We start from the raw sequence: 288,358 nt of genomic DNA, 5'->3' as shown, positions 1-288,358 counted from the left end.
GAGAGGGAGGGAGGGAGGTTCGAGCGGGGATCGAACCGGCGATCCCCCGGGGCGAGGAGGCGGCGCCCCTGCGCCCTGAGCCAAACGGGAGCCCCTCCCCCAGCAGCCCCACGCGGGGTTTGGAAAAGCGAGAGATAGAGATAGAGCGAGAGAGAGGGAGGGAGGGAGGTTCGAGCGGGGATCGAACCGGCGATCCCCCGGGGCGAGGAGGCGGCGCCCCTGCGCCCTGAGCCAAACGGGAGCCCCTCCCCCAGCAGCCCCACGCGGGGTTTGGAAAAGCGAGAGATAGAGATAGAGCGAGAGAGAGGGAGGGAGGGAGGTTCGAGCGGGGATCGAACCGGCGATCCCCCGGGGCGAGGAGGCGGCGCCCCTGCGCCCTGAGCCAAACGGGAGCCCCTCCCCCAGCAGCCCCACGCGGGGTTTGGAAAAGCGAGAGATAGAGATAGAGCGAGAGAGAGGGAGGGAGGGAGGTTCGAGCGGGGATCGAACCGGCGATCCCCCGGGGCGAGGAGGCGGCGCCCCTGCGCCCTGAGCCAAACGGGAGCCCCTCCCCCAGCAGCCCCACGCGGGGTTTGGAAAAGCGAGAGATAGAGATAGAGCGAGAGAGAGGGAGGGAGGGAGGTTCGAGCGGGGATCGAACCGGCGATCCCCCGGGGCGAGGAGGCGGCGCCCCTGCGCCCTGAGCCAAACGGGAGCCCCTCCCCCAGCAGCCCCACGCGGGGTTTGGAAAAGCGAGAGATAGAGATAGAGCGAGAGAGAGGAGGGAGGGAGGGAGGTTCGAGCGGGGATCGAACCGGCGATCCCCCGGGGCGAGGAGGCGGCGCCCCTGCGCCCTGAGCCAAACGGGAGCCCCTCCCCCAGCAGCCCCACGCGGGGTTTGGAAAAGCGAGAGATAGAGATAGAGCGAGAGAGAGGGAGGGAGGGAGGTTCGAGCGGGGATCGAACCGGCGATCCCCCGGGGCGAGGAGGCGGCGCCCCTGCGCCCTGAGCCAAACGGGAGCCCCTCCCCCAGCAGCCCCACGCGGGGTTTGGAAAAGCGAGAGATAGAGATAGAGCGAGAGAGAGGGAGGGAGGGAGGTTCGAGCGGGGATCGAACCGGCGATCCCCCGGGGCGAGGAGGCGGCGCCCCTGCGCCCTGAGCCAAACGGGAGCCCCTCCCCCAGCAGCCCCACGCGGGGTTTGGAAAAGCGAGAGATAGAGATAGAGCGAGAGAGAGGGAGGGAGGGAGGGAGGTTCGAGCGGGGATCGAACCGGCGATCCCCCGGGGCGAGGAGGCGGCGCCCCTGCGCCCTGAGCCAAACGGGAGCCCCTCCCCCAGCAGCCCCACGCGGGGTTTGGAAAAGCGAGAGATAGAGATAGAGCGAGAGAGAGGGAGGGAGGGAGGTTCGAGCGGGGATCGAACCGGCGATCCCCCGGGGCGAGGAGGCGGCGCCCCTGCGCCCTGAGCCAAACGGGAGCCCCTCCCCCAGCAGCCCCACGCGGGGTTTGGAAAAGCGAGAGATAGAGATAGAGCGAGAGAGAGGGAGGGAGGGAGGTTCGAGCGGGGATCGAACCGGCGATCCCCCGGGGCGAGGAGGCGGCGCCCCTGCGCCCTGAGCCAAACGGGAGCCCCTCCCCCAGCAGCCCCACGCGGGGTTTGGAAAAGCGAGAGATAGAGATAGAGCGAGAGAGGGAGGGAGGGAGGGAGGTTCGAGCGGGGATCGAACCGGCGATCCCCCGGGGCGAGGAGGCGGCGCCCCTGCGCCCTGAGCCAAACGGGAGCCCCTCCCCCAGCAGCCCCACGCGGGGTTTGGAAAAGCGAGAGATAGAGATAGAGCGAGAGAGGGAGGGAGGGAGGTTCGAGCGGGGATCGAACCGGCGATCCCCCGGGGCGAGGAGGCGGCGCCCCTGCGCCCTGAGCCAAACGGGAGCCCCTCCCCCAGCAGCCCCACGCGGGGTTTGGAAAAGCGAGAGATAGAGATAGAGCGAGAGAGAGGGAGGGAGGGAGGTTCGAGCGGGGATCGAACCGGCGATCCCCCGGGGCGAGGAGGCGGCGCCCCTGCGCCCTGAGCCAAACGGGAGCCCCTCCCCCAGCAGCCCCACGCGGGGTTTGGAAAAGCGAGAGATAGAGATAGAGCGAGAGAGAGGGAGGGAGGGAGGGAGGTTCGAGCGGGGATCGAACCGGCGATCCCCCGGGGCGAGGAGGCGGCGCCCCTGCGCCCTGAGCCAAACGGGAGCCCCTCCCCCAGCAGCCCCACGCGGGGTTTGGAAAAGCGAGAGATAGAGATAGAGCGAGAGAGAGGGAGGGAGGGAGGTTCGAGCGGGGATCGAACCGGCGATCCCCCGGGGCGAGGAGGCGGCGCCCCTGCGCCCTGAGCCAAACGGGAGCCCCTCCCCCAGCAGCCCCACGCGGGGTTTGGAAAAGCGAGAGATAGAGATAGAGCGAGAGAGAGGGAGGGAGGGAGGTTCGAGCGGGGATCGAACCGGCGATCCCCCGGGGCGAGGAGGCGGCGCCCCTGCGCCCTGAGCCAAACGGGAGCCCCTCCCCCAGCAGCCCCACGCGGGGTTTGGAAAAGCGAGAGATAGAGATAGAGCGAGAGAGAGGGAGGGAGGGAGGGAGGTTCGAGCGGGGATCGAACCGGCGATCCCCCGGGGCGAGGAGGCGGCGCCCCTGCGCCCTGAGCCAAACGGGAGCCCCTCCCCCAGCAGCCCCACGCGGGGTTTGGAAAAGCGAGAGATAGAGATAGAGCGAGAGAGAGGGAGGGAGGGAGGTTCGAGCGGGGATCGAACCGGCGATCCCCCGGGGCGAGGAGGCGGCGCCCCTGCGCCCTGAGCCAAACGGGAGCCCCTCCCCCAGCAGCCCCACGCGGGGTTTGGAAAAGCGAGAGATAGAGATAGAGCGAGAGAGAGGGAGGGAGGGAGGTTCGAGCGGGGATCGAACCGGCGATCCCCCGGGGCGAGGAGGCGGCGCCCCTGCGCCCTGAGCCAAACGGGAGCCCCTCCCCCAGCAGCCCCACGCGGGGTTTGGAAAAGCGAGAGATAGAGATAGAGCGAGAGAGAGGGAGGGAGGGAGGTTCGAGCGGGGATCGAACCGGCGATCCCCCGGGGCGAGGAGGCGGCGCCCCTGCGCCCTGAGCCAAACGGGAGCCCCTCCCCCAGCAGCCCCACGCGGGGTTTGGAAAAGCGAGAGATAGAGATAGAGCGAGAGAGAGGGAGGGAGGGAGGTTCGAGCGGGGATCGAACCGGCGATCCCCCGGGGCGAGGAGGCGGCGCCCCTGCGCCCTGAGCCAAACGGGAGCCCCTCCCCCAGCAGCCCCACGCGGGGTTTGGAAAAGCGAGAGATAGAGATAGAGCGAGAGAGGGAGGGAGGGAGGGAGGTTCGAGCGGGGATCGAACCGGCGATCCCCCGGGGCGAGGAGGCGGCGCCCCTGCGCCCTGAGCCAAACGGGAGCCCCTCCCCCAGCAGCCCCACGCGGGGTTTGGAAAAGCGAGAGATAGAGATAGAGCGAGAGAGAGGGAGGGAGGGAGGTTCGAGCGGGGATCGAACCGGCGATCCCCCGGGGCGAGGAGGCGGCGCCCCTGCGCCCTGAGCCAAACGGGAGCCCCTCCCCCAGCAGCCCCACGCGGGGTTTGGAAAAGCGAGAGATAGAGATAGAGCGAGAGAGAGGGAGGGAGGGAGGTTCGAGCGGGGATCGAACCGGCGATCCCCCGGGGCGAGGAGGCGGCGCCCCTGCGCCCTGAGCCAAACGGGAGCCCCTCCCCCAGCAGCCCCACGCGGGGTTTGGAAAAGCGAGAGATAGAGATAGAGCGAGAGAGAGGGAGGGAGGGAGGGAGGTTCGAGCGGGGATCGAACCGGCGATCCCCCGGGGCGAGGAGGCGGCGCCCCTGCGCCCTGAGCCAAACGGGAGCCCCTCCCCCAGCAGCCCCACGCGGGGTTTGGAAAAGCGAGAGATAGAGATAGAGCGAGAGAGAGGGAGGGAGGGAGGTTCGAGCGGGGATCGAACCGGCGATCCCCCGGGGCGAGGAGGCGGCGCCCCTGCGCCCTGAGCCAAACGGGAGCCCCTCCCCCAGCAGCCCCACGCGGGGTTTGGAAAAGCGAGAGATAGAGATAGAGCGAGAGAGAGGGAGGGAGGGAGGTTCGAGCGGGGATCGAACCGGCGATCCCCCGGGGCGAGGAGGCGGCGCCCCTGCGCCCTGAGCCAAACGGGAGCCCCTCCCCCAGCAGCCCCACGCGGGGTTTGGAAAAGCGAGAGATAGAGATAGAGCGAGAGAGAGGGAGGGAGGGAGGTTCGAGCGGGGATCGAACCGGCGATCCCCCGGGGCGAGGAGGCGGCGCCCCTGCGCCCTGAGCCAAACGGGAGCCCCTCCCCCAGCAGCCCCACGCGGGGTTTGGAAAAGCGAGAGATAGAGATAGAGCGAGAGAGAGGGAGGGAGGGAGGTTCGAGCGGGGATCGAACCGGCGATCCCCCGGGGCGAGGAGGCGGCGCCCCTGCGCCCTGAGCCAAACGGGAGCCCCTCCCCCAGCAGCCCCACGCGGGGTTTGGAAAAGCGAGAGATAGAGATAGAGCGAGAGAGAGGGAGGGAGGGAGGGAGGTTCGAGCGGGGATCGAACCGGCGATCCCCCGGGGCGAGGAGGCGGCGCCCCTGCGCCCTGAGCCAAACGGGAGCCCCTCCCCCAGCAGCCCCACGCGGGGTTTGGAAAAGCGAGAGATAGAGATAGAGCGAGAGAGGAGGGAGGGAGGGAGGTTCGAGCGGGGATCGAACCGGCGATCCCCCGGGGCGAGGAGGCGGCGCCCCTGCGCCCTGAGCCAAACGGGAGCCCCTCCCCCAGCAGCCCCACGCGGGGTTTGGAAAAGCGAGAGATAGAGATAGAGCGAGAGAGAGGGAGGGAGGGAGGTTCGAGCGGGGATCGAACCGGCGATCCCCCGGGGCGAGGAGGCGGCGCCCCTGCGCCCTGAGCCAAACGGGAGCCCCTCCCCCAGCAGCCCCACGCGGGGTTTGGAAAAGCGAGAGATAGAGATAGAGCGAGAGAGAGGGAGGGAGGGAGGTTCGAGCGGGGATCGAACCGGCGATCCCCCGGGGCGAGGAGGCGGCGCCCCTGCGCCCTGAGCCAAACGGGAGCCCCTCCCCCAGCAGCCCCACGCGGGGTTTGGAAAAGCGAGAGATAGAGATAGAGCGAGAGAGAGGGAGGGAGGGAGGTTCGAGCGGGGATCGAACCGGCGATCCCCCGGGGCGAGGAGGCGGCGCCCCTGCGCCCTGAGCCAAACGGGAGCCCCTCCCCCAGCAGCCCCACGCGGGGTTTGGAAAAGCGAGAGATAGAGATAGAGCGAGAGAGAGGGAGGGAGGGAGGTTCGAGCGGGGATCGAACCGGCGATCCCCCGGGGCGAGGAGGCGGCGCCCCTGCGCCCTGAGCCAAACGGGAGCCCCTCCCCCAGCAGCCCCACGCGGGGTTTGGAAAAGCGAGAGATAGAGATAGAGCGAGAGAGGGAGGGAGGGAGGGAGGTTCGAGCGGGGATCGAACCGGCGATCCCCCGGGGCGAGGAGGCGGCGCCCCTGCGCCCTGAGCCAAACGGGAGCCCCTCCCCCAGCAGCCCCACGCGGGGTTTGGAAAAGCGAGAGATAGAGATAGAGCGAGAGAGAGGGAGGGAGGGAGGTTCGAGCGGGGATCGAACCGGCGATCCCCCGGGGCGAGGAGGCGGCGCCCCTGCGCCCTGAGCCAAACGGGAGCCCCTCCCCCAGCAGCCCCACGCGGGGTTTGGAAAAGCGAGAGATAGAGATAGAGCGAGAGAGAGGGAGGGAGGGAGGTTCGAGCGGGGATCGAACCGGCGATCCCCCGGGGCGAGGAGGCGGCGCCCCTGCGCCCTGAGCCAAACGGGAGCCCCTCCCCCAGCAGCCCCACGCGGGGTTTGGAAAAGCGAGAGATAGAGATAGAGCGAGAGAGAGGGAGGGAGGGAGGTTCGAGCGGGGATCGAACCGGCGATCCCCCGGGGCGAGGAGGCGGCGCCCCTGCGCCCTGAGCCAAACGGGAGCCCCTCCCCCAGCAGCCCCACGCGGGGTTTGGAAAAGCGAGAGATAGAGATAGAGCGAGAGAGAGGGAGGGAGGGAGGTTCGAGCGGGGATCGAACCGGCGATCCCCCGGGGCGAGGAGGCGGCGCCCCTGCGCCCTGAGCCAAACGGGAGCCCCTCCCCCAGCAGCCCCACGCGGGGTTTGGAAAAGCGAGAGATAGAGATAGAGCGAGAGAGAGGGAGGGAGGGAGGGAGGTTCGAGCGGGGATCGAACCGGCGATCCCCCGGGGCGAGGAGGCGGCGCCCCTGCGCCCTGAGCCAAACGGGAGCCCCTCCCCCAGCAGCCCCACGCGGGGTTTGGAAAAGCGAGAGATAGAGATAGAGCGAGAGAGAGGGAGGGAGGGAGGTTCGAGCGGGGATCGAACCGGCGATCCCCCGGGGCGAGGAGGCGGCGCCCCTGCGCCCTGAGCCAAACGGGAGCCCCTCCCCCAGCAGCCCCACGCGGGGTTTGGAAAAGCGAGAGATAGAGATAGAGCGAGAGAGAGGGAGGGAGGTTCGAGCGGGGATCGAACCGGCGATCCCCCGGGGCGAGGAGGCGGCGCCCCTGCGCCCTGAGCCAAACGGGAGCCCCTCCCCCAGCAGCCCCACGCGGGGTTTGGAAAAGCGAGAGATAGAGATAGAGCGAGAGAGAGGGAGGGAGGGAGGTTCGAGCGGGGATCGAACCGGCGATCCCCCGGGGCGAGGAGGCGGCGCCCCTGCGCCCTGAGCCAAACGGGAGCCCCTCCCCCAGCAGCCCCACGCGGGGTTTGGAAAAGCGAGAGATAGAGATAGAGCGAGAGAGAGGGAGGGAGGTTCGAGCGGGGATCGAACCGGCGATCCCCCGGGGCGAGGAGGCGGCGCCCCTGCGCCCTGAGCCAAACGGGAGCCCCTCCCCCAGCAGCCCCACGCGGGGTTTGGAAAAGCGAGAGATAGAGATAGAGCGAGAGAGAGGAGGGAGGGAGGGAGGTTCGAGCGGGGATCGAACCGGCGATCCCCCGGGGCGAGGAGGCGGCGCCCCTGCGCCCTGAGCCAAACGGGAGCCCCTCCCCCAGCAGCCCCACGCGGGGTTTGGAAAAGCGAGAGATAGAGATAGAGCGAGAGAGAGGAGGGAGGGAGGGAGGTTCGAGCGGGGATCGAACCGGCGATCCCCCGGGGCGAGGAGGCGGCGCCCCTGCGCCCTGAGCCAAACGGGAGCCCCTCCCCCAGCAGCCCCACGCGGGGTTTGGAAAAGCGAGAGATAGAGATAGAGCGAGAGAGAGGGAGGGAGGGAGGTTCGAGCGGGGATCGAACCGGCGATCCCCCGGGGCGAGGAGGCGGCGCCCCTGCGCCCTGAGCCAAACGGGAGCCCCTCCCCCAGCAGCCCCACGCGGGGTTTGGAAAAGCGAGAGATAGAGATAGAGCGAGAGAGAGGGAGGGAGGGAGGTTCGAGCGGGGATCGAACCGGCGATCCCCCGGGGCGAGGAGGCGGCGCCCCTGCGCCCTGAGCCAAACGGGAGCCCCTCCCCCAGCAGCCCCACGCGGGGTTTGGAAAAGCGAGAGATAGAGATAGAGCGAGAGAGAGGGAGGGAGGGAGGTTCGAGCGGGGATCGAACCGGCGATCCCCCGGGGCGAGGAGGCGGCGCCCCTGCGCCCTGAGCCAAACGGGAGCCCCTCCCCCAGCAGCCCCACGCGGGGTTTGGAAAAGCGAGAGATAGAGATAGAGCGAGAGAGAGGGAGGGAGGGAGGTTCGAGCGGGGATCGAACCGGCGATCCCCCGGGGCGAGGAGGCGGCGCCCCTGCGCCCTGAGCCAAACGGGAGCCCCTCCCCCAGCAGCCCCACGCGGGGTTTGGAAAAGCGAGAGATAGAGATAGAGCGAGAGAGAGGGAGGGAGGGAGGTTCGAGCGGGGATCGAACCGGCGATCCCCCGGGGCGAGGAGGCGGCGCCCCTGCGCCCTGAGCCAAACGGGAGCCCCTCCCCCAGCAGCCCCACGCGGGGTTTGGAAAAGCGAGAGATAGAGATAGAGCGAGAGAGAGGGAGGGAGGGAGGTTCGAGCGGGGATCGAACCGGCGATCCCCCGGGGCGAGGAGGCGGCGCCCCTGCGCCCTGAGCCAAACGGGAGCCCCTCCCCCAGCAGCCCCACGCGGGGTTTGGAAAAGCGAGAGATAGAGATAGAGCGAGAGAGAGGGAGGGAGGGAGGGAGGTTCGAGCGGGGATCGAACCGGCGATCCCCCGGGGCGAGGAGGCGGCGCCCCTGCGCCCTGAGCCAAACGGGAGCCCCTCCCCCAGCAGCCCCACGCGGGGTTTGGAAAAGCGAGAGATAGAGATAGAGCGAGAGAGAGGGAGGGAGGGAGGTTCGAGCGGGGATCGAACCGGCGATCCCCCGGGGCGAGGAGGCGGCGCCCCTGCGCCCTGAGCCAAACGGGAGCCCCTCCCCCAGCAGCCCCACGCGGGGTTTGGAAAAGCGAGAGATAGAGATAGAGCGAGAGAGAGGGAGGGAGGGAGGTTCGAGCGGGGATCGAACCGGCGATCCCCCGGGGCGAGGAGGCGGCGCCCCTGCGCCCTGAGCCAAACGGGAGCCCCTCCCCCAGCAGCCCCACGCGGGGTTTGGAAAAGCGAGAGATAGAGATAGAGCGAGAGAGGGAGGGAGGGAGGTTCGAGCGGGGATCGAACCGGCGATCCCCCGGGGCGAGGAGGCGGCGCCCCTGCGCCCTGAGCCAAACGGGAGCCCCTCCCCCAGCAGCCCCACGCGGGGTTTGGAAAAGCGAGAGATAGAGATAGAGCGAGAGAGGGAGGGAGGGAGGGAGGTTCGAGCGGGGATCGAACCGGCGATCCCCCGGGGCGAGGAGGCGGCGCCCCTGCGCCCTGAGCCAAACGGGAGCCCCTCCCCCAGCAGCCCCACGCGGGGTTTGGAAAAGCGAGAGATAGAGATAGAGCGAGAGAGAGGGAGGGAGGGAGGTTCGAGCGGGGATCGAACCGGCGATCCCCCGGGGCGAGGAGGCGGCGCCCCTGCGCCCTGAGCCAAACGGGAGCCCCTCCCCCAGCAGCCCCACGCGGGGTTTGGAAAAGCGAGAGATAGAGATAGAGCGAGAGAGGGAGGGAGGGAGGGAGGTTCGAGCGGGGATCGAACCGGCGATCCCCCGGGGCGAGGAGGCGGCGCCCCTGCGCCCTGAGCCAAACGGGAGCCCCTCCCCCAGCAGCCCCACGCGGGGTTTGGAAAAGCGAGAGATAGAGATAGAGCGAGAGAGGAGGGAGGGAGGGAGGTTCGAGCGGGGATCGAACCGGCGATCCCCCGGGGCGAGGAGGCGGCGCCCCTGCGCCCTGAGCCAAACGGGAGCCCCTCCCCCAGCAGCCCCACGCGGGGTTTGGAAAAGCGAGAGATAGAGATAGAGCGGGAGGGAGGGAGGGAGGTTCGAGCGGGGATCGAACCGGCGATCCCCCGGGGCGAGGAGGCGGCGCCCCTGCGCCCTGAGCCAAACGGGAGCCCCTCCCCCAGCAGCCCCACGCGGGGTTTGGAAAAGCGAGAGATAGAGATAGAGCGAGAGAGAGGGAGGGAGGGAGGTTCGAGCGGGGATCGAACCGGCGATCCCCCGGGGCGAGGAGGCGGCGCCCCTGCGCCCTGAGCCAAACGGGAGCCCCTCCCCCAGCAGCCCCACGCGGGGTTTGGAAAAGCGAGAGATAGAGATAGAGCGGGAGGGAGGGAGGGAGGTTCGAGCGGGGATCGAACCGGCGATCCCCCGGGGCGAGGAGGCGGCGCCCCTGCGCCCTGAGCCAAACGGGAGCCCCTCCCCCAGCAGCCCCACGCGGGGTTTGGAAAAGCGAGAGATAGAGATAGAGCGAGAGAGAGGGAGGGAGGGAGGTTCGAGCGGGGATCGAACCGGCGATCCCCCGGGGCGAGGAGGCGGCGCCCCTGCGCCCTGAGCCAAACGGGAGCCCCTCCCCCAGCAGCCCCACGCGGGGTTTGGAAAAGCGAGAGATAGAGATAGAGCGAGAGAGAGGGAGGGAGGGAGGTTCGAGCGGGGATCGAACCGGCGATCCCCCGGGGCGAGGAGGCGGCGCCCCTGCGCCCTGAGCCAAACGGGAGCCCCTCCCCCAGCAGCCCCACGCGGGGTTTGGAAAAGCGAGAGATAGAGATAGAGCGAGAGAGAGGGAGGGAGGGAGGTTCGAGCGGGGATCGAACCGGCGATCCCCCGGGGCGAGGAGGCGGCGCCCCTGCGCCCTGAGCCAAACGGGAGCCCCTCCCCCAGCAGCCCCACGCGGGGTTTGGAAAAGCGAGAGATAGAGATAGAGCGAGAGAGGGAGGGAGGGAGGGAGGTTCGAGCGGGGATCGAACCGGCGATCCCCCGGGGCGAGGAGGCGGCGCCCCTGCGCCCTGAGCCAAACGGGAGCCCCTCCCCCAGCAGCCCCACGCGGGGTTTGGAAAAGCGAGAGATAGAGATAGAGCGAGAGAGAGGGAGGGAGGGAGGTTCGAGCGGGGATCGAACCGGCGATCCCCCGGGGCGAGGAGGCGGCGCCCCTGCGCCCTGAGCCAAACGGGAGCCCCTCCCCCAGCAGCCCCACGCGGGGTTTGGAAAAGCGAGAGATAGAGATAGAGCGAGAGAGAGGGAGGGAGGGAGGTTCGAGCGGGGATCGAACCGGCGATCCCCCGGGGCGAGGAGGCGGCGCCCCTGCGCCCTGAGCCAAACGGGAGCCCCTCCCCCAGCAGCCCCACGCGGGGTTTGGAAAAGCGAGAGATAGAGATAGAGCGGGAGGGAGGGAGGGAGGTTCGAGCGGGGATCGAACCGGCGATCCCCCGGGGCGAGGAGGCGGCGCCCCTGCGCCCTGAGCCAAACGGGAGCCCCTCCCCCAGCAGCCCCACGCGGGGTTTGGAAAAGCGAGAGATAGAGATAGAGCGAGAGAGAGGGAGGGAGGGAGGTTCGAGCGGGGATCGAACCGGCGATCCCCCGGGGCGAGGAGGCGGCGCCCCTGCGCCCTGAGCCAAACGGGAGCCCCTCCCCCAGCAGCCCCACGCGGGGTTTGGAAAAGCGAGAGATAGAGATAGAGCGAGAGAGAGGGAGGGAGGGAGGTTCGAGCGGGGATCGAACCGGCGATCCCCCGGGGCGAGGAGGCGGCGCCCCTGCGCCCTGAGCCAAACGGGAGCCCCTCCCCCAGCAGCCCCACGCGGGGTTTGGAAAAGCGAGAGATAGAGATAGAGCGAGAGAGAGGGAGGGAGGGAGGTTCGAGCGGGGATCGAACCGGCGATCCCCCGGGGCGAGGAGGCGGCGCCCCTGCGCCCTGAGCCAAACGGGAGCCCCTCCCCCAGCAGCCCCACGCGGGGTTTGGAAAAGCGAGAGATAGAGATAGAGCGAGAGAGAGGGAGGGAGGGAGGTTCGAGCGGGGATCGAACCGGCGATCCCCCGGGGCGAGGAGGCGGCGCCCCTGCGCCCTGAGCCAAACGGGAGCCCCTCCCCCAGCAGCCCCACGCGGGGTTTGGAAAAGCGAGAGATAGAGATAGAGCGAGAGAGAGGGAGGGAGGGAGGTTCGAGCGGGGATCGAACCGGCGATCCCCCGGGGCGAGGAGGCGGCGCCCCTGCGCCCTGAGCCAAACGGGAGCCCCTCCCCCAGCAGCCCCACGCGGGGTTTGGAAAAGCGAGAGATAGAGATAGAGCGAGAGAGAGGGAGGGAGGGAGGTTCGAGCGGGGATCGAACCGGCGATCCCCCGGGGCGAGGAGGCGGCGCCCCTGCGCCCTGAGCCAAACGGGAGCCCCTCCCCCAGCAGCCCCACGCGGGGTTTGGAAAAGCGAGAGATAGAGATAGAGAGAGAGAGAGGGAGGGAGGGAGGTTCGAGCGGGGATCGAACCGGCGATCCCCCGGGGCGAGGAGGCGGCGCCCCTGCGCCCTGAGCCAAACGGGAGCCCCTCCCCCAGCAGCCCCACGCGGGGTTTGGAAAAGCGAGAGATAGAGATAGAGAGAGAGAGGGAGGGAGGGAGGTTCGAGCGGGGATCGAACCGGCGATCCCCCGGGGCGAGGAGGCGGCGCCCCTGCGCCCTGAGCCAAACGGGAGCCCCTCCCCCAGCAGCCCCACGCGGGGTTTGGAAAAGCGAGAGATAGAGATAGAGAGAGAGAGGGAGGGAGGGAGGTTCGAGCGGGGATCGAACCGGCGATCCCCCGGGGCGAGGAGGCGGCGCCCCTGCGCCCTGAGCCAAACGGGAGCCCCTCCCCCAGCAGCCCCACGCGGGGTTTGGAAAAGCGAGAGATAGAGATAGAGAGAGAGAGGGAGGGAGGGAGGTTCGAGCGGGGATCGAACCGGCGATCCCCCGGGGCGAGGAGGCGGCGCCCCTGCGCCCTGAGCCAAACGGGAGCCCCTCCCCCAGCAGCCCCACGCGGGGTTTGGAAAAGCGAGAGATAGAGATAGAGCGAGAGAGAGGGAGGGAGGGAGGTTCGAGCGGGGATCGAACCGGCGATCCCCCGGGGCGAGGAGGCGGCGCCCCTGCGCCCTGAGCCAAACGGGAGCCCCTCCCCCAGCAGCCCCACGCGGGGTTTGGAAAAGCGAGAGATAGAGATAGAGCGAGAGAGAGGGAGGGAGGGAGGTTCGAGCGGGGATCGAACCGGCGATCCCCCGGGGCGAGGAGGCGGCGCCCCTGCGCCCTGAGCCAAACGGGAGCCCCTCCCCCAGCAGCCCCACGCGGGGTTTGGAAAAGCGAGAGATAGAGATAGAGCGAGAGAGAGGGAGGGAGGGAGGGAGGTTCGAGCGGGGATCGAACCGGCGATCCCCCGGGGCGAGGAGGCGGCGCCCCTGCGCCCTGAGCCAAACGGGAGCCCCTCCCCCAGCAGCCCCACGCGGGGTTTGGAAAAGCGAGAGATAGAGATAGAGCGAGAGAGAGGGAGGGAGGGAGGTTCGAGCGGGGATCGAACCGGCGATCCCCCGGGGCGAGGAGGCGGCGCCCCTGCGCCCTGAGCCAAACGGGAGCCCCTCCCCCAGCAGCCCCACGCGGGGTTTGGAAAAGCGAGAGATAGAGATAGAGAGAGAGGAGGGAGGGAGGGAGGTTCGAGCGGGGATCGAACCGGCGATCCCCCGGGGCGAGGAGGCGGCGCCCCTGCGCCCTGAGCCAAACGGGAGCCCCTCCCCCAGCAGCCCCACGCGGGGTTTGGAAAAGCGAGAGATAGAGATAGAGCGAGAGAGAGGGAGGGAGGGAGGTTCGAGCGGGGATCGAACCGGCGATCCCCCGGGGCGAGGAGGCGGCGCCCCTGCGCCCTGAGCCAAACGGGAGCCCCTCCCCCAGCAGCCCCACGCGGGGTTTGGAAAAGCGAGAGATAGAGATAGAGCGAGAGAGAGGGAGGGAGGGAGGTTCGAGCGGGGATCGAACCGGCGATCCCCCGGGGCGAGGAGGCGGCGCCCCTGCGCCCTGAGCCAAACGGGAGCCCCTCCCCCAGCAGCCCCACGCGGGGTTTGGAAAAGCGAGAGATAGAGATAGAGCGAGAGAGAGGGAGGGAGGGAGGTTCGAGCGGGGATCGAACCGGCGATCCCCCGGGGCGAGGAGGCGGCGCCCCTGCGCCCTGAGCCAAACGGGAGCCCCTCCCCCAGCAGCCCCACGCGGGGTTTGGAAAAGCGAGAGATAGAGATAGAGCGAGAGAGAGGGAGGGAGGGAGGTTCGAGCGGGGATCGAACCGGCGATCCCCCGGGGCGAGGAGGCGGCGCCCCTGCGCCCTGAGCCAAACGGGAGCCCCTCCCCCAGCAGCCCCACGCGGGGTTTGGAAAAGCGAGAGATAGAGATAGAGCGAGAGAGAGGGAGGGAGGGAGGGAGGTTCGAGCGGGGATCGAACCGGCGATCCCCCGGGGCGAGGAGGCGGCGCCCCTGCGCCCTGAGCCAAACGGGAGCCCCTCCCCCAGCAGCCCCACGCGGGGTTTGGAAAAGCGAGAGATAGAGATAGAGCGAGAGAGAGGGAGGGAGGGAGGTTCGAGCGGGGATCGAACCGGCGATCCCCCGGGGCGAGGAGGCGGCGCCCCTGCGCCCTGAGCCAAACGGGAGCCCCTCCCCCAGCAGCCCCACGCGGGGTTTGGAAAAGCGAGAGATAGAGATAGAGCGAGAGAGAGGGAGGGAGGGAGGTTCGAGCGGGGATCGAACCGGCGATCCCCCGGGGCGAGGAGGCGGCGCCCCTGCGCCCTGAGCCAAACGGGAGCCCCTCCCCCAGCAGCCCCACGCGGGGTTTGGAAAAGCGAGAGATAGAGATAGAGCGAGAGAGAGGGAGGGAGGGAGGTTCGAGCGGGGATCGAACCGGCGATCCCCCGGGGCGAGGAGGCGGCGCCCCTGCGCCCTGAGCCAAACGGGAGCCCCTCCCCCAGCAGCCCCACGCGGGGTTTGGAAAAGCGAGAGATAGAGATAGAGCGAGAGAGAGGGAGGGAGGGAGGTTCGAGCGGGGATCGAACCGGCGATCCCCCGGGGCGAGGAGGCGGCGCCCCTGCGCCCTGAGCCAAACGGGAGCCCCTCCCCCAGCAGCCCCACGCGGGGTTTGGAAAAGCGAGAGATAGAGATAGAGCGAGAGAGAGGGAGGGAGGGAGGTTCGAGCGGGGATCGAACCGGCGATCCCCCGGGGCGAGGAGGCGGCGCCCCTGCGCCCTGAGCCAAACGGGAGCCCCTCCCCCAGCAGCCCCACGCGGGGTTTGGAAAAGCGAGAGATAGAGATAGAGAGAGAGAGGGAGGGAGGGAGGTTCGAGCGGGGATCGAACCGGCGATCCCCCGGGGCGAGGAGGCGGCGCCCCTGCGCCCTGAGCCAAACGGGAGCCCCTCCCCCAGCAGCCCCACGCGGGGTTTGGAAAAGCGAGAGATAGAGATAGAGCGAGAGAGAGGGAGGGAGGGAGGTTCGAGCGGGGATCGAACCGGCGATCCCCCGGGGCGAGGAGGCGGCGCCCCTGCGCCCTGAGCCAAACGGGAGCCCCTCCCCCAGCAGCCCCACGCGGGGTTTGGAAAAGCGAGAGATAGAGATAGAGAGAGAGAGGGAGGGAGGGAGGTTCGAGCGGGGATCGAACCGGCGATCCCCCGGGGCGAGGAGGCGGCGCCCCTGCGCCCTGAGCCAAACGGGAGCCCCTCCCCCAGCAGCCCCACGCGGGGTTTGGAAAAGCGAGAGATAGAGATAGAGCGAGAGAGAGGGAGGGAGGGAGGTTCGAGCGGGGATCGAACCGGCGATCCCCCGGGGCGAGGAGGCGGCGCCCCTGCGCCCTGAGCCAAACGGGAGCCCCTCCCCCAGCAGCCCCACGCGGGGTTTGGAAAAGCGAGAGATAGAGATAGAGCGAGAGAGAGGGAGGGAGGGAGGTTCGAGCGGGGATCGAACCGGCGATCCCCCGGGGCGAGGAGGCGGCGCCCCTGCGCCCTGAGCCAAACGGGAGCCCCTCCCCCAGCAGCCCCACGCGGGGTTTGGAAAAGCGAGAGATAGAGATAGAGCGAGAGAGAGGGAGGGAGGGAGGTTCGAGCGGGGATCGAACCGGCGATCCCCCGGGGCGAGGAGGCGGCGCCCCTGCGCCCTGAGCCAAACGGGAGCCCCTCCCCCAGCAGCCCCACGCGGGGTTTGGAAAAGCGAGAGATAGAGATAGAGCGAGAGAGAGGGAGGGAGGGAGGTTCGAGCGGGGATCGAACCGGCGATCCCCCGGGGCGAGGAGGCGGCGCCCCTGCGCCCTGAGCCAAACGGGAGCCCCTCCCCCAGCAGCCCCACGCGGGGTTTGGAAAAGCGAGAGATAGAGATAGAGCGGGAGGGAGGGAGGGAGGTTCGAGCGGGGATCGAACCGGCGATCCCCCGGGGCGAGGAGGCGGCGCCCCTGCGCCCTGAGCCAAACGGGAGCCCCTCCCCCAGCAGCCCCACGCGGGGTTTGGAAAAGCGAGAGATAGAGATAGAGCGAGAGAGAGGGAGGGAGGGAGGTTCGAGCGGGGATCGAACCGGCGATCCCCCGGGGCGAGGAGGCGGCGCCCCTGCGCCCTGAGCCAAACGGGAGCCCCTCCCCCAGCAGCCCCACGCGGGGTTTGGAAAAGCGAGAGATAGAGATAGAGCGAGAGAGAGGGAGGGAGGGAGGGAGGTTCGAGCGGGGATCGAACCGGCGATCCCCCGGGGCGAGGAGGCGGCGCCCCTGCGCCCTGAGCCAAACGGGAGCCCCTCCCCCAGCAGCCCCACGCGGGGTTTGGAAAAGCGAGAGATAGAGATAGAGCGAGAGAGGAGGGAGGGAGGGAGGTTCGAGCGGGGATCGAACCGGCGATCCCCCGGGGCGAGGAGGCGGCGCCCCTGCGCCCTGAGCCAAACGGGAGCCCCTCCCCCAGCAGCCCCACGCGGGGTTTGGAAAAGCGAGAGATAGAGATAGAGCGAGAGAGAGGGAGGGAGGGAGGTTCGAGCGGGGATCGAACCGGCGATCCCCCGGGGCGAGGAGGCGGCGCCCCTGCGCCCTGAGCCAAACGGGAGCCCCTCCCCCAGCAGCCCCACGCGGGGTTTGGAAAAGCGAGAGATAGAGATAGAGCGAGAGAGAGGAGGGAGGGAGGGAGGTTCGAGCGGGGATCGAACCGGCGATCCCCCGGGGCGAGGAGGCGGCGCCCCTGCGCCCTGAGCCAAACGGGAGCCCCTCCCCCAGCAGCCCCACGCGGGGTTTGGAAAAGCGAGAGATAGAGATAGAGCGAGAGAGAGGGAGGGAGGGAGGTTCGAGCGGGGATCGAACCGGCGATCCCCCGGGGCGAGGAGGCGGCGCCCCTGCGCCCTGAGCCAAACGGGAGCCCCTCCCCCAGCAGCCCCACGCGGGGTTTGGAAAAGCGAGAGATAGAGATAGAGCGAGAGAGAGGGAGGGAGGGAGGTTCGAGCGGGGATCGAACCGGCGATCCCCCGGGGCGAGGAGGCGGCGCCCCTGCGCCCTGAGCCAAACGGGAGCCCCTCCCCCAGCAGCCCCACGCGGGGTTTGGAAAAGCGAGAGATAGAGATAGAGCGAGAGAGGAGGGAGGGAGGGAGGTTCGAGCGGGGATCGAACCGGCGATCCCCCGGGGCGAGGAGGCGGCGCCCCTGCGCCCTGAGCCAAACGGGAGCCCCTCCCCCAGCAGCCCCACGCGGGGTTTGGAAAAGCGAGAGATAGAGATAGAGCGAGAGAGAGGGAGGGAGGGAGGTTCGAGCGGGGATCGAACCGGCGATCCCCCGGGGCGAGGAGGCGGCGCCCCTGCGCCCTGAGCCAAACGGGAGCCCCTCCCCCAGCAGCCCCACGCGGGGTTTGGAAAAGCGAGAGATAGAGATAGAGCGAGAGAGAGGAGGGAGGGAGGGAGGTTCGAGCGGGGATCGAACCGGCGATCCCCCGGGGCGAGGAGGCGGCGCCCCTGCGCCCTGAGCCAAACGGGAGCCCCTCCCCCAGCAGCCCCACGCGGGGTTTGGAAAAGCGAGAGATAGAGATAGAGCGAGAGAGAGGGAGGGAGGGAGGTTCGAGCGGGGATCGAACCGGCGATCCCCCGGGGCGAGGAGGCGGCGCCCCTGCGCCCTGAGCCAAACGGGAGCCCCTCCCCCAGCAGCCCCACGCGGGGTTTGGAAAAGCGAGAGATAGAGATAGAGCGAGAGAGAGGGAGGGAGGGAGGTTCGAGCGGGGATCGAACCGGCGATCCCCCGGGGCGAGGAGGCGGCGCCCCTGCGCCCTGAGCCAAACGGGAGCCCCTCCCCCAGCAGCCCCACGCGGGGTTTGGAAAAGCGAGAGATAGAGATAGAGCGAGAGAGAGGGAGGGAGGGAGGTTCGAGCGGGGATCGAACCGGCGATCCCCCGGGGCGAGGAGGCGGCGCCCCTGCGCCCTGAGCCAAACGGGAGCCCCTCCCCCAGCAGCCCCACGCGGGGTTTGGAAAAGCGAGAGATAGAGATAGAGCGAGAGAGAGGGAGGGAGGGAGGTTCGAGCGGGGATCGAACCGGCGATCCCCCGGGGCGAGGAGGCGGCGCCCCTGCGCCCTGAGCCAAACGGGAGCCCCTCCCCCAGCAGCCCCACGCGGGGTTTGGAAAAGCGAGAGATAGAGATAGAGCGAGAGAGAGGGAGGGAGGGAGGTTCGAGCGGGGATCGAACCGGCGATCCCCCGGGGCGAGGAGGCGGCGCCCCTGCGCCCTGAGCCAAACGGGAGCCCCTCCCCCAGCAGCCCCACGCGGGGTTTGGAAAAGCGAGAGATAGAGATAGAGCGAGAGAGAGGGAGGGAGGGAGGTTCGAGCGGGGATCGAACCGGCGATCCCCCGGGGCGAGGAGGCGGCGCCCCTGCGCCCTGAGCCAAACGGGAGCCCCTCCCCCAGCAGCCCCACGCGGGGTTTGGAAAAGCGAGAGATAGAGATAGAGCGAGAGAGAGGGAGGGAGGGAGGTTCGAGCGGGGATCGAACCGGCGATCCCCCGGGGCGAGGAGGCGGCGCCCCTGCGCCCTGAGCCAAACGGGAGCCCCTCCCCCAGCAGCCCCACGCGGGGTTTGGAAAAGCGAGAGATAGAGATAGAGCGAGAGAGAGGAGGGAGGGAGGGAGGTTCGAGCGGGGATCGAACCGGCGATCCCCCGGGGCGAGGAGGCGGCGCCCCTGCGCCCTGAGCCAAACGGGAGCCCCTCCCCCAGCAGCCCCACGCGGGGTTTGGAAAAGCGAGAGATAGAGATAGAGCGAGAGAGAGGGAGGGAGGGAGGTTCGAGCGGGGATCGAACCGGCGATCCCCCGGGGCGAGGAGGCGGCGCCCCTGCGCCCTGAGCCAAACGGGAGCCCCTCCCCCAGCAGCCCCACGCGGGGTTTGGAAAAGCGAGAGATAGAGATAGAGCGAGAGAGAGGGAGGGAGGGAGGTTCGAGCGGGGATCGAACCGGCGATCCCCCGGGGCGAGGAGGCGGCGCCCCTGCGCCCTGAGCCAAACGGGAGCCCCTCCCCCAGCAGCCCCACGCGGGGTTTGGAAAAGCGAGAGATAGAGATAGAGCGAGAGAGAGGGAGGGAGGGAGGTTCGAGCGGGGATCGAACCGGCGATCCCCCGGGGCGAGGAGGCGGCGCCCCTGCGCCCTGAGCCAAACGGGAGCCCCTCCCCCAGCAGCCCCACGCGGGGTTTGGAAAAGCGAGAGATAGAGATAGAGCGAGAGAGAGGGAGGGAGGGAGGGAGGTTCGAGCGGGGATCGAACCGGCGATCCCCCGGGGCGAGGAGGCGGCGCCCCTGCGCCCTGAGCCAAACGGGAGCCCCTCCCCCAGCAGCCCCACGCGGGGTTTGGAAAAGCGAGAGATAGAGATAGAGCGAGAGAGAGGGAGGGAGGGAGGTTCGAGCGGGGATCGAACCGGCGATCCCCCGGGGCGAGGAGGCGGCGCCCCTGCGCCCTGAGCCAAACGGGAGCCCCTCCCCCAGCAGCCCCACGCGGGGTTTGGAAAAGCGAGAGATAGAGATAGAGCGGGAGGGAGGGAGGGAGGTTCGAGCGGGGATCGAACCGGCGATCCCCCGGGGCGAGGAGGCGGCGCCCCTGCGCCCTGAGCCAAACGGGAGCCCCTCCCCCAGCAGCCCCACGCGGGGTTTGGAAAAGCGAGAGATAGAGATAGAGCGAGAGAGAGGGAGGGAGGGAGGTTCGAGCGGGGATCGAACCGGCGATCCCCCGGGGCGAGGAGGCGGCGCCCCTGCGCCCTGAGCCAAACGGGAGCCCCTCCCCCAGCAGCCCCACGCGGGGTTTGGAAAAGCGAGAGATAGAGATAGAGAGAGAGAGGGAGGGAGGGAGGTTCGAGCGGGGATCGAACCGGCGATCCCCCGGGGCGAGGAGGCGGCGCCCCTGCGCCCTGAGCCAAACGGGAGCCCCTCCCCCAGCAGCCCCACGCGGGGTTTGGAAAAGCGAGAGATAGAGATAGAGAGAGAGGAGGGAGGGAGGGAGGTTCGAGCGGGGATCGAACCGGCGATCCCCCGGGGCGAGGAGGCGGCGCCCCTGCGCCCTGAGCCAAACGGGAGCCCCTCCCCCAGCAGCCCCACGCGGGGTTTGGAAAAGCGAGAGATAGAGATAGAGCGAGAGAGGGAGGGAGGGAGGTTCGAGCGGGGATCGAACCGGCGATCCCCCGGGGCGAGGAGGCGGCGCCCCTGCGCCCTGAGCCAAACGGGAGCCCCTCCCCCAGCAGCCCCACGCGGGGTTTGGAAAAGCGAGAGATAGAGATAGAGCGAGAGAGGAGGGAGGGAGGGAGGTTCGAGCGGGGATCGAACCGGCGATCCCCCGGGGCGAGGAGGCGGCGCCCCTGCGCCCTGAGCCAAACGGGAGCCCCTCCCCCAGCAGCCCCACGCGGGGTTTGGAAAAGCGAGAGATAGAGATAGAGCGAGAGAGAGGGAGGGAGGGAGGGAGGTTCGAGCGGGGATCGAACCGGCGATCCCCCGGGGCGAGGAGGCGGCGCCCCTGCGCCCTGAGCCAAACGGGAGCCCCTCCCCCAGCAGCCCCACGCGGGGTTTGGAAAAGCGAGAGATAGAGATAGAGCGAGAGAGAGGGAGGGAGGGAGGTTCGAGCGGGGATCGAACCGGCGATCCCCCGGGGCGAGGAGGCGGCGCCCCTGCGCCCTGAGCCAAACGGGAGCCCCTCCCCCAGCAGCCCCACGCGGGGTTTGGAAAAGCGAGAGATAGAGATAGAGCGAGAGAGAGGGAGGGAGGGAGGTTCGAGCGGGGATCGAACCGGCGATCCCCCGGGGCGAGGAGGCGGCGCCCCTGCGCCCTGAGCCAAACGGGAGCCCCTCCCCCAGCAGCCCCACGCGGGGTTTGGAAAAGCGAGAGATAGAGATAGAGCGAGAGAGAGGGAGGGAGGGAGGTTCGAGCGGGGATCGAACCGGCGATCCCCCGGGGCGAGGAGGCGGCGCCCCTGCGCCCTGAGCCAAACGGGAGCCCCTCCCCCAGCAGCCCCACGCGGGGTTTGGAAAAGCGAGAGATAGAGATAGAGAGAGAGAGGGAGGGAGGGAGGTTCGAGCGGGGATCGAACCGGCGATCCCCCGGGGCGAGGAGGCGGCGCCCCTGCGCCCTGAGCCAAACGGGAGCCCCTCCCCCAGCAGCCCCACGCGGGGTTTGGAAAAGCGAGAGATAGAGATAGAGCGAGAGAGGGAGGGAGGGAGGTTCGAGCGGGGATCGAACCGGCGATCCCCCGGGGCGAGGAGGCGGCGCCCCTGCGCCCTGAGCCAAACGGGAGCCCCTCCCCCAGCAGCCCCACGCGGGGTTTGGAAAAGCGAGAGATAGAGATAGAGAGAGAGGGAGGGAGGGAGGGAGGTTCGAGCGGGGATCGAACCGGCGATCCCCCGGGGCGAGGAGGCGGCGCCCCTGCGCCCTGAGCCAAACGGGAGCCCCTCCCCCAGCAGCCCCACGCGGGGTTTGGAAAAGCGAGAGATAGAGATAGAGAGAGAGGGAGGGAGGGAGGTTCGAGCGGGGATCGAACCGGCGATCCCCCGGGGCGAGGAGGCGGCGCCCCTGCGCCCTGAGCCAAACGGGAGCCCCTCCCCCAGCAGCCCCACGCGGGGTTTGGAAAAGCGAGAGATAGAGATAGAGCGAGAGAGAGGGAGGGAGGGAGGTTCGAGCGGGGATCGAACCGGCGATCCCCCGGGGCGAGGAGGCGGCGCCCCTGCGCCCTGAGCCAAACGGGAGCCCCTCCCCCAGCAGCCCCACGCGGGGTTTGGAAAAGCGAGAGATAGAGATAGAGCGAGAGAGGGAGGGAGGGAGGTTCGAGCGGGGATCGAACCGGCGATCCCCCGGGGCGAGGAGGCGGCGCCCCTGCGCCCTGAGCCAAACGGGAGCCCCTCCCCCAGCAGCCCCACGCGGGGTTTGGAAAAGCGAGAGATAGAGATAGAGAGAGAGAGGGAGGGAGGGAGGGAGGTTCGAGCGGGGATCGAACCGGCGATCCCCCGGGGCGAGGAGGCGGCGCCCCTGCGCCCTGAGCCAAACGGGAGCCCCTCCCCCAGCAGCCCCACGCGGGGTTTGGAAAAGCGAGAGATAGAGATAGAGCGAGAGAGAGGGAGGGAGGTTCGAGCGGGGATCGAACCGGCGATCCCCCGGGGCGAGGAGGCGGCGCCCCTGCGCCCTGAGCCAAACGGGAGCCCCTCCCCCAGCAGCCCCACGCGGGGTTTGGAAAAGCGAGAGATAGAGATAGAGCGAGAGAGGAGGGAGGGAGGGAGGTTCGAGCGGGGATCGAACCGGCGATCCCCCGGGGCGAGGAGGCGGCGCCCCTGCGCCCTGAGCCAAACGGGAGCCCCTCCCCCAGCAGCCCCACGCGGGGTTTGGAAAAGCGAGAGATAGAGATAGAGCGAGAGAGAGGGAGGGAGGGAGGTTCGAGCGGGGATCGAACCGGCGATCCCCCGGGGCGAGGAGGCGGCGCCCCTGCGCCCTGAGCCAAACGGGAGCCCCTCCCCCAGCAGCCCCACGCGGGGTTTGGAAAAGCGAGAGATAGAGATAGAGCGAGAGAGAGGAGGGAGGGAGGGAGGTTCGAGCGGGGATCGAACCGGCGATCCCCCGGGGCGAGGAGGCGGCGCCCCTGCGCCCTGAGCCAAACGGGAGCCCCTCCCCCAGCAGCCCCACGCGGGGTTTGGAAAAGCGAGAGATAGAGATAGAGCGAGAGAGAGGGAGGGAGGGAGGGAGGTTCGAGCGGGGATCGAACCGGCGATCCCCCGGGGCGAGGAGGCGGCGCCCCTGCGCCCTGAGCCAAACGGGAGCCCCTCCCCCAGCAGCCCCACGCGGGGTTTGGAAAAGCGAGAGATAGAGATAGAGCGAGAGAGAGGGAGGGAGGGAGGTTCGAGCGGGGATCGAACCGGCGATCCCCCGGGGCGAGGAGGCGGCGCCCCTGCGCCCTGAGCCAAACGGGAGCCCCTCCCCCAGCAGCCCCACGCGGGGTTTGGAAAAGCGAGAGATAGAGATAGAGCGAGAGAGAGGGAGGGAGGGAGGTTCGAGCGGGGATCGAACCGGCGATCCCCCGGGGCGAGGAGGCGGCGCCCCTGCGCCCTGAGCCAAACGGGAGCCCCTCCCCCAGCAGCCCCACGCGGGGTTTGGAAAAGCGAGAGATAGAGATAGAGCGAGAGAGAGGGAGGGAGGGAGGTTCGAGCGGGGATCGAACCGGCGATCCCCCGGGGCGAGGAGGCGGCGCCCCTGCGCCCTGAGCCAAACGGGAGCCCCTCCCCCAGCAGCCCCACGCGGGGTTTGGAAAAGCGAGAGATAGAGATAGAGCGAGAGAGAGGGAGGGAGGGAGGTTCGAGCGGGGATCGAACCGGCGATCCCCCGGGGCGAGGAGGCGGCGCCCCTGCGCCCTGAGCCAAACGGGAGCCCCTCCCCCAGCAGCCCCACGCGGGGTTTGGAAAAGCGAGAGATAGAGATAGAGCGAGAGAGAGGGAGGGAGGGAGGGAGGTTCGAGCGGGGATCGAACCGGCGATCCCCCGGGGCGAGGAGGCGGCGCCCCTGCGCCCTGAGCCAAACGGGAGCCCCTCCCCCAGCAGCCCCACGCGGGGTTTGGAAAAGCGAGAGATAGAGATAGAGCGAGAGAGAGGGAGGGAGGGAGGTTCGAGCGGGGATCGAACCGGCGATCCCCCGGGGCGAGGAGGCGGCGCCCCTGCGCCCTGAGCCAAACGGGAGCCCCTCCCCCAGCAGCCCCACGCGGGGTTTGGAAAAGCGAGAGATAGAGATAGAGCGAGAGAGAGGGAGGAGGGAGGGAGGTTCGAGCGGGGATCGAACCGGCGATCCCCCGGGGCGAGGAGGCGGCGCCCCTGCGCCCTGAGCCAAACGGGAGCCCCTCCCCCAGCAGCCCCACGCGGGGTTTGGAAAAGCGAGAGATAGAGATAGAGCGAGAGAGGGAGGGAGGGAGGTTCGAGCGGGGATCGAACCGGCGATCCCCCGGGGCGAGGAGGCGGCGCCCCTGCGCCCTGAGCCAAACGGGAGCCCCTCCCCCAGCAGCCCCACGCGGGGTTTGGAAAAGCGAGAGATAGAGATAGAGAGAGAGGAGGGAGGGAGGGAGGTTCGAGCGGGGATCGAACCGGCGATCCCCCGGGGCGAGGAGGCGGCGCCCCTGCGCCCTGAGCCAAACGGGAGCCCCTCCCCCAGCAGCCCCACGCGGGGTTTGGAAAAGCGAGAGATAGAGATAGAGCGAGAGAGAGGGAGGGAGGGAGGTTCGAGCGGGGATCGAACCGGCGATCCCCCGGGGCGAGGAGGCGGCGCCCCTGCGCCCTGAGCCAAACGGGAGCCCCTCCCCCAGCAGCCCCACGCGGGGTTTGGAAAAGCGAGAGATAGAGATAGAGAGAGAGGAGGGAGGGAGGGAGGTTCGAGCGGGGATCGAACCGGCGATCCCCCGGGGCGAGGAGGCGGCGCCCCTGCGCCCTGAGCCAAACGGGAGCCCCTCCCCCAGCAGCCCCACGCGGGGTTTGGAAAAGCGAGAGATAGAGATAGAGAGAGAGAGAGGGAGGGAGGGAGGTTCGAGCGGGGATCGAACCGGCGATCCCCCGGGGCGAGGAGGCGGCGCCCCTGCGCCCTGAGCCAAACGGGAGCCCCTCCCCCAGCAGCCCCACGCGGGGTTTGGAAAAGCGAGAGATAGAGATAGAGCGAGAGAGAGGGAGGGAGGGAGGTTCGAGCGGGGATCGAACCGGCGATCCCCCGGGGCGAGGAGGCGGCGCCCCTGCGCCCTGAGCCAAACGGGAGCCCCTCCCCCAGCAGCCCCACGCGGGGTTTGGAAAAGCGAGAGATAGAGATAGAGCGAGAGAGAGGAGGGAGGGAGGGAGGTTCGAGCGGGGATCGAACCGGCGATCCCCCGGGGCGAGGAGGCGGCGCCCCTGCGCCCTGAGCCAAACGGGAGCCCCTCCCCCAGCAGCCCCACGCGGGGTTTGGAAAAGCGAGAGATAGAGATAGAGAGAGAGGAGGGAGGGAGGGAGGTTCGAGCGGGGATCGAACCGGCGATCCCCCGGGGCGAGGAGGCGGCGCCCCTGCGCCCTGAGCCAAACGGGAGCCCCTCCCCCAGCAGCCCCACGCGGGGTTTGGAAAAGCGAGAGATAGAGATAGAGCGAGAGAGAGGGAGGGAGGGAGGGAGGTTCGAGCGGGGATCGAACCGGCGATCCCCCGGGGCGAGGAGGCGGCGCCCCTGCGCCCTGAGCCAAACGGGAGCCCCTCCCCCAGCAGCCCCACGCGGGGTTTGGAAAAGCGAGAGATAGAGATAGAGCGAGAGAGAGGGAGGGAGGGAGGGAGGTTCGAGCGGGGATCGAACCGGCGATCCCCCGGGGCGAGGAGGCGGCGCCCCTGCGCCCTGAGCCAAACGGGAGCCCCTCCCCCAGCAGCCCCACGCGGGGTTTGGAAAAGCGAGAGATAGAGATAGAGAGAGAGAGGGAGGGAGGGAGGTTCGAGCGGGGATCGAACCGGCGATCCCCCGGGGCGAGGAGGCGGCGCCCCTGCGCCCTGAGCCAAACGGGAGCCCCTCCCCCAGCAGCCCCACGCGGGGTTTGGAAAAGCGAGAGATAGAGATAGAGCGAGAGAGGGAGGGAGGGAGGTTCGAGCGGGGATCGAACCGGCGATCCCCCGGGGCGAGGAGGCGGCGCCCCTGCGCCCTGAGCCAAACGGGAGCCCCTCCCCCAGCAGCCCCACGCGGGGTTTGGAAAAGCGAGAGATAGAGATAGAGCGAGAGAGAGGGAGGGAGGGAGGTTCGAGCGGGGATCGAACCGGCGATCCCCCGGGGCGAGGAGGCGGCGCCCCTGCGCCCTGAGCCAAACGGGAGCCCCTCCCCCAGCAGCCCCACGCGGGGTTTGGAAAAGCGAGAGATAGAGATAGAGAGAGAGAGGGAGGGAGGGAGGTTCGAGCGGGGATCGAACCGGCGATCCCCCGGGGCGAGGAGGCGGCGCCCCTGCGCCCTGAGCCAAACGGGAGCCCCTCCCCCAGCAGCCCCACGCGGGGTTTGGAAAAGCGAGAGATAGAGATAGAGCGAGAGAGAGGGAGGGAGGGAGGTTCGAGCGGGGATCGAACCGGCGATCCCCCGGGGCGAGGAGGCGGCGCCCCTGCGCCCTGAGCCAAACGGGAGCCCCTCCCCCAGCAGCCCCACGCGGGGTTTGGAAAAGCGAGAGATAGAGATAGAGAGAGAGAGAGGGAGGGAGGGAGGTTCGAGCGGGGATCGAACCGGCGATCCCCCGGGGCGAGGAGGCGGCGCCCCTGCGCCCTGAGCCAAACGGGAGCCCCTCCCCCAGCAGCCCCACGCGGGGTTTGGAAAAGCGAGAGATAGAGATAGAGCGAGAGAGAGGGAGGGAGGGAGGTTCGAGCGGGGATCGAACCGGCGATCCCCCGGGGCGAGGAGGCGGCGCCCCTGCGCCCTGAGCCAAACGGGAGCCCCTCCCCCAGCAGCCCCACGCGGGGTTTGGAAAAGCGAGAGATAGAGATAGAGAGAGAGAGGGAGGGAGGGAGGTTCGAGCGGGGATCGAACCGGCGATCCCCCGGGGCGAGGAGGCGGCGCCCCTGCGCCCTGAGCCAAACGGGAGCCCCTCCCCCAGTAGCCCCACGCGGGGTTTGGAAAAGCGAGAGATAGAGATAGAGAGAGAGGAGGGAGGGAGGGAGGTTCGAGCGGGGATCGAACCGGCGATCCCCCGGGGCGAGGAGGCGGCGCCCCTGCGCCCTGAGCCAAACGGGAGCCCCTCCCCCAGTAGCCCCACGCGGGGTTTGGAAAAGCGAGAGATAGAGATAGAGAGAGAGAGGAGGGAGGGAGGGAGGTTCGAGCGGGGATCGAACCGGCGATCCCCCGGGGCGAGGAGGCGGCGCCCCTGCGCCCTGAGCCAAACGGGAGCCCCTCCCCCAGTAGCCCCACGCGGGGTTTGGAAAAGCGAGAGATAGAGATAGAGAGAGAGGAGGGAGGGAGGGAGGTTCGAGCGGGGATCGAACCGGCGATCCCCCGGGGCGAGGAGGCGGCGCCCCTGCGCCCTGAGCCAAACGGGAGCCCCTCCCCCAGTAGCCCCACGCGGGGTTTGGAAAAGCGAGAGATAGAGATAGAGAGAGAGAGGGAGGGAGGGAGGTTCGAGCGGGGATCGAACCGGCGATCCCCCGGGGCGAGGAGGCGGCGCCCCTGCGCCCTGAGCCAAACGGGAGCCCCTCCCCCAGTAGCCCCACGCGGGGTTTGGAAAAGCGAGAGATAGAGATAGAGAGAGAGGGAGGGAGGGAGGTTCGAGCGGGGATCGAACCGGCGATCCCCCGGGGCGAGGAGGCGGCGCCCCTGCGCCCTGAGCCAAACGGGAGCCCCTCCCCCAGTAGCCCCACGCGGGGTTTGGAAAAGCGAGAGATAGAGATAGAGAGAGGAGGGAGGGAGGGAGGTTCGAGCGGGGATCGAACCGGCGATCCCCCGGGGCGAGGAGGCGGCGCCCCTGCGCCCTGAGCCAAACGGGAGCCCCTCCCCCAGTAGCCCCACGCGGGGTTTGGAAAAGCGAGAGATAGAGATAGAGAGAGAGAGGGAGGGAGGGAGGTTCGAGCGGGGATCGAACCGGCGATCCCCCGGGGCGAGGAGGCGGCGCCCCTGCGCCCTGAGCCAAACGGGAGCCCCTCCCCCAGTAGCCCCACGCGGGGTTTGGAAAAGCGAGAGATAGAGATAGAGAGAGAGGGAGGGAGGGAGGTTCGAGCGGGGATCGAACCGGCGATCCCCCGGGGCGAGGAGGCGGCGCCCCTGCGCCCTGAGCCAAACGGGAGCCCCTCCCCCAGTAGCCCCACGCGGGGTTTGGAAAAGCGAGAGATAGAGATAGAGAGAGAGAGGGAGGGAGGGAGGTTCGAGCGGGGATCGAACCGGCGATCCCCCGGGGCGAGGAGGCGGCGCCCCTGCGCCCTGAGCCAAACGGGAGCCCCTCCCCCAGTAGCCCCACGCGGGGTTTGGAAAAGCGAGAGATAGAGATAGAGAGAGAGAGGGAGGGAGGGAGGTTCGAGCGGGGATCGAACCGGCGATCCCCCGGGGCGAGGAGGCGGCGCCCCTGCGCCCTGAGCCAAACGGGAGCCCCTCCCCCAGCTAGCCCCACGCGGGGTTTGGAAAAGCGAGAGATAGAGATAGAGAGAGAGAGGAGGGAGGGAGGGAGGTTCGAGCGGGGATCGAACCGGCGATCCCCCGGGGCGAGGAGGCGGCGCCCCTGCGCCCTGAGCCAAACGGGAGCCCCTCCCCCAGCAGCCCCACGCGGGGTTTGGAAAAGCGAGAGATAGAGATAGAGCGAGAGAGAGGGAGGGAGGGAGGTTCGAGCGGGGATCGAACCGGCGATCCCCCGGGGCGAGGAGGCGGCGCCCCTGCGCCCTGAGCCAAACGGGAGCCCCTCCCCCAGCAGCCCCACGCGGGGTTTGGAAAAGCGAGAGATAGAGATAGAGCGAGAGAGAGGGAGGGAGGGAGGTTCGAGCGGGGATCGAACCGGCGATCCCCCGGGGCGAGGAGGCGGCGCCCCTGCGCCCTGAGCCAAACGGGAGCCCCTCCCCCAGCAGCCCCACGCGGGGTTTGGAAAAGCGAGAGATAGAGATAGAGCGAGAGAGAGGGAGGGAGGGAGGTTCGAGCGGGGATCGAACCGGCGATCCCCCGGGGCGAGGAGGCGGCGCCCCTGCGCCCTGAGCCAAACGGGAGCCCCTCCCCCAGCAGCCCCACGCGGGGTTTGGAAAAGCGAGAGATAGAGATAGAGAGAGAGAGGAGGGAGGGAGGGAGGTTCGAGCGGGGATCGAACCGGCGATCCCCCGGGGCGAGGAGGCGGCGCCCCTGCGCCCTGAGCCAAACGGGAGCCCCTCCCCCAGCAGCCCCACGCGGGGTTTGGAAAAGCGAGAGATAGAGATAGAGCGAGAGAGAGGGAGGGAGGGAGGTTCGAGCGGGGATCGAACCGGCGATCCCCCGGGGCGAGGAGGCGGCGCCCCTGCGCCCTGAGCCAAACGGGAGCCCCTCCCCCAGCAGCCCCACGCGGGGTTTGGAAAAGCGAGAGATAGAGATAGAGAGAGAGAGGGAGGGAGGGAGGTTCGAGCGGGGATCGAACCGGCGATCCCCCGGGGCGAGGAGGCGGCGCCCCTGCGCCCTGAGCCAAACGGGAGCCCCTCCCCCAGCAGCCCCACGCGGGGTTTGGAAAAGCGAGAGATAGAGATAGAGCGAGAGAGGGAGGGAGGGAGGTTCGAGCGGGGATCGAACCGGCGATCCCCCGGGGCGAGGAGGCGGCGCCCCTGCGCCCTGAGCCAAACGGGAGCCCCTCCCCCAGCAGCCCCACGCGGGGTTTGGAAAAGCGAGAGATAGAGATAGAGCGAGAGAGAGGGAGGGAGGGAGGTTCGAGCGGGGATCGAACCGGCGATCCCCCGGGGCGAGGAGGCGGCGCCCCTGCGCCCTGAGCCAAACGGGAGCCCCTCCCCCAGCAGCCCCACGCGGGGTTTGGAAAAGCGAGAGATAGAGATAGAGCGAGAGAGAGGAGGGAGGGAGGGAGGTTCGAGCGGGGATCGAACCGGCGATCCCCCGGGGCGAGGAGGCGGCGCCCCTGCGCCCTGAGCCAAACGGGAGCCCCTCCCCCAGCAGCCCCACGCGGGGTTTGGAAAAGCGAGAGATAGAGATAGAGCGAGAGAGAGGGAGGGAGGGAGGGAGGTTCGAGCGGGGATCGAACCGGCGATCCCCCGGGGCGAGGAGGCGGCGCCCCTGCGCCCTGAGCCAAACGGGAGCCCCTCCCCCAGCAGCCCCACGCGGGGTTTGGAAAAGCGAGAGATAGAGATAGAGCGAGAGAGAGGGAGGGAGGGAGGTTCGAGCGGGGATCGAACCGGCGATCCCCCGGGGCGAGGAGGCGGCGCCCCTGCGCCCTGAGCCAAACGGGAGCCCCTCCCCCAGCAGCCCCACGCGGGGTTTGGAAAAGCGAGAGATAGAGATAGAGAGAGAGAGGAGGGAGGGAGGGAGGTTCGAGCGGGGATCGAACCGGCGATCCCCCGGGGCGAGGAGGCGGCGCCCCTGCGCCCTGAGCCAAACGGGAGCCCCTCCCCCAGCAGCCCCACGCGGGGTTTGGAAAAGCGAGAGATAGAGATAGAGCGAGAGAGAGGAGGAGGGAGGGAGGTTCGAGCGGGGATCGAACCGGCGATCCCCCGGGGCGAGGAGGCGGCGCCCCTGCGCCCTGAGCCAAACGGGAGCCCCTCCCCCAGCAGCCCCACGCGGGGTTTGGAAAAGCGAGAGATAGAGATAGAGCGAGAGAGGGAGGGAGGGAGGTTCGAGCGGGGATCGAACCGGCGATCCCCCGGGGCGAGGAGGCGGCGCCCCTGCGCCCTGAGCCAAACGGGAGCCCCTCCCCCAGCAGCCCCACGCGGGGTTTGGAAAAGCGAGAGATAGAGATAGAGCGAGAGAGAGGAGGGAGGGAGGGAGGTTCGAGCGGGGATCGAACCGGCGATCCCCCGGGGCGAGGAGGCGGCGCCCCTGCGCCCTGAGCCAAACGGGAGCCCCTCCCCCAGCAGCCCCACGCGGGGTTTGGAAAAGCGAGAGATAGAGATAGAGCGAGAGAGAGGGAGGGAGGGAGGTTCGAGCGGGGATCGAACCGGCGATCCCCCGGGGCGAGGAGGCGGCGCCCCTGCGCCCTGAGCCAAACGGGAGCCCCTCCCCCAGCAGCCCCACGCGGGGTTTGGAAAAGCGAGAGATAGAGATAGAGCGAGAGAGAGGGAGGGAGGGAGGTTCGAGCGGGGATCGAACCGGCGATCCCCCGGGGCGAGGAGGCGGCGCCCCTGCGCCCTGAGCCAAACGGGAGCCCCTCCCCCAGCAGCCCCACGCGGGGTTTGGAAAAGCGAGAGATAGAGATAGAGCGAGAGAGAGGGAGGGAGGGAGGTTCGAGCGGGGATCGAACCGGCGATCCCCCGGGGCGAGGAGGCGGCGCCCCTGCGCCCTGAGCCAAACGGGAGCCCCTCCCCCAGCAGCCCCACGCGGGGTTTGGAAAAGCGAGAGATAGAGATAGAGCGAGAGAGAGGGAGGGAGGGAGGTTCGAGCGGGGATCGAACCGGCGATCCCCCGGGGCGAGGAGGCGGCGCCCCTGCGCCCTGAGCCAAACGGGAGCCCCTCCCCCAGCAGCCCCACGCGGGGTTTGGAAAAGCGAGAGATAGAGATAGAGCGAGAGAGAGGGAGGGAGGGAGGTTCGAGCGGGGATCGAACCGGCGATCCCCCGGGGCGAGGAGGCGGCGCCCCTGCGCCCTGAGCCAAACGGGAGCCCCTCCCCCAGCAGCCCCACGCGGGGTTTGGAAAAGCGAGAGATAGAGATAGAGCGAGAGAGAGGGAGGGAGGGAGGGAGGTTCGAGCGGGGATCGAACCGGCGATCCCCCGGGGCGAGGAGGCGGCGCCCCTGCGCCCTGAGCCAAACGGGAGCCCCTCCCCCAGCAGCCCCACGCGGGGTTTGGAAAAGCGAGAGATAGAGATAGAGCGAGAGAGAGGAGGGAGGGAGGGAGGTTCGAGCGGGGATCGAACCGGCGATCCCCCGGGGCGAGGAGGCGGCGCCCCTGCGCCCTGAGCCAAACGGGAGCCCCTCCCCCAGCAGCCCCACGCGGGGTTTGGAAAAGCGAGAGATAGAGATAGAGCGAGAGAGAGGGAGGGAGGGAGGTTCGAGCGGGGATCGAACCGGCGATCCCCCGGGGCGAGGAGGCGGCGCCCCTGCGCCCTGAGCCAAACGGGAGCCCCTCCCCCAGCAGCCCCACGCGGGGTTTGGAAAAGCGAGAGATAGAGATAGAGCGAGAGAGAGGGAGGGAGGGAGGGAGGTTCGAGCGGGGATCGAACCGGCGATCCCCCGGGGCGAGGAGGCGGCGCCCCTGCGCCCTGAGCCAAACGGGAGCCCCTCCCCCAGCAGCCCCACGCGGGGTTTGGAAAAGCGAGAGATAGAGATAGAGCGAGAGAGAGGGAGGGAGGGAGGTTCGAGCGGGGATCGAACCGGCGATCCCCCGGGGCGAGGAGGCGGCGCCCCTGCGCCCTGAGCCAAACGGGAGCCCCTCCCCCAGCAGCCCCACGCGGGGTTTGGAAAAGCGAGAGATAGAGATAGAGCGAGAGAGAGGGAGGGAGGGAGGTTCGAGCGGGGATCGAACCGGCGATCCCCCGGGGCGAGGAGGCGGCGCCCCTGCGCCCTGAGCCAAACGGGAGCCCCTCCCCCAGCAGCCCCACGCGGGGTTTGGAAAAGCGAGAGATAGAGATAGAGCGAGAGAGAGGGAGGGAGGGAGGTTCGAGCGGGGATCGAACCGGCGATCCCCCGGGGCGAGGAGGCGGCGCCCCTGCGCCCTGAGCCAAACGGGAGCCCCTCCCCCAGCAGCCCCACGCGGGGTTTGGAAAAGCGAGAGATAGAGATAGAGAGAGAGAGGGAGGGAGGGAGGTTCGAGCGGGGATCGAACCGGCGATCCCCCGGGGCGAGGAGGCGGCGCCCCTGCGCCCTGAGCCAAACGGGAGCCCCTCCCCCAGCAGCCCCACGCGGGGTTTGGAAAAGCGAGAGATAGAGATAGAGCGAGAGAGAGGGAGGGAGGGAGGTTCGAGCGGGGATCGAACCGGCGATCCCCCGGGGCGAGGAGGCGGCGCCCCTGCGCCCTGAGCCAAACGGGAGCCCCTCCCCCAGCAGCCCCACGCGGGGTTTGGAAAAGCGAGAGATAGAGATAGAGCGAGAGAGAGGGAGGGAGGGAGGTTCGAGCGGGGATCGAACCGGCGATCCCCCGGGGCGAGGAGGCGGCGCCCCTGCGCCCTGAGCCAAACGGGAGCCCCTCCCCCAGCAGCCCCACGCGGGGTTTGGAAAAGCGAGAGATAGAGATAGAGAGAGAGAGGGAGGGAGGGAGGTTCGAGCGGGGATCGAACCGGCGATCCCCCGGGGCGAGGAGGCGGCGCCCCTGCGCCCTGAGCCAAACGGGAGCCCCTCCCCCAGCAGCCCCACGCGGGGTTTGGAAAAGCGAGAGATAGAGATAGAGCGAGAGAGAGGGAGGGAGGGAGGTTCGAGCGGGGATCGAACCGGCGATCCCCCGGGGCGAGGAGGCGGCGCCCCTGCGCCCTGAGCCAAACGGGAGCCCCTCCCCCAGCAGCCCCACGCGGGGTTTGGAAAAGCGAGAGATAGAGATAGAGCGAGAGAGAGGGAGGGAGGGAGGTTCGAGCGGGGATCGAACCGGCGATCCCCCGGGGCGAGGAGGCGGCGCCCCTGCGCCCTGAGCCAAACGGGAGCCCCTCCCCCAGCAGCCCCACGCGGGGTTTGGAAAAGCGAGAGATAGAGATAGAGCGAGAGAGAGGGAGGGAGGGAGGTTCGAGCGGGGATCGAACCGGCGATCCCCCGGGGCGAGGAGGCGGCGCCCCTGCGCCCTGAGCCAAACGGGAGCCCCTCCCCCAGCAGCCCCACGCGGGGTTTGGAAAAGCGAGAGATAGAGATAGAGCGAGAGAGAGGGAGGGAGGGAGGTTCGAGCGGGGATCGAACCGGCGATCCCCCGGGGCGAGGAGGCGGCGCCCCTGCGCCCTGAGCCAAACGGGAGCCCCTCCCCCAGCAGCCCCACGCGGGGTTTGGAAAAGCGAGAGATAGAGATAGAGAGAGAGAGGGAGGGAGGGAGGTTCGAGCGGGGATCGAACCGGCGATCCCCCGGGGCGAGGAGGCGGCGCCCCTGCGCCCTGAGCCAAACGGGAGCCCCTCCCCCAGCAGCCCCACGCGGGGTTTGGAAAAGCGAGAGATAGAGATAGAGAGAGAGAGGGAGGGAGGGAGGTTCGAGCGGGGATCGAACCGGCGATCCCCCGGGGCGAGGAGGCGGCGCCCCTGCGCCCTGAGCCAAACGGGAGCCCCTCCCCCAGCAGCCCCACGCGGGGTTTGGAAAAGCGAGAGATAGAGATAGAGAGAGAGAGGGAGGGAGGGAGGTTCGAGCGGGGATCGAACCGGCGATCCCCCGGGGCGAGGAGGCGGCGCCCCTGCGCCCTGAGCCAAACGGGAGCCCCTCCCCCAGTAGCCCCACGCGGGGTTTGGAAATGCGAGAGAGAGAGGAGGGCGCGAGCGGGGATCGAACCGGCGATCCCCCGAGGCGAGGAGGCGGCGCCCCTGCGCCCTGAGCCAAACGGGAGCCCCTCCCCCACCTTTGCTTCAGTGTGAGTGAGAGTCGTCGGTTGGCGGGTTCTTGTGGTTCCTCTGACTGGGTAGGAAGGGGGGCGGCGTTAGCTCAGGCGATCGGGGCGCTCGCTTGGCGTGTCGGGGGTCGCCGGATCGATGCCCGCCCGAACCCCCCTCCTTGTCCTTGTCCTTGTCCTTGTCCTTGTCCTTGTCCTTGTCCTTGTCCTTGTCTTTTCCCCCCTTGGTTGAGTGTGTGTGTGTGCGTGAGTGAGAGAGAGAGAGTGAGTCGTCGATTGGCGGGTTCTTGTGGTTCCTTTGGCTGGGTAGGAAGGGGGGCCCAGTGAGCTCAGGCGGCAGTGGCGCTCGCTTGACGTGTGGGAGGTCGCTGGATCGATGCCCGCCCGAACCCCCCTGCTCGTCCTTTCCCTCCCTTTGCTCGAGAGAGAGAGAGCGAGAGAGAGAGAGATCGAGAGTGAGAGTGAGAGTCGTCGATTGGCCAATGTTGGATTTATCTTGCCCAACATTATAAAAAAATAGACACAAAAGGAATGAAGATGCTGGTTTCTTTTTCTCATGAGGAGGGCGTATGGGAGATTGTTCAGATTACAGCCTCTCAACACGCTCTAAACAATCTCTCCCGTCGCTCCTGCATTTATTTGAAAATAGGAGGTTTCTAAGTTTACAAGACATAACGTACTAAGCTACAAGACACAACACACTAAGGGTAGGGTTTCAAGGTGAAAACATGGGACCAACACCTGCCACGTCCCGGCCACGTACTTCTCTCTGGTGATTCCTGCTGAGTCATCTTCTTGAAGGCGAGACATCTTCCTTTATCAAAATCGTCCATAATACTAATGCAAGCTAAGCAAATAAATGATAACTTCTACAATATATTTAACATTTCCCTCCTGTTTATCATGTATTTGCACAAATTCTCATATCATTTTACAGTCACTTCATTTCGATTTTTTAACTGTAGAATCATTTTAATGAAACAAATACATTTACACTCAGAGTAAATTTGTCATACATGAATGTTGTAGTTTAAACATCGTAATCATCTGGATCAGGAAACAAATCAGTTAAAGCAAATTCATCATCATCATCATCATCTTTATCATCAAACAGTAATGGATACATCAGCTCCATACGTTTCTCCATGGGGGTTATGGCTGTGGTGATTAATTTACTGATTAATGCCCGAATGCATGGGATACAACAACATCCACAAAATGTCAGAATGGCTGCAAAAACAGCAATTGATATCAATATTGGTGAAATTAAGGTTTTATATTTACCAAAAACGTCCATCCAGCTGTCCCACAAGGAGTGTTGATTGAGGGTCCGTAGACCATCGATGGCTCTGGTCAAGCTGCCATCTTAAGCAGTATTGTTTGTTCTCCAAACATACCGCAAACACTTTCCTCTCTTGCGAGGAGCATGTCGACAGCTATGCGGTTTTGGAACGTCCTTGAGTTGCTCATGAACAGCTTCCAACCCACTCTGAGTCAAATTTCCTAATCTCTGTTCATTGAAGTGGATATCGTTTATCCCATCAACATTTTTATTAATCGTACACCACCAGCATATGAAGTATTCAAATCCTCCTGCAATTTGGTAAGCTAATTTGTATTGATTTGGAACCCCACGAGGAACACCTATGGCGTCGATGTACGTCGGATTATTTTGCCCCTGCCAGGACAAATCTCTTTTTTGTCTATGTTCTAGATTAGACAAAAACATTGGTGCCCTTTCCATTAAATCTTGAACAGGCATAGGGTATACTGACACAGGCAATATCAAAGTGATAATAGCGCACAATCCAGATTTATCTTTAGGTAATCTATCAAACAGTCTATCATCTCCGCACCACCACCAGATGTCGCTCCGTGATACTGGCATAAACTTTGGTCCGACTTTTAAGGTTACTTTACACTGTGTGTCGTTCAGTGGTCCTAATTTTTTGCCTTTACTAATCATGTTTATACAAGTGAAATTATTTGGTGCTACTAAATTAGAAAACATTGGTTTGTGTTTATCTGCTTCTGTTACGGGATATATAGGATCCCATGATTTACACCTCTCACTTGGTACAGTAGTGTTCATTAATGGAATAATAGAATCTTGTGATAATTGTGCCGGAACTATGCGGAACAAAGGCCTGGGACCCATGCAAACCACACAATCTTTTCTCGCTACATTTGCTGCTTGTTCCACCAATAGTAACCAATTGTTATTTTGTCCTGAAACTCCTGTGACTACAAGGAACCAATCATCAGTAGTTATGTTGTTAACCATTAAAATGTATCCACCTTTCTTTGAAGTTTTCAATGCCATTTCTGGTTTAACACGGTTCCCATAACACAATGCTACTTAGAAGTGGGGATCTTTTGCGAGAGAATATGCCCACAAACTCACCATCAAACACATTGGGTGACTTGATTTGTATTTCAATATTAAACTATGGGCCGTTTTGCTTCTGTTAAACTTCTTTCTATGTTCTTTTGCTGTTTTTTTTTTTTTTTTTTTTTTTTTTTTGCTAATGTAAATTTCATTTTGTAGTTTTGCACTTTGTTTTTACCAATAATTGCGTTCTTGTTGTGGAACCCTCATACTGGCTATCAGTATAGATTGTACCATCTTTATTTATCATTAGTTTGCATGCCTCGGTTAATGCTACTAATTCAGCAGTTTGTTCAGCCAATTCCTGACAATCATGCTGCGTGCCTTCATCAGGTAAGGGTATTAGCGTGGCTGGATTTAAGGTTGTGCATCGCTCAATAGTCAAATGTGGTTGTGACAGCAAGATGGCCATGCAAAATAAATGTCTTGCAGGTGATAAAAACGCTATATTCGTTTGCAATAGGAGAGCAGACACTATATGTGGGACCTTAAGAGTTAATGGATGAAATAACACAATTGTGGAACTTTTCTTCTACTGCCATCAAGGCTGCCACAACTGCTCTGACACAATGCAGTAATGCACACGTCACGCTGTCCAATTTAGTCGAAAAATAAGGCCATGGTCTTAGCTTATCACCGTATTGTTGTGTAAGTACGGAGGTCATGTAGTAGCTTTTACAATCTACCATTTGAATGAATGTTTTATCATAATTTGGAAGAGCCAGCGCAGTACTGGACACCAAATGTTGTTTAATGTCACAGAAGGCCTTTTCTGCCTCTGTATTCCATGGAACAGGTGATGTCATTTTAAGGTTTGCTTCATTCATCAATTTTGACAGTGGTGCAACAATTTCTGCATAGTTTGGAATCCATGCTCTACAATAATTTGTCAGACCTAAAAATGATTATTCTGTTTCTTCGTCTGTGGTTTAGGATTTTTTTTTAAGACTATAGCTTTCCTGTCTTCTAATATAGTCTTTCCTCCTACACTTAAATTATGGCCTAGATTTTGACTTGCCTTTTACACAATTGTAATTTATTTTTGCAAATTTTATGTCCCTCTTCTGCTAGATGATGTAGTAAGGCTAATGAATCTTTGCATGTCGCTCCCTCCTGGGGGAGTGAATTTAGACATGCTTGTTATTATTACTTGTGAATAAATGGTTGGACTTTCACAGTAACCTTGTGGTAATCTTGTAAATGTATATATTTTCCCTCAAATTTAAATGCAAACCAAAATTGACTGTTCTTTTCTATTGGTATAGAAAAGAAAGCATTGCTTATGTCAATATTTCTTCATCAATTTCAGTGAGGATCATTTGGTCTAATCATACAGGATGCATGTGTCTCCCTTCATCAGCCTGCGTTGTCCAAAACATCGCGTTCCTGATTAGACCAGTTGACGCACTGTATTCTTGTATTTTTCTACAGTTCCTTTAATTTGTCCGGTAAAATAATTCCTGCCGCGACTTTTGCTTCATTGTGAGAGTACAGATAATCCACAGTAATGTTATCAGGTGTCACATGTCGTAACTTGTTTTCATATACTGGGTCTGGCATTGGCGTGTTTTTGTACCACAGACTTATATGCAGCTCATCATTTATTTTTATTTTTTTTATCTTCTATTTGTGTGATAAGCTGCAAGGCTGCAGACAACAGGGCCTCTCCCATGTTTAACGATGGTTTGTCAGGGATATCAATTGTGTAATAGAATGTATTCTCTCTGCAATGAATGTCTGAGTTATGGTAACCCTCAACCTTCTACCCCAAATGGGGCGGAGGAATCTTGCCTCTGCTTCCAAACTCAATTGTCACTTACAATCCAGTCTTATACATTCATACTTTTACACATTCACACGATATTAGTAACGTTTTTACAAACACACGAAAACATGGAAACACGGAAACAGAGACACACGGAATTTAAGTACGTACAGGACTCCGCCGTCCCCGCGGAATTTGTTGGACTCCGCCGTCCCTTATTTACTTGCCAGTGACTAGTATTACACAAGGTTTATTCTGCCGCAGACTTCTTTGTCGCGCAATACACTCACTCTTTAATCCTTTTTCCTAAAAAAAATTATTTTATTTTTTTTAAATTTAACTCACCAAAGTCGTCTTCAATCCTGTGGATTGTCGTCAACCTTCAGATCCCAGTTGAGGAGAACGAAGACCAGCCCCGGAAAGGGTCTCAATTGCCGTGGCCATGGTTTCTTAACTGGGTGTCGGCTCCACAACTGGAATCCTCGGGTGTATTGACATCCGGCTCGAAGGACCAATTTAATGTTGGATTTATCTTGCCCAACATGATAAAAAATCGACACAAAAGGAATGAAGATGCTGGTTTCTTTTTCTCATGAGGAGGGCGTATGGGAGATTGTTCAGATTACAGCCTCTCAACACACTCTAAACAATCTCTCCCGTCGCTCCTGCATTTATTTGAAATAGGGAGGTTTCTGAGTTACAAGACATAACATACTAAGCTACAAGACACAACACACTAAGGGTAGGGTTTCAAGGTGAAAACATGGGACCAACACCTGCCACGTCCCGGCCACGTCCTTCTCTCTGGTGATTCCTGCTGAGTCATCTTCTTGAAGGCGAGACATCTTCCTTTATCAAAATCGTCCATAATACTAATGTAAGCTAAGCAAATAAATGATAACTTCTACAGTATATTTAACAGCCGGTTCTTGTGGTTCCTTTGACTGGGTAGGGAGGGGGGCGGCGTTAGATCAGGCGGTCGGGGCGCTCGCTTGGCCTGTCGGGGGTCGCCTGATCGATGCCCGCCCGAACCCTCCTGCTCGTCCTTTCCCCCCCTTTGCTAGAGAGAGAGAGAGAGAGAGAGAGAGAGAGTGAGAGAGTGAGAGACAGAGAAAGAGCGAGAGCGAGAGAGAGCGAGTGAGAGTGAGAGTCTTCGATTGGCCCGTTCTTGTAGTTCCTTTGACTGGGGAGGGAGGGGGGCGTCGTTAGCTCAGGCGGTCGGGGCGCTCGCTTGGCGTGTCGGGGGTCGCCGGATCGATGCCCGCCCGGGGCACCCTGCTTGTCCTTTTCCTTTTCCTCCCTTGGTTGAGTGTGTGTGTGTGTGTGTGAGAGAGAGAGAGAGAGAGAGAGAGAGAGAGAGTCGTCGATTGGCGGGTTCTTGTGGTTACCTTGACTGGGTAGGGAGGGGGGCGGAGTTAGCTCAGGTGGGAGGGGCGCTCGCTTGGCGTGTGGGAGGTCGCCGGGTCGATGCCCGCTCGGGCCACCCTGCTTGTCCTTTTCCTTTCCCCACTTTGGTTGAGTGTGTGTGTGTGTGAGAGAGAGAGAGAGCGAGTGAGAGTGAGAGTCTTCGATTGGCCGGTTCTTGTGGTTCCTTTGACTGGGGAGGGAGGGGGGCAGCGTTAGCTCAGGCGGTCGGGGCGCTCGCTTTGCGTGTCGGGGGTCGCCGGATCGATGCCCGCCCGGGGCACCCTGCTTGTCCTTTTCCTTTTCCTCCCTTGGTTGAGTGTGTGTGTGTGTGTGTGTGAGACAGAAAGAGAGAGCGTGAGTCATCGATTGGCGGGTTCTTGTGGTTACCTTGACTGGGTAGGGAGGGGGGCGGAGTTAGCTCAGGCGGGAGGGGCGCTCGCTTGGCGTGTGGGAGGTCGTCGGGTCGATGCCCGCTCGGGCCACCCTGCTTGTCCTTTTCCTTTCCCCCCCTTGGTTGAGTGTGTCTGAGAGAGAGAGAGAGAGAGAGAGAGAGACACACAGAGAGAGAGAGAGACAGAGTGAGAGAGAGCGAGTGAGAGTGAGAGTGAGAGTCTTCGATTGGCCGGTTCTTGTGGTTCTTTTGACTGGGGAGGGAGGGGGGCGGCGTTAGCTCAGGCGGTCGGGGCGCTCGCTTGGCGTGTCAGGGGTCGCCGGATCGATGCCCGCCCGGGGCACCCTGCTTGTCCTTTTCCTTTTCCTCCCTTGGTTGAGTGTGTGTGTGTGTGTGCGTGCATGCGTGAGAGAGAGAGAGAGAGAGAGAGAGAGAGAGAGTGAGTCGTCGATTGGCAGGTTCTTGTGGTTCCCCTGACTGGGTAGGGAGGGGGGCGGAGTTAGCTCAGGCGGAAGGGGCGCTCGCTTGGCGTGTGGGAGGTCGTCGGGTCGATGCCCGCTCGGGCACCCTGCTTGTCCTTTTCCTTTTCCCCCCTTGGTTGTGTGTGTGTGTGTGTGTGTGTGTGTGTGTGTGTGTGTGAGAGAGAGAGAGAGAGTGAGTTGTTGTTGGATTTATCTCACCCAACACCAATAAAAATGCACAAAAGGAATGAAGACGCTGGTTTCTCTTTCTCATGAGGACGTATGGGAGATTGTTCAGTTTACAGTCTCTCAACACGCTCTAAACAATCTCCTCCGTCGCTCCTGCATTTATTTGAAAGTAGGAGGGTTTTACAAGACATAATGTTCTAAGCAACAAGACACAACACAAAACATGGGACCAACACCTGTCACGTCCCCGACCACCTCCGATCACGTCCTTGGTCAAGGCGCCCTTCCATCGGATGATGCTGAGTCATCTTCTTGAAGGCGAGACATCTTTCTTTCTAAAAATTGTCCATAATACTAATGCAAGCTAAGCAAATAAATGATAACTTCTAAAATATATTTAACATTTCCCTCCTGTTTATCATGTATTTGCACAAATTCTCATATCATCTTACAGTCATTTCATTTCGATTTTTAACTGTAGAATCATTTTTATGAAACAAATACATTTACACTCAGAGTAAATTTGTCATACATGAATGTTGTAGTTTAAACATCGTAATCATCTGGATCAGGAAACAAATCAGTTAAAGCAAAATCATCATCATCATCATTATCTTTATCATCAAACAGTAATGGATACATCAGCTCCAGACGGTTCTCCATGGGGGTTATGGCTGTGGTGATTAATTTACTGATTAATGCCCGAATGCATGGGATACAACAACATCCACAAAATGTCAGAATGGCTGCAAAAACAGCAATGCATGTCGACAGCTATGCGGTTCTGGAACGTCATTAAAGAGGTAGCTTTGAGCTGCTCATGTACAGCTTCCAACCCACTCTGAGTCCAATTTCCTAATCTCTGTACATTGAAGTGGATATAGTTTATCCTATCAACATTTTTATTAATTGTACACCACCAGCATATGAAAGACTCAAATCCTCCTGCAACTTGGTCAGCCAATTTGTATTGATTTGGAACCCCACGAGGAACACCTATGGCGTCGATGTACGTTGGATTATTTTGCCCCTGCCAGGACAAATCTCTTATTTGTCTATGTTCTAGATTGGACAAAAACATTGGTGCCCTTTCCATTAAATCTTGAACAGGCATAGGGTATACTGACACATGCAATATCAAAGTGATAATAGCGAACAATCCAGATATATCTTTAGGCAATCTATCAAACAGTCTATCATCTCCGCACCACCACCAGATGTCGCTCCGTGATACTGGCATAAACTTTGGTCCGACTTTTGAGGTTACTTTCCACTGTGTGTCATTCAGTGGTCCTAATTTTTTGCCTTTACTAATCATGTTTATACAAGTGAAATTATTTGGTGCTACTAAAGTAGAAAACATCGGTTTGTGTTTATCTGCTTCTGTTACGGGATATATAGGATCCCATGATTTACACCTCTCAGTTGGTACAGTCGTGTTCATTAATGGAATAATACAATCTTGTGATAATTGTGCCGGAACTATTCGCAACAAAGGCCTGGGACCCATGCAAACCACACAATCTTTTCTCGCTATATTTGCTGCTTGTTCCACCAATAGTAACCAATTATTATTTTGTCCTGAAACTCCTGTGACTACAAGGAACCAATCATCAGTAGTTCTGTTGTTAACCATAAAAATGTGTCCACCTTTCTTTGAAGTTTTTAATGGCATTTCTGGTTTAACACGGTTCCCATAACACAATGCTACTCGGAAGTGGGGATCTTTTCCGCCAGAATATGCCCACAACCTCATCATCAAACACACTGGGTGACTTGATTTGTATTTCAATATTAAACTATGGGCCGTTTTGCTTAGGTTAAACTTCTTTCTATGTTCTTTTGCTGTTTTTTTTTGACCAACTGGACCAATCATAACCTGTTTCACCAATGAGGTGTTCCCATCCAAAGCCTATAGATGCATACCAGTCATATCCACATCCCCAATTCCGCCCATTCTCTTGAGCATCATTGGTGAGAGCCGCATATGGAATTATGATTAAAGCATCTTGATTTTGGGGGGCACAAAATATTAAACTGTTTTGCCGCATTTGGAGGTCATGCCCACAGTTCTGATCATCAGTTGTACCCTTTTGATACGAGTTAATGATTCAAATTTTTTTATTATTGGGTTGGTCATATTGGTCCAGTTGGTAGGTGATTTCCTATCTAAAAAATGCGTTGTATCATTTAGGGTGGGACGTCCCAAGTACCACAAAAACAAAATCAACACTATAGTAACCAAAGTTGCTACGTAACAACTTATCGAATCTCGTAACCAACGTGGGTGTGCCATTCTGCTGAGTTCTCACTAAACGGGTCGGTGTCTTTTTTCTTCACTGACCAGCAAGCGTTTTCAGAATCTACACATCTGCTCCCGCTCCGTTATCAGACTTTTGCTCACCTTCCCTATTTGAGTACTCAGCTGAAATGACTCTTTTACAGTGTGTTAAATGAACCCACGTATTTCTTTCTGCTATGTTTAGGGCTGTTGGAGTTGTCAATAACACTTGATACGGTCCTTCCCACTTCGGTGAATGCCAGTGCTTCTTTTTGATGCTTCGAATTAGGACCCAGTCTCCCGGTCCAACCGACTTGGTTTCCTGCTGGGAAACATGTTTACTTTCAGCAGATTCTTTTAAATTATTTTGTTTCTCTAACAACTTTCTCATGAAATCAGCTAAATTTGTTTCATCATCAAGTTCCCATTTTTGTTTAAACAACGGAAGTCTATAAGGTCTTCCAAACAATGTTTCGTAAGGTGTTAAACCTGTGGTGCTTGTAATGTTGATGTACATTTTAACGAGGTCAAGACACTGTGTCCATGACCTTCCTGTCTCTTCCATACATTTTTTCAGTCTATTTTTTATTGTCCCATTCATTCTTTCCACTAGACCTGCACTCTGAAGGTGGTAAGCACAATGGTTTTTCAAATTGATGTGGAACATGGTTCCTATTTTATTGATTATTTGATTTACAAAATGAGTCCCATTATCGCTGTAAATGGTTTCAGGTATGCCATATCTTGGAATGATGTCTTTACATAGTGCTTTTGCCACCGTCAGAGCATCAGGTGATTTTGTTGGGAATAATTCGATCCATTTAGAAAATGCATCTATGACAACCAAACAGTACTTCTTTCCTTCACTTTGACTTCATTCTATGTAATCCATGTGAATGCGTTGGAAAGGGTATGTCGGCACTGGGAATTTACCTCTAGTAGGTCGCAATTGCCCTTGCGGATTAAGGTCGTGCACAGATCATGCATGCTCTACAAATAATTCTTTGAATATAAATTGAAACCATAGGTTGTAAAGTGTCGATGTATCTGTGCCACCATCCCTCCAGTTGAGACATGTGACACACCATGGCTCAATATAGCAGCCCATTTGAATAGGTTTCTTGGAAGTATTTGTTTCCCTTCTGTGCTAATGTAAATTTCATTTTGTAGTTTTGCACCTTGTTTTTCCCAATAATTGCGTTCTTGTTGTGGACTTTGTTGTTGCATGTCATCTAAGGTTTGTTGTTCAATTTTTTTATTTTTTATTTTTTTATTTTTATAACCTAAAAATGGTTTATAGGCTGCTTCTTTTGCGGCTTTGTCAGCAAATGCGTTTCCTTTAGAAACCTTGTCAGTGCCAGATGTATGAGCAACACATTTCCAAATTGCCACTTTTCGTGGATGTTGCACTGCGTGTAGTAATTGTTTAAGTAATTCAGCATGTGTTACTGGCTTCCCTGTTGACGTAATCATTCCTCTGTTATCCCAATATTGCGCAAACACATGAACTGTGGAATACGCATATTGGCTATCAGTATAGATTGTAACATCTTTATTTATCATTAGTTTGCATGCCTCGGTTAATGCTACTAATTCAGCAGCTTGGGCAGAGTAATGTGATGGTAGTGACTCAGCTTTTAGCACAATAGTATCAGTTACCACCGCGTATCCTGTTTTTAACTTCCCTAGTTCATCTTTTTTCGAAGAACCATCGACATATAGAACCTGTCCGTCACTTAACGGTTGATCTTTCAAATCACCTCTACATTTAGCAGTTTGTTCAGCCAGTTCCTGACAATCATGCTGCGTGCCTTCATCAGGTAAGGGTATTAGTGTGGCTGGATTTAAGGTTGTGCATCGCTCAACAGTCAAATGTGGTTGTGACAGCAAGATGGCCATGCAAGATAAATGTCCTGCAGGTGATAAAAACGCTATGTTCATTTGCAATAGGAGAGCAGACACTGTATGTGGGACCTTAAGAGTTAATGGATGAAATAACACAATTGTGGAACTGCTCTTCTACTGCCATCGAAGCTGCTCCGACACAATGCAGTAATGCACACGTCACGTTGTCCAATTTAGTCAAAAAATAAGCCCATGTTCTTAGCTTATCACCGTTTTGTTGTGTAAGTACGGAGGTCATGTAATAGTTTTTACAATCTACCATTTGAATGAATGGTTTATCATAATTTGGAAGGGCCAGCGCAGTACTGGACACCAAATGTTGTTTAATGTCACAGAAGGCCTTTTCTGCCTCTGTATTCCATTGAACAGGTGATGTCATTTTAAGGTTGGCTTCATACATTAATTTTGACAATGGTGCAACAATTTCTGCATAGTTTGGAATCCATGCTCTACAATAATTTGTCAGACCTAAAAATGACATCATATGTTTCTTCGTCTGTGGTTTAGGGGCTTTTAAGACGATAGCTTTTCTGTCTTCTAATATAGTCCTTCCTCCTACACTTAAATTATGGCCTAGATATTTGACTTGCCTTTTAAAACCATTACAATTTATTTTTGTTAACTTTATGTCCCTCTTCTGCTAGATGATGCAGTAAGGCCAATGAATCTTTGATGCATGTCCCTCCATTAGGAGATGCCAGGAGAACATCATCTACATATAGTAAAATTTGGCTCCCTCCTGGGGGAGTGAATTTAGACATGCTTGTTCTCATTATTTGTGAATAAATGGTTGGACTTTCACAGAAACCTTGTGGTAATCTAGTAAATGTATATTTTTTTCCCTCAAATGTGAATGCAAACCAAAATTGACTGTTCTTTTCTACTGGTACAGAAAAGAAAGCATTGCTTATGTCCACCACTGTAAACACGGTAGCGTCTGGTTTCAATGAATTTAACAATGTGTGTGGATCTGGTACGCATGCTGCTCTCTGTATTACTGCAGAATTTACTGCCTGTAAATCTTGCACCATTCGCCAACCGACTGAAGGTGGGGCCTTTTTTACAGGAAAAATTGGTGTGTTACATGGTGATTCTGTACATTCCACTATAACTCCTGCCTTAATTAGTGCTTCAATTACCGGTTTGATTCCTTCATGTGCATCTGGTTTTAATGGATATTGACGAATCCCTGGTCTACATTCTGTTTTGGGTCTAATTTGTACTGGTAAAGCCTCTTTAATAAGGCCTACATCAAATGGTCCTGTGGACCATAATTGTTTTGGAACTTTTTAAAATATTTTTCATCAATTTCAGTGAGGATCATTTGGTCTAATCAAACAGGATGCATGTGTTTCCTTTCATCACCCTGTATTGTCCAAAACATCGCCTTCCTAATTAGACCAGTTGACGCACTGTATTCCAGTTTGTTTTCTATTTGCTGCCAATCATCTGTCTCCTGTCCTTGTTTTACTAATGTTCCCATATGTTTCCACTGTGACTCATAATCTTTGCACAATGAAATATGTGGGACACTTGTATTTTTATACAGTTCCTTTAATTTGTCTGTTAAAATAATTCCTGCCGCGACTTTTGCTTCATTGTCTGAGTACAGATAATCTACAGTAATTTTATCAGGTGTCGCATGTCGTAACTTGTTTTCATATCCTGGGTCTGGCCCTGGTGTGTTTTTGTACCACAGAGTTATATGCAGCTCATCACCTTTTTTATTATCTTCTACTTCTGTGATAAGCTGCAAGGCTGCAGACAACAGGGCCTTTCCCATGTTTAACGGTGGTTTGTTTGGGATATCGATTGTGTAATAGAATGTACTTTCTCTGCTTTCCAGTGTCATATAGAGGTCCTCTCTTTTTAATTCATGTTTTCGTTTCACTACAATATTTCCATTTGATGATGGAATGAGTACAAGTCCTAATTGGAATAAGCCATCTCTTCCCAACAAATTCACAGGACACTCCGGGACTTCGAAAATGGGCATTCTACAAGTTCTCCCCTGTGGGTCTCTAATCCACACAGGCTCAAGTTCCATGGCAAAAGTAATTTGCCCATTTGCAGATCTAACTATTGCCTTATGTCCCGATAGTTTGGAACCTGGAATCTTTTCCCGACATGCAGTCCTACATGCTCCCGTATCGCAAAGAAATTTCATTTCTTTCCCATTTACTGACAAGGTTATTTCAGGTTTTTCAGTGTCCAAACTCAGAATGTCCTGTAAATTGAAATCCACTTCCTCATTCTCTGTAATGTTTACACAAGAGGATTTGTTGAGTTGGGAAGCAGGCTGGCTTAGTCATGCGGTTGTTTGTCCGTATTCTCTTTTATTTTTTTTTAGGGCAGTCACGTGCAATGTGGCCTTTGTCTCCACAGCACCAACAGACGGTATTATCATAATAATTTCGACCTCCACCATCTTACTCTCCCACGGCCTCTGCCGCGTCCTCTAAAATTATCTCTCTCTCTGCCTTGATAGTATATTTCTGCTCCTTCGTTGAGGAAGACATCTATCTTCTTTTTTTTTGTCCTAACATCATGCCCTTCTGCGTGGAGGGCATGATTAACATATTCCTCCAGAGGGCCAGTTGCTAGGTTTATCCAATGTTTATCTACCCATCTGTTAATGTGTTCTTTCGAATTCGCATGTAAAGCATTTTTTAACTGCTGTTGCTAAGGGCCCTGAGGATTGGCATTCTCATTCAAGCCGTTGTTTGCTTTAAAACAAGCGGTCATTCTAACCCTATATTCTTCAAAAAGTCTTTTTGTTTCACCCTACTAATTTCCGTGTAATTTGCCCATTTGCGGAACCTGGCTGTGGTTCTCTCTATCAAAGCCCTAACTCGATGTTGTAATTCTCTGTCATTATGTGGCATTACAACACCATGGTGTTTTGGGTCCCAATCTCCTCGGCAAAGATGCCAATCAGGCCCCATTGCAGTCATCCAAATTTGTTGAGTTTCTGCTCCATTTAAATGATAGGATTTTCCATTTCCTCAACAAACTGGACAATGTCTACTTTGTATGGTGTGAGGCCGGCTACGGCCTTTTTCACATCCTCATTAGTCCAGGTCCTATAGACCAAAATAGTTTCTTTGTGGTCCTCTTGTACATTTGGATTTGCCACCTCAATCATTAGATATAAATCCATGTCTCCCTTGTCTGAGGTTATATTTGTTATTTTGGGTATGGGAGACAATGTTCCTCCCATAGTTTTAGACCAATTCATTTGTACCCCTCCTGATCGTAAAACTCGTTGAGGTTCTGACTCATGAGTTGGAGGAAGTTCATGAGGTGGCAAAACCGGGTACAAGGGTCCTGATGCTTTTGTTCCCTCATTCTTTTCACACCTTTTTCAACCATCTTTTTCTCGCTAATTCTTACCATTGGTCCTGTCTCGTCATCTTCCTGTCTTTGAAACAACATATTTTTATCCCTACCTGCCTGCTCTTTTTGTTCATTTGTTAAGTCCTTCTTTTTCTCACTTCCTTTTTCTCTTTTAGACACCATGTTTAGCCAGAAGAGTAAGTCGTCATATCCCTCTTTTTCGATTTGTGATGTATTATTTTTGTGTTGACACTTTATTTCGTTTCGAAGTTGAACTAATTTTTGCGAATTTAGCTGGCCAGCGAAACCGTATTTGGTTATCCACGTGTTTAAATGTTTTATTTTGGAAGGGTTTTGGAGTTGAACATATTTCCAATCTTTACACGTTAGGCCTTCTTTTGGATCCGTTTTACTGTTATTTTTTCCCATTTTTGTGAATTTGGAAGTCAGTTTATTTGCACCTAGAGTGATCTAAATACTGACTTTATTCAAAAATTGACAGGGTGACAATGAATGTCTGAGTTTTGGTAATCCTCAAGCTTCTACCCCACACGGGGCGGAGGATTCTTGCCTCTGCTTCCAAACCCAGTTGTCACTTACAATCCAGTCTTATACATTCATACTTTTACACATTCACACGATATTAGTAAAGTTTTTACAAACACACGAAAACATGGAAACACAGAAACACAGGGGGCGGAGTTAGCTCAGGCGGTAGGGGCCCTCGCTTGGCGTGTGGGAGGTCGTCGGATCGATGCCCGCTCGGGGCACCCTGCTTGTCCTTTTCCCCCCTTGGTTGAGTGTGTATGTGTGTGTGTGTGTGAGTGAGTCGTCGATTGGCGGGTTCTTGTGGTTCCCTTGACTGGGTAGGAAGGGGGGCGGAGTTAGCTCAGGCGGTAGGGACGCTCGCTTGGCGTGTGGGAGGTCGCCGGATCGATGCCCGCTCGGGGCACCCTGCTTGTCCTTTTCCTTTTCCCCCCTTGGTTGAGTGTGTGTGTGTGTGAGAGAGAGAGTGAGTCGTCGATTGGCGGGTTCTTGTGGTTCCCTTTGAGATTATAATCACTCCCTGTAACAAGTGTAAAGGGGAGAGGTCTAGCCTAGAAAGGCCCATAATTGGCTTGGAAAGAAGCCTTGTGAAGTTATGGTTGAAAAGAAAAAAAAAGTATACTGCAGGTGCTGCGAAGCATTTTTAAGCGATAAAAACTTGCAAATGTGTGAAAAACCCCAACCATAGCTGTGGGATTTAAACCACTGCCCGTACCTGGTGTAAAAGGGAGAGTTTTTGCCAAGAAAGCCCCAGGATTGGCTTGGAAAAAAGCCTTTGTGAAGTTATCACTGAAAAGAAAAAAAGTGTACAGCAGGCGCTGGGAAACATTTGTTAGCAATAAAAACTGCAAATGTGTGTAAAGGCACAACCAAAGCTTTGGGATTCAAACCACTGCCTATAACTAGTGTGAAGGGGAGAGTTCTTTCCGAGAAAGCCCCAGGATTGGCTTGGAAACCAGCCTTTGTGAAGTTATCACTGAAAAGAAAAAAAGAGTATACTGCAGGCGCTGTGAAGCATTTTTAAGCGATAAAAACTTGCAAATGTGTGAAAAACCCCAACCATAGCTGTGGGATTCAAACCACTGCCTGTACCTGGTGTAAAGGGGAGAGTTCTTGCCTAGAAAGCCGCAGGATTGGCTTGGAAAAAAGCCTTTGTGAAGTTATCGCTGAAAAGAAAATAAGTGTACAGCAGGCGCTGGGAAGCATTTTTAAGGTATACAAACTGCAAATGTGTGCAAAAGCCCAACTTAAGTTTTGGTATTCAAACCAATGCCTGTAACTAGAGTTTAGGTGTGAGTTCTAGCCTAGAAACCCCCAGAATTCGCTTGGAAAGCAACTTGCGTGAAGTTATTACTGAAAAGAAAAATAAGAGTACAGCAGGCGCTGGGAAGCATTTTTAAGGGATTAAAACTTGCAAATGTGTGAAAAACGCCAACCATAGCTGTGGGATTCAAACCACTGCCTGTACCTGGTGTACAGGGGAGAGTTCTTGCCGAGAAAGCCTCAGGATTGGCTTGGAAACCACCCTTTGTGAAGTTATCACTGAAAAGAAAAAAGTGTACAACAGGCGCTGGGAAACATTCGTAAGCGATAAAAACTGCAAATGTGTGTAAAGGCCCAACCAAAGCTTTGGGATTCAAACCACTGCCTGTAACTCGTGTAAAGGGGAGAGTTCTTGCATAGAAAGCCCCAGAATTGGCTTGGAAAGCAGCATGTGTGAAGTTACGATTGAAAAGTAAAAAAAGTGTACAGCAAGCATTTTTCAGCAATAAAAACTGCAAATGTGTGTAAAACCAACCGAAGTTTTGGGATTATAATCACTCCCTGTAACAAGTGTAAAAAGTGTAACACACACTCTTTATTGTTATACTATTATTATGCGGCCTGATTGAGTAAGAAATGGTCTGATTTGTGGTGGATGGTCTGTTGTGGTTGGTTTCTATGATAGCCCCCACAGTGATCAAGCCTCTCTCTCAGCAGGAAATCACCCATATGGCGGATTTCACCTGGTAGTGTGACTGGTGTGGGGGGTGTTTTATTCATTTTCCCAGGAGTTTTGTCCTCAGGTTTGCTCTCAAGGCCTTTGAAGGGAAGGACCCCCACGGCCTGGATCTGCAGCTGCCGCTGAAAGAGGACGTGGAGACCATGAGCACCCTCGCTCGTTTGAACGAAGCCTTTGTATCCCCTTCTTAGGTTTTTTGCATTTGCTGTGTTTAGATTAGGTTTTATTGAGTATTATAGTGAAATAGGCTGCAGGTATAGGGGGTGTTCAGCTCCGATTATCAGGAGATCAAATAGGGGGATTGAAGGTGATATAGAGTTTTATGGTGTAACTGGGTGTTTATTACAGTATAGCATATAATGTAAATCAGATAAGGGTGTGGGAGTGTGATGCAGGAAAGCTCCCGGCAGGGTGGATACTGATCCAGCAGAGACCAGATGTCGAGGAAGACAATGGCTGCGGGGAGATGAGATGAGATGCAAGACTGTGGGCTGGCGTCTGGAGACGGCGTCTGGAGCCAGCGGCAAATGGCCATCATTCTGCACAGCAATGATGACGTCAGATGGGACCATGGACCAATCAAACGACAGCGATTCCATACTTCCGCTTTCAAACATTGTATAAGTCTGGGGCAAGAACAGATAGCTTTGTTCAGTCTGTGCTGTCTTTGCTGAGGCTAGGATAAGCGTAGCTGCTGACCCAGAGCTCTGTAAAATGTATAGACTCCTCTGTCAGGAATAAATTGGTTGACTTTTAACACGTTGCTATAATTGTAGTTCTTACACAAAAACGAACACGCATGGAACCTCGAGAGTAATAGGTGATTATAAAATAAAAGGTTCCTTTAAAAGCCTGAGAAGTTACTTGGAAAGCAGCCTGTGTGAAGTTTTGAGTGAAAAGAAAAAAGTGTACAGCAGGCGCTGGGAAGCATTTTTAAGTCATAAAAACTGCAAATGTGTGTAAAAGTCCTACCAAAGCTTTGGGATTCAAACCTCTGCCTGTAACTAATGTAATGGGGAGAGTTCTAGCCTAGAAAGCCACAGAATTGGCTTGGAAAGAGTCATGGCTTGTGTTTTGGTTTGGGTTTTGTTGAGTTTTGTTCCATGTTTTCCGCCGTGTTCTCATTTAGTTATTGTGTCCACCTGTTCTCGTCAACCTTCTACCTTGTGTCGACCAATCAGCTCTCTCCAGCCACTCGTGTCTTGTCCAGGTGTTCCTCGTTGTCTTGTCAATCTGTTTGTATTTAGTTCCCTGGTTTCTTTCAGTTCTTGTCAGTTCATTGTCATTCATTCATTGTAGTATCTGTGACACATCTTGGTTACCAGTCATGTTTTGTTTCCGTTTTTGGTTTATTTAAGAGTTTCTTTGTTACTTTGGTTTTCTGTTGTGGGACTTAGTTTAGTTTGCTTTATCCATGTTCCTTGTTTGCCCTTTTTTGGTGATTAAATATTATTTTTTGAGACTCCTGCCTTGCCTCACTGCTTCCTGCACTTGGGTCCTCCACGTTTTTGCCTCGCCTCGCCTTCAATTACCCTAATCGTGACAGAAAGCAGCCTGTGTGAAGTTATAACTGAAAAGAAAAAAACGCGTACACTGCAAAAACGTTGGTGCAACTTAAACAAGTAACCTCAGTGGAACAATTTGCAAATGGTAATGCATTTATTTTTTTGGACTAATGGCTTCTTCCTGGTGTTAAAGTTGGGGAAAAATATTAGCCAAAAGTATTCATACCAACCAATTGTGAGTTCTTTTGTGCGAGGAAAGACCAATTAAGTTCCGGTAGACCAAATGGACAGTTGTCTGTAATTTATTGGCAAGGAGTAAAAACGCCGAGACAGTTTCACAAGTTGCGTGACTCTGTCTGTCTAATCAAAGAACTGCTATCTTATACTCTGAGTAGTGGGTGGGGGGGAATGTGCCAGAAAGTTACACTCATAAAGCAAACAGATGTTAAAACCTTCAGAAAGAAGCCCAGACAAATTACTTATACTTGCAAATATACACAGTTAATCTTTTCTGTTCCCTTTCCCAGGCCACGCCTGTCTAGCTCTCACACAACCTTATGTATTTCAATATGTAGGCTATCTTTATAAAATATCACGAGCAGAGTGGTCTTTCAGCCCATGTCGGTACAGTAATCCTTTCACTGTGGATAATGAAACCCTTACCAGCTTCAGTCAACATATGCACATTTCACATCCAAGTTCATCTCTGTGAACAGAACCCATCTCCTTCCTGAATGGTATGATCACTGGATATTCCCATGGTGTTTCTACTTGCATATAATTGGGGTAGCACGGTGAAAAACTGGTTAGCACATCTGCCTCACAGTTCTGAGGACCTAGGTTCAAATCTGGCCTCCCTGTGTTGAAATTGCATGTTCTCCCTGTGCCTGCATGGGTTTTCTCCAGGAACTCTGGTTTATTTCCACATTCTAAAAACATGCATGGTAGGTGAATCGAAAACTCGAATTTGATTTGATTCCGTAGGTTTAGTTGTCTGTATGTGGCCTGCGATTGGCTGGAAGTCAGCTGAGATAGACGCCAGCACACCCGTGACCTTCGTGACAGAAAATGGATGGATGGATAATTGAACAGGTCTTTTTATATTGTCGAAAAAGTCTACCGTGCCCCGAGGGGAGGCGTTCAAGTATCTTGTTCACAAGTGAGGAAAGAATGGAGCGAGTCATAGACAGGCAGATCAGATTGAATTACTTTCAAAAACCGACAACAACAAAGATAGGACAACTACACATTTCAAGTCAAAAGTTCACGATGGCGCCTACCAGTGTGGTCACCTCGGTAACGCGCTCTCTAGTATTGTTTTTGTGTTTTTCGTCCGTCTTTGGAGACCTGACACGACTCACTTACACAAGGGGAGACCTGCTAACCATCAAGGACGCTACTCCGGACTTTCTGTCACCAACTTTGGCAAATCCGCTCAGTTTTTCCGCCGAGTTACTCACCGGAGCGGCGTCCGCGGTTTTCGGCGCATGGAGACGGAAACGGCGCCACAGAGGGAAGCGTGGCGGGATTCAGGTGAAACTCCGCAAGAGAGGACACAGATTGGCATTCCCGTTGATCCACCTCGCGAATGTACGCTCCCTACCCAACAATTTGGACGAGCTTCATCTTCTGTTAAAGACCAGTAAAGACTTCGGACGTTCTCCGGCCATGTGCTTCATGGAGAAATGGCTTTGAGACGCTGTACCCGATGGCGCTGTCATGCTTCCCGGCTTCCACATTCATCGAGCGGACCGCGACATGGAATCATCGGGGAAAACAAAGGGCGGTGGGATATGCCTCAATCTTCTTCTTCTTTTCCTTTCGGCTTGTCCCGTTAGGGGTCACCACAGCGCGTCATCCTTTTCCATGTCAGCCCATCTCCTGCATCCTCCTCTCGAACACCAACTGCCATCATGTCTTCCCTCACGACATCCATCAACCTTCTCTTTGGTCTTCCTCGAGCTCTCTTGCCTGGCAGCTCCATCCTCATCATCCTTCTTCCAATATACTCACTATTTCTCCTCTGGACGTGTCCAAACCATTGAAGTCTGCGCTCTCTAACTTTCTCTCCAAAACATCGAACCTTGGCTGTCCCTCTGATGAGCTCATTTCTAATTTTATTCAACCTGGTCACTCCAAGAGCGAACCTCAACATCTTCATTTCCGCCACCTCCAGCTCTGCTTCCTGTTGTCTCTCCAGTGCCACTGTCTCTAATCCATACATCATGGCTGGCCTCACTACTGTTTTATAAACTTTGCCCTTCATCCTAGCAGAGACTCTTCTGTCACATAACACACCTGACACCTTCCTCCACCCGTTCCAACCTGCTTTGACCCGTTTCTTCACTGCCTGACCACACTCACCATTGCTCTGGACGGTTGACCCCAAGTATTTAAAGTCCTCCACCCTTGCTATCGCTTCTCCCTGTAGCCTCATTCTTCCCCCACCAGCCCTCTCATTCATGCACATGTATTCTGTTTTACTTCGGCTAATCTTCATTCCTCTTCTTTCCAGTGCATGCCTCCATCTTTCTAACTGTTCCTCCAGCTGCTCCCTGCTTTCACTGCAGATCACAATGTCATCTGCAAACATCATGGTCCACGGGGATTCCAGTCTAACCTCATCTGTCAGCCTATCCATCACCACTGCAAAAAGGAAGGGGTTCAGGGCTGATCCCTGATGCAGTCCCACGTCCACCTTAAATTCGTCTGTCACACCTACAGCACACCTCACCGCTGTTCTGCTGCCCTCGTACATGTCCTGTATTATTCTAACATACTTCTCTGCCACTCCAGACTTCCGCATGCAGTGCCACAGTTCCTCTCTGGGTACTCTGTCATAGGCTTTCTCTAGATCTACAAAGACACAATGGAGATCCTTCTGACCTTCTCTGTACTTTTCCATCAACATCAAGCCAAATAATGCATCTGTGGAACTCTTTCTAGGCATGAAACCATACTGTTGCTCGCAAATACTCACTTCTGTCCTGAGTCTAGCCTCCACTACTCTTTCCCATAACTTCATTGTGTGGCTTATCAACTTTATTCCTCTATAGTTGCCACAGCTCTGCACATCACCTTTGTTCTTAAAAATGGGCACCAGTACACTTTTTCTCCATTCCTCAGGCATCTTCTCACGCACTAGAATTCTATTGAACAAGCTGGTCAAAAACTTCACAGCCACCTCTCCTAGATGCTTCCATACCTCCACAGGAATGTCATCAGGACCAACTGCCTTTCCATTTTTCATCCACTTTAATGCCTTTCTAACTTCCCCCTTACTAATCATTGCCACTTCCTGGTCCACCACACTTACCTCTTCTACTCTCCCTTCTCTATCATTTTCCTCATTCATCAACTCCTCGAAGTATTCTTTCCATCTAGCAAGCACACTGCTGGCACCAGTCAACATATTTCCATCTCTATCCCTCTGTCTGGCCAGCCTGTATAGATCCTTTTCTCCTTCTTTAGTGTCCAACCTGCCATACATGTCATCATATGCCTCTTGTTTGGCCTTTGCCACCTCTACCTTTGCCCTGTGTCGCATCTCAATGTATTCCTTTCGCCTCTCCTCGGTCCTCTCAGTGTCCCACTTCTTCTTAGCTAACCTTTTTCCTTGTATGATTTCCTGTACTGTGAGGTTCCACCACCAAGTCTCCTTCTCTCCTTTCCTGCCAGAAGATACATCAAGTACTCTCCTGCCTGCTTCTCTGATCACCTTGGCTGCAGTGGTCCAGTCTTCTGGAAGCTCCTGCCGTCCACCGAGAGCCTGTATCACCTCTTCCCGAAAAGCTGCACAACACTCGTCCTGTCTCAGCTTCCACAACATGGTTCTCTTCTCTGCCTTTGTCTTCCTAATTTTCCTCCCCACCACCAGAGTCATCTTACACACCACCATCCTATGCTGTCTAGCCACACTCTCCCCTACCACTACCTTACAGTTGGTAACCTCCTTCAGATTACATCGTCTGCACAAGATGTAATCCACCTGTGTGCTTCTACCTCCGCTCTTGTCGGTCACCCTATGTTCGTGCCTCTTCTGGAAAAAAGTGTTCACTACAGCCATTTGCATCCTTGTTGCAAAGTCTACCACCATCTGTCCCTCCATGTTCCTTTCCTGGATGCCGTACTTACCCATCACTTCTTCATCACCCCTATTACCTTCACCAACATGTCCATTACAATCTGCACCAATTACGACTCTCTCTCTGTCTGGGATGCTCAGAACTACATCATCTAGCTCCTTCCAGAATTTCTCTTTCACCTCTAGGTCACATCCTACCTGTGGGGCATAGCCACTAATCACATTACACATAACACCGTCAATTTCAAATTTCAGCCTCATCACTCGATCTGATACTCTTTTCACCTCCAAGACATTCTTAGCCAACTCTTCTTTTAAAATAACCCCGATTCCATTTCTCTTCCCATCTACACCATGGTAAAATAATTTAAACCCTGCCCCTAAACTTCTAGCCTTACTGCCTTTCCACCTGGTCTCCTGGACACACAATATATCAACCTTTCTCCTAATCATCATGTCAACCAACTCCCGAGATTTTCCTGTCATAGTCCCAACATTCAAAGTCCCCACATTCAGTTCTAGGCTCTGTGTTTTCCTCTTGTCTTTCTGCCGAAGAACCCGCTTTCCACCTCCTCTTCTTTTTTGACTTCGACCCACATTAGCTGAATTTCCAACGGCGCCCCGCAGGTTGACGGCGCCGGTGGCGGACGTTGTTAACCCGGGCCACGACCGATCCGGTATGGAATTCTTTGGATGAACGCTCATATTTGTTTGGCAAGGTTTTAAGCCGGATGCCCTTCCTGACGCAACCCTCTGCATCCTGGCTTGGGACCGGCCTACAGTTTGCACTGACTTGCGCACTCTATATCAACGAAAAATGGTGTACGGATGTCACGGAGCTCAGCACACACGCGACGCCTACAGTGAAAACTGTGAAAAAGTGGACCGATGAAGCAAAGATGGAACTTCAAAGCTGTTTAGACTGCACAGACTGGAGTGTCTTTGAAAATTCAGCTGACAGCCTGGATGAATATACCGACACTGTCACATCCTATATCAGTTTCTGTGAAGATCTGTGTGTACCAACAAAATCATTTTGCACATTCAACAACAACAAGCCGTGGTTCACTGCTAAACTTAAGCAGCTTCGCCAAGCTAAGGAGGATGCATATCAGAGCGGGGACAGGACCTTGTATAATCGAGCAAGAAACCAGCTGACTAAAGAAATGAACATTGCAAAGAGGAACTATGCAGCAAAGTTGGAAAAACAGTTTAGCGCAAACGACTCTAAATCAGTCTGGCGTGCATTCCAATTGCTGACTAATTAGAAGCAACGATCCCCCCAAGCTGAGAACAATAGCACACTAGCCAACAATTTGAATACCTTCTCCTGCAGATTTGAAAAGGACAGTTTCACACCCCACACCCACCCGGCCGAACCCCGACCACAATCACCCCTCTGACTTCTGCGTTAACCATCCATGAACAGGATGTGAGATGCATCTTCAAACAACAAAAGATTAACAAAGCGGCAGGCCCAGACCATGTGTTCCCATCCTGCCTCAAAGTCTGCGCGGACCAGCTCCTCCAGTCTTCACTCAGATCTTCAATAAATCTCTGGAACTGTGCGAAGTTCCATCCTGTTTCAAACAAGAAACCTGCAATCTCGGGTCTAAATGACTACCAGGCCTGTCGCTTTGACATCTGTGGTCATGAAGTCCTTTGAACGTCTCGTGCTGGACCACCTCAAGAGTGTCACAGGTACCCTGCTGGACCCCCTGCAGTTTTCCTACCAAGCGAACAGGTCTGCGGATGATGCAGTCAACATGGGACTGCACTTCATCCTAGAACACCTCGACAGTGCAGGGACCTACGCGAGGATCCTGTTTGTGGACTTCAGCTCAGCGTTCAACACCATCATCCCTGAACTCCTTTCATCCAAGCTTCTCCAGCTCAGCGTCTCACCTGCCATCTGCCAGTGGATTTACAGCTTTCTGACAGGCAGGACACGGCAGGTCAGGCTGGGGTAGGCCACCTCATCCACACGCAGCATCAGCACTGGGGCGCCCCAAGGTTGTGTCCTCTCTCCGCTGCTCTTCTCTCTCTACATGAACGACTGCACCTCAGCGCACCCGACTGTCAAACTCCTGAAGTTTGCAGATGACACCACTGTCATCGGCCTCATCAAGGACGGTGACGAGTCTGCATATCGACAGGAAGCGGAGCGGCCGACTCAACCTGGAGCTGAACATGGTCAAGACTGTAGAGCTGATCGTGGACTTCAGGAGGCATCTTTCACCACAGCTGCCCCTCACGTTGTCCAGCTGCCTTGTGTCAACCGTCGAGACCTTCAAGTTCCTGGGAATTACAGTCTCTCAGGACCTGAAGTGGGCGACCAACATCAACTCCGTCCTCAAAAAGGCCCAGCAGAGGATGTACTTCCTGCGGCTTCTGAGAAAGCACGGCCTGCCATCGGAGCTGCTGAGACAGTTCTACACAGCGGTCATCAAATCAGTCCTGTGTTCTTCCATCACAGTCTGGTTTGGTGCTGCTACAAAAAAGGACAAACTCCGCAATGGACAATCTAAACTGCTGAAAGGATTTTCGGTACCCCCCTACCCACCATTGAGGACTTGCACGCTGCCAGAACTAAGACAAGGGCGTGCAAAATCCTCTCGGACCCTCCGCACCCCGGTCACCACCTCTTCCAGCTCCTTCCCTCAGGTCGCTGCTACCGATCAATGCAAACTAGAACTAGTAGACATTCCAACAGCTTCTTCCCACTTGCGATCAACTTCTTAAACACCTAACCTACAATTCCATTACAACATGCTGGCAATTTTTTGACTTGAGTTCGTTGTCACATTTCTTTGGGGCCAATTCTGTATTACTCGTGCACTCACTGTAGTTGTCTCGCCATGCTGCACTATTTGCATATACTGGCCACTCATGCCAGAGTAGCATCTGCTCCATTTGCACACTGATTGAGGAGTATCTGTAACATTTGCACAACCAACATTATCCCAGATTGTCGCACTACTCGTCACTTTAAACCGCATACACACCTTGAAGTCTCAGCGCCCTTTGCACAATGGTCATTGCACCGGACTATTGCAATATTAGTAATTCGAACTGCTCTAAGTGCTAGAGGACTCTGCATCTTTTTGCACAATTGTCAAAAAAAATAAATAAATGAAAAATTAAATGTACCGGCATTACCAGATAACTAGCAACCCTTTACTGCTCAGTGACCTTTTTTTTGTCAACGTCTTTCTGTCTCTAAAGTGTTCTGTAAATTGACTGTCTGTTGTCGTACTGGTGCGGCTCCAACTACCGGGGACAAATTCCTTGTGTGTTTTTGGACATACTTGACAAATAAAGATGATTCTGACTCTGATTCAACTATATAAAATAGCTACATTTTCATAGGTGAACATTCTAAACATATAAATGCATCACATACAAAATAACAATTGATATGTTCATTAAATGTTGAAAAACTTGAACAAGCAAGCATTGTAATTTTGAAAAACATTCTGGAACGCCTTTATATTGCATGTTGAAATGATTTTGTGTAGATGTGTATTAGACAAGCCATGTATTCATTTAAAGGAATGCTTTATTTATAACTCATTCAAAACAAAAACAAAAGTCATTCACCATAATCTTTCCCATGTGATCCAATGTCACAACAATAATTGTCTTCATCCAAGTCCAGAATAAAGCTAAGATTGCACTATTGACAACACGCACAGCTAACGTGTGCCTTTTGCACTTCTTTCCCCTCAAGAGTGTGGAGATAAAGCATCGCTCTGACAAAACTCATGGACAAGAAATGCAGCGTCACAGATTGAATACATATGTCAATTTCAACCAAGGAAACAAAATGTGCGATACTGAAGATCTTACAAGTGCAATTTAATGTTGGTTTGACATTTTGTGGGATTTTAATGTTTATGGCCGCTTTGCACATTTGAAGTGTTTTATGTTGCCAATGAACTGAAGGCATGTGTAACAACTTAAGTCACAGTGTTGTTTGGAGAAAACTTTGAGCAGCTTCTTTCATTATTCACGTGCACATACATAGCAATTAGTGTGGAACAGAGTGTGTTTGTGTTTCTTTTTGAGACTTTCAATTAGCAATACATCAATGCAAAATGGCCACCCGACCACGACTTAGGCTAGCAGCTAACGCTCCGTGCATTTATCAAACATGGACAAACATTGAAGCAAAAGTGTGAAATGAGCCCAGAAGGAAGCGTCGATGTCGACAAGTCACGTTGACACGTGTTTGTTTTAATCTTCCTTTCCTGCATGCAGAGAGCTTGTAAAACATGATGCAAAGCAGTGAAAAAGTGTTTATCATATAAAAGTATTCTCCGAAGAGCTCTGTGGCTGGGATACATCTGAGAGGAGACACGCACCAACCAGCCTAAGCACAACCCGCAAGTGTCTTGCATTCCGATGCGAGCATGCGTTCACACTGACAGGAATTAACAGGAAGTGGAGAGAAGCAAGGAAAGGTCAAAGGCCGTTGGCTGGATGGCAATGGAGCAGACGAGAGGGGCGAAACAGTTGTAGTTTTGGCGGAGGCCTTCAGCAGCGTCGCTGCAAAGTGAGGCGGTGACAATGGAGTTGTTCAGAATGGTGGGTTCTCCTGAGTGGGGGTGATGGAATCGCCATGGCTCTCATCCCCTTGGGGGCCCACCACCTGCACATGAAAGGACGTAGCATGTCAAGATTAGCTGTGAACACCCCAGAAGGTTTTTGGAGAATGCAAACTTTTTTTGTTATTGTTATTTTTTGTTATTTGAATATTTTCAGCCTTGTGTCTACATAGACACCATTTTGTGAGCCCTAAAGAGGCATTTCTTCACCCCCAAACAGGTCTCAAAATGGATAGATGCCTTAACGGCGTTACAAGTGGAGAAGATCAATACGCTCATTTTGTCAAAAGAGGTCAAGTCCCACCTCAAAATTCTTTGTCAGGACACTGAATTGATCACAACTAGACTGTGGTGATTGTCCTAAAAGTTGTTGGGTGGGAACTCGACCACTTAACGACTGCCCTGCTAAGGACAAAAAATAAATAAAAAACGGCATGAATTTTTTTGCTGTTACTGGTAGACCACCATGGCTATGCTGGTGAACCAGCATGGGATGTTGGTGGACCCCACGACATTGCTCACCTTCAGGTTGCCCACTTTGTCCTCAAACGACTTGAAGGTGGTGGAGTTCCTATGAAACGAGAACTGCGTCAACATGAGCGCCAACTGCTGCTAGAATATTAAAATAAAATTTAAAAAAAGATTAGAGAATGTGTTTTTTTAATGCAATCTAACATTGTCAACTTCGAACATTGAAACTTGTTGCATTCTAACAAAGTGGGAAGACTGACATTTTGAGACAAAAGTGAGTATTTGTGTTGGCAACGTGTTTGCTGCATGCGCCACATGTACAGTTCTACACACCAATTTAAGTGCTGCCTCTAAGAATGAAAATGTATGTCTGTCTTTCTCTGCTCTTTGCCTGCTCGCCTCTGTCTTCAGATTCTGGGCTGCTTGAGAACAAAAAGCTGCCTACTAAGGCTGTCACTATTGCATCGTTTTAGAATCAACTATCTATCCTTCAACTGCATAAGTTTGTGTATGGAGTGTATGCGTTGTGCAGAATGTGTTGAAGTTGTAGCCTATATTGGTTTTGGAGGATAAAAGCGTAATTAATTTTGGAAAAGAATACGCCAGAAAGCGGACGCCTGTATTCACTTCCGGTTTAGTTCGACTTACATTTAACGTTACTATCTCAAAATATCATTGTCTTGTATAGGGCACCACGTCTATTTTTATATTTGTAAAATTTAGGTAACTTTCAGCATGAAGTTGAGGAGAAAGCCAAGAGACCAGAAGAGACCCAGGGGGCATGTCGAAGAGATGGGGTAAGTGGAGACCACATCCATCAACTTGGATTTAGTCTACAATTTGGCCCATAAGAATGGGTTTAAAAATCATATATTAATCTCAATTACTCCCACAGTGTACTCTCCCACGCTTAGGAAAGAAACATAATTGTTACAACTCTCGCATAAGCACTAAACTAATGTTCTTGGCACAATCAGTTTTTACAGGTTGATATCAAACACAATGGCAGATTCAGAAGAAAAACTAATTCGGAAGGCAACCTGTAAAAACACAATCACACAGGCATCACAGTATACATTCCTGAAGGTTGGTTTTATCAACGTGGGATTCCTTCCATGTAATTTTAATGTCCACAGGCAGTGTCTCTCCCCACCACTGGTTGGTCGTGGATGTGTATGTGGGTACAAGAATGTTTAAAATATGTAAACAGTATTTATACTTTACATATTTGAGACAAATAATTATTTGTAAGATGTATTTACTTAAATCTTTAATTATATAATTATGAAATTATAAAACCTTATAGAGTAATTAATTCCTCACTGTCTTTTCCCCGCAATCAGCAATCCACAATCCCAATGCAGCTTCCATTTTCACAATTCTCTTACTACACGGAGTTACCATACCTTTCGCTTCCTTATTGAAGGTTATTGAAGCAGTTTTGCGGATATTTGCTTCCTCTTTCTTTATGTACCGCACTGTAGATTAATTCACGCCATAATGGCATGCCACAGATGCATACCCTCTTCTTCTACCCTCTTTGATCAAATCTAAAAGTTTCACTTTTTCGCTGATGGTCATTATCTTCTTCTTCCTCTTCTTCCTCTTGGGCGTCCCGGAGGAAGCTTTCACAGGGGAACAGCGCTTCGGCGGCATTGTAAGGGCTTGCTTAACTAACCAAAAAAATTATCGCTTAAACAAAAAAAGTTATTGCAAACACAACAGCGTGGACGAGAGTGGCGAGACACAACAAGGGAAGATGCTGGGTGAGGCTGCGATGATGCGCAGCCAATCAGCTCACGGGATGAATCCACTCGTGCTCTCATTGGTCGATGTCGCGCCGGGAACAAATCACGCGCCTTGTATGAGTGCCCGTACAGTACAGACATGTCTAGGCATGTACAAAGCCTCAGTCAACTCATCTCTTTGTTTGGTATGCAGGGAAACCTTCTCTCGCCCGCATCAACATAAAACAAAGCGTCTTTCCGCAATATGGCTGCCGATATGGCTGTATTCTTTTAAATTTTATTTTTGTAATTTTTTTTAATGAATATTTTGGAAAAACCCGCAAAGCACTGAAGCGGTGAGGCAACACTGTACTGTCCATCCATCCATCCATCCATCCATTTTCTACTCCACCTATCCTCACTTGGGTCGCGGGTATGCTGGAGCCTATCCCAGCTAACTACGGGCGAGAGGCGGGGTAGTACTGGAAGTAGTGTCTTAATCCTTCGTATCTGTATACAGTGTTGCCACAGTTACTTTGAAAAAGTAACTTTGTTACTTTACTGATTACTTGATTTCAAAAGTCACTAAGTTAGATAAAAGTAACTTTTTAGTTACTTTCAGCAGCTGTCAAGTGGCAGGAATATCACTTATCCACAGTAAAAAAAAAAAAAAGAAAAAAAAAAAGCATTAGCTTAACCGTACCCATTACTTGGTTAAGTACGCCACACAAGTTACAGAATGATGTCATCAACATGAAGCAATAACCTATATATTATTGTAGTTGAAGCCGCATTAAACTTAGTGCAGACTTGACATGCCAACACAATACAGTACGTTTCTAAATGTAAACAAGCACACCATTCTCAGGATTAGACTTTACACCGATTTTATCGGCCAAATAAGTATCGGCCAATAATTAGCATTTTATGCTGATCGGCTTTAATGTCATAATTCGCCGATCCGCTCAATGACGTTCCGCAAAAGACATTGAGTCCGCGTCGCCATTGTTCTCACTATATTTGAATCCAAAAGCTAGTTTACTTTTAGCCTTGTCGAGTGTCTTTTGACGTAGTAATGTAAATATCTGACGGCCAATAAAGTGATTAAAAAAAACAAAAACGTCGGCGGGCATTACGTGTTGCCCGGATCGACTACAAGACAAATTTGCTCTTTCCCGATTGCACTATGTCAGACTACTTCAATAAAATCTTGTATTCAGATACCGCCACATCCTGTTTTTTACGATCATTGGGCTTTAGCTTGTCAACTCAAATGGGATACACTCGTTACCGTGACGACGACAACAGGAATGGATCGCGCCGACTGTATTATAAGGGTAAAATGGGGAAAAACGTGTGTTGGTGGTCACCGGTGCTCAGGACAGGAGAGGACGTTCGTTTAATGCTTGCTTGAGGTATGTTCACATACTTTTAATACGATACGGCTCGCAAGCAGGCAACAAAAACGTTATGTATCCTAGCAAGCTAGTGCTAGCGCTAACGGTTGTACAACTCCAATTCCAATGAAGTTGGGACATTGTGTTAAACATAAAAACAGAATACAATGATTTGCAAATCATGTTCAACCTATATTTAATTGAATACACTACAAAGACAAGATATTTAATGTTCAAACTGATTAACTTTATTGTTTTTAGCAAATAATCATTAAATTAGAATTTTATGGCTGCAAAACGTTCCAAAAAAGCTGGGACTGGGTCATGTTTACCACCTAAATTCAATAAACGTTTGGGAACTGATGACACTAATTGTTGAACCTTTGTAGGTGGAATTCTTTCCCATTATTCCTTGACATACAGCTTCAAGAGTCCGTGGTATCCGTTGTCGTATTTTACGCTTCATAATGCGCCACACATGTTCAATGGGAGACAGGTCTGGACTGCAGGCAGGCCAGTCTAGTACCCACACTCTTTTACTATGAAGCCACGCTGTTGTGGTGCAGAATGTGGTTTGGCATTGTCTTGCTAAGCAGGGGCGTCCATGAAAAATACGTTGCTTGGATGGCAGCATATGTTTCTCCAAAACCTGTATGTACCTTTCAGCATTAATGGTGCCTTGACAGATGTGTAAGTTACCCATGTCATTGGCACTAACACAGCCCCATACCATCACAGATCTTGGCTTTTGAACTTTGCATCCATAACAGTCCAGGTGGTTCTTTTCCTCTTTGGCCCGGAGGACTCTACGTCCACAATTTCCAAAAACAATGTGGACTCGTCGGACCACAGAACACTTTACCACTTTGCATCAGTCCATCTTAGATGAGCTCGGGGCCAGAGAAGCCGGCGGTGTTTCTGGGTGTTGTTGATAAATGGCTTTTGCTTTGCATAGTAGAGTTTCAAGTTGCACTCACGGATGTAGCGCCGAACTGTTTTTATTGACATTGGTTTTCTGAAGTGTTCCTCAGCCCATGTGGTGATATCCTTTACACATTGATGTCAGTATTTGAAGCAGTGAGATCGAAGGTCACGGGCATTCAATGTTTGTTTTCGGCCTTGCTTACATGCAGTGATTTCTCCAGATTCTCTGAACCTTTTGATGATATTATGGACCGTAGAAGATGATTTTCAGTCTTTTTTGCCACCCACAGACATAAAATTCCAAGTTAATGATTATTTGCTAAAAACAGAGTTTATCAGTTTGAACATTAAATATCTTTGTGTCTTTGTACTGTATTCAATTAAATATAAGTTGAACATGATTTGCAAATCATGTTCAATTTTGTTTTTATTTGTGTTTAACACAACGTCCCAACTTCATTGGAATTGGGGTTGTACGTAAACATGCCGCCGTTCTGTCGAATCATGCTGTAAAGTTTCGGTGTGGGTGAAGTCATTTAATTACAATAAAGTAATTTAATTACAGGAAGTTAGCACGGCGGACGACTGGTTAGAGCGTCAGCCTCACAGTTCTGAGGACCTGGGTTCAATCTCCGGCCCCGCCTGTGTGGAGTTTGCATGTTCTCCCCGTGCCGGCGTGGGTTCCAACCTTTATAGAGCCAAGGAACATTTTACAAGTGAAAAATCTCACGGCACACCAACAAACAAAAATGTCACAAAAAGTGGATACATTAATTACTGTATGTACTTCCTGCCATCTAATAGAAGACCATTCATTTGTTCTCTGTCACTATGCCTCACTGGCATAATTTTTTTTGGAGCAATTAAGTACACAAGTATATACAGTAAATGAACAGGTCATTTAAATAGACGCATTGCTCCATCTTGTGATCGGATCGGTGATCGTTTTTTTAAACTCTCTGATCGGCCCCAAAAATCCTGATCGTGTAAAGCCTATTCAGTACACTGCCGATAGTTGTCTATGACAGCAACTGTGTGCATGCCTTTGTGCGTGCGTGTAAACGTGAAAGTGAGTGACACACACACACACACAAAAAGCACGGTGAAAAGCACCGTGGTCTTGATTATTTGGAAATGGAGGAGGTTTCCGACCAAGCTGAGTAACCGGGGAATAAGGGCCTTGGTCAGAGGTGAACGAGAACCCTATGGTCACTGAGGCAGAGCTCCAGTGTTCCCTTGCGGAGATAGGAGAATCATCCATCAACCATTGCTAATGCACTCCACCAATCAGGCCTTTATGGAAGAGTGGCCAGACGGAAGCCACTTCTCACTAAAAGGCACATGGCAACCCACTTGGAGTTTGCCAAAAGGCACTTTAAGGATTATCAGACCTGCAGAAAAATAATTCATCAATGCTCATCAACTGGGCGACTAGTGCGCATCGAGGGTAAGATGGCAGCTGCCAAAATAGAGAAATTCTTCAAGAGAACTTGCTCCAGAGTGCTCTGGAGCTCAGACGAGGCCGTTGATTCAACTTCCAACACGACAATGACTGAAAGGACACAGCCAAGATAACAAAGGAGTGGCTTCAGGAGTAGCCCTTGAGTGGCCAAGCCAGACCCCAGACTTGAATCCAATCAAACATCTCTAGAATGACCTAAAAATGGCTGTCCACCGACGCTGCCCATCCAACCTGATTGACCTTGAGAGGATCTACATAGAAGAAAGGGAGAAAATGCCCCAAAATAGGTGTGCCAAGCTCATAGAGCAGGGGTGTCAAACTCATTTTTGTCACAGGCCACATCCCAGTTATGGTTCCACTTGGATGGCCGTTATGGCAAACCCATGTGATTGCCTCATATTATTACATATACACAAATTAATGGATAATTACTTTTGAAATCAGAAGCCAGTAAAAACTGTTTGTTCAACTACAGTATGAATCCATTTTATTTTAAAAGGGGGGTTAGTAACAAAAAATGCTTGCAATATCTCAATATTTTTAAACATGAAGCCAATTTGCAATTTTGGTATTTTAGCAAGAAACACAAAGTCGATGCACACTCTCACGGGCCACATAAAATGCCGTGGCGGGCCGGATCTGGCCCTCGGGCCACCAGTTTGACACCTGTGTCATAGAGGCATACCCAGGAAGACTTGAGGCTGTAATTTCTGCCAAAGGTGTTTCAACAAGGGTGTGAATACTTATGTACCTATTATGTTTAAATTTTCAATAGATTTGCACAATTGTCTGAAAATATGTTTTTACTTGGTCATTATGGGATATTTTATGTAGATTTTTAAAACGGTATACTCAAATCAGCATTAAAATAAGTCTGTAACACCACAATGTGGAAAAAGCGAAGGGGTGTGAATACTTTCTGGTGGCACTGTAATTATCTCTGATAAGCAAAGATATATGAAACTGTTATTTCAAATGTCGACCATAATCTAATAAAACAGCTTGCAGTTTTTATGTTGACAGTGTTACTAATTAAAATTGCTTAGTTTAATTAAGTAGTTTTCTGCTTCTTTCTCTAATATCTTCGGTATTATCATAATTTAGTATATACTCTGTGTATATCAATGTTCTTATTCCATATAGTGGCAGAAGTATCGGTTATTGGCCAATATATCAGACATCTTCTTTTTTTAGCCCCCAATATCAGTATTGGCCCCACAAATCTCATGTCGGTCAGGCTCTAGTGCAAGCATCACTATATAAAACAAAAAGCAGTTTGTCAGGGTCGTCAGCCACAGTTTTGTTTACTGAAATAGCTCCTGCTTCCCAAGTGTGTAGAACATAGCAATAGTGACACTGTAGCATAGCAAAATTATGTTCTAACATTATCAACATTATTATAATTATTAAGAAGGCATGTGTGAGTGTGTTACATTACCTCATAGCTGGCATACTTATGGAGTGGCGAATGGAATAGTGGCTACTTTGTAGGCGTTAAAGAGGAGACAAAGAGGAGTGCACGTGTTACGATACAAAGCAGCCAGACATACGCACACACCCAAATGGCAGGGAGGAAGTAGCACACAGTCCTACCTAAAAGAATTGGAGAAAGGAAGCACTTTGTAGAACACACAGCAGCGTTAAGATATGCACAAAAATGAGTGTGAGGCTAAAACATTAGTTCACCACAGCAACAACAAGAGCAGACAAGGAAGATAGAGTTATCAAGAGTCATGATGAGCTGTGATCCTCACTGTTTCCTACATACTTGTTTTATATATACACTAAACACTATTGTTTTTAGTAGCATTAGTGTTATTAGTAGTACTACTGTTATATTAAAATTGTTGGGTTTTTTGGAGGGGCAATCATTTTGCCTGTGTAACGGGTTGTAGCATTTCTTTTATCTAGAGTTTTACTCTGGCATTCTTTTTTTATCAATTTTGCATCCTCTGGACACCTTTGTGGTTTAAAATCTTCATGTAAAACAACTGTGAAGTCATCATACGTTAATATTTATTCTCCTTTTTTTCATGAATAACGTAACTTCAGACTTTCTAGAACTACAAAATAGGCATTGGTCTGTATCATATTCTGTGTCTTTTGACAGTGTGATAATCGTGAGCAAAAATATCCTGGTTTCACAGTTTTACAGTAATGCAATGTAGCGTTTATTGGGGGACATCAAATTTGAGCTTATTTTAGAGTAAAACGAGGAGTTGGAAGCGGCGCCTGCCTCACTTCCGGGTTATCGTAATTTTAAATTACAGGGTTATAAATCAAGATCTTTGATAGATATGAGAGGCACCACGTCATATTTTTACAAGTTTAACTTGAGGCGAAATGACGACAAACCTTTGTAATCAGTCTCTTAACGGAAGGTGGCTACATTTTAGGTATTTTGAGTTCTAGACTTTATAGAGGTTTCGTTCCAAACCCAATCACACATATAATCAATGCAAGTGGTGAATTTTATAGAAAAAATTATAATAAAAAGGGCTTTCTACAGGATAAAACACATACAAACACAAAACAAACAAGATATCTACACACATTGGCAAAGGAAGGGATTTGTGACGTGAGATGAGCAGAATGGGCGTGTAGTGAATGGATATAGTTGAGGACTCCTGGTCTCGTTAATATAAACCCAAATATGCACTAATCCGTACTTTTAGTAGACCGCAATGTTGGACTGACGTCTCTGGCACACGTTTGAAGAAGGCGAGTCAGGCTCCCGAGTGTTCAGCCGGCCCGGTCCTCACTGCTAACAGGTGGATTCGACGGGAGGGAGGAATGAAAAAACAGGAGCAGCAGGAGGCAGGACGTCTCGTGTGACGTTCGGAGCGGGCACGCTACGTCCGCTTCCGTTCTCTCAGACTGAGTTTGGGCCCCCAAGCATGGGTGGCTCGAAGAGCTTGCAGGAAGCGGCAGTCGGGGATCGTCCGATGTGTCCTTCCACCTCGGGTGAAGTGGGCGTCCTGCCTGGCGCGGTCGTCGGCGAGCTGGTTGGAGTGACCAAAAAGACCTCTGCACCAAGACACCAAAAAACCTCTCCAACTTCTCCCAGCTCCAGCCCCTTTTATGGCCAGAGCGGGTCAAACAGGAAGGTTTACCCCCACCCCCTCCTTTTCTACCACCTTTGCGAACACCGAGGGGCTGGACTGCCTTTTGGTGTTATTTTTCCATTCTAGGATTATTTTGTGGTTTAAAACCAGTGGAATAAAATATTAATTATTGGGTTTAAGATAACGATACCATTTTCCTCACCCTGCATTGGTCCACGCTCATCCTCTTTCATACCTGTAATAAATGTTTCAAATGTTTGTGGTGTGGAGAACATTACTATTTTCATGTGACATTTGTGGCGTGGGGTGAGACATTCCATCTGGTTCAGTTAACAACAGATTTGACGTTAGACATTCAAGTTCACAATACGATACAGTCACTAGTGGCGTTCATGTAAAGTTCTTAAAAGATTGACTCCCAGTCGAGTCACAGACTGTCTTATGAACTCCTGTTTGTAGTGTCGTTCCGTTGCCCGTGGGTGTCGCTGTTGCCTGTTCCCACTCCCAACTAGCAGCTCTCAGCAGGGTGGCTGCGGGTCCAATCCTGCGACTGCCGGGGAGTTAATTAACTTAGCGTTCGGGGGCGAACCCAGCATCCGTGGGTCTCCCCTTTGAAGTCACAGGCAGACGTGATTCACTTAGCGTCGGCATGGCAAAGCAAATGTCTGTGTCTTGTTGAAGATAGTCTATTGTGTTAATACGTTTAGAGTCTGCGTGTGACTCTGGAGTTACAGTCTACCTTGGCGGGGAGCGGCGGTAGTGCGCGGTTGGGTTTTTTATTGAAAATACATTTTCACAGGACACAGAGGAAAAAGTAAGGGATCCCTTAGATTTAATAACTGGAAGACCCTCTTTTGGCAGCAATAACCTCAACCAAACGTTTCCTGTAGTTCCAGATCAGACATGCACAATGATCAGGATGAATGTTGGACCATTCCTCTTTCCAAAACTGTTGCAGTTTAGCAAGATACCTGGGATGTCTGGTGTGAAAAGCTCTCGGGGTCATGCCACAGCATCTCAATCGGGTTGAGGTCAGTTTATACACAGAGGATACGGAAATTATTCAGACCCCCTCAAATTTTTCATTCTTTGTTATATTGTAGCCATTTGCTAAAATCATTTAAATATTTTTTTTTCCTGATTAATGTACACACAGCACCCCATATTGACAGAAAAAAAACGGAATTGTTGAAATTTTTGCAGATTTATGAAAAAAGAAAAACTGAAATATCACACAGCCATAAGTACTCAGACCCTTTGCTGTGACACTCATATATTTAACTCTGGTGCTGTCCATTTCTTCTATTCATCCTTGAGATGGTTCTAAACCTTCATTGGAGTCCAGTTGTGTTTGAGTATACTGATTGGACTTGATTAGGAAAGCCACACACCTGTCTATATAAGACCTTACAGCTCACAGCGCATGTCAGAGCAAATGAGAATCATGAGGTCAAAGGAACTGCCTGAAGAGCTCAGAGACAGAATTGTGGCAAGGCAGAGATCTGGCCAAGGTTACGAAAAACAATTCAGCTGCATTTCAGGTCCCTAAGAGCACAGTGGCCTCCATAATCCTTAAATGGAAGACGTTTGGGACGATCAGATCCGTTTCTAGAGCTGGCCGTCTGGCCAAACTGAGCAATTGGGGGAGAAGAGCCTTGTGAGAGAGGTAAAGAACAACCCAAAGATCACTGTGGCTGAGCTCCAGAGATGCAGACGGGAGATGGGAGAAAGTTCTAGAAAGTAAACCATCACTGCAGCCCTCCCCCAGTCGGGGCTTTATGGCAGAGTGGCCCAATGGAAGCCTCTCGTCAGTGCAAGGTACATGAAAGCCCGCATGGAGTTCGCTAAAAAAAACACCTGAAGGACTCCAAGATGCTGAGAAGTAGATTATCTGGTCTGATGAGACCAAGATAGAACTTTTTGGCCTAAATTCTAAGCGGTATGTGTGGAGAAAACCAGGCACCTCTCATCACCTGCCCAATACAGTCCCAACAGTGAAGCATGGTGGTGGCAGCATCATGCTGTAGGGGTGTTTTTCAGCTGCAGGGACAGGACAAATGGTTGCAATTGAAGGAAAGATGAATGCGGCCAAGTACAGGGATATCCTGGACGAAAACCTTCTCCAGAGTGCTCAGCACCTCAGACTGTGCCGACGGTTCACCTTCCAACAAGACAATGACCCTAAGCACACAGCGAAAATATCAAAGGAGTGGCTTCAGAACAACTCCGTGACTGTCCTTAAATGGCCCAGCCAGAGCCCTGACTTAAACCCAATTGAGCATCTCTGGAGCGACCTGAAAATGGCTGTCCACCAACGTTCACCATCCAACCTGACAGAACTAGAGAGGATCTGCAAGGAGGAATGGCAGATGATCCCCAAATCCAGGTGTGAAAAACATGTTGCATCATTTGCAAAAAGACTCATGGCTGTATTGGCTCAAAAGGGTTCTTCTACTAAATACTGAACAAAGGGTCTGAATACTTATGGCTGTTTGATATTTCAGTTTTTCTCTATTAAAAAATCTGAAAACCTCCTTCCATCAGCAAGGGCATTGAAGATGAAACGTGGCTGGGTCTTTCAGCATTACAATGATCCCAAACACACCGCCCGGGCAACGAAGGAGTGGCTTTGTAAGAAGCATTTCAAGGTCCTGGAGTGGCCTAGCCAGTCTGAAGATCTTAACCCCGTAGAAAATCTTTGGAGGGAGTTGAAAGCCTGTGTTTCCCAGCGACAGCCCCAAAACATCACTGCTCTAGAAGAGATCTGCATGGAGGAATGGGCCAAAATACCAGCAAAAGTGTGGGAAAACCTTGTAAGACTTACAGAAAACATTTGATCTCTGTCATTGCCAACAAACGGTATACAACAAATATTGAGTTGAACTTTGATTGACCAAATACTTATTGTCCACCATAATTAGTGAATAAATTCTTTAAAAATCAGACAATGTGATTTTCTGGATTTTTGTTCTCATTTGTCTCTCATAGGTGAGATATACCTATGATGAAAATTACAGCCCTCCCTCATCTTTTTAAGTGGATGAACTTGCACAATTGGTGGCTGACTAAATACTTTTTTGCCGCAATGTAGTTTAACCTATTTCAGTTGGCCCTGTGTGAAAAAAGTGAATGTCCCCTAAACCTAATAACTGGTTGGGGCACCCGTAGCAGCAACAACTGCAATCAAGCTGCAATCACAGCTCTTACAGAGCTGTGGAGGAAATTTGGCACACTCATTTTGCTGAATTGTTGTAATTCTGCCACATTAGAAGGTTTTCAAGCATTAACTGCCTTAAGGTGATGCCACAGCATCTCAATAGGATTCAGGTCAGGACTTTGATGAGGCCACTCCAAAGTCTTCATTTTGTTTGTCTCCAGCCATTCAGAGGTGGACTTGCTGGTGTGTTTTGGATCATTGTCGTTTTGCAGAACCGAAGTGTGTTTCAGCTTGAGGTCACGAACAGATGGCTGGACATTCTCCTTCAGGATTTTTTGGCAGACACCAGAATTCATGGTTCCATTTATCACAGCAAGTCTTCCAGTTCCTGAAGCAGCAAAACAGCCCCAGACCATCACACTACCCCGACCATATCTTACTGTTGGTATAATGTTATTTTTCTGAAATGTGGTGTTACGTTTTCACCAGATGACAGACACCGTCCAAAAAGTTAAAAAATTTTTCTCTTCGGACCACATAGTACTTTCCCAAAAGTCTTGGGGATCATCAATATGTCTCCTGGCAAATTAAGCGAGCCTTAATGTTCTTTTTGTTCAGCAGTGGTTTTCGTCTTGGAACTCTGCCATGCAGGCCATTTTTGCCTAGTCTCTTTTGGTGGAGTCAGCCGGCCACTCCTGGGAAGGTTCACCACTGTTGTATGTTTTTGCCATTTGTGGATAATGGCTCTCACTGTGGTTTGCTGGAGGCCCAAAGCTTTTGAAATGGCTTTATAACCTTTTCCACACTGACAGATCTCAATTACTCTCACATGTGTTCCTGAATTTCTTTAGATCTTGGCATGATGTCTAGCTTTTGAGGATCTTTTGGTCTACTTTGGGAAAAAGAATAGAGGAAAACAAACCACCACAGAACTTCTTCAGTTATTAGAGAAAATACCTTCCTCTTGACATGTTCAGATCTCAGGGCTGTGAAATGGAAAAAGTAAAATCCGAGGAACAATTCGCGGGGGTGCAACTCAGGTGCTGTCCATTTCATCTGATCATCCTTGAGATGGTTCTACACTTTCATTGGAGTCCAGCTGCATTTGATGATCCTGATTGGACTTTATTAGGAAAGCCACACACCTGTCTATATAAGACGTTACACCTCACAGTGCATGTCAGAGCAAATGAGAATCATGAGGTCAAAGGAACTCCCTTAAACCCAATTGAGGATCTCTGGAGAGACCTGAAAATGGCTGTCCACCAACGTTCACCTTCCAACCTGACAGAACTGGAGAGGATCTGCAAGGAGGAATGGCAAACCCAGGTGCGAAAAACTTGCATCATTCCCAAAAAAAATATGTTTGAAAGTACGTAGCAAATTCATAGAAATGTGATAGCAAAATACCTGGTAAGCTATAATTTGACTGCTTCGTTTTAACCAGCTGTGCATGCTTCTTTCCGTTAACGTGATCGATCATGTGCGTTCTTCCTCCATATCCATACTTCACATCCTGATGACACAAGATGCAGAATGCCTTCCCAGGTTCTTTAATTCTTTCTCATATTTTCATGAAGGCTTTTTCGTGAAGGCATGACTTTTAATTCCAGCCAGTCCTCGCGTCTCCCTCTGTAGAGTCCCCTCCGTGACAAAGACATACCGCAAAGAATGTAAAATCTTGATAGCTTACAGTGAATATATATGTGTAGAAGGATCATACCGATAAAATACAAATGGCGGAAGATTTGCACCTTGCCTGCGGTAATATAATTATCACATCACCTTCTCCCAATCATTCTAGTGTTCATTGGAAACCTTCGGACAGGCCAGTACATGTGCCTTCTTGAGCAGGGGGACTTTACAGGTACTGCAGGATTTAAATCCATTAAGGCATAGTGTGTTACCAATGTTTTTCTTGGTGACTGTGGTACCAGATGCCTTGAGATCATAAAAAAGCTCCTCCCATGTAGTTCGGGGCTGATGCCTAACCTCTCATTATCATTGATACCCTACAAGGTGAAATCTTGTGAGGAGCCCCAGACCGAGGGAGACTGACAGTCATTTTATGTTTATTCCACTTTTTAATTATTGCACCAACAGTTGTCGCCTTCTCACCCAGCCTCTTGCCTTGTAGTCCATTCCAGCCTTGTGCAAGTCTACAATCTTGTCCCTGATGTCCTTAGAAAGTTTTTTGGTCTTGCCCATGATGGAAAGGTTAGTGTCTGATGGATTAATTCTGCGGACAGCTGTCTTTATAGAGGAAAAAAGTTAAGATACTGTAGTATGTCTAGCTAATGGATTTAGATTAGAAGTACAATCCCAATTCCAATGAAGTTGGGACGTTGTGTTAAACATAAATAAAAACAGAATACAATGATTTGCAAATCATGTTCAACCTATATTTAATTGAATACACAACAAAGAACGAATATGTCCATAACGAACACCATGTTCAAGCATAAGGGTTCCACACGTGCACTTGGCACCAGGACACCTTAGGTTGCAGTTCGATGATCGACTTTGTGGTCGTGTCATCGGACATGCGGCCGCATGTCTTGGACACTCGGGTGAAGAGAGGGGCGGAGCTGTCAACTGATCATCACCTGGTGGTGAGTTGGCTCCGATGGTGGGGGAAGATACCGGTAAGACGTTGCAGGCCCAAACGTATTGTGAGGGTCTGTTGGGAACGTCTGGCGGAATCCCCTGTCAGAAGGACTTTCAACTCCCACCTCCAACAGAACTGCTCTTGTTCCAGGGGGGGCGGGGGACATCGAGTCCGAGTGGACCATGTTCCGTGCCTCCATTGCTGAGGCGGTCGACCGGAGTTGTGGTTGGTACCTGTCGTGGCGGCAATCCCCGAACCCGTTGGCGGACACCAATGGTGAGGGATGCCGTCAAGCTGAAGAAGGAGTCCTATCGGGCCTTTTAGGACTGTGGAACTCCTCAGGCAGCTGATGGGTACTGGCTGGCCAAGCGGAATGCAGCTTTGGTGGTCGCTGAAGCAAACACTCGGGCATGGGAGGAGTTCGGTGAGGCCATGGAGAAAGACTTCTGGACGGCTTCAAGGAAATTGTGGCCCATCATCCAGCGTCTTAGGAGGGTGAAGCAGTGCACCATCAACACTGTTAATAGTGGGGATGGGGCGCTGCTGACCTCGACTCGGGACATTGTGAGCCGGTGGGGAGAACACTTCGAAGACCTCCTCAATTCCACCGACACGCCTTCCCATGAGGGAGCAGAGTCTGGGTTCTTTGAGGCGGATTCTCCTATCTCTGGGGTTGAGGTCACCGAGGTGGTTAAAAGCTCCTGGCAAGGCCCCAGGGGTGGATGAGATTCGCCCGGAGTTCCTCAAGGCTCTGGATGTTGGAGGGCTGTCCTGGTTAACACGCCTCTGCAACATCGCGGACATCAGGGACAGTGCCTCTGGATTGGCAGACTGGGGTGGTGGTGGGTGTGTTCACCGGAGGGTGTGTTCCACTCCTCAACCTCCCTGGTAAGGTCTTTTCAAGGGTGCTGGAGAGGAGGGTCCGTCGGGAAGTCGAATCTCAGATTCAGGAGGAGCAGTGTGGTTTTCGTCCTGGCCGTGAAATAGTGGACCAGCTCTACACCCTTGGCAGGGTCCTCGAGGGTGCATGGGAGTTTGCCCAATCAGTCTACATGTGTTTTGTGGACTTGGAGAAGGCGTTTGACCGTGTCCCTCGGGGGGGTCCTGTGGGAGGTGCTTTGGGAGTATGGGGTACCAAACCCCCTGATACGGGCTGTTCGGTCCCTGTACGACCGGAGTCAGAGTTTGGTCCGCATATCTGGCAGTAAGCCGGACTCGTTTCCGGTGAGGGTTGGACTCCGCCAAGGCTGCCCTTTGTCACCGATTCTGTTCATAACTTTTGTGGACAGAATTTATAGGCGCAGCCGAAGCATAAAGAGGGTCCGGTTTGGTGGCCTCCGTATTGCATCTCAGAATCATCCTTATTTGCCAAGTATGTCCAAAAAAACACACAAGGAATTTTTCTCCGGTAGTTGGAGCCGCTCTAGTACGACAACAGACAGTCAATTGATAGAGAACACTTTTGAGACATAAAGACATTGACAACAAAAACACCCACTGAGCAATAAAGTGTTGCTAGTTGTCTGGTAATGCTGGTACATTATTATTATTATTATTTTTATTTTTTTTGACAATTGTGCAAAAGATGCAGAGTCCTCTAGCACTTAGAGCAGTTTGAATGACTAATATTGCAATAGTCCGGTGCAATGACCATTGTGCGATAATCTGAGACAATGTTGATTGTGCAAATGTTGCAGATACTCCTCAATGAGTGTGCAAATGGAGCAGATGCTACTCTGGCATGAGTGGCCAGTATTTGTCAACAACAGATATGCAAATAGTACAGCGTGGCGAGACTACTACAGTGAGTCCATGAGTAATATATAATTGGCCCCACAGAAATGTGACAACGAACTCAAGTCAGAAAATTGCCAGCATTTTGTAATGGAATTGTAGGTTGGGTGTTTAAGAAGTTGATTGCAAGAGGGAAGAAGCTGTTCGAATGTCTGCTAGTTCTAGTTTGCATTAATCGGTGGTGCCTACCTGAGGGAAGGAGCTGGAAGAGCTGGTGACCGGGATGTGGAGGGTCCGAGAGGATTTTGCACGCTCTTGTCTTAGTTCTGGCAGTGTGAAAGTGCTCAAGGGTGGGTCGGGGGATACCGACAATCCTTTCAGCAGTTTTGATTGTCCGTTGCAGTCGGAGTTTGTCCTTTTTTGTAGCAGCACTAAACCAGGCTGTGATGGAAGAACACAGATACTGATTCGATGACCACTGTGTAGAACTGCCTCAGCAGCTACTGTGGCAGGCCGTGCTTTCTCAGAAGCCGCAGGAAGTACATCCTTTGCTGGGCCTTTTTGAGGACGGAGTTGATGGTGGCCGCCCACTTCAGGTCCCGAGAGACTGTAATTCCCAGGAATTTGAAGGTCTCGACGGTTGACACAAGGCAGCTTGACAACGTGAGGGGCAGCTGTGGTGAAGGATGCCTCCTGAAGTCCACGATCATCTCTACAGTCTTGAGCGTGTTCAGCTCTCTTTTTGCTTTTTGCAGATGATGTGGTTCTGTTGGCTTCATCAAGCCGTGACCTCCAACTCTCATTGGAGCGGTTCACAGCTGAGTGTGAAGCGGCTGGGATGAGAATCAGCACCTCCAAATCTGATCTCCAGGTCGGGGATGAGATGCTGCCCCAAGTGGAGGAGTTCAAGTATCTTGGGGTCTTGTTCACGAGTGAGGGAAGAATGGAACGGGAGATCGACAGGCGGATCGGTGCAGCGTCTGCAGTGATGCAGACTTTGTATCGATCCGTTGTGGTAAAGAAGGAGCTGACCCGGAAGGCGAAGCTCTCGATTTACCGGTCGATCTACGTTCCTACCCTCACCTATGGTCACGAGCTGTGGGTCGTGACAGAAAGAACAAGATCCCGGATACAAGCGGCCGAAATGATTGAGATAGGTTGACCCTTAGAGATAGGGTGAGAAGCTTGGTCATCCGGGAGGATCTCAGACTAGAACCGCTGCTTCTCCACATCGAGAGGAACCCGATGAGGTGGCTGGGGCATCTGATTCGGATGCCTCCCGGACGCCTCCCTGGTGAGGTGTTCCGGGCACGTCCCACCGGGCGGAGTCCCCAGGGACGACCCAAGACACGCTGGAGAGACTACATCCTTCTGCTGGCCTGGGAACGCCTCGGGATCACCCTGGAAGAGCTGAATGAAGTGGCTGGGGAGAGGGAAGCCTGGGTATCCCTGCCAAAGCTACTGCCCCCGCGACGCGACCTCAGATAAGCGGTAGAAAATGGATGGATGGATGGTCAAAGTCAAGATATTTAATGTTCAAACTGATAAACTTTTTTCATCATTAACTTAGAATTTTATGGCTGCAACACGTTCCAAAAAAGCTGGGACAGGTGGAAGAAAGTCAAGGAATGCTCAAACAGCTGTTTGGAACATCCCACAGGTGAACAGGCTAATTCGGAACAGGTGGGTGCCATGATAGGGTATAAAAGGTGCTTCCCTGAATTGCTCAGTCATTCACAAGCAAAGATGGGGCGAGGTTCACCTCTTTGTGAACAAGTGCGTGAGAAAATAGTCGAACAGTTTCAGGACAATGTTCCTCAACGTACAATTGCAAGGAATTTAGGGATTCTATCTTCGACGGTCCATAATATCATCAAAAGGTTCAGAGAATCTGAAGAAATCAACGCATGTAAGCGGCAAGGCCAAAAACCAAGATTGAAAGCCCGTGACCTTCGATCCCTCAGGCGGCACTCCATCAAAAACCGACATCAATTAGTAAAGGATATCACCACATGGGCTCAGGAACACTTCAGAAAACCAATGTCAGTAAATACAGTTCGGCGCTACATCCGTAAGTCCAACTTGAAACTCTACTATGCAAAGCAAAAGCCATTCATCAACAACACCCAGAAACACCGCTGGCTTTTCTGGGCCTGAGCTCATCTAAGATGGACTGATGCAAAGTGGAAAAGTGTTTTCGAGTCCACATTTCAAATTGTTTCTGGAAATTGTGGACATCGTGTCCTCCAGGCCAAAGAGGATAACTTACACATCTGTGAAGGCACCATTAATGCTGAAAGGTACATACAGGTTATGGAGAAACATATGCTGCCATCCAAGCTACGTCTTTTTCATGGACGCCCCCTGCTTATTTCAGCAAGACAATGCCAAACCACATTCTGCACGTGTTACAACAGCGTGGCTTCGTAATAAAAGAGTGCGGGTGATGTACAGCTGAAGCTGTACATCAAGCAAGAATGGGAAGGAATTCCACCTACAAAGCTTCAACAATTAGTGTCCTCAGTTCCCAAACGTTTATTGAATGTTGTTAAAAAAAAGTGATGTAACACAGTGGTGAACATGACCCTGTCCCAGCTTTTTTGGAACGGGTTGCAGCCATAAGTTAATTATTAGTTGCTAAAAACAATAAAGTTTATCAGTTTGAACATTAAATATCTTGTCTTTGTAGTGTATATAATTAAATATAGGTTGAACATTATATGCAAATCATTGTATTCTGTATTTATTTAACATAACGTCCCAACTTCATTGGAATTGGGGTTGTACTTAAAGTGAGAGAACTAGTCTGTTGGTAGGGGATCAATACTTATTTCATTCAAATAAAAATGGATATACATTTTCATCTTTTATTTAATGTGATTTTCTTTTAATATTCTGTGTCTCACTGTGAACATAAACCTACCATTAAAAGTAAAGACCGCTCATGTCTTTGTCAGTGGGTAAATTTACAAAATCAGGGACGGATCACAAAAATTATTTCCTCCACTGTAAATAGATAAGTCAAGAGATGTCCTATCATTTATTCAGGAATAAATTACAAGATGTGGTCTTTTTCTCACTTGAGCCCTTGCCCCCCAAAATGTCTGTGCACGTCCCTGGTTGTCTACTTTGGCAGGTGCCATAAACCAGATGATGTCTTCAAGACTGCAGATGTCCTTCTCACTTAGAGTATTCACCGCTTCTCCTTTCCTGTTCCTTTGACATGAGTGTAGCAACCACTGTAGGCTGATGCTTTACAAATTGTTCGATCATGTCATGAGAGCTAGTCCACTGTGTTAGTACATTTTGAGCTAGCTATGTGGGAAGACTATGTCTGTTGCTGCTGTTTCTCTCATAGGACTTCAACTCCGCTTGTGTTGCAATGCAAGAACCTAAACATCTTCTTCACTTTTCCCAGTAACCTTTCAGCAGTGTCAACTTGAAAGGCTTTCTGAGGCCAGATTTAATGTGTGAACAAAGTGTCATATTTCCCTCCACTCCAGCTACTATCATATCCGGGCATGATCAGTAACTAGGGCTGGCTCTTTGTGTGCAATGTTCAATTTGACACGTTTCCTTTAACAAAGCACCTGTTTTGTTACTCATTGAATACCTTGGTTTGTAAAACATGACACCTCAGCTCCCAGCCGGGAGAGATCCTCGAGAGAGAGGATTGTCACATCGGAGTCAGTTGCACATGATGTCCAGGTATCGGTGGTAATTGCCACTCATTCTGTATTCAAAAGCTGTTTTTTCACTTCATCCTTAACTTTGTTGTACAACACTGGTAGGCACTTGTTCAGTGATATGCTGTTGAGTCGGTATGGTGCATCAGGGCTCTAATGATTTTAACATGTCCCGAAAGCCCTCATACTCCACGACAGAGCAAGGTCTCAAGTCTTTGACAATAATCTGGGTTATTGATGCCGTTATTACCTTTGCTCTCATCGGGTTGCCGGTGACTTTTGGCTCGAATAAGTCTTGTATGCCTGTGTCTTTGTCTGACCATATCTTCATGCAAGCCTCCTCCTCGTTTTTTCCCCCATGGCGTTTCACCATGTGAGTGTGGAAATTTGTTGTACTGCCGGTGTCCTTTAGCGCAGCTTCAGTCTTTGCATATTTCGACACTTTTATTCAGTTCTCAATTTTTCATATAAAATCTGAATTACTTCCACACTTTGGAGTTTATACTTACTTAATATACTTATTGTGACTCCTGTCCGTATCTGCCATTTCTCCATGCATAACTGTGACAAGTCTCACGAGAGTTTTAAGAGAGCAGGAGATGGCTGTGTGATATTTCAGTTTTTCTTTAATAAATCTCCAAAGATTTCAACAATTCTGTTTTTTTTTCTGTCATTATGGGGTGCTGTGTGTACATTAATGGGGGGTGAACTTAAATGATCTTAGCAAATGGCTCCAATAAAACAAAGTGTGAAAAATTTAAGGGGGTCTTAATACTTTCCGTACCTACTGTATATGTAATAATAAATGTACATTAGTTATCCCATATTTACTCTTATAGTATTGGAAAGCATTTATTCAGCAATATAACCTTGTTTGTATCATGTAAGTTGAAGTTGTCTGTGAAGATGGTTTACACGTTGCGGTTATGTGCTCCCCCAACTTTATAGCAGCAACAGCTGTGTAAATGGGAACCGCCCAAAGGAAATAAAAAGAGAGGGATCGGCAGAGTGTGCTCAGAGCGGTAGGAGATTGTTACTGCGAACAATTCTGTTCGTTCTCCTCGCGAGTAAAATAACCATCTCTTGTCTTCCTTCCTTGTTTATTGTTTATTAAATGTTCTAGGTTGTTTGAACCTGACATTAATTTGGTCCTTCGATCCGGATGCCAAAATACCTAAGGATTCCAGCGGGTGTGGTGGACTCCAGAAAGACCGTGGCCACGGCAGGCTCCCTAGGGTGAGCCTGAGATCCTTTTTCAGGACTGGACCTCGACCCACCAGCTGGGATCTGACGGTTGACAGCATTCCGACGGAGGGAAGACAACAGTGGTGAGTTAAACTTCCTTAAAGGGGGAAGTGAATGACTGGAGGTCATTGCTTGTTAGAAAACCCTGTGAATACTAGTAAATGGCAGGTAAATGAGGGACAGCGAAGTCCGATAAATTCCGTAGAAGAAGGACGGCGGAGTCCTGTGTACACTTAAATTCCGTGAAAATCGCAGTAATAAAGCGCCTGTGTGATTGAGAAGTGAATGAATGGAGATAAAATACCACTAGGTATTTATCTCATATAAAACAGTGGGATTGTAAACAGCAGACTGGTGTGGATGCAAAGGCAAGAATTCTCCACCTGAAAAGGTTGAAGTGAGAATTACCACAACAGAAAATTTGAGTTGCTGTCCCACTGATAAGAAACCAGTGTTTAGAATATCTTAGGTGTTGACAAACTGGACCAAATTCTCTAAAATGGGGAAAGGAAGTAGTAAAATAAAACCCAGGGATACACTGCAGTGTAAAGATTGGAAGTTCATTAAAAAACAGGATCCTGATACAATTCAATATTTAGACACATGGATAACTGAACACGGCTTTAATGGTTAGTTAAATACACAAAAAATAGCCGCGTTGCAGGAATCAATCATAAAAAAGAAAAAATGAAAAACCTTAAAAAGATGAAGAAAAATGGTTTTGAGGAAACAGAATACTGGATGAGAATTTGAGAAGGAGACAGAGAACAGAAAGAGAATGTAGACAAAATAAGAAAGGAAAAGAAATGTGAAAAGAAAGACAGAGAATGTGCAGAGAAGGAAAAAGAACAATTCATGTTCCATAGAAAGGAGGATGATGAAACGGGATCACTGTTGAGGAGAAGAGAGAGTTGTTGAAGCAAGTGAAAAAGGGGGGAGGTGCAACTGCCCCCCCTTTATCCTAAATGACCACCGCCTCCACATGAGAAGGACTGACACCACATAAAGCAGACATAAACCAGTTTGTTGAGGAACTGGAAAATTTTAGGCGATCATATAACTAAAATGGTGCAGAAGTCCAACAAGTGTGGATGGCAGCCATGGGTCCAGATTGGCATAATATTAGAAGACCATGGAATCCAAGAGATGCAAATTATATTTTGGACCATGATAGTCGCAAATTGGGACACCGGGTGCAAGGATTAATTAACAGAGCAACCCAGCGTTTCAGACAGAGAGCAAATTATACTGAAATAGGAAGAATAAAACAAAAGGATGATGAGCCTTTTGAGGAATACAGAGTAAGAATGACAACTGTATTCAAGACTCACAGCAGCCTGCAGGAGGATGGAGATGTAAATGAGCCATTTCAACAGCAGTTGAACAATGCTCTCCATGCATGTTTAAAAGACGCAATTCAAAGCTGGGTTAACAAACATTACATTGGCCTGCCTACAGGGACCTTGGAGGAGTATGTAAATTCCGCCCTCCATGCTGAAAAAATAAATAAATAATAATAATAAAAGATAAAAAGAAACAGAAGTCTACAAACACCTTTTACCAAGATGAAGGACAGCAAGTTTTCTACCAAGGTGGAAGAGGCAGAGGTGGTTTTTGAGGATGAGGATTTAAAGCCTAATCAGGAAACATGAATTTTTGGAAGAAGAGGTCCTCTTAAATTTACAGGATTTATTGGCACTAGACGGGATAAAACCTGAAATAACTTTATTGGTAAATGGGAAACCAATTACTTTCTTATGTGACACAGATGCATGTAGGACCACTTTTAATGAATCAATTCCAAATGCTAGACCAAGCGAGCATTGTGTTATAGTCAGATCTGCAAGTGGAAGATTGTCTAAAGTAATAGAATCAGAACCTGTGTGGCTGAGGGACCCTGAAGGACAATCGTGCCAATTGTCCATATAAATGTTTCCTGATTGTCCAGTAAATATTTTCGGTCGAGATGGTTTGCTTTTGCTAGGATTAGCATTAGTACCGACAGCAGAAGGACACATTGCAGTAAAACGAAAAGCTGACTTGCAAAAAGGAGACATTTATGTTAATGACTGAAGGGAGAAAGGTGATCCCCAAATTACAAGACAAAATGTCAGAGAATGATTTGCATATTACACTCTGGTACAAAGGTACACCTGGTCCAGATGTGGAATATGAGATAAAATTGGCAAAAATAACAACAGCCAGAGTCACTGTGACTATTATTATTATTATTTATACACTAATACAGAAAGCACAGCAGTTGCAGAAGTGACATTAAATGAAGAGACGAAAGCACTGTTTAAAATTTGGACTCCACCCCACATCATTTTGTATAAAAATAGACAAAAAACGGAAACACTTAGGGAGAATAGTTGAACAAGGTGAGAGAGCAACTGATTGGGTTACCTTGTCAACCAATACAGAAATAAGTGCCTCAACAGGAATAGAAAAAAAGGCACTATTTTGGACAATTCAGGCACAAGAAGCGATACACCTACATTCTCAGAAAAATATGAGACTTAATGCTCACTGAGGATGAGGAGGATTTGTTGAAGGAAGTGTCAGAGAAGTTATGGTCTAAAGGACCTACAGATGTTGGTTTAATAAAAGAACCTTACCAGTACAAATCAGGCCGAAAACTGAATACAGATCATGTGTGAGACAATAGCCATTGAAACAGGATGCGCACGAAGGCATCAAACCAGTAATTGAAGATTTGATTGCTGCTGGAGTAATTGTAAAATGTGATGACTCGCCATGCAACACTCCAATATTCCCACTAAAGAAAGCACCACAATCTGTAGGCTGGCGCATGGTACAAGACTTACAAGCGGTAAATAATGCAGTCATTCAAACAGCTCCATGTGTGCTCGACCCTTACACTTTGTTGAATACACTCAGGCCAGATGCTACAGTCTTTACTGTAGTAAACATCAGCAATGCATTCTTTTCTATACCCATAGATAAGGATAGTGAGTTTTGGTTTGCATTTACGTTTGGAGGACAAAGATACCCTTTTACCAGATTATCACAAGGCAATAAAGCCCCCACACCTCCAGGCATTGACCACATCCTTAAAAGGTTGGGGAATGTGATACCACCGACTCAAGGCTTAATGAAAAGAAGCAGCTGCAGGACAGACACGTGAGCAATAGAAGATAAAAAATTATTGCAGAATCTGGGTTCCAAGTTATGTGGAAATCACTGCACCCCTGAGTAAAATGATGTATGAGGAAGACCTCAAAATGACATCACCCTTAAAGTGGACTGATGAAGCAGAAAAAGCTTTTTGTGAAATAGTTTTAATGTCAAGTACGGCACTAGCCTTGCCAGAATATAGCATACCCTTTATCCAGATGTTATATTGCAAAGGTCATTTTATGACCTCAGTTTTAGTGCAGCAACATGGAGACATTAAATCAATAGCATATTTTTCTTCCAAACTGGACAGTGTAGCATGCGCATTACTGCACTGTGTAAGAGCAGTTATTGCAGCATCTATTGCTGTAGAAACAAGTGCAACCATAGTTTTGTTTCATCCTCTGATCTTAAGGGTACCACATGCAGTTTCTGCATTGCTTTTGCAGATAAAACATGACATTTTTATCACCAGCGAGACATTTATCGTGTATGGCTACATTGTTATCACAACTACATCTAACTATTGAGAGATGCACAACATTGAACCCAGTCACATTGTTACCACTACCTGAGGATGGTACAAAACATGATTGTCAAGAGTTAGCAGAAACAACAGCCAACAGCAGAAGTGACCTGAAACATCAGCCTTTAGAAAAAAGAGAGGTCCTATTTGTAGATGGCTCATCTAAGAAAAATTTACTAGGGAAAACACAAACAGGTTATGCAGTGGTGACTAAAGACACTAATAAAAGCTGAGCGGTTACCTTCAAATTACTCAGCTCAGGCAGCAGAATTAGCAGCGTTAACAGAAGCGTGTAAAATAATGAGAGGAAAGGATGTTACTATTTACACAGATAGTCAATATGCATTTGCCACAATACACACCTTTGCACAACATTGGAAGAATAGAGGCATGATATCATCAACAGGCAAATTGGTTACACATGCAAAACTCTTATCAATATTACAAGATGACATCTATATATGACCAAACAACAAAACTATCCTACCAAATAATTTATACAAATGGGCTGCTATATTGAGTCATGGTGTAACACATGTCTCAACAGGAGGGATGGTGGGGCAGATACATTAACATTATACAACATATGGTTTTAATTCTTATTAAAAAAAAATTTGTAGAGCATGTTTGACAGGTGTAAGACACAATCCACGAGGTAATTTGAGACCACGTAGAGGGCGTTTCCCTACACCACAATACCTGTTTCAAATTATCCATATGGACTTTATTGAATTAAACCAAAGTGAGGGAAAAAAAATATTGTTTGGTCATCATAGATGCCTTTTCAAAATGGATAGAAATCTTCCCAACCAAACATCCAGATGCATTGACAGTGGCAAAAGCACTTTGTAAGGATATCATTCCTATATATGGTATTCCTGAAAAAATATACAGTGATAACGGTGCCCATTTTGTTAACCAAATTGTGAAAAAGATAGGATTGATGTTTCACATTGATCTAAAGAATCATTGTGCTTACCACCCTCAAAGTGCTGGATTAGTGGAAAGGATGAATGGAATATTAAAAAACAGACTTAAAAAAGTGCATTGAAGAAACAGGAAGGCCGTGGACAGAGTGTTTGGAATTAGTAAAACTGTATATAAACATAAGTACTTCAGGGCTAACACCCTATGAAACATTGTTTGGAAGGCCTTATAAACTATTTAAGAACCAATGGGAATCCAATGATGAAGCTAATTTAGCTGGCTACATGCGGAAAATGTTGGAAAAAAACCAACAAGCACAAAAACAAGGTGGTGAGGATCCTTTTGTCTCCCAGCAGGACGCCAAACTAGTGGACTGGGTGCTTGTAAGAAGTGTGAAGAAGAAACATTGGTACACACCTAAGTGGGAAGGCCCATTTCAAGTATTGTTGACAACCCCCACAGCTGTAAAGATAGTAGAAAGGTCAACTTGCATTTATTTGACGGTCATTACGGTTGAAAATTCCGACAAGGGAGGTGAGCAAAAGTCTGATAATAGGGTGGTCTCAGATGTTTAGAATCTGGGAAGACCCGAAAGTCAGTGAAGATTTTATAAGACGCCAAACTAAAGTAGAGAGGATATTTCAACCAGAATGACCCCTAAGTGTTTAAAATCAGCTATGGGGTGTTAGATATCAACGCTATCTGTTTTGATTTTTCTGTTAGTATGGTATTTGTGGGAACCACCCAAGGTTAAACGAACGGACCATAAAGTAACCACTCAACCCTTACTCTTACAGAGGGTTAGACATAGTAGAAGACAGTCAGGAACACCAATTCCTGTCATTCTTTGGATAGTCTCATGGGCATATAATAATTCAATTAGGGTAACCATAGCACCAAACACAACGACTAAATTGAGGCTCCCAATTACTAATTTAGAGGGATTTGCAAACATCAAACAGATAACTGGAAAAGGTTATGAGACGTATTGGTGGTACCTTACAGGACATGTATTAGATTTGAGTTGGAATTACATGTATGAGTTGGGACAGCGTGACCAGAGTTGATAAGCACAAACCTATGTTTTCCACAAAGGTAACTCTCGGGAATTTTACTTGTATAAACATTACTGGCAGACCAGAGCAGTTAGGAAATCTCTCAGCACCACTGTGTCAGGTATTGAAGGTGATATAGAGTTTTATGGCATAATTGGTCTGCTGGTAAACAAGGGTGTTTATTGCAGTATAGTATAAAGTGGAACTCAGATAAGGGTGTGGGGACGTCAGTGGGCGTTGGACCAATCAGATGACAGCGATTCCATACTTCCTCTTTGAAACATTGTATAAGTCGGGGGCAAGAACAGATAGCTTTGTTCAGTCTGCGCTGTCTCTGCTGAGGCTAGGATAAGCGTAGCTACTGACCCAGAGCTCTGTAAAATGTATAGACTCCTCTGTCAGTTTGTTGGATTTATCTCACCAAACATTATAATGAATAAACACAAAAGGAATGAAGACGTTGGTCATTTTACTCATGAGGAGGGCGCATGGGAGATTGTTCAGGTTACAGCCTCTCAACACGCTCTAAACAATCTCTCCCGTCGCTCCTGCATTTATTTGAAAATAGGGAGGTTTCTAAGTTTACAAGACATAACGTACTAAGCTACAAGACACAACACACTAAGGGTAGGGTTTCAAGGTGAAAACATGGCACCTGCCACGTCCCGGCCACGTCCTTCTCTCAGATGATTCCTGCTGAGTCATCTTCTTGAAGGCGAGACATCTTTCTTTCTAAACATTGTCCATAATACTAATGCAAGCTAAGCAAATAAATGATAACTTCTACAATATATCTAACATTTCCCTCCTGTTTATCATGTATTTGCACAAATTCTCATATCATCTTACAGTCACTTCATTTCGATTTTTTAACTGTAGAATCATTTTTATGAAACAAATACATTTATACTCAGAGTAAATTTGTCATACATGAATTTTGTAGTTTAAACATCGTAATCATCTGAATCAGGAAACAAATCAGTTAAAGCAAAATCATCATCATCATCATCATCTTTATCATCAAACAGTAATGGATACGTCATCTCCATACGGTTCTCCATGGGGTTATGGCTGTGGTGATTAATTTACTGATTAAAGCCCGAATGCATGGGATACAACAACATCCACAAAATGTCAGAATGGCTGCAAAAACAGCAATTGATATCAATATTGGTGAAATTAGGGTTTTATATTTACCAAAAACGTCCATCCAGCTGTCCCACAAGGAGTGTTGATTGAGGGTGCGTAGACCATCGATGGCTCTGGTCAAGCTGCCATCTGAAGCAGTATTGTTTGTTCTCCAAACATACCGCAAACACCTCCCTCTCTTGCGAGGAGTGTGTCGACAGCTATGCGGTTTTGGAACGTCCTTGAAGAGGTAGCTTTGAGCTGCTCATGCACAGCTTCCAACCCACTCTGAGTCCAATTTCCTAATCTCTGTACATTGAAGTGGATATAGTTTATCCCATCAACATTTTTATTAATCGTACACCACCAGCATATGAAGTCCTCCTGCAACTTGGTCAGCTAATTTGTATTGATTAGGAACCCCATGAGGAACACCTATGGCGTTGATGTATATTTTATGTTGGATAATTTTGCCTCTGCCAGGATAAATCTATTTTTTGTCTATGTTCTAGATTGGACAAAAACATTGGTGCCCTTTCCATTAAATCTTGAACAGGCATAGGGTATACTGACACATGCAATATCAAAGTGATAATAGTTCACAATCCAGATCTTTAGGTAATCTATCAAACACTCTATCATCTCCGGACCACCACCAGCTGCTGCTCCGTGATACTGGCATAAATTTTGGTCCGACTTTTATGGTTACTTTACACCGTGTGTCGTTAAGTGGTCCTATTTTTTTTTTTTTTTCCTTTACTAATCATGTTTATACAAGTGAAATTATTCGGTGCTACTAAAATAGAATTTTGTCCCGAAACTCCTGTGACTACAAGGAACCAATCATAAGTAGTTATGTTATTAACCATTAAAATGTGTTCACTTTTCTTTGAAGTTTTTTAATGGCATTTCTGGTTCAACACGGTTGCCATAACACAATGCTACTCGGAAGTGGGGATCTTTTCCGCCAGAATATGCCCACAAATTCATCATCAAACACACTGGGTGACTTGATTTGTATTTCAATATTAAACTATGGGCCGTTTTGCTTATGTTAAACTTCTTTCTATATTCTTTTGCTATTTTTTGTGACCAACTGGACCAATCATAACCTGTTTCACCAATCCTCAATTCTGCCCATTCTCTTGAGCATCATTGGTGAGAGCCGCATATGGAATTATTATTAAAGTATCTTGATTTTGGGGGGCACAAAATATTAAACTGTTTTGCCGCATTTGGAGGTCATGCCCACAGTTCTGATCATCAACTGTACTCCTTTTGGTACGAGTTAATGCTTCCAAATTTTTTATTATTGGGTTGGTCATATTGGTCCAGTTGGTAGGTGATTTCCTATCTAAAAAATGCGTTGTATCATTTAGGGTGGTACGTCCCATGTACCACAAAACAAAATCAACACTATAGTAACCAAAGTTGCTATGTAACAACTCATCGAATCTCGTAACCAACGCGGGTGTGCCATTCTGCTGAGTTCTCACTAAACGGGTTGGTGTCTTTTTTCTTCACTGACCAGCAAGCGTTTTCAGAATCTACACATCTGCTCCCGCTCCGTTATCAGACTTTTGCTCACCTTCCCTATTTGAGTACTCAGCTGAAATGACTCTTTTACAGTGTGTTAAATGAACCCACGTGTTTCTTTCTGCTATTTTGTATTGTCCCATTCATTCTTTCCACTCGACCTACACTCTGAGGGTGGTGGTAAGCACAATGGTTTTTCAAATTGATGTGGAACATGGTTCCTATTTTATTGATTATTTGATTTACAAAATGAGTCCCATTATCACTGTAAATGGTTTCAGGTATGCCATATTTTGGAATGATGTCTTTACATAGTGCTTTTGCCACTGTCAGAGCATCAGGTGATTTTGTTGAGAATAATTCGATCCATTTAGAAAATGCATCTATGATAACCAAACAATACTTTTTTCCTTCCCTTTGGTTTAATTCAATACAGACAACAGACTCTCTCCCATGTTTAACGGTGGTTTGTCTGGGATATCGATTGTATAATAGAATGTACTCTCTCTGTTTTCTAGTGTCATATAGAGGTTGTCTCTTTTTAATTCATGTTTTCGTTTCACTACAATATTTTTATTTGAAGATGGAATGAGTATAAGTCCTAGTTGGAATAAGCCATCTCTTCCCAACAAATTCACAGGGCACTCCGGGACTTTGAAAATTGGCATTTTACAAGTTCTCCCCTGAGGGAGAACTCTCTCTAATCCACACAGGCTCAAGTTCAAGTTCCATGGCAAAAGTAATTTGCGTATTTGCAGATTTAACTATTGCCTTATGTCCCGATAGTTTGGAACCTGGGATCTTTTCCCTACATGCTTTTGTATCGCAAGGAAATTTCATTTCTTTCCCATTTATTGACAAGGTTATTTCAGGTTTTTTTTTTTTTGTGTCCAAACTCAGAATGTCCTGTAAATTGAAATCCACTTCCTCATTCTCTGTAATAATTAAACAAGAGGATTTGTTGAGTTGGGAATCAGGTTGGCTTAGTCATGCGGTTGTTTGTCCGTATTCTCTGTTATTTTTCTTAGGGCAGTTACGTGCGATGTGGCCTTTATCTCCACAGCACCAACAGATGTTATTATCATAATATTTTCGACCATATCTTACCATCCCACGGCCTCTGCCGCGTCCTCTAAAATTGTCTCTCTTTTTGCCTTGATAGTAAATTTCTGCTCCTCCGTTGAGGAAGACATCTACATTATTATTATTTTTTTTTCTTCTGTCTTAACACTCTTTCTGCATGGAGGGCATGATTAACATATTCCTCCAGAGAGCCAGTTGCTAGGTTTATCCAATGTTTATCGACCCATTTGTTAATGTGCTCTCTCGAGTTCGCATGTAAAGCATTTTTCAACTGTTGTTGATAAGGGCCCTGAGGATTTGCATCCTCAGTCAATCCGCTGTTTGCTTTAAAACAAGCGGTCATTCTAACCCTGTATTCTTCAAATAGTTCATCGTCTTTTTGTTTTATCCTTGCAATTTCCGTGTAATTCGCCCTTTTGCGGAACCTGGTTGTGGTTCTTTCTATCAAGGCTCTAACTCGATGGTGTAATTCTCTGTCATCATGTGGCATTATAACACCGTGATGTTTTGGATCCTAATCTCCCCGGCAAAGATGCCAATCAGGCCCCATTGCAGTCATCCAAATTTGTTGTGTTTCTGCACCGTTTAAATGGTAGGAATGTCTAAGATTTTCCATGTCCTCAACAAACTGGACAATGTCTACTTTGTAGGGTATGAGGCCGGCTACGGCCTTTTTCACATCCTCATTAGTCCAAGTTCTATAGACCAAAATAGTTTCTTTGCGATCCTCTTGTACATTTGGATTTGCCACCTCAATCATCGGATATAAATCCATGTCCCCCTCGTTTGAGGTTGTATTTGCCATTTTGGGAACGGGAGAAAATGTTTCCCCCATATTTTTAGACCAATGCATTTGTACTCCTCCTGATCGTAAAACTCGATGAGTTTCTGATTCACAAGTTGGAGGATGCTCATGAGGTGGCAAAACCGGGTACAAGGGCGCTGATGCTTGTGTCTCATCATTTTTCTCACTTCATTTTTCAACTATCTTTGTTTTAACATTTCTTATCATTAGTCCTGTCTCGTCATCTTCCTGTCTTTGGAACAATATATTTTTATCCTTGTCTGTTTGCTCTTTTAGTTCATCTGTTAAGTTTTTCTTTTTCTCCTCTCCTTTTTCTCTTTTAGACGCCATATTTAGCCAAAAAAGTAAGTCGTCAAATCCATCTTTTCCCATTTGTGATATATTATTATTGTGCCGTTCCTTTATTTTGTTTCGAAGTTGAACTAATTTTCTCGAATTCAGCTGGCCAGCGAAACTGTATTTGGTTATCCACGTGTTTAAATGTTTTATTTTGGAAGGGTTTTGAAGTTGTACATATTTCCAATCTTTACACGTCAGGCTTTCTGTTGGATTCGTTTTATTGTTATTGTTTCCCATTTTTGTGAATTTGGAAGTCAGTTTATTTGCACCTAGAGTGACCTAATACTGACTTTATTCAAAATATGACTGGGTGACAATGAATGTCTGAGTTATGGTAACCCTCAACCTTCTACCCCAAATGGGGCGGAGGATTCTTGCCTCTGCTTCCAAACTCAGTTGTCACTTACAATCCAGTCTCTTACATCCATACTTTTACACACACACACACACGATATTAGTAACGTTTTAACAAACACACGAAAACATGGAAACACGGAAACACAAAGGCACGGAATTTTAAGTACGTCTAGGACTCCGCCGTCCTTTATTTTTATTTTTTATTTTTTTTTATTTTAACACGGAATTTTAGCACGTATAGGACTCCGCCGTCCATGCGGAATTTGTAGGACTCCGCCGTCCATGCGGAATTTGTAGGACTCCGCCGTCCATGCGGAATTTGTAGGACTCCGCCGTCCATTTACTTGCCAGTGACTAGTATTACACAAGGTTTATTTCGCCGCAGACTTCTTTGTCGCGCGATACATTCACTCTTTAAAAAAATTTTAAAAAATTTAACTCACCAGTCGTCTTCAATCCTGTGGATTGTCGTCAACCTTCAGATCCCAGTTGAGGAGTACGAAGACCAGTCCCGGAAAGGGTCTCAATTGCCGTGGCCACGGTCTCTTAACTGGGTGTCGGCTCCACAACTGGAATCCTCGGGTGTGTTGACATCCGGCTCGAAGGACCAATTTAATGTTGGATTTATCTCACCAAACATTATAATGAATAAACACAAAAGGAATGAAGACGTTGGTCATTTTACTCATGAGGAGGGCGCATGGGAGATTGTTCAGGTTGCAGCCTCTCAACACGCTCTAAACAATCTCTCCCGTCGCTCCTGCATTTATTTGAAAATAGGGAGGTTTCTAAGTTTACAAGACATAACGTACTAAGCTACAAGACACAACACACTAAGGGTAGGGTTTCAAGGTGAAAACATGGCACCTGCCACGTCCCGGCCACGTCCTTCTCTCAGATGATTCCTGCTGAGTCATCTTCTTGAAGGCGAGACATCTTTCTTTCTAAACATTGTCCATAATACTAATGCAAGCTAAGCAAATAAATGATAACTTCTACAATATATCTAACACAGTTAAAAATTGGTTGACTTTTAACACGTCATTATAATTGTAGCTCTTTCACGAAAACGAACATGCATGGAACCTCAAGAGTAATAGGTGATTAGAAAATTCAGGTTCCTACAGTATCAATAGTGGTAGAAATTGACTTCAATCCGTAGCCAAGTGGGGACATCTGGTGGTGGTGTGGAGATGCTAGACTATTTGATAAATTGCAAAAAAAAATTTAACAGGTCTTTGTGTCCTCGTGACCTTGTTGTTAGCGGTATCGGCACATCCTATGTCTGTATAAGAGTTAACAGCTAGTTTATCCACAGTCATGCCAGAACATTGGCGACAACAGAAAAGAGCAGCAGACTGGCAGGGCCAAAATGATCCAACATACATTGACGCCGTTGGTGTTCCCCGTGGTGTTTCAAGTGAGTACAAATTAGTAGATCAAATAGCTGCAGGATTTGAGTCCTCGATCTGTTGGTGGTGTACAACCAACAAAAACGAAGACAGAATCAACTACATCCATTACAACATGCGATAATTGGGCAATTGGACGCAGAGTGGGTTTGAAGCTGTGCATGAACAGCTATCAGCCACATCACTTATGGCATTCCAAAACAGGATAGCTGTTTTGGAATGGAGTATGTGCTATGTTCGGAGAACAATGCTGCACATTCATTCCCAACAACACAGCTGCGTCTGGCAGTCTCACCAAGGCCATAGAGGGACTCCGAACCCTTAATGGTAAAATGAAGGAACACTCTGGTGTTGACACCTCAATGTGGATGAATGTTTTTGGAAAATACAAAGCCCTGGTGTCCTCAATTTTGGTATCAATCACTGTTTTTGCAGCAATTTTGACCTTGTGTGGATGTTGTTGTATTCGTTGTCTGCATTCTCTCATTAATAGATTGATAACAACAGCAATCACACCCATGGCTCAAATGTATCCTTTACTTGGTCTTGACCCTGAAGATAATGACAGTAATGATGATGATGACGTGCATTATGACCTGCCTGAATTGTTTCCAGATCCAGGTGACTATGAATAAAGATTAACATTGCCTCTGAGTTTAAATGTATGTGTTTTCATAAAAATGATCTTACAGTCGAAAATCTAACTGAAGTGACTGATGTATGGTGATATGAGAATTTAAGCAAATATGTGATAAACAAGAGGGAAATGTTAGAATAAATGTACGTTATCCCATATTTACTCTTATAGTATTGGAAAGCATTTATTCAGCAATATAACCTTGTTTGTATCATGTAAGTTGAAGTTGTCTGTGAACATGGTTTACACGTTGCTGCTTTGTGCTCCCCCAACTTTATAGCAGCAACAGCTGTGCAAATGGGAACCGCCCTAAGGAAATAAAAAGAGAGGGATCGGCAGTGTGTGCTCAGACCGGTAGGAGATTGTTACTGCGAACAATTCTGTCCTTTCTCCTCGCGAGTAAAAGAACCATCTCTTGTCTTCCTTCCTTGTTTATTGTTTATTAAATGTTCAAGGTTGTTTGAACCTGACAGTATACACCTGAACAGCGCTTCTGGTCACAATTTACACAGAAAGTCTCCTCAGTTTTGAACTGCAGGATTCCAATTTCTCCTAATCTTTGGCTATCGGGGATTTACCACTAGAAGTCCCACAGCCCTGCGATTGGGTGGCGACTAGTTCAGGGTGTAGCCCGCCTCTCGCCCAGAGTCCGATGAGATAGGCTCCAGCACGGCCTAGTGAGGATAAGCAGTACGGGAAATTAATGAATGAGTCCCACAGCCCAGCAATTTGGCTTTTCTAACTTTCATGGCCAAAGGACAGCTAAGTGGCTGGATTAGTTTAGAACTAATATCCTAACTCAGGTGTGAACAGCCCCATCTTGATACCATTGGTCTGTAAATGAGGCAATTACTCTCTACTCAATTACTGAAAGGGAACTCATGTTGCCTTGCCTTTACCTGAATAAATCAGTGTTGTAATATAACGAGAGAGAGCGGTAGAGGTTGAGAAATAGTGTACGATATTTAGTCACAGCAATGCAGCCCTATGGGGGGCAAAAGTGAATGCAAACTATCATAGATGCCTTTTCAAAATGAATAGATCCCTCTGCATTTATCTGGGCTTGGGACCCACCGGGAGGAGACCCCGGGGATGACCCAGGACATGCTGGAGAGACTACGTTTCTCAGCTTGGCCTGGGAATGCCTCTGGATCACCTGAAGAGCTGGAGGAAGTGGCTGGGGCTTCCCTGCTAAAGATACTGCCCCCGCGACCAGACCTCGGATAAGCGGAAGAAAATGGATGGATGGAAGACATACAAGACCACATATAATCTCCCTCGATCTGGGGCTCGACGCAAGATCTCACCACATGGGGTCAAAATGATCACAAGAGCGGTGGGCAAAAATCCCAGAACCACACGGAGGGACCTAGTGAATCACCTGCAGAGAGCTGGGACCAAATTAACAATGGCAACTATCAGTAACACACTACGCCGCCAGGAACTCAAATCCTGCAGTTACCCTGCTAAAGCCAGTACACGTCAAGGCCCGTCTGAAGTTTGCTAGAGAGCATTTGGATGATACAGAAGAGGATTGGGAGATGTCATATGGTCAGATGAAACCAAAATAAAACTTTTGGGTAAAAACTCAACTTGTTGTGTTTGGAATAGAAAGAATGCTGATTTAATCCAAAGAACACCATACCTACTGGCACGGGGGTGGAAACATCATGCTTTGGAGCTGTTTTTCTGCAAAGGGACCAGGACGACTGATCCATGTAAAGTAAAGAATGAACGGGGCCATATATTGTGATATTTTGAGTGAAAACCTCCTGCCATCAGCAAGGGCATTGAAGATGAAACGTGGCTGGGTCTTTTAGCATGACAATGATCCCAAACACACCGCCCGGTCAACAAAGGAGTGGCTTCGTGAGAAGCATTTTAAAGTCCTGGAGTGGCCTAGCCAGTATACAGATCTCAACCCCATAGAAAATATTTGGAGGGAGTTGAAAGTCTGTTTTTCCCAGCGACACCCACTGCTCTCAAGGAGATCCGCATGGAGGAATGGGCCAAAATACCAGCAACAGTGTGTGGAAACCTCGTGAAGACTTACAGAAAAAGTCTGACCTCTGTCATTGCCAACAAAGGGTAAATAAAGTATTGAGATGAAGTTTTGTTATTGACCAAATATTTATTTTCCACCATATTTTGCTAATAAATCCTTTAAAAATCAGACACTGTGATTTTCTGGATTTTTTTTCTCATTTGTTATCTTATAGGTGAGGTATACCTATGATGCAAATTACAATCCTCTCTCATCTTTTTAAGTGTGAGAACTTGCACAATTGGTGGCTGACTAAATACTTTTTTGTACTCTTGTGTACAGTTGATTGAATGCACCCTGATATTCAGCATAGTGGTGTCTTTTCCCTCTCTTTTTGGACAAAGAAAACGAACACGCAAGGACGATTGAAGGTTCCATGATCTATTGAACATTGACATTATATTGCGTCCATAACAGATGGTGACCCTGCGTCGTGATTTGTCCGATAGGAGAGGTTAATTTTGCTCATCAATTACTTGGCCTGAACTCACAAACAGAGCGCTCACAAACTAAGGTAAGCAGAGACCTTTTTAACAAAATTCTGCACATCAGAATCAGAATCAGAATCATCTTTATTTGCCAAGTATGTCCAAAACACACAAGGAATTTGTCTCCGGTAGTTGGAGCCGCTCTAGTACAACAGACAGTCAATTTACAGAACACTTTGGAGACATAAAGACATTGACAAAAAACAAAAAACAATTGTGCAAAAAGATGCAGAGTCCTCTAGCACGTGTATGCGGTTTAAAGTGACGAGTAGTGCGATCATCTGGGACAATGTTGGTTGTGCAAATGTTACAGATACTCCTCAATCAGTGTGCAAATGGAGCAGATGCTACTCTGGCATGAGTGGCCAGTATATGCAAATAGTGCAGCATGGCGAGACAACTACAGTGAGTGCCCGAGTAATACATAATTGGCCCCACAGAAATGTGACAACGAACTCAAGTCAAAGAATTTCCAGCTTGTTGTAATGGAATTATAGGTTAGGTGTTTAAGACGTTGATTGCAAGAGGGAAGAAGCTGTTGGAATGTCTACTAGTTCTAGTTTGCGTTGATCCGTAGCGCCTACCTGAGGGAAGGAGCTGGAAGAGCTGGTGACCGGGGTGCAGACGGTCCGAGAGGATTTTGCACGCCCTTGTCTTAGTTCTGGCAGCGTGCAAGTCCTCAATGGTGGGTAAGGGGGTACCGACAATCCTTTCAGCAGTTTTGATTGTCCGTTGCAGTCGGAGTTTGTCCTTTTTTGTAGCAGCACCAAACCAGACTGTGATGGAAGAACACAGGACTGATTCGATGACCGCTGTGTAGAACTGTCTCAGCAGCTCCGGTGGCAGGCCGTGCTTTCTCAGAAGCCGCAGGAAGTACATCCTCTGCTAGGCCTTTTTGAGGACGGAGTTGATTTTGGTCGCCCACTTCAGGTCCTGAGAGATTGTAATTCCCAGGAACTTGAAGGTCTCGACGGTTGACACAAGGCAGCTGGACAACGTGAAGGGCAGCTGTGGCGAAGGATGCCTCCTGAAGTCCACGATCATCTCTACAGTCTTGAGCGTGTTCAGCTCCAGGTTGTGTCGGCCGCACCACAGCTCCAGCCGCTCCGCTTCCTGTCGATATGCAGACTCGTCACCGTCCTTGATGAGGCCGATGACAGTGGTGTCATCTGCAAACTTCAGGAGCTTGACAGTCGGGTTCGCTGAGGTGCAGTCGTTCGTGTAGAGAGAGAAGAGCAGCGGCGAGAGGACACAACCTTGGGGCGCCCCAGTGCTGATGCTGCGTGTGGATGAGGTGGCCTCCCCCAGCCTGACCTGCTGTGTCCTGCCCGTCAGAAAGCTGTAAATCCACTGGCAGATGGCAGGTGAGACGCTGAGCTGGAGAAGCTTGGTTGAAAGGAGTTCAGGGATGATGGTGTTGAACGCTGAGCTGAAGTCCACGAACAGGATCCTCGCGTAGGTCCCTGCATTGTCGAGGTGTTCTAGGATGAAGTGCAGTCCCATGTTGACTGCATCATCCGCAGACCTGTTCGCTTGGTAGGCAAACTGCAGGGGGTCCAGCAGGGGACCTGTGACACTCTTGAGGTGGTCCAGCATGAGACGTTCAAAGGACTTCATGACCACAGATGTCAAAGGCCTGTAGTCATTCAGACCAGAGATTGCAGATTTCTTGGGGACTGGAATGATGGTGGAGCGTTTGAAACAGGATGGAACTTCGCACATTTCCAAAGATCTGTTGAAGATCTGAGTGAAGACTGGAGCGAGCTGGTCCGCGCAGACTTTGAGGCAGGATGGGGACACATGGTCCGGGCCTGCCGCTTTGTTAATCTTCTGTTGTTTGAAGATGCGTCTCACATCCTGTTCATGGATGGTTAACGCAGAAGTCAGAGGTGTGGTTGTGGTCGCGGGTGCGGCCGGGTGGGTGTGTGGTGTGAAACTGTCCTTTTCAAATCTGCAGTAGAAGGTATTCAAGTCGTTGGCTAGTGTGCTATTGTTCTCAGCTTGGGGGGATCGTCGCTTGTAATTAGTCAGCGATTGGAATGCATGCCAGACTGATTTAGAGACGTTCGCGCTAAACTGTTTTTCCAACTTTGCTGCATAGATCCTCTTTGCAATGTTAATTTCTTTAGTAAGCTGGTTTCTAGCTCGATTATACAGTGCCCTGTCCCCGCTCCGATAGGCATCTTCCTTAGCTTGGCGAAGCTGCTTAAGTTTAGCAGTGAACCACGGCTTGTTGTTTTTGAATGTCCGAAATGATTTTGTTGGTACACAAACCTCTTCACAGAAACTGATATAGGATGTGACAGTGTCTGTATATTCATCCAGGCTGCCAGCTGAATTTTCAAAGACACTCCAGTCTGTGCAGTCTAAACAGCTTTGAAGTTCCATCTTGGCTTCATTGGTCCACTTTTTGACTGTTTTCACTGTAGGCTTCGCACATTTAAGTTATTGCCTGTATGTCGGTATTAAGTGAATTAAGCAGTGATCAGTCGAGCCCAGGGCTGCACGAGGTATAGCACGGTATGCGTTTTTTACCGTAGTGTAGCAGTGGTCTAAAGTATTATTTTTCCTGGGAGGACAGTCGATGTGCTGCTTGTATTTAGGGAGTTCGTGGTTGAGTTTAGCTTTGTTAAAGTCCCCGAGAATAATGAGGGGTGAGTCCGGGTGTTTTTTTTCAATTTCGTTGACTTGTTCGGCGAGCTTTAGCAATGCGGCGTTCGTGTTAGCTTGAGGCGTAATGTAGACTCCAACCAGTATGAACGATGCAAACTCACGTGGCGAGTAGAATGGTTTACAGTTCAAAAACAGCGACTCCAAATGCAGGCTGCAGTTTGTGCTGAGACAGTTACCAAATTACAGTTACCAAATTATTTGTGAGTCCGAGACAAGTAATTTTTTCTAATCATAAGTTTTGTGTGACTCGTGAGATAGAGAAATCCTATAACAAAGGTTGTGGAAGGTTAGGCTCCAATCACGACAGATTGGAGAAGGTTATCCCCCAGTGACGACTGGGGAAGGTTATCCCCTGACAACGGTCAGGGAAGATTACCACTATTAAAAGGTAAATATTAGAAGTGAAGACTCCCTCTGGTTAGAGACCAGGGAAGGTCTTGCAGGACAAGAATAATAAAGTGTTATTTATGTGTAGGAAAGTCTTTCAGGCATTTTTAGTACACACCGAAAGAACTGTTAGGAGAATTCCGAAGTGAATTAAAAAGATGTATTAAGTGTGGGAAAACCCCAAGGAGAAAGGCGCCACTTGTGGTAGAAGCTTCCTTTCTCACACTTGAAATATCTCTCACAGTGACATTCACTTTTCCAGGAATTCTCCCCATATTTATATGATGGAAGGAAATTTTGCAGCACGGTGGGCGACTGGTTAGAGCGTCTGCCTCACAGTTCTGAGGACCAGGGTTGAATCCCCGGCCCCGCCTGTGTGGAGTTTGCATGTTCTCCCCGTGCCTGCGTGGGCATCCAGTCGGACGGCGATAAACCACCTGCATCTGTTTGGCTTTGAGTGATAAAGAGGAAGTGGTCTGAACCAAGGTGGACGGGACCGTTCACCGTGACTGCGAGGACTTCACACGGCTGCCAACTTGAAGGAAAAGGGACAAACTGGTTCCACAGGTCACAATGTCGTGTTGCCAAACCACTTTGATTGTTTCATTAGTGTTGCATATATTGCCTCAAGTTGCATTCGGCAAACGGGAAATTTAGTAGACCAACAATTCATGTAGCAGGAGAAAGGGTACCAAGCAAATGTGGAATACCATTCCAAATTACAATTAATCACAAAGAAAAAAAAACACAAAAAATGGTGGACAAAGGCATTAAGGGCCAGAAAAACCGTAATGCAATAATGGATAGAATAAAATTCCAAAGAAATTATGATTCAACACAAAACCCTATTATGCTAAGCATCAATGGTCAGGTAATTGGACAAACACAACATTCATATTTAGTGATAGGAGCGGATGTTTCTGGAAGAGATCCACATGGTCTTATCCACATCAATAAATTTGAGGAAGAACAAACCGCTAACAAACAACCAAGTTCCGAGGCTGTCGCAAACCCTCCTATAGTACAAATACTTAACAACCCACCTAGCATAGTGGAAATTTTCAACACAGACAAAATTACATCAAGTCAAATTTTAGCTTTAGCCACAGGATACACACAACAAAACCTGTGGATAGCCTACTTACAAGAAACGGCCCGATTTGGCAACTTTGGGGATTGTATAATGTGTGCAGCCGCACGACCCACTGTATATTCAGCTCCACGACCAATTATAGATATGGTGGGCTGGAACGTCACTGAGATCCACGGAAACGGTTTGGCACATAGAACGTTTTGGTGAATAATACAATGGAGTTTTGTAGCTTTACCTTTGTAGCTTTAACTGTTGCTTTTTCTCAGGACAAATGTTCGCCACCATTTTCATCACACAGTCTTTAATAAATTCACCCTCAGTAAAAGGTTTGCAGTGCTTGGCAATCAGCGTTGCCACCTCATAGCTTGCCTTTGTTGTATTTTCATTCGACTCACTGGTTCTTGTGAAAAAGTGTTGCTGTGCCGTTAAACCAGCTTCCAGTTGCTTCAATTTTTCACTGTGTTCGTTCCCAGTTAGCTTGTCGTAATTAGCATGTTCCGTCTGGTCGTGCCTCTTTATATTGAACTCCTTGAACACAACCACAGTCTCTTGGCAAATTAGGCAGACGCAGTTGTTTCTAAACTCAGTGAAAAAATATTCAGACTTCCATTTGTCCTGGAAACGTCGACCCTCGCTATCAACTTTCCTTTTCTTACTTCCAGTTGCCATTTTAGAAATGGGCAAAAAAACGGCCCCACGAGAGTTCAGCCACAAGTTTACTGCCATCCTGTGGTGAAATATAAAATTGCGCGTGTATTTTGTACTGCCGGGCCACATATTATTGGTTTTATGACAGAGGCTTCGGGCCAGTGGAAATATGAACACGGGCCGGATTTGGCCCGGGGGCCGGACTTTGGGCATGTCTGGCTTAGGGTCTGTTACATAGTACCACTATGTAAACAGGGGAATTGTTGGATTGTTCTATTTTGTACTCATGAAGCTATGTTCCATTATCTAACAATTATGTTCCGTTTTCAAAACACTAGGGTAATAAATGATTAAGTTTTGTTATCCATGAGAATATGTAGGAGTTTAGATTACTGAAGAATGATGGTTTTAGGATGACTCCCCTTTTCTGATAACACCCAAGGCCAGAGCTACCTTCTGCTAAGCATATATCAAAACCTTCTGCATAACAGTCATAACGAAACCTTCTGACGTGTATAAAAGGAGTTAGCTCAAATAAACAAGATTGAAGGTTCCATGATCTATTGAACATTGACATTATATTGTGTCCTTAACTGTACTCAAGCCCAAAAAGGGCACCCATAGCCAAAATTATTCAGTAGTGTGTGTATAATATACGTAATATACGTAATGCAGCCCTATGGGGGGCACAAGCCAGTGCAAACTGTAGACCGGTCCCAAGCCCGGATAAATGCAGAAGATTGTGTCAGGAAGGGCATCCGGCGTAAAAATTTGCGAAACAAATATGAGCGTTCATCCAAAGAATTCCATACCGGATCGGTCGTGGCCCGGGTTTACAACGTCCGCCACCGGCGCCGTCAACCTGCAGGGCGCCGGTGGAAATTCAGCTACTGTGGGTCGAAGAAGAAGAAAAGGTGGAAGGTGGGTTCTTCGGCAGAAAGAGAAGTGGATAGCACAGAGCCTAGAACTGAATGTGGGGACTTTGAATGTTGGGACTATGACAGGAAAATCTTAGGAGTTGGTTGACATGATAATTATGAGAAAGGTTGATATATTGTGTGTCCAGGAGACCAGGTGGAAAGGCAGTAAGGCTAGAAGTTTAGGGGCAGGGTTTAAATTATTTTACCATGGTGTAGATGGGAAGAGAAATGGTGGCGGGATTATTTTAAAAGAAGAGTTGGCTAAGAATGTCTTGGAGGTGAAAAGAGTATCAGATTGAGTGATGAGGCTGTAACTTGAAATTGAAGGTGTCATGTATAATGTGATCAGTGGCTGCAAGGTAGTGGTAGGAGAGAGTGTGGCTAGACGACATAGGATGATGGTGTGTAAGATGACTCTGGTGGTGGGGAGGAAGATTAGGAAGACAAAAGCAGAGGAGAAAACCATGTGGAAGCTGAGACAGGACGAGTGTTGTGCAGCTTTTCGGGAAGCGGTGAGACAGGTTCTCGGTAGACAGAGGAGCTTCCAGAAGACTGGACCACTGCAGCTAGAGAGATCAGATCAGAGAGGCAGGCAGGAGAGTACTTGGTGTATCTTCTGGCAGGAAAGGAGATAAGGAGATTTAGTGGTGGAACCTCACAGTTACAGGAAATCATACAAGGAAAAAGGTTAGCTCAGAAGAAGTGGGACACTGAGAAGACCGAGGAGAGGCAAAAGGACTACATTGAGACGCGACATAGGGCAAAGGTATAGGTGGGGCCAAACGAGGCATATGATGACATGTATGCCAAGTTGGACACTGAAGAGGGAGAAACGGATCTATACAAGTTGGCCAGACAGAGGGATAGAGATGGGAGGCATGTGCAGCAAGTTACGGTGATTAAGGATAGAGATGTATATGTTGACTGGTGCCAGTAGTGTGCTAGCTAGATGGAAAGAATACTTCGAGGAGTTGATGAAGGAGGAAATGAGAGAGAAGGAAGAGTAGAAGAGGCAAGTGTGGTGGACCAGGAAGTGGCAATGATTAGTAAGGGGGAAGTTAGAAAGGCATTAAAGAGGATGACAAATGGAACGGCAGTTGGTCCTGATGACATTCCTGTGGAGGTATGGAAGCATCTCGGAGAGGTGGCTGTGGAGTTTTTGAGCAGCTTGTTCAATATAATTCTAGCGCGTGAGAAGATGCCTGAGGAATGGAGGAAAAGTGTGCTGGTGTCCATTTTTAAGAACAAAGGTGATGTGCAGAGCTGTGGGAACTATAGAGGAATAAAGTTGATGAGCCACACAATGAAGTTATGGGAAAGAGTAGTGAAGGCTAGACTCAGGACAGAAGTGAGTATTTGCTAGCAACATTATGGTTTCATGCCTAGAAAGAGTACCACAGATGCATTATTTGCCTTGAGGATGTTGATGGAAAAGTACAGAGAAGGTCAGAAGGATCTCCATTGTGTCTTTGTAGATCTAGAGAAAGCCTATGACAGAGTACCCAGAGAGGAACTGTGGTACTGCATGCGGAAGTCTGGAGTGGCAGAGAAGTATGTCAGAATAATACAGGACATGTATGAGGGCAGCAGAACAGTCGTGAGGTGTGCTGTAGGTGTGACGGACGAATTTAAGGTGGAGGTGGGACTGCATCAGGGATCAGCCCTGAGCCCCTTCCTGTTTGCAGTGGTGATGGATAGGCTGAGGTTAGACAGATGAGGTTAGACTGGAATCCCCGTGGACCATGATGTTGGCAGATGACATTGTGATCTGCAGTGAAAGCAGGGAGCAGGTGGAGGAACAGTTAGAAAGATGGAGGCATGCACTGGAAAGCAGAGGAATGAAGATTAGCCGAAGTAAGACAGAATATATGTGCATGAATGAGAGGGGTGGTGGGGGAAGAGTGAGGCTACAGGGAGAAGAGATAGCAAGGTGGAGGACTTTAAATACTTGGGGTCAACTGTCCAGAGCAATGGTGAGTGTGGTCAGGAAGTGAAGAAACGTGTCCAAGCAGGTTGGAACGGGTGAAGGAAGGTGTCAGGTGTGTTATGTGACAGAAGAGTCTCTGCTAGGATGATGGGGCAAAGTTTATAAAACAGTGGTGATGCCAGACATGATGTATGGATTAGAGACAGTGGCACTGAAGAGACAACAGGAAGCAGAGCTGGAGGTGGCGGAAATGAAGATGTTGAGGTTCAATCTCGGAGTGACCAGGTTGGATAAAATTAGAAATGAACTCATCAGAGGGACAGCCAAGGTTCGATGTTTTGGAGACAAAGTTAGAGAGAGAAGACTTCGATGGTTTGGACACGTCCATCCATCCATTCATTTTCTTTACCGCAATTTTAAAAAATTAGATAGCGTGGTAGCGCAAGTGCACATGCCCTCTTACAAATCGGTATTTGGCTGTGTTCAGAATTAAAGGTCAATTAAAGGTCAGAGGACAAAAGATGTTATGGGGTCAGATAAAATTCATATTTGCATTGTTTATATGTTATGTAATACATGCATGTCACTTCCAGCAAGTTGTCAGCTATAAGTTTAGAAAAGTGAAGTGAAAGTGAAGTTTTTATTACGCGTCTTGAGCACTCCTCGAACATACTCGAAGCTCAAGACAGCTTCCCCTGTCGATTGACTTTCCCCATCGATGTGGTCTCCTTTTTCACTTGGAAAGCCAAAGAAAGTCTTGCCACTGCCTGAACCCCTTGTACAACCAAATGCCACACAATAAACCATCGTGAAATCGTTAAGTCATACAACAACAAATATACAAGGACGGGAAAAACAGCACACAATGCCGAACGAACAGGCTGTTTGGCGAGTGTTACGTCACAGCGCCGGATAGAGCTGAAGACCGGAAGACGCGAGATGCAAAAAGCAGAAGGCACATTCTAAATCATACTTATCGATTTAAGTTCTGTATATCTGGTACATAATCACTTATAAATGGCAGATGTGGTTTGTATAGGGGTTCTAGAGTTAAAGAAACATTTTAACATCTTTGTCCTCTGACCATTAAGCAATTAAATTGAAATTCATGTTAAACTGAAGTCGTATCCAAGAAAACTAAAACCAATAAAAAAGTATCAATGTCATATCAAAACACAGTTTGAATAGGTCTCGTTCCCACAGCTTGCGACTATAGGTAAGGGTAGGAACGTAGATCGACTGGTAAATTGAGGACTTCGCCTTTCGGCTTAGCTCCTTCTTCACCACGATACAAAGACCACATCACTGCAGACGCTACACCAAGCTGCCTGTCGAGCTCCCATTCCGTGCCGTTCTTTTCCAAAAGAACAAGATCCCGGATACAAGTGGCCAAAATGAGTTTCCTCCGCAGGGTGTCCGGGCTCTCCCTTAGAGATAGGGTGAGAAGCTCGGTCATCCGGGAGGATCTCAGAGTAAAGCCGCTGCTCCTTTACATCGAGAGGAGCCAGATAAGGTGGCTGGGGCATCTGATTCGGATGCCTCCCGGACGCCTTCCTAGTGAGGTGTTCCGGGCACGTCCCACCGGGAGGAGACCCCGGGGACAACCCAGGAAATGCTGGAGAGACTCTCTCCTGGCTGGCCTGGGAATGCCTCGGAATCCCCCGGAAGAGCTGGATAAAGTGGCTGGGGAGGAAGTCTGCGCTTCCCTGCTAATGCTACTGACCCCGCAACCCGACCTCGGATAAGCGGAAGAAGATGGGTGGATGGATGGATGTTTTGTTCATAGCAACTTTGTAAAATGTACAATGATGGTGCAGTTTATTTTTCATTTCTCATTACCTAACTTGTACATGTCAATCTTTTTAGTGTCTTTCATTTGATTGGCAGATTGACCTTTAATGTCCAATTAGGTAGTGGTGGGCGTAGTCTAACATGAACGTTCTCAAAAGACCAGTTCAATGATTGTCCATTTTGGACTGTGGCTAAAAGCAGGGAAGCAAGCCAAAGAGGAAGAAGTAATTCTCATAAACATACAGTATCAGTCGCCACAGAGTCTCCTCGTTCGTTTTGGATTATTTGTCATCCAATTGAAAGTAAGTATTGATGTATTTTTTTAGTGTGCTCAGAGGAATGTTTTGTGCTGGAAAGAAAAATACTAATTGTGATTAGCGATGTAGCATGCTAATGTTAATGCTAGCATTTTGTTTGTCTCTTGTATGCAAAGTGTAGAGCTTTAAATATAATTCAAAACTAAAGAGAGACTTTAATTTACAGCAGGCTATGGATACTCTCTTTGGGCTCTGCTGTGGATAGTAAGTCGCCTCACTCGTCTGGTTTGACCTTTGGCTAAGCTGCTTTGGTTAGAGGCCCGCATGGAGTGGGTGCTTCTCTTGCCGCCAGCATTATCTATCGACTGAACTGGGGATTTGTGAGTACCATTTTAACATAGTTGTACGTTCATTTTATTTTGGGCTTGCATTGCAAATGAAACAGCCCCCTTTTTTTTTGAGGTCACAACTCACAGACGAAATAACACTGAACAAAATAGGAGATACCTAAAATGCAACTCCAAGCCTACCTTGAAAGGAAAAATGGCCATCCAAACCAGCCGTCAGTAATACTGTTGCGCCTCATCCTTCCTTCTAAAGACAAAGAGAGATAATTCAAGACCCCCACTGGGTACAAGGAGAAGAAGGTTTGGACTAACTTAATTAGGAATAGCTTGACAAGTCAGGGTTGACAGTCTCTGGGGTTGAGGTCACCGAGGTGGTTAAAAAGCTCCTCGTTGGCAAGGCCCCCGGGGGTGGATGAGATTCGCCCGGAGTTCCTCAAGGCTCTGGATGTTGTAGGGCTGTCCTGGTTGACACGCCTCTGCAACATCGCATGGACATCGGGGACAGTGCCTCTGGATTGGCAGACTGGGGTGGTGGTCCCCCCTGGGGTGGTGGACCACCCTCCGGGGACCGGAGGGTGTGTTCCAACTACAGGGGGATCACACTCCTCAGCCTCCCTGGTAAGGTCTATTCAGGGGTGCTGGAGAGGAGGGTCCGTCGTGAAGTCGAATCTCAGATTCAGGAGGAACAGTGTGGTTTTCGTCCTGGTCGTGGAACAGTGGACCAGCTCTACATATATTGTATACTAGGTAATGCCAACATTTAGTTTCACTTTATCAGACAAGTGGTTACGGGAGGAATTGCTGGCAGTCCCTTCCGTGATCTTACAACAAATTAAGTCAATTCATTGAACAACCGATGCATGCTACAACAGTATAAGAAAAGCAACATGATGTACGAAGATGGCAGCAGATTCCACAGAATCTGATATGAAGAGGAGGATAGCAGAATGGCTAATCAATTATGGACAATTGTGATAATGCTGTGGTGATCACGTCGAACCGGCGTGTTTTGAGAAAGACTTAGCAGAAAGCATTGGATACACAGGTGTAGTTAAGCAGAGGCTGAAACCAGCTGTGGTGCCAACTATTTTTCCTACGGCCATCGTGACCTCAACTACCAGCAAGAGAACTAAATCTCGCAGCCACCACGGTGCAGCAGCGAAGCGGCGCTGACAAGATGTGAGGATTTTCTTGGATATACTTACAACTATTATGGTTATTATGCACTGGGCAGTAGGAAAAAAAGACCCACGCAGTACTTTTCAGTACTGTCGTCTGTACTCTTGCCTATACGACAAGTCAACAGACACGGTAAAGACTTACTTTGCGGCGTGTTATAAAGCTGCTCGAGCAAGGGGCACACAATATATAGAAATACGCTGTCACTGAAACATATAAGAATATATAATATGTATAATCGTGCTAAAAAATATTGGCACTGGGGTGCCATTATTTCTAGCCATGACTGTATAAAAAGACATGCTTTTGACATACCGTCACATCGACCCAGTGGCCGCTCTCTTTTTCTGTTGTACAGCTGCTAGTTGGCTGCTCGTCGTCGTCACTCTCAGGTTCCGACCTCCTGATCAGCTCAAACATGTACGGTTTGACGATGCCAAGTTCAGTTGGGTGCTCAGTGGCCGCTCTCTTTTTCTGTTGTACAGCTGCTACTTGGCTGCTCGTCGTCGTCACTGTCAGGTTCCGAACTCCTGATCAGCTCAAACATGTACGGCTTGACGATGCCAAGTTCAGTTGGGTGCTCCTGTACGTCAAAACCCTCCTCCTCCTCATATTCCAACACAGGCACGTCATTGCGTATAGAGTGTAGCGCGCTGTGTTTGGCAATTGTAATGTCACACCCCGGTGTCTTGAGCTTTGAGTATGTTCGGGGAGTGCTCAATGCGCGTAATAAAAATTAATTTTTAGCTAAACTATAGTTGACAACTTGCTGGAAGTGACGTGCATGTATTTCATAACAAACAATGCAAATACCCCCTCCTTGAGCAGTCACCTTATCGTGGTGGAGGGGTTTGTGTGTCCCAATGATCCTAGGAGCTAAATTGTCTGGGGCTTTATGCCCCTGTCAGGGTCACCCGAGAAGTTCCGACCAGATATAGTCGGACTCGCCTCCACGCACAGCTTGGGTTCTGGTACCAGTCCTCTCGAGAGGGGTTGGACTCTCTTCCACTCTGGAGTTGCCCACGGTGAGAGGCGCCGAGCAGGTGTGGGTATACTTATTGGTCCCCGGCTCGGCGCCTGTACGTTGGGGTTCACCCCGGTGGACGAGAGGGTAGCCTACCTCCGCCTTCGGGTGGGGGGACGGGTCCTGACTGTAATTTGTGCCTATGCACCAAACACCAGTTCAGAGTACCCACCCTTTTTGGAGTCCTTGGAGGGGGTGCTGGAGAGTGCTCCCGCTGGGGACTCCATCGTTCTGCTGGGGGACTTCAATGCTCACGTGGGCAATGACAGTGAGACCTGGAAGGGCGTGATTGGGAGGAACGGCCACCCCGATCAGAACCCGAGTGGTGTTCTGTTATTGGACCTCTGTGCTCGTCACAGATTGTCCATAACGAACACCATGTTCAAGCATAAGGGTGTCCACACGTGCACTTGGCACCAGGACACCCTAGGTCGCAGTTCGATGATCAACTTTGTGGTCGTGTCATTGGACTTGCGGCCGCATGTCTTGGACACTCTGGTAAAGAGAGGGGCGGAGCTGTCAACTGATCACCACCTGGTGGTGAGTTGGCTCCGATGGTGGGGGAAGATGCCGGTCCGACGTGGCAGGCCCAAACGTATTGTGAGGGTCTGCTGGGAACGTCTGGCGGAATCCCCTGTCAGAAGGAGTTTCAACTCCCACCTCCGACAGAACTTTGCTCATGTTCCAGGGGAGGCGGGGGACATCGAGTCCGAGTGGACCATGTTCCATGCCCCAGGGGTGGATGAGATTCGCCCGGAGTTCCTCAAGGCTTTGGATGTTGTAGGGCTGTCCTGGTTGACACGCCTCTGCAACATCGCGTGGACATCGGGGACAGTGCCTCTGGATTGGCAGACTGGGGTGGTGGTCCCCCTTTTCAAGAAGGGGGACCGAAGGCTGTGTTCCAACTACAGGGGGATCACACTCCTCAGCCTCCCTGTTAAGGTCTATTCAGGGGTGTTGGAGAGGAGGGTCTGTCGGGAAGTTGAATCCCAGATTCAGGAGGAGCAGTGTGGTTTTCGTCCTGGCCGTGGAACAGTGGACCAGCTCTACACCCTCGGCAGGGTGCTCGAGGGTGCATGGGAGTGCGCCCAACCAGTCTACATGTGTTTTGTGGACTTGGAGAAGGCGTTCGACCGTGTCCCTCGGGTGGTCCTGTGGGGGGTGCTTCGGGAGTATGGGGTACCGAACCCCCTGATACGGGCTGTCCGAACCCCCTGATACGGGCTGACTCGGTCCCTCTACGACCGAGTCAGAGTTTGGTCCGCATATCTGGCAGTAAGTCGGACCCGTTTCCGGTGAGGGTTGGACTCCGCCAAGGCTGCCCTTTGTCACCGATTCTGTTCATAACTTTGATGGACAGAATTTCTAGGCGCAGCCGAGGCGTAGAGGGGGTCCGGTTTGGTGGCCTCAGTATTGCATTTCTGCTTTTTGCAGATGATGTGGTTCTGTTGGCTTCATCAAGCCGTGAGCTCCAACTCTCATTGGAACAGTTCCAGCCGAGTGTGAAGCGGCCGGGATGAGAATCAGCACCTCCAAATCTGAGACCATGGTCCTCAGTCGGAAAAGGGTGGCGTGCCCTCTCCAGGTCGGGGATGAGATCCTGCCCCAAGTGGAGGAGTTCAAGTATCTTGGAGTCTTGTTCACGAGTGAGGGAAGAATGGAACGGGAGATCGACAGGCGGATCGGTGCAGCGTCTGCAGTGATGCGGACTTTGTATCGATCCATTGTGGTAAAGAAGGAGCTAAGCCGAAAGGCGAAGCTCTCGATTTACCGGTCGATCTACGTAAACCTATGGTCACGAGCTGTGGGTCGTGACCGAAAGAACGAGATCCCGGATACAAGCGGCCGAAATGAGTTTCCTCCGCAGGGTGTCCGGGCTCTCCCTTAGAGATAGGGTGAGAAGCTTGGTCATCCGGGAGGATCTCAGAGTAGAGCCATTACTCCTTGACATCGAGAGGAGCCAGATGAGGTGGTTGGGGCATCAGATGCCTCCCGGACGCCTCCCTGGTGAGGTGTTCCGGGCACGTCCCACCGGGAGGAGACCCCGGGGACGACCCAGGACACGCTGGAGAGACTACATCCTTCGGCTGTCCTGGGAACGCCTCGGGATCCCCCCAGAAGAGATGGATGAAGTGGCTGGGGAAAGGGAAGTCTGGGCGTCCCTGCTGAAGCTACTGCCCCTGCGACCCGACCTCGGATAAGCGGCAGAAGATGGATGGATGGATGGACAAGGGAAATACAAATTTTAACTGACCACATAACATCTTTGTCCTATAGACCTTTAAGATAGTGTATATTATTCCCCCCCCACACACACACACTCAATTAGCCCTCGGAATGGCTTCTAAGTGCATGGAAACTGCTAGCGATAGTGTTAGGAAGCTATCAAATGAAGGAAGTCACTGCGAAACACGAGGATGGCACTCACATGCACGCGCACGTACGCACACACACATGCGTTTTGAAATGGTATCTTAGTCCCAGATTTTTGAAATATCAAAAACCTGGCATTTTAAAAGGGGTCTGCAGACTTTTAATATTCACTGTATATATATTTTTTTAAAATACAGTTTGTTTGTGCGTGTACATTTTCTTCACAAAGGTGTCCAAAGGGTAATAAATTTGAAAAGGGCACAGGGCACTGCTGCAAACTGCATTAAATGATTAAGTTTTGCATTTTTAAGGAGAATTACGGCCTTAATTTTGGAAAATCTTTAATCTTTGTTGTAAAAGAGTGAACTATATCAAAAACCAAAAAGTATAGCCAAACAGAGCAGCGGACAGACCTAAACCCAAGAGGTTCTAAAAAAGGTTAAGCAAACGTGCTCAAAAGAGTTCATGACTACATAAATGTCTAAAAGTAAACTGCAGCCGAGCAGTGCCATACCTCATGTCACCCAGCTTCCTGCTAATGGCCGAGCTCATGGTGGTGAAAGCCGCACTGGTCTTCTGTCCCGCCTGGGAGAGGGTCTCCTGAGTCTTCTTGTATCTGTGGAAGCGTCAGAGACGTTAAATCTCCTCCTCATGCAATTTTGTGTCTTCATTGTTATTCTCGGTGCCAAGCCGTCTGTGTGGGCATGTCCTAAATACCACACCAAACATTGATTCATGCAGTTTGTGAAAAACCTACTTATTCTACCCATCGCCACCAATCATCTTTTAAGCCCGATACACACAAAGACAATCGGTGTGTTTATGTCCCTATTTTGCCTCTTCTCGACCAAAAATGTCAAACACCAGACCATTTTATGTCTTATAAGATTATCCTATAAGATTATCCTTAGGTCTGGTGTCTGTTAAGAGTGGATTTGTCCCGATAATAGGTTCCAAAACGGGTTGAGCAGATAATCTTAAATATTGAATGTGTTCAATATTTACGACCGAAACTCTTCATGCGTGAAACTAACGTCTCCTGAGTCACGACACCGTGAATTGTGACGTGAAACAGAATGTAGTGAGTTAAAAAGTGCCCTGACTCAGGAACAAGGAAAGAACCATAAATAAAAACAAGCGTCTTACCCAATATAATTTTTTTTCCCCCCGCAGAAAAGTGAGTTCCCCAGATGGCAAGAAGTCCTTTTATAATTTTGACATTTTACATCGCTCACAGCCCCGGCAACCTTTGGAAACACTCTGGTTACATCGGTGCTTATCTGGAAGTGTTTCGTTGTCTTCAGTTTCGTGAGAACATGTGATCAATCGAGATATCTGCCTCTGAGGACTTTTTCCACGATTGGCGGTGGAACAGAATCCTGATGTAAAGTAGTGTGAAAAAGTGTTTCCCACCTTCCTGATTAATTTTTTGGCATATTTGTTTTTCCCATCATCAAACAAATTTAAATATGAGTCAAAGACAAGTAAACACAGAATGCAGTTTTTAAACAAAGGTTTTTATTGTTAAGGGAGGGAACAAATTTCAAACCGACATGGCCCTGTGTGAAAAAAGTGATTGCCCCCTAAACCTAATAACTGGTTGGGCCATCCTTAGCAGCAACAACTGCAAACAAGCGTTTCGAATAACAACAAGTCTCTTACAGCGTTGTGCATGAAATTTGGCCCACTCATCTTTGCAGACTTATTGTAATTCAGCCACATTGGAGGGTTTTCAAGCATGAACCGCCTTTTTAAAGTCATGCCAAAAAATCACAATAAGATTGAGGTCAGGACTTTGACTTGGCCACTCCAAAGTCTTTATCTTGTTTTTTTCTTCAGCCATTCAGAGGTGGACTTGCTGGTGTGTTTTGGATCATTGTCTTGCTGCAGAATCCGAGTTCATTTCAGTTTGAGGTCACAAACAGATGGCCGGACATTCTCCTTCAGGATTTTTTTGGTAGACAGCAGAATTCATGGTTACATTTATCACAGCAAGTCTTCCAGGTCCTGAAGCAGAAAAGCAGCCCCAGACCATCACACTACCACCACCATATTTTACTGTTGGTATGATGTTCGTTTTCTCAAATGTGGTGTTACTTTCACGCCAGATGTAATCGGATACACACCTTCCAAAAAGTATTTTCACAAAAGTCTCTGGGATCATCAAGATGTCTTCTGGCAAAATTGAGACAAGCCTTAATGTTCTTTTTGCTTAGCAGTATTTTTTGTCTTGGAACTCTGCCATGAAGGCCATTTTTGCCCAGTCTCTTTCTGATGGTAGAGTCATGAACAGTGACCTTAACTGAGCCAAGTAAGGCCTGCAGTTCTTTGGTTGTTTTTGTGAGGTCTTTTGTGACCTCTTGGTTGAGTCACCGCTGCGCTCTTGGGATAATTTTGGTCGGCCGGCCACTCCTGGGAAGATTCACCACTGTTCTATGTTTTCACCATTTGTGGATAATGGCTCTCACAACTTACTGTGCAATGTTGCCTGATGTACGCGGTGGTATAGTTTCAAGTGGTGGAAAATGTCTGTTGCTGCCTTGTTTCATTGCAATTTTGCGAAGCATGAGGTGCGCAACACCTCGCTCTGGTTTAGATCCTATTTTCTGATGACAAAATGCCTCCATATAATAGAGGATTATTTTTGCCACTAGAATCCGTCGAATGTGCAGATTCTACCTTGTCTGCGGCTGTGGCTCAGTAGGTAGAGTGGGTTGTCCAGTGTCCGAAGAGTTGCCGGTTCGAATCCCGGCTCCGTCTGTCCGCATGTCGAAGTATCCTAGGGCAAGACACTGAACCCGAATTTGCTCCCAGTGGGCCTGGCAGCGCCTTGCATGGCAGCAGTCGCCCATTGGTGTATGAATGTGTGTGTGAATGGGTGAATGTGAGGCTTTGTAATGTGCTTTGGGCACTGTGATAGTGTAGCTAAAGCGCTATATACAGTGGGTGCGGAAAGTATTCACACCCCCTTAAATGTTTCACTGTTATATTGCAGCCATGTGCTAAAATCATTTTTCATTTTCCCCCCTCATTAATTTACACAGAGCACCCCATATTGACAGAAAAAAAACTGAATTGTTGAAATTTTTGCAGATTTATTAAAAAATAAAAACTGAAATATTACACAGCCATACGTATTCAGACCCTTTGCTGTGACACATATTTAACTCAGGTGCTGTCCATTTCTTCTGATCATTCATTGGAGTCCAGCTGTGTTTGATTATACTGATTGGACTTGATTAGCCACACACCTGTCTATATAAGACCTTACAGCTTACAGTGCATGTCAGAGCAAATGAGAATTATGAGGTCAAAGGAACTGCCTGAAGAGCTCAGAGACAGAATTGTGGGAAGTCACAGATCTGGCCAAGGTAATAAAAAAAGCTCAGCTACACTTAAGGTTCCTAAGAGCACAGTGGCCTCCATAATCCTTAAATAGAAGACGTTTGGGACAACCAGAACCCTTCCTAGAGCTGGCCATTCGGCCTAACTTAGCGACCTTACAGCTTACAGTGCATGTCAGAGCAAATGAGAATTATGAGGTCAAAGGAACTGCCTGAAGAGCTCAGAGACAGAATTGTGGCAAGGCACAGATCTGGCCAAGGTAATAAAAAAAGCTCAGCTACACTTAAGGTTCCTAAGACCACAGTGGCCTCCATAATCCTTAAATAGAAGACGTTTGGGACAACCAGAACCCTTCCTAGAGCTGGCCGTTCGGCCAAACTGAGCAATCGGAGGAGAAGAGCCTTGGTGAAAGAGGTAAAGAAGAACCCAAAGATCACTGTGGCTGAGCTCCAGAGATGCAGTCGCAAGATGGGAGAAAGTTCTGGAAAGTCAACCATCACTCCAGCCCTCCACCAGTCGGGGCTTTATGGCAGAGTGGCCCGATGGAAGCCTCTGCTCAGTGCAAGAAACATGAAAGCCTGCATGGACTTCGCTGAAAAACACCTGAAGGACTCCAAGATGGTAAGAAATAAGATTCTATGGTCTGATGAGACCAAGATAGAACTTTTTGGCCTTAATTTTAAGTGGTATGTTTGGAGAAAAGCAGGCACTGCTCATCACTTGTCCAATACAGTCCCAACAGCGAAGCATGGTTGCGGCAGCATCATGCTGTGGGGGTGTTTTTCAGCTGCAGGGACAGGACCACTGGTTGCAATCGAAGGAAAGATGAATGCGGCCAAGTACAGGGATATCCTGGACGAAAACCTTCTCCAGAGTGCTCAGGACCTCAGACTGGGCCAAAAGTTAACCTTCCAACAAGACAATGACCCTAAGCACACAGCTAAAATAACAAAGGAGTGGCTTCAGAACAACTCTGTGACGGTTCTTGAACGGCCCAGCCAGAGCCCTGACTTAAACCCAATTGAGCATCTCTGGAGAGACCTGAAAATGGCTGTCCACCAACGTTCACCATACCAACTTGACAGAACTGGAGAGGATCTGCAAGGAGAAATGGCAGAGGATCCCCAAATCCAGGTCTGAAAAACTTGTTGCATGATTCCCAAAAAGACTCATGGCTGTATTAGCTCAAAAGGGTGCTTCTCCTAAATACTGAGCAAAGGGTCTGAATACTTATGGCTGTGTGATATTTCAGTTTTTCTCTAATAAATCTGCAAACATTTCAGCAACTCAGTTTTTTTTCTGTCAATATGGGGTGCTGTGTATACATTAATGAGGAAAAAAATTAACTTAAATTATTTCAGTAAATGGCTGCAATATAACAAAGTGAAAAATTTAAGGGGGTTTGAATAGTTTCTGTACCCACTCTAAGTGCAGTCCATTTACCATATCTTACATTACGGAACTTTTTCTTTTTACAATGTCCACGTGTATGTAGTCTGTCTGTGTCTGAGTCTCCCTTGGTCCCTCCCTCACATATTGGCATGTTTGACATACAGTGCGTACGGAAAGTTTTCAGACCCCCTTAAAATTTTCACTTCGTCATATTGCATCCATTTGCGAAAATCTAATTAATTCTTTTCTTCATGAATGGACACACCGCACCCCATATTAACTCATTCAGTGCTTGCTGTTTTCAGAAAAGACTGGGTTTTCTCGATAAAGTTTTTGAACGTCTGAAATATGTCCTCTCCTCGTGTCTGTTCTTTCATGGGCAGTACTGTTAATAGCTCCTCTTTTGCAGTGATATCACTAAACATCATACGAATGCTAGCTGTTTTCAGAAAAGACTACCCCGAGTACCACCTGTTTTTGAGGATTTTGACCGATCTTTCAAGGCCTACAGAATATTGTGTTCAATGACTATGTACATGGCGGCCGACTGGTTAGAGCGTCAGCCTCAAAGTTCTGAGGACCCGGGTTTAACCCCCAGCCCCGCCTTGTGTGGAGTTTGCATGTTCTCCCCGTGCCTGCGTGAGTGTTCTCTGGGCACTCCGGTTTCCTCCCACATCCCAAAAACATGCATTCATTGGAGACTCTAAATTGCCCGTAGGTGTGACTGTGAGTGCGAATAGTTGTTTGTTTGTATGTGCCCTGCGATTGGCTGGCAACCAGTTCAGGGTGTACACCGCCTCCTGCACGATGACAGCTGGGATAGGCTCCAGCACGCCCGCGACCCTAGTGAGGAGAAGCCAATCACCCACCGTTCCGCCATGTACATACCAAATTTACTAAATTATTTAAAGGATGGACTCTCTTCTTTCATCAAGAAAAAAAAGTTAGATCCTATCCTTTTCTATTTTTTAGTTATGTGCAGTCAAGTAAGTTTTACGTTTTTTTTTTTCTCACAGAATATGGAGATAATTATTTTTTTTGTGAAAAGCAGCATTTATGCAACTGTAACTTCCTTTTTATTTTTATCTTTTTTTATTTTTTTTATCCTGTTCGGCTGTTAGGTCACGCAGAATGGAAAATCTGTATCCCTTTTATGCCGGAACAGTTTTACTGTGTCACAGTGGAATTTTTAAGCTTCCGCTGTAGTTTCTTAGTATTATAATTGAGGTATATTGAGAATCAGACTTGATCGGTCGAACAGAACAAAGTTTCTAGAAGGGAGAGAGAATCAAAGACAAAAGACAAAGCACTAATTGTAAACAGGATGAGAGAAATAAATCATTACATTATCTACAACAATAAAACATTAAATATGAGTGTTGCATGGGGCTGTAGTGCTACACCCTGTGAGGGAAGGACAGGACAAGATAGAACAGGACAGGGAGAGGATTAATTATTAAGTCTACAGGACGAGAGTATAAATGAGGGGATACACAAGCGATTTGCATATTCATTAGTTATTTGTCGCAGTAAGTGCTTGACCCCACACCCAGTGAAAGAGTCTGCGGATACATGCAAGTGAATTGACATCGTTTTACATGCGCAAAGACTGACAGAAGTGTCCTATAATTGCTGTGGCCGCACCACGGAGGCTGAGGACCCCACCCAATAAATCGAGGGGCGGGATCAGGCCCAGAGGTCCACCAGAGAGCAGCCCGGTGGACGGGACACGTCCCACACCGCGGGACCCAGGTCGGTCCACCGGCCCTACCGAGGCGCCCCGACAACTGGACACCCAATAGTGGCCGCAGGGACCCAATGCCACCCCCCCAAACACGCCCCTTCACCCCCAGGAGAGCCAGATGCCCCTACCAACCTGCAGGGCCCGCGATGCAGCCAGTCCCTGCCCAGCCCGAGGGCAGGAGAGTGTCCCTTGTTTGTTGGACAGGAGGGCGGATAGCGGCACCCAACAAGGGAACGATAAGGGGGGGACCCAAGGAGCAGCCGCGGGCCATGAGAGGTCAGCCCCAACACCTAGCAGTCATCCAGCCGGGGGGGGCCCGGCCTCAGGACCACCGCCATGCAACTAAGTGAGACCCACCTCCCCCCTGTTACTATGACTGGCAGTCCTTGGCCCTACCCCGATCTCCGGCAGTTCGAGGGTGCCCTGGAGTGTTGGCATTTTTTTTTTTATTGCTGCTTTTAATGTATTGTATTGAAGAAAGTTTCCGGCTGTTATTTGGAATTCTTGGAACAGTTCATCACGTGTCCTAAAAACATTGTTAAATAGTTGTTGTAGGTGGTTAATTCCATATTGTTCTCATGTACTAAAATGAAGGAGTATATTATTAATTTCAAAATCTGGATTATGACAGATTGGGGAGAGCATACTGGGAGTTAATTGAGATCCTTTGCCACCAAGCCATGAAGGTGGATGCGATTATTGGATTCTTGAAACATGTATGGCGTTTAAGACTTGTAGAAATAAATGGGGGTTTTGGTAGTTAAATGTTGTTGCAGTCTGTTTGTTCCAATTCTAGCCAAGAATCACACTCCTCATTGTGGTGTAACCATTTGATGAGGTATTGTAATTGGTTAGCTAAATAATAGGGTTTAAAGTTGGGAGCATTTAGGCCTTCCCTCCTGTTTATGTTTCTGAAGTGTGGATAGACTGATTCTATTTTTCTTATTTTTTGAATAAAAATTTATTACAGGAGAATCTAAGATTTGAAACCATTTAAATGTGGTCTTAAATGTAATAATTGAAAATAAATAATATATTTGAGGGAAGGTTTTCATTTTTATTGTAGCTATTCTTCCCAGTAATGACATAGGCAAGTTATTCCAGCATCAAGTGAGATTTTTTCCAAAAGTGGTGAGTAATTTAGATTGGTTAGCTCTGTGAGTTTTGACAATATATTGATACCTAAATCTTAATGTTTCCTATAGGAATAGGGTAATCTGAGACGTGATATGCAGGAGTCCATGAGTTAGCTGTTATTGGGAGTATTGTTGATTTTGTCCAGTTAATAGAGTACTGTTAGATATATTGTAGAAGTTATCATTTATTTGCTTAGCTTGCATTAGTATTATGGACAATGTTTAGAAAGAAAGATGTCTCGCCTTCAAGAAGATGACTCAGCAGGAATCATCTGAGAGAAGGACGTGGCCGGGACGTGGCAGGTGCCATGTTTTCACCTTGAAACCCTACCCTTAGTGTGTTGTGTCTTGTAGCTTAGTACGTTATGTCTTGTAAACTTAGAAACCTCCCTATTTTCAAATAAATGCAGGAGCGACGGGAGAGATTGTTTAGAGCGTGTTGAGAGGCTGTAACCTGAACAATCTCCCATGCGCCCTCCTCATGAGTAAAATGACCAACGTCTTCATTCCTTTTGTGTTTATTCATTATAATGTTTGGTGAGATAAATCCAACAAGTACTCTGATATTTGTGAAAACGTTTTAATGAGATTGAAGACTGCCTGAAGAGAATACTTGGGTTCCTGTAAGTAAAGAAAAATATCATCAGCATATAAATTGATTTTGTGTTCTGTCACTAGTGAGCAAATACCTTTAATATTAGCATTCTGACGTATAGCAGCAGCAAGAGGTTCGATAAATACTGCAAACAGTAACTTTCATTGTATAATCCAGAAAAAACAACATTAAGGAATGGCTTTTGATTGCAAAATAATAATATATTCAGCTATATAATCCGCTGTGAATGACCAAACTCACCGGAATTCACATTAGTCATGACGCTTCGTATTGTTTCCTGGGTTTTAACATAGACCTCATTATAGAGGAGCTCAATTATACACACTTTTTTATATTTACAGTATTTACTTATTTATTTTGCACGGCCATGCAGAATCGTGGATCTCTATGCCTTTTGTGCTGGAACAGTTTTGCTGTGAAACAGGGGAGTTTGAAATACTCCCTCTGCTTATTTTTAATTTTCTAATTCTGATGTTTATTAAAAATGCAGCTGGACAGAAAAGGGTTTTAGGGGACATACAGAGGGACAAAAAGGAGAAGGGGAATAGGGGTGTGAACCATTGGAGGACAATAGTTAGTCTAGATATTTGACCACAAGTAACGTTACAATAGTCAAATCGTGTTCTTATTTGTGATGAGGAGGGGACACCTGGTGAGGACATGTCACCGACTGGAAACTATTATCTCAGTACCGTGATTGTGTGGTGGGGTGTTGTGCATTAAAAATTGAGTAGACTGGTAGGGGTAAGGCGAGATGGTCACGGGGCTATGATGTCCCACAACCGTCACCCCCACCCAGGCCAACCAACTCCCCAAAGGATGTGTGAATGTATGGAGTGCATTAAAAATCTGTGGAGGAAAGGCATGGCGGGCCAGAGAGCAGGAGTGCCAGAACACATGGAGGAGTGTCCTCCCCACCCCGACACCGCCCTCCCCCCTACTCATGGGTGTATGATGCATTAAAACTGGAGGACGGTTAGGGCAGAGAAAGGGGGCAACCAGACTGGAGACCAGCACAGATGTGACAGGACCCGGCCTGGCGTCTGCCTCATCATGTCTCATGCCAGCCCCCCAGGGGACACTGAATGAGATGTGAATCTGCCCAATGTGCAAAATATGTACAGTGTGAGTAATAAAAATGTTACTGAGTGTGTGACGTAAGAGGCAACCCTCCAGCGGGCCCGACCCGACTGGCTGGAAGACCACAAAGAAAAGGGGGGCAGCCCCTCCCGACCCTATAGCTAAGCCCAAGCCATGACATTACCTCCACCATGCTTCACAGATGACCTTGTGTGTTTTGGATCATAAGCAGATCCTTTCTTTCTCCATACTTTGGCCTTTCCATCAATTTGGTAGAGGTTAATCATCAGTCTTATCAGTTCATAAAACGTGGTTCCAGAACTTATGTGGCTCATCTCTGTATATCTTTGCAAAATCCAATCTGGCCTTCCGATTCTTTTTGCTGATAAGTGGTTTGCATCTTGGCGGCACGGTGGCCGACTGGTTAGAGCATCAGCCTCACAGTTCTGAGGACCGGGGTTCAATCCCCGGCCCCGCCTGTGTGGAGTTTGCATGTTCTCCCCGTGCCTGCGTGGGTTTTCTCCAGGCACTCCGGTTTCCTCCAACATCCCAAAAACATGTTTGTTAATTGGAGACTCTAAAATTGCCCGTAGGCATGACTGTGAGTGCGAATGGTTGTTTGTTTCTATGTGCCCTGCGATTGGCTGGCAACCAGTTCAGGGTGTACCCCACCTCCTGCCCGATGACAGCTGGGATGGGCTCCAGCACGCCCGCGACCCTAGTGAGGAGAAGCGGCTCAGAAAATGGATGGATGGATGGTTTGCATCTTGAGGTCTGGCCTCTACATTTCTTCTCTCGAAGTCTTCTTTGAACAGTGGATTGTGATACCGTCACCCCTGCCCTAGGGAGGTTGGCAAACCTTTTTGTCTGGCAATAAAAAATAAAAAATAAAAAAGCATCCAAAGTAATTGGGACAAGCTTCATCATGTAACAAGACAATTACCCAAAATACACTGCCAACACAAATAAAGGCCTTCATAAGGGGGGGGGAAAGTGGAAGGTCTTAGACTGGCCAAGCCAATCACCGGACCTTAACCCAATAGAGCAGGGATGCCCAAAACCTTTTGCCCCAAGATCTACTTTTCAAGCAGCCAACCTCCCGCGATCTACCTTTTTTTGCGGGGGTGGGGGCCGCGACCATGTCTCCGGTTTCAGAGCGCAGTCAGTGAGCTAAGATTCTGGGCTGCAGACACAGCTGAGCACCAATGTATGTTGATGTACCTTGCATCACCGCATGAGCCAATCTCGCACAACACAACATAATTAACAATGTAAATGTTTTGTCATTACCCGAGTTTACTCCGATGACTTGCACTGAAGTGAATCAGCCAGGGATGCATAGTCCGGAGAGTAGCTGCTGACAGCCAGCCTCAAGCACACTTCCAAATGTTCATCAGTTAGGGTGGAACGGTACTTGGACTTAATGATCTTCATGTGGGAAAAGGCTGACTCACATAAATAAGTGGAGCCGAATAATGCAGTCAAAAAGGGAGCACATTTCCACATGTTGGGGTACTTTAGCTCTGTGAGTAAGTTCCAAAACTGTCTATGAGCTCTGGACTACAGCTCAATGTCGGCTTGTAGCGTCAAAATCTCATCCTTAAAATCCCGGAACAATGCGTCAGCTGCTTCAACGATGGCCATTTCTCCTTTTTGGAAGGACTTCTTGTTCTTAACGATGACGTGACTCACCCGGAACGATGCTTCGGGGGCGGCTTTCGCTTTTGAAGTATGTTGTGTGAAAAATAACTGCTGTCCGGACAACTTTGATTTTAGTTCTTTCACCCCTCTCTTTCTCAGCTCGCTTTTTGGCGCGAAGTCAGTGCAGTATTTTCCATGCACAGTCCTAAAATGCCGCTCCACAATTCCCTTCTTTGATAATGTGATGGCAGACTGGCAGATGAGGCATAGGCATTTTGAAAATGTCATCGTGAAAAAAATACTCCTCCACCCATTCTGTATGAAAGTGGTAAGTTTTTGTCTTCTTACTTGGTCCAGCTCCCCCACTAATTTTTATTCCCTTTCTTAAGTTTAAGAGAAAACACCGAGAGATACAAATTGGAGGTAACTCACTGACAAGCTTGTTAGTTTTGACACACTTAGCGCCGTTGTTTGCACAACTGCAGTTACCTTTTAGCGCCGTTGTTTGCGCATGTGCTTGACCTAAGTGTCAGAAAAATTCAGATGTCATCGATTATATCAATCAAGCGACGGGACGGATGATAGGCTGATGTATTTTTTTTAATGTCACGCGATGTCATGCTATCTACCAATAATACAGCTGTCCAGCAAACGCTGCAGAATTAGAGCAACAACAAGCTAAACTTGGACAAAAGAAGGAGTCACTTCTGCAAGACATTTCAACCGGATGGAATTCAACTCTGGGAATGATAAAAAGCATCATCGGAAACAAACAGTCCTTGATGGATGTCCTCACTGCAAACACCAAGACTGCAATCCAATCTACATCTGAAATTGATTGATTGTTGGAAACGCTAATGGAGCCTTGAAGGTACTGTATGTTTTAAATTATATTTATTATATTTCTCACTATCCTGTCTGAGTGCACGGAAGAGAGAAAAAGTGTACAGTATTTATGTGAGTGCCGCATGAACATGTAGACAAATTTTGTGCACAGGGTTCCGCCCTACACATTTTTAAGGTAAAATTCAAGCACTTATTGTATCAGGATACATTTAAAATGTTTCTCGCACCTTATCACTGGGGTAAAATTCATATTGACAGGAATACTTATCATGATTATTCACTTTTTCTTAATCATCAATAAGCTCTTAGTTTTGTATATGCTTTGACTACATATTTTAAATTGAGATAGACTGAATATTTAACTGCTACTGTATTTAAAAACGATGTTAAAAGTGTGTACCATTTATTTGTGTTAAAAAACGTAATTAATGTCGTAAGGGGTCACAGGATAACGTATGCATTCTCCTTCGTTCCCTGGGGTCCTTTTCAATTAAAACGGGAGGATGTGGTAACTAAGGATGTTTAGTGAGCATCAAAATGGGGAACCACATCGTTGATTAGCTAACAGCAGGGCAAAACGATGAAAAACCTCGGTGGCTTAATCTCGTCTGAACGGGTTGCCACAGTTCTGTAAAATTAGTCCTCAATTACAGAGGTCAATATCCTTGACTCAAACACACAGGACACAATATAATGCTTGATAGGTGGAACATTTACTGTCTAAACTACAGGGAAAATGGGGAAAAAATGCAAATGGAATTAACTACACAATAAAAGACAAGAACAACAAAACAGCGAGATACAGAGTAAATGGCTTAACTCGTGAGATAAGCATGAATGAACTGATGAGTGTTGAGAGAGAATAAAGTTGGGACCCGGATGATCATTAAACCCGTCCCAAGCTACAATGCACCAATTTGTACTTATTCTGATAGTTGCTATAATGTTTACACACTATTAGTGGATCACTTGGTAACCAAGGTGTTCTTTCTCGGTCATCTCAGATGAGGACCAGGAAGTTGAATAGTCGGGGAAAAGATGAGGAAGAGGAAGTAAAATGGGAAAGGACCCAAAAAATTAAAATTGGTGGTCACACGGATGCGGGGAGTTGCCGTTGGGCTTGCTGGCAGGTCACGCTTTTACGCATGATTGAGAGCGTAACTTGCAGGAATCCATCCTCCATACTGCTTATCCTCACTAGGGCCTATCCCAGCTGACTCTGGGCTGGAGCGGTCGGTGTACACCCGCAGGCTTATTGCCGGGGAACTATGAGGAGACAAAAATGAATAAAAAAACTAAAATAAAAATTAAAAAAGGGAGGCGGGAAAGACCGTCGGAGTCGAGAGTGGTCAACCAGGACATGACCGCAGAAACAGAGCAGGAACTAGAGCATGAATCTGCCTTCATAACTCTGAATCTCCGGGCGGAAGAGATCAGGCCTTTGTCTTGGATTTCTTTTAAGTTTCTTAATTATGCGAGCACACGGAGCAATCAGGACCCATCCCCCACCCAAAGGCAAAGGGAGGCTACCCTATCGTCCACTGGGGTGAACCCCAATGTAGAGGCGCTGAGCTGGGGGGCAATAAGTATATTCACATCTGCTCGGCGCCTCTCACCGTGGGCAACTCCAGAGTGGAAGAGAGTCCAACCCTTCTCGTGAGGATTGGTACCAGAGCCCAAGCTGTGTGTGGAGGCGATATCTAGTCGGAACTTCTCGACCTCGCACACCAGCTTGGGCTCCTTCCCTACCAGAGAAGTGACGTTCCACGTCCCTAGAGCAAGCTTCTGTAGCTGGGGATAGGATCGCCAAGGCCACCGCCCCAGCTCACATTGCATCCGACCCCGATGGCCCCTCTCACAGGTGGTGAGCCCATGGGAAGGGGGACCTACGTTACCTTTTTGGGCTCTGCCGGCCGAGCCCCATGGGTGGCTCCAGAGGGGGGACCCGGTGACCCGTATCTGGGCGAGGGAAATTATTGTCGACATCATAAGGGGTCTTTTGAGCGTATTTTGTCTGGTGCCTCACCTCGGACCTGTTTGTCATGGGTGACCCTGCCAGGGGCATAAAGCCCAGGACAACTTAGCTCATAGGATAATTGGGACACCTAAACCCCTCCACCACGATAAGGTGACGGCTCAAGGAGGGGATCAGACATTAAAATTCGAAGAAATACAATCACGAGTAACATTGGTGTGGTGGTAGACACTGGGAGCATTCATGCAAAGTTCTTAAAACGTCACAACATTCACATTCAGTGAAGCTATATTTGCAGTAACTCTCAATCGCTGGGTGCAGTAACTCTCCACTGCCTGCGTGTGTTGCTTGTGATCCACCAGTTGTCCCAGACCAGAAAGGGCCAAATGGCCTGTTGGTGAGCAGAGACAAGTCTCTGCTGGGGAGCTGGGGGTGAAAGTTAATTAACTTAGTGTCCGGGTGAGAAACCAGCTGTCCTGTCCTTCCCCTTTGATGAGGAAATTCTTCAAACTGGCTGATAATTAATTTAGCGTCCGTATGATATAACTTAGGCATCCTTGTGTCTGTCTTCCACAGCATGGCGGCTTGGAAGAATGCAGAATAGTCAGAGATTGGGGGTTGCTGGGTGCCATGTGCTCCGGCAGGGCATACTCGCAACACCAGCCTCGCCTGTATAGAATTTGCATGTTCTCCTCGTGCCTGCATGGGTTTTCTTTGGGTACTCAAGTTTCCTCCCACATCCCAAAAACATGCATGGTAGGTTAATTGAAGACTAAATTGCCCATAGGTGATAATGTGAGTCGGAATGGTCCTGCGATTGGCTAGAAACCCGTTCAGGGTGTACCCGCCTCTCACTCAGAGTCAGCTGGGATAGGCTGCAGCACCCCCGCGACTCCAGTGAGGATAAGCAGGATGAATTCCAAGACAGCACCTAAAAGTCTGGTCACCTTGATTACATCGTCTCTAATACTGTCTATGTTTGTGTCGATGGCACATGGCTTTGTGAACGCATCCCCAATGCATGCTTCCAATTACACCGAACAGACCGTGTCACGGAGTTATTGGGGAAAACAAAAGGCAGCGGGATATGCTTCTAAATCAACGGAAAACGGTGTAACAAAGTGACGGAGCTCAACACACACTGCAGCCATGACTTGGAGTCTCTGGTTTTTAATTGTAAGTCATTCTACTCACCGCGCGAGTTCGCTTTATTCATACTCGCGGGTGTCTAAATTCCTCCCCAAGCTAACACGAATGCCGCACTGCTAACGCTTGCTGAACAAGTAAACAAACTTGAAAAAAAGCAGGCAGATTCACCCCTCATTATTCTTGGGGACTTTAACAAAGCTAAACTCAACCACAAACTCCCAAAATACAAGCAACAGATTGACTGTCCTACCAGGAAAAACAACAGTGCTATACCACGCTAAATGATCCATACCATGCTATCCCCCTCTTGGCTCATCTGATCACTGCTTAATTCACTTAATACCAACATACAGGAAAAAACTTAAATGTGAGAAGCCTATGATGAAAACAGTGAAGAGGTGGACAAATGAAGCAAAGTTAGAACTTCATGACTGTTTAGACTGCACAGATTGGCCTGTCTTTGAAACTTCAACTGGCAGCCTAGATGAATACACGGACTGTCACATCCTATATCAGTTTCTGTGAAGATCTGTGTGCACCAAGACATTTCGCACCTTCGATAACAAGCCGTGGTTCACTGACAAACTTCAGCAACTTCGCCAGTCTAAAGAGGACGCCTACTGAAGTGGGGAAAGAGCCCTAAATAATTGTGCTAGAAACCATCTGACTACAGAAATTAACATCGCAAAGAGAAATTATGCAGAAAAGATGGAAAAACAGTTTACCGCTAACAACTAAGTTAGTCTGGCGTGAATTACAATTGCTAACCAACTACAAGCGACCATCCCCCAACCAGAGAACAATAACATGTTGCATATGATGCAGTCAACATGGGACTACACTTCAGCACTGGGTCGGCCCAAGGTTGTGTCCTTTCTCCACTGCTCTTCTCTCTCTACACGAACGACTGCACTTCAACGCACCCAGCTGTCACACTCCTGAAGTTTGCAGACGACACCACAGTCATCGGCCTCATGATAAGAGTCTGCGTATCGACAGGAAGTGGAGCGGCTGGAAGTGTGGTGCAGCCGACACAACATGGAGTGGAACACGATCAAGACTGTAGAGATGATTGTGGACTTCAGGAGGCATTCTTCACCACAGCTGCCCTTCACGCTATCCAACTGCGCTGTGTCACCTGTCGAGACCTTCAAGTTCCTGGGAATTACAGTTTCTCAGGACCTGAAGTGGGAGATCAACAAGTCCATTCTCAAAAAGGCCCAGCAGAGGATGTCCTTCCTGGGGCCTCGGAGGAAGCACGGGGTACCACATGAGCTGTTCAGGTCGTTCTACACAGCAGTCATCAAATCAGTCCCGTGTTCTTCCATCACAATCTGGTTTGGTGCTGCCACAAAAAAGCACCAACTCCATAGCAACAGACAATCAAAACTGCTGAAAAAAACTGTCGGTACCCCCCATACTCTCCCTTCAGGACCTGCACGCTGCCAGAACAAAGAGCATGCAAAATCCTCTTCGACCCTCCACATCCTGGTCACCACCTCTTTCAGCTCCTTCCCTCAGGTAGGCGCTATTGAAAAATGCAAACTAAAACTAGCAGACATTTCAACAGCTGCTTCCCTCTTGCCATTAACTTCTTAAACAGGTAACTTACAATTCCATTGTAACATGCTGCGAAGTTTGTGTTGAGATTGTTGTCACATCTCTGTCGGGCCAATTGTACATTATTCATCCACACTACGAAATAGTCTGCACTCAGCACTATTTGCATGTCTGTTTTTGACCAATCCTGGCCACTCATGTGCTTCAGAAGTATTTGCACCAGTTGAACAATTGACACTGTTTCAGATTATCGCAATACTAGTCACTTTAAACTGCTTACATTTCTTGAAGTCTCTGTGCCATTTCCACAATGGTCACTGTACCAGATTATTGCTCTATTAGTCATTTCAAACTTCTCTAAATTGCTAGAGGACTGCATCATTTGCACAATTGTAAAAAAAAATAATAATAAATAAATAAAAATAATAAAAAAAACTTTTATTTATCGGCATTACCGGGAACCTTTCATTGCTCAGTGACTCTCAGTACTGTGTTTTTATGTCTCAAAATTATGTTCTGTCAAATGGCTGTGTGTTGTCGTACTGGAGCAGCTCCAACGACCAGAGAAAAATTTCTCGTGTGTTTTTGACATACTTGGCAAATAAAGATGATTCTGATTCTGGGAAATGGATGGATGGATGTTTACTGGCGCTGCGGCGCAATGTAGGCTGAGAATGGGACTGAAATACAATATGAATACATCCAGTTTTAAAAGACGCGCCTCCTGTGCTTATGTGGCGGCCATGTTGAATGTAGCGCATTGAAGTGGCGGCCATGGGATGATTGTTCTATCTACTGTCTATTGTGCATAGAGCTAGAGAGAGCGGCATGGGGTAGAGGAACACAAAACACGTCTTTGGAGTCTGGAACACGCTATTGTTGTACAATATTAGTTTTTTTTTGTCAAGCCGTTTGCCTTTGGCAACCGATTTGGAACTCGGGAGCGCAACAATTCCTCGTGGCTCAGGTAAGCGACTCGCCTATAATGATCTACTGTACGTCAACAAAGTCACCATGACCAAGCACACTGGCGTGGTAATTTTAGGTAAAAATGTGAAACTTTAATTTTTTTTAAAGCTTGTTATGTATTTATTTACATATCTTTGTACTGTACTGGCCGTTTTAGGCCACTGAAGAAAAAAAACAACTCCAACTTTGTGCTGTAAAGTAATATGGATGCATTTGGCCTAAAAAAAAAAGTGCTTCAATGTAACGGACAGTCCATTCTGTCGAAGTTCCACTGTATAGTTCAGCCCTAATGTTCACTATATAGCCTGAGACTTATGTGTTGTTATGCAGTGGGGGGGCTGTATTATTGCATTCCCTCCTTGAGGGATAGATTTTGAATGTCAAGTTGCCCCACACGTTCTCTTTGGACCGTTTTTGATTGGCGAAAAAAAATTTGTCAGCAGCCCTCCCCGATGGACGTACCGTATTTTCACGACCATAGGGCGCACCGTATTAAAAGACGCAGCCTCAGGTACTGGGTCTATTTCTGTATTTAACACATAAGGTGCACTGTATTATTGGGCGCAGGCATGGTAAAACATACGCTGGGCTTAAAACATATGATAGGATGCATGCACGCTAAAACAATGTTTTAAAAAAGGCAGCAGTTCGGTTGTAGCGGCACCTCGTCCATGTTGGTGATTCGGTTGGGCTGATGTATTTGTCGGCAATCTTTTTACTGCAGAAGGAGCGGAAGATGGCCATCTTTTCCTTGTAATCCACCGGAAGTTGCTGCGCCACGGTAGTCCTTGCCCGGATGAATAGATGGCGTCGTTTCATAAAACGAAAGCACCAAGACGGACCTCCTTGAAAATGTTCGATTTTCATTTCTTCTGGAAGCGTTATTGCCCTCAGTCGAATGCTGACTGTAGAGACGCTTCTCCCGGCTGTTCTTTGCTCATTAATCCATTGCCCGAGTTGGTCCAACTCGGGCCACCTCGCCTTGTTTCCGCGGAAACTCAGCTTTGTCTTCTTGACTTGGCGAAGCTCGTTTTCCTACTTCCTCCACTTGCGAACCATGGATTCGTTTATCTTGAATTATCTCGCGGCCGCTCGATTCCCATGTTCCTCCGCGTAACTGACAGCTTGCAGTTTAAACTGTACTTCGTAAGCGCGTCTCTTCGTAGGTGCCATTTTCGGGGATCCTTAGCCAAACTGATGTTGTCTTGCACAATGCACACCCCAGCGCTATATACCTACTGTGGACGTGCCTTTAGCGTCCTCCTTCACGCGCACCCTTCCCTCTTTACGTCCGCATGCTATACTCAGTCACGTCCGCCTTTCCTCTATATAAGCAGTGTGTCGGCAGGAAATGCTTCCAGTCTGTCAAGCAGAGTGCTCATCACACAACATTTATAGATTTTGGAACTTGGTTCACACATAAGGAACGCCGCATTATAAGGCGCACCATCCATTTTGGAGAAAAAATCTAAGACTTTTAAGTGCGCCTTCTGGTCGTGTAAGTGCGAGAGGACTCTGCATCTTTTTGCACAATTGTCAAAAAAATAAAGAAAGAAAGAAAAATTTTGATGGAAGTGGTGTTGATAAATAAAAACATGCTTTGGGAAATACTTCTTGCCGTCTAGGGAACCCATTGCTATACATAAAACGACATTGGCTAAGACATTATTGTTTTCATTTACAGTCGTTTCTGTGTTCGTCAATCTTGGATACTTCTTTGATAGGCTAATATTCTGTTCCACATCACAATTTAATATTGCCAGCGCCCACCTGTTTCGAACCCTAAAATCAGGACGATCCACTCAACTCTATCCCTGCCATTGACGAATAAATTCGTTAATTGAAAACCAAATATTCCCCACCAATGATGAGAAAACCTGTCAATGGAGAGGGGCTGAGAAGGGCCTGGCGCAGCTCCACTGTGACTTTGAAGCTTGGAAAAAATTTTTCTGTCATAAAAATCTTTAGTTGAGAGGTCAATTAATATAAAAAAAAGACGAAGTGAGGCAGAGACTGGCTGAAGCAGTGTAGAAGATGATAGAAACGTGGATAAATTGCACTGACAGCTGACAATGGCGCAGTGTCTCCAGGGGCAGATTAAGTCGCTTGCTAACTTTCTTAGCTTCGCTGAACACTCCCTCCCTCACATAGTGGGCACAGAAAGTATTCAGATCCCCTTAAAATGTTCACTCTTTTTTTATGTTGCAGCCATTTGCTAAAATCATTTATGTAAAAACGATTAAAATCATTTAATCATTAATGTACACACAGCACCCCATATTGACAGAAAAAAACTGAATTGTTAAAATTTTTGGAGATTTATTAAAAAAGAAAAAGAAATATCACACAGTATTCAGACCATTTGCTCAGTATTTAGTAGAAGCACCCTTTTGAGCTAATACAGCAATGAGTATTTCGGGAAATGATGCAACAGCTTTTTCACACCTGGATTTGGGGATCCTCTGCCATTGTCACGTACGTGGTTAAGGCGAGGGCGAGTAACGCAAGGTAAGAACATGGTGGACCCAATTGCAGGGAAGCAGGGAGGCAAGGCAGGAGTGCGGGAGTCTCAAAATAATATTTAATCTTAGAAAAGGGAAAACTGAACAAAGTCCCACAACAGATACCAATCAAATCAAAGTAACAAAGAAACACTCGAATATCTAAAACTGGAAACAAACTATGACCTGTGAGTAAAACGTGGAATAGAAACGGAAAATGACACCTGACAATGACATACCACAATGATAAAGACAACTGACGACTATGACATGGCAGAGACATGTGACAACGACAATGAACCGACAAGAACTGAAAGAAACCAGGGAACTAAATGCAAACAGATAGACGAGACAACGAGGAACACCTGGACAAGACATGAGTGGCTGGAGAGAGCTGATTGGTCGACACAAAGCAGACGAGAACAGGTGGACACAACACCTTAATGAGCACATGACAAACATGGAACACAGGAAAACATGGAACAAAACTAAACACAACCCAAACCAAAACACAGACCATGACAGTACCCCCCCCTCTAAAGGAACGGATCCCAGACGTTCCCCAAACAACAACCAAAAAGTCACCAACCCAGGGTGGGCGGAAGGGGGCCTGGAGGAGGGTACAGAGTCCACCCCTCAGGTCAGTCTGGTGGCCATCCAGGCCACCAAGGGTGAGGTGCTTGGCTGAGCGGTTCAGGCGGTCGTCCAGGACGCCAAGCACCAGGGTCTTTACAGGGCCATTCAGGCGGACGGCCACGGTGCCGAAGCCAATGGTAATGCAGGGGCCAGGCAATAGGGTTGGGTGGCGGCCGCTGGACGCGCGCCGCCGGAGCGAGGACGGGTGGCGGCCGCTGGACGAGCGCCGCCGGAGCGAGGACGAGTGGCGGCCGCTGGACGAGCGCCGCCGGAGCGAGGACGGGTGGCGGCCGCTGGACGAGGGCCGCCGGAGCAAGGACGGGTGGCGGCCGCTGGACGAGCGCCGCCGGAGCGGGAACCTGGCGCAGCTGCCGAGGCGCAGGAGCGGGAACCTGGCGCAGCTGCCGAGGAGCAGGAGCGGGAACCTGGCGCAGCTGGCGAGGAGCAGGAGCGGGAACCTGGCGCAGCTGCCGAGGAGCAGGAGCGGGAGCCTGGCGCAGCTGCCGAGGAGCAGGAGCGGGAGCCTGGCGCAGCTGCCGAGGAGCAGGAACGGGAGCCTGGCGCAGCTGCCGAGGAGCAGGAACGGGAGCCTGGCGCAGCTGCCGAGGAGCAGGAACGGGAGCCTGGCGCAGCTGCCGAGGAGCAGGAACGGGAGCCTGGCGCAGCTGCCGAGGAGCAGGAACGGGAGCCTGGCGCAGCTGCCGAGGAGCAGGAAAAGGGAGCCTGGCGCAGCTGCCGAGGAGCAGGAACGGGAGCCTGGCGCAGCTGCTGAGGAGCAGGAACGGGAGCCTGCCGCAGCTGCTGAGGAGCAGGAACGGGGCCTGCAGTCGCTTCCTCAGCCTGCCGCCATTGAGGTTTGGGAGTAGAGGGTACGGGAGTGGAAGAGTGCACAAGGTCTCGGGAAGGTGAACTAGGAAAAATGGCTGGTACTGAACATGGTGGCAGGTTTGACTGGACGTGACTTAATTGGAGCCGTGGAACAATGTGTGGGAACAGGTGAAAAATTAAGTGACTTTTGAACAGGGAAAAAACGAGGGGGCAAAATTTGACCTTTACTTGGACGCCTCCGTTGGCCACCACGCGGCGGTCCCGGGTAGATGGCCAAACGGGTGCCCAAGAAAAGGTCCGAGGGAAAGGTTTTGGACTCACTGGGGTTGGAAACGGGGAGACGTGACAAAAACTGACGAGGACGGGATAAAGTAGGGAAGGAACCAGAAAAATCTAAGTCTGTGTCAGAGTCAGAATCAGACAGAAGGTTAACTAAATCGGGGCCATCTTCACAATCAGAAAAATCAGAATCTAAAGAAACATGTGGATGTCAAATAGTAGAGCATGGTGAATAACTAGGACAAGTGGGGGGACCCGATGAAAAGGACAGAAAAGACTGAACGATAGGGCTTACTGGAGGAGGGTAGGTATGGATGACAGGCTGAGGACGGTGGGAGGCAGTTTAGTGGTGTCCAGGGTGACGCCATCTTCTTCCCGCTGGGTCCTGTTCTGGTCAATTCATTCTGTCACGTACGTGGTTAAGGCGAGGGCGAGTAACGCAAGGTAAGAACATGGTGGACCCAATTGCAGGGAAGCAGGGAGGCAAGGCAGGAGTGCGGGAGTCTCAAAATAATATTTAATCTTAGAAAAGGGAAAACTGAACAAAGTCCCACAACAGATACCAATCAAATCAAAGTAACAAAGAAACACTCGAATATCTAAAACTGGAAACAAACTATGACCTGTGAGTAAGACGTGGAATAGAAATGGAAAATGACACCTGACAATGACATACCACAATGATAAAGACAACTGACGACTATGACATGGCAGAGACATGTGACAACGACAATGAACCGACAAGAACTGAAAGAAACCAGGGAACTAAATGCAAACAGATAGACGAGACAACGAGGAACACCTGGACAAGACATGAGTGGCTGGAGAGAGCTGATTGGTCGACACAAAGCAGACGAGAACAGGTGGACACAACAACTTATTGAGCACACGACAAACATGGAACACAGGAAAACATGGAACAAAACTAAACACAACCCAAACCAAAACACAGACCATGACAGCCATTCCTCCCTGCAGATCATCTCCAGTTCTGTCAGGTTGGATGGTGAACGTTGGTGGGGAGCCCTTTTCAGGTCTTTCCAGTGATGCTCAATTGGGTTTAAGTCAGGGCTCTGTCTGGGCCATTTAAAAACAGTCACGGAGTTGATCTGAAGCCACTCCTTTGGTACTTTAGCTGTGTGCTTAGGGTCATTGTCTTTTTTGAAGGTGAACCTTCGACCCAGTCTGAGGTTCTGAGCACTCTGGAGAAGTTTTCGTCCAGGATATCCCTGTACTTGGCCGCATTCATCTTTTCTTTGATTGCAAACAGTCTCCCTGCAACCATTTGTCCTGTTCCTGCAGCTGAAAAAAAAAAAAAACACAGCAGGATGCTGCCACCACCATGATTCACTGTTGGGACTGCATTGGACAGGTGATGAGCAGTGTCTGGTTTTCTCCACACATTCCAAATAGAATTAAGGCCAACAATTTCTATCTTGGTCTCATCAGACAAGAGAATCTTATTTCACCATCTTGGAGTCCTTCCAGTGTTTTTTTTTTTTTTTTAGCAAACTCCATGGGGGCTTTCATCTGTCTTCCACTGAGGAGTAGCTTCCGTCGGGACACTCTGCCATAAAGCGCCGACTGGTGGAGGGAGGGCTGCAGTGATGGTTGACTTTCTAGAACTTTTGCCCATCTTCCGACTGCATCTCTGGAGCTCAGCCACAGTGATCTTTGGGTTCTTCTTTACCTCTCTCACCAAGGCTCTTCTCCCCCAGTTGCTCAGTGTGGTCGGACGGCCAGCTCTAGGAAGGGTTCTGATTGTCCCAAATGTCTTCCATTTCAGGATTATGGAGGCTACTGTGCTCTTAGAAACCTTAAGTGCAGCAGAATTTTTTTCAGCGAGATTAAAATAATCACCGACCCGATCACATGATAGAGGAATGTGTCGATTTAAATGACCTGTTTATTTACTGTATATACTTGTGTAATGGCTCAAAAAAATCTATTTACAATAAATAATGTATTTTTGTTGCTCTATTTATGCCAGTGAGGCATAGTGACAGACAGAACAAATTAATGGTCTTCTATTAGATGGCAGGAAGTAAATACGGTAATTAATTTATCAACTTTTTGTGAAATTTGTGTTTGTTGGTGTGCCGTGAGATTTTTCAATTGTAAAATATGTTCCTTGGCTCCATAAGGTTGGAAATCAATGCTCTAGTCAGATCGTGTATTCTAATCAGTCAAGTCAAACCAACATTACAACATGACAGAAATAATGGGTGCTACCTTACTGTAATTAAATTACTTTATTTTTAATTAAATTACTTCATCCACACCGAAGCCTAAGAGCATGATTACAGTCGTTCGTGATACCACTAGGTTGCTAGGCTACATAACGTTTTGTTGCCTGCTTGCGAGCCATCCATCCATTTTCTACCGCTTATCTGAGGTCGGGTCGCGGGGGCAGTAGCTTTAGCAGGGACGCCCAAACTTCCCTCTCCCCAGCCACTTCATCCATCTTTTCCGGGGGGATCCCGAGGCGTTCCCAGGTCTGATGTAGTCTCTCCAGCGTGTCCTGGGTCTCCTCCCGGTGGGACATGCCCAGAACACCTCACCAGGGAGGCGTCCGGGAGGGATCCGAATCAGATGCCCCAGCCACCTCATCTGGCTCCTCTCGATGTGGAGGAGCAGCGGCTCTACTCTGAGATCCTCCTGGATGACCGAGCTTCTCACCCTATCTCTAAGGGAGAGCCCGGACACCCTGCGGAGGAAAGTAATTTCTTGTATCTTGTTCTTTCGGTCACGACCCACAGCTGGTGACCTTAGGTAAGGGTAAGAACGTAGATCGACCGGTAAATTGAGAGCTTCGCCTTTCAGCTTAGCTCCTTATTTACCACAACGGATCGATACAAAGTCTGCATCACTGTAGACGCTGCACCGATCCGCCTGACGATCTCCCGTTCCATTCTTCCCACACTCATGAACAAGACTCCAAGATACTTGAACTCCTCCACTTGGGGCAGGATCTCATCCCCGATCTCATCCCTTTTCCTACTCAGGACCATGGTCTCAGAGTTGGAGGTGCTGATTCTCATCCCAGCCACTTCACACTCAGCTGAGAAATGCTCCAGAGAGACTTGGAGGTCACGGCTTGATAAAGCCAAAAGAACCACATCATCTGCAAAAAGCAGGGATGCAATACTGAGGCCACCAAACCGCAACCCCTCTACGCCTCGGCTGAACCTAGAAATTCTGTCCATAAAAGTTCTGAACAGAATTGGTGACAAAGGGCAGCCTTGGCGGAGTCCAACCCTCACCGGAAAACGAGTCCGACTTACTGCCGGATATGCGGACCAAACTCTGACTCCGGTCGTACACGGACCGAAAAGCCTGTATCAGGGGGTTCGGAACCCCATACTCCCGAAGCACCCCCCGCAGGACCCCCCCGAGAGACACGGTCGAACGGCTTCTCCAAGTCCACAAAACACATGTAGACTGGTTGGGCAAACTCCCATGCACCCTCGACGACCCTGTCAAGGGTGTACAGCTGGTTCACTGTTCCACGCCCAGGAAGAAAACCACACTGCTCCTCCTGAATCTGAGATTCAACTTCCCGAGGGACCCTCCTCTCCAGCACCCCTGAATAGACCTTACCAGGGTGGCTGAGGAGTGTGATCCCCCTGTAGTGTGCCCTTTCTTAAAAAGGGGGACCACCACCCCAGTCTGCCAATCCAGAGGCACTCTCCCCGATGTCCATGCGATGTTGCAGAGGCATGTCAACCAGGACAGCCCTACAACATCCAGAGCCTTTAGGAACTCTGGGCGAATCTCATCCACCCCCGGGGCCTTGGCACCGAGGAGCTTTTTAACCACCTCGGTGACCTCAACCCCATAGATAGGAGAGCCCGCCTCAGAGAACCCAGACTCTGCTCCCTCATGGGAAGGCGTGTCAGTGGAATTGAGGAGTTCTTCGAAGTATTCTCCCCACCGGCTCACAACGTCCCGAGTCAAGGTCAGCAGCGCCCCATCCCCACTATACACAGTGTTGATGGTGCACTGCTTCTCCTTCCTGAGATGCCGGATGGTGGGCCACAATTTCCTCGAAGCCGTGCGCAAGTCTTTCTCCATGGCCTCACCGAACCCCTCCCATGCCTGAGTTTTTGATGATTTTGATTTGATCATGATTTTGATAAGGTAAAGTTTATCCTCAGTGGTAGCGAATGGGAACAGTTTAAGATAAATTTAGTCTTTAAGGTATGCTACCGTATTATGGGACCCGTCAAGTTTAGGTTCGAATCTCGGAGGATTGCATGTCACCTGTAGAGGCACCAGAATAAGGGACAGATGCAGGAGAGTCATTGAGGCAGGCTGCACTTGGCGCAGCGAGCTCTGGAGTCGGCTGTGCCTGAGTCAGAGAGGGGCTTTGCAAAGTGGAAGGGGCCTTTGACAGTATCCGAGGGAGGGCGGGACCAAGCGCTGGGACAGGTTTTTCGAACCTAGGAGACAGACCGAAAGGTGTGCGCTCATTGATTTCATCGGATGGTGTTTGCTCCAGGGAGCCCTGTTGCCTTGTTGGCAATTAATTCACGGGCTGCGTGTAGTTCCCGTCGAACAAGTGTTATTTCGGCTTCCTGTTCTAGCTTTAGCTTTTCAATGGAGCGCATGTCGGATCCCACAATTGTCAATTGTGACACGAGTTCACACGAGTACTCAACGCTTTTAGAGCATTCATCTTTGAGCATCTCAAACTGAGTTTCAACATCAACTCAGTGGGCTTGTGCAAGGTTTAAATGAGAATTGGACTCAGCTAGCTCTGCTGTTAAATTGATTTGTGGTTGCTGTTCAGCTTCTAGTTTGAACCTCATTCGGTATCCTCCATATTGCTCTATTTTAATTGTGACACAAGTTCAAAACCATGCAACGGAGCATTTGAGCGAGATTTTTATCTTTCATTTTGTATTTGGCATCGCTCATGAGTTGCATTATGTTAGCATTGAGGGCCTCAAGACTAGCGTCTTTGACAGATTCTGTGTAACCCGGGACGAGGTCTTCAACTCATTCCCTGCCAGTGCCGTCCAAAGACGTCATTCAGAATCCATCTATTGCCTGCCAATGCCGTATAAAGACGTCATTCAGAACCCATTTATTCACTGCCAATGTCGTCTAAAGACGTCAATGCCGGGATGGTTGGGGGAGGGTGTTATGCAGTTTGTGTGTGATCGTCAAGCCTCTGGATAACTGCAATGAGGATTGGACCCTGCAGAGGGTAGCAATGCCTTCAGCTGAACGTCCTTCCTTCAGAGGAAGAAGAGGATGAAGAAGGAGGGGCGGCCCAGCGGGGCACAAGAGACAATGAGAGAAGGCAAACAATCGCAGAAAAGACAAAAGACAAAATGAAAACAAACCTAACAAAAAAGCTTTCGGTACTAGAAATTTATTGCAGAAGGCAAGAAAAATATTCCTGCGACCGACAGGAATGACGGGGGAATAAAGGATGCTGCGCCGAGTCAGAATGACGCTCCGAGCTATCGCGCAAAATGCCGGCTCATGCATATGGCGAGATCCTCTCAGCCGCTTGCCAGCTGATCGTCTCTCGACCAGGATTAGAGTAAACGGGATCCGGAATCGCGATGAGTGAACGCCGTCTGGATAGCCAGCTGAACTTCATCCTAAGCTTCTTCAGACGAAGACAACTCGTTTGCAGCTCGCCTTAGCTACATTTAGCACTCCTTCAATCCTAAATTCATAAAAATTAAATTAATAAAAACATAATTTAGTCCCACTAGTTCACATTACAATGTCACATCTGTTGCCAGTACTGATTTGAATTTTCCACTACGCCCATCTTGCAGGAATTCAACACCCGTCTTTTACGATTGCGACGAAGAAAAGTTACTTTTTTTTTTCCCCTGGCAAAACACGTCATCAATAAAAGGTATTCTCCAGTAATGGTATGTATTTTTTAAAACTTACAGGTTATAAATCCAGCAGACGTCCGACCCCATTCCAGGACGCAGTGCAGACAAAAAAGGTAATTGAAAGCTTTTTATTCTCCACGTCAGCAATTTTAACAATGTAATTTTTAGTAATTAGTTGTCTTTCTAAACTGCACAGGTTGTGCTTTAAGGAGAACGGACTGGTTTCAAGGACAATGACAACCACGCAAGATCCCATTCACTGCCACCGAAGAATAAAATCCAGAAGTGGATCAAACTTTGCTAGTTTTTATACGCAAGGTAATAAAAACCTGGACAAACTGTAGAGGAGGATAATTTGGAGGGAAAAAGTGCAAGTGTGGGAGCCCCATTTGTTCATGGATTTTTGTGTAGTATAAATTCTGTACAGTTACACTTGTAAATAAATTATTTTTCTGTCAAAAGTATTTTTTCAGTCTTTTATGTTCACCTTTTGATATTTTCACAAAAGAAAAAAAAATATTGGTGTCAAAGTCATTGTTCTGCTTGATGTGTCTGCTTTCACAAAAAGGCTGTTTTCTCAGTTTTCTTTCCTCCAGAAACAGATTTGGCTGAATGTTTACTTACTTTCTGATTACTAAAGAATGGTGTAAGCTAGAGACAAAGTTTTTTTCTGATGAAAAAAAGAGAGCCTGATTTTTATTTTGGTGGTTTTGGTGTTTACATAGTCATAGCACACAATATTCTGTGGGGCTTGAAAAATGAATGAAATTGCTCAAAAATGGGGTTCCCTGCTCAGGAAATGACTGGCAGTGAATGAGTTAATTAGGTTGCTTACAAGCTGTTTTAACGTGTCGAGATTGTCTTATTGGCTGGGACTACAAGTTCCGTCATAATTGCGTTGTGTGTGCAGTTGCTTTACGTTGTATGCAACTGGATTGTTACTATTGTAAGATCATTTAAGTGGTGCGTCTAATTTGGAATAGATGCACAAGTGGGGTAATTAATTGTTAAACAATTAAATCGCATTAGCAAATTATGCTGTGAGAGTTATCACGCAACCTTAAAGGTGTTCGAGAACGTGCATAGAAGCAGTAACCGAATGGAACAAAATTGTTGACATCAATTTTACGCACAAAGTTTATTTGATCCATTTAAAATTGATGCAAGAGATTTAGCAATTTACTTGATTTAAACAATTGCGAAGGGCACCTTGATGGAGTAAATCAAATCAGCTTATTAACAAAATTTTAAGCGAATTGCCTAATTCACCAAATTAATTTAGTTAGCTTTTAGTTAGTTCGCGCCGTCAACCTGCGGGGCGCCGTTGGAAATTCAGCTACTGTGGGTCGAAGTCAAAGAAGAAGAGGAGGTGGAAAGCGGATTCTTCGGCAGAAAGAGAAGAGGAAAACACAGAGCCTAGAACTGAATGTGGGGACTTTGAATATTGGGACTATGACAGGAAAATCTCGGGAGTTGGTTGACATGATGATGAGGAGAAAGGTTGATATATTGTGTGTCCAGGAGACCAGGTGGAAAGGCAGTAAGGCTAGAAGTTTAGGGGCAGGGTTTAAATTATTTTACCATGGTGTCGATGGGAAGAGAAATGGAGTCGGGGTTATTTTAAAAGAAGAGTTGGCTAAGAATGTCTTGGAGGTGAAAAGAGTATCAGATCGAGTGATGAGGCTGAAATTTGAAATTGAGGGTGTTATGTGTAATGTGATTAGTGGCTATGCCCCACAAGTAGGATGTGACCTAGAGGTGAAAGAGAGATTCTGGAAGGAGCTAGATGATGTAGTTCTTAGCATCCCAGACAGAGAGAGAGTCGTAATTGGTGCAGATTGTAATGGACATGTTGGTGAAGGTAATAGGGGTGATGAAGAAGTGATGGGTAAATACGGCATCCAGGAAAGGAACTTGGAGGGACAGATGGTGGTAGACTTTGCAACAAGGATGCAAATGGCTGTAGTGAACACTTTTTTCCAGAAGAGGCACAAACATAGGGTGACCTACAAGAGCGGAGGTAGAAGCACACAGGTGGATTACATCTTGTGCAGACGATGTAATCTGAAGGAGGTTACCAACTGTAAGGTAGTGGTAGGGGAGAGTGTGGCTAGACAGCATAGGATGGTGGTGTGTAAGATGACTCTGGTGGTGGGGAGGAAAATTAGGAAGACAAAGGCAGAGAAGAGAACCATATGGTGGAAGCTGAGACAGGACGAGTGTTGTGCAGCTTTTCGGGAAGAGGTGATACAGGCTCTCGGTGGACGGCAGGAGCTTCCAGAAGACTGGACCACTGCAGCCAAGGTGATCAGAGAAGCAGGCAGGAGAGTACTTGGTGTATCTTCTGGCAGGAAAGGAGAGAAGGAGACTTGGTGGTGGAACCTCACAGTACAGGAAATCATACAAGGAAAGAGGTTAGCTAAGAAGAAGTGGGACACTGAGAGGACCGAGGAGAGGCGAAAGGAATACATTGAGATGCGACACAGGGCAAAGGTAGAGGTGGCAAAGGCAAAACAAGAGGCATATGATGACATGTATGGCAGGTTGGACACTAAAGAAGGAGAAAAGGATCTATACAGGCTGGCCAGACAGAGGGATAGAGATGGAAATATGTTGACTGGTGCCAGCAGTGTGCTTGCTAGATGGAAAGAATACTTCGAGGAGTTGATGAATGAGGAAAATGATAGAGAAGGGAGAGTAGAAGAGGTAAGTGTGGTGGACCAGGAAGTGGCAATGATAAGTAAGGGGGAAGTTAGAAAGGCATTAAAGAGGATGAAAAATGGAAAGGCAGTTGGTCCTGATGACATTCCTGTGGACGTATGGAAGCATCTAGGAGAGGTGGCTGTGAAGTTTTTGACCAGCTTGTTCAATAGAATTCTAGTGCGTGAGAAGATGCCTGAGGAATGGAGGAAAAGTGTACTGGTGCCCATTTTTAAGAACAAAGGTGATGTGCAGAGCTGTGGCAACTATAGAGGAATAAAGTTGATGAGCCACACAATGAAGCTATGGGAAAGAGTAGTGGAGGATAGACTCAGGACAGAAGTGAGTATTTGCGAGCAACAGTATGGTTTCATGCCTAGAAAGAGTACCACAGATGCATTATTTGCCTTGAGGATGTTGATGGAAAAGTACAGAGAAAGTCAGAAGGAGCTACATTGTGTCTTTGTAGATCTAGAGAAAGCCTATGACAGAGTACCCAGAGAAGAACTGTGGTACTGCATGGGGAAGTCTGGAGTGCCAGAGAAGTATGTTAGAATAATACAGGACATGTACGAGGGCAGCAGAACAGCGGTGAGGTGTGCTCTAGGTGTGACAGAAGACTTTAAGGTGGACGTGGGACTGCATCAGGGATCATCCCTGAGCCCCTTCCTTTTTGCAGTGGTGATGGATAGGCTGACAGATGAGGTTAGACTGGAATCCCCGTGGACCATGATGTTTGCAGATGACATTGTGATCTGCAGTGAAAGCAGGGAGCAGCTGGAGGAACAGTTAGAAAGATGGAGGCATGCACTGGAAAGAAGAGGAATGAAGATTAGCCGAAGTAAAACAGAATATATGTGCATGAATGAGAGGGCTGGTGGGGGAAGAATGAGGCTACAGGGAGAAGCGATAGCAAGGGTGGAGGACTTTAAATACTTGGGGTCAACCGTCCAGAGCAATGGTGAGTGTGGTCAGGAAGTGAAGAAACGGGTCAAAGCAGGTTGGAACGGGTGGAGGAAGGTGTCAGGTGTGTTATGTGACAGAAGAGTCTCTGCTAGGATGAAGGGCAAAGTTTATAAAACAGTAGTGAGGCCAGCCATGATGTACGGATGAGAGACAGTGGCACTGAAGAGACAACAGGAAGCAGAGCTGGAGGTGGCGGAAATGAAGATGTTGAGGTTCGCTCTTGGAGTGACCAGGTTGGATAAAATTAGAAATGAGCTCCTCAGAGGGACAGCCAAGGTTCGATGTTTTGGAGACAAAGTTAGAGAGCGCAGACTTCAATGGTTTGGACACGTCCAGAGGAGAAATAGTGAGTATATTGGAAGAAGGATGATGAGGATGGAGCTGCCAGGCAAGAGAGCTCGAGGAAGACCAAAGAGAAGGTTGATGGATGTCGTGAGGGAAGACATGATGGCAGTTGGTGTTCGAGAGGAGGATGCAGGAGATAGGCTTACATGGAAAAGGATGACGCGCTGTGGCGACCCCTAACGGGACAAGCCGAAAGGAAAAGAAGAAGAAGAATTTAGTTAGCTTTGATAAATAAATTCAATTTGGTTATGATTAGGTAAACAAATCGATTTGACTGTGATGAGTCGCTGAGCAAGTCAATTCAATTTGTGAAAAAAATTTGAAGCTTTAGTTAATTCAAAGCAGTTTTATTTAGCTTTGGTAAAAGGTTAGGTATACTTTTAATTAGGTGTGTATTATTGTTAATGTATTATTAGTAATTGTAATTAATGTATTAATTAATTGCTTGTATGACTTACAAAGACGTTGGCTTTGACATCAGAGAAAAGGCAAGAAAAAAAACATTCAAAGAAGAAAAATTGGGGAGTCAAAGTTAAAAATCAAAAAGTCAAATCAAATTTAATAAGAAAAGCCCAAAGTGATAAAAATAAACAAGCAATTAATAAATAAAGGTTAATAAACTCCACACATGCGTGAATCGGTTAAGTAATTGTGTTTAACCTATTAAAGTGTTGCAGGGCTAAATCAAGTTACGTGATGTAGGGAACGTTTTCGAACGGGAGGTGGGGTTGTTGCTTTAGCAATGCAGCACCCTTCGTTGGTAAAGCTTGTAATTGTTACATTGTAAATCTCAAACGGATGGAAAATCAAAAAGGCACGAAGCTTCAAATGTACAATCGTAGCGGTGGTGTTTCGAAAAAACGAGTGAAAAGGGGGAGCTTTTAAATTAATAAAAGCAATCGATCGCGGGTACAAGTAGATGCAATAGCTTTGTGGCTTTGCTAGCTAACGAGAGGTGGTTAATGACCCTCAGACAGGTCTCCGGAGGTTACGTAATGACAAAAACCTTTGTGCTAAGTGCTCACAACTCTGCGTCGCTATGGTAACAAAATGCAGCGCACACGCAAACTACACATGAACATGCCCCCTTCAAGATGGCGGATACGCTGCCTAAATATATTTCAAAATATTGTCAATTTTGTGTGTTTGAGTTTAATGAAAAACTTGACAACGCCTCACATGGGGCACAACTATGTAGCGTATATTAGTTTTGGATAAAAGTGTGATTAATTTTGGAAAAGAATACGCCGGAAAGCGAACGCCTCCGTTTACTTCTGTCGTTCGATGTACGGTTAACTTTACAATCAAACTATCTTTGTCTCATAAAGGGGAACCCCGTCTCTTTTTAGCTGTTAGCTTTCAACTACAAATACGTTAGCTGTTAGGCAGGAGAAACAGAAAGCCAAGAACCAAGAGCAGGAGTCGAAGGGTTAAATACCCAGGGGCCGTGTCTAAGAGACAGGGGAAGTGGAGAAGACCACACCCATTGACTTGGATTTAGTCTGCAATTTGGCCCATCAGAATGGGTTTAAAAATCATATATTAAAGTACTGCCAACTTTGTACTCTCCCACACAAAACAAACATGAAAAACAACTCTCGCATAGGCGCTAATGTTCTTTGCAAAATCGGTTTCTACAGGGTGATAAACACAATGGCACATTCAGAAGAAACAAATTCAGAAGGCAACCTGTAAAAACAATCACAATCATCACGGTATACATTTAGAATATTTCTGAAGGTTGGTTTTTGGAACTGTGTGATTTCAATGTAATTTTAACGTCCACATGCCACAGGAGGGGGTGGGGGGGCTTGCATGTTCCAGTGTTCAACAGTCATCAATCATTTCCTCCCCACCTCAACCATGCTGTGCCAGACTTGCATCAGTTTTCATGGCATCAGATGATATAAACCAGGTTTCCTGTGTCTTGTAAGAACAATCTAGCTGGTTGAGGTTCAAGACGCAGGAATGCAACAGTTTATCAGTTCTTGGGGTTGCCATGGCAACCGGGCCATCGGCCTATACGCTACATTGTATGTATTTCTATAATTTACAGATGATTTCTCCAGCAGTAAGGCGACAAAGGTCACTCCTCCGGTTGGCAGAGCAAAGAAGAAAGGTGAAAAAAATATTTCTCCACACAGCAGCAACAAAATATATAGATTGTTTTTCTGGTAAATCCTTTATGTTTCTATAATATAGCCTGTGCATCCAGCAGAGAGCTCCCTCCCACTCTCATTGGCAGTGCAAAGAGACATATAAGCAAGCCAGCGGCGACGTGTCGTGTGCCGCTGATATTTTTGACGGTCATTTGTTAACTGTAACTGTTTCAGGAAATGTTTTTCAAGTTTAGTGGGTCTGTTTACTTGATTGACATGAAAACTTTGAGGCCTTGGATTAATGCAGTGGTTCGATGGCTTTTCTGGGTTCGCAATCAAATCTGAACTCACGCAATCTGCTCGTTGCGTGACTGCTGCCAACATACAGACAGCGGCGGAAACACTACTATATACTGGGGCTGGGAAGAACGTATTCGCTATTTGAATCAATTTGCAAATTCCAATGAAAAAAGAATATTAAATTAAAATGTACGCATTCAACTGGAAGAGAATGCACTTGCGTATCTTAGTCTGATAGGAGCTGGAATTAATAAAGGCATCCGCCCACGTCCTTGTTTACTTCTAGCGCCAGAGTTTGACTTACTGTGCATGTGCAGTTGTACAGTACCCTAGTATAGCCCTCATGTATAATGCGCAATGTATCAGGGAGCCGTCTCCGTTGAGACAAGACTCTCCGGAGAGTGAAGCGTCCCATGTGGAGAGGAGAAGCTACATGAATGTTCATGGCAGACTTGCGACCGTGGCAGATGAATTGGATAAAGTTATGCAAGATTCATTCAACACATCATGGTAGATGATTGACAAGAGCTACCGCTAACTAGCACCTAAGCTAACCAGCTGGTAGTAGACAAGATGTTGCCAGCCAGCGTGGAGTGTGCATTGTTCGGAACAGAGACCTGCTTAAACAGACCTTGGCCACGGCGAGGGATCATGATGATTAAAGTAAGTCATTTTAAATCACAAGAAGCGTTTTGGCAACTGCCTTTTTTCCAGATGGAAAATGCACCTGCTGCTTGCTTTCTTTACTTTGTGACTAAATCTGCTAACTCCAAAAACTGAACAGGACTTAAACAGAGGGCTGTAGAGAGTTTTCAAATGATCAAATTGGATTTTTCATTTGTTAGACTATTATTTTGGAATAGTACAAGGAGTAAGAGATCCATATGATTCAATCATCGGTCGCCAAACAATACGTATCTCGACTGGGATTTTAGGGGGCGAGTCCAAGCAATATTATAATACTGTACAGTACATCCATACAGCACATACAAGCACTGGAACAGAACGAGGGTAAAAATTATGAGAAGTGCTCTTTTCACGGTTAAGACAGTCAACCAATTAGCAAATTCCCTAGTTATCATTAAAGTAGTTATTATTGTTTTTATGAATGTTGTAGTATCAATGCAGTTTCGGTAAAATATGTGTGTTTGATGTTTTTTTTTAAAGATGAAGCTTCATTATTTGTGCGTAGGCATGGTCTGATGATGTTCTATATTTGTTTGCAGAGTACGAACAAAAACAAGAACGAACATTTTGATAAATCACCGATTTCTTCGTCAAATGTGTGTAGGCACGATTTAAGCTCGACTCTCGCGTGAGGAAAAGTGACATTAGAGGTCGCTCCAGATGCTGCTCCAGTCATGTGTTGCTGTGTGCGTCCGAGAGACAAACTATTAATGCTTTTCACTTGTCTTAAATGTTTCCATTTTACTATTTTTAAATTTTTGACAGCTGAGTAGACCCGTCTTCGAGGGTACTAGATTCAGTCACATCACTGACAAGGCTCTTCAGCTATCCCACAGACTTCACCTCCAAAACTCCGACCAAATAAATGTGAGTATGGACTCGTACAACACTTGCACCATTCCAACTTGGGAGGCTTTCCCTGCTAGAAGGATGTCTCAGCCAACTAAAGTAGAATAGTTTGATAACTGTAAATGTAGCGGACTAACCTGAGATTGTAGGTTGTAGCCAACCTCCTAGCCCTGTTAGCATTAGCCCCATGCGGCTAGCTAACCGCAGCAAGCCTATTCAGACGCAAAACAGATTCACTCCTTTAGATAGTTCCATTCCTACTCAGTCTACTGGCTCCCTCAAGTTAGTCATAGGTGACGGCATCACTCGTAACATTAAGCTTACAAACTCAGCCACTGTAATGTGTACTCCTGGGGCCAGAGCACCAGACATTGAAGCTAGCCCGAGGAAGCAAATTCGCAGTAGGCTTAAACTGCCAACTGTTTAGTGATGCCAACGTCACGCCCTGGCTCTTCCAGATAAGTACTTCTTTTGATCTGTTGCCGTTATGAATTGTCAAGAGTGTATTGTATTTTGTTTCATTCTTTCCATTTTTGCTTAGATAAACCAAAAACGGAATCACGCATGCCACCAGCATGAATCCTCACTCTTATCTCTTTGCTTTCCTGCTCTGCTTGTTTCGACAGAGACTAAACGCACAGGTCGCTCAAAACTCTTTTTGCGCACCACAAACCACCACCACACACCATATTATCCCCTTGTCACTGTTTTTTTCCTGTGTTCAGCGTTTACTCGTTACCCTTCTATATACCCTGGCTTTGCAGTACTCAAATATAGCATCTCTATCACCCTCTCTAAATAACATTCGTCAACACATTACCAAAAAAAAAAAAAAACTCCCGAAAACTGTCAAAAAAAAACAACAACGACAAAGAATGCATCGTACCAAATCTATTTAAAATTATGGTACACACACCCATTATATGTCCCACTTTACATTTGTGTCTTGGAATGTCAATGGCATTCGATTACAGCCAAAGAGAATTAAGATTATGGATTATAGCACTAAATTTAAAACAGATCTCCTCTTATTATAAGAAACCCACCTTACTAAGTCAGAAGAAAAATGCCTCATTGACTAATTTCACTGAGGTCATCTCGGCCTTTTATAACTGTAGACAAAGAGGAGTCTCAATACTAGTCCATAAAAGATGACATTTTATAATAAATATTACAGTAGCAGATCCAGAAGGCCAATATGTAATTATACAGGCTACAATATTTAACAAGCTTTACAAAATTGTCAATGTATACGCTCCAAATAAAGATGTTTCAGCCTTTTTTCACATGCTCTTTTCACACTTGTTAAACTTGTCAGCCACTTCTACAATTATTATGGGAGGTGATTTTAACCTATCGCTAAATCCCCTAATAGATCGCTCGAATCTCAAAAATAGTAATCAGCCACAATGCTCCAATATACTAGAGCAGTATATGGATGACTTTGGTGTCGTTTTTCTTAAAGCAATCTTATTTTTTTTAGCTATAATAAAAATGAAAACCTTACCTCAAATAAATTATTTATTTTCAATGATTCCATTTAAGACCACGTTTAAATGGTTTCAAACCTTAGATTCTGCTGTAATTTGTATTCAAGAAATAAGAATAGAATCAGTCTATCCACTCTTCAGAAAAGTAAACAGGAGGGAGGCCTAGATGCGCCCAACTTTAAACACTATTATTTAGCTAACCAATTACAATACCTCATCAAATGGTTGCACCATAGTGAGGAGTGTGATTCTTGGCTAGAATTGGACCAAACAGACTGCAACAACATCAAACTACCAAAACTCCCATTTATTTCTTCTAGTCTTAAACGCCATAAATGTTTCAAGAATCCAATAATCCACCTTAACGGCTTGGTGGCAAACTTTAGAATCGACAGGATCTCAATTAGCTCCCAGTATGCTCTCCCCAATCTGGCATAATCCAGATTCCGAAATTAATAACACACCCTTTCATTTTAGTACATGGGAACAACATGGAATTAACCACATACAACTATTATTTAACAACAATGTTTTTAGGACATGTAATGAACTGTTCCAAGAATTCCAAATAACAGCCGGAAACTTTCTTCAATACAATAAATTAAAAGCAGCAATAATGAAAAAAAAAAAAAAAAAAAAAAAAAAAGAATATCAACACTCCAGAGCACCTTCGAACTGCCGGAGTTTGTCAAGCAAATAATGAAGCTTCTCCCGCAAAGGAAAAGAAATCTCTCAAAAGTTTATAAATTAATTTTACGGACTAAATCAATGCACTTACGAATCACCAAATGGGAAGAAGACCTCTCCATGTCTGCTGACCGTAGCTACTGGAGACAGATTTGTAACAATACATTTAGAATGACAAAAAACACAAATCTACAGCTTATACAATATAAAGTGCTCCATAGAACACACTTTACTCAGTAAACTGTGCATACAATGGGCGTCTCTCCATCTAATATTTGCGCGCAATGCACCAAAAATACACCAGACACCTATTTTCATGCTATATGTGAATGTACACCAATTCAATGCTTTTGGTCTTCGGTTATACAAAAACTGTATATTTTAAACTGCAGGATTCCACTTTCCCCAAGATTGTGCATACTTGGCGATTTAGGAATACTTGACCTCCCGAATAAATATTCACAATCATTACTTGTCACGTTAGCTACGGCGAAGAAAACAATTCTATTAAACTGGAAAAACAAACAAGCTATTAACATCAATCCGTGGCTAAATCTCATCATAGAATATATTGCGTTAGAAAAAATATCATCAGAACGAAAAAATCAATTACACATATACGTAGATAGCTGGTCACCTTTCCTCAACATGCTAATGCTAGACTCTTGATTCCTTTGCCTGAGTAGGGTGCCATTTGACAATAGCAAGACTATTTTCATAAGTGTGAAAGTAAACAATGGAATTCTATATTCTTTGTTGTCGAGGTTGTTGTTTTATTATTATTTTATTCATTTTTTTCTTTTTTCTCTTTTATTTTCATACATTTTAGATCGGTTTGCATGGTAAAAAGACATGCATGCTGTGGGGATCTTCTCCTCTTGTCCCTGTGTTTGCTGTTCCGGAATCTGTGGGGGCGGGACTTTTTTTCACTCCTTCCTGATCTCGGGGGTGAGGGGGAAACCACTGGGGCGACCTCCTGGGGAGTAGTGGAGGTGTGATGGTGACTCGCCCATGTTCCATGGGTGCTGGGGCGGTGCCGGCTGGCACCCGCCTGGGTCCCCCGCTCTGGCTGCTGGTGGTGGGGGCCCCCCTGTCGCTCGGGCCTGCTTCCTCCTCTCCTCTTCTCTCCATTCCTTGTGTCCTGCTGCGGTCACCTCTTCCTCTTCCCGTGGGGGAGCCGGGCGTTCCACTGCGGGCTGTGGGGCCTGCTGTGGAGTTCTTTTCCCCGCCTGGTTTGGGGGGCGGGGGTCCGCCTCCCACGCTCAGGGGCGTGTAGTGGGTGCTGGCGGGTGTGTGTGTGGGGCAGGAGGCAGAGTTGATGCTGCAGGTCTGGGAGGGATGGCCTTCTTCGTCGGTGATTGTCCGGCCCAATGGGCCCGACCTGCAGTAGCCATGCCTCTTAATCACTCACTTAGCACACACTCACAGCATTCACTGAATATATTTTTCTCACTAAACACATCTGGGAACATACACCTATCAAAGGGTTCCTGGGGGACTGGTATGGGATCGGGAGGGTGTGGGTGTCAGATCGGGTTTCAGCATGTCTGTGCAGTTTCCCGGTCCGTGCGCCCTGCCCCTCTGCCCCCCTGGATTTTAAATGCATCACACACACTCCCCATGTTTTAATGCACCACATACACCTATCTCTGGGGGCGGTGGGTCATGGGTGGGTGGGGGTTTGGCTGTTAGACAGTAGTGCCTGACCTCTCCAGATTTTAATGCACCACACAACTCGGGGGGGCACTGATACACAGGGTAGGGCCAATGACTGCTAGTCGGGGACCTGGCAGTCATAGTAACTCACTTACTTGCATGGCGGTGCCCCCCGGGTTGGATGACTGCCCCTATCCGCCCTCCTTTCCAACAAACAAGGGACACTCTCCCGCCCTCGGGCTGGGCAGGGACTGGCTGCATTGTGAGCCCTGCGGGTTGGGGTGGTCATCTTACTCTCCTAGGTGTGTGGGGTGGTTGCAATTCACTTGTATGTATCCGCAGACACACACCTCTAGGACTCTTTCACTGGGTGTGGGGTCAAGCACTTACTGCGACAAATAACTAATGAATATGCAAATCGTTTGTGTATCCCCTCACTTACACTCTCGTCTTGTAGACTTTTATAATTCACATAATTAATGCCACCACACTTCAGTTGTAAAGTCAGGTTCACAACCCTTGTCCTGCATGCTTCTTCTCCTGTCCTTGTCCTCTTCTATATTGTCATGCGGTTCCCTCACTGGGTGTAACACTACATCCCCATGCAACACTCATATTTAATGTTTAATTGTTGTAGATAATGTAATGATTTACTTCTCTCATCCTGTCTATATTTAGTACTTTGTCGTTTGTCTTTTTTTCTCTCTCCCTTCTAGAAACTTTGTTCTGTTTGACTGATCAAGTCTGATTCTCAATAAACCTTAATTATAATACCACAGCGGAAGCTTTAAAACTCCACTGTGACACAATAAAACTGTTCCGGCATGACAGGGATACAGATTTTCCATTCTGCTTGACCTAACAGCCGAACAGGACAAAAAAAGAAAAAAAAAGACAAACAAAGTAGGCCTAAACACCAGTGTGGGGCGCTAATAACACTTGCTAGTCATATAGTGATACAGGTTGGCTCCACTGATACAAAGATGAGGCAATCGGAGATTACAAAAAGGAGTATAGCCAGGATTTGTAATCTCGCCAGAAAGATGTGTCGGCATCAAGTAATTGTCTCTAGCCCCTTGCTAGCGAGAGGCAATGATGAGAGGTTTAGCAGATTACCGGTGGCTGGTTAGCTTCTGTAGCGAAAAGGGACTGCACTTTGTCGATAATTGGGCTGTGTTCTGGAGGACTCCTGGCTTGATGAGGGTGGACGGCCTTCACCCCAACAGGATAGGCGCCATCGCTCTTTCAGGAAACAGATTACTGTTTGAGCTTTCCATGGCAGTTCACACTAGAGCAAGCCGGGGACACAGGTGATTAGCAAACCTGTTAGAAGGATGTGGCGTCTGTAAGGTTAAGGTTAACTTGCTGGACTCAAACAACACACACAGTCCTATATGTAGATTAGAGTGACATACTACACATTCTGATCCTCTACCCACTAATGCATTGCATCTTGTTATGCTTTCTACTGAGGTAGTACTGTGTGATGAGTTTAAGCACCGGTTCGTTCTACTGATAAGTCGAGAAATAACTACCAGATTCCTGCAGTATTAATGTCTCGTCATGCCCACAGTAACATGAAATATATTCTTTGTTCTAGATAATGCAATCTTATTAATATTACCACTCTGAATACCCTGGGGGAAAATAGCACCGATCAGCCCACTTTAATGAAGATGGGTCCGATGAATATAAAATCAGTTTCCTCAAAAGCTTTGGCAGTAAATTTTATCAGAGACCAAAATCTTATATGATTGGTCTTTGCGAAACTTGGTTAAAACCAAATGAGTTTTTACCACTTAATGTGGCGTCTCCCCCAGACTTTGTGAGTTCATGTTGCGTGTCCTATTAAGAAAGGAGGGGTTGGGGGACGCCCAAGAGCTTAACCATGTAGGACGTGTTTCGTGGTGGCTCTTCGGGGATGAACAAAATATATATTTTTTTTAACACTTCCTGATATTGCAATATTTTGGTGCTAGTTTCACTCTATGATACTACATCTGAAGCCACCCAGGAAAAACTCTCTTATATCAGAATTTGATAGTTGACCAAAAAACTGTAGACAAAACGGTTCAGCAGCTGAAACCGTCAACGAGCTGCCTTGACTCAATGCCATCTGACTTTTCAAAGCTATTGCAAAGTCTGTGCTAGCTGATTTGCAGCAAATAATCAATTGCTCACTTCAGTCAGGTGAGTTTCCTAAAGCTCTTGAATTAGCTGCCATTAAGCCTGTGCTAAAAATAGAATGCTGGAGGCTTCCATGTTAGCAAGCTACAGACCCATGAGGTGGGTATGCTCCCGCAATCGGCGGTGCCACAGGGACTTCGAACCACTTGATAACCCCATTCCTCCACGCAGCCCTGCTGTGAGACGGCCACTCGGAGAATGCCTGGTGTACGTCAAGTGGACCTTAACTTAATTAGCAGCTTCCCGTCAAATCTTGAAGACTCCTTCCCCGACCAAAAGGAAGACTATGTGGTTAATATTTAAACGTGCACGTGAGGCGCCACCCACTGGCGTTGAGAGGAACTGCAAGCTCCAACCCGTAGACTCACCTTTGATGTTCGTTAACGGAAAACAAAAATGTCCGTTTTGATATCGTACAAACTCTGTAGAAATATTCCAAATGTATGACTTGGTGTCTGTGTAACTATTGTCAGATCTACAGGTCCTCTGCAAGATTTTTGAGAACTGTTCCTCGTGATTATAAATGTTGTATTGAACAATAAGCAACCGATCTGCTACGACCAAAGTTTAAACAATGATTCTACGCGTGAGATTACAAAATTGGGAGTGTTTTAGATTCATATATGATTTTAAACCCATTTGATCAAATTTGGAGACAAGATTCAGGCTGATGGGTGTGGTCTCTCCAAGTCGGCAATCCCTCTTGCCCACGCCCCGCCTCTGGGGTATTTAACACTTAACTCACACCTTCTCCCGCCAGTCTTGGGTTTTTCCTCACCTCGTCTTGCTGGCAGCACGCCAGCCGAGTAGCCTCCGGCCAACCCCCTCCCCCTTTTGTTTTCGTTGTCCTCGGGCGCCTCCGGTGCCACCACGTGTGCAAACGCCCGCCACAACCAAGCCGGAGGCGTTTTCGATCGAAGAAGCCAAGGAGCTTCGATCACTTTTCCTAGCCACGATCGGTCGGCGGAGCCTCAGCGAGCAACTACCTGCATCCCGTACCGGTCCCGTATGTACTCTGAGGGCCAGAGCTCGGCCCGCCACCAGTTTAACTGGCAGGAAAGTTACGAGCGCATCCAAACAGGACAACAACTTTTCTATTTCTTTTTGTGCATCTTTTTTTTTTTTCTTCAGCCAAACCTGCTTCGTTTCCGCCTGAGGTCCGGAGGAAGACCACTCCCAAAAAGACCAGCTGATCTGCGTTCGTGAGTCGACACTGCAATCCTTACTATGATGTACAACATCAGTTGCTAATAATTTAGGGGAAATTACTAGCTTCACACGAAATCCCAACTTTGCTTTCTCTTGCTCTGACTCTACGCAGTAAACGGTCACGCTCATTTATTTTAGCCCAGCGCCCACAAACGTAAGGCCTAATTTTCTCTCTTTCTTTTAGCATTTGTGTTATTTTCTTTTGGTAGTTTGTAGATGTAGCTGTGTGTTTATTTTTAGATGTCATTAAATATACCATAAAATTCCACTCTTGGTTGTACTTTGTGTGTGTGTTCCGAGTTTAAGTAAACCTCTGTCATCTTGACCTCAAAATTTCATAAAGTGTAGCAACATACAGATTACGAGACTGATAAAAAGGTTTCTTGTCATTTTTCCTAAAGTTTATACTTATAAAAAGGTGACGTGGTGCCCTTTCCGAAATATTAGTTTGATTTTAAAAATTTAACTTAAAATTAATGTAAACAGGAAGTAACGCAAGCGTCGCTTCCGGCTTATTATTTTTTCCTCAATTAATTACATTTTTATTTGACCAATATATGCTACACCCATCTCAAATCTCCCTTTCATTGCCAAGAGTGCTATAAAAGTTATTTTTAATCAACTCAGCAATTTCTTAAACTTAAATGGACTTTTTGACACATTTCAAATCAGGTTTCCAAACTCTTCGCAGTACAGAAGCTTCTCTTATCTAAGTGCTAAATGATATAAGGTTGAATACTGACACTGGAAAGGTGTCAATTCTGGTTTTGTTGTTTTGATACGGTAGATCATAATATACTGCTGAACAAGTTGGAAACAGTCCTCAAAAATGGCTCAGGTCCTAGCTGGAGGAAAGGAGTTATTTTGCAACCATTGGAATTGTTCAATCTCATCTGATGGCAATGACCTATGGGGTCCCTCAAGGGTCAGTTCTTGGACCCCTCCTGTTCAGCCTGTATATGCTACCCTTGGGTCAAATTCTTCAGAACTTTAATTTTGACTATCATAGCTATTCAGATGACACACAGTTATATCTAGCAGTGTCTGCAGATGACTAAAGTTCAATTTTGAGGTGTTGTGTCACTGTCTAAAACAGATAACTGGATGAGCCAAAATTGTGTTCAATTAAACCACGACAAAACTGAGATAATTGTTTTTGGCAATAAAGAAAATAAGATTGCTGTCACTCTCTTTAAAAAACAAAGACCAAGTCCAAAACCTTGGTGTTCTGATAGATTCCAACCTGACTTTCAACAGTTATAACAAATCAGTAAGTAAAAAAACTGCTTTCTACCATCTGAAAAACATATCCAGAGTGAATGCTTGCATGTGTCAAGCAGACCTTAAGAAGCTCATCCATGCTTATATCTCAAGTAGACTTGACTATTGTAATGAAAGAGCATTAAACAGCTGCAGCTCATTCAGAATGACCAGAACAAAAAGGTCAGAGCATATTACTCCAATTCTGATGTCTTTACACTGGCTTCCAGTCAGCTTTAGAATAGATTTTAAAGTTCTGCTACTGGTCTATAAATCACTAAACGGTTTAGGTCCTGAATACATGAAAGAAATGCTCATGGACTATAAACCCAGTAGGGCTCTGAGATCGACAAACTCAGGTCAAATAGTGGAGCACTGAGTCCAAAGCAAATATGGTGAAGCAGCCTTTAGCTATTATGCCGCACACAAATGGAATAAGGTGCCAACAGAAGTGACGTCAGCCCCAAGTGTGAATGTTTTTAAGTCCATGTAAAAAAACTTGTCACATTCTTTTTAGAGCATTTCCACTTTTAAATGATATTTCTTGCACTGTACGCTGTTTTAATTATACTTTTAATTTTTTTCCTTTGTTTTAAATTTGATAAGCTGTTTTTTTCCCTTTTTAAAAAAATAGCTTTTAATCATGTAAAGCACTTTGTTACCTTGTGTATGAAATCTGCTGTATAAATAAATTTACTTTGCTTTGCTACGACTTTCGTCATGTCGATGTCTCGAGCCAAGGGGGATTCTGCCAAACCAACTCGTCAAAAGCCCCGTCAATCGCCGGAATCTCCAGAGAAACTAGATGCTAATGCTGCAATGTTATGTAGCATTAAAGCAATGATAGAAGAAATGCAGGGAGACATTGTCACAAAGTTTGAGACTATCATTTCGGAGACTGTTAAAAGTGAGATTAATTCTGCACTGGTCTTTTGAGGAGCAAATTAAGGCACAAAATAGTACCATTGGCGAACTCGAGGAGGCTGCTACGAGCAGGTCACCCAGCTAACCGAGCTAAAAGCTAATGTAGCTTTGCTAACAACGATAGCGGAATCTTTGACGAAGAAATGTGAGGACCTGGAGTCTCACTCGAGATGGAACAACATAAGGCTCGTTGGCTTACCCCGAGAGAAGGAGGGTCCTCACACAACTGAATTCGTCGCCGGGCTACTTCAGGACCTGCTTGGCTTGGAGCCCAGTCCGCTGCTCGACCGGGCCCACCGCACGTTGCGTGAGAAAACTAAACAAAATCAAACTCCTTGTCCGCTAAGTCATCAGGATGAACCAATTTCAAGAGAGGAACCTCATTCTACAACGTGCGAGTAAAGCTTCACCTCTGATGTACAACAGGAGGATGATTCATATATTCCCGAACTTTACGACTGTGGTGGCTAAACAACAGGCAGCCTTCTCCGCTGTGAAGAGGGAGCTCCGTGGTCATCCATATGTATGATTTGGCCGACGGTACCCAGCTATTCTACATTATCACCTGACCAAGCGGCCAAGTGAGGAAGTTTGACAACCCAGATTCTGCTATTACCTTTGTCAAGAATGATCTTGGTCAGGCTGTAACGCCGAGTCCAGGCTCTTCAGCTAAGTGTTAGCGATACCACGTATATTTTGACTCTCTTCGTTCTTACTATGAACCTTTTTCTACCTTTTTGTGTATAGTTGGACGTTGGTTGGCCCGTGGTGTGCAGAGTGTTATTTTTTTATCTCCCAAGTTTGCACAGTTTTTGGGCATATTGCACTTTCCATTTTCCTCTTTACAGTATTTTTTTGGGAATTCCTTCAAACAAGTTGATTTCATCCCAAGGATCTGTGTATAAGTAGGTTAGATCCACTTATGACGTTGCACATGTTTCGTAGGGATGTTTGTATGGGCACGCATCCTTTTGCAGGATGCTTCTGCCGGGGTGGAGGAATGGCGTTTTATTTGATCTTATCCTTTTTTTATTTTGGGGGGAGAGTTGGGGTTCTGCATTTTTGGGGGAGTTGGAAAATGGTGCACTTTACCTGGACACAATATTTGTTCATTTTATATTTTGGAACAACACAGCCATGATTGAGACTTACATGCCTTATTTGAGCATGTACCTATGAGTCTTCCCACAATTCAACCGGTGACCTTGGGAATGTGTTATTAAGCTTACAAGTCTAAATTGTAAGGGCTTGAACAACCCAATAAAACATAGCACGGTATTGCACTATTTACATTTGAATACTCAGACCATCTACTGACAAGAAACTCATCTGAAAAGCTCAGCTGTGCCCAAACTGAGAGGCTGGGTGGGGCAGGTTCATCTTTCAGCTTTTTCGAGCAGAGCTATGGGTGTAGTAATAATTTTACAGAAATCTACTCCTTTTATTCACACAAAAGATATTACAGATCCTTGCGGCAGGTATTTGATTATTGTAGGGCAGATTTATGATATGAAACTAATACTAGCAAATGTTTATGTTCCTAAATGAGGACGATGCTAATGTTTTTTAGACATTTCTTCTCATTATTTCCTGATAAATTCAATTTGTTATTGGGGGGGGGGGGGTTGTTGGATTAATCCCCATTTGGATAGATCATCTTCGGCTCCAAACATGTCGTCTAAATCAGCTAAGGTAATTAAACATTTTATGGAGGAATTTGGAATGGTCGATCCCTGGCGCACCTTCAATCCTTCAAAAAACACTTTTTTTTTTTTTTTTTTAATAATTCCATCATACATATACCCATATAGATTTATTTTTAGTACATAAGAGAGTTTTGAATTTAATTTCTGTGTAAATACGATTCCATTGTTCTGTTTGACCACGCATCTGTGTCTATGGACATATATTATTAAAAAAAAAATGAAAAAAAAGTCCAAAGGCGTATGTAGCCTGGCGTTTAAATTCAGAATCATCTTTATTTGCCAAGTATGTCCAAAAAACCCTGTCAATTAAATTACCTTTTTCTGAGCACAGAAAAAATGTCCCTTTTCCTTTAAGAATAATAAAGACCTAATAACATACAATCAATGCAGCCATTGATTATTCAAACTATTTTTAAAAAGTTATTTCAGCTATAATTTTAAACAATAACGGGTCCTGGGTGTCGTATCAAGACCGTATAATTCTACCTAGGTCAATTAAAAATGTGTGGACCCATACCTGAGAGAGCATCCTTAAAAAAGTGTAGTTAGAGTTGTATTTGACATCTATTAAGGTTACTCTGTTAAAGTAAAACCTAACTTGAGCGGGGCCGACGCTTCACAATTGGCTGTGAGAACCTAGATGAGTCTCTCTCAACACCGGCTGAAGGAAGCTCCTGTCTCCGGTTACGGTTCACTGTGTAATACACAGGAACTTTAGGGAGCTTTAACCATTTAAACAGCGACCCGGTGAGGACTCCCTTAGTTCTAAGTAGCAGGGGAGCCTGGGGTAAGCGAGGTCTGACTCAAACTGAACATGAACAACATCCGAAAACTTGATATAATTTTTGACTTTGTTTGGGATGGAAAAACACCTAAACCTAGGCTGGAATCACTTCAAAGAACTAAGGAATTGTGAGTGTGTGTGGGGGGGCATTAGCGAATGTTATTTTATTATTGGGCGGTGAATATAAGAAATTAAAATTTGGGGATTCACCATTGACACCTTAAGGCTCCACATATGTGGTTAACAATAGAGGCTAAATCTACACACCCCATAACACTTGTCTTTCCTACACTCGCAGCTTTTCTATATCCAAGTATGTAAGAAATACCGTGGTTGCTACATCATTGAAAATATGGGTGCAGTTCCGTCGGTATTTTGGTTTACAAACTCTTTCCACCAAATCCCCCTAAGCTAATAATAATCAATTTCCCCCATCCTTGATGGATAATGCCTTCTCAATGTGGGCTCGCGGATGTGAACATGTGTCAGGGATTTATTCATAAATGGGGTGTTTGCCTCCTTGCAACAATAAGCAAGTAAATTCTCTTTACCGAAGGGCCATTTCTTTAGATACCTTCAAGTGAGAGGCTTTGTTTCAAGGACATATGCATGTTTCCTGGCTTTACCTCCTGATTCTGATGTTGACAGCTTCATGAAAGTTCTGCCATCTTTTAAGGGTGCTGTGTCGTCTATACAGTGGGTACGGAAAGTATTCAGATCCCCTTAAATTTTTCACTCTCTTATATTGCAGCCATTTGCTAAAATCATTTAAGTTAATGTTTTCCTGATTAATATACACACAACCCCATATTGACAGAAAAAAAGCAATTGTTGAAATTTTTGCAGCTTTTATTAAAAAAGAAAAACTTAAATATCACAGACAAAAGTATTCAGACCCTTTGCTGTGACACTCATATTTAACTCGGGTGCTGTTCATTTCTTCTGATCATCCTTGAGATGGTTCTACACTTTCATCGGAGTCCAGCTGTGTTTGATTATACTGATTGGACTTGATTAGGAAAGCCACACACCTGTCTATATAAGACATTACAGCACACAGTGCATGTCAGAGCAAATGAGAATCATGAGGTCAAAGGAACTGCCTGAAGAGCTCAGAGACAGAATTGTGGCAAGGCGCAGATCTGGCCAAAGTTACAAAAAGATTTCTGCTGCACTTAAGGTCCCTAAGAGCACAGTGGCCTCCATAATCCTTAAATGGAAGACGTTTGGGACGACCAGAACCCTTCCTAGAGCTGGCCGTCCGGCCAAACTGAGCAATCGGGGGAGAAGAGCCTTGGTGAGAGAGGTAAAGAAGAACCCAAAGATAACTGTGGCTGAGCTCCAGAGATGCAGTCAGGAGATGGGAGAAAGTTCTAGAACATCATCACATGTCCAATACAGTCCCAACAGTGAAGCATGGTGGTGGCAGCATCATGGTGTGGGGGTGTTTTTCAGCTGCAGGGACAGGACAACTAGTGTCAATTGAAGGAAAGATGAATGCGGCCAAGTACAGGGATATCCTGGACAAAAACCTTCTCCAGAGTGCTCAGGAGGTCAGACTGGGCCGAATGTTTACCTTCCAACAAGACAATGACCCAAAGCACATAGCTAAAATAACAAAGGAGTGGCACAACTCTGTGACTTTTCTTGAATAGCCCAGCCCTGACTTAAACCCAATTGAGCCAATCTCTGGAGAGACCTGAAAATGGCTCTCCATTAACATTCACCATCCAACCTGACAGAAATGGAGAGGATCTGCAAGGAGAAATGGCAGAGGATGACCAAATCCAGGTGTGTAAAACTTGTTGCATCATTCCCAAAAAAACTCATGGCTGTATTAGCTCAAAAGGGTGCTTCTAGTAAATACTGAGCAAAGGGTCTGAATAATTATGGCTGTGTGATATTTCAGTTTTTATTTTTTAATAAATCTGCAAAAATGTCAAGAATTCAGTTTTTTTCTCTCAATATGGGTGCTGTGTTTACATCAATGGGGGGGGGGGGGGTGATTTTAGCAAATGGCTGCACTATAATAAAGAGTGAAAATTTTAAGGGGGTCTGAATACTTTCCGTACCCACTGTATATTCAAACATTCCTAAACTAAGATCAGACTCTTTGCAGGCCCATAGATGAATCTGGGACTCTCGCCTTGGAATGGAGATCTCGGGAAGTATTTGGAATGAGGTTCTTCATCGGGTGCAATAATTTTTGTGCCAAACACTGTTTTACTCAATTTAAAATAATTCACCGTGCTCACTATACTAAAGAATGTTAGGTTAGAATGTTTGGCAATGTGTCACTGGCTTGCAACCATTGTCATCAGACCCCTGCTAATTACGCCATATGTTTTGGCGGCGTCCACGGCTATCTAAATATTGGCTGGAAGTCTTCTTTTCTTTGTCTACAATCCTAGGTGTACGGGTTCCATCGAACCCATTAGCTATTTTTGGTGTTCCGTTGCCCCCACTCAGCCTCTCCTCCTCACAAAAATATGTCATGGGCCGTGTTACCCTTCTGGCCCGAAGGCAAATTTTGTTGATGTGGAAATCCATCCCACCTCCTACTCACTAACAATGGCAAATGGATGTCATATTTTTTTACGACTTGAAAAAATTAGACTGTCGATCTCTGGACAATCATGAAAATTCAGTACGATCTAGAACCAGTTTTATCCTTTTTTATGACACCCAACTTATTTTAGTATCGGACTGAGCTGCTGATAGAGTAATTTTAAGTGATATTGTGCAATGAGGTCATATCTGAAGGTATTTTGTCTAATCACTTTTTCTTTTCTATACTCGATGTATGCCTTATCTTTCTCATTATTATTACTTTCTTTTACCGGGGAAGTATACCAGCAATGGTTGGGATTTCTTTTGTTCATTCTTGTTGATTATTTGTTATTCGTTCAACTGTCACATTGTCTGACATTGTTCTGTATGCTGTGTATAGATTGATAAAAAATATGGTTTAAGAAAAAAAAAAAAAGAGGAGGGGTGTCGCCCTCATCTAAGAATCCCTTTTTAACCTTAGCACTAGCCCAAACATCAACTCTAAAACTTTAAAACAAAGCTCTCATTAAGCAATCCAAAACACCATTGCCGTATTATCTTGCAGTAATCTATCGCGGTCTCAGATTTTATTGCTGATTTGGTGACACGCAGACAATAGATTTATCATGGGTGACTAATATTCATATGAATTCCCTGTCGGAACCTCTGCAAACAGTGTCAAACAATAATTGACACTTTTGGTTTCATGCCATTAATACATTACTTTCCATACCAGCTATCCTCACTAGGGACGTGGGTGTGCTGGAGCCAATCTCAGCGGAATTCGAGGCAAGAGGCGGGGTACACCCTGAACTGGTTGCCAGCCAATCGCAGGGCACATATAAACAAACAACCATTCACACTCACATTCACACCTATGAGCAATTTAAAGTCTTCAATTAACCTATCATGCAAGTTTTGGGGATGTGGGAGGAAACCGGAGTACCCGGAGAAAACCCATGCAGGCACAGAGTGCGAACATGCAGACTGCACACAGACAAGGCCCGGATTTGAACCCAGGTCCACAGAACTTTGAGGCAGATGTGCTAACCAGTCGTCCCCCATTCCGCCTGAACAGACGCATAATAACAATATTACTTTAGATTTGGTTTTACCCCGGGGGACTGCGACCTCAAATGTAATGGTACTTCCCTATACCACTACTATGTCCGACCATTACTTCATAAATTTGAAGTCTTTGCCCATTGTCATTTTTCTGACACAACCAAAGCTATAGCAGCCATAATATTAGTTATTCAACTACTGCTACACTCGCTGAGCTATTACCCTCAGCAATTGCCTTATTTCCTTCTTACGTGTGTCCTATTGATAATCTCACAAACATTTTTTTGTGGCTCTGTGTAACGCTCGAAAACTGTAGCGCCATTTAGACTTAAAAAGCGTCCTAAGAAATTTACTCCTTGGTTCTGTTATACTAGCCATAGAATAGAATACACGTTATGAATTGTCGTATTAACCATACAATAGAATTCTTATGTTATCAATTCATATAGTATTCACAGATTTAGTATTCAGTATGAGATTTCTTACACTAGTGGCCCCACAGTAACCTGGAAACATTTTAGCTTGTGCAATATGCTTGCAGTGTGTGTGTTTGGACACGTTGCTGACAGGATCTTGCAAAAGAGGAAGGCTGCGGAATGTTCTAGTTGACAACTACAGGAAAACGAGTCATCCACCAGAGAAAGGCGGGAAGACGGCAGCTCAGGATGACCAGGAGCCAACTGAGATAAGCCAGCTGTGAGGAGGAACACCCCCCTCCCCGTACTTGTGTTGTAATCTAAAAATTGTGGGGCGACCAGGGAAAGATGCGCCATTGTCACTCCACCTGCAACGCAGACGCGAAGCTCGGTTCTAGGCAGGAGAGAAAACGCCCAGAATTCTGTCAACATATTTTTGATGAACTCTTGAGAACCATAAACGGCTCAAAATACGATCTGTGTGTTTCTTGATTGGTTTTACCTTTCCTGAGAGAAAATGAACACGCAAAAATTGGTGAGTGTGGTGGTAGTTTATTAATTTGCAATCTGGGGCCTTGGGCCCTGCATAGGATATAACCCCTTACACTCCAACAGCTCATAGATGAAACCAGAGAACTAAAACAAGCCTGTCAGAAGCTTGAGTGCAAATGCCGTGCGACTAAACTTGGTCTTCTGTCAGCCATGGGGGGATAGTTTACTGAAATACAAACAAGCTATCGTTTCAGCGAAAACTGTTTTTTTTTTCAAAATAATTTGTCTTAATAAAAATAACCCTAAATACCTATTCGATAAAGGAGCAATGCTAACCCAAAAGCAGCCTACTTCCAACAGCTCCTCCTTTTCAGATGATGATTTCATGCAATTTGTTTACTAAAAAAAAATTCCAGCTATCCTCTCTCATTTTGATGAAGTATCCCTTGACAGTCTCACAAAACCCGGCAAAGCATACAACATGCTTGCCCTTTACCCTCTTCCTGGGAAACTCGTTAGAGGTCAGATGACAAAGATGTTATGGGGTCAGTTAAAATTCATACTTGCATTGTTAATATGTTATGTAATAGGACCCCAATTCCAATGAAGTTGGGACGTTGTGTTAAACAAATAAAAACAGAATACAATGATTTGCCCGGAACACCTCACCAGAAGCTTAATGAAGTGGCTGGGGAGAGGGAAGTCTGGGCGTCCCTGCCAAAGCTACTGCCCCAGCGACCGGACCTCAGATAAGCGGTAGAAAATGGATGGATGGATGGACAATGATTTGCAAATAATGTTCAACCTTTATTTAATTGAATGCACTACAAAGACAAGATATTTAATGTTCAAACTGATAAACTTTATTGTTTTTAGCAAATAATCATTAACTTAGAATTTTATGGCTGCAACATGTTCCAAAAAAGCTGGGACAGGTGGCAAAAAAGACTGAGAAAGTTGAGGAATGCTCAAACACCTGTTTGGAACATCCCACAGGGGAACAGGCTAATTAAGAACAGGAGGGTGCCATGATTGGGTATAAAAGGGAGCATCCATGAATTGCTCAGTCATTCACAAGCAATGAACTGTGAACAAGTGCGTGAGAAAATAGTCGAACAGTTTAAGGACAATGTTCCTCAACGTACAATTGCAAGGAATTTAGGGATTTCATCATTTCATAATCTGGAGAAATCACTGCATGTAAGCGGCAAGGCCGAAAACCAACATTGAATGCCTGTGACCTTCGATCCCTCAGCCGGCACTGCATCAAAAACCGACATCAATCTGTAAAGGATATCACCACATGGGCTCAGGAACACTTCAGAAAACCAATGTCAGTCAATACAGTTTGGTGCTTCACCCGTAAGTGCAACTTGAAACTCTACTATGAAAAGCAAAAACCATTTATCAACAACACCAGGAAACCCGGCCGGCTTATCTGGGCCTGAGCTCATCTAAGATGGACCGATGCAAAGTGGAAAAGTCTTCTGTGATCCGACGAGTACACATTTCAAATTGTTTTTGGAAATTGCGGACGTCACGTCCTCCGGGCCAAAGAGGAAAAGAACCTTTTGGACTGTTCTGGATGCAAAGTTCAAAAGCCAGCATCTGGTATGAGGCTGAGTTTGTGCCAATGGCATGGGTAACTTACACATCTGTGAAGGCACCATTAATGCTGCAAGGTACATACAGGTTTTGGAGAAACATATATTGCCTTCCAAGCAATTTCTTTTTCATGGATGCCCCTGCTTATTTTAGCAAGACAATGGCAAACAACATTCTGCACGTGTTACAACAGCGTGGCTTCGTAGTAGAAGAGTGAGGGTACTAGACTGGCCTGCCTTCAGTCCAGAACTGTCTCCCATTGAAAATGTGTGGCGCATTATGAAGCGCAAAATACGACAACGGAGACCCCGAACTGTTGAACAGCTGAAGCTGTACATCAAGCAGGAATGGGAAAGAATTCCACCTACAAAGCTTCAACAATTAGTGTCGTCAGTTCCCATACGTTTATTGAATGTTGTTAAAAGAAAAGATTATGTAACACAGTGGTAAACATGACCCTGGCCCAGCTTTTTTGGAACGTGTTGCAGCCATAAAATTCTAAGTTAATGATTATTTGCTCAAAACAAAGTTTATCAGTTTGAACATTAAATGTCTAGTCTTTGTAGTGTATTCAATTAAATATAGGTTGAAAATGATTTGCAAATCATTGTATTCTGTTTTTATTTATGTTTAACACAACGTCCCAACTTCAATGGAATTGGGGTTGTACATGCACGTAACTTCCAGCAAGTTTTCAACCATAGTTTAGCTAAAAATTAGTTTTTTATGACGCATATTGAGTCCTCCCTGAACATACCCGAAGCTCAAGACACTGTGGTGTGGTTACTCTATCCAGCGCAAGGGCTACCAGAAGTGACGTTGCAATTGACAAACAACGTGCTACGCACTATACGCAATGGCGAGCAATGTCTTGGAATATGTGGAGGAGGAGGATTTCGACGTACAGGAGCCCCCAACTGAACTTGGCATCGTCAAAGTGTACATGTTTGAGCCGATCAGGTCGGAACCTGACAGTGACGACGACGAGAGCAGCCAAGTAGCAGCTGTACAACAGAAAAAGAGAGTGGCCACTGGCTCAATGTGACGGTATGTCAAAAGCATGTCTTTTTAGACACTCATGGCTTGAAATAATGCCCCCCCAGGGGTGCCAATATTTTTTAGCACGACTATACGCATTGTATATTCATATATGTTTCAGTGACACGGCACAAGCTTTTACATAGGATGCAGTATTCCTATATATTGTGTGCCCCTCGCTCGAGTAGCGTTATAACACGCCGCACACAAAGTCTTTGCCATGTGTCTTTTGGCTTGTCATATTGGCAAAAGTAAAGACGACAGTACTGAAAAGTACTGTGGGTCTTTTTTTTCCTATTCCCCAGTGCATAGTAACCATGATAAGAGTCTTAGGTATATACAACGAAATGCTCACCTCCTGTCTGTGCCGCTTCTCTGCTGCGAGATTTAGTTCTCTTGCTGGCGGTTGAAGTCCCGATGGCTGTAGGAAAAATAGTTGGCACCACAGCTGGTTTCAGCCTCTGCCTAACTACACCTGTGTATCCAATGCTTTCTCAAAGCACGCCGCTTCGAAGTGATCGGCACAGAGTTTGGAATGTTTGTGAGGAACCCATAGCTGAGCATGTTTCTTCCCCTGTCGAGTGACTTTTACTATGCACTGGTCACATATTCCTTCTTCACTTGGAAAGCCAAAAAAAATCTCCTGCCGTTGCCTGCACCATTTGGACAACCAAATGCCACACAATAAACCATTGTGACATCGTTAAAAAATAAATAAATAAATAAATCATACGACAACAAATATACTAGGATGAGAACAACAGCATGGAACAATAGCACACAATGCCAAATGAACAAGATGTTTGGCTTGTGTGACGTCACAGCGCCGGAAAGAGACGAAGACCGGAAGGCACGGGATGCAAAAAGCAGAAGGCGCATTCTGCATCATATTTATCGATTTAACTGCTGTATAACTGCCATATAATCACTTTGAAATGGCAGATGTGGTTTGTAAAGGGGTTCTAGAGTCATCAAGAAAAATTTTAAAATCTTTGTCCTCTGACCTTTAAGGAGCTGTTTTTAATCTTAGGACCTTCAATCTTAAATACAAATGTATCACTCTCCTCCAGCACTGTACCTGCAGCTTTCAAGACAGCCATTTTTCCACCCTTACTCAAAAGACCCAACCTCAACTCAGAGAGTCTTTGCAATTATCGGCCGGCCGCTCTCCCATTTATTTAAAAAAATTCTTGAAAAATTGGTGTGCAACAGCTTAATGATCAAATGACCTCTAGCAATCTATTTGAACTTCTTCAATCAGGATTCAGGGCAGACCAATCTACTGAAACGGCCTTTAGAAACGTGACGAATGATCTTTTAACTAGCTATGGATTACAACACCTCACCAATACTAACATTACGCGACCTCTTTGCTGCCTTTGGTAACGATCACAATACACAACTAGATCATCTCGAAACGCATATCGGTATTACAGGCCAAGCACTTTCTTGGTTTAGATTTTATCTCTCAGATAGGACACACTGTATAATTCATGGTAATATGACCTCTGAGTATTATGATGTCACCTGCGGAGTCCCGCAGGGATCGGAGCTCTGCCTTCTTTTGATCAATATTTACATGCTGCCACTTGGCGAAATCATATGCAGATTATAAGATTACCATTGACCGTTATGCCGATGATACTCAGCTATACATGCCTTTAAAAATAAACTAGCCTGCGCAATTGCTCTAATCTGGAGTCGTGTCTTGCTGAGATTAAAAAGTGGATGTCCTGTAACTTTTTGTTCCTTAACCGTTTGTTCGATTTCACCACTCCTTGGCGCCTCAGTGAATCACCAAGAGACTCCAGGAGACGCAACCAGCGGAGACTCGAGTCTCCATGAGGTCGTCAACTAGTCTCCAGGTCAGTGAGATAGTGGTCTAAATTTCAGGGGTTCAGCAGACGTCACACACACTGCGTTGAAATACTCATACTGTGTGTTACAAGGTATCTCTTTGCGAACAATCCTTTCGAGGACTCTAGACATAAAAACAAACGAACAGAGTTATTGTGAAAATTATATTACAGTGGCACTTGCCAAGGTGAAAACTTTTCTCTGCAAGGCAACAGCAAAAGTTACACTAATTGGCAGTAAATATTCAGTCATCATTTATGTTTTTGTTTTTCGTACAAAATTCTTATTTAGCTCCAGCAAAGAAAAAAAAATTCCACCAAAGAAGCCAACAAGTTAGGTCAAGTCAGGCCAGACAGAGAAACAGGACAAATGAGTCAACTCACGCGTCAGAGCGGGTAATGTCATCCAAAGTAGCAGAGGCAGACACATATCTGAAGAAACAACAGCAGGATCAATAAATAGCAATGCACCTTGTGATTCTCTCATATACCTCAACATGTATTCAACATTTGATATTTTACTGCCAAGGTTGTCATCTATAAATACTAGGGCCCAAACGATATGGATTTTTTATTTTTTTTTTGCCCAATGCAGACAGTTATTTGGCAGGGGGGAAATACATTTAAAAAAATAATAACAATAAAAAATTCAATAAAATCAGATAGATTAATCAGCCGATTAATTAAACAGTATATAATAAATAAAATGTCTTGCATTTCTTAAGATTATATAAAATTAACGGCAAGTTTCCATTATATTTTGTCCATTTGTTCATAAAATACCTCTTTTGTCCTTCCATCCATTTCCCGTAGTGCTTATTCTGACTAGGGTCGAGGGTATGGTGGAGCCTATCCCAGCTGACTCTGGGCGAGAGCCGGGGTACACCCTGAACTGGTTGGCAGCCAATCGCAGGGAACATATAAACAAACAACCATTCACACTCACATTCACACTTCCAGGCAATTTAGACTTTTCAATTCACCTACAATGGCATGTTTTTGGGATGTGGGAGAAAATCTGAGGACTGAGAGAAAACCCATAAATAATAAAATAAAACACAAACATCTAATGGTCCCCAAAAATGCCAATCAAAATATGTGGTTTTCAAGCAATACCGGAAAGAGCAAATCATTTAACCAGATTTTTTAGGAACACAGGTTTGTCATCTGGTTCTAGGCCCTGTTTTAGCCAACTGTGGTGTCTCAGTTTGAAGTCTGAACACTAGGGGAAACCCCGTAAACAGAGTACGTCTAACAGAGAAACAGACAAAGAAGAAAAAGCAGTGTATGTACATAAAATAAGTCATAACTTGCTAATTTCTAAACCAATTTTCACAAGGTTTACGTTTTTGTCAACACCAAAACGTATGCTATCAGTACAGAACTTGCATCCTTAATATTTTGTTTTTTGTGCTGTCCACAAACAGAATTCACAGACACTTTGCCCCTACAAGCTTTAACGTCGCCCTAGGCTCAATGCATATGCATGTGCATGAATGAGAAGGATGGAAGGGGAAAAGTGAGGCTGGAGGGAGAAGTGATAGCGAGAGTGGAGGACTTTAAATACTTTTGTGTCAACAGTCCAGCGCAATGGTGAGTGGGGTAAGGAAGTGAAGAAACTGGTCCAAGCAGGTTGGAACAGGTAGAGGAAAGTGTCAGGTGTGTTATAAGGCAAGAGTCTCTGCTAGGATGAAGGACAAAGTTTATAATGACAGTGGTGAGGCAAGCCATGACGTACGGATTAGAGACAGGGGCGCTGAAGAGACAACAGGAAGCAGAGCTGGAAGTGGCTGAAATGACAACGTTCATGCTCTCTGAGGAGTGCCCAGGTTGGAAAGGATTAGAAATAAACTCAGAGGGACTGAAGATAGACTCAGAGGGTCTATCTTCACGACATAAAACCATCCATCCATCAATTCATTTTCTGAATCGCTTATCAGAATCAGAATCAGAATAATCTTTATTTGCCAAGTATGTCCAAAACACACAAGGAATTTGTCTCCGGTAGTTGGAGCCGCTCTAGTACAACAGACAGTCAATTTACAAAACACTTTGGAGACATAGACATTGACAAAAAACAATTGTGCAAAAAGATGCAGAGTCCTCTAGCACTTAGAGCAGTTCGAATGACTAATATTGCAATAGTCCGGTGCAATGACCATTGTGCAAAGGGCGCTGAGACTTCAAGGAGTGTATGCGGTTTAAAGTGACGAGTAGTGCGATCATCTGGGACAATGTTGGTTGTGCAAATGTTACAGATACTCCTCAATCAGTGTGCAAATGGAGCAGATGCTACTCTGGCATGAGTGGCCAGTATATGCAAATAGTGCAGCAGGGCGAGACAACTACAGTGAGTGCACGAGTAATACAGAATTGGCCCCACAGAAATGTGACAACGAACGCAAGTCAAAAAAATTCCAGCTTGTTGTGATGGAATTATAGGTTCGGTGTTTAAGAAGTTGATCGCAAGAGGGAAGAAGCTGTTGGAATGTCTACTAGTTCTAGTTTGCGTTGATCGGTAGCGCCTACCTGAGGGAAGGAGCTGGAAGAGCTGGTGACCGGGGTGCAGACGGTCCGAGAGGATTTTGCACGCCCTTGTCTTAGTTCTGGCAGCGTGCAAGTCCTCAGCGGTGGGTAGGGGGGTACCGACAATCCTTTCAGCAGTTTTGATTGTCCGTTGCAGTCGGAGTTTGTCCTTTTTTGTAGCAGCACCAAACCAGACTGTGATGGAAGAACACAGGACTGATTCGATGACCGCTGTGTAGAACTGTCTCAGCAGCTCCGGTGGCAGGCCGTGCTTTCTCAGAAGCCGCAGGAAGTTCATCCTCTGCTGGGCCTTTTTGAGGACGGAGTTGATGTTGGTCGTCCACTTCAGGTCCTGAGAGATTGTAATTCCCAGGAACTTGAAGGTCTCGACGTTTGACACAAGGCAGCTGGACAACGTGAGGGGCAGCTGTGGCGAAGGATGCCTCCTGAAGTCCACGATCATCTCTACAGTCGTGAGCGTGTTCAGCTCCAGGTTGTGTCGGCCGCACCACAGCTCCAGCCGCTCCGCTTCCTGTCGATATGCAGACTCGTCACCGTCCTTGATGAGGCCGATGACAGTGGTGTCATCTGCAAACTTCAGGAGCTTGACAGTCGGGTTCGCTGAGGTGCAGTCGTTCGTGTAGAGAGAGAAGAGCAGCGGAGAGAGGACACAACCTTGGGGCGCCCCAGTGCTGATGCTGCGTGTGGATGAGGTGGCCTCCCCCAGCCTGACCTGCTGTGTCCTGCCCGTCAGAAAGCTGTAAATCCACTGGCAGATGGCAGATGAGACGCTGAGTTGGAGATGCTTGGTTGAAAGGAGTTCAGGGATGATGGTGTTGAACGCTGAGCTGAAGTCCACAAACAGGATCCTCGCGTAGGTCCCTGCACTGTCGAGGTGTTCTAGGATGAAGTGCAGTCCCATGTTGACTGCATCATCCGCAGACCTGTTCGCTTGGTAGGCAAACTGCAGGGGGTCCAGCAGGGGACCTGTGACACTCTTGAGGTGGTCCAGCACGAGACGTTCAAAGGACTTCATGACCACAGATGTCAAAGCGACAGGCCTGTAGTCATTCAGACCAGAGATTGCAGGTTTCTTGGGGACTGGAATGATGGTGGAGCGTTTGAAACAGGATGGACCGGGTGGGTGTGTGGTGTGAAACTGTCCTTTTCAAATCTGCAGTAGAAGGTATTCAAGTCGTTGGCTAGTGTGCTATTGTTCTCAGCTTGGGGGGATCGTCGCTTGTAATTAGTCAGCGATTGGAATGCATGTCAGACTGATTTAGAGTCGTTCGCGCTAAACTGTTTTTCCATCTTTGCTGCATATATCCTCTTTGCAATGTTAATTTCTTTAGTAAGCTGGTTTCTAGCTCGATTATACAGGGCCCTGTCCCCGCTCTGATATGCATCTTCCTTAGCTTGGCGAAGCTTCTTAAGTTTAGCAGTGAACCACGGCTTGTTGTTGTTGAATGTCCGAAATGATTTTGTTGGTACACAAACCTCTTCACAGAAACTGATATAGGATGTGACAGTGTCTGTATATTCATCCAGGCTGCCAGCTTTTTTTGCAAGAAAGAAACATTTCGGGGGGTTATTTGCGCCAACATGGCGACAGTCTCCATTCATGCACACTTGCCAGTGTGACGTAGCTCCTTGCATGACCAACGATGGAAGGAGCTCCTAAAATAATTTGGATTCAAGGATTATGTTGTCGATGAAGTCTGCAAAAAGAGGATTACAACCTGCATGGTTTGGTACATGCGCATTAAAGACAACAACAACAATGTTTAACTTCATCTGTCACTACAAAACTCAAAGACAGGTGAGATAATTTAACAGTTTAGCTAGCTGGTCAGAGCTAGCTAGTTGAATTGACTGCCTTTTATAAAAAAAAAAAAAAAAAAAAAAAAAAAAAAAAAAAGGTGGAGACGTTTGCGGGCATGACAGAGAGTCGGCGCTCAAAGATGCCAGCGAGGGCATTGGGTGCTGCTTGAGAGAGTCATTTATATTTTCACCAAAATACTTTGCCTACAACACCAAATATAGTCAATATCCAAAGTAATTTAGCGTATGATCGCCAGCACTTGCTGAAATTGCGACCATGCAGTGATTTTGACTTTGTAACTATGACGGTGGGCCCGAGCTAACTAAGCTAACAACCTTTACACAACAAACACTGTCAAAATGGCTGTGCCCGTAAACACATGGAGGTAAAAAAAAAAAATCGTGGAATACTTGCTGTTGTTTTAAGTATATGAGGCATGGCAACAGTTGCACAAGTAGTTGTTCTTTGATTTGAGTGTGAAAATTCTGATTATCCGTTTGTTTGTTTTTTCGCCACTCACGAGTTGACTTAACTCACAACTCACTCATTCGTAGCACTAGTTACACACTCGTAGCATGATCGCTGGTCCTGTCTGCAGCTCCTTAACCTTTCAAGATGTCTCCTAATGTAGTGGACGTAAGAGTCGCAGGACTTTTATCAAGTTTTTGACCAGTTATGTTTTGGGTCTATTACATTTTAAAAAGGGAAAGTTTTTTATGTTATGGGCCCCTATTTGTTTTTCTCTGCCATATAAATGAAAAGAACGTTGGAATTAGGCGGCACGGTGGCCGACTGCTTAGAGCGTCTGCCTCACAGTTCTGAGGACCGGGGTTCAATCCCCGGCCCAGCCTATGAGGAGTTTGCATCTTCTCCCCGTGCCTGCGTGGGCTTTCTCCGGGCACTCCGGTTTCCTCCCACAACCCAAAAACATGCATGGTAGGTTAATTGACGACTCTTAATTGCCCGTAGGTGTGAATGTGAGTGTGAATTGTTGTTTGTTTGTATGTGCCCTGCAATTGGCTGGCAACCAGTTCAGGGTGTACCCCGCCTCCTGCCCGAAGATAGCTGGGATAGGCTCCAGCACGCCCGCGACCCTAGTGTGGAGAAGCGGCTCAAAAAATGGATGGATGGATGGATGTTGAAATTAGTAATGTCTCTCCTCTTGCAGCCAGAATCTCTCCTACTTTGAACTGTCATATTGTGTCAAATGTCCGACTGCCTCATTCTTTCCCTTTTAACCTAATTATACAGGACGTCATAAATGAATGACTGTTAGGATAATCATACTAACAGTCAACATATACAGAACCGAACCGAAAATCCTGACCACAAAACTGAAATCCAAACCATGGATTTTGTGAACTGTTCCACCCCAAATATACAGGTACACATACAGTACAGTGTTTTCCAATAATACTCAGATATATTTGTAATTACACACGTACCTGTGGCTAAGCTAATGAGCGAAGAGTGGAGAGCCTCTGTTTCAGAAGTACACGACTCCAGCCAATGAATTATAGAGATTACTGCCGAGAGCCGAAAAAAACCCCACATTCTCTCCGTTTCATACCCATTTACTCACTTCGTATTATTATAATATTCTACAGTGGCCAGGGCAATCTGCTTCTTCCTTGACAATCACACCATGTTGTTTATGGTTTAATAAAAAAATAATACAGCAGTATATATGGAGCGTCAAAACGTTGATTCCCGATAAGAAAACCAGGGGTCGCCGTTATGCTGTTGCAGCGAGTCGGTTATACTAACTGTATGTGCGAGGGTCAATCATCTGTTGTGCAACAGGCCTTTTTCTAGTCAGAGCTGCATCGCAAAAGGTCAATGGAGCTTGTATTTTGCACTAGGCATCATGAATAAACAAAAACACATACCAGAAGGCCGTGCACAGCTAAATGGCATCTGTGTGAAAGCATGAAGATGAAGGTATACACAGATACATACGCGTTGGAGGTCTGGACATCCTGCCAGCTCTTGATGAGATTCTGCTTGAGCTCATTGAGAGGACTGAGGCCCAGTTTCCTCTTAAGCTCTGTGGCATGTCTCTCCTTGGCGGCCAGAACCTGGCGCAGGGTGCTGATCTCCTCCTCCACCTGAAAAGCAGCAGAGACGGAATGCATACAAGACCCTACTTCCTGCAGCTAAGTGGCAACAAGAACGCCCGCGACAAGCAAAATGATGGGACATGAGAAACGAGATGTGAACAAAATTACAAAACAATGGGACGTGACAAAAGAGACAGGGCTGGCTGATTAATCGATAAAATCCATCGATTTTTGCCATCAGGATGTTTTTTTGTTGTTGTTGTTTTTTAAATTAATTTAATTTAATTTAAAAAAACTAAATTTCTTTGCAACTTACGTGCACCCCTACTGAAGTGCACTGCTATGCTGACAACATGCCGACGAACAGAGACTGTTCTGTTCGTCATTCGGAACTGGTTTGTGTTTACAGCGTCAGACAAGAAGAAAAAAACAGTGTGCTTCAAAGTGCCATAAAATTTGCTCAGAGGCTCTTGCAACCATAGGGAGTTGCGCGACCAACTTGATCCGAATTTGAAACAGGGACATACAGAAAATTAGGAGAAATACTGGTCTGTGCGCAACTAGGAGCCCAGAGACTTCCACTAAGAAACTGACAACAACAGCAGAATCATTTTCACTTGTTTTGCGTATGATAAGAGTGTCAATCATGGAGTCAGACACCCTGCACATTGTCAGTCACGATGCCCATTTATACGGTGAAACAGCAGTCATTTATCAACATGTGGATCCACTTCAATGCATGCAGCATGAAATGAACTTCCCACGGCTGAGCAATAAAGCAAAGAAAAAGCTCTCTACACCTGCAACATTTTGTTTGCTTGCGCACCGCACGCTTTTCTGGCTGCCTCCAGTCTCCCATTAACTCTAATCTGTCATTTACACACCCTTGTGGGTGTGCTCTGATTTTCGATTGGATTCAAGTCAGGTGATTGGCTGGGCCATTCTAGCAGCTTTTTTTTTTTTAATTGAAACCAATTGAGAGTTTCATTAGCAGTATGTTTGGGATCATTATCCCGCTGAAATGACCACCCTCGTTTAATTTTCATCATCCTCGTAGATGGCAGCCAATCTCTGTCAAGAATGTCTCGGTACATTTGCCTATTCATCCTTCCTTTAATAATGTGAAGTTTACCTGTACCATTTGTTGAAAAGCTGCCTGACACCACGTTCCCACCTCTGAACTTCCCTGTTGGTATGGTGTTTTTCAGGGTGATGTGAAGTGCCATTTCTCCTCCAAACGTGGTGTGCATTATGGCATCCAAAGAGTTAAATTTTGCTCTCATCAGCCCAGACTGTATTCTCCCTGTATTCAACTGGCTTGTCCAAATCTTGTTCAGCAAACTAAACCAGCTTTGACATGCTTTTTTTTCCTCCCCAGCAATGGGGTCTTGCATGGCGAGCGTGCATACAGGTCATGGCGGCAGGTCACCATTTTCCTTTTGACAACAGTACCTGCAAATTCCAAGTTTCCAGCTCTCCACAGGTGGTCCTTGGCTCTGAGACAACTCTTCTGATTATTCTTTGCACTCCTCTGTCACAATTTTTGCGAGGAGCACCTGATCGAGGCAAATTTATGGTGATTGCCTTTCCACTTACGTATTATGGCCCAAACCGTGCTCACTGGAACGTTCAGAAACTTAGATATGCGCCTGTAACCAATGCCATGGTTATGTTTTCTAACAATTAGTTTGCAATGGTCTTGGGACAGCTCTCTGCTCTTACCCAACATGAGATGTGTCTTGACTCACACCTTGGCAATAAGACCTTTCTGTAGGCCATCAATTAGGACTGAACCAGCTGATATTCTTTTGCACTGACAAGGGACTGGATTGCTGTTTGATTATTGATAGATTTGAAGTGTTGTCTTGGCTTTCCATGACTTATTGCACATCCCTTTCTTCATGTGTTCAATACTTTTTCCCTGTGTCATTTCATATTTTTACTCAAATTAATTTATTGGTTCTATTTTAATTGTATCTATGGATAACTTGGGTTGTTCCCAACATCTGGTGAAATTTTCAGGTCAATAGCACCTTTGGAAGTATATTTAGTGAGAAAAATGGTGACGTGTTAAATACTTATTTCAGCTGCTGTATAATATCTTATTAATAGGCGAAAAATAGCAGCACCATGCAGGCAATGCGTACATCTGCAAGGAGCTTTTCAGCTTCAGATATGCTGCTGGAAGCTCGGAGTCTGAAAGCAAAAACAACTGCGGTCATTGAAATGACACGATGGTGAGTTATATTATGAATCATTTGTTTTTATTTGATCTATGTCAAATGAGAAATATGTTCAACACCCAAATCTTTGGCGAAAGCTAGTTACAGGGCACCACTGATAAACTATGGCTGGCTCACCCACTTTTTGATGATGGACCTCCAAACGTGTTCAGTTGTAAGCACAGTATTCTGATGAAATTATTTTTATTGGATTTATTTTATACAGAATAAAAAATGTAAAAAAACACATGCTGTTGTACAAAGTGTCTTAGAGTGGTCCCATTAATGGGAGAATATTGCCCAAATTGCACAAAACGACAAAATTATGGGACGGGACAAAAGAATGCACAAATGACAAAGATGGGACGCGACAAAAAAGGAAGAGCATAAAGTGACAAAACAATGCATCGGAAACAATTTGGCATCACCTTGGTAACCTCGTTGCGAAGCTCCTCAGCTTCCTCCTCTGTCAGGCCTGCTGGCAGGGGGCTGCCAGAATTCTCCAGCACGCCCTCTGCCGGAAAATCGACCAGGCTCCCGGAATGTTCCACAGGCAGACCCTTGTTAGGGGAATTCAGATTGACATCTGCACCACAAAAGAAAGTGAAGGCAAACGTTCAACCTGGGAGCATAGACACATTTGTTGATTAATAAATTATGTTATCTGCTTTATAACATACAATAAAGAGTGTTTTCTTATCATTTTACGATAAGCAGTGTTTTTCCTGCATATAAAATCTGTAGGGTGCCTAATTCCGGGGCTCTTCCAGCTCTAAACTCTAACATCATGATTTATTAGACCAGTGCTGCAAAAGTTGGATGTCGGGTGTGACGTGAATGACCTCTCCCTCAGTTTGAGGCAGGAAAAACTGATACACACCAAAGTGGGACGCCATAATTGACTTGTACACCAGTGGACAGGGTAGTCAGTAAATTTTATGAAGTTGTGCGTCATCTGCATATTACTCAAAGCAAGCACACTCACCTGTAGAATACAGTACCATGATTTTGTTACTAATAAAGTTACAGGTCATCTACATAATAAAAGAGATGGAAATATTAGAAAACACCAAGAAAAGCATCGATAGCCCTGTGGGACACCATGATGAACCGTTGTGGGACACCATGATTAACCATTCCACCAGCACAAAAGATTACCTTTGACATTAATTGATAAATATCTTCTACATAATGGAAAATAAGTATTTTCTAACGATATTGCTGCAAGAAATGTACACGACCTGTGGGATGCCATGATTAACTTACACACAGGCAAGCCAGGGTGAACACTTAGGGCTCATCTCAAGTCTCTTAATTTCAACGTTCTTAGGCCCTCCCTCGTCAAAACATCAAAAGCAACCCAGGAGTTGTTCTCATGCCGCCATATTAAGGAGCGCATTAAAGAGAGAGGATCGAGCATCGAGGAGCTTCCACAGGCTAGCTTCAATCAAAGGCTGTCTGTCTGTCTGTCCTATGCGAACGTCAGAGTCCAAAATATCCGGTATCGCATCGCCTTATGTGATGTAAAATGAGGTCTTTAGCGATGTATTTCTCAGTTTCCATCGGTTAAATATGCGATGCATGTTTTGAGCCTTTTATTTCTCATAATTCAAAGAGAGTGGATTGATCACAGAAATGTAACTCTCGCACCACTGCAGCAACAAGACGGCGACATCATGATTTTTCTCCCAGCCAGGCAGCCTCTTTTCGCCATAAGTTAACGTGACCTCAAGATTTTTCATTGAGAGAAACAACAAGTACCTCAAGCGCGAATCTTGCATTCAGCACACCACCCGCTGACCGCACAGTCGGTGCTCTGATTGATTGACAATCATAGTGGAGAGAGTGAAATGGTCAAAAGTGTGGTTGCATTTCTCAAAAGCTGATGGTGAAAATCAGATATGGTAACAAGTGCAATCAATCATTTAAAGGTCCCATATTTTGGCTTTTTAGACCTCCATAGAGTGAGTCTCTTACATGGAACTGATATAAAAGTGTAAATTTCATTTAAAAAAAAAAAACAAACAAAAAAACACCTGAGTTTTGTCATAACCGTGTCCAGAAAAGGCTCCTCTGACAGCTACTTCAGTTTGACCCAGTTTTGTATCCGCTTTGTCCATATTTGCCTAAGACCGCCTCCTTTCCTCTAATTGGTTGCCTCTGTGCAGAAGACCCACTTTTAAGAGCACACGTTTATGATGACAGCGCTGGCCCGGGCGTGGAAAGCGAAGGCAGAGATCTTTACTAGTGACATACTTAAGCTCGAGAAATTCGAATGACCTGATTTCAAGGCCCCTCTGCAGAAAGACGTCTGTGACTCAGGAATTAATGGATTTAATTCATATTTCACGTTGACTGAGGCAGCATAGAGAGAATATTACAATTACATATTACAAGAGAAAGTTGGTTTGGCAAAATACGTCCCCTTTAATTGTCAGTTAAAATGCTTGGACTAAAACAACCTTAAACATTTTGCAAAAGTGGAGAAATGTTGCATTTTCGACTGCCTCTTACCACGAGAATAGACTGCTCATCTCTGGAAGATGAGCAGTTCCTGCAGTTCTACACCACCGTTTTCTTTTACACGAAATCATTGTTTATATAATGAATGAATGAATAAATAAAATGAAATAAAGCAGTGTTAATTCTGATATTGAGTCTGAGTGGACCATGCACCTCCATTGCTGAGGCGGCCGACTGAAGCTGTGGCCGTAAAGTGGTTGGTGCCTGTCGTGGGGGCAATCCCTGAACCCGTTGGCGGGCACCAGCGGTGAGGGATACCATCAACCTGAAGGAGTCCTATCACTCCTTTTTGGCCTGTGGGACTCCTGAGACAACTGATGGGTACCGGCTGGCCAAACGGAATGCAGCTTTGGTGGTCGCTGAACCAAACACTCGGGCGTGGGAGGAGTTCGGTGAGGCCATGGAGAAAGACTTCCAGACGGCTTTGAGGAAATTGTAGTCCACCATCCGGCGTCTCCGGAAGGGGAAGCAGTGCACTGTCAACACTGTGTATAGTGAGGATGGGATGTTGTGAGTCGCTGTGGAGAATACTTCAAAGAACTCCTCAATTCCACCGACACGGCTATCCTATCTCTGGGGTTAAGGTCACCACGATGGTTGAAAAGCTCCTCGGTGGCAAGGCCCCGGACTCGTTTCCAGTGAGGGTTGGACTCCGCCAAGGCTGCCCTTTGTCACCGATTGTGTTCATAACTTTTATGGACAGAATTTCTAGGCGCAACAGAGGAGTAGAGAGTTGTTGACCTCAGTGTTGCACCCTTCTATTTTGCAGATAATGTGGTTTTGTTGGCTTCATCAAGCCGTGACCTCCAACTCTCAATGGAGCGGTTCGCAGCAGAGCTTGAAGCGGGTGGAATGAGAATCAGCACCTCAGCACTTCAGTCGGAAAACGGTGGAGTGCCCTCTCCAGGTCGGGGATGAGATCCTGCCCCAAGTGCAGGAGCTCAAGTATCTTGGGGTCTTGTTCACGAGTGAAAGAAGAATAAAACGGGAGATCGACAGCCAGATCGGTGTAGCATCTGCAGTCATGGGGACTTTGTATCGGTCCGTTGTGGTGAAGAAGGAGCTAAGCCAAAAGGCGTAGCTCTCAATTTACAGGTCAATCTACGTTCCTTACCCTCACCGATGGTCACGAGCTGTGGATTGTGACCAAAAGAACAAGATCCCGGATAAAAGCAGCTGAAATGAGTTCCCTCTGTTTGGTGTCCGGGCTCTCCCTTCGACATAGGGTGAGAAGCTCGGTCATTCAGGAGGGATTCAGAGTAGAGCCGCTGCTCCTCCATATTGAGAGGAGCCAGATGAGGTGGCTTGGGCATCTGATTAGGATGCCTCCGGGACACCTCCCTGGTGAGGTGTTCCGGGCACGTCCCACTGGGAAGAGACCACGGGGACAACCCAGGACCCGCTGGAGAGACTACGTCTCTCGGCTGGCCTGGGAACGCCTTGGGATCCCCCCAGAATAGCTGGAGGAAGTGGCTGGGCAGAGAGAAGTCTGGGCTTCCCTGCTAAAGCTACTGCCCCCGCAACCTGACCTCGGATAAGCGGAAGAAGATGGCTTAATGGATGGATAGTTCCATGTACATTTACCCAGTGTTAAATGAACCCTCTCCTAAATCCAGAGCAACTTGATGGTTTTAGGACATTTGAAAGAAATTTTTAGTTGCCTGAGGAAAGCTGTTTTCGTGAGGAGGGTTGGGTTAGGTTGGGAGGTAGGGATAGATAGACTAAAAAAAGAAAGAAAAGGAATCACGATTATTTTGATCAATATTATAATCACGATCATTACTTATGTTAGGGAAATATCCATTTTTATTGCACTACTTTTCAACAAACACAGTGAAAAGGTATTGGCCTCCTCCTCCAATTCTTATATTTTTGCAATAAAATGCAAATAGACAAATATAACCAAAGTGAAGTTAAAATGCTCTTTTTAAATGGTGATTTCATTTATTAAGGGGGAAAAAAACTATTTGAAGTTACCTGGCCCTGTGTGAAAAAGTAATGGCCCCCTAAACCTCATAACTGGTTGGGTCATCCTCAGCAGCAACAACTGAAATCAAGCGTTTTCAATAACTGACAATGAGTCTTTCACATCTCTCTGGAGATATTTTGGCCACTCTTCCTTGCAGATTTCTTTGAACTCAGCAAAAATTTAGGGTTTTCGAGCATGAACAGCCTTTTTAAGGTCCTGCAACTAACTGCATTTCAAGTCTGGACCTTGACGAGGCCACACCAAAACCATTTTTTTTTTTACGCCATTCAGAAGTTGACTTGCTGGTATGTTTTGGATCGTTATCCTGCTGCAGAACCCAAGTGCGCTCCAGCTAGCGGTCACAAAGTTGATAGAAATTACTGGCTGCACGCTTACACAACAAAAGATGGCGCCTACCAGTGTGGCCGCCTCGGTAACGCGCTCTCTAGTATTGTCTTTGTTTTTGTGTTTTTCGTCCGTCTTTGGAGACCTTACACGACTCACTTACACAAGGGGAGACCTGCTAACCATCAAGGAGGCTACTCCGGACTTTCTGTCACCAACTTTCGAAAATCCGCTCAGTTTTTTCCCCGAGTTACTCACCGGAGCGGCGTCCGCGGTTTTCGGCGCATGGATGCGGAAGCGGCGCCACAGAGGAAAACGAGCCGGAATTCAGGTGAAACTCCGCAAGAGAGGACACAGATTGGCGTTCCCGTCGATCCACCTCGCGAATGTACGCTCCCTACCCAACAAAATGGACGAGCTTCATCTTCTGTTAAAGACCAGTAAAGACTTCGGACGTTCCGCGGCCATGTGCTTCACGGAGACCTGGCTTTGCGACGCCGTACCCGATGGCGCCGTCACGCTTCCCGGCTTCAACATTCATCGAGCGGACCGCGACATGGAATCATCGGGAAAAACGAAGGGCGGCGGGATATGCCTCCATATAACGAACTTCGAACTGCTCTAAGTGCTAGAGGACTCTGCATCTTTTTGCACAATTGTTTTTTGTCAATGTCTTTATGTCCCCAAAGTGTTCTGTAAATTGACTGTTTCTTGTACTAGAGCGGCTCCAACTACCGGAGACAAATTCCTTGTGTGTTTTGGACATACTTGGCAAATAAAGATGATTCTGATTCTGATTCTGATTCAGAAGTTGACTTGCTGGTATGTTTTGGATCGTTATCCTGCTGCAGAACCCAAGTGCGCTCCAGCTAGCGGTCACAAAGTTGATAGAAATTACTGGCTGCACGCTTACACAACACTCATACAGTCTTGTTTGATACATCCCATTACAGATACACAACCAGATATCCTAATAAACATAATTGCATTACACTTAGTCACACCGACACAACAAACACAACATATCAAAATAGGGTGCGTTGGAAAGTTCATTCCGGGCGCGCTCTCTGCAACCCGGAACCTTCGGTAACTCAGAGCGTTGGTAGTGAGTGCGCCACTCGATACAAGTAAAACTGACACATTCAATATTGCGGATGTACTGACATCCCTAGCAATACCCAACACGTTCATTAGTAAAGTTATAGAAAGTGGAGCACGCTCTGTCTCGGGGCGCGATGGGAGCATCGGAATGAATTTCCAAACCGACCTCATACACAGGCGAAGCTAGGATTGGTCCAAGACTGCATGACATCACGCCGGGAAGCAGTTTTGGCCACAAAACAAGCAGGCTAGGACGCGTCTCTTTTCCATGGGCATTGTTCTGAACCAAGTGGAGGAGAGCACAGCGCTGAATCTTCTCCAACCTTATTGTTTGACTTTTTAGTTTCGAACAAATTGTAAAACTTTCCATGTGGCCTAATCATTGAATTTTACCTCGACCACAATAAAAGAACCGGGCAATAGAGGTTTGTATGGCCAACAGCTTATACCCGGGCCGCGACTTTTCCTTGTTCTCGTTTCCTAATCTCTTACAAACTGATGGCTGAATATTCTCCTTCAGGATTTTCTGTTAAAGAGCAGAATTCATGGTTCCATAAATCACAGCAAGTTGTCCAGGTCCTGAATGAGAAAGCAGCCCCAGACCTGGTCTTTATCAGGCATCGGCGTGATCAGTGAAAATGAACCAAAAATTGTGACGAGCAACAATTCATGATTTAACAAGGGGATTATTTCCACACAGGGCCAGGAAAATTCTAATACTTTTTTATCCCCTAATAAATGAAATCATTGCTTAAAAACAGCATTTTAAGTTCACTGGGGTTATTTGTCTGCTATTTACATTTGTTTGATGACCTTAACTGAACAAAGTGGGGAAACAATAAAAAAAAATAAGAATTTGACAAGGGGGCCAATACATTTTCACGGCACTGAATAAATACCGACTTGACCCACCGACCAATAAAGTGGTGTGAAATTCTTCTCTTACTATTTGGCATGTTTGTCAAACTTAAATGTTTCACAACAAACAAATAAATTTAAACATTCGTCAAAGACAAACGCAAGCACATACAAAATGCAGTTTTAAATGGGTTTCATTATGAAGGGGGGAAAGAAAAATCAAAACCTACATGGCCCTGTGTGAAAAAGTGATTGCCCCCCAGCCCCTGTTAAAACAACTTAATTGTGGGTTATCATATCTGAGTTTAATTTCTCTAGCCACACCTAGGCCTGATACTTCCACACATGAAGTAGAACAAAAGATCGTCAAAAGGTAGACGACATGCAGAGATCTAAAAAAATTCAAAAACAATTGATAAAGAATGTGATTGTGATCTCTCAGTGTGGAAAGGGTATGATGCCATTTCTAATGCTTTGGGACTCCACCGAACCACAGTGCCTTTATCCACAAATAGCGAAAACAGAACAGTGGCGAACCTTCCTAGGAGTGGCCGGCCGACCAAATGTATCCCAAGAGGTCGAGGTCCAAGAGGTCACAAAAGACCCCACAGCAACATCCAAAGAATTGCTAGCCTCACTTGCCTCAGTTAAGGTCAGTGTTCATTACTCCACCACAAGAAAGAGACTGGAAAAAAATGGCCTGCATGGTAAAGTTCCAGGACATAAACCACTGCTGAGCAAAAAGAACAATAAGGTTTGTCTCAATTTTGCTCGAAGACATCTTGATGATGCCAGAGACCTTTGGGAAAATACTCTGTGGTATGACAAGAAAGGGTTAACGTTTTGGAAGGTGTGTGTCCCAATATATCTGGCATAAAACTAACACCGCATTTCAGAAAAAGAACATAATTCCAACAGCAACATATGGTGGTGGTAGTGTGACGGTCCAGAGCCGTTTTCCTACTTTGGGACCTGGAAAACTTGCTGTGATAAATGGAACCATAAATTCTGCTGTTGACCAAAAAATCCTGAAGGAGTATGTCCATCCATCTGTTCATTACCTCATGCTGAAACGAACTTGGGTTTAGCAGCAGGACAATGATTCAAAACACACCAGCAAGTCCACCTGTGAATGGCTGAACAAAAACAAAATGAAGACTTTGGAGTGGCCAAGTCAAAGTCCTGACCTGAATCCGACTGAGATGCGGTGGCATGACCTTAAAAAGGCATTTTTGACGGCCTAAACATACCCTGATTCAAACCAAACTTTGCACGCACATCGGGCCTGGCGAAAATTTTTATATTTCTAAGTTGTTTTTTGGGATAACAAAAAATGGCTCCGTAGCGCCACCTATAAACCTAAATCAATCCCCCCTGCACTACTTGTCACCTTCAGCTATGAAAATTGGGAGGCACGTGTTGCACCCAGAGACGTACAAAAAAGGTTCAGCGGAAGCCATGATTTTTGTTTTTTAAATACTACCGTATTTTCCGCACTATAAGGCGCACTTAAAAGCCTTTAATTTTCTCAAAAATCGACGGTGCGCCTTTTAACCCGGTGTGCCTTATGTGTGCACTGAGTTCCAAAATGATGATGTGCGAGTTTGGTAAGCGCCCTGCTTTATTGACTGTCAGGCCATTTCCAGCCGACATAGGGACATAATACGTACACTACGTACGCTGGCAGCGATAAACCAATGAGAGAACATTACATAAAGCTATGTAGAGTATGTACGCTTACCACCGCCACGCCTCCGGTAGGTATACTGTACTAGCTAAACAACATTTGTTTGGCTAAGGACCCCCGAAAATAGCATCAGCGAAGAGACATGCTTACGAGGCACAATTCAAACTACAAACTATCAGTTACGCAGTTGTAAATGGGAATAGAGCAGCCGCGAGAGAATTCAAAATCAAAGAAGAAGAAGAAGAATCACCATTTATTGTCATTAACCTGCATGCATGCACACAAAATTTGTTCTCTGCATTTAACCCATCACAGTGAACACATACACATCTTAGTGGAACACAGGCAACAACAATAGCACAAGACAAGAAGATCGAACACTTTCAAGGAGGTCCGTCTTGGTGCTTTCGTTTTATGAAAAAGCGCCATCTCGCCATCGGCGCAAGGACAACTGTGGCGTAGCAACTGCCAGCGAACTCCAACCGGGCATTGGTGCAAACAAGGCATTCAAAGTGAAGTTGCGAGCGGCGTGGGAACGATGGATGAGAGACGACGAACACACCTTTACTAAGACTGGGAGGCAGCGCCGGATGAGTTACGCCACCATATGTGAATGGATTGTGGATGCCTGGGCGAAGGTATCTGCTTTGACTGTTGTCCGAGCTTTCGCGAAAGCCGGCATAATTGCTGAACAGCCACCCGGCAACAAGACTGACTTCGACAATGACGAGAGGGAACCCGGCATGTTTGATGGCGAAATTGCCCAGTTGTTCATTCTGATACAGAAGATGAGGACTTTGATGGATTTGTGACAAAAGATTGATTTAAAAAAATAATGAGAGTGTATTTTTAAATACGTAGTACAATAAAGTTCAACCAAACTCACTGCTTTGCTTCCGTTACCTTGTTGTTGTTTTTTTGTGCCGAATAATACGGTGCGCCTTATGTATGGCTTAAGTACAGAAATAGACCCCGTAATTGAGACTGCGCCTTACAATCCGGTGCACTGTATGGTGCGGAAAATACGGTATTTTGGCCCTTTTTTGACCATTGCCCCAAATTTAAAGGGGTCATACTTTCGCAAACCTGTCCTACAGCTTTCATCCAATTGACTTCCAACCTGGTGTGTAGCATTTCCGGACCTGGGACTATAAAAGTTGTTAAAGCTTTTCATTTCAAAAGCTGTTGTAACTTAACTCCAGATGGTCATATATTTTCTAAATTCCACACTTAATGACAGTCCACAATTAAAGAACCTATGAAAAAAAATAATCATACTAATCACGCCACCTACTGGCACAAGGAAATGACGTATCATACTTTGTTGTTCTCCTGCTAGCAAGTTAATCCGATCGATCTAACACTTGCTCAGAAGACTTAAGGCCTTCATGACGTCACATACAAAGTTTGTGAGTTTTCGACAAACGCTGTTGCCGAGGTGAAGTGCTGTTCGCCACGCTGTTTGCCAAGAAACCAACATGGTGTTGAGGGTCTAAACATGCATGCAAACTCAAACTTTGCACACACATCAACCAATGGAAAACAGTTCCGTATTTTACAGTTTTTTTTTGTTGTTTTTTTTTTTTATAAATGTGACTCAGTAACGCGCCCGACAAATTTTTCAAAGACGCAGTCCCTACTGTACGTTTCAGCTAGGTCTACCAAAATCCGGAGTCATATGTAACGGCCCAATACCTACAAAAAAGCCTCGTGGAGCCATACACTAAACCCAACAGGAATTTTTAATTTACTTACAAATTCTGACCTATTTTTCACCTTTTACAGCCGCCATATGTTAACGAACTCCTACGACAGTTTTTTTCCAATCGACTTCAAACTTTGGTTGTCTCATCAGAATCAGAATCATCTTTATTTGCCAATTATGTCCAAAAACACAGAAGTAATTTGTCTCAGGTAGTTGGAGCCGCTCTAGTACGACAACAGACAGTCAATTTACAGAACATTTTGGAGACAGAAAGACATTGACAAAAAAAAAACAGTCACTGAACAGTAAAGGGTTGCTAGTTATCTGGTAATGCCAGTACATTTTTTTTTTTACAATTGTGCAAAAAGATGCAGAGCCCTCTAGCACTTAGAGCAGTTCGAATGACTAATATTGCAATAGTACGGTGCAATGACCATTGTGCAAAGGGCGCTGAGACTTCAAGGAGTGTATGCGGTTTAAAGTGACGAGTAGTGCGATAATCTGGGACAATGTTGGTTGTGCAAATGTTACAGATACTCCTCAATCAGTGTGCAAATGGAGCAGATGCAACTCTGGCATGAGTGGCCAGTATATGCAAATAGTGCAGTATGGCGAGACAACTACAGTGAGTGCACGAGTAATGCATAATTGGCCCCACAGAAATGTGACAACGAACTCTAGTCAAAAAATTGCCAGCATGTTGTAATGGAATTGTAGGTTAGGTGTTTAAGATGTTGATCGCAAGAGGGAAGAAGCTGTTGGAATGTCTACTAGTTCAAGTTTGCATTGATCGGTAGCGCCAACCTGAGGGAAGGAGCTGGAAGAGCTGGTGACCGGGGTGCGCAGGGTCCGAAAGGATTTTGCACGCCCTTGTCTTAGTTCTGGCAGCGTGCAAGTCCTCAATGGAGGGTAGGGGGGTACCGACAATCCTTTCAGCAGTGTGTGTGTGTGTGTGTGTGTGTGTGTGTGTGTGTGTGTGTGTGTGTGTGTATATATATATATATATATATATATATATATATATATATATATATATATATATATATATATATGTGTGTGTGTGTTTGTATATATGTGTATATATACATATATATATATACACACACACACACACACACACATATATATATATAGTGGCCTCGTCAAAGTCCAGACTTTAATCTGATTGAAATGCAGTGGCAGGACCTTAAAATGGCCGTTCACGCTGAAAAACCCTCAATTTTTGCAGATTTCAAACAATTCCCCAAAGAAGAGTGGGCCAAAAAATATATGAAAGACTCATTGCCAGTTATACAAAACACTTCATTTCAGTCTTTGCTGCTGAAGATGGCCTAACCCGTTATTAGGTTTAGGGGGCCATTAGTTTTTCCACACAGGGCCAGGTAATTTTTTTTTCCTTAATAAATGAAATTACCATTTAAAAACAGCAGTTTGAGTACACTTGGGTTATATTTGTGTGATATTTACATTTGTCTGATGATCTTAAACAAAGTGAGGAAACTATGCAACAATATAAGAATTTGAAAAGAGGGTCAATACTTTTTCACAACACTGTATTGTTTGTTGAAAAGTAGTGCAATCAAGATATTTCTCTAACATAAGGAATGATCGTGATTAAATTATTTATCAAAATAATCGTGATTATTATTTTGGCCATAATCATGCAGCCCTAAACAGGACTCTAATTTCAGATTAAGATCATTTATGAAATTAAAGTGAACCCAAACTCATGTTTTTCACAAGGGATGGGCGAGCACCGACACCAGACATCGGTATCGGGTCGATACCGGCCTTCTTTCTAGGTATCGGATACTCGTTAAGGCTGCCAAAACCAGCCACCGATATTTAAATGTTTTAAATGTTTCTTTATAACTCTAGAACCCCTTTACAAACCACATCTGCCATTTCGAAGTGATTATATAGCAGATATACAGCAGTTAAATCGATAAATTTGATGCAGAATGCGCCTTCCGGTCTTTGGCTCTATCCGGCGCTGTGACGTCACACGAGCCAAGCAGCCTGTTCATTCGGCGTTGTGTGCTATTGTTCCACGCTGTTGTTCCCGTCCTTGTATATTTGTTGTCGTATGATTTAACGATGTCACGGTGGTTTATTGTGTGGCATTTAGTTGTACAAATGGTTCAGGCAGTGGCAAGAGTTTTTTTTTGGGCTTTCCAAGTGAAAAAGGAACACGTGACCAGTGGATCGGGAAAGTAATTCGACAGGGGAAGAAACGTGGTCAGCTATGGGTGCCTAGCAAGCATTCCACACGCTGTGCTGATCACCTCGAACCGGTGTGTTTTGGGAAAGACTTAGCAGAAACGATTGGATACAGAGGTAGTGGCTGAAACCAGCTGCGATGCCAACTATTTTTCCTTCGGCCATCGGGACCTCAACCGTCAGCAAGAGAACTAAATCTCGCAGCCTCTACGGTGCCGCGGCGAAGCCGGTGCAGACAAGGTGAGGATTTCTGTGTATATACCTACAACTCTATTACGGTTACTATGCACTGGGGAGTAGGAAAAAAAGACCCATGCAGTACTTCTCAGTACTGTCGTCTGTACCTTTGCCTATATGACAAGCCGACAGACACAGCGAAGACTTTCTGTGTGGCGTGTTATAACGCTACTCAAGCGAGGGGTACACAATATAGAGGAATACTGCATCCTATGTAAAAGCTTGTGCCGCGTCACTGAAACATATATGAATATATAATGCGCATTGTCATGCTAAAAAATATTGGCATCCCTGGGGTGCCATTATTTCAAGCCATGACTGTAAAAAAAGACAAGCTTTTGACATACCGTCACATCGAGCCAGTGGCCATTCTCTTTTTCTGTTGTACAGCTGCTACTTGGCTGCTCGTCATCGTCACGGTCAGGTTCCGACCTCCTAATCAGCTCAAACATGTACGAGTTTAGTTCAAGTCAGTTCAGCTCAAGTTCAGTTGGGCGCTCCTGTACGTCGAAATCCTCCTCCTCCTCATATTCCAATACGTTGCTCGCTATTGCATATAGTGTGTGTTTGTCAATTGCAACGTCACTTCTGATATATCTTGCGGTGGACAGAGTAAGCACACCCCGATGTCTCAGGCTTCGGGTATGTTCGGGAGGGCTCAATACGAGTCATAAAAACCAAATTTTTAGCTAAACTACGGTTGAAAACTTTCTGGAAGTTACATGCCTCTATTACATAACATAAACAATCCTTATATGAATTTTAACTAACCCCATAACATCTTTTGTCATTTGACCTTTAAAGGGGTAAAAAAAACAAAAACTGACATGGAGTAAGTCCTCCTCGCCTGTAGCTGGCACTATACTGCGGTGATTAGACATCAGCAACTCATTATGCACGTCAAAAAGAAAGGTCTTTGTTTACAATTATCTATCAATGTGTTAATTTTAATTTTATGTATCAAAAGTACTAGTCATATCGGTACTCGGTATCAGTGATTATTCAAGTTTGAATACTCTTACTGGTATTAGTCTGGGGGGAACACGGTATGGAACATCCCTATTTTTCAGTTAAAATTATCAGTAAACAATGATAAGGGCTTCACTCTATTCTAATTTAAACTTAAAATAAATATTTCCAATTCCAGCCATTCTTAATGTCTTGCATTACTTTTTATTGTCTTTATTCAATAGAGAATTGATAGAGCTTTCCAACACTTCAGATTTCATCAAGATATCTCAGCTATTAAGAGAGCTATGGACATTTTTCTTCCGTCACAAGTTTCCTCATGAATTACAGTGATTTCTGGGAAAGGCTTTTTTGGCAATATTGCGACATAAAAAGTGTAATAAAATCCTTAATCCTTATCCGGTTCGTGCACACTCGGACTCATTTTATTTGTGTATTTTGATATAAAGGTATTTTGAAAATTTTAGTAACATACCTTGATTGGGATTTGAAACAGAGGTTCTTTTGAAACAAGTCGGCCGTGCAAACATGGCTTTCTCTGTCGGCTGTCAACAAGAAAGCCTGGCTTGGCATTGTGAATGCCAAGCAATTTGCTTTTCAAATGTCAGCAAAAGCAGATCACATTTGTCTTCATTTCAAAACGGCACAGTCGACGGTTTGTGTCGATTTAAATACTAGCCGTAAAACGTTACAAAGTCACGCAAATACGAGAAAATGTGCCAAACACGTTATTTTATTAAACAAGAACATCAATTTAGCAGCACTGGTTATGTAGCAGCGACGCTGTTCTTTCCTCTCCAAGTCGTTCCACGAGCGACCAGAATGACACATCTCAATGCGTTCACACTTTAACTTTGGCATGAGCCCAACAAGTACAAATATCTATTTCAGACTTAACTGACATTCACGCACATCGTGCGACGCTAAAGTAAGCTACGTACTAGCCAATTTGCCCACAAGCCAACATTTATGGTTACCTTGGCCGACAGGATCCATTGCGTTCATTTAAAAAGCCTCTTGAAGTCGTTGATGTTGACTAATCCTTACCCGCACAGAGGGTCGTCTGCTTGGTGTGTGAAGAAACTCGCTGCTCCAAGTGACTGGGTGAGTTTACAATGGGGAAAAACAATACGGAAATACGACACGCCCCTGGGATCTGCGTGCCGACCGCCACGCTAAACTAGTGGGGGCAACGTGTCAGCGCATTCCATGTGTGTGGACCATAAGGGTTAATAACCACTATTAGAGAATCCTCGCCGAGTTGCTCACATGTAGACCGACAGAGATGAAGGCTAAATGTGGCAACGCGGCCAAACGACATGTCTGCGTGGGGGCCATTTTGGGGAGGTCGACGTTTTCTATATATATAAATATATATATATATATATATATTTATATATATATATATATATATATATATATATATATACATATATATCAGAATCAGAATCAGAATCAGAATCATCTTTATTTGCCAAGTATGTCCAAAACACACAAGGAATTTGTCTCCGGTAGTTGGAGCCGCTCTAGTACAACAAACAGTCAATTTACAGAACACTTTGGGGACATAAAGACATTGACAAAAAACAATTGTGCAAAAAGATGCAGAGTCCTCTAGCACTTAGAGCAGTTCGAATGACTAATATTGCAATAGTCCGGTGCAATGACCATTGTGCAAAGGGCGCTGAGACTTCAAGGAGTGTATGCGGTTTAAAGTGACAAGTAGTGCGATCATCTGGGACAATGTCGGTTGTGCAAATGTTACAGATACTCCTCAATATATATATATATATATATATATATACATATATATATATATATATATATACATACATACATATACATGGAGCAGTGGACCAGCTCTTCACACTTGGCAGGGTCCTCGAGGGTACATGGGAGTTCGCCCAACCAGTCTACATGTGTTTTGTAGACTTGGAGAAGGCGTTCGACCGTGTCCTGTGGGGGGTGCTTCGGGAGTATAGGGTACAGAACCCCCTGATATGGGCTGTTCGGTCCCTGTACGACCGGAGTCAAAGTTTGGGCCGCATATCCGGCAGTAAGTTGGACTAGTTTCCGGTGAGGGTTGGACTCCGCCAAGGCTGCCGTTTGTCACCGATTCTGTTCATAACTTTTATGGACAGAATTTCTAGGCGCAGCCGAGGCGTAGAGGGGGTCCGGTTTGGTGGACTCAGTATTGCATCTCTGCTTTTTGCAGATGATGTGGTTCTGTTGGCTTCATCAAGCCGTGACCTCCAACTCTCACTGGAGTAGTTCGCAGCTGAGTGTGAAGCGGCTGGGATGAGAATCAGCACCTCCAAATCTGAGACCATGGTCCTCAGTCGTAAAAGGGTGGCGTGCCCTCTCCATGTCGGGGATGAGATCCTGCCCCAAGTGGAGGAGTTCAAGTATCTTGGGGTCTTGTTCACGAGTGAGGGAAGAATGGAAATGGGAGATCGACAGGCAGATCGGTGCAGCGTCTGCAGTGATGCAGACTTTGTATCAATCAGTTGTGGTAAAGAAGGAGCTAAGCCGATAGGTGAAGCTTGAAGCTCTCGATTTACCAGTCGAGCTACGTTCCTACCCTCACCTATGGTCACGAGCTGTGGGTCGTGACCGAAAGAACAAGATCCCGGATACAAGAAATGAGTTTCCTCCGCAGGGTGTCCGAGCTCTCCCTTAGAGATAGGGTGAAAAGTTCGGTCATCCGGGAGGATCTCAGAGTAGAGCCGCTGCTCCTCCACATCGAGAGGAGCCGGATGAGGTGGCTGGGGCATCTGATTTGGATGCCTCCCGGACGCCTCCCTCGTGAGGTGTTCCGGGCATGTCCCACCGGGAGGAGACCCCGGGGACGATCCAGGACACGCTGGAGAGACTATGTCCTTCGGATGGCCTGGGAACGCCTCGGGATCCCCCCGGAAGGGTTGGATGAAGTGGCTGGGTAGAGGGAAGTCTGGGCTTCCCTGCTGAAGCTACTGCCCGGATAAATGGTAGAAAATGGATGGATGGATGGATAATAATAAATGGTGGAAAACTGGTTATCACATCTGCCTCACAGTTCTGAGGACCGGGGTTCACATCTCCCCGTGCCTGTTTGGGTTTTCTCTGGGTATGCCGGTTTCCTCCCACATCCCAAAAACATGCATGGTAGGTTAATTGACGACTCTAAATTGCCCGTAGGTGTGAATGTGACTGCGAATGGTTGTTTGTTTATATGTTCCCTGCGATTGGCTGGTGACCAGTTCAGGATGTACTCTCGCCCGAAGATAGGTGGGATAGGCTCCAGCACGGCCATAGTGAGGATAAGCGGTACAGAAAATGGAAGGATGGATAATAATAATACGTCACATTTTTATAACACTTCTAATATTCAAAGACACTACATTGAAGGAAACAACAATGACATGCAACCTTGAGTCGGACAGAACCAACAGAATACAGTGGACCCCCGCAAACTCACGGTTCGACACCTGCCGATTCAACTATCCACAGATTTTTTTCCAATTTCTTTTCAGGGTTTTTTATTTGCCTATGACTTTTTTTCCTTTTTTCTATTTTTTAGCAAAGCAAAGCAAATTTATTTATATAGCGCATTTAATACACAAGGTAACTCAATGTGCTTTACATGATCAAAAATCATTAAAAAAAAAAAGAAGCTTCTAAACATTTAAAACAGAGAAAAAATAAATAAAAGTTAAATTAAAACAGCATACAGTGCAAGAAATATTATTTCAAAGTGGAAATGCACTAAAAAGCATGGGGGGGAAAGAAAAAACCATGCACGATTGGGGCTGACGTCACTTCTGTTGGCAATTTATTCCATTTGTGTGCAGCATAATAGCTAAATGCTGCTTCACCATGTTTGCTTTGGACTCTGTGTTCCAGATTTTGAACTTAGTCTGTCGATTTCAGAGCCCTACTGAGTTTATATTCCACTAGCATTTCTTTCATGTATTCAGGACATACACCGTTTAGTGATTTATAGACCAGGAGCAGAACTTTCAAATCTATTCCAAAGCTGACTGGAAGCCAGTCAAGAGAGTTTGAGTTGGGGGGTGAAAACCCGAAAAACGGTTATTGGTGGTGTATCCTCGCTTATCAGAATCAAAATCAGAATTCTTATTCAAGAATTTCTGGGGGTTTAAAATATATATACTGCATATGGGTTAAAATATGTATAATATATATATATATATATATATATATATATACAGGAAGTACTCGATTTACTAACAAGTTCCGTTCCTACGCTGGCGACGTAACCCGAATTTCCGCTTAAGTCGGATTTCACCATTAAAGTCAGAATTTACTTCGAAATACTTTGTATAAAGAAACTAAAATACATTCAAATAAAAAAATAAGATGCTGTACTTACCATTACTGCTGAGAGGTGGATGGAGAAGAAAGAGGGTAGGCTGTGAGAGCTATTGCTGAGGAAGCATGTGCAGGTTCGACTGGCCTCTCCACCTTGGTGAAGTACTTGCAGATGTCTGTCTGGTAGGAAATCTTCCTCTTTTCCTCCCAGATCTCACGGTAGCACTGTACACTGTGCATCACTCCCCTTGAAACTTTCGAAAATCGTTTCATATTGGGATCCTCTGCCTCGAATCGCACCATGGCTTGTTCGAGAAGTGAAAATGCCTCAGCTATGCCCTTGGTTGTGAAATGCCTTTGTTCTGGGGATTCGTCTTCTTGCCTCATCTGCTTCTCCAATTCAATCAGGTCCTCCAAAGGTAGATTTTCTCCTTGGGAATCCAGAAGTTCCATGATGTCGTTCTTGTCCAACTCGACAAAATGGCGGCGAGCCACGGGCGTCGTAAAGTCGAGGACTTCCTGTGTATTATAATTTCAATGCAATTATAATGGCCGTCAATTAATTAATTATTTAAATTAATTAAATTAATTAAAATCAAGGGATTTTTGCTTTTCGTGGTCCGGCGAATAGTGGGGGTTCACTGTAAATAGAAAATGGCTATAAGCAGGAGGGGGGGAAACAAGGAGGGGCACGGGATAGAGAGGGCTGTGGTTAAGTTGGGCAGAGGTGAGTTGGGGTAGGCTCGGTGAGAGTGGTGGGTTTTAGGGGCTGTTCTGATTTTGACCGGGAGAGAGTTCCACAGCGAAGGGACAACGACAGAGAAGGCCCAGTCACCCTAGGTCTAACCCTAACCCAGGAAAGAGAGGGTGGTGTCCATGATGACTCCGAGGTTACGAACCTGACAATATAACCATCGATGTTGAGTGAGAAGTTTTTGGGGATTTGGCGAGGGATTCCGCACCTATGATGATAATTTCAGATTTACGGCAATTTAGGTTAATAAATTTTTGTTCTGCCATTCCGACATCTTTTGGGTGTACTCACCGCTAAAGGTACTTCCCGAAAGTTCGATTTGACCTTTACACTTGAGCATTAACTTGTCCGAGAAGCTCTGATTGACCCCGCAGCAGACATCACTGTCCCACGGCGTGGTCAATCAACTTCTGACATTGCTACAAGCCAGTGGCCGCGACCTTCAACTGCAATGCTGCGCACTAACTATCTGTGCACAGATAGTTAGTGAGAGCTTAACACCTTCACTATGCTCCACTGGACAATTGGCCCCATGACGTTAGTCCATCCGGTCTACGTGTCTCCAATTGAAACCGTCCCCCTGCTCATCGGCCAAGACCTGCTCTGCAACTTCGAGACACTAATTGATTACAGAAATCTTAAACAGTGGGCGCAGGTGGAACAGGCATTACCACCACCAACTCAGGAACTGTCTGGTGTTGGACCACTCGGAGGACTGCGACCTGTCAGGCCGCACTCCTTCAAGTGACGACACTCCCATTGACGACACCGCCGAGTCTCCTGTAGCCACCCCGCCACCGCTGAACCGACTTAGAAGGCTTGACACGTTTCTCTGTCATCTTGTCCAACCAACGCATGTAGAGCTCTACTGCCCCAATGTTGCTGATCTGATTAATTTGCATAACTGCCCGACAGACGACGTCATCCTGGCCTTGTGGGCTGACAAATCGGCAATTTCTCAGGCATTGTTTGACACCCTACAACTTAAGCATCCTCACCTTCAACTAACGCTGTAAACTTTTGGCTTTCCCGTTAACACAGTGCCGCCGTCTACCGTCACAGCAGTGTGAATATGTGCCCTGAACCTGCAATGGAACCATCGCTCGTTAACTCACTGCTTGCTTGTAGTCCCAAATTTGCCGCATAAAACTTATGTTGGCCGTTCATGTTGACACTATTAACAATGTTTTGTGGTCGCGTGCTAATCGTGGCTCCGTAAACCGCGCTTTTCAACCGTTAAACCTTAAGTCGGGACAAACCATCCCCGACTCTTGTGAAGTTTTGAGCGAAGGCGAAGTTATAGTAAAAGCGTCAACTGTTAACTTCCCTATTCGACTGGTTGCGCGCGCTAACCAAGCAGTAACCGGTCAACATGCGTTCTTACAGCCTGCGCTGGAGTTTAACGACCTGGGTTTGTCGCTGCATGCCACACCCCTCCTAGACGTTTCCCGAACACAGTCACAACCACACACGGAACGACATTCACATCCCCAGATCTACTAGGCTTGGCGACTTCGATCTCATGGTCCCCGTGATTGGTCGCCTTCCAATAGACCTCTTCCCATTGCCTCGCTCTGGTGGAGTACAACTCACTGTTCCTTCGCGACACATTGCTCTCGTTCCAGTGTGACCTACTGAGGGTGATGACATCATCAGAGTGGACCTGGCTATAGACCAACACCTGGTGATCCATACGCTCAGTACAATCCCAGCTGCACCCAAAAGAGCGTCTCCCGTGACTTCACCCACTCCCTCAATCTCATCGCGAACCAACTCGCCTGCACCGGTAACACCGTGTGATAGTCACCAGCTCCCTTTTCCCGACTTTGAGACTCAAATGCAGCAGGTCCTAGCGGATGCTGACGCCCTGAGTGCCGATGACGAACAACGGCATTGGAGAGAAGTGCTAATCAAACATGCCACTTCATTCGCTAAAGAGTCACTAGACTGCAGCCCAACTGACTTGCACTTGGGCCGCACTCCACCCCTCCAAAACAACTGCAACCAATTGACGATCTTACAACAGGGGGGACCGTGATACCAAACAGGCCCACCAGGGGTCGCTCTTGTGACACGGGACTTGGTCTCGACCTTTTGAGCCCACTCAACCCCCTAATAAATAGTAAAATTGTGCCCTTCGAAACGCAGTTTGTGGGCTCTGTCCTTAATCAATGGACTGCATTTTTGGCTATCGCACTGACCTTCATTGTGACTTCTCTACATGGTTCTTAGATGCTCCTTAGATGGCCGCTAAGTCATCTCTTGCTTCTTTCGTGACTCTCACACAGGCATGGCTTCAACAGCGCAGGACATGTGTGTTTTGTCTCTCCTTAGAGACCTCGGACTCCCCGTGCACTTCTTCTCTGGAACTTGCAAAGTGCACCTCTATGCCATTTTACCCACCCCCTTCTCCTTCAGGCTATGTCTGGGACCCGTCTCTTCTGTTTCACCTTCAGCAACCATTGGTGATGAAAGCCTCCTTCTGTGCTGGTTCCCAGCCTTCCTCTTCTGTTCCACGTTGTTCGTGATGGCAAAGTTGCCTGCTTTTCATTTGATCTTTCCGTGGCTCGCCGTGACTGGCGCTCCTTCACTTCTTCCTTCCTGCGCGCTGCGCAAGCTTGACATTGGTTTCTCCTTAACTTTGCACCCGCTCATTTGCATTATCGTGGACTTTGGTTATTGCGCCTCCGTGAAGCGCACTTCACAGCCATTCGTGGCCTCACGGTGTGAAAGGGGGGGTCACACAAGTCTCCGCCCACACACTAAGACCGGACCGGTCAAGCAGGTCCAACCTCAGTGACAGCATCCGTGCCACGCCAAGGCCTACACCAAGTCCGCCAACACAGATGCCCGACCGAGACACCGGTGAAACCGAACGCGCTGCTCTGCCACAAACCAAAAACATAACGACCGAAAGAACAGGTATCTGCAGCGTCCCCACCGGTGACACGTGTTGCCTTTGTACCGTCGAGATACAACCTCAGAAAGTCTAGTCCGAATTCCCCAGCACACGACAAGACATAGCGAATGAAGTAACCAATTCCTGGTCACTAAGCAACGCGGTAAGAGTAGACACCTTCGTTCTCGACGCTTGCAGTGCAACCCTTAACCAAAATAGTCAGATCATAACCTCTCTGTTGTCGCTGCTCCTAACAGATTATGCTCACACACAGATTGTTACCACAGTGATGAATGACATGCTACGTGAACTCTCTTTATCCATAGACAATTTAGCAATGGGTAGAATTCCTCCATACTTGGTACCCCTGAGCTGAGTCGAAAGCATCCTTTCTAAAGCTCTAGCAAGCCCCATTAGCCCTGTCCAAGCCAACTTGGCTTTTTCCCTCAGGAGTTCCACTGTCTTGTATGTCAACCCTGAGTTCCGAGAAATAGCCTTACTCTTCCAATTATCGACTCCCGTAACATTTATCGCCTAAAAGACGTAATTACTGTTGGCACTTGGCAAAGCGACACATACGTCCGAATCAGTACTCCCGCGGTAGTCGCCTATCACGATAGTAACCCTGATCTGTATCTGACACCAAATTTGCAAATGTGCATCCTCACCAAAGACATCCATTACCTGTGTCCCAGTAAGCCGTTCATCCAGGATGTCGCGGATGGGATTTGTGGCCTGAAGCCCATGAAGGATGGGTCGCGGTGTAGAGCAGAAGCTACACCTCGGTTCCTTCAGTTCCTTCAGGCATCATTTCCAGCTCATTCTTTTCTCCTAAATTAATTACATTTTTATTTGACCCATATATGCTACAGTACAAACAGAAAAGGAAATAAGGTAAATTAAAACAATAACACCAAAGGAAAATCAATCAGTGTGATATTTGTTTTTCAGAAATCGAGCCAGCGGTCAGGTGGCACCTGAACCTGAGGCAAGCGACAGTGAAGACAGACGCGTCTCCTGTTGAAGTTATGAATGAAGCAGCCCACGCAAGACCAAGCCTTCTGCAGGAGGATCAGGAAGGCCACCAGGTAGAAGAGCACAATAACAGCCTGCAGAAGCGCATTCAGGAGGAAGAGGACAAGGTGGTGGGAAGAGAATGTGAGGGAAAGAGGCAAACTGAAAAAGAAAGTTAATGAATTGGGTGGGAAAATGAGGAAGGGAGACAAAAAATGAGAAAGAATAGTCAGAAGACGTTAAGATGAGGATGTGTAGAAAAATAAGAATCAACTACAATTCCCATGGTACTTTGCTGAGATGCCCTCACCATTTGTTGTTAATGTGCACATTGCGTGAGCAGCATATATCAGCAGCGGGTGACAGGAAGTTGCTGTGGCCACATGAGTGGCAGGGTGGCGAGCTGCAGCAGCAGCCATGATGGCAAAAGCAGGCAGCACTCACCTGGAGGGGATTGCGGGAGGCCACAGTCTCTTCCTCATCATCAGGGGTCACCACAGCCCATCATCCTTTTTCATCTACACCGATCTTCTGCATCCTCCTCTCCATCACAAACTGTCCTCACTACATCTATTAGCCTTCTCTTAGGTCTTCCTCGATCTGTCATACCTGGCAGCTCCATCCTCATTATCCTTCAACCAATATACTCACGACCTCTCCTCTGGACGTGTCCAAACCGTCAAAGTCTGCTCTCTCTAACTTTGTCTCCAAAGCATCTAACCTCAGATGAGCTCATTTCTAATATCAAACTTTGTCACTCCTAAAGATAACCCCAACATCTTCATTTCAGTGCCACTGTCTCTAAACCACCAGGGGCATCGCCCTTATCTCCGAATAGGTTTTCAACCATAGCTCAAGCTTGAATATCGACTTTGACACATTCGGGGTTATCGTATGCGATCTGCAGCACCGCCACCAATTTATCTTTGTTATCTACTGTCCCCACAGCCCTTTCTCTGTTTTTTAGATTAATTAATGCAGATTAATCATGGGTGACTTTAATGTTCATATGAATTCCCAGTCGGAACATCTTAGTGTGTCGTTTCAGAAAATAATACGATTGATACTTTTGGTTTCTTTCAATGAATACATGAATACATAATAATGGAACGACTTTACATTTTGTATTAAACCGGGGCATTGTGACCTCGAATGTTATACCTCTGCTATGTTCGACGATAACTTCATAAAATTTGAAGTCTTGACCCACTTCTGACATCATTCTGACAAACAATCTTAGAGCAGCTGTAATATTAGCTGTTCAACTACTACTGCACTCTCTGAGCTATTACCCCCAGTAATTGCCTGTTGGATCTATCTTACCCAACACCTATAAAAAATAGACACAAAAGGAATGAAGACGCTGGTGTCTTTTTCTCATGAGGAGGGCGTATGGGAGATTGTTCAGATGACAGTCTCTCATCACGCTCTAAACAATCTCTCCCTTCGCTCCTGCATTTATTTGAAATAGGGAGGTTTCAGAGTTACAAGACATAACATACTAAGCTTACAAGACACAACACACTAAGGGGAGAGTTCCAAGGTGAAGACATGGGACCAACACCTGCCACGTCCCCGTCCACGTCCTTGGTCAAGGCTCCCTTCTCTCTGAGGATTCCTGCTGAGTCATCTTCTTGAAGGCGAGACATCTTCCTTTCTCAAAATCGTCCATAATACTAATGCAAGCTAAGCAAATAAATGATAACTTCTACAATTTATTTAACATTTCCCTCCTGTTTACCATGTATTTGCACAAATTCTCATATCATTTTACAGTCACTTCATTTTGATTTTTAACTGTAGAATCATTTTTATGAAACAAATACATTTACACTCAGCGTAAACTTGTCATACATGAATGTTGTAGTTTAAACATCGTAATCATCTGGATCAGGAAACAAATCAGTTAAAGCAAAATCATCATCATCATCATTATCATTATCATTATCATCAAACAGTAATGGATACATCAGTTCCATACGGTTCTCCATGGGGGTTATGGCTGTGGTGATTAATTTACTAATTAATGCCCGAATGCATGGGATACAGCAACATCCACAAAATGTCAGAATGGCTGCAAAAACAGCAATAGATATCAATATTGGTGAAATTAGGTTTTTTTTATTTACCAAAAACGTCCATCCAGCTGTCCCACAAGGAGGTATCTACCCCAGAGTGGTTCTTCATCTTGTGATTGAGGGTCCGTAGATCATCGATGGCTCTGGTCAAGCTGCCATCCGAAGAAGTATTGTTTGGAATGTATGTACAACATTGTTCTCCAAACATACCGCAAACACCTCCCTCTCTTGCGAGGAGCATGTCGACAGCTATGCGGTTTTGGAACGTCATTAAAGAGGTAGCCTTGAGCTGCTCATGCACAGCTTCTAACCCACTCTGAGTCCAATTTCCTAATCTCTGTACATTGAATTTGGGTGAGCAAATAAGAGGTCAAGTCAGGATAACGCTGAAAGTGAAAGCATTCTGAAGTGGAAACAGGTGCTTCCCACTCAGGTCAAACTCAGGACACTGAAGGGGTAATAAAAAATAATAGCGAGGAGCGCGTGTCAGAATAGGTAAACAAAAGGATTATTTTTAGAAAAGGGAGGTTCTGAAAACCAAGGTTATAAAAGCCTCACACGCTTACAAACGGGGCTCCTTATTCTCTCGAGATAGGGAGACACACGTTCTTTTTCTATCGCAATGATCAGGGACAGGCTGGCAGGAGGAATTCATCTTTGAATCTTCCTCTTTAATTGGGAAAGACTAAAAGAATATTATAATAAGGTAACTAATAGAACCGCTATTGACATTGCGTGGATAGGAAAAAGGGCTAGTCAGCTGTCCAGGGATTCGTATGTTCCAAATTATCTTATTATTAATTGGCATCACGGCTCCGTAGGACTTGATCACTCCTTAAGGCTCACTCAAAAGGTAATACTTGTTTTATGATTTATTACTTTTAAACTACTTCAATTCTTTTCAAATTTTGTTATTCTTATTATTGTTTATTTTATATTACAAACCCTTACTGTCATATTATCAATTTAACCTTAAGTAATCACTGAAATAAATACCTTGCTTTAATTCTATTCTATCTTTGTCATTCTTATAATGAGAAGTTGTCTCAATTTTAACACTCAACCTCTTATAAGCGATTGAACGTCGACGATACCAAAACCACCAGATCGTATCACGATTCCAAAAAAGTAACTCATCTATATCACTTCGGCTTAATACCAAAACAAATCCGTACGGTCCTAACAAGGATTGTTAAATTTACTAGGTCAATAACAAGTGCAAATGATTTTTAAGGGATGAAGCTGCTGTAAAAATGGAGTACTCATTTTAATTACCCTTTCACTCGGTGCGGTTACTCATCAAGGGGTGATAAGTGAGGGCAGACCGGATTGGCTCCATAAAACTAAAGGCAGTTAGCACACCTAGGCGAATTCATCTCGACACCGGCTTAACAGCTCCTCGTCCCCTTGCGCGTACGGTGTTGGTGCCGGTAAGGGAAAAAGGGGGAGCTTGACCCTTTAAACGGAGAGTCGGTCAGGACATTTCTCCCGATTAGTCCTAAAGTCAGTATTTAGGTCACTCTAGGTGCAAATAAACTGACTTCCAAATTCACAAAATGGGAAAAAAATAACAGTAAAACGGATCCAAAAGAACGCCTAACGTGTAAAGACTGGAAATATGTTCTACTCCAAAACCCTTCCAAAATAAAACATTTAAACACGTGGACAACCAAATACGGTTTCACTGGACAGCTAAATTCGCAAAAATTGGTTCAACTTCGAGACGAAATAAAATGTCGACACAAAAATAATATATACAAAATAGAAAAAGAGGGATATGACGACTTATTCTTCTGGCTAAACATGGCGTTGAAAAGAGAAAAAGGAAGTAAGAAAAAGAAGGACTTAGCAAGTGAACAGAAAGGGCAGGCAGGTAGGGATAAAGATATGTTGTTTCAAAGACAGGAAGATGACGAGACAGGACCAGTGGTAAGAGTTAGCGAGAAAAAGATGGTTGAAGAAAGGTGTGAAAAGAATGAGGGAACAAAGGCATCAGCACCCTTGTACCCATTTTTGCCACCTCATGAACTTCCTCCAAGTCATGAGTCAGAACCTCAACGAGTTTTACGATCAGGAGGGGCACAAATGAATTGGTCTAAAACTATGGGAGGAACATTTTCTCCCATTCCCAAAATAACAAATATAACCACAGACGAGGGAGACATGGATTTATAGCCAATGATTGAGGTGGCAAATCCAAACGTACAAGAGGACCACAAAGAAACTATTTTGGTCTATAGGACCTGGACGAATGAGGATGTGAAAAAGGCCGTAGCCGGCATCACACCCTACAAAGTAGACATTGTCCAGTTTGTTGAGGAAATGGAAAATCTTAGACAGTCCTATCATTTAAATGGAACAGAAACTCAACAAATTTGGATGACTGCAATGGGGCCTGATTGGCACCTTTGCCGAGGAGATTGGGACCCAAAACACCATGGTGTTGTAATGTCACATAATGACAGAGAATTACAACATCGAGTTAGGGCTTTAATAGAAAGAACCACAGCCAGGTTCCGCTAAAGGGCAAATTACACGGAAATTAGTAGGGTGAAACAAAAAGACGAGGAACCTTTTGAACTGTATAGGGTTAGAATGACCGCTTGTTTTAAAGCAAACAGCGGCTTGAATGAGGATGTCAATCCTCAGGGCCCTTATCAACAACAGTTAAAAAATGCTTTACATGCGAATTCGAAAGAACACATTAACAGATGGGTAGATAAACATTGGATAAACCTATCAACTGGCCCTCTGGAGGAATATGTTAATCATGCCCTCCACGCAGAGAGAGTGTTAGGGCTCAAAAAGAAGATCGATGTCTTCCTCAACGAAGAAACAGAAATATACTAAACTAGACCCAAAACAGACTATAGACTATGCATTCGTCGATATCCATTAAAACCAGATGCACGTGAAGGAATCAAACTGGTAATTGAAGCACTAATTAAGGCAGGAATTATAGTGGAGTGTCCAGAATCACCATGTAACACACCCATTTTCCCCGTAAAAAAAAGGCCCCACCTTCAGTGGGTTGAAGAATGGTAAAAGACTTACAGGCAGTAAATTCTGCAGTAATACAGAGAGCAGCATGCGTACCAGATCCACACACATTGTTAAATTCATTAAGACCAGACGCTACTGTGTTTACAGTAGTGGACATAAGTATTCATTATTTTCTGTACCAGTAGAAAAGAACAGTTAATTTTGGTTTTCATTTACATTTGAGGGCAAAAAAATATACATTTACGAGATTACCACAAGGTTACTGTGAAAATCCAACCATTTATTCACAAGTAATGACAACACGCATGTCTAAATTTACTCCCCGAAGAGGGAGCCAAATTTTACTATATGTAGATGATGTTCTCCTGGCATCTCCAGATGGAGAGACGTCAACACACCCGAGGATTCCAGTTGTGGAGCCGACACCCAGTTAAGAGACCGTGGCCACGGCAATTGAGACCCTTTCCGGGACTGGTCTTCGTTCTTCTCAACTGGGATCTGAAGGTTGACGACAATCCACAGGATTGAAGACGACTGGTGAGTTAAATTTTTTAAAAATTTTTTTGAAGAATGAATGTATCGCGCGACAAAGAAGTCTGCGGCGAAATAAACCTTGTGTAATACTAGTCACTGGCAAGTAACTGATGGACGGCGGAGTCCGACAAATTCCGCATGGACGGCGGAGTCCTATACGTGCTGAAATTCCGTGTTAAAATAAAAAAAAAAAATAATAAAAAAAATAAAGGACGGCGGAGTCCTAGACGTACTTAAAATTCCGTGCCTTCGTGTTTCCGTGTTTCCATGTTTTCGTGTGTTTGTTAAAACGTTACTAATATCGTGTGTGTGTGTGTGTAAAAGTTTGGATGTAAGAGACTGGATTGTAAGTGACAACTGAGTTTGGAAGCAGAGGCAAGAAACCTCCGCCCCATTCGGGGTAGAAGGTTGAGGTTTACCAGAACTCAGACATTCATTGTCACCCAGTCATATTTTGAATAAAGTCAGTATTAGGTCACTCTAGGTGCAAATAAACTGACTTCCAAATTCACAAAAATGGGAAACAATAACAGTAAAACGAATCCAACAGAAAGCCTGACGTGTAAAGATTGGAAATATGTACAACTACAAAACCCTTCCAAAATAAAACATTTAAACACGTGGATAACCAAATACAGTTTCGCTGGCCAGCTGAATTCGAGAAAATTAGTTCAACTTCGAAACAAAATAAAGGAACGGCACAATAATAATATATCACAAATGGGAAAAGATGGATTTGACGACTTACATTTTTGGCTAAATATGGCGTCTAAAAGAGAAAAGGAAGAAGAGAAAAAGAAAAACTTAACAGATGAACTAAAAGAGCAAACAGAAAAGGATAAAAATATATTGTTCCAAAGACAGGAAGATGACGAGACAGGACTAAAGATAAGAAATGTTAAAACAAAGATAGTTGAAAAATAGATTGAAAAAATGTATGGAAGAGACAGGAAGGTCATGGACACAGTGTCTGGACCTCGTTAAAATGTACATCAACATTACAAGTACCACAGGTTTAACACCTTACGAAACATTGTTTGGAAGACCTTATAGACTTCCGTTGTTTAAACAAAAATGGGAACTTGATGACGAAACAAACTTAGCTGATTACATGAGAAAGTTGTTAGAGAAACAAAATGATTTAAAAGTATCTGCTGAAAGTAAACATGTTTCCCAGCAGGAAACCAAGTTGGTTGGACCGGGAGACTGGGTCCTAATTCGAAGCATCAAAAAGAAGCACTGGCATTCACCGAAGTGGGAAGGACCGTATCAAGTATTATTGACAACTCCAACAGCCCTAAAAATAGCAGAAAGAAATACGTGGGTTCATTTAACACACTGTAAAAGGGTCATTTCAGCTGAGTACTCAAATAGGGAAGGTGAGCAAAAGTCTGATAACGGAGCGGGAGCAGATGTGTAGATTCTGAAAACGCTTGCTGGTCAGTGAAGAAAAAAGACACCAACCCGTTTAGTGAGAACTCAGCAGAATGGCACACCCGCGTTGGTTACGAGATTCGATAAGCTGTTACGCAGCAACTTTGGTTACTATAGTGTTGGTTTTGTTTATGTGGTACGTGGGAAGTCCCACACTAAACGATACAACGCATTTTTTAGATAGGAAATCACCTACCAACTGGACCAATATGACCAACCCAATAATAAAAAATTTGGAAGTATTAACTCGTACCAAAAGGAGTACAGTTGATGATCAGAACTGTGGGCATGACCTCCAAATGCGGCAAAACAGGTTAATATTTTGTGCCCCCCGAAATCAAGATACTTTAATCATAATTCCATATGCGGCTCTCACCAATGAAGCTCAAGAGAATGGGCAGAATTGGGGAGATAAATATGACTGGTATGCATCTATAGGCTTTGGATGGGAATACCTCATTGGTGAAACAGGTTATGATTGGTCCAATTGGTCATTAAAAGCAGCAAAAGAACATAGAAAGAAGTTTAACTTAAGCAAAACGACCCATAATTTAATATTGACATACAAGTCGAGTCACCCAATGTGTTTGATGGTGAGTTTGTGGGCATATACTGCGGGAAAAGATCCCCACTTCCAAGTAGCATTGTGTTATGGGAACCGCGTTAAACCAGAAATGCCATTAAAAAACTTCAAAGAAAGGTGGACACATGTTAATGGTTAACAAAATAACTACTGATGATTGGTTCCTTGTAGTCACAGGAGTTTCAGGACAAAATAACAATTGGTTACTATTGGTGGAACAAGCAGGTGTGTTCTTGAAGGCGAGACATCTTCCTTTCTCAAAATCGTCCATAATACTAATGCAAGCTAAGCAAATAAATGATAACTTCTACAATTTATTTAACACTGCCCCATTTCCTTCTTCTGTGGGTCCTATTGATAATCGCATAAATTATTTTAAGTAATTGAGTAATCCCTTGACACTGTAGCACCACGAAGACTTAAAACGTCCGAGGTTCCTTGGTTTACAGACAAAACCCAAGAACTTAAAAAATCATGGAAGACACTTGTGGGTAAATGTTGTGTGGTAAGCATGGGGCCAATAGTTTACTGAAATACAATTAACCTCTTGTTTTAGCTAAAATTATTATTTTTATTCATGTCTTAATAAAAATAACCTTAAATACATATTTGACACGATAGCAATGGTAACTCAAAACCAACTCACCATTTTCATTTGGTCGCCTCGGTTACGTATTCTCTCGTTTTGTCTATGTTTTTATGTTTTTCGTTCATTATGTGACTCACTTCCACAAGGGAACACTTGCTAAAGATTAAAGAGTCTACCCAGGCTTTCTTTCACCAACTTTCACAAATCCGCTCAGTTTTTTTCTCTGAGTTACTTACCGGAGTGGCAGACGCGGTGTACGGAGCAAGGAGCCGGAGTGCAGGTCAAGCTCTGTGAGAGAGGATTCCGAATGGGGCTCCCATTGATTCACCTCATGAATCTACACTCCATACCCAACAAAATGGACCTGATTCATCTTCTCACAAAGACTAGCAAGGACTTCGGACGTTCCGCCGCCCTGTGCTTCACAGAGACAGGGCTTTGTGAACGGATCCCCGATGGCGCTGTAATGCTTCTGGGCAGACCGTGTCACGGAGTTATCGGGGCACCGTAATGCTTCTGGGCTTCCAACTACACCGGGCAGACTGCGTCACGGACTTATCAGGGAAACAAAAGGCGGCGGGATACGCTTCTATATCAACGGAAAATGGTGTAGCGACGTCATGGAGCTCAGTACACACTGTAGCCCATACTTGGAGTCACTGTTTTTTAATTGTAAGTCATTCTACTCACCGTGTGAGTTTGCCTTTTTCATCCTCACTGGTGTCTACATTCCTCCTCAAGCTAACATGAATGGTGCACTGCTAATGCTAGCTGAACAAGTAAACAAACTAAAAAAAAGCACCCAGATTCCCCCCTCATTATTCTTGGGGACTTTAACAAAGCTAAACTCAACTACGAATTCCCGAAATACAAGCAGCACATCTAGTGTCCTACAAGGGAAAACAACATTCAAGACCACTGCTATACCACGCTAAATAACGCATACCATTCTATCCCCCGTGCTGCTCTGGACTCGTCTGATTACTGCCTAATTCACTTAATGCCACCATACAGGCCAAAACATAAATGTGTGACACCTATGGTGACAAAAATGAAGAAGTGGACCAATGAAGCAAAGATAAAACTTCAAAGCTGTTTAGACTTCACAGACTGGAGTGTCTTTGAAACTTCAACTGACAGCCTGGATGAATATACGGACACAGTTACATCCTACATCAGTTTCTGTGAAGATGTGTATGTACCAACAAAGTCATTTCGTACGTTCAATAATAACAGGCCATGTTTCACTGCTAAACTTAAGCAACTTCGCTAGGCTAAAGAGGTTGCCTATCGAAGTGGGGACAGAGCCCTGTATAATTGCACTAGAAACCAGCTGACTAAAGAAATTAACATGCATAAATTATGCAGTAAAGCGAGAAAAGCAGTTTACTGCTAACGACTCTAAATTAGTCTGGCGTGGATTACAATCACTTAATAACTATAAGCGACCATCCCCGCAAGCAGAGAACAAAAAAGGGCTAGCAGATGACTTGAACACCTTCTACTGCAGATTTGAAAAGAACCCTTTCACACTTCACATACCCAGCCGCACCACTGACCATCACACCTCTGACTCCCCCTCCTGCGTTGACCATCCCTGACCAGGATGTGAGCTGTATCTTCAAACAACAAAAACCAACAAAGCAGCAGGCCCAAACCTTGTGTCCCCATCCTGCCTCAAAGTCTGCGTGTACCAGCTCGCTCCAGTCTTCACACAGATCTTCAATAGATCTCTGGAACTGTGTGAAGTACCATCCTGTTTAAAACACTCCACCATCATCACAGTCCCCAAGAACCCTGCAATCTTGGGTCTGAATTACTACAGGCCTGTTGCCCTGAAAGCTCTGTGTTCATCACCATCATCCCCGAAGCTTCTCCAGCTCAGCGTCTCACCTCCCATCTGCCAATGGATTTACAGCTTCCTGACGGGCAGGACACAGCAGGTGAAGCTGGGGGAAACCACCTCATCCACACACACCACCAGCACCGGGGCCCCCCGAGGATGTGTCCTCTTTCCGCTGCTATTTTTTCTCTACACGAACGACTGCACCTCCGGAAGTTTTCAGATGACACCACAGTCATCGGCCTCATCAAAGACGGTGACGAGTCTGCATATCTACAGGAAGTGAAGCGGCTGGAGATGTGGTGCGGCCGACACAACCTGGAGCTGAACACGCTCAAGACGTAGACTAGAGATGATCGTGGACTTCAGGAAGCATCCTTCACCACAGCTTCCCTTCACGCGGTCGAACTGCCCTGTGTCAACCGTCGAGACCTTCAAGTTCCTGGGAATTAGTCTTTCAGGACCTGAAGTGGGAGACCAACATCAACTCCATCCTCACAAAGGCCCAGCAGAGGATGTACTTTCTGCGGCTTCTGAGGAAGAACAGCCTGCCACATGAGCTGTTGAGGTAGTTCTACATAGCTGTCATCGAATCTGTCCTGTGTTTATCCATTAGTCTGCTTTGGTGCTGCCACAAAAAAGACAAACGACAAACTCCAAATGCAATGGAAAATCAAACTTGCTGAAAATATTGTCGGTATGCCCCTACTTACCCTTGAGGACTGGCATGCTGCCAGAACTAAAACAAAATCCTCTTGGACCCTCCACATCCTGGTCATCACCTCTTCCAGATCCTTCCCTCAGGTAGGCGCTATCGAACAATGCAAACTAAAACTAGCAGATATTCCAACAGCTTCTTCCCTCTTGCCATTAACTTCTTAAACAGTTAATGTACAATCCCATTTCAACATAATGCCAACTTTTGAGATTGCTGTCATATCTCTGTCGGGCCAATTATACATTATTTATGCACTCTCTGTAGTAGTCTCGCCACTCTGCCCTATTTGCATATCTGTTGTTGACCAATACTCTGAGAAGTATCTGCACCATTTGGATCATTGAGATTGTTCCAAATTATCGCACTGCTAGTCACTTTAAATTGCTTACATTTCTCGAAGGCTCTGCTCCATTTGCACAATTGTCAGACTATTGCTGTATTATTGCTGTATTACTGATTTCAAACAGCTCTAAATTGCTAGACTTCATTTGCACAATTGTCAAAAAAAAAAAAAGTACCAGCATTACCACATTAGTGGTAACCTTTCATTGCTCCATGACTCTCTGTACTTTGTTTTTATGTCTCAAAGGTATTTGCTGTCAAATGGTTGTCTGTTTTTTTTTTTTGTTTCTTTGCCCTGTGCGGCTGTTAGGTTAAGCAGAATGGAAAAGCTGTATCCCTTTTATGCCGGAACAGTTTTACTGTGTGACAGTGGAGTTTTTAAGCTTCCGCTGTGGTTTCTTAGTATTGTAATTGAGGTTTTTTGACAATCAGACCTGATCACTCAAACAGAACAAAGTTTTTAGAAGGGAGAGAGAAACAAAGACAAAAGACAAAGCACTAATTGTCAGGTTCAAAGACACCTAGAACATTTGTAAAAACAAGACAGACACAGAGGCAGTTCAGTTTTCAGGCTTGCAAGGAGAACGGACGAGAGTGTACTTAGTTACAATCTCCAACCCGCTCTAAGTTCACTCTGCCGAACCCTCTCTTTTTATTTCCTTAGTGCGGTTCCCTTGTTACATACGAGTTGCAACGTCTAAAAGGTGGGGTCAAACATGCTTGTTGCAACTCATGTGATCAGCACATAACACATTTTGTTGCGGTCGAGACAGTTGAGGGGTTATCATGCTTCTTATCAGAAAACAGGAAACTCCTCGGCTCAAGTTTGTCTGTGCACCTGAAAGCACATGACTCATCCTGTGGGGAAAAGCTTTGCACGCAGTTAGCAAAACACTTCTCTAACTAGAAGTAAGCAGTAAGCACAACACATGATAACTTATTTACTTTTTTTCTATCATTTCCCTCCTGTTTATCATGTTTTTGCTCATGTTTTCACATCACTTAGCAGCCGCTTCTTCTGATTTTTGGCTGTAAGATCATTATCACGAACACAAAACATTAAATGCTTTATTTGGTCTCCTCAGCTGAATCAAATAATGTCCCGATCTCAATTTCTCTATCATCATCGCCATCAGAACTATCCTGGTTCTGTTTTGTTAGAAGGTTTTGATATATGTTTAGCAGAAGGTACCTCTGGCCTTGGGTGTTATCAGAAAAGAGAGTCATCCTAAGAACATCATTCTTCAGTAATCTACCTTGGGTGCTATAAAGAGGAAAAGGGAGTCATCCTAAGATGTGGGCACCCCTCTGGCCTTGGATGTTTTGGAAATGGAACTTAATTGTTAAAGAAAGAAACATCGCTTCATGAGTACAAATAGAACAATCCAACAATTCCCTTGTTTACATAGTGGAACTATGTAACATACCCTAAGCAGTACTACTCTATGTGGAAGGCTATAAGAGGATATATAAACAACGTAGTAATGAGCTAAGCATTCTTCATAAGGCAGTACTACTCTTGAGACAGGCCAAAAACCTCCCCATATATTGATTTGAGGAGGGAAAAAGAAAAGTCCCGTAACATGCTAAGAGAAAAGACACTGTATATTCTTAATCAATAATTCATCCATCTGGACACGACGTCGTCTTGTGTGAGCAGAACTTCAGGAGTAGGAGCTCCTTCGGAGGTCATCAACATCCATCCTCGTACATGGAATAATACAGCATTCAAAAAGCAATAACAAATTAACAGCAGTAACAATAGCAATTATAAATGTAATTACAAGGTGTTTCCATTTTCCAAACAACGCCATAGGCCAATCTTCCAGGGGGTTGGAAACGCCTGTTGAATCTGCCATTTCAGCAGCCAAAGTTTGTAACCCATGGAGGGCTCTCGTTACTTTTCCATCCGGGGCTGTGTTGTTGGGAATAAAATTACAACATTGTGGAACAAACATTGCACAAACACCATTCTTTTCGGCAAGGATTATGTCAAGGGCCATGCGGTTTTGAATTGCCAGAAGGGAAGTGGGGGCCAATTGTTCAGCTAAGCCTTCAATGGCATCACTGGTTAAGTTTACTGCTCTTTGCAAATGGTAATAAACAAAGTTGATCCTATCCACATTCTTGTTTGGAGTTACTGGGAACAATACAGAGATGATGGGCATATTTTCAAATCCTGCTGCAATTTGATCAATCAGTTTGTATTCATTTGGAACTCCTCTGGGCACTCCAATGCCATCTATGTATGTGGTTCTGTCCTCTGACCAATTATCGCTGATTGATCTCTTTGACCTCACATTAATTTCTGTTTTTGGTCTTGTTATTTGATCCTTGGCGAAAATTACAGTAGTTGACGCCACATATGAAATCATTGTACATGTCCCTTTCCATTTGTCAGGTAATACAGCTCATACTACATTAATTTCACACATATATGCCAAATCACCTAAAGACCTTTTGCTCAATATTGTAATATTTCCCCATGTAGTGACATCTATTATATTATGACAAAATGGAAATACCCCCACATATTTAGTTTTGTTCTGGTTAATTCTGTCATGCTTTAAACAAGTGTAATTTCCTTCTGCATAATGGGTCATGAGTGGTACTGTACTTTTAGGTAATTTTGGCCACATATTCTCATACTTGGCGCATCGAGAGCTAACCTTATGGTTTATTCTTTATATTTCAATCATGCATTAGTGAATCAATATCCATAATTGGTCCTGGAGCTGAACATACAGTGGGTCGTGCGGCTGCACACATTATACAATCCCCAAAATTGCCAAGTCGGGCCGTTTCTTGTAAGTAGGCTATCCACAGGTTTTATTGTGTGTATCCTGTGGCTAAAGCTAAAATTTCCCGTCCACCTTGGTTCAGACCACTTCCTCTTTATCACTCGAAGCCAAACAGATGCAGGTGGTTTATCGCCGTCCGATTGGATGCCTGCAAAGCTGGACAGAACACCTCTTAATTGATCAAAGTAAGACAGTTGCGACAAGGAAGAAAGTGACTCAAAAGATGAGCTGAAGAAGAAGAAGATGAAGAAGAAAAAGAAAAAGAAAAACATGGTATATTTTAAAAGGGCTGAGTTTGTGTGTACTATTTACCGATGCTCTGATGGACATGAGCACAATTGGGAGAGCTCTCAACCACGACATATTCGACTGTGCACAGCATTTAGCCAATTTTTGTTTTAAAGTTGCATTCATACGTTCGACTCCTTTCGTTCACTACTAGTTCAATTACAACCCATCCAACCACTAGTTCCCCATTGTTTTTCCTATAACAACAACCATCCGTAAACAACTTTCTCCCTCGCTTCAACGGTTCTGACAATAAATCTGAACGACATGCTTTGTCTTTTCTAGCCTTCTCCTCACACCAATGCATTCCTTCAGTTACACCGTCAGCCATGTTAGTATTGACAGGTGTAAATTGAATATGCAGTTGTTGTTTGAAAAGGTAAATAGTCGTGAGTTGATGAAAAGCGGTTGTAGTGTGTGTGGTGTGTACGCAGTGCGGCTGCATAAGCACCACATGTGCAAATTTTTCTATAAGAGCCGCAGCTGCTGCTGCATACCTCTCGCAGTCAGATGCACGTGCTACTATTGGTTCTAACAAAACACTCGTGTGTAGTAGTACCTTTCTTTCGCCCCGTACTAGTTGGTACAATACTGCAGCGGCGGTATGAGTTTTTTTTTTATATGTCCAAATAAAATGGTTGTTTATAGTTAGGAAGTGCCAAAGTAATGTCTTGACTTAATTCTTGTTTAATTTGTAAGAAGAGTTCTTTCTCATCATGTGTCCAATTGAGTTTAGCCGGCAGATTTCTTAATCCTTCCCGTTTAAGTGCCAATGAAATTTGAGGCGCAGAAAATGGCATTTTGAACCAAGGCAATAAATCCGATGTCAGGTCAACCACTGCCGCAACACCCTCTCCTCCCACCAATATTCTATCAGTTGGTAAAATACCATGAGTGTCTGATAGTTTTTCAAAAATTCTTGTTGATAAATCTAATCGTGTTCTCTATCATAGAACAAGGTACAATGTGGAGGGGTTGGCAGGAATGGTCCCAAGGACACAACCCATGGCTTCCACTCCGCAAATGCCTGCAGCACGCTGTTATTTATTTGACACGTGTCAAGCATTCCCCGATAGATGTCAGTAACAGGAGTCACAGTGTTTTGTTGGACACATGCCAGCACATGTGTACGCAGGTCCCCTTTGGTCTCCAGCATGGTTCCATCTGGAAACACAATGTCAAGTCCGTGTACTGCACAGACAGTGGGAGCATTACATTTATGTAAAATGTCTCTTTGGGACATTTCCCCTGCCTCGTCCTGTTGTTTCACCACGTCCTCTGGGCAGCAGGTTGGGACAACAGTTGGCAGTGTGTCCCTCTTGTCCATAGGCGTAACAACTGTAGTTACTCTGTGCTTTTCAGCAGGGCCTCGACAGACACGTGCAACGTGTCCAGTTTTTCCACATGCGAAGCATCTTATGGAGTTCGCGCCGCGGGAGTGACCCCTGAAACCACCTCCGACCCCCCTCTAGTCTGCTGCTGTAGTAGCAAAGTGGCCCATGTCGGGTCCTGTGACAGTAGCTGAGGTGCCATGACAGATAGTGCCTGGTTTTTATTATTAGTGCCTGGTTTTTATAATTATATTTTCAATTTCATCCTCCTTTCTTTCTCTTTTCTTTCTCTTTTTTTCCCTTTGTCATGCCATAATCATGGCATCATCTTTTGGTTCAATCATCCTCACCAATGCAAGTACATTCAGCTCTGTGTACATCACTGTACACAGAGCTTGTTCTTTTCCAGGGATTTTAGAGTTCACTGCGGATTTCTTAAAGCCGGACTTTTTTTTAGAAGTTTTATTTCTACAATTTGTCTGTCTTTTAGACGGTGTAACTCAGGAAGCAAAGGCTGTCTTTCTGATTTTTCCTTCTTCCTCTTTTTTATCTAATCACTGACTTATTTTCTCTCTTGCCTTTTTCTGTTTCTCCTCCCCTACATACCTTAGTCCCGTATAGTGTAACAGTAACTTTGTGAATTGCCACATTTTCCCCCTTCGTGACCTGAATCTCCTAATACCAATTCGGGTTTTTCTACCAATTGACAATATTTGTCAAAATGTCCTTCCATCCATTTTTTGAGCCGCTTCTCCTCACTAGGGTCACAGGCCTGCTGGAGCCTATCCCAGCTATCATCGGGCAGGAGGCGGGGTACACCCTGAACAAGGCACATACAAACAAACACCCATTCACACTCACATTCACAGCTCGGGGCAATTTAGAGTTGTCAATTAACCTACCAAGCATATTTTTGGGATGTGGGAGGAAACCGGAGTGCCCGGAGAAAACCCACTCAGGCACGGGGAGAACATGCAAACTCCACACAAGTGGGGCCAGGGATTGAACCCTGGTCCTCAGAACTGTGAGGCAGACGCTCTAACCAGTCGCCCACCGTGCCGAAAAATTTCCTTCCATCATATAAATATGGGGAGAATTCATAGAAAAGTGAATGTCTCAGTGACAGATATTTCAAGTGTGAGAAAGGAAGCTTCTACCACAAGTGGCGCCTTTCTCCTTGGGGTTTCCCCACACTTAATACATCTTTTTAATTCACTTCGGAATTCTCCTAACAGTTCTTTCGGTGTGTACTAAAAATGCCTGAAAAAGTTTTCTACACATAAATAAATTTGTCTTGTCCTGCAAGACCTTCCCTGGTCTCTAACCAGAAGGATCCTTCACTTCTAATATTTACCTTTTAATATTGGTAAATCTTCCCTGACCGTCATCAGAGGATATCCTTCCCCAGTAGTCACTGGAGGATAACCTTCTCCAATCTGTCGTGATTGGAGGCTAACCTTGCACAACCTTTGTTGTAGGATTTCTCTATCTCGCGAGTCACACAAAACTTATGATTAGAACAAATTACTTGTCTCGGACTCACAAATAATTTGGTAACTGTCAATGTGCAGAATTTTGTTAAAAAGGTCTCTGCTTACCTTAGTTTGTGAGTGCTCTGTTTTGGAGTCCAGTAGTAGATGATGAAGTAGTTGATGACTAAAATTAACCTCTCCTATCGGACAAATCACGACGCAGGGTCACCATCTGTTAAGGACGTAGTATAATGCCAATGTTCAATAGATCATGGAACCTTCAATTGTCCTTGCGTGTTCATTTTCTTTGTCCAAAGAGAGATGAAAAAAGAAGACACCACAGTGCGGAGTCTCAGGGTGCATTCAATCAACTGCCCAGCAGAGTGCAGGTTCACTGAATGACACACCTTGTTTATTTGAGCTAACTTTTTTTGTACACGTCAGAAGGTTTCGTGATGACTGTTTCTTTTCAGTAGGACGGTGATTCAATTTTACTTTCTGTAGTAATTCTCACTACAACTCTTTCGAGTGGAGAATTCTTGCCTTTGCATCCACAAAAGTCCACCGTTTACTATCCCACTGTTTTGGTATGGAATGAAAAACCTAGTGGTTTCCCATTTCCCGTTTACACTCTCATTCAAACAGTTTTCATTCACACTGGCTCATGAGAGGACTCCGCCATCCTATACGGAATTTAACTACGTCGCCACGAAACTCTCCTAGTTTCTTTCTTACCCGCCATTGACTAGTATTCACAGGGTTTGTCTCAGGTTTCGCAAACCTTTTTCTTATTCATTCATACCTTTTTAAATAAAAACTCAACTCACCCCCGTCTGTCTTCTCAGAGTACCGTCAACCTTTGGATTCCAGCTGGCGGGCCGATGTCAGTCCCGGAAAGGGTCTTTTGGACTCACTTTAAATGGAGCCTGCCATGGCCATGGTCTTTATACTGCAATCCACCCGCCCACTGGATTCGTCGGGTATGTTGGCATCCGGCTCGAAGGACCAAGTAAATGTCATGTTCAAAGACACCTAGAACATTTGTAAGACACAGAGGCAGTTCAGTTTTCAGGCTTGCAAGGAGAACGGACGAGAGTGTACTTAGTTACAATCTCCAACCCCCTCTAAGTTCACTCTACCGAACCCTGTCTTTTTATTTCCTTAGGGCGGTTCCCTTGTTACATACGAGTTGCAATGTCGAAAAGGTGGGGGCAAACATGCTTGTTGCAACTCATGTGATCAGCACATAGCACATTTTGTTGCGGTCGAGACAGTTGAGGGGGAGGAACTCCTCGGCTCAAGTTTGTCCGTGCACCTGCAAGCACATGACTCATCCTGTGGGGAAAAGCTTTGCACGCAGTTAGCAAAACACTTCTCTAACTAGAAGTAAGCAGTAAGCACAACACATGATAACTTATTTACATTTTTCTATCACGAATTGTAAACAGGATGAGAAAAGTAAATCATTACATTATCTACAACAATGAAATATTAAATATGAGTGTTGCATGGGGCTGTGAGAGAAGGGAACCACAAGATAGAACAGGACAATGACAGGAGCAGAAGCATGCAGGACAAGGGTCGTGAACCCGGCTGTACAATTTAAGTGTGGTGGGATTAATTATGTAAATTATAAAAGTCTACAGGACGAGAGTATATGTGAGGGGATACACAAGCGATGTGCATATTCATGAGTTATTTGTCGCAGTAAGTGCGTGACTGTTAAATATATTGTAGAAGTTATCATTTATTTGCTTAGCTTGCATTAGTATTATGGACGATTTTGAGAAAGGAAGATGTCTCGCCTTCAAGATGACTCAGCAGGAATCATCCGATAGAAGGGGTGCCTTGACCAAGGACGTTGCCGGGGACGTGGCAGGTGTTGGTCCCATGTCTTCACCTTGAAACCCTCCCCTTAGTGTGTTGTGTCTTGTAAGCTTAGTATGTTATGTCTTGTAAAACCTCCCTATTTCAAATAAATATAGGAGCGACGGGAGAGATTGTTGAGAGTGTGATGAGAGGCTGTAATCTGAAAAAAGTGTAAAATGTGTAAAAGTATGAATGTATAAGACAGGATTGTAAGTGACAACTGGGTTTGGAAGCAGATGCAAGAATCCTCCGCCCAGTGTGGGTAGAAGCTTGAGGATTACCAAAACTCAGACATTCATTGTCACCCTGTCATTTTGAATAAGGTCAGTATTTAGGTCACTCTAGGTGCAAATAAACTGACTTCCAAATTCACAAAATGGGAAAAAATAACAGTAAAACGGATCCAAAAGAACGCCTAATGTGTAAAGACTGGAAATATGTTCAACTCCAAAACCCTTCCAAAATAAAACATTTAAACACGTGGATAACCAAATACGGTTTCGCTGGCCAGCTAAATTCGCAAAAATTGGTTCAACTTCGAGACAAAATAAAATGTCGACACAAAAATCCATCCATTTTCTGAGCCGCTTTTCCTCACTAGGGTCGCGGGCATGCTGGAGCCTATCCCAGCTGTCATCGGGCAGGAGGCGGGGTACACCCTGAACTGGTTGCCAGCCAATCGCAGGGGACATAGAAACAAACAACCATTCCCACTCACAGTGATGCCTACGGGCAATTTAGTCTCCAATTCATGCATGTTTTTGGGATGTGGGAGGAAACCGGAGTGCCCGGAGAAAATCCACGCAGGCACGGGGAGAACATGCAAACTCCACACAGGCGGGGACGGGGATTGAACCCCGCACCTCAGAACTGTGAGACTGACGCTCTAACCAGTCATCCACCGTGCCGCCCGACACAAAAATAATATATAAAAAAATAGAAAAAGAGGGATATAACAACTTATTCTTCTGGCTAAACATGGCGTCTAAAAGAGGAAAAGGAAGTAAGAAAAAGAAGGATTTAGCAAGTGAACAGAAAGGGCAGGCAGGTAGGGATAAAGATATGTTGTTTCAAAGACAGGAAGATGACGAGACAGGACCAGTGGTAAGAGTAAGTGAGAAAAAGATGGTTGAGAAAAAAGTGTAAAAAGAATGATTGAGGTGGCAAATCCAAACGTACAAGAGGACCACAAAGAAACTATTTTGGTCTATAGGACCTGGACTAATGAGGATGTGAAAAAGGCCGTACCTGGCATCACACCCTACAAAGTAGACATTGATATGAGAAAATGTTACGACGTGCAACACCTGCTAAAATTACTATAGATTATCTGTACTCAGACAATGAAGCAAAAGTCGCGGCAGGAATCATTTTACCAGTACAAACTAGACCCAAAACAGAATATAGACTATGCATTCGTCAATATCCATTAAAACCAGATGCACGTGAAGGAATCAAACCGGTAATTGAAGCACTAATTAACGCAGGAGTTATAGTGGAGTGTCCAGAATCACCATGGAACACACCCATTTTCCCCGTAAAAAAGGCCCCACCTTCAGTGGGTTGGAGACTTACAGGCAGTAAATACTGCAGTAATACAGAGAGCAGTATGCGTACCAGATCCACACACATTGTTAAATTCATTAAGACCAGACGCTACTGTGTTTACAGTAGTGGACATAAGTAATGCATTATTTTCTGTACCAGTAGAAAACAACAGTTAATTTTGGTTTTCATTTACATTTGAGGGCAAGAAAATATACATTTACAAGATTACCACAAGGTTACTGTGAAAATCCAACCATTTATTCACAAGTAATGACTACACGCATGTCTAAATTCACTCCCCGAGGAGGGAGCCAAATTTTACTATATGTAGACGATGTTCTCCTGGCATCTCCAGATGGAGAGACAGGCAAAGGTTCATTAGCCTTACTGCATCATCTAGCAGAAGAGGGACATAAAGTTAACAAAATTAAATTACAATTGTGTAAAAGGCAAGTCAAATATCTAGGCCATAATTTAAGTGTAGGAGGAAGGACTATATTAGAAGACAGGAAAGCTATAGTCTTAAAAAATCCTAAACCACAGACGAAGAAACATATAATAATAATTTTTAGGTCTGACAAATTATTGTAGAGCATGGATTCCAAACTATGCAGAAATTGTTGCACCATTGTCAAAATTTATGTATGAAGACAACCTTAAAATGACATCACCTGTTTAATGGAGTACAGAGGCGGAAAAGGCCTTCTGTGACATTAAACAACATTTGGTGTCCAGTACTGCGCTGGCCCTTCCAAATTTAATGATAAAACATTCATTCAAATGGTAGATTGTAAAAGCTATTAGATGACCTCCGTACTTACACAACAATACGGTGATAATCTAAGACCATTATCTTATTTTTCAACTAAATTGGACAGTGTGATATGTGCATTACCACATTGTGTCAGAGCAGTTGGCAGTAGAGAGCAGTTCCACAATTGTGTTATTTCATCCATTAACTCTTAAGGTCCCACATACAGTGTCTGCTCTCCTATTGCAAACAAATATGGCGTTTTTATCACCTGCAAGACATTTATTTTGCATGGCCATCTTTCTGTCACAACCACATTTAACTGTTGAGCAATGCACAACCTTAAATCCAGCCACACTAATACCCTTACCTGATGAAGGCACGCAGCATGATTGTCAGGAATTGGCTGAACAAGCTGCTGAATTAGTAGCATTAACCGAGGCATGCAAACTAATGATAAATAAAGATGTTACAATCTATACTGATAGCCAATATGCGTATTCCACAACAAGAACGCAATTATTGGGAAAAACAAAGTGCAAAACTACAAAATGAAATTTACATTAGCACAGAAGGGAAACAAACACACACACAAAAAAAAAACTATTCAAATGGGCTGTTATATTGAGCCACGGTGTGTCACATGTCTCAACCGGAGGGATGGTGGCACAGATACATCGACACTTTACAGCCCTAAAAAATAGCAGAAAGAAACACGTGGGTTCATTTAACACAGTGTAAAAGAGTCATTTCAGCTGAGTACTCAAATAGGGAAGGTGAGCAAAAGTCTGATAACAGAGCGGGAGCAGATGTGTAGATTCTGAAAACGCTTGCTGGTCAGTGAAGAAAAAAAGACACCAACCCTTTTAGTGAGAACTCAGCAGAAAGGCACACCCGCGTTGGTTATGAGATTCGATAGGTTGTTACGTAGCAACTTTGGCTACTATGGTGTTGGTTTTGTTTATGTGGTATATGGGACGTCCCACCCTGAATGATACCAACTGAGAGGTGTAAATCATGGGATCCTATATATCCCGTAACAAAAGCAGACAAACACAAACCAATGTTTTCTACTTTAGTAGCACCGAGTAATTTTACTTGTATAAACATGATTAGTAAAGGCAAGAAATTAGGACCACTGTATACCCTATGCCTGTTCAAGTTTTAATGGAAAAAGCACCAATGTGTGACAAAAAAAGAGATTTATCCTGGCAGGGGCAAAATTATCCAACATAAAACATACATCTACGCCATAGGTGTTCCTCGTGGGGTTCCTAATCAATACAAATTAGCTGACCAAGTTGCAGGAGAATTTTAGTACCTCATATGCTGGTGGTGTACGATTAATAAAAATGCTGATAGGATAAACTATTTCCACTTCAATGTACAGAGATTAGGAAATTGGACTCAGAGTAGGTTGGAAGCTGTGCATGAGCAGCTCAAGGACGTTCCAAAACCGCATAGCTGTCGACATGCTCCTCGCAAGAGAGGGAGGTGTTTGCGGTATGTTTGGAGAACAAACAATACTGCTTCAGATGGCAGCTTGACCAGAGCCATCGATGGTCTACGGACCCTCAATCAACACTCCTTGTGGGACAGCTGGATGGATGTTTTTGGTAAATACAAAACCCTAATTTAACCAATATTGATATCAATTGCTGTTTTTGCAGCCATTTTGACATTGTGTGGATGTTGTTGTATCCCATGCATTCGGGCTTTAATCAGTAGATTAATCACCACAGCAATTACCCACATGGAACCGAATGGAACAGATGTATCCTTTATTGGATGTTGCTAATGATGATGATGATGATGTTGTTTTACCTGATTTGTTTCCTGATCCAGGTGATTACGATGTTTAAACTACATTCATGTATGACAAGTTTACTATGAGTGTAAATGTATTTGTTTCATAAAAATGATTCTACAGTTAAAAATCGAAATGAAGTGACAGTAAAATGATATGAGAATTTGTGCAAATACATGATAAACAGGAAGGAAATGTTAAATATATTGTAGAAGTTATCATTTATTTGCTTAGCTTGCATTAGTATTACGGACGATTTTGAGAAAGGAAGATGTCTCGCCTTCAAGAAGATGACTCAGCAGGAATCATCCGATAGAAGGGCGCCTTGACCAAGGACGTAGCCGGGGACGTGGCAGGTGTTGGTCCCATGTCTTCACCTTGAAACCCTCCCCTTCGTGTGTTGTGTCTTGTAAGCTTAGTATGTTATGTCTTGTAAAACCTCCCTATTTCAAATAAATACAGGAGCGACGGGAGAGATTGTTTAGACCGTGATGAGAGGCTGTAATCTGAACAATCTCCCATACGCCCTCCTCATGAGAAAAAGAAACCAGCGTCTTCATTCCTTTTGTGCATTTTTATAGGTGTTGGATGAGATAGATCCAACAGTGACCCCACAGCCAGTGAAATAGTCCTAGGGGTGTGTGCCTGCGGAAACATGGAAGTGAATTGACACCGTTTTACATGCACAAAGACTGACAGAAGTATCCTGTAATTGCTGTGGTTGGTTGCCTGTTGTCATACTACAGTGGCTCCAACTACCGGATAAAGATTCGTTGTTGTTTTTTTTTTACATACTTGGCAAATAAAGATGATTCTCATTCTGATTCTGATCAAGCCTCGCCCTGTACCAAACGGTAATCATTCCCTTTGATATTATAAAATTAGAAATTAGCTCATCAGAGGGACAGCCGAGGTTCGATATTTTGGAGACAAAAGTTAGAGAGAGCAGACTTCGATGGTTTGGACACGTCCAGAGGAGAAATAGTGAGTATATTGGTAGAAGGATGATGAGGATGGAGCTGCCAGGCAAGAGAGCTAGAGGAAGACCAAAGAGAAGGTTGATGGATGTTGTGAGGGAAGACATGAGGGCAGTTGGTGTTCGAGAGGAGGATGCAGGAGATAGGCTTACATGGAAAAAGATGACACGCTGTGGCGCCCCTAAAGGGAGAAGCCGAATGGAAAAGAAGAAGTCCTCCCCCCGTCATCGTGTACACAGTTGCAGAGGTTAGTCGTCCAACAGTCCGTATAGAATGTCCTGGCTTGTCAGCCGTAATGTCAATGGTCATCATAAACATATCAGATGTCACAGTCATTTATGGTGACATCACAAAGAGCATAAAAGCCTTCTCCACATGGGTGAATTTCACCCATTGGTGCTTCAAAGCACGCCCAAACTAAAATTAAGGAGTCATGGCCACAAATGTAGACTGATTCGGACTCAGGTTTTCAATGTCTTGGGATATTATTCTGTAATATGGGTGAGAGACTTATTCTGGCATGTGATCAAATCCCCATTAATCACTCCCGTTAGCCAGCACCATTGTTTCTCAATTTCTGCTTTCAATTAATACAAAACATAAACATATAACATTTATTAGTCTGAGATATTTCTAAAATAGCAGCACTGTGGCCGACTGGTTATCACATCCACCTCACAGTTCTGAGGTCCGAACTCACCGGTGTGGCGTTTGCAAGTTCCCCCCTTCCCTGCGTGTGTTTTCTCCAGGTACTCCGGTTTCCTCCCACATCCAAAAAACATACAGTAGGTTGATTGAAAACTCAAAATTTTCCGTAGGTATGAATGTGATAGTGAATGGTTGTTTGTTTATATGTGCCCTGCGATTGGCTGCCCACCAGTTCAGGGTGTACCTCGACTGCCGCCACAGTCAGCTGGGATACGCTCCAGCATACCTGCAACCCTAGTGAGGATAAATGGATGGATAGATGGATGGAGGGATAACATAACATACCAAACGAGACTTCTCAGACAATAGCATTGACCTGGACCCAGAAGTGGCTGTCCACTCCCACATACACACAGCACAGACAAAAACTGAACACACAATACTCAGTGGTTGAACAGTAACTCCCAAAGACCCTATTTTTCAAGTTTTCAACACTTTTGTCTTCTTACCTAATTGATGGATCTAAATCTGTATTTTGAAATTTATTAAACTTGAATAGCCACCCGAGGCCTTCTTTAACACAACTGATATCAAACATCTATTGTTTCTGTTTGCGCAAACAGTTGGCTCACACACTGAAACTGTTATTCGAAATCTGACAGGTTTGAAAAAAGTGTTAGAATCATCACATTAGGTCTTATTCCTCGGCAAATCGATAATCCTGCTCAATTGACAATTTAGAAATATCTCAGACTAATAAAGTTTCACTTTTATCACTACCCAAGTGTAAAATAAACATCTTGTTTAGATGTCACTCACTTAACCACACATCACTGCGAATAATTTTTCCCGAGTACCTTTGTGAGTCTGCAGGTGTCCTTCATAGCGCCTGCTAATACGTCGCAAACAACTTCTTGCTTAAGTCCCCCAATTTCCACTATTCTATCTTGCGAATTATCGAAATCAAGTCAATATCAACTATAACCAGGCCTCAATCCAATTTCAATAAAATAATCAATCCCATTATAAATCTCTCATAGTCCTATGCAATTTTACCCCCTTATATCCCACTTTTTTCCTACTTCCGGTGGGGAAAATAACAACGACAATAATTCGATGACATCTAAATGTCATGAGCTGTGCCCTGCAGTCTGTTGTTGGAGCTCGGGTGGCGCTTTGCCTCTATCTCGCTAATCAGCTCCACCACGGCCGCGCACCTGTCATCACCTGCATAAACGCCTGCCAGATCCTGGAAACTCTCACCAGATTATTGTAGTGTTTCTCCTGCGGTACAAGGGCTCCCACTTGCACTGATACCCCGAAATGCTCCCTGGGCGCTTCAGCTGCCCCCTGCTCCAGTGTGTTCCACTAACGTGTATGTGTTCACTGTGATGGGTTATGAAGGGAATATAGAATACTTTATATTCTAATATGTAATTCTAACTAGTTTGGAAGAGAATGTGTATTGGAGTATAGGAGTATATTGCAGGAAGGCCCCCATCGGGGGGTATGTGGCCCCCATCAGGGGGTATTTGGAGACAGATGGCAAAGAAGAAAGGAACTGCGGGGAGCCACTATAAACATTGAATGCAGGAGACATCGGCAGGCGACGTCTGGACCCAGATCAAATAGTCATCATTTGGGCATTTGGACCAGTCCTCATTGCAGTAGTACTGGCGAGATGGCTCTTGTTGCTGTGGAGCCTGCTGCGGATGCTGTTGCCGGGCCGCGCCCAACTCTCCCTCGTGAAGCTTTGTAGCCTCCTCTTTGAGATGTGGCCTCTCCGGGTTCCACTGGAGGTCGTTGTTGAATCATTGGGTAAACAGCACATTGGCAATCCCAGTGTCCCTACTGACCTCAATTGAAGCACGCTTGGTCCGTTGGAGGTCGGCAAGGGCTTCCCCTGCCTCCGTTGGTGTACTCTGTCACGACTCCCGCCTCGTCTCCTCGTTGACCCCTGCGCCATCCACATCTGTTTCTCTGCTTCCATTTTAATTTATTTATTTATTTATTTTTTGATGGCCACTTTACGGGCCTGGGCCAATTGTAGCTTTAAAAGTTGTTCCTGCATGTCCTTTACCTCATCTGATGATTTGTGTTTTCTGTTGACAAAAAGTTACAAATGGTGTGACATATGACAGTTAAAGAAGCTATCTCCCCCTTTCATGAGGTCAGGGTCTTTAAAAAGTTCAGTCCTAACTTCAACCGGCAAGGTGTCAAGTAAAGCTATTCAATAAATAACATTTGCCTCCCTTAAACGGGAGGGATGTGACCCGGTCTCATCTGTCCAAATACTTATACAATTTTCGAAGTGAGAACTGGGATCCATGAGAGGTTTGTAGTCCGGAAGCTTCGGCACCGTTGGGGAAGAGGACGGGAACATGTTGCGGATTACTGCAAACACTATAGGAGCAAAAGGGGCAAATAAAATTTCAGGTTCGACATTATTCAGACCCGACCGTGTCAAAATATAATCTGATTGGTGAACCGAAATGCAACAGGCGCGTATCAGTCTCACTATGTCACCACACGCCAGGCTCATGCCGTCTGTCAACCTTTTCAGCCCCTGGATCCAAATTACACCAACAGCCAGTCCGGGAAGCCGCTTCTATAAAAACTCAACATTTTTTAAAGACAATTTTTATATTTACCCACCTTTTTGAATGCGGTGACGTCACTGGGGCCGTTTTCGGAAAGGTCCGTAAATTGTATTTAGCGGGGGAATTTGTCGCTCTTTTTTTCTGAACAGCTGTAACAGCTGCCATGCCAGGGCACACCAGACAAATCTCATAAATTTCCTTCTCAATTTTTCACTCTTCTATTTTCTTATTTAACCTTCAATTCTCTCTCCACCCTGCAGCATCCAACTTTTCCTTCATCTTTTTCCTTTCAGAATAACCTCTCTGTTACGTGAAACAACTTACATTCCTTTTTCTTTTCCACTTTGCCCACACACTTCTTAATCCTGTTTGTTTCTTTTTCTGCCTTTTTCTTTCAATCCACAAATCCGACACATATCACATTCATTACCTCGACTTTCGACTGTCCAATTCACAACCCCGAGGTTTGGTGGCACACTCATCTTATTCTAAATCGGTTTTTGGGGGTCCCAAAATCCCCAACGTCTACCGAAACGTTACAATTTGAAACCGCGTCCGATTTCAAGTCAGTCTACGACGGGACAAGTAGGTACCTTGTTACCCTACTTCCAGGATTTTCTCTGATCCTGGTCTGTCAGGTCCCTTGTTACCCTGACGTCAGGTCCTCCATTACCCTGACTTTTAATTATGCAATTTTAACAACTCAACGTCTTATTAACTATTGACAACAAAACAACTGTACCACAAGTCTCCCAAATTTCGTAATTTCCAATGCGCAGAATTCGTGATATAATCAAACAGGCTTCTGCTCACCTTTTTTATTTCGGTGCACCGGGGAGATTTGCAGTCCAACTGAATTCCTGTCCGCTCCTCTGTCTTTTTATCCGATGTTCGTCCAGGATCACGTCGGGGTCACCATTTAAAGGAATCTGTGTATTAAAATCTCCTAACTTCCGGGGTTCCAAGCGTGCTCGTTTTCGTGAAAGAACTTCGTTCACAACAATGTATAAAAAACAACCAATTTATTCCTGACAGAGGAGTCTATACATTTTGCAGAGCTCTGGGTTCGTAACTACCCTATCTTATCCTTAGCAGATACAGTAGTCGAACAAAACTATCTGACTCTACCCCAGACTTATACAATGTTTCAAACAGGCCGGTGTGGAATCGCTGTTGTCTGATTGGTCCGTAATCTGACGTCATCGTTGTTCGGCCAAATGATGACTATTTGATCTTGGTCCAGACGTCGCCTGCTGATGTCTCCTGCATTCAATGTTTATAGTGGCTCCCCGCAGTTCCTTTCTTCTTTACCATCTGTCTCCAAATACCCCCTGATGGGGGCCACATACCCCCCGATGGGGGCCTTCCTGCAATATACTCCTATACTCCAATACACATTCTCTCCCAAACTAGTTAGAATTACATATTAGAATATAAAGTATTCTATATTCCCTTCAGTTAAATGCAGAGAACAAATTTCGTGAGCATGCATGCATGTTCATGACAATAAAAGATGATTCTTCTTCTTCTTCTTGCACGTAAGATACGCCAGTTCCAGATTCCCTTCTGACCTCAGTGTTCTTCCTTCTCCTCAGTGCTCCCTCCGTGTTCCTCGCTGTGCTGACCTCCTCCACCACACCACCAAGCCATTCACCTGCTCACGCCACCGCCTGCCGCACTTTGCCCGTCTCAACGACCTGCCAATACGCCCCAAGGATCCATACTAATTATCCGCTTCAATAAACCTTTCACCACAATCCTTTTAGCCTCCGCTTGCTTCTGGGTCTTGTTAACATCGGATCGTGACAGAATACTCTGCTCAGCATGGACCCAGCAACCCCGCTACAATATGCACTCACCCTCCAAGGCGCCCGCATAGGGAGACAGGAAAAGGCTTTGCAAGAGATCATGGCATCCTTACATTCCCTCACACAACAAGTCTCCCTCCTTACACGAAAATGCAATCCGATCATCCTCCCGTAAGTAAGCCTTCCGAGCCCGCAGCCTCCGAGCCACCCGCCACCCATACAAAGAAGCTCACGTCCTTCCGCCCGACCCCTACGCTGGAGACTTAGGTGCTCGTAGCCAATTATTTCTAAATTGCTCCCTAGTTTTCAACCTACAACCGTGAAGTTATCCAACAGAACAATCCAAGGTCGCATTTGTCACTAACCTTCTCCGCGGTAAAGCAGCCAAATTGGCAACCGCATTATGGTACAATTCCTTCCCGGTACTCCAGTCATTTGATTCCTTTTCCGCCGAACTCAAGAAGGTTTTTGATCACCCCGCTCAGGACAGAGAAGCCACCCGCCGCCTCCTTACGCTCACTCGGAGTGCTAGTTCCCTTCATATTCCGTAAAATTCAGAATTCTCGCGGGTGAATACGGGTGGGATGATGCCGAATTCGGGGAATCTTTTTGAACGGTCTGTCTGAGCAGCTTAAGGATGAGCTCACTGCGCGAGATGAGCCCTCCTCTTTCTTGAGGATTTATTATTTCACTTTCTATCCGTTTGATAACCGGCTACGGGAGAGAGCTCAAGAGAGGGAGGTTAGAGCGTGCAAGATCATTTCCACCGTGGGCACGGCACCGTCAACATCTCACCCGCCTTCTGCACCCCGACTGCCCCTTGGTCAGCCCCCATTGCACCAGATGAGGCCATGCAACTTGGTAACGTCTAGATCCCCAGGAACGTCAGCGATGTGTCACCCAGCGACTGTATTTATTGTGGTAAATCCAGTCACTTCATTGCTTCCCGTATGACTGTTCCCGCTTGCATTCTTGGTCCCACTCACAATGCACCCGTAATTGCCATCATTGATTCTGGTGCAGATGACAATTTAGAAAGTTACAGCCTTGGATGGGCGATTCATATCTCCTGTCACCCACCAAACAGTTCCTTTCACCCTTCTTATTTCCGGTAACCATTGTGGGAACATCCCTGTTTTTGTCATCCCTTCCCCTGAGACCCCACTAGTCCTCGGAATTGCCTGGCTCACAAAACATAACCCCGCCATAGACTGGACTCGCTTATCTATCACTGGATGGAGTCCTCACTCTCATTCACACTGGCTGCTCTCTGCCATACCGCCCTCGTGTTAACCCCCACCATCTGCCACACCTGTTGACCTCTCCCGAGTACCTGAGGAATATCATGATCTCTCCCATTTTCAGCAAAGACCGGACCATTCCACCACCCCGACCGACCTTACAACTGCCCAATTAATCTTCTCCCGGGGGCCCCTCTTTCCTCCAGCAGCCTTTTCAAACTTTCCCACTGTGAGAAAAAACAATGGAGGACTATATCCGTGACTTTCTGGCTTCCGGACTCATTTGACCTTCCTCATCTCCAGAAGGGGCTGGCTTCTTCTTTGTTGAGAAAAAAGATATCACTCTCCGCCACTACCGTGGACTCAATGACATCACTGTTAAAAATAAATCACCACTACCCCTCCTCAACCCTTCCTTTGAACCCCTCTGTGACGCCCTGATATTGACCAAATTGGACCTACGGAATGACTACTACGTCATCCGTACCCGAAAGAGGGATGAATGGAAAACTGCTTTCAATACCCCTCTCGGACACTTCGGATACTTGGTCATGCCGTTCGGATTAAGCAACGCTCCCGCAGTCTTCCAATCCTTCATCAATGACGTTCTCCGTGACATGTTAAACCGGTTTGTTTTTGTGTACTTGGATAGCATCCTAATTTTCTCTCACTCCCCCAAAGAACACTGCAGTCATGTATGCCAAGTCCTCCAGTGCCTCCTTGAAAACCGCCTGTATTTCAAACCTGAAAAATGTGAATTCCACCTCTCCTCTGTACACTGTACAAGGGACAATTGCAACCAGACCCTGGCAAAATCCAAACAGTCGTTAACTGGCCCACTCCCACCACCCGCAAAGAACTATAATGTTTCCTTGGATTCGCCAATTTGTACCGCCGCTTCATCTGCAATTATAGTAGTCCCAACTCCTCTCACCAGTATTACCTCCACCAGCTCTCCGTTCCAATGGACCCCAGCAGCATCCCAAGCCTTCAACCAGCTGAAAACCCTTTTCACCAGTGCTCCCATCCTACGTCACCCAGACCCCTCCCTCCAGTTCATGGTAGAGGTGGACGCCTCAGACACTGGGGCGGGGGCCATTCTCTCACATCGTGACCCCTCTTCCCAAAAACTTCACCCCTGAGCCTTATTTTCTCGTCATCTATCCCCTGCAGAACGGAAATACAACTTTCGTACCTGATTCCACACGCTCTGACGTCCTTTAGTGGGTCCAGAACCCCAAGCTCACCTGTCATCCCGGCATCACCCTCACCATCCAATTTATAAAACAACACTTCTGGTGGCCTGGCCTGGCTAAAGACACCCGGGAGTTCATCCAAGCCTGCTTCGTCTGTGCCCGAGGGAAGTCTTCACACCTGCCCCCATCTGGTCTGCCTTGCCTATCCTGAGCTGCCCTTGGTCCCACATCGCTTTGGAGTTGGTTACCGGCCTACCCCCCTCTGAAGGTAACACTATCATTTATACTATTGTCGATAGTTTTTTCAAATATGTCCATTAAGTACCCCTCCCGAAACTACCTTTGAAACTGCTAACCTCCTTATTCAACATGTTTTCAAACTCCATGGAATTCCCATCAATATTGTTTCGGACCGAGGTCCTCAGTTCTCCTCCCTTGTCTCGAAGGAGTTCTGTAAAGCAGTGGGCGCAGCAACCAGTTTGTCGTCAGGATACCATCCACACACCAACGGCCAAATCAGTCCCGAGAATCGGCCCTTCGTTGCGTTGCCCCACGCAACCCCACCTCCTGGAGCTCCTTCCTCCCATGGATTGAGTACGCCCACAACTCACTCACCAACTCTGCCACAGGTATGTGTCATGTGCGTGGTCGCTGGGCTAAAATAAATGAGAGATGGCAAAATTTGTATTTCGTATGAAGCTAGTAATTGCTATGAGGGGCCGTTAGGGACATTATTCAGAATTAGCTTTCACACTTACTATTCAAATGCTTTCACACACACACAAACTACTGAAAGGCTCTCATAAGGACTACTCAAACACTCTCATACCTACGAGTCTTGCTCTCATTGACAGAACTCAAATGCTCTAATTTACACCACTCAAATGCTCTCATTTACACTAGTCAAATGCTCTCATTTACACAACTCAAATGCTCTCATCTACACTAGTCAAATGCTCTCATTTACACTATTCTAATGCTCTCATTTACACTAGTCAAATGCTCTCATTTCCACTACTCAAATGCTCTCATTTCCACTACTCAAACGCTCTCATACACATGTGTATTGCTCTCATCAACACTACTAAAATGCGTTCACGTGAGCATGTCAATCACATTCTCGCACACATCACTGGCATTCACAAGTTCATGTCAATCATGCTCCCACATGAATAGTATAAATCTTTTGTTAGGTAGTTCAATTCAAAAAGTGAAATTATAGAGATGAACTGCACACACTCAGAGTGAAGTATTTTATATTTAAAATATGTATTATTTTGATGATTGCAGTACATAACAAATAAAATTAATTCCCCATATTGACAAACTAAAATATAATGTCAAACGAAATAGTGAATTAATTCAAGAAATAGTGATTTTTAATGGAGAAATTAGGCTGGAATTTGCCCTCTGAAAAGTACTTCAGCATTCAATCACTCTATGAGTACTGAATAAAAACTTTTCAACTATATTCTAATTTATTGAGAGGTACCTATATTTAAAAAAGTCATGAAATATTTGACTCTGACTGTGTATAGTCTGAAATGCTTGTCGATACCACGAGTTTCACTATGACAATTAAATTCCTTCATTCCCTTTGGACACCTCATTAGGTACACCAACGCAGGGGAGCTTAATTGCGACTATCCTGCCTGCAACGAACCGTATACGTTTAAGATTGTAACACAGTGGTGTTGAAACTCTGTCTTGAGTCCAGGAGTAAACACACATCCACTGCGCTTTAGCCCGAAAGGCACATTTATTCGGCAACATCCGCGTCCGAATAGTGCGTTTCGGTCTTGATAGACGAGCATATCCTACAGCACTTACACATTAAAATCAACCATTTTAAATCAATGAGGAAAAGCGTTATTGAAACACAATAATCAACAAGTATACGACATATATACATTAAAAATATATATGTATGTACGATACAGTATAATGCTATGTAACGCTACTGCTTAAGTTAGGCTTACTATTGTACTTTATGGCTGTTGGTCAATGCCATATTTTATTTTGAAACCACTTACTTTTCAACTCACATACACGCCTCAAATATTTGCACATACACTTAAAACACACTCACATGAACATGTCAGATCTATTCACATACTATCCTCAAATCCATTCATAAAATCTCAAATGCTCGCATACATACTTGTGGGAGATTTATTTTAAGATAGATAGATAGATAGATAGATAGATAGATAGATAGATAGATAGATAGATAGATAGATAGATAGATAGATAGATAGATAGATAGATAGATAGATAGATAGATAGATAGATAGATAGATAGATAGATAGATAGATAGATAGATAGATAGATAGATAGATAGATAGATAGACAGACAGACAGACAGTCAGACAGACAGGCCGCTTGTCGCATTTGACACCATTCTGTTGGTCTCCGCTGATGCCAGAATGTTACGAAGCAAAGCTGCTGCTTCTGTTAAGTTACTTGTGGGATGTTGAGCCGCCATAGTGATTTCAATAACGAGTTGATGCGCCCGATTGAATGTTTTTAGGTTATATGTGGTCTTCTAGTTTGTAAAGGAAGTAGACAGGTAGTACTTCCTGTTAAATTACGACCTAAAATAAAACTTAACTCTTAACCACCATCATGACAAATATTAAAATACAGTAGTAGTGTTAGAATTAGTAGTAGTGTTAGTGTAAGCCACTGTAACATTATGAACAATTTGAACATTAACACTGCGCAAGAATATGAGAACATAAAATAAACTGTACTGAAATAATGATAAATTAAAACATGAGGTCATATAAAATATTGAAAATTGAAACTACATGTTTGAAAGAAAACCTGTACTAAATGATTACATTTTACTGTATTATATTAAAACTTTAATACAACTGTCTTGGCCCTGTGTTAGAAGTTGTTTTTCTTTGTGTTGCAGTGTCTGGGAGAGCGAAGGTGGCCGTTGACATCGGTGATGATTACATGCATTGTAATCATCAGCCTTTTTAGGGGGCACCGTGACAGTGTGTGGGCGTCGGAATATTCACTCGTTTTTGCCCCGTGTTTGCCGCCGTTCTGACCGCTGTCCAAATTTAGGCTCAATACAATTATACCACACGGACCGTTTGTCGTGTCTCCCTGCGTTATCTGTTTTTGATTCTCTCTGGTTGTGAGTTCCTTCAGTTTCGTATGTCTCGCCATCACATGCGCTGCCATTTAATTGAAGTTGTTGAGACCATTCTACCTGGGACCCGGGTGGTGGGAGCGCTTCAGATACCAAGATGGCGCCTACCAGTGTGGTCGCCTCGGTAACGCGCTCTCGAGTATTGTTTTTGTTTTTGTGTTTTTCGTCCGTCTTTGGAGACCTTGCACGACTCACTTACACAAGGGGAGACCTGCTAACCATTAAGGAGGCTACTCCGGACTTTCTGTCACCAACTTTCGTAAATCCGCTCAGTTTTTTCCCTGAATTACTCACCGGAGCGGCGTCCGCGGTTTTCGGCGCATGGAGACGGAAGCGGCGCCACAGAGGGAAGCATGGTGGCATTCAGGTGAAACTCCGCAAGAGAGGACACAGATTGACGTTCCCGTCGATCCATCTCGCGAATGTACGCTCCCTACCCAACAAAATGGACGAGCTTCATCTTCTGTTAAAGACCAGTAAAGACTTCGGACGTTCCGCGGCCATGTGCTTTCACGGAGACTTGGCTTTGCGACGCTGTACCTGATGGCGCCGTCATGCTTCCCGGCTTCCACATTCATCGAGCGGACCGCGACATGGAATCATCAGGGAAAACAAACGGCGCCGGGAGATGCCTCTATATCAACGAAAAATGGTGTACGGAAGTCACGGAGCTCAGCACACACTGCAGCCCGCATTTGGAGTCGCTATTTTTAAACTGTAAACCATTCTACTCGCCACGTGAGTTTGCATCATTCATACTGGCTGGAGTCTACACACCGCCTCAAGCTAACACGAACGCCGCACTGCTAACGCTCGCCGAACAAGTCAACGAAAATGAAAAAACACAGCCGGACTCACCCCTCATTAATCTCGGGGACTTTAACAAAGCTAAACTCAACCACGAATTCCCAAAATACAAGCAGCACATCGACTGTCCTACCAGGGAAAATAATACTTGAGACCACTGCTGCACTACGTTAAAAAATGCATACCGTCTATACCTCGTGCAGCCCTGGGCTCGTCTGATCACTGCTTAATTCACTTAATACCGACGTACAGGCAAGAACTTAAATGCTAGAAGCCTACAGTGAAAACAGTGAAAAAGTGGACCGATGAAGCCAAGATGGAACTTCAAAGCTGTTTAGATTGCACAGACTGGAGTGTCTTTGATAATTCAGCTGGCAGCCTGGATGAATATACGGACACTGTTACATCCTATATCAGTTTCTGTGAAGATGTGTGTGTACCAACAAAATAATTTCGCACATTCAACAACAACAAGCCGTGGTTCACTGCTAAACTTAAGCAGCTTCACCAAGCTAAGGAGGACGCATATCAAAGTGGGGACAGGGCCCTGTATAATCGAGCTAGAAACCAGCTGACGAAAGAAATTAACATTGTAAAGAGGAACTATGCAGCAAAGTTGGAAAAACAGTTTAGCGCAAACGACTCTAAATCAGTCTGGCATGCATTCCAATCGCTGACTAATTACAAGCGACGATCCCCCCAAGCTGAGAACAATAGCACACTAGCCAACGACTTGAATAGCTTCTTCTGCAGATTTGAAAAGGACAGTTTCACACCACACACCCATCCGGCCGCACCCCCGACCACAGTCACACCTCTGACTTCTGCGTTAACCATCCATGAACAGGATGTAAGACGCATCTTCAAACAACAAAAGATTAACAAAGCGGCAGGCCCGGACCATGTGTCCCCATCCTGCCTCCAAGTCTGCGCGGACCAGCTCGCTCCAGTCTTCACTCAGATCTTCAATAGATCTCTGGAACTGTGCGAAGTTCCATCCTGTTTCAAACGCTCCACCATCATTCCAGTCCCCAAGAAACCTGCAATCTCGGGTCTGAATGACTACAGGCCTGTCGCTTTGACATCTGTGGTCATGAAGTCCTTTGAACGTCTCGTGCTGGATCACCTCAAGAGTGTCACAGGTCCCCTGCTGGACCCCCTGCAGTTTGCCTACCAAGCGAACAGGTCTGCGGATGATGCAGTCAACATGGGACTGCACTTCATCCTAGAACACCTCGACAGTGCAGGGACCTACGCGAGCATCCTGTTCGTGGACCTCAGCTCAGCGTTCAACACCATCATCCCTGAACTCCTTTCATCCAAGCTTCTCCAGCTCAGCGTCTCACCTGCCATCTGCCAGTGGATTTACAGCTTTCTGACGGGCAGGACACAGCAGGTCAGGCTGGGGGAGGCCACCTCATCCACACGCAGCATCAGCACTGGGGCGCCCCAAGGTTGTGTCCTCTCTCCGCTGCTATTCTCTCAATACACGAACGACTGCACCTCAGCGAACCCGACTGTCAAACTCCTGAAGTTTGCAGATGACACCACTGTCATTGGCCTCATCAAGGACGGTGATGAGTCTGCATATCGACAGGAAGCGGAGCAGCTGGAGCTGTGGTGCGGCCGACACAACCTGGAGCTGAACACGCTCAAGACTGTAGAGATGATCGTGGACTTCAGGAGGCATCCTTCGCCACAGCTGCCCCTCACGATGTCCAGCTGCCTTGTGTCAACCGTCGAGACCTTCAAGTTCCTGGGAATTACAGTCTCTCAGGAAGTGGGCGACCAACATCAACTCCGTCCTCAAAAAGGCCCAGCAGAGGATGTACTTCCTGCGGCTTCTGAGAAAGCACGGCCTGCCACCGGAGCTGCTGAGACAGTTCTACACAGCGGTCATCGAATCAGTCCTGTGTTCTTCCATCACAGTCTGGTTTGGTGCTGCTACAAAAAAGGACAAACTCCGACTGCAACGGACAATCAAAACTGCTGAAAGGATTGTTGGTACCCTACCCACCATTGAGGACTTGCACGCTGCCAGAACTAAGACAAGGGCGTGCAAAATCCTCTCAGACCCTCCGCACCCCGGTCACCAAAGTAGCATCTGCTCCATTTGCACACTGATTGAGGAGTATCTGTAACATTTGCACAACCAACATTGTCCCAAATTATCGCACGACTCATCACTTTAAACCGCATACACTCCTTGAAGTCTCAGCGCCCTTTGCACAATGGTCATTGCACCGGACTATTGCAATATTAGCCATTCGAACTGCTCTAAGTGCGAGAGGACTGCATCTTTTGCACAATTGTCAAAAAAAAAAAAAAACAGATAACTATTAACCCTTTATTGCTCAGTGACTGTTTTATTGTCAATGTCTTTATGTCTCAAAAGTGTTCTCTTTCACTTTTTCACATAAAAAAAAAAATAATGTACCGGCATTACCAGATAACTAGCAACCCTTTACTCCTTAGTGACTGTTTTTTCTTTTTTTTTGTCAATGTCTTTATGTCTCCAAAGTGTTCTGTAAATTGACTGTCTGTTGTCGTACTAGAGCGGCTCCAACTAACGGAGACAAATTCCTTGTGTGTTTTGGACATACTTGGCAAATACAGATGATTCTGATTCTGATTCTGATTCAGTGGGAGGTTGAGAAGAAGGTGGTGGAGGCGGGGAGGGACGTCCAGGCCCTGGGAGGTGTTCCTGATGGCAAATTGTTTGTGCCGGTCGTTTTACATCCAGAGGTGTTGAGGTGGGGACACACTTCTAGAGTCGCTTGCCATCCTGGGGTCAGTTGGACATTTTTCCTCATTTCCCAACGGTTCTGGTGGCAGGGACTACGCAGGGACGTTAAAGAATATGTTTCAGCATGCTCAGTGTGTGCGCGTAGCAAGATGTCCCATCGTCCTCCAGCTGGTCTTCTTCGTCCACTGCCCATTCCTTCCCGCCCCTGGTCCCACGTCGCCTTGGACTTCATCACGAGCCTTCCGCTGTCCGGAGGGAACTCGGTCATCCTGAGTGTTGTCGACAGATTCTCCAAGATGGCCCATTTCGTTGCTCTGCCGAAGCTGCTGTCCTCCTTTGAGACTGCTAATCTCCTTGTCGACCATGTCTTCCGAGTTCATGGTATTCCTGCTGATCTGGTGTCTGACAGGGGGCCGCAGTTCGTCACTCGGGTCTGGAGGAGGTTCTGCAAAGCGCTGGGGGCGTCCTCCAGTCGTTCGTCCGGTTTCCACCTGCAGACCAACGGCCAGGCCGAGAGGGCGAATCAAGATGTGGAGGCTGCTCTTCACTGTGTTTGCCATCAGCACCCCTCCTCGTGGTCTTCTCACCTGCCTTGGGTGGAATATGCGCATAACACCCTTGTTTGCTCTGCCACTGGACGGTCGCCGTTAATGACTGCATACGGTTATCAGCTGCCATTGTTCCCTTCTCAGGAGCGGGAGGTGGTCATCCCGTCTGTACAGGTCCATCTCCGAAGGGCTCATCGGGTGTGGCGGGATGCAAAGGCGGCCTTGTGCCGTACTGAGGCTCGCAACCGGCAGTTAGCTGATCGTCATCGGATCTCAGCTCCTGCCTACCGTCCTGGTGACAAGGTCTGGTTGTCCACACGAGATTTGCATTTGGCCGGGGGTTCTAAAAAACTGGGCCCTTTCGAAATTGATTCTGTTGTAAACCTGGTGGCAGTTAAACTTCGGCTCCCTCCCGCCATGAAAGTTCACCCTGTATTCCATGTCTCCTTGCTCAAACCGGTTTCCTCCAGCCCTCTGTGTCCTCCAGCGGTGTCTCCTCCTCCTCCGCGGATGGTTGATGGTGAGCCAGTGTACACGGTGGGTGAAATATTGGATTCCAGAAGAAGGGGCAGGGGTGTGAAGTATTTGGTTGACTGGGAGGGTTACGGCCCTGAGGAGCGTTCCTGGGTTCCCCGCTCATGGATCTTAGATCCGTCCCTTCTCCGGGCCTTCCACTCTCTCCACCCGCAGAAGCCGGGTGGTCCGCCAGGGGGCGTCCTTTGAGGGGGGGATACTGTCATGGCCCTGTGTTTCAAGTTGTTTTTCTTTGTGTTGCAGTGTCTGGGTGAGCGAAGGTGGGCGTTGACATTGGTGACGCACCTGTCATGCATTGTAATCATCAGCCTTTTTAGGGGACACCGTGACAGTGTGTGGGCGTCGGAATATTCACTCGTTTTTGCCCCGTGTTTCCCGCCTTTCTGACCACTGTCCAAATTTAGGCTCAATACGATTATACCACACGGACCGTTTGTCGTGTCTCCCTGCGTTATCAGTTTTTGATTCTCTCTGGTTGTGAGTTCCTTGAGTTTCGTATGTCTCGCCATCACATGCTGTGCCATTTAATTAAAATTGTTCGGACCTCTTACTTGGAGTCTATTTTTGGGGATCTGCCCTTGCAGCATTGCCGCTCGTGACAACAACTGTACTGTTATTTACAAAAGTACTGTACTTGATTAAAAACATGAAGTCACTATAACATTATGCAGTGAACATTTAATTTACTTTCGGTACCACGAGCAGTACTGGTACTACACTTTGAGAAACTGTTAAATTTATCTTACCCAACATTTAAAAAATTAGACACAAAAGGAATGAAGACGCTGGTTACTTTTTCTCATGAGGAGGGCGTATGGGAGATTGTTCAGATTACAGCCTCTCATCACGCTCTAAACAATATCTCCCATCGCTCCTGTATTTATTTGAAATAGGGAGGTTTTACAAGACATAACGTACTAACCGACAAGACACAACACACTAAGGGTAGGGTTTCAAGGTGAAGACATGGGACCAACACCTGCCACATCCTGGCCACGTCCTTGGTCAAGGTGCCCATCTCTCCTGCTGAGTCATCTTCTTGAAGGCGAGACATCTTCCTTTTCTCAAAATCGTCCATAATACTAATGCAAGCTAAGCAAATAAATGATAACTTCTACAATATATTTAACATTTCCCTCCTGTTTATCATGTATTTGCACAAATTCTCATATCATTTTACAGTCACTTCATTTCGATTTTTAACTCTAGAATATTTTTTATGAAACAAATACATTTACACTCAGAGTAAACTTGTCATACATGAATGTTGTAGTTTCACCTGGATCATCGTAATCACCTGGATCAGGAAAAAAATCAGGTAAAACAACATCATCATCATCATCATCATTAGCAACATCCAATAAAGGATACATCTGCTCCATACGGTTCCTCTATGGGGGTAATTGCTGTGGTAATTAATCTACTGATTAATGCCCGAATGCATGAGAAACAACAACATCTACACAATGTCAGAATGGCTGCAAAAACAGCAATTGATATCAATATTGGTGAAATTAGGGTTTTGTATTTACCAAAAACGTCCATCCAGCTGTCCCACAAGGAGTGTAGATTGAGGGTCCGTAGACCATCGATGGCTCTGGTTAAGCTGCCATTATGGGCCATTTTGCTTATGTTAAACTTCTTTCTATGTTCTTTTGCTGTTTTTAGTGACCAACTGGACCAATCATAACCTGTTTCACCAATGAGGTGTTTCCATCCAAAGCCTATAGTTGCATACCAGTCATATCCAAATCCCCAATTCTGCCCATTCTCTTGAGCATCATTGGTGAGAGCCACATATGGAATTATGATTAAAGCAGTTTGATTTTGGGGGGGCACAAAATATTAAACCGGTTTGCCGCATTTGGAAGCCGCGCCCACAATTCTGATCATCAGCTGTACTCCTTTTGATACGAGTTAATGATTCAAAATTTTCCATGATTGGGTTCGTCATATTGGTCCAGCTGGTAATGCAGCCCTATGGGGGGCACAAGTCAGTGCAAACTGTAGGCCGGGCCCAAGCCCGGATAAATGAAGAGGGTTGTGTCAGGAAGGGGATCCGGCTTAAAACCTTGCCAAACAAATATGAGCGTTCATCCAAAGAATTCCATACCGGATCGGTCGTGGCCCGGGTTAACAACGTCCGCCACCGGCGCCTTCAATCAGCGGGGCGCCGTTGGAAATCCAGCGACTGTGGGTCGAAGTCAAAGAAGAAGAGGAGGTGGAAAGCGGGTTCTTCGGCAGAAAGAGAAGAGGAAAACACAAAGCCAAGAACTGAATGTGGGGACTTTGAATGTTGGGACTATGACAGGAAAATCTCGGGAGTTGGTTGACATGATGATTAGGAGAAAGGTTGATATATTGTGTGTCCAGGAGAGCAGGTGGAAAGGCAGTAAGGCTAGAAGTTTAGGGGCAGGGTTGAAATTATTTTACCATGGTGTAGATGGGAAGATAAATGGAGTCGGGGTTATTTTAAAAGAAGAGTTGGCTAAGAATATCTTGGAGGTGAAAAGAGTATCAGTTCGAGTGATGAGGCTGAAATTTGAAATTGAGGGTGTTATGTATAATGTGATTAGTGGCTATGCCCCACAGGTAGGATGTGACCTAGAGGTGAAAGAGAAATTCTGGAAGGAGCTAGATGATGTAGTTCTGAGCATCCCAGACAGAGAGAGAGTCATAATTGGTGCAGATTGTAATGGACATGTTGGTGAAGGTAATAGGGGTGATGAAGAAGTGATGGGTAAGTACGGCATCCAGGAAAGGAACTTGGAGGGACAGATGGTGGTAGACTTTGCAACAAGGATGCAAATGGCTGTAGTGAACACTTTTTTCCAGAAGAGGCACGAACATAGGGTGACCGACAAGAGCGGAGGTAGAAGCACACAGGTGGATTACATCTTGTGCAGACGATGTAATCTGAAGGAGGTTACCAACTGTAAGGTAGTGGTAGGGGAGAGTGTGGCTAGACAGCATAGGATGGTGGTGTGTAAAATGACTCTGGTGGTGGGGAGGAAAATTAGGAAGACAAAGGCAGAGAAGAGAACCATGTGGTGGAAGCTGAGACAGGACGAGTGTTGTGCAGCTTTTTGGGAAGAGGTGATACAGGCTCTCGGTGGACGGGAGGAGCTTCCAGAAGACTGGACCACTGCAGCCAAGGTGATCAGAGAAGCAGGCAGGAGAGTACTTGGTGTATCTTCTGGCAGGAAAGGAGAGAAGGAGACTTGGTGGTGGAACCTCACAGTACAGGAAATCATACAAGGAAAAATGTTAGCTAAGAAGAAGTGGGACACCGAGAGGCCCGAGGAGAGGCGAAAGGAATACATTGAGATGTGACACAGGGCAAAGGTAGAGGTGGCAAAGGCAAAACAAGAGGCATATGATGACATGTATGACAGGTTGGACACTAAAGAAGGAGAAAAGGATCTATACAGGCTGGCCAGACAGAGGGATAGAGATGGGAAGGATGTGCAGCAGGTTAGGGTGATTAAGGATAGAGATGGAAATATGTTGACTGGTGTCAGCAGTGTGCTTGCCAGATGGAAAGAATACTTCGAGGAGTTGATGAATGAGGAAAATGATAGAGAAGGGAGAGTAGAAGACCAGGAAGTGGCAATGATTAGTAAGGGGGAAGTTAGAAAGGCATTAAAGAGGATGAAAAATGGAAAGGCAGTTGGTCCTGATGACATTCCTGTGGAGGTATCGAAGCATCTAGGAGAGGTGGCTGTGAAGTTTTTGACCAGCTTGTTCAATAGAATTCTAGTGCGTGAGAAGATGCCTGAGGAATGGAGGAAAAGTGTACTGGTGCCCATTTTTAAGAACAAAGGTGATGTGCAGAGCTGTGGCAACTATAGAGGAATAAAGTTGATAAGCCACACAATGAAGTTATGGGAAAGAGTAGTGGAGGCTAGACTCAGGACAGAAGTGAGTATTTGCGAGCAACAGTATGGTTTTATGTCTAGAAAGAATACCACAGATGCATTATTTGCCTTGAGGATGTTGATGGAAAAGTACAGAGAAGGTCAGAAGGAGCTACATTGTGTCTTTGTAGATCTAGAGAAAGCCTATGACAGAGTACCCAGAGAGGAACTGTGGTACTGCATGTGGAAGTCTGGAGTGGCAGAGAAGTTTCTTAGAATAATACAGGACATGTACGAGGGCAGCAGAACAGTGGTGAGGTGTGCTGTAGGTGTGACAGAAGAATTTAAGGTGGACGTGGGACTGCATCAGGGATCAGCCCTGAGCCCCTTCCTTTTTGCAGTGGTGATGGATAGGCTGACAGATGAGGTTAGACTGGGATCCCCGTGGACCATGATGTTTGCAGATGACATTGTGATCTGCAGTGAAAACAGGGAGCAGGTGGAGGAACAGTTAGAAAGATGGAGGCATGCACTGAAAAGAAGAGGAATGAAGATTAGCTGAAGTAAAACAGCGTATATGTGCATGAATGAGAGGGGTGGTGGGGGAAGAGTGACGCTACAGGGAGAAGAGATAGCAAGGGTGGAGGACTTTAAATACTTGGGGTCAACCGTCCAGAGCAATGGTGAGTGTGGTCAGGAAGTGAAGAAACGGGTCCAAGCAGGTGGGAACGGGTGGAGGAAGGTGTCAGTTGTGTTATGTGACAGAAGAGTCTTTGCTAGGATGAAGGGCAAAGTTTATAAAACAGTGGTGAGGCCAGCCATGATGTATGGATTAGAGACAGTGGCACCGAAGAGACAACAAGAAGCAGAGCTGGAGCTGGCGGAAATGAAGATGTTGAGGTTCAATCTCGGAGTGACAAGGTTGGATACAATTAGAAATGAGCTCATCAGAGGAACAGCCAAGGTACGATGTTTTGGAGACAAAGTTAGAGAGCGCAGACTTCAATGGTTTGGACATGCCCAGAGGAGAAATAGTGAGTATATTGGTCGAAGGATGATGAGGATGGAGCTGCCAGGCAAGAGAGCTAGAGGAAGACCAAAGAGAAGGTTGATGGATGTCGTGAGGGAAGACATGAGGGCAGTTGATGTTCTCTCGAAGGATGCAGGAGATAGGCTTACATGGAAAAGGATGACGCGCTGTGGCGACCCCTAACGGGACAAGCCGAAAGGAAAAGAAGAAGAAGATATTGGTCCAGTTAGTAGGTGATTTTCTATCTAAACAAATGGTTGTATCATTTAGGGTGGGATGTCCCATGTACCACATAAACAAAACCAACACCATAGTAGCCAAACTTGCTACGTAACAACTTATCGAATCTCGTAACCAACGTGGGTGTGCCATTCTGCTGAGTTCTCACTAAACGGGTTGGTGTCTTTTTTCTTCACTGACCAGCAAGCGTTTTCAGAATCTACACATCTGCTCCCGCTCAGTTATCAGACTTTTGCTCACCTTCCCTATTTGAGTACTCAGCTGAAATGACTCTTTTACAGTGTGTTAAAAGAACCCACGTGTTTCTTTCTGCTATTTTTTAGGGCTGTAAAGTGTCGATGTATCTGTGCCATCATCCCTCCGGTTAAGACATGTGACACACCATGGCTCAATCTAGCAGCCCATTTGAATAGGTTCTTTGGAAGTATTTGTTTCCGTTCTGTGCTAATGTAAATTTCATTTTGTAGTTTTGCACCTTGTTTTTCCCAATAATTGCGTTCTTGTTGTGGACTTTGTTGTTGCATGTCTTTTAGTGTTTGGTCATCTAAGGTTTGTTGTTAAAAAAAAATTTTTTAACCTAAAAATGGTTTATAGGCTGCTTCTTTCGCAGCTTTGTCAGCAACTGCGTTTCCTTTAGAAACCTTGTCAGTGCCAGATGTATGTGCAACACATTTACAAATTGCCACTTTTCGTGGATGTTGCACTGCGTGTAATAATTGTTTAAGTAATTCAGCATGTGTTACTGGCTTCCCTATTGACGTCATCATTCCTCTGTTATCCCAATGTTGCGCAAACACATGAACTGTGGAATACGCATATTGGCTATCAGTATAGATTGTAACATCTTTATTTATCATTCGTTTGCATGCTTCGGTTAATGCTACTAATTCAGCAGCTTGGGCAGAGTAGTGTGACGGAAGTGACTCAGCTTTTAGCATAATAGTATCAGTTACCACCGCGTATCCTGTTTTTATCTACCCTAGTTCATCTTTTTTCGAAGAACCATCTACATATAGAACCTGTCCGTCACTTAACGGTTGATCTTTCAAATCACCTCTACATTTAGCAGTTTGTTCAGCCAATTCCTGACAGTCATGCTGCATGCCTTCATCAGGTAAGGGTATTAGTGTGGCTGGATTTAAGGTTGTGCATCGCTCAACAGTCAAATGTGGTTGTGACAGCAGGATGGCCATACAAGATAAATGTCTTGCAGGTGATAAAAACGCCATATTGGTTTGCAATAGGAGAGCAGACACTGTATGTGGGACTTTAGGAGTTAATGGATGAAATAACACAATCGTGGAACTGCTCTCTACTGCCATCAAAGCTGCCACAACTGCTCTGACACAATGCGGTAATGCACACGTCACGCTGTCCAATTTAGTCGAAAAATAAGCCCATGGTCGAAGCTTATCACCATATTGTTGTGTAAGTACGGAGGTCATGTAATAGCTTTTACAATCTACCATTTGAATGAATGTTTTATCATTACATTTGGAAGGCCTAGTGCAGCACTGGACACCAAATGTTGTTTAATGTCACAGAAGGCCTTTTCTGCCTCTGTACTCCATTAAAGAGGTGATGTCATTTTAAGGTTGTCTTCATACATTAATTTTGACAATGGTGCAACTATTTCTGCATAGTTTGGAATCCATGCTCAACAATAATTTTTCAGACCTAAAAATTATTATTATATGTTTCTTCGTCTGTGGTTTAGGATTTATTTAAGACTATAGCTTTCCTGTCTTCTAATATAGTCCTTCCTCCTACACTTAAATTATGGCCTAGATATTTGACTTGCCTTTTACACCATTGCAATGTATTTGTGTTAACTTTATGTCCCTCTTCTGCTAGATGATGCAGTAAGGCCAATGAATCTTTGCATGTCTCTCCATCTGGAGATGCCAGGAGAACATCATCGACATATAGTAAAATTTGGCTCCTTCCTGGGGGAGTGAATTTAGTTTTTTTTTGTGTGTTGTCATAACTTGTGAATAAATGGTTGGACTTTCACAGTAAGCTTGCGGTAATCTAGTAAATGTATATTTTTTTGCCCTCAAATGTAAATGCAAACCAAAATTGACTGTTATTTTCTATTGGTACAGAAAATAATGCATTACTTATGTCCACTACTGTAAACACAGTAGCGTCTGGTCTTAATGAATTTAACAATGTGTGTGGATCTGGTACGCATACTGCTCTCTGTATTACTGCAGTATTTACTGCCTGTAAGTCTCCAACCCACTGAAGGTGGGGCCTTTTTTTACAGGGAAAAATGGCTGTGTTACATGGTAATTCTGGACACTCCACTACAACTCCTGCCTTAATTAGTGCTTCAATTACTGGTTTGATTCCTTCATGTGCATCTGGTTTTAATGGATATTGATGAATCCCTGGTCTATATTCTGTTTTGGGTCTAATTTGTACTGGTAAAGCCCCTTTAATAAGGCCTACATCAAATGGTCCTATTGACCATAATTATTATTTTTTTTTTGTTGGAACTTGTTTGAATATTTCCTCATCAATTTCAGTGAGGATCATTTGGTCTAATCAAACAGGATACATGTGTTTCCCTTCATCACCCTGTATTGTCCAAAACATCGCCTTCCTCATTCGGCCAGTTGATGCATTGTATTCCAGTTTGTTTTCTATTTGCTGCCAATCATCTGTCTCCTGTCCTTGTTTTACTATTGTTCCCATATGTTTCCACTGTGACTCATAATCTTTGCACAATGAAATGTGTAGGACACTTGTATTTTTATACAGTTCCTTTCATTTGTCTGGTAAAATAATTCCTGCCGCGACTTTTGCTTCATTGTCTGAGTACAGATAATCTACAGTAATTTTATCAGCTGTCGCATGTCGTAACTATTTTTTCATATCCTGGGTCTGGCCCTGGTGTGTTTTTGTACCACAGAGTTATATATATATATATATATATATATACGTCCTCTAAAATATGCTCCCCCTCTGCCTTGATAGTATATTTCTGCTCCTTCGTTGAGGAAGACATCTATCTTCTTTTTTTTTGTCCTAACACTCTTTCTGCGTGGAGGGCATAATTAACATATTCCTCCAGAGGGCCAGTTGCTTGGTTTATCCAATGTTTATCTACCCATCTGTTAATGTGTTCTTTCAAATTCGCATGCAAAGCATTTTTTAACTGTTGTTGATCAGGGCCAATCTTTACACGTTCGGCGTTCTTTTGGATCTGTTTTACTGTTATTTTTTCCCATTTTGTGAATTTGGAAGTCAGTTTATTTGCACCTAGAGTGACCTAAATACTGACTTTATTCAAAATGACAGGGTGACAATGAATGTCTGAGTTTTGGTAATCCTCAAGCTTCTACCCACACGGGGCGGAGGATTCATCTGCTTCCAAACCCAGTTGTCACTTACAATCCTGTCTATAGATTCTGTCTATAGATTCATACTACACATTCACACGATACTTGTAAAATTTTTACAAACACACGAAAACACGGAATTTGAGTACGTACAGGACTCCGCCGTCCTCGCGGAATTTGTCGGACTCCGCCGGCCCTCTTTTACTTTGCCAGTGACTAGTATTACACAAAGTTTATTAAACACAGAATTTAAGTACGTATCGGACTCCGCCGTCCCTCTATTACTTGCCAGTGACTAGTATTACACAAGGTTTATTCTGCCGCAGACGTCTTCGTCGCACAATTCACTCACTAATCCTTTTTCCTAAAAAAATTAAAAATTTAACTCATCAAAGTCATCTTCAATCCTGTGGATTGTCGTCAACCTTCAGATCCCAGTTGAGGAGAACGAAGACCAGTCCTGGAAAGGGTTTCAATTGCCGAGGCCACGGTCTCTTAACTGGATGTCGGCTCCACAACTGGAATCCTCGGGTGTATTGACATCCGGCTCGAAGGACCAATTTAATGTTGGATCTATCTTACCCAACTCCTATAAAAAATAGACACGAAAGGAATGAAGACGGTGGTTTATTTTTCTCATGAGGAGGGCGTATGGGAGATTGTTCAGATTACAGCCTCTCATCACGCTCTAAACAATCTCTCCCGTCGCTCCTGTATTTATTTGAAATAGGGAGGTTTTACAAGACATAACGTACTAACCTACAAGACACAACACACTAAGGGTAGGGTTTCAAGGTGAAGAAATGGGACCAACACCTGCCACGTCCCGGCCACGTCCTTGGTCAAGGCGCCCTTCTCTCTGATGATTCCTGCTGAGTCATCTTCTTGAAGGCGAGACATCTTCCTTTCTCAAATCGTCCATAATACTAATGCAAGCTAAGCAAATAAATGATAACTTCTACAATATATTTAACAGAAACACTGTTCCAGTTATGTACACCTGTGCTATATATTCTATTTAATCCATTATAAATATCAGCAGAATGTATCCATCCAACTTATACTGCTTATCTATCTATCTATCTATCTATCTATCTATCTATCTATCTATCTATCTATCTATCTATCTATCTATCTATCTATCTATCTATCTATCTGTCTGTCTGTCTGTCTGTCTGTCTGTCTATCTATCTATCTATCTATCTATCTATCTATCTGTCTTTATCTAGTTATGTTTATAACTATTTGTCAAAATGTATTTATCTATCTTTATCTATAGTTATAACTCTATAACTATTTGTCACAATGTATCTATCGATCTATAATCTATCTGTGTAGATCTATATTTGTCTAGATCTGTAGTTGTCTAAATGTATCTATTTATCTATCTGTCTATCTATCACTCTTAAAATAAATCTCCCACAAGTATGTATGCGAGCATTTGAGATGGAAATGTGAAAGGATTTCAGTATATTTTATGAATGGATTTGAGGATAGTATGTGAATAGATGTTCATGTGAGTGTGTTTGAAATGTATGTGTGCAAACATTTGAGACGTGAATGTGAGCGTGTATTTATATGAGTTGAAAAGTAAGTGGTTTTCAAAATAAAATATGGCATTGACCAAAAGCCATAAAGTACAAGTGCTGTAGGATATGACGTAATGCTCGGCCAATCAGAAGTCGTGTCGTGTATGACGTAGGGCTAGGCTGGCTCGTCTATCAAGAGCGAGACGCCATTATTCGGTTGCGGATGCTGCCGAATAAATGTATCTTTTGGGCTAAAGCGCAGTGGACGTGTGTTTACTCCTGGACTCAAGACAGAGTTTCAACACCGCTGCGTTACAATCTGAAACGTATACGGTTCGTTGCAGGCAGGATGGCTGAATCGTCGCGTTTAAGCTCCCCTGCGCTGGTGTACCTAATGAGGTGTCCAAAGGGAATGAAGGAATTTAATTGTCGTAGTGAAACTCGTATCATAGATATGCAATCCAGACTACACACAGTCAAAGTAAAATATTTCATGACTTTTTAAACTATATTTACATCTCAATAAATTAGAATATAGTTGAAAGGTTTTTCTTCAGTACTCATAGAGTGATTAGACACTGAAGTACTTTTCAGAGGGCAAATTCCATCCTAATTTCTTCAATAAAAATCACTATTTCTTGAATTAATTCACTATTTCGTTTGACGTTATATTTTAGTTTCTCAATATGGGGAATTAATTTTATTTGCTATGTGCTGCAATCATCAAAATAATACATATTTTAAATATAAAATACTTCACTCTGAGTGTGTGCAGTTCATCTCTATAATTTCACTTTTTGAATTGAACTACCTAATAAAAGATTTACACTATTTACGCGCGAGCATGATTGACATGAACTCGTGAATGCCAGTGATGTGTGCGAGAATGTGATTGACATGCTCGTGTGAACGCATTTGAGTAGTGTTGAAGAGAGCAAGAAGCGTGTGCATGAGAGCATTTGCGTAGGGTAAATGAGAGCATTTGAGTAATGTCAATGAGAGCATTTGAGTAGTGTAAATGAGAGCATTTGAGTAGTGTAAATGAGAGCATTTGAGTAGTGTAAATGAGAGCATTTGACTCGTGTAAATGAGAGCATTTGAGTTGTGTAAATGAGAGCATTTGAGTTGTGTAAATGAGAGCATTTGACTTGTGTAAATGAGAGCATTTGACTAGTGTCAATGAGAGCATTTGAGTAGTGTAAATGAGAGCATTTGAGTAGTGTAAATGAGAGCATTTGACTAGTTTAAATGAGAGCATTTGAGTCGTGTTAATGAGAGCATTTGAGTACTGTAAATGAGAGCATTTGAGTAGTGTAAATGAGAGCATTTGAGTAGTGTAAATGAGAGCATTTGAGTTGTCAATGAGAGCACTTGTGTGTATGAGAGTGTTTGACTAGTCCTTATGAGAGCCTTTCAGTAGTTTGTGTGTGTGTGAAAGCATTTGAATAGTAAGTGTGATAGCTCAGCCTGAATAATGTCCCTAACGGCCCCTCATAAATTTCCCCACAATTATTACGCACTGATGTTGCACATCATAGTAAGGATTGAGTGTCGACTCACGAACGGAGATCAGCTGGTCTTTGGGGGTGGTCTTCCTTTGGAAGCGGCTCCGGAAGAAAGGCGACAGATTTGGTTGCAGATGGAAAAGATGTAGGAAAATAAAAACAAAGGGAACAAGAGAGGCAGGAGAAGAAAAATGGCTGGTCGTCACGCTTTCTTGGGAGAACCGGACGTCTCTCTTCCTGCCTCTTTTGTGGCTCGCTGGCAATTTCAGAGCAATCCCACTTGGCCGGTACCTTCATAGTAGCGGCTCTGATCACTTCGAGGAAGCCCACGTTTTGGCTGGGAACCCATGTCCGTTCGATCCCGGCTTGCGTTTACCAAGGTTCTCAAGAAAAAACGTCAAAAGGACGGGAGCCGAAGGGTACACAGTTTGGGATGAATAACGAGTTCAGCGACGTCTTGTGCCCTCTAATGAAGAATTACTGGCACCAAGGAAAGTGTGCACCACTGGTTGTGGACAAACTACGCTCAACTGTTTTGCGATTCCAATGTCACCCCTTGGCTCTTATAATAAATGAGTATTCCTTCCACGTTTGCTCTAATATTTGGTATACAGTGTAGAAAAATTGTGTAGTAATTTGTTTAGGTGGAAAAAAAGGGAATAACGCACATCCGATTGCAGCCTCCACTCAATGACACGGGACATTGCCCTTGTTTTCTTATTACTTATCTGTCTCGGTGGTACTTAATTTTCCCTTCTTTAAGGCACCCTCCTATGGTGAGCAGAAGTGTGCTAACAGCCAGCCACTTAGCTCAACAAAGAGGGTGGATGTGGACTGTGGAAATGGTAATGGACCATCCAGCAGTTCTCCCTGGAATACACTGGGAGCAAAGCCCAAAGATATGGGACAACATCTAAAAAGGAGGACCCAACACCAGCAGATTACCAAGGAATCCGGCTGGCCTGCGTTGCGGGCTGCTTCAACACCGAGTGAGCAGCCGTGGATGGTCCCCACAGCGAAGGGCAAGAAAAAAGGATGCAAGTCAATGCAAAACATTGACATCAGACTTACAAATAGATTTGAGCGACTTTTGCAATCCCTGGCCAATAATGCTCATCCCCCACCACTACTGAAAGGTATGAAACTAAATTATACCAAAAAAAAAATGGCAACCCAAACGTTAATAGTTGGTGATGGAGCTGTCAAGGATGTGAAATGATTTTGCAGTGAGAAGAACACCAAAATACTGTGTTTTATCAATGACATGGTGTCTGATATCTATAAAAAAAATAAATCCTGGAGATCACTAATCAGCACTGAACTGTGAAATCTGTCATTATACACACAGGGGCCCTGGATGTTCTCAAGCAGCAATCAGAGGTACTGAAGCGAGATTTCATTGATCTCCAAACAAAATTGCAATGCTTGGATGCTGAGGTTTACATAAGTGGACCTCTCCCCCACTTGTACGATTTGGAGATGAACATTTCTCTAAGGCTCAGTCAATTAAATAAATGGCTCAAAGAAGTGTGTACTGCACTATCCGTGAGTTTCATTGACAATTTCTGAATTTTTTGGGAGCGCAGACATCTTTACAAGGTAGACGGTTTCTGTCTAAATAGACAAGGGGTTCAGTTATTGACTGCTCAAATGTTTTACTGTGTACGTGATTCAGCGACCCGAAAAGAAAACACTCACCTTGTTGACACGGCTGAAGGACAAAAAGATGCAGTTGTTCCCAAACAATCGGGGAACAAGAGATGAGGCGACATGAGGCGCAGACGGATTCATCAGCGTCATCCAAACAATCAGAGGAGCGAATGACAAATGAGATGAGCCAGAATGTTGAATCCCCCACACCCCTCGCTATCCCATTCGAGCAAAGCCCAACCCAAAACTCACTCTCTGGTAGCCTAAATTCTTTGTTAGGTGTGACGGACAGGATGAAGACGATTGTCAATATTGGAATCCAACGCACCCCACGCAAAGATCTTTCTCCCATCCCCCCTCACCTGAAACCACCATCCACTAAGATGCAAAGGGCTCCTCCTCCACCCATGAAGAATTTTATCTGCGAATCTGACTGATATCTGCGGGGTCTTTTCCAGAATAAGTCAGACCCCGATGGAGATCAGGCATTTTTAATTTCATCATTAAAGATGTGTTCAGTTATCCATGTGTCTACATATTGAATTTTATCAGGATCCTCCTTTTTAATGAACTTCCAATCTTTACACTGCAGTGTATCCCTGGGTTTTATTTTACTACTTCCTTTCCCCATTTTAGAGAATTTGGTCCAGTTTGTCAACACCTAGGATGTTCTAAAAACTGGTTTCTTATCAGTAGGACAGCAACTAAAATTTTCTGTTGTGGTAATTCTCACTTCAACCTTCTCAGGGTGGAGAATTCTTGCCTTTGCATCCGCACCAGTCTGCTGTTTCCAACCCCACTGTTTTATATGAGATAAATACCTTGTGGTATTTTATCTCCATTCATTCACTTCTCAATCACACAAGCGCTTTATAACTGCAATTTTCACAGAATGTAAGTGTACACAGGACTCCGCCATCCTTCTTCTATGGAATTTATCGGACTCCGCCGTCCCTCATTTACCTGCCATTTACTAGTATTCACAGGGTTTCTAACGCGCAATGACCTCCAGTCATTAACTTCCCCTTTAAGTTTAACTCACCACTGTTGTCTTCCCTCCGTCGGAATGCCGTCAACCGTCAGGTCCCAGCTGGTGGGTCGAGGTCCAGTCCTGAAAAAGGATCTCAGGCTCACTCTAGGGAGCCTGCCATGGCCACAGTCTTTCTGGAGTCCACCACACCCGCTGGAATCCCTAGGTATTTTGGCATCGGATCGAAGGACCAAGTTAATGTCAGGTTCAAACAACCTAGAACATTTAATAAACAATAAACAAGGAAGGAAGACAAGAGATGGTTCTTTTACTCGCGAGGAGAACAGACAGAGCTGTTCGCAGTTACAATCTCCTACCGCTCTGAGCCCACTCTTTTTATTTCATTAGGGTGGTTCCCAGTTACACAGCTGTTGCTGCTATAAAGTTGGGGGAGCACAAAGCAGCAACGTGTAAACCATCTGCACAGACAACTTAAACTTACATGATACAAACAAGGTTATATTGCTGAATAAATGCTTTCCAATACTATAAGAGTAAATATGGGATAACTAATGTACATTTATTCTAACACTATCCTCTGTTCCGTTCATGACACAGTCAAATAATGTCACCACAGGGGTTCCAATATTTTTAAAACGACTATACATATTGTCAAGTGGGCGGCCAAGCCACATAAAGCGATGTAACAAAAGGTTGTAATTGGCTTATGTAGCTGGATTCATGTGATTGAGCTTAGCCCCAGTTTCAATTCCTGGTTCAACCACCAGTTGCCAAACCAAATTTAGGTTTCAATTCCTGGTTCAACCACCAGAGGTCGCCAAACCAAATTTAGATCATGAAGTATGAGTCGCCAGGTCTTCTTAAATATCTTAATACTATTAAACCCCCTATCATAGTAAACAAACACATATTGAAGTCAACTGCTTAAAATCATTTGTTTGATTTTATATCCTATATATATATATATATATATATATATCCTATATATCCTATATAACATAATTTTGATGTTCTCTTTGATGTTATAACTCAGATGTTCTTTTGGAAATCATTGATAAAAAGTACATCAAGCCTAGTAAGGCTGTTATATATTATTCTTACTTTTGTATTACTACTATGCAATGCTTTGGAACAGCTTTTATGCAAATACTGTAACCTGTGTAAGGTTGTCTCTCTCAGGCAACGCAGCACGAGATGTACTACAAAGAAGCACGGACCTGTTGAATGCATGAGAGAATTGTATTCACATGAATGTATCCATCCATCCATTTTCTGAGCCGCTTCTCCTCACTAGGGTCGCAGGCGTGCTGGAGCCTATCCCAGCTGTCATCGGGCAGGAGGCGGGGTACACCCTGAACTGGTTGCCAGCCAATCGCAGGGCACATAGGAACAAACAACCATTCGCACTCACAGTCATGCCTACGGGCAATTTAGAGTCTCCAATTCATGCATGTTTTTGGGATGTGGGAGGAAACCGGAGTGCCCGGAGAAAACCCACGCAGGCACGGGGAGAACATGCAAACTCCACACAGGCGGGCCGGGGATTGAACCCGGGTCCTCAGAACTGTGAGGCCGGCGCTCTAACCATTCGGCCACCGTGCCGTTCACATGAATGTATATACATTTATTTGACATTTAACACATACACATGTATTGCAGAGTGCTTAGAGATTAACATGATGTGATGAAATGTATTGGTTGAGTTCAAGACATGAAATGTGCTTGTAGAAGAATGAATTTATTAAGAACCTACAAGACATAGGAAATATGCTTTTAGTTGAATGTATTTACTGAGAACAATTTACTGGGTGAGCAAAAAAGAGGTCAAGTTAGGAAAGCGATGAAAGTGAAAGCATTAGGATTATTTTACGCTGATGTAGAAAACAGGTGCTTCCCACTCAGGTCAAAGTCAGGACACTAGCGAGGAGCGCGTGTCAGAATATGCAAACAAAAGCATTATTTTTACGCTGATGTAGAAACAGGTGCTTCCCACTCAGGTCAAAGTCAGGACACTGAAGGGGTAATAAAAAATAATAGCGAGGAGCGCATGTCAGAATAAGTAAACAAAAGGATTATTTTTAGAAAAGGGAGGTTCTGAAACCAAGGTTATAAAAGCCCCACACACTGACAAACGGGGCTTCTTATTCTCTCGAGATAGGGAGACACACGTTCTTTTTCCATCGCAATGATCAGGGACAGGCTGGCAGGAGGACTTCATCTTTGAATCTTCCTCTTTAATTGGGCAAGACTAAAAGAATATTATAATAAGGTAACTAATAGAACCGCTGTTGACTTTGCGTGGACAGGAAAAAGGGCTAGTCAGCTGTCCAGGGATTCGTAAATTCCAAATTATCTTATTATTAATTGGCATCACGGCTCCGTAGGACTTGATCACTCCTTAAGGCTCACTCAAAAGGTAAATACTTGTTTTATGATTTATTACTTTTAAACTACTTCTACTTCTTTTCATTTTTTGTTATTCTTATTATTGTTCATTTTATATTAGAAACCCTTACTGTCATATTATCGATTTAACCTTAAGTAATCACTGAAATAAATACCTTGCTTTAATTCTATTCTATCTTTGTCATTCTTATAATGAGAATTTGTCTCAATTTTACCACTCAACCTCTCATAAGTGATTGAACGTCGACGATACCAATACCACTGGATCGTATCACTATCCAAAAAAAGTAACTCATCTATATCACCAAATCTATATATACCAAAACAAATCCGTATGGTCCTAACAAGGATTGTTAAATTTACTAGGTCGATAACAAGTGCAAACGATTTTTAAGGGATGAAGCTGCTGTAAAAATGGAGTACTCATTTTAATTATCCTTTCACTCGGTGTGGTTACTCATCAAGGGGTGATAAGTGAGGGCAGACCGGATTGGCTCCATAAAACTAAAGGCAGTTAGCACACCTAGGCGAATTCATCTCGACACCGGCTTAACAGCTCCTCGTCCCCTCGCGCGTACGGTGTTGGTGCCGGTAAGGGAAAAGGGGGGAGTTTGAACCTTTAAACGGAGAGTCGGTCAGGACATTTTGTCCCGATCAGTCCTGCGGGTAAGCAAAATCTGACAGTATCATATATTCCTATATGTTTCAATGACATGGCACAAGCTTTTTCATAGTACGCAGTATTCCTATATATTGTATGCCCTTCGCTCGAGTAGCTTTATAACACGCCACACAGAAAGTCTTTGCCGTGTCTGTTGGCTTGTCATATAGGCAAAAGTACAGACGACACTGCTAAAAAGTACAGCGTGGGTCTTTTTTTTCCTACTGCCCAGTGCATAATAACCATAATAGAGTCATAGGTATATACAAGGAAATCCTCACCTCTTGTCTGCGCCGCTTCGCTGCTGTGAGATTTAGTTCTCTTGTTGGCGGTTGAGATTGTCATGTGTGTGTGTGTGTGTGTGTGTGCGTGTGTGTTCCAGGTTTTGTCTTCCTCTCTCTCGTTGCTCACACACCTGCTCCTGTGAGCATCTTCACCACCTGTGCCTCGTTCATACCTAATTACAGATTGTATTTAACCTCGTGTCTCATTCCCACTCGTTGCCAGTTCGTTGTACCTTGTCGTCACGTTCCAGCATTCCTTGTCACAGACTCACAGTAAGACTTTGACCCTGTTCCGATTATCGACCTTGCCTCTTTGCCTCATGTTCTTGGATACTGTTGCCCTTCTTGGATTGCCTGCCCGTGTACCGACCTATGCCCGTCTATTAAACCTCTCTTTTTGGAAACTGTCCATTTGTTTTGGAGTCTTGCATTTTTGGGTCCTAGCCTCTGTTCCGTTCATGACAGAACGAACTGGCCATAACATGGACCCAGCAGACTCAGACCCGGTGCGCAAAGCCCTTCAAGCGCAGGGTCAACGCCTCTCGAAGCAGGATGAGCAGCTTGCTGCCCTCCACCTTCATCTAGAGGGACTGTCAAGGCATCAGGACAATATGATGAGACAGGTGGCCTCACAGTTTGAACTTCTTATGAAAATTATCCAAGACAAGGAACCAGTTGGCACCACACCCAATACCGCCACGGTATTTCCATGTGAAACAGTCAACATGCAGCCACCTGCCACCTCCGCTGCTGTCTGCCCACAGCTCTCCCGACCGGAGAGGTTCTCTGGAAATTCTGGGAACATTAAGCCGTTCATCACGCAGTGCGAACTCCACTTTGAGCTGCAGGCAGCTGCCTTCCCCACCGAGCGGGCAAAGATCGCTTTCGTCATTTCCCACCTGACTGGTCGTGCGGAGGCGTGGGCTACTGCTGAATGGAGCCGCAATGCCGCCACGTGTCATTCATGGGCTTTTTTCGTAAAGACTATGGAGCAAATTTTTCAATTTTCCACTCCGGATCGTGAGGCAGCTCGCTCCCTTGTCACCTTACGACAAGGCATGCGCAGGGTGTCAGATTACGCGATTGAGTTTCGCATTCTAGCAGCTGAGAGTCATTGGAATAATCGGGCGCTACTCGATGCCTTTTTTCAAGGACTATCCCCCGCCGTCAAGGATCATTTAGTGCCGCTAGACCTGCCGACCGACTTGGACACTCTCATCGCTCTCGCCGTAAAAATCGACAGGAGGCTTTTGGATCGCGAGCTGGATGGAGATCGGCAGAAGGCTGCGTCACCGCGCACTTTGAGGACAAGCCTCGGTGACCAGCCAAACCAAGACAGATCCCCTGGTTCCGGTCTCAGCCCACTGGCTAACGTCCCCACGGAGGAACCCATGCAACTGGGCAGGTTCCGTCTCTCCCCTGAGGAACGTCAACGCCGGCTGAGGGAAGGGCGGTGCTTCTACTGCGGTCAGTTGGGTCATTCCGTGAGCAACTGTCACGTCAAAGTTGCCGGTGCCGGTAGCAAGGGCACGGGAGAGGTGAGTCTGAATTTGATGAAGGAAGACCCTACACGGGTTCTTCCTAAAGTGACACTATGCTCTCCTGATCAAGAAATTCATACACCTGTATTAATTGACTCTGGTTCTGACGCAAACTTACTCAACTCCATCCTCGTTAAACGTATGCACCTTAGAACCTTTGAAATAAAACGCCACCGCAACACCTATGCTGCAGACGGCAGTTTTATGGGCAAAATCACTCACCGCACTCAAACACTCACATTGACATTTCCCGATTCTCACTCGGAACGCATTAGTTTTCATGTTTTTGACGCCATGAATCAGGACCTTATCTTAGGGAACCCATGGTTGAGATTACATAACCCCCACATTGACTGGTCCTCTGGGCAGGTTATGTCATGGGGCAGCAATTGCGCCCGGAACTGTTTCAAGCCGCCATGTGATGTTCAGGGTCATGTTTCTAAGGACAATCCACAGACCCCATCTGGGGATCCTGATTTATCTCAAGTGCCCACCTGTTACCAGGATATTAAAGACGTTTTTTCCAAGTCCAAGGCCAAATCCCTTCCACCCCACAGACCTTATGACTGTGCTATTGACTTGCTGCCTGGAACCACACCCCCACGAGGCAGGTTGTTCTCTCTTTCAGGGCCGGAACACAAGGCCATGAAGGAGTACGTGGAGGAATCACTGGCAGCCGGCCTCATTCGCCCATCTTCATCCCCTGCGGGAGCAGGATTTTTCTTTGTGGACAGGAAAGACAAGACCCTGCGACCCTGTATCGATTACCGGGGTCTCAACGATATCACTGTAAAAAACAGGTACCCTCTTCCTCTCATCTCCACCGCCTTTGAGTTCCTGGAGGGAGCCAAGGTTTTCACCAAACTGGACTTAAGAAATGCATATCATCTAGTCAGAATAAGGGAGGGGGATGAATGGAAAACAGCATTTAACACACCAACAGGACATTATGAATATTTGGTAATGCCTTTTGGGCTTACTAACGCTCCAGCTGTTTTCCAGAACCTCGTCAATGATGTCCTGCGTGACATGCTGAATGTTTATGTTTTTGTTTATTTGGATGACATTTTGATTTTCTCCCCGGATGAGGAGACTCACATTATTCATGTCCGCTCTGTTTTGCAGCAGTTACTGCAGAACCAACTATATGTTAAGGCTGAGAAATGTGAGTTCCACAGGGCGTCAGTTTCTTTTCTGGGTTTTGTCCTGGCTCAAGGTGAAGTCAAAATGGACCCTTGCAAAGTCGATGCAGTAATTAATTGGCCTACTCCCACGTCACGCAAAGATGTACAAAGGTTCTTAGGGTTTGCAAACTTCTACAGAAAATTCATCAGGAATTTCAGTTCTATAGCCTCTCCTTTGCATGATCTTACCTCGCCACACAAACCTTTTGCATGGAACCCGCTTTGTCAGGCAGCGTTTCAAAAACTTAAGTCGAGCTTTACCTCCGCTCCCATCCTTACTTTGCCAGATCTCCAACAGCAGTTTGTGGTAGAAGTCGATGCGTCTGATGCCGGAATAGGAGCAGTGCTCTCCCAGAAATCTCTCAAGGATGATAAATTACATCCTTGTGCTTTTCTCTCCAAAAAACTGACCCCAGCTGAGAAAAATTATGACATTGGTGACCGTGAACTGCTGGCAGTCAAGGTGGCCTTGATGGAGTGGAGGCACTGGCTAGAGGGGGCACAGACTCCGTTTTTAGTATGGACAGATCACAAGAACCTTGAGTACATTAAGACTGCTAAAAGATTAAATGCGAGGCAGGCTAGATGGGCTCTGTTCTTTACTAGATTTAATTTCACGCTATCCTACCGACCCGGTTCTAAAAATGGTAAGCCAGATGCTTTGTCACGCATTTTCTCCGAAGAGAATTCTTGGTCCAACCCAAAGACTATTTTGCCCAAGTCATGTTTTATTTCCGCTTTTGTTTGGGACATTGAAACGGCGTTTAAAGGGGCTCTGAAAGACACTCCTAGCCCTGACGATTGCCCTGAAAACAGGCTTTATGTGGTTCCGACCTTAAGGGGAAGAGTCATCCACTGGGCTCACACGAACCGCACTGTATGTCACCCAGGCATTGCCAAGACTCAATCAGTGGTCGAACAGCGCTTTTGGTGGCCTAATATTAGGAGGGATGTTATTGATTATGTCAATGCTTGCCAGGTATGTGCTGCCAACAAGTCCTCTCATCAACGTCCTTCTGGGGAGTTGCGACCCCTGCCAATACCACTACGTCCTTGGTCAGACATTTCCGTAGACTTTGTGACAGGATTACCGGCCTCTAAAGGCAATACCACCATTCTTACAGTTGTTGACAGGTTCTCTAAGATGGCACACTTCATTGCACTTCCAAAACTCCCCTCAGCTAAAGACACTGCCGAGCTGATGATTAATCAGGTTTTTAAGTTCCATGGTTTCCCCAGGAATGTGGTGTCTGATAGGGGTCCCCAATTCATTTCGCAATTTTGGAAGGAGTTTTGCAATCTCATAGGTGCTACCGTCAGTCTGTCATCTGGGTTTCATCCTGAAACCAACGGCCAAACCGAGAGGCTGAACCAGGACCTGGAGACGGGGCTCCGATGTCTCGCTTCACAGGATCCGCGATCCTGGTCTCAGAAATTGGTTTGGGTCGAATTCTCCCACAATTCCCTCCCCTCTGCATCCACTGGTCTATCGCCTTTTCACGTTGTGCATGGTTACCAACCATCTCTGTTTCCTGCCATAGCCCCTGAGTCCACAGTTCCAGCGGCATTAACCTTGGTGAGACGCTGCAGGAGGACCTGGGAGCGAGCCCGACAGATGCTGCTGCGCCAGGGACGGTCCTACAAAGCCGCTGCTGACCGTCGGAGGACACCGGCCCCGAACTACAAAGTGGGTCAGCGAGTTTGGCTCTCGACCAAACATATTCCACTCCGGGTGGAGTCCAAGAAGCTCGCTCCCAGGTTCGTTGGGCCCTTCCCCATCACAAAGATCATCAACCCTGTCACCGTGAAGCTGAGGCTCCCAAGGTCGATGCGGGTCCACCCTGCTTTTCATGTCAGCCTACTCAAACCAGCCCGGGACTCCCCTCTGGTCCCGCCTTCCAGGCCCCCTCCTCCCCCCCGGTTTGTGGATGGGGGCCCTGTCTTCGCTGTGAAGCGGCTGTTGTCGTCTCGTCGGAGGGGGAGGGGGTTTCAATATCTGGTGGACTGGGAGGGCTATGGGCCTGAGGAACGTTCATGGGTACCGTCTGCGTTTATCATGGATGATTCGCTCATTCGGGACTTCCACGTTGCGCATCCAGGGGCCCCAGGGCCGTCTGGGGCCCGCCGTTAAGGGGGGGGTACTGTCATGTGTGTGTGTGTGTGTGTGTGTGCGTGTGTGTTCCAGGTTTTGTCTTCCTCTCTCTCGTTGCTCACACACCTGCTCCTGTGAGCATCTTCACCACCTGTGCCTCGTTCATACCTAATTACAGATTGTATTTAACCTCGTGTCTCATTCCCACTCGTTGCCAGTTCGTTGTACCTTGTCGTCACGTTCCAGCATTCCTTGTCACAGACTCACAGTAAGACTTTGACCCTGTTCCGATTATCGACCTTGCCTCTTTGCCTCATGTTCTTGGATACTGTTGCCCTTCTTGGATTGCCTGCCCGTGTACCGACCTATGCCCGTCTATTAAACCTCTCTTTTTGGAAACTGTCCATTTGTTTTGGAGTCTTGCATTTTTGGGTCCTAGCCTCTGTTCCGTTCATGACAGAGATCTCGATGGCCGTAGGAAATATAGTTGGCACCGCAGCTAGTTTCAGCCTCTGCCTAACTACACCTGTGTATCCAATGCTTTCTGCTAAGTCTCTCGCAAAACACGCCAGTTCGAAGCGATCAGCACAGAGTTTGGAATGCTTGCTAGGCACCCATAGCTGATCACGTTTCTTCCCGTGTCAATTGACTTTCCCTATCCACTAGTCACGTACAGGATTCCTTTTTCATTTGGAAAGCCAAATAAACTTGCCATTGCCTGAACCCTTTGTACAACCAAATGCCACAATAAACCATCGTGAAATCGCTAAATCATACAACAACAAATATACAAGGACGGGAACAACAGCATGGAACAATAGCACACAACGCTGAATGAACAGGCTGTTTGGCTAGTGTTACGTCACAACGCCGGATAGAGCCGAAGACCGGAAGGCGCAAGACGCAAAAAGCAGAAGGCACATTCTGAAACATATTTATCAATTTAACTGCTGCATATCTGCTATATAATCACTTTGAAATGGCAGATGTGGGTTGAAAAGGGGTTCAAGAGTTATCAAGAACATTTTTAACATCTTTGTCCTCTGACCTTTAAGGGAAAGTTAACTGTTTATTGTTGTCATAGCCCGCAAGCTAATCAGCTAGCCTGCGAGCTCACAAGCTAGGTCCTGAAGGAGCTGAACAGCTTGCTCCACTGCGTCAATGTCGTTTAAAATGTCAGCACTTTGCTCCGAGTTGTTGTGTGTGTTAGTCCCCAATTAACACAAACACAGGAAAGTTAACAGCTTTTTAAGTATAACCTCAGTGGCAGTTATTCAGCCAGTAGTTGACTACAGCAAACAAACGTACTATATTTGATTGACAGGTGAAGGGCTCGTCCTCAGCGGACAAACCACACGGTCTTGTAGCTCTTTATTATTTCAGACCCAGTGGGAACCAAATCACAGAGTAAAGAAAAACAATTAAATTGAGAAACAAGAAAAAAATATAATAACAACAACAATAACAGTAATAATAATCCTGCTTCGAAAGCAAAAAAAGAATAAAATAAAATAAATACTAAAAAATATTGAGATTTCAGAGGGAAAAAAAACAACAATACTATCCATCCATCCATCCATCCATTTTCTGAGCCGCTTCTCCTCACTCGGGTCGCGGGCGTGCTGGCGCCTATCCCAGCTGTCATCGGGCAGGAGGCGGGGTACACCCTGAACTGGTTGCCAGCCAATCATAGGGCACATAGAAACAAACAACCATTCGCACTCACAGTCATGCCTACGGGCAATTTAGAGTCTCCAATTAATGCATGTTTTTGGGATGTGGGAGGAAACCGGAGTGCCTGGAGAAAACCCACGCAGGCACGGGGAGAAGATGCAAACTCCACACAGGCGGGGCAGGGGATTGAACCCGGGTCCTCAGAACTGTGAGGCTGACGCTCTAACCAAATGCCCCCCCGACCAGAACCCCAGAGGTGTTCTGTTATTGGACTTCTGTGCTCGTCTCGGATTGTCCATAATGAACATTATGTTCAGACATAAGGGTGTCCACATGTGCACTTGGCATCAGGACAACCGAGTTCAATGCTCGACTTCGTGGTTGTGTCATCAGATTTAGGGCTGCATGTCATCGACACCCGGGTGAAGAGAGAGGCGGAGTTATCAACCGATCACCACTTGGTGGTAAGTTGGCTCTGATGGTGGGGGAAGATGCCAGTGAAACCTGGCAGACCCAAACACATTGAAAGGGTCTGCTGGGAACGTCTGGCAGAGTTCTCTGTCAGAATGTGTTTCAACTCCCAATTACAGCAAAACTTCACCCATGTCGCAGGGAAGGGATATTGAGTCCGAGTGGACCATATTCCGCGTCGCCATTGTTCTGGCAGCCGACCAGAGATGTGGCCATAAGGTGATCACGGCCTTTCGTGGTGGCAATACCTGAACCCGTTGGTGGACACCAGCTGTAAGGGATGCGGTCAAGCTGAATAAGGAGTCCAGTCGGGCCTTTTTGACCTGTGGGACTGCGGAGGCAGCTAATGGGTGGCCAAGCAGAACGCAGCTTTGGTGGTCGCGGAGGCAAATATTCGGGTGCGGGAGGAGTTCAGTGAGGCCATGGTGAACGACTTGCGGACGGCTTCGAGGAAATCCTGGTCCACCATCTGGCGTCTCAGGAGGGGGAAACAGTGCACCATCAACACTGTGTATAGAGGGGATGGGACTCTGAGAACCTCAACTCAGGATGTTGTGAGTCAGTGGGCCGAATACTTCTGTCACGATTATGTATGAAATAAGAATTGTAATTAATTTAGGATAAAGTAATAAGCCGGGCACAACGTTTGAGTTACTGGCTGGTCGTCACGCCTTCTTGGGAGAACCGGACGTCTCTCTTCCTGCATCTTTTGTGGCTCGCTGGCAATTTCAGAGCAATCCCGCTTGACTGGAAGCGGACCCGTTACCTTCACAGTAGCGGCTCTGATCGTTTAGCGGAGGCCCACGTTTAGGCGGGGAAGCCATGTCCGTTCGATCCCGGCTCGCGTTGACCAAGCCGTGTGCCCGCACAAAAAGGGGAAAACGGGGGAGGGGTGACCGACGGCCAGCCCGGCTGGCGAGCTGCCCGCAAGGTACGAGGCGAGGAAAAACATGACTAGCCTGAACACAATTCCCTGAGAAAGGTGTGAGTTTATAGTTAAATACCCCAGGGGCGGGGCATAGGAAGAGGGAGTGCCGGCTTGGAGAAGACCACACCCATCAGCCTGAATCTTGTCTACAAATTTGAGTAAATGGATTTTAAAATAATAATCTAAAGCACTCCCAACTTTGTACTCTCATGCATAGGATCATTGTTTGTTGTTTCTTTCATTGCTGTTTGATTTCAAATCATGAACAGCCTTCCAAATCATGCAGACCTGTCAAAGTGAGAATGAGGACACAGACACCAAGGCATACATTTGGAATATTTCTACAGAGTTTGCAAGATATACAAATGGACATTTTATCTTCTGTTAACAAACATTAGAGGCACGTCCACAAGATCTGGCGTTTCCAGTTCCTCTCAATACCAGTGGGTTGAGCCTCACGCGCATCGGTGGATATTAACCACATAGTCTTCCCCAACCATTTGGTCCGGGAAGGGGTCTTTTGAAGACAGGAATCAGGATTTGACGGGAAGCTGCTAATTAGGTTAAGGTCCACTTGACGTGCACCAGGCCCTGTCCGAGTCGGCGTCTCACAGCAGGGCAGCGTGGAGGAGTGGGAGTTCTCAGGTGGTTGCAAGTCTCTTTGACGCCTCAAAGTTGCGGCATGCATGTCCGCTACATATCCCCCCATTCGTCGGCGTAGGTCCGTTCGATGGCAGGTTTCAGCGACGTCTCCTTGGAAGGCGGCACAGGTTGGCAGGTACACACAGCAATGCAGTTACCAGAGTACAACATTAGTGCATACCACCCCCCCTATTCAGCTTTAACAGATGTCCGTGACAGCTTCTTACTCAATGTGTGTGTCTGTATGTGAATATAGATGTCAATGTTGTTCAGAATCAGAATCATCTTTATTTGCCAAGTATGTCCAAAAAACACACAGGGAATTTGTTTCCGGTAGTTGGAGCCGCTCTAGTATGATAACAGACAGTTAATTGAAAGAGAACACTTTTGAGACATAAAGACATTGACAAAAAAATAGTCACTGAGCAATAAAGGGTTAGTAGTTATCTGTTTTTTTTTTTGACAATTGTGCAAAAGATGCAGTCCTCTCGCACTTAGACCAGTTCGAATGACTAATATTGCAATAGTCCGGTGCAATGACCATTGTGCAAAGGGCGCTGAGACTTCAAGGAGTGCAGTTTAAAGTGTTGATTGTGTAAAACATTTCTATGTGGTGAGGTCAAGAGATTGTGCAGTTGAGAGAGACAGGGGAAAAACTACCACAAACGTTGACGAAGAGTCTTTGTAGGGCTCTTCAAAAATAAGAGAAAGAGAGGGACGAGAAGGGAAAAATAAAAAAGTCATTCAGCCCCGCTCCCTCCTAGTGTTGTGGTGTTCTACTCTGTACAAAGGAAAGGATACTTAGCCCAAGTCAGACAAGAAGCAAGGAGGTCCGGGAATGTTCGGTCAGAGGGGGAGGACCTCCTGCACGTTTTGAGCTGGGACATTTTCGAGCTCTGCCATTCCTTTCTACCGGAAGATCTCAGGCAAGCATTGGAGTGCTCTTCTGAGCAGCACCGCCGCTCCTGGGTCTTTCGGTAGAGCAGGGAGGCTTGGCTGAAAATCATGTAGTGGTCAAGGATGGTTAGGGCCATCAAGTTAAGATCTGTAGCACAGCCGGAATGTGCAAACAGGGGTTTTGACAGCTTAGTGTTGGTCATGTCAAACACCTGAGTTCCTTCAAATGTAATTTGTTCCAGCATTTCAGGGCCAAATTCAAATTTGCACTGTTTGAGAAACATAGAGATCACCATTTGGCGGTCATAACTGCTGGATGGTAGGTGGTACCAAGTGGCATCCTCACTATGCAACGTGGTATCTTTGAGGGCATCTTTGGTTGCGCCAGCGACAAGAACGTTCTTTCTTTGGAACTCAGGATTGACATGCGGAGCTGTGGAGCTTGTAAGGAAAGACCTGAGGTGACCTAGATTGGTGGGGCCTGTCAGGGCCATAGACGGAGTGATTTTAGTAGAGCTGAGGAGTCCCACATGTGGAAGAATTCCATCTTTTGCAAAGTTGTCTAGAAAGGGCGCAATTTCACATACCCTGTCGTTTATCAACACGTCAGCAATCTGTGTGTGAGCATAAACCGTTAGGACTGCAGATGACAGCGTGGTTATGGCCTGCCTATTTTGGTTTAAAATTACACAGCAAATGTTGAGAACCAAAGTGGCTACTTTTCGCAGGTTGCTTAGTGACCAGGAATTGACTACTTTGTTAGCCATCTGTAGTCGGGTGGTTGGGATTTTGGACTGCAGTTCCCGAAGTTGTCTCTCGATAGTAGTAAGGCTACAAACTTCACTGGTGGTGGCGCTGTGGATGTGTTTTATTTTGGTCGTTATGTTAGCGGTTTGTGGCGGAGCAACGAGTTTGGTTTCACCTGTGTCTTGGTTGAGCATCTGCGTTGGCAGACTTTGTGTCGCAAGGATACTGTCACGGAGGCTGGACTTGCTTGGACGGTCCGGTCTCACCGTGTTGACCATCCTTCGTTTCATGCATGATGCATTGTGGGCGGAGTCTTGTGTGACCCCCCCTTCGCTGCGTGGAGTAACGAGTGGCTGAGAATTGAGCTCCACGGAGGCGCAGAGTGAAGCTTGCGCAGCGCGTTGAAAGGAAGAATTGAGAGGGTGGCCGCCAAGGCGAGCCACGAAACGATTAAATGAAAAGCAGGCAACTTCGACAACTCGAACCATGTAGAACAGCGGAGGAAGGCTGGGAACCAGCACAGAAGGAATTGCACATCCCAAGTCCCAAGTGGTCGTTGCAGGTGCACCAGAAGAGATGGGTTCCAGGTGTTGCCTTGGAAACGAAAGGGTGGGCAGGGTGGGGAAAAAAGATTGCACCGAAGTGTGCTCTGCAAGGTGTACAGAACAACTGTACAGGAAATCTGAGGTCTCTGATAAGAGACGATGCCCACATGTCCTGTGCTGTTGCAGCCATGCGTGTGTAAAAATCACAAAAGAAGTACAACGACTTAGCGGCCACTGAGAGTGATGGCCAGCTAATCAAGAAAGACACAATCAAGGTTAGAGTGACAGCTGAGCCCCCCTTTCACATCCAGGAGGCTCAGAGCGTAGCACTGGGAGGATTCTCTATTGTGTTCTGGCCGCTTCAGGGGCCGGCGCACATGTGCATAAATCTCGCGTCTTGTATAGTCAATTAATGGCATGAAAGGACTTACCAGATCTTGTCCAATGAGCAAAGGTTCTGACTTGACAGGTGACACAAACACAGAATGAATTATGGAATGAAAATGATTGTCCAGTGCAACCACACTGGAATCAAGATTTGACGGGAAGCTGCTAATTAGGTTAAGGTCCACTTGACGTGCACCAGGCCCTGTCCTCATCGCCGTCTCACAGCAGGGCAGCGTGGAGGAGTGGGAGTTCTCAGGTGCCGTTACCCATGCCGTTGGCACTAACACAGCCCCATACCATCACAGATGCTGGCTTTTGAACTTTGCGTCCATAACAGTCCGGATGGTTCTTTTCCTCTTTGGCCCGGAGGACACGAAGCAATTTCCAAAAACAATTTGAAATGTGGACTCTTCGGACCACAGAACACTTTTCCACTTTGGATCAGTCCATCTTAGATGAGCTTGGGCCGAGAGAAGCCGGCGGCGTTTCTGGGTGTTGTTGATAAATGGCTTTTGCTTTGCATCGTAGAGTTTTAAGTTGTACTTACGGATGTAGCGCCGAACTGTATTTACTGACGTTGGTTTTCTGAAATGTTTCTGAGTCCACGTGGTGATATCCTTTACAGATTGATGTTGGTTTTTGATGAAGTGCCGCCTGAGGGTTCGAAGGTCACGGGCATTCAATGTTGGTTTTCGGCCTTTCCGCTTACCTGCAGTGATTTCTCCAGATTCTCTGAACCTTTTGATGATATTATGGACTGTAGATGATGAAATACCTAAATTCCTTGCAAATTTGTTCACAAAGAGGTGAACCTTGCCCCATCTTTGCACCCACCTGTTCCCAATTAGCCTGTTCACCTGTGGGATGTTCCAAACAGGTGTTTGATGAGCATTCCTCAACTTTCTCAGTCTTTTTTGCCACCTGTCCCAGCTTTTTGGAATGTGTTGCAGCCATCAAATTCTACGTTAATTATTATTTGCTAAAAAAAATCAAGTTTATCAGTATGAACATGAAATATCTTGTCTTTGTAGTGCATTCAGTTCAATATAGGTTGAACATGATTTACAAATCATTGTATTCTGTTTTTATTTATGTTTAACACAACGTCCCAACTTCATTGGAATTGGGGTTGTATTTGTCAATTTCAGGAAAAGTGATTAAAAACCTCTATCAATCTCTGTCATCGAGAAGGCTTGCTACATTAATAGAAATAATATTTCTCGATTTCAGTGGTTAACTGTTGCACTCAAACACACACAGTACACAACAGGAAGTGGAATTTTAGAGGAAATGTAATTAAACTACAGGGGAATTTGGGGAATGCAGAGAGACCGACAAAAAATACAGACAAACGTACGTAAAGAACGTGATGAATGGCGCTAATGACTGAACTCGTAATGTGAGCGTGAAATGGGTTGATCTGCGTTGAGCGATGGTAAAGTTGGGAATCTATGTGACCGTTTAATCCCAATTATGCACTAATTTGTATTTGGTAATCAGCAAATTGTACTCACATTGCGCAGAACATAATAGGCAGGCGGATCGATTCTCCTGATGTCTAGACAAGTACGTCGACAGGTTGATTTGAAGGAAAAAGGAAAAAAAGGAAAAAACGAAAATAGCAGAGGGTCGCAGCACTCGAGTAGCGTTGTCTGCCACGCGCTGAGAGAGAAATTGCGCTTGCAAATTCTTCCTGCATGGTTAAACTCGCTGGCGACTCAACCCTTACACAAAACTGTAGGAGGGATTTGGACAGCTGGGCGGCTAGGAAGATTTTTGCTGGGCCCGGCCCGGGTGGCTCGCCCCCCCCTCGCACACACACACACACACACACACACTCATAGCGTGGTGAGGAGGAGGGTGCTTTGGCCATGAGCCAGTCTCCGGCGGAGCAGAAAAACAAGAGCCAGAAGAACAAGAGGACTCAGTTTTTTGTACTTCGAGGGAGTTGCCCAAAAGACCAGCACGGGAGAATAGACCACACATCTGATACTGAATTTCACCCTAAATTTATCTGTGGTTCTAAATCCTGTGGATCTAAAATAAAATAAAAATATTCCCAGCTTTTGCGTTGTCTCACACATCATGGTTAATATATGCAATGAGTGTTTTAATCTTGTTTGGTGGCTAAAACCACTTAATGTCAGTGATGTAACATTTCGTCTGAGGTAAAACACAATCATATTATTCTTATCAAACAGATTTAACAGAGGACCTGTGTAAGAAAACACAGTCATTAGTGACATTGGTGTCATGATATACACTTGGAGCATTCATGCAGGGTTCAAATGTTATGAAAACAGGATTTTAACACGCCAAATCTGTAGTTAGGAACACTCAGCTTGCAGTGACGCTTAAGCACCAGTGGGCGTCGCCCTTACTCCAACAATGAACCCAGAGAGTCCGTTGGGAGATCATGGTGGGTTCCTGTGGAGGTCGGTAAACTCATAAATCCTTTGAGGCCTGTTTAACTAATGAAGCCGTTGTCGTCAATTATTCAGAACTGTCAAATTTGATTAGGACGTTTCCCAGATTCTTGGTCATTGGGAAACGTCCACAGAAAAAGGTCTTTTGGGGGAATCATTAAAAATGGCCGCAGGAGGACTTTGAAGCAGTTTATGGGCTCAGTTGAGTTAAACAAGATGGCCTGTATCCTGCAAAAACTGATCTGCTCGCTGAGGGTTCAGGAGGCAGGAATGCAAAGGTCATCAGGTCTTGGGGGTCGGATAGTGATGTGGGGAACATTCATTCCACATGGATTGGGGATCTTCTCTTTTTGACACTGTGCTTGTGGCGCCGGCATCTGTTTCTTTACTCCTTCTCTGTCCCCCCACTCCTTTGAGGGGGGGACGGATAACTGGACAGGCCTCCCGGAGTGTGCTGGTGGTTGATTCACTCATGTTCTGCAGGTGCTGGGGTGATGCCAACTCGCATCCACTTTGGTTCCCTGTTCTAGCTGCTGTTTGGGGGCGGTGGGGCCCCCTGTCGCTCCTCGGGCCTGCTTCCTCCTCTTCTCTCCAGTTCTTGCATCCGGCTGTGGTCGCCCTTCCTCTTCTTCCGGGGGCTGGGGAATCCAATCCGTGGGGAGCCGCTCTAATACGACAACAGATTTAATAATTTCATAATAATAATTTAATTTTAATAGTCTAGTAAGTCTTTGATTATGTATCCTGTATTATATTGTCTTGTAGATGTATTTTACTGCTTTTTTAAATCACGGCCAGGGGACTACAGATGAAAACTAGCCTTCTGGCTAATTCTGGCTTTTTTAACCATATGCACTTCATGTGTTTTATGAAATTGCATTGTCCCCTTTCAAATAAACTGATTAATAATAATTTGACAGAAAATACTTTTGAGACAAAAAAACACAGTACAGAGAGCAATGAAAGGTTACGAGTTAGGTGGTAATGCAGAGAAACATTTTGGGGGGACAATTGTGCAAATGATGCAGAGTCCTCCAGCAATTTAGACCAGTTTGAAATGACTAATAGCCTGGTACAGTGACCACTGTGCAAATGGTGCAGAATTCAAGCGGTTTAAAGTGACTAATGGTTAGTATTAGTATTAGTCAACAACAGATATGCAAATAGTGCAGAGTGGCGAGACTACTACAGTGAGTGCACAAATTCCTTGTGTGTTTTTTTGGACATACTTGGCAAATAAAGATGATTCTGATTCTGATAATGTATAATTGGCCTGACAGTTGTGACAACAATCTCAAGACAAAATTGGCAGCATGTTACAATGGAATTCTAAGTTAACTGCTTAAGAAGTTAATGGCAAGAGGGAAGAAGCTGTTGGAATGTCTGCTAGTTTTAGCTTGCATTTTTCGATAATGCCTACCCGAGGAAGGAGCTGGAAGAGGTGGTGACCAGAAGGTGGAGGGTCCAAGAGGATTTTGCATGCTTTTGTCTTAGTTCTGGCAGCGTGGAAGTCTTCAACAGTAGGTAGGGGGACAATTTTGTCAGCAGTTTTGATTGTCCATTGCAGTCGGAGTTTGTCCTTTTTTGTGGCAGCACCAAACCAGACTTTGATGGATGACTGATTTGATGACTGCTGTGTAGAACTGCCTCAACAACTCCTGTGGCAGGCCGTGCTTCCTCAGAATCTGCAGGAAGTAGATCCTCTGCTGGGACATTTTGAGGATGGTGTTGATGTTGGTCTACTACTTCAGGTCCTGAGAGACAGTTATTCCCAGGAACCTGAAGCTCTCAACGGTTGACACAGTGCATTTGGACAGCTTGAGGGGCAGCTATGGCGAAGGATGCCTCCTGAAGTCCACGATCATCTCCACAGTCTTGATCGTGTTCAGCTCCAGGTGAGGTCGGCTGCACCACAGCTCCAACCGCCGATATGCAGACTCGTCACCGTCTTTGCTGAGGCCGATGACTATGATGTCGTCTGCAAACTTCAGGAGTTGCAGTTAAGGTGCAGTCGTTCGTGTAGAGAGAGAAGAGCAGCGGTGAGAGGACACATCCTTGAGGCGCCCCGTTGCTGGTGGTGCCACGAACAGGATCCTCACGTAGGTCCCTGCGCCGTTAAGGTGTTACAGGATGAAGTGCAGTTCTATGTTAACTGTGTCATCCACAGACCTGTTTGCTTAGTAGGCAAACTGCAGGGGCACCAGCAGGGGACCTGTGACGCTCTTGAGGAGGTCCAGCACGAGGCGTTCAAAGGACTTCATGACCACAGTTGTCAGGACGACAGGCCTATAGCCATTCAGACCCGAGATTGCAGGTTTCTTGGGGACTGGGATGATGGTGGAGCGTTTGAAACAGGATGGTACTTCACACAGTTCCAGAGATCTATTGAAGATCTGTGTGAAGACTGGAGCGAGCTGGTACGCACAGACTTTGAGGCAGGATGGGGACACAAGGTCTGGGCCTGCTGCTTTGTTGGTTTTTGTTGTTTGAAGATACGTCTCATATCGTGTTTGTGGATGGTCAATGCTGGAGGGCGAGTCAGAGGTGAGATGGTGGTCAGTGGTGTGGCAGGTTGGGTGTGGAGTGTGAAAGTCTCCTTTTCAAATCTGCAGTAGAAGGTGTTCAAGTCGTCAGATAGTTGTCACAATCTCTCTGCTTGGGGGGACGGTTGCTTGTAGTGGGCTAACAATTGTAATCCATGTCAGACTGACTTAGAGTCGTTAGCGGTGTTGCGCATATGGGTTCAATAAAAATGTTATTTAATTTAGGAGAAAAGAGTAAGCCAGAAGTGACATTTGCTTTACTTCCGGTTTACCGTAATTTTAAGTTTAATTGTTAAAATCAAACTAATATGTCTCGTAAAGGTGCACGACTTCACTTTTTATAGGTATACATTTTAGGGAACGTGACGAGAAACCTTTTTATCAGTCTCGTAATCTGAAGGTTGCTACACTTTATGAAGTTTTGAGTTCTAGATGACAGAGGTTTACTTAACACACACAAAATACAACCAAGAGTGGAATTGTATAGTATATGTAATGAAAGCTAGAAGGGATCTAGAGGGAAACACACAAAGGGGTCTAACTAAAAAAAAGAAAATAACACTAATAATGATAAAACGAAGGAAAATAGGCGTACGAAAAGGGGAATAGAATATCGTGTATTGGACTAAAGTTGGAAACGTGAGCGTTTGCTGTGTCCAGTGCGGACGGAAGAGAGAGGACAAAGTTGAGATTCGGTCTGAAGCTAGTAATTTCCCCGAAATGATTAGGCACTAATATTGTAGTCTGGCAAAGGTTTTGCCCCGTCTACTCACAACTGTAGGCTCAAGCTGGTGGGTGGTCAAAAATTGTTGTGCCTCACGTCTTATTGGGAGAGTAGGACCGTCTCTCTCCCCGCATGCTTTCCAGGATCCGCTCGCGAGTTCGGAGGACTCATGCTTGGCTGGTGGCCGAACATCAACTGTTCGGGAGGCTTAGCAGTGGGGTTCCACGGAGGCTAGGGAGCCGGATCTTCATCTCCAAGGCCCGCGGTTACCGGACCGTGTGCCCAAATAAAAAAAGGGCAAAGGGGGGAGGGGTAGCCCACGGCCAGCCCGGCTGGCGAGCTGCCAGCAAGACAAGAGGAGAGAAAAAACACGAGAAAGCGCGAGAAGGCGTGAGCTAAGAGTTAAACACCCCAGGGGCAAAAGGGATTGCTGACTTGGAGAAACCACACCCATCAGCTTGAATCTTGTCGACAAATTTGATAAAATGGGTTTAAAATCATATATTAATATAAAATAACCTCTATCTGCTACTCTCTTTACTCAGAGGTCAAGCATATCGGACTGACTTTTTATACTTTAGTTTTGGCAAATCAACTGCTTATGATTCAAATCAGATTTCATGCTGCTTGGATCAAGACAATTCTCAAAATCACACGGTTGCTCTTGTAAAGTTGAAAAAGCTTAAAGTTGATACACTGACAGGCATCAAGGCGTACATACATACAGGACCATTTCTGAAGGGTTCATGAATTATTAAAACAGACTTTTATCCTTGGTGAAACATCAATTGAGAGTTCACGGCTCGACTTTGCAGTTCCTCTTGACGCCTGCGGGTGTCGCCATATCCCGGCAATTGTTCCTATTCCCAGACAGGTCCAGTGGAACATCTGGCCTTTGATGCTTGGGAGTTCAGACTTCGAGGGTAGATGTTAATTATTTTAGGGCCCACGAGCCGTCTCCTTGGGGGCAGTCTCACAGCAGGGTCGATTGGAAGAATGCAGTTTATCAAGGTGTGGGGAGTCACTGTGTCACTTCAGTTTGCAGGGTGCATGTCCGCGACAGCGGTATACTGTTTTTCTATCGTTTCTGCATAATTTCTCTTTGCGATGTTAATTTCTTAACATCTTTCTAGCGCAATTATACAGGGCTCTATCACCACTTCGATAGGCGTCCTCTTTAGCCTGGCGAAGTTGCTTAAGTTTGGCAGTGAACCATGGCTTGTTGTTATTGAACGTGTGAAATGTCTTTGTTGGTACACACAGACTCTTCACAGATACTGATATAGGATGGCACAGTGTCCGGAAATTCATCCAGGCTGGCAGTTGAATTTTCAAAGACACTCCAGTCTGTGCAATCTAAACAGCTTTGAAGTTCTGTCTTTGCTTCGTTGGTCCACTTCACTGTTTTCACCGTAGGCTTCGTGCATTTAGGTTTTGTCTGTCTGTTGGTATTAAGTGAATTAAGCAGTGATCAGACGACCCCAGAGCTGCACGGGGGATAGCACGGTATGCGTTATTTAGCGTAGTATAGCAGTGATCTAAAATGTTATTTTCCCTGGAAGGACAGTCATTGTGCTACTTGTATTTAGGGAGTTCGGCTTTGTTAAAGTCCCCAAGAATAATGACTTGTGAACCTCTGTGCTTTTTTTCAATTTCGTTTACTTGTTCAATGAGCATTAGCATTGCGGTGGATGTGTTATCTTGAGGAGGACTGTAAACACTGGCAAGGATGAAAGATGCAAACTCATGCGGCGAGTAGAATGACTTACAGTTCAAAAACAGCGATTGCAGTGTGTGCTGAGCTCCGTGACGTCGGTACACCTTTTTTCGTTGATATTGAAGCATATCCTGCCACCTTTTGTGGCTGATGAAGACATGTCTCTCTGTTGTACGAAGTAATACATCCACTGTCGGCGTCTGTAGTGTTAAAAGTTAACACGGTAGCGGACATGCCACGCAAAAGATGCAACCCGGCACACCAACCTCGCACTACCGCCGCTCCCCGTCGAGGTAGACTGTAACTCCAGAGTCACACGCAGACTCTAAACGGATTAACACAATAAAATATCTTCAACAAGACACAGAAATTTGCTTTGCCATGCCGACGCGAAGTGAATCACGTCTGCCCGGTCCTTCAAAGGGGAGACCCACGGATGCTGGGATCGCCCCCGAACACTAAGTTAATTAACTCCCCGCCAGTCGAAGCATTGGACCTGCAGCGACGCCGCCACCCTACTGAGAGCTGCTACATGGGAGTTGGAACAGGCAACAGCGACACCCACGGGCGACGGAACAACACTACAGACAGGGGTTCATAAAACAGTCTGACTCGACTGGGAGTCAATATTTTAACTTTAAATGAACGCCACTAGTGACTGTATTGCTGCAAACTTGAATGTCTAACGTCAAATCTGTTGTTAACTGAACCAGATGGAATGTCTCGCCCCACGCCACAAAAGTCAAATTAAAATAGTAATGTTCTCCACACCACATAACATTTGAAACATTTATTACAGGTATGAAAGAGATTGAGCGTGGAACAATGCAGGGTGGGAAAATGGTCTCGTTATCTTAAATCCAATAATTAATATTTTATTCCACTGGTTTTAAACCACAAAATAATCCTAGAATGGAAAAATAACACCAAAAGGCAGTCCAGCCCCTCGGTGTTCGCGAAGGTGGTGGAAAAGGAGGGGGGAAGGGGGGGAGGGGGAGTAAACCCCACCTAATTGACCCGCTCTGGCCATAAAAGGGGCCGGAGCTGGGAGAATTTGAGAAGTTGTTGGAGTCTTGGTCCACAAGTGTTTTTGGTCACCCCGACCAACTCGCCGACGACCGCGCCAGGCAGGACGCCCACCTCACCCGAGGTGACAAGGACACATCGGACGATCCCCGGCTGCCGCTTCCTGCAAGCACTCCGAGCCACCCTGCTTGGGGGCCCGAACTCAGTGTTAGATATATTGTAGAAGTTATCATTTATTTGCTTAGCTTGCATTAGTATTATGGACAATGTTTAGAAAGAAAGATGTCTCGCCTTCAAGAAGATGACTCAGCAGGAATCATCTGAGAGAAGGACGTGGCCGGGACGTGGCAGGTGCGATGTTTTCACCTTGAAACCCTACCCTTAGTGTGTTGTGTCTTGTAGCTTAGTACGTTATGTCTTGTAAACTTAGAAACCTCCCTATTTTCAAATAAATGCAGGAGCGACGGGAGAGATTGTTTAGAGCGTGTTGAGAGGCTGTAACCTGAACAATCTCCCATGCGCCCTCCTCATGAGTAAAATGACCAACGTCTTCATTCCTTTTGTGTTTCTTCATTATAATGTTTGGTGAGATAAATCCAACACTCAGTCTGAGGGAACGGAGGCGGACTCAACGCGCCCGCTCCGAACATCACCCGAGAGACGTCCTGCCTGAGAACTCGTCGGCCTCCTGTTTTTTTCCTCCCTCCCTTCCATCGAATCCACCTGCTCACGGTGCGGACCGGGCCGGCCGAACACTCGGGAGCCTGACTCGCCGGCTTCAAACGTGTTCCAGACACGTAAATCCAACATTGCGGTCTCCTAAAAGTACGGATTAGTGCATATTTGGGTTTATAATAACGAGACCAGGAGTTTTCAGCTATATGCATTCACTACACGCCCATTCTGCTCATCTCACGTCACAAATCCCTTCCTTTGCCAATGTTTGCAGATACCTTGTTTGGTTTGTGTTTGTCTGTGTTTTATCCTTTAGAAACCCCTTTTCATTATAAAATTTTCTATAAAATTCACCCCTTGCATTGATTATATGCATGCTTGGACTCGGAACGAAACGTCTAGAAAGTCTTGAACTCAAAGTTCCTAGAATGTAGCCACCTTCCGATAAGAGACTGATTATAAAGGTTTGTCGTCATTTCGCCTCAAGTTAAACTTGTAAAAATTTGACACGGTGCCCCTCATATCTATCAAATATCTTGATTTATAACGCTGTAATTTAAAATTAGGATAACCCGGAAGTGACGCAGGCGCCGCTTCCAACTCGTTTTCTTCTAAATTATGCACAATTTGATGTGCCCCAATAAACGCAACAAAATCATGTGTACATTTTTTTTTCACACTTTAAAAAAAAAATCTCTAATTACAGTAACACAATGGGGGGTGTTAACCAAAACTCACCAAGCAAGTTTTTAATACATTGTTTTTTTTAGAATGATTTTTTAAATGTTATCTATTATACAGAGGCCATGAGGAGATATAATAGAGGGGTCATTGAACGCGAAGCGACACTAGCTCACGGTGCCAAAATCATCAATAAAACAAACAACAACAAGAGGAAAAGAGGTGGATGAACACATATAAGGTCTACTTACATTATTCGGGGATAATTAGCATTAACTATCAATAACTCAACATTCTTAAAAACTACTTTCAACCATTTTGAATGGCGCTCGGTATGCCTGGTCTTCCAGCGCAGCCTTCCTCCGACGCAATAATACGTAAACTGGGGTAATAAGGGGCCGCCTGTTAATTAGGGACAATCACATTTTTCTCACTTGCTTTTAAAAAAAAATCACTAATCTCATACATTGGTTAACATTGTGGGTCAGTACTATAAACTGCGGCAGCCAAGTTGTTCTTCAACTATCGTTACCCGTTCCAGTGTGTTGAAAATTAAAATGTTAGCTACAGCCATGAAAAACTTTATACTGTGCAAAACTTTGTTTCTGGAGGTCAGGTGACAGTGACAGCCACTCCATCTGCACGTTGGAGACTTTATCAGGTACATGTATTGTACATAAGGTGGTAGAACACGCTGAGTAAATTTACTTATTTGCTTTCCACAAAGGTTATTTGATGTACTTCTAAGGTCTTGATTAACTCCAAAATTGTAATTACCTATACGCAAAAAGTTCTGTTTTTGACAAATATGATGCTGCTATTATTTTATTTGGTTATAAGAATGCCTGAAGCCAACTCTAACCCTTTTTATGTTATCTTGGTAGATGCCATGACTATGAGCCTTTTTTTATTCATTCATTCATTCATCTTCCATAGCGCTTATCCTCACTAGGGTCGCGGGCGTGCTGAAGCCTATCCCAGCTATCTTCGGGCGCAGGGCACATAGAAACAAACAACCATTCACACTCACATTCACACCTATAAGCAAGTTAGAGTCTTCAATTAACCTACCATGCATGTTCTTGGGATGTGAGAGGAAACCGGAGTACCTAGAGAAAACCCACTCAGGCACGGGGAGAACATGCTAACTCCACACAGGCGAGGCCAGATTTGAAACCGGCTCCCAAGAACTGTGAGGCAGACGTGCTAACCAGTCGTCCACTGTGCCTCCTTTTTAAGACTCATCTAACCATCCATCCATTCTCAATAGCGCTTATCCTGTTCTGGGTCGCAGGGTGGTGGAGCCTATCCCAGCTGACCTCTGGTGAAAGGCGGACTACACCTGAACTGGTCGCCAGTCAGTCGCAGGGCACAGACAACGATTCACACTCACATTCACACCCTCACTGAGTGGGAACTGAACACACGCTGCCTGCACCCAAGTCAGGCGAGTGTATCACTACACCATCAGTGATGTCCCTTTTTCGATTATTATCAAACTATGAAAAATGTGCCGTAATCTTAAAATAATAGAGCTATAAATAGATAGCAAGTATTAGTTGGATAGTCCCATTTTATAGGGTTTCAATGGTTTAGATTGTGGCAAAGTTTTTTTCAGAAAATTTTCATATTTTTATCCATTCATCCATCCATTTTCTGAGCCGCTTCTCCTCACTAGGGTCGCGGGCGTGCTGGAGCCTATCCCAGCTATCATCGGGCAGGAGGCGGGGTACACCCTGAACTGGTTGCCAGCCAATCGCAGGGCACATACAAACAAACAACCATTCGCACTCACATTCACACCTCAGGGCAATTTAGAGTTGTCAATTAACCTAACATGTATGTTTTTGGGATGTGGGAGGAAACTGGAGTGCCCGGAAAAAACCCACGCAGGCACGGGAAGAACATGCAAACTCCACACAGGTGGGGCCGGGGATTGAACCCCAGTCCTCAGAACTGTGAGACAGACGCTCTAACCAGTCGTTCACCGTGCCGCCTCTAATATTTTATTAGATTTTTTAAAATTATATTTCAATTTACCTCTTTACAAATTGGAATAACCTCTCCCTCTCTGTGTCCAGTTAAGCCAGGCTGTTGAGGAGTGAGAAGAGAGACTACATATACATACTGCATAATATATACTGTACACACCTCACCACAACAGTTGTATGGAATAATTGTAACGTACATCCCTTCGGGGAACACATACAGTACATAAATTACTTGTTGGTTGTACTCCGCTAATAATTAGTGGTTTAGTAAATAATGCTAGGACCGATTTTTTCACAGTCTAGCGCTTGATGCAACTTGATGGATATGAACCATTATGCTAACTGTATTCCATTTCCTTGCAATTTCATGTCATGAGGGGGCATGCATGGGCAATACACCCCCTAATGAGTTACTGTGCCCCCTTGCCACCGCCCCCTGCAGTGTAGCCTTTTTGAAGCAAAGTTTATATGTAATTTAATCACAGTATAAACTGCATAAATCGATTTTTTTCCCAGCCACTATCAGTGAGATAGCAGTAAATTGGTGAACCTTCTCAGGAGTGGCCTGCTTACAAAAATTAACGTATTTTCACGACCATAAGGCGCACTTAAAAGTCTTCTCCAATTTTCTCCAATATGAACGCCCCGCCTTATAATGCGGCGCGCCTTATGTGTGCACCGAGTTCCAAAATCTTTAAATGTTGTGTGACTTCGATGAGCGCTCCGCTTGACTGACTGGGAGGAATTCCTGCCGACACGCTGCTTTTATAGAGGAAAGGCGGACATGACTGCGGACAGCATGCGGACGTTAAAGGAGGAAGGGTGCGTGTGAAGGAGGACGCTAAAGACATTCCCCAAGTAGGTATATAGCGCCGGTATGTGCATTGTGCAAAACAACCTTGGTTTGGCTAAGGACCCCCGAAAATGGCACCTACGAAGAGACACGCTTCAGGACACTTCTGTCAGTCTTTGTGCATGTAAAACGGTATCAATTCACTTGCATGTATCCGCAGACACACACCACTAGGACTCTTTCACTGGCTATGGGGTCACTCACCCACTGCGACAAATAACTCATGAATATGCAAATCGCGTGTGTATCCCCTTACTTATCCTCTTGTCCTGTAGACTTTTATAATTCACATAATGCCACCACATTTCAGTTGCACAGTCGGGTTCACGACCCTTGTCCTGCATGCTTCTTCTCCTGTCCTTGTCCTGTTCTATCTTGTCCTGTCCTTCCCTCACAGGGTGTAGCACTACAGCCCCATGCAACACTCATATTTAATGTTTCATTGTTGTAGATAATGTAATGATTTACTTCTCGGCTGTTTACAATTAGTGCTTTGTCTTTTGCCTTTGTTTCTCTCTCCCTTCTAGAAACTTGTTGTGTTCGACTGACCGAGTCTGATTCTCAATAAAACTCAATGATAATACCACAGCGGAAGCTTAAAAACTCCACTGTGACACAGTAAAACTGTTCCAGCATGAAAGGTATCCAGATTTTCCATTCTGCTTGGCCTAACAGCCGAACAGGACAAAAAAAATAAAAAAAAATAAAAAAGGAGGGGCTCAGAGTAGAGCTGCTGCTCCTCCGCATTGGGAGGAGCCAGATGAGGTGGCTGGGGCGTCTGATTAGGATGCCTCCTGGATGCCTCTCTGGTGAGGTGTTCCAGGCACGTCCTACCAGGAGGAGACACCGGGGACGAAACAGGACACGCTTGAGAGACTACGTCTCTCAGCTGGCCTGGGAACGCCTCGGGACCCCCCCGGAAGAGCTGGATGAAGTGGCTGGGGAGAGGGAAGTCTGGGCCTCCCTGCTAACGCTACTGCCCCCGCGACCCGACCTCGGATAAGCAGAAGAAAATGGATGGATGGAGGGATGGGTGGACGGTTAGTATAATAGGATGTATCGACCTTGAACATGCATGTCTGTCAAATTAAATAAATTGTATGTGTCAATGTTTTGTTGTTAAATTAGGTGCACTGAAATGCAAACAATAAGAAAACCATACTCCACAAACAACTTTTGAGATAAAAGTATGATCAAATTGCTAATCAGTATTCCAGTGATAATACTTTTAAAAAAATCCCATTGTAGTAGTCAGAGAGAATAAGTATGTGTAAATATATACGTGTTATTTAAAATGTCCGGCGGCACGGTGGACGACTGGTTAGAGCGTCAGCCTCACAGTTCTGAGGACCCAGGTTCAATCCCCAGCCCCGCCTGTGTGGAGTTTGCATGTTCTCTCCGTGCCTGCGTGGGTTTTCTCCGGGCACTCTGGAAGGAAGCAGAAACGGGGCAAGTGCGGAGGTATCTGAGCTAGGCTAGCGGCTAAACCACACAAGCCGGCAATTCCCTCCATCGTGTTAGCCAACGTACGCTGTCTGGACAACAAGCTGGATTACATTTGACTGCTCCGCTCTGTGTTTGTGAAAACATGGCTTAACAGCAGCGTTCCAGACAGCGCCATTCAGCTCGACCGGCTAGCAAGCTACCGAGCGAAGAGAACTCTCGCGGGATGTAAGACATGCGGCGGCACACTGTGTGTTTACATCAATGAAGCCTGGTGCCGGGACGCTATCTTGGCCAGTCAACTCTGCTCACCGCTACTGGAGTTTATGGCTCTGAAGTGCCGGCCGTTTTATTTACCGAGGGAATTCACTGCCATACTGCTTGTGGCAGTCTATATTCCTCCAAAATCCAGCAGTAACAGAAGTGAGGCGCTAAATGAGCTAAATCATCATATCAGTGAACAGATGACGGCCCACCCAGATACTTTCCTCATCCTAGCTGGGGACTTTAACAATGCTGACCCCAAAGGCTGTGTTTCCTAAACTCTACTCAAACATTGACTTTCCAACACGGGGAAATAACACTCTGGACAATGTTTTTACCCCACAGAGAAGGGCCTAAGGCCCTTCCCCTCCTCCGCCTCGGCGCCTCAGACCATCTGACAGTTATGCTAATTCAAGCTTACAGACCACTGGTTAAAGTCTCCCAACCAGTTCGAAAACAAGTATGAGTGTGGCCAAAAGGGTCCCTTGAGGCAATTCAAGATTGTTTCACCACCACAGACTGGACCATGTTCAAACAGGCTGCCACCTACAACTCCATCACAGACCTTCAGGAGTACACAGAGATTGCTACCGCCTACATCAGCAAGTGCATGGATGATGTCACCACCACTATTAAGTCCATCACTGTTCGTGCTAATCCGAAGCCATGGCTGACGGGGAAGGTCCACAGACTACTGAAAGTCTGCAATGTTTCTTTTAGATCTAGGGATGAGGAGGACTTGAGGACAGCCAGGGCCAATTTGTCCTGTGGCATCAGGGAGGCCAAGAGGAGGCGAGAGTACTCCAGGAAGATCGCCCACTGCTTCAGTGACAGGAGTGACACAAGGGGTCTGTGGCATCGTATTCAGACCATTACGGGCAATAAACCCTCACCCCCAACCTGCGACAGCTCCACCTCCCTGATAAAATAGCTAAATGCTCGCTTTGAGGCACACAACAGCACCCCTGCACAGAAAACTCCACCCCCTCCTGGTGACCAAGGGCTGACACTGACCCGGGAGAGCGTGAAAGGATCTCTCGACAGGATCAGCACATGAAAAGCCCCGGGCTTAGATAACATACCTGGTGGTGTTCTGGGGGACTGTGCAGCTGAACTCACATAGGTCTTCACGGACATCTTTAACACCTCCTTGAGTCAGGTTGTTGTCCCCACATGCTTCAAAGCCACCACCGTCATCCCGGTCCCAAAGAAATCGTCTTCCTCCTGCCTCAATGACTACCGTCCGATAGCAGCCACTCCCATCCCGATGAAGTCCTTCGAGTGGCTAGTCATGCACCACACGAGTCGCTCCCCCTCCTTGAACCCCTTCCAGTTTGCATATTGGTCCAACTGGTCAACTGATGACGCCCTCTCCACCGTCCTCCACTCGGCCCTCACACACCTGGACTCTAAGGTCTCCAACCTCTTGTAGCGGACATGTGCTCCGCAAATTGAGGCGCCACAGAGACTCGCAACCACTTGAGAACCCCACTCCTCCACGATGCCCTGCTGTGAGACAGCGACTGGGACAGTGCCTGGTGTACGTCAAGTGGACCTTAACATAATTAGCAGCTTCCCGTCAAATCTTGATTCCTGTCTTTAAAAGACGCCTTCCCCGACCAAAAGATTGGAGGGACATTCCCTTCAGGAAGACTATGTGGTTAATATTCAAACAGTACGTGAGGCGCCACCCACTGGCGTTGAGAGGAACTGCAAGCGCCAGAACTTGTGGACGTGCAGTGTAGTGTAGCAACCTTTAGATTAAGAGACTAATAAAAGGTTTATACTTATAAAAAGTGACGTGGTGCCCTTTTTCGAGACATTAGTTTGATTTTAACAATGAAATTTAAAATTACGATAAACCGGCTTATTACTTTCTCCTAAATTAATTAAATTCTTATTTGACCTATCAACGTTACATATTGGTGCAACCCGTGTGAGACGATTTCAAGTTGTTGAATTCAGGTACACAAAAATACGAGATATTTTCATTAGGATCGACACCTCGCCCGCTATCTTGAGTGTGGCATGTCTCGTAATCTGTGTTGAGCCGCATTCCGTACCGTAGACACAGCGTTGTTGTGCTTGCAAACGTGAGAAAACTAAGATTAGCCTCTCAGTAACACCAGGGTGTTAATTCTTTTGTGTGGGTGAAAACACGTGGCATCTGCGGCGGCCGCCATTTTGTCTGTCTGCTTTGTGTATGGAACCACGAGGCTTCGCCATGTGGTCGTTCTCGTAACACTTAGAGGCTTCCGTAGTACGCCATCTTTGCCGTCCACACGACGCCATGTCGCTCTTCTTCGGTTGGTCTGTGCGCTCAACTGCCACCTCATGGACGTTTGCGTCATGACGTAACCTCTGACCTCCTGCCTCTCAAAGTTAGCCACCCACCCGCTAGCAAGCTACTGACGAGCGCCTACAAAGACGGCCCGACCAATCGATAATTGTTACTTTGGGACAATAAACTTGTTCGTGTCTGTAGCACCACAGAGTGCTTTTCTGCTGGTTTACGAGTCCTTTTCGACTTGTTTTAACCATGCTGCACGCCGCGAGCTACCGCACTGTCCCGCCGCCGTTGTGTAAACTAGCAACCATTAGCCAGCAAGATAACTGCTAAGCTATCGCGTCTACCGCGATCGAGTGTTTTAATTTAAAAGCTTCCGTTTTTGCTCGCTTTCAAAACCCCGAGAGCCACAACTAGTTTCCTTAATTTAAAGGCTTCCGTTTTGCTCGTTTTTTCCAAAACACACTCGTTTTATGGAAAGCTTCCGTTTTTGCGAAACTGCCAAAGCCAACATAATTGGAAGCCATTCAAGCAATTAATTAATTCACAAGCCATTAAAGTACATTTAACTTCTACCCAAAGTTAAATAAAACTTATGTGAATTAACTAGGCGGCACGGTGAACGACTGGTTAGGACGTCTTCCTCACAGTTCTGAGGACCGGGGTTCAAGCCCTGGCCCCGCCTGTGTGGAGTTTTCATGTTCTCCCCGTGCCTGCGTGGGTTTTCTCCGGACTCTCCGGTTTCCTCCCACATCCCAAAAACATGCATGGTAGGTTAATTGAAGACTCTAAATTGCCCATAGGTGTGAATGTGAGTGCGGATGGTTGTTTGTTTCTATGTACCCTGCGATTGGTTGGCAACCAGTCCAGGGTGTACATCCCCTCCTGCCCGAAGATAGCTGGGATAGGCTCCAGCACTCCCGCGACCCTTGTGAGAATAAGCGGCTCAGAAAATGGATGGATGGATGAATTAACTAAAGTCCTAACTAGCGTTCACAAATTGAATTGACTTGCGGTGACAGCATCACACACCGTCAAATCAATTTGCTTAACTAAATCATAACTAGATTGAATTTATTTACCAGAGCTAAATAAATTAACTCGTTAAATGAGTTTCAAATTTAGTTGACAAGCTGATTCTTCTCACTCCACCTCGGTGCCTTCAACTGTTTTGAATCAAAGATTAAATTGCTCAACCTCACACAGGAATTTTAATTTGATCGAATTAATTGGTATACAAAATTGGACAATTTTGTTTTATTCGAGTACTGCTCCTACGCATGTTCTCAAATACTTTTAAAAGTTACGTGATGAACATTGACCCCATAGGTTGCGAATGCTATTTAATTGTTGAAACAATTCATTTTGTTGTGCATCTATTCCAAAGTAGACGCACCGCTCAAACGACCTTACATTACAAACCATCCAGTTGGGTGCCAAGCACAGCTACTGCATACGCAACGCAATTATGGCAGAACTTGTAAAATGTCCCAGCCATTATGACAGTGTCGATTCGTTAATACGGCTTGTAAGTAACCTTACTAAAGACCTCATCCCAGGCTATGCAAAATCTGTCAAAGATCCTAGCCTTGAAGCCCTCAAGCAACATGGCACAACTTATGACTGACGCGGAGCATAAAACCTTAACAGATAGAAATCTCGCGCGAACGCTCAGTTGCATAGTTGTAAACTTGGTGCAACAGCTAAAATGGTGCGATGCGGAAGAAAACAGAATTAAACTCAAACTCGAAGCGGCACAGCAGCAACAAATCAAACCTTGTACAAGCCCGCCTCGTTGATGTTGAAACGCAGCTCGAGATGTTCAAAGAGGGACGCTCTAAAAGCGTTGAGTACTCATGTCACAATTGACAGTACAAGAATCTGACATGTGCCGTCTTCAAAAACTAAGGCTAGAAAAGGAAGCTGAAATAACACTTGTTCGACAGGAATTACAGACAGCCCGCGAATTAATTGTCACTGGGCAACAACTCTTCCTACAGCAAACACTTCTAGTGACATCAATTAACGCACACCTGTCAGTCTGCCTCCTAGGAGCGACAAAGCAGAGCTCGGTTCCGACCTCCCTGGGATACGGTCAAAGGCCCCCGCCACTTCGTAACGCCCCTCTCCGACCCTGGCACTACCATGTCGGGAGCTCGCCACGCGAACTGGAGCCTGCCTCAATGCTGCCCCTGCGTTTGTCTCTTATCCTGGCGTCACTACAGGTATGATCTTAAAAGACTTAGAATTGCTCGCAACATTCAGAGATTTTAACCTAAATCAGACGGTTCACACGACACAGCCACCTTAGAGACATTGACTTTTACCTTAAACGATTTCCTTCCGCTACTACTGACGATAGATTATACCTTATTACAGTCACGTCTAACCAAGAAGTAAGTAACTTAATCGAACGACAACCGCCACATGGATGGAACAAAGTTTTGCGGCTAGCAGCATGCCCTCGCACGCTGTCCAGCTCATAACTGCGCGACCTAGCCGCTACAGGCTTCGCTATTCATAAAAAGACCAACACAAAGCTGTTGCATTCGGCTGATTCTCCAATTAGCGATGACAAGCGTCCCGTCCAACAGACCGTGGGTAAGCACATAACCGACCACTGCGATGACCAAGTAGCACCCGTTACTAAAATCAAAATTCGCGGACCAAAACCCAGTTCGACAATCAGACCTCGACAGTCTCTGACCATGCCCTGTGACTCACTGAATGACTTCAGCTACCTGTCAAACAAAAAAGACAAGAAGCCACTTTGACGTCTTCTCGGTAAACTCACCGTTAATGAGAGACCATAAACGTTACACTCTTCATCAAGTTTGCAGACAACACAACTGTGCACGGAAACAATTTCTGCGTAAATGTGGAAAAAAACAAGGAGATTGTTGTGGACTTCATGAGTGCACACTCCCAGCATGCACCCCGGAAAATCAACGGTGCTGCGGTGGAGAGAGCGCGCAGCACCAAGTTCCTGGGATTGCACATCACAGAGGACCGCTCCTGGACCAGCAACAGTTCATCACTGGCCAAGAAAGCTCACTAGCGTCTCTACTTCCTGCGCAAGCTGAGAAGAGCCAGAGTCCTGCCCCCCATCATGTGCTCGTTGTACAGAGGGACCATAGAGAGCATCCTGACCAACTGCATCACTGTGTGGTGCTTGCACCACATCCTGCCGCAAGACTCTCCACCGCAAAGTGAGGGCAGCTGAGAAGATCATTAGAACCTCTTTTCCCTCCCTGCAGGACATTTACAGCACCCGCCTCACCCGCAAAGCAAACCGCATAGTGGGGGAGGCCACTCATCCATCTCACAGCCTCTTTAGTCTGCTGCCATCAGGGAGGAGACTGCGGAGTCTGCGGGGCAGGACTAGCTGACTCAAGGAGAGTTTTATTCATCAGGCTGTCAGGAATCTGAACTCTCTGCCCGCTCTACCTTTTCTGTCCTCTGCCCACCTGAACTCTGATGCCCCACAAACATGCACATGTACACACACACAGATACAGACACACACATACACATAAACACACACACACCAGACTCAGGGTTGCACAAGCCACTTTAGCAGCATTGGGGTTTTATCATCTAATTTATGTCTTATTTGCCTTGGTTCTCTGACCTTGACTATGTTGTACACATCACTTTTTATCCTGCATATACCATAGTTTTATTTAGCTTTTTATATTGATGTTGGCGATTGGCAGCACAGTGAACGACTGGTTAACACATCACAGTTCTGAGGACCGGGGTTCAAATCCCGGCCCAGCCTGTGTGCAGTTTGCATGTTCTCCCCGTGCCTGCGTGGGTTTTCTCCGGGTACTCCGGTTTCCTC

The 288,358-nt window shown here is 46.9% G+C and overlaps 1 protein-coding gene and 1 long non-coding RNA gene across 7 annotated transcripts; both read right to left on the bottom strand.

Annotated features, from left to right (window-relative positions):
• Positions 1-59,723: 59,723 nt before the first annotated feature.
• On the bottom strand, positions 59,724-192,228 carry LOC133411620 (tumor protein D54-like). Of its 6 annotated transcripts, none has more exons than XM_061694195.1 (8): positions 192,013-192,181; positions 177,850-178,007; positions 175,099-175,247; positions 169,176-169,223; positions 112,874-112,975; positions 68,209-68,253; positions 61,312-61,360; positions 59,724-60,833 (listed from the first exon to the last, which is right to left on the bottom strand). In XM_061694195.1, exons 1-8 carry the CDS (start codon positions 192,038-192,040, stop codon positions 60,762-60,764), a joined length of 651 nt encoding a protein of 216 aa, XP_061550179.1. In that variant the 5' UTR covers positions 192,041-192,181; the 3' UTR covers positions 59,724-60,761. The 6 variants fall into 6 exon arrangements, 5 of the variants coding, with proteins under 5 accessions (XP_061550179.1, XP_061550187.1, XP_061550206.1 ...); XM_061694203.1 differs by having other exon boundaries at positions 68,209-68,250; XR_009769685.1 differs by lacking the exon at positions 68,209-68,253 and adding an exon at positions 65,872-65,996 and having other exon boundaries at positions 60,812-60,833; positions 192,013-192,228.
• Positions 192,229-211,696: 19,468 nt separating this feature from the next.
• On the bottom strand, positions 211,697-218,217 carry LOC133411614 (uncharacterized). Its single transcript, XR_009769682.1, has 2 exons — positions 217,857-218,217; positions 211,697-217,261 (listed from the first exon to the last, which is right to left on the bottom strand). It is a non-coding gene; the product is annotated as an uncharacterized LOC133411614 (long non-coding RNA).
• Positions 218,218-288,358: the final 70,141 nt, after the last annotated feature.

Source organism: Phycodurus eques, chromosome 1, assembly GCF_024500275.1.
Source record: "Phycodurus eques isolate BA_2022a chromosome 1, UOR_Pequ_1.1, whole genome shotgun sequence".
In the NCBI taxonomy this organism is placed as follows: domain Eukaryota; kingdom Metazoa; phylum Chordata; class Actinopteri; order Syngnathiformes; family Syngnathidae; genus Phycodurus; species Phycodurus eques.
This window is presented reverse-complemented; position numbering and strand designations above follow the sequence as displayed.

What these genes read in the sequence shown, in the direction of transcription:
- LOC133411620 (XM_061694195.1), bottom strand. Translation starts at nt 192,040, where the DNA reads ATGAACGCAATGGATCCTGTCGGCCAAG. An exon ending in AGGAAGCTGGGTGACATGAG is followed by an intron (nt 68,254 to 112,873) that starts GTATGGCACTGC and finishes ACGCCTACAAAG; the next exon opens with TAGCCACTATTCCATTCGCC. An exon ending in ATAAGTATGCCAGCTATGAG is followed by an intron (nt 61,361 to 68,208) that starts GTAATGTAACAC and finishes CTCGTTTCATAG; the next exon opens with GAACTCCACCACCTTCAAGT.